Genomic DNA, 288,358 nt, shown 5'->3' with positions numbered 1-288,358 from the left:
CATGAAAATTTTAAACATTTTATGTAGAATTTAAAAATGTGTTGACTGTAGGGTGGTTCGTTTACAATAAGTAAGGATTTGGCATGTTTACATATACCGGATTTTCATATCCCATGGAAATCAAAATGATTGTTATTTTGTTTTAAATCGCCCTTCATCAATTTATTTCAATATCACTTAATAAAAATAAATGACACAACAAAACGAAAAAACTTAAAAGAAAATAGAAATACCTAATAGGAACGTAATTAGGAACTTAACGAAAATTCTTATGTAGATACATACCTACATAATAACAACATACAGTTTTAAGCTAAGGGTTTTATTTACAGATACATAATATTATGCTCCTGGAGTTGGTCCAATAAACCCCACTCCTTAAGTTTATCTTATATATCAACGAATATATCCATATTTTTCTTATGCAATTTTAACACTTTTAACACTTAATGAAACGAAAAAACCTTAAAACAAATTAATGCCGGTCGGTTGATTGAAGGACTGAAGAATGAACAGTTGAACACCTTGGCACTGGGAATTATAGCAATGCTGCCATATCAAAGGTATCTTAAAGATTACACCGCCAATTAAAAAAGTTACGTTTCCTTTTTCCTTACGCGTGTTATTATCACGATATTATTTAAATAAATAAAATTAGAACTTATGCTGATTGGGCTTATTTTTAAATATCCTATTAAATCATTTTCAATTAACAACTTTAAATCGACTGCAAATTTTGATGCATACCTTTACAACTGTTTAATATTGAATCTGGCAACATTGACGCTAACAACGAAGTTCTAGCGGTAAAGGCAAGGGCGTCGGACGCGTCCTCCTTTATACACAATTGTGTATTATAACTACACAATACATGTTTTAAAATTCTACAATTGTGCGGGGCTATTAGCAAGAATCTTTTTTAATCTACACAATTGTAAATAAAATCAACACAAGTCAGAATAAAAAATTAATTAAAAATTGTAGAAAAATATACTTGGTTATTAGATTTTTACCAAACTGCATCGGATTTAAAAAAAAAGTAGAATATTTATACACATTATCTTAATAATTAATATCCACTTATGGTGTATTAATTTAATATGCAATAATTGTATGAAATATACACATTAAAACATATACAAAATGCCTGAGAATTTTTATACAGGTCTGTGAGATATTATCTAACAATTGTGTATTAAAATTAAAATTTTTTTTTACACAACAAAATGTGAAAAAATCCATCAGGATTTTTCTGTGTGTGTTTCTATCTTGAATACCCCCTCTTGATCTCGCGAGACGAGGAACCTGATGAGGTCCGTAGGCCTTCTGCGGCCTGGGCCGGTTTCAAACCAACCCATTTTCTCAGACTCGAACTCCATCATTCTAAACTCCTCCTCAACTTCTTCCAGTTTAAAGTTTTAGTCAAATCCTCTCAGGATAACATTTAATTTTCTGTCTTCCTCAAGGAAGAAGGAATGGAAGGAATTCCATTCCCCTCTCCTTGAGGAATCTTGTAAGTTCTCTCTAATCATGGGATGTTTTGGGGAAAAGCCAATCCCAAGTATTATTAAAAAAGTAATCCCAATCTATCCTTTTGTACTTTTGTGATATTTATTTTATTTACGCAAAATAATTAAAATTTTGTAGCCCAGTTTGACGTGTCTCTTAGCACTCACTACCTTTGGGACTTTTAATATATTGGGATCAACGCTTTTCTCTTTTCCCGCTAAGGAGAGATTATTTAGGGGCATGTGTAATGGATTTTTAGGTTTTTAGATGGGATTTAGAGTTGGGTTTGAAACTGACGATGTTGCCTTTGACTCTCACATTTATAACGGGGCTGGCCGAGTGCCATTTCACCGATAGCGGATTGATAGGCGGTGGGACTTTGTATCGTCATTGGTTGAATGATCTTACCTACATTAAAAATGTTAATAACGACCCCCCGAGGAAAATTTTTTACCCTCGAAATCCGCCTGCGTGCGGAGACAGGTTAAATACAAATTATATGTTTTCTATGTGTAATATCTTTTTAAGTTGGATCATAACATAGAATTGTAATTTATAGGAAATAAAGAAAATTGGTTTGAAAATTGGTATTTCACCGAGCTTTACCTTAGAGCGTGGGTTCAAATCATACACTCATCATTTTTTTAATACTTTTTGTTAAATCGCTGTGCCATATTATTTTTTTTTATTATAAAATATGTTGATATTTTCCGAATTTAAATTTTATTTGTCAGTACTAAGCAGGTCATCTTGTGTTATTACTAGTTTATAAGGTAATTTTAACTAATTTTAAACTTTGATTTTATTTTAGTGTAGGGTTTTATTGTAATTATGTGTGTTTTTCTGTTTATTGTAGGTCTGATGATGCTTTTTTAAGCGAAACATGTAACCTTCGCGACATATTTAAAATATTTTGAGACCGAGGGTTTTTTATTTTTTCCCTGACAAAACTTCAGTTTTGAGAAATGTAAAGGCATAGAAGATTTCAATGAAATCACGATTCAAATTTGAGTAATTAAATTAAATTTAATTACACACAAATATTTCATAAAACTGACATCCATCCGGAATCTTACTCTCTCTATTTTTGTCTCTATTTTAAAGCCTGCTTTTACTGCGTCTTTTATCTCTACTGCTTTTTTGCTTTTTTTATCATTTTCCACCTTATCATCATTGAGGGCAGTGATACAACTGCTCGCTGTTCACCCGTCCGGTTATCATCTCGACTGTTTTAAAGCCTCCCATGGATTCTCTGGACCTCTTGGGTCCGGTTCTGCGGATATCGGCTAATAGAGCCACATTTAGATCAAATGCCTCCTACGGATACCTCAAATATTCAGTCAAATTCTAAGTCAAGGTAAGATATTCATGACTAGTGGCCCATTTTCGGGCATTTACTTTTTGAATCTTCGATATATATGTTAAAACTTGAAAAACTATTTTATATTTTTAAAAACAATATTTTTACTTTAAATTATATTTATTCAAAAATTAAACGGACAGAGTAACGTGCTTAAATTTATTATAATACTACTGTGCTTTTTATTGGAAAACATCCTATTTATATTTAAAATTGATTGCTTAATTGGCATATCTCACGGTAAATTCCATATTTCCAAATATGCTGAGTAAGTTCCGGCGGTCGTTGCTATTGCGACACCGTGGGATCGTGACCTGTTACATAAGGTCAATATAATCGCATAGGGACGAAAATGTTTGAAGGCCCATACAGTCGCGAGTAATTCTCTCTCGATTGTCGAGTATTTGGTCTCTGCAGCACATAGAGTTCTCGATGCGAAACCAATGGGTAGATCTTTACCAACCGGTCCTTGTGAGAGGACGGCGCCTATGGCAAACGCGCTTGCGTCTGTGGTCAATAGGAAGGGTTCCTCGAAGTTAGGGTAAATTAGAATAGGGTCGGATATGAGTGTTTGTTTAAGTTCTTCAAAAGCATTTTTACAATCGGAATCAAAAATAAAGGCAGTGTCTTTCTTTAAAAGCTTAGTGAGAGGCTTCGAGATTTTTGCGAAATTCGAGATAAATCGCCTGTAATAACCTGCCAGGCCTAAAAAGGACTTTATATCCTTAGCACTTTTTGGCTCGGGGAAATTTTGGATGCACTCTACTTTGATGGGATTTGGTTTGACACCATCTTTGGTGACAAGATGACCAAGATAAGCAACCTCTTTTCTTAGGAATTCGCACTTATCTGGCTGAATTTTTAGATTCGCTTTCCTAAGGCGTTTGAAAACTTCTTTAAGACGCTCTAAATGCTCATGGATAGTGGGCGAATAGACGATAATATCGTCCATGTATACCAGGCACCTTTCGTTTTGAATGCCCAAGAGGATATTGTCCATGACACGCTGGAAGGTGGACGGAGCATTCTTTAGTCCAAACGGCATACGTACAAACTCGTAATGACCGTTCTCAACTGAAAACGCGGTTTTCGGGGTGTCTTCAGGATTGATTTCAATTTGATGAAACCCGGACGCGAGATCTAGCGTCGAAAAATATTGGCATTTGCCAAGCTGGTCCAACAAATCAGAGATATTTGGTAAAGGATACTTATCATCAATACTGAGCTCATTTAGTTTTCGATAGTCTATGACTACGCGCCATTTTTGTTTTCCTGAGGCGTCTAGCTTTTTGGGTACAACCCACACAGGTGAAGACCAGGGGGATATTGACGGTTTGATGATCCCTTGGTCCAACATCTTGTTCACTTGAGTCTTTACTTCCTCCTTGTGAATTTAGGGATACCTATAGGCTTTGGTGAACACGGGCTTTGCGTTGTTGGTGTCAATATTGTGTTTAATCTTATTGGTAAAAGTTAGCTGATCTCCCTCTATATAGAATATCTCCGTATTCGAGGCAGATATTAGTGATTAACTCTTTTTCTTCACTATTGAGGTGATCTGTCCTTAATTCATTTCTTATTATGATATTTCTGTCAATAGGGTGATTCATGGGGTCATCAAGGTTAAGATTAAAAATGGTTTCATTTGATGGGACATAAGGTTCAATAGACAGGTCAGAAAAATCGACAGATTTTGAAATAACGTTAGCATTAATTATTGTTGTATAAAATTCGCCGTTTTCATTTACATGTACGAGTGCGTTAGGTAATCTAACTTTTTCCTTTTCTTGTGAATTGAGGATGGCATTGATATTCGAAAGATTGCATTTTAATTTAAATATTTTTTCGGTACGCCCTTCTATCGAGATTTTATTAAAGGAATTATCGTAAATTTTTTCTACTTGATTTTCTGTTTCTTTCACTTTGTGTAAGGGAATAGTTTTAAAGTTTGTAACTAAAGTTTTTGATTTAAGATCTATGACTGATTCATAATGTTCTAAGAAATCGAGGCCTAAAATTCCGTCGAATTCTATGTCAAGATTGTAAATATATACTTTATGAGGGTTTCCGATAGCAAACGGTACAAGAGTGGATTCTTTTATAAGAAGTTTTTCATTTGTTATTCCTTGAATGGATACGTTTTCTGGAAATCGGGTAGGAAGATTTTTTACCGTATTTTCTTTAAATATAGAAATTCCTGCTCCTGTGTCGATTAGGAGTTTAAAGGTATTTGTTAAGTCGTTAATATAGTAGAGATTTTTGGGATTAACGGTTAATAATGGGCTTATAGAAATGTTTGCTCTGGAAAATTGAGGTTCGAATTGAAATCCTCGAGATTCATGGTATTCATTTGGGATTGAATCTGGGCGACAGGATCTTGACTGTCCGGGGGTTGGTTCTCTTGAGGCAGTGACAGAAAATTTTGGTAGTCGTTAGTGTCAATCATTTGATCATTTTTGTCTAAATAAAATTGGTCATTTTCAGAGGAATATTCATCGTATTGATATGGATAATCGAAGTCGTCGATATTTACGCTATCAGTAAAGGAATTATTTTCGAAATTAACATGATGGGTCCGCTGTTGATTTTGCGGAAAATTAGGATTTCTTGTATATTCTAAGGGTCAGAAATTGTTGCTTTGGGGTGCATTAGGGTTTCTTTGAAAATTGGGAAAGGTTCTTGGTTGTTGAGTTTGTGGAGGAGAAAGTTGTCTTTGAAAGTTTGGAATGCTGTTTTGTGAAAAATTTGGCCTTTGGTTTTGTTGATCATTGGGTCTTTGGTTTTGCTGGGATCGACATTCAGAGGTCATATGACCTAAACGGCCACAATGCAGACACTTAGGAATTTGAGGTCGGGTCCTCATTGGCTGCACTGGTTTTGAAGGTATTTGTGTTCTCTGAGATTTCTGGGTTTCAAAGTAAGATAACTGAAGCTCTCTTCTTATACGAGTATGTGCTTCTACGAGGTTATGGGGATTTCCTGCTCTTATTATTTGTCCTAATCTAGGTTCAAGTCCCGTAAGGAGAGTATTTAATGCCATTGTTTCAACAAGGATATTTTGCGCGACTTTTTGATCATTAGTAAGATTAACAGCTTTTTGAATACTTGATAACATTTTCGCATTAAGTACTTGAACACGATTATAAAAGGTTAAAGCGGATTCGCCGGGTGTTTGACGCAATCTTTGTAAATCCTGAATAAGGGATGTGAGATCTCTAGAATCTCCAAAGTGCAAATTTAGTAATTGCTTAATTTCATTATAAGTAGCTGGATTTCGGGAGTTTATTAGCTGTGCTGCTCTTCCCTTGAGTTTATTTTTGACATGTATAGTTAAAAGAAGTTTCTGATCATTATTGGCCATTTTAAATGCACAATCACACGCACTTAAAAAGGAACACAAAGAAATTTGGTCACCTTCAAATTCTGGGACAATAGAAAATATTTCTGAAAGTTTATATGGTTCTACTTCCTCTTCACGTGTTGCTTGAGAGCGAGTTTCAGGCATTTTTATTTATTTATGTTATTAAAGCTCTTATAATAAAATTGAAATTTAATTAAAATTAATTATTGTAAAATTCTCTAGTAATTCTTATAATTTATTTATTTGTTTATTTATTTTTTTTTTAATTTGCCTATTGTAAAGGAAATTGATTTAGACTCAATTTTCTCTAAAGTTAATTAAAATTGAAAATTATTAATAATAAGGTTAAAATTAGCAAATTGTTAAATGACGTATGGTTTAAATCGTACAGTATTTCACCAAAATAATACCACAATAATAATAAAATAACGGGATGATTCGATTACTTACAGAATCAGCAACATTGATCGTCTTGTTCTCTAGATCGGGCTGTCACTCGGTGTTCCTTCCACAGCTCTCTGAGTGAGGACGTCTTTTCTTTCTGGTTCGTTTTCTTTAAAGGATTGGAATCCACCGTCACCAGTTAGGCCTTTTCCTTGTTCTAATGATGTTGAAGAATCCTATGCGACTGCGCCAGTTGTTAAAATTTGAAAAACTATTTTATATTTTTAAAAACAATATTTTTACTTTAAATTATATTTATTCAAAAATTAAACGGACAGAGTAACGTGCTTAAATTTATTATAATACTACTGTGCTTTTTATTGGAAAACATCCTATTTATATTTAAAATTGATTGCTTAATTGGCATATCTCACGGTAAATTCCATATTTCCAAATATGCTGAGTAAGTTTCGGCGGTCGTTGCTATTGCGACACCGTGGGATCGTGACCTGTTACATAAGGTCAATATAATCGCATATAACATATATAAAAGAAAACGCATATCTCAATAGGATCAAAATTGCTCAAATTATTTTTTAATCAATTCTACCTATACCTCCTCTTTTATTTACCGAACGACTACAATTTACTCTTTATTATTCATTATTATTTGTCCTCAACAGCTGTTTAGGTTTCCATCTTTCTCAGTACTTAAGTGGTTGTCGGATCTGAGGTCGGTAACTACTTTACATTTTATTAAGTTTAAAGATAACCATATCGAATATTAAAAAACAAAATAGGACATGTCCATTAGAATATGTTCGTTGAATTTCTTTGATTTCTTCGTCGATCTCTTTGTTTGAACTTTTATCATGCTTCAGAGATTAATTATCAGATTTAATTCGCAACGTTTACTGCAAATTTACGGATTTGGGTCATTGCCATTTGTAGTAAACAAAATGCACTCGTCCAACGGTTTCTAAATTAGCGCTTAAAGATCACTAAAAGTAAATATTATTGTCAGAATAAGTCAAAACTCTATTTAATAGCTGTAGTATTAGCACCTATTGTATCGAAAATAATCACTGCTAAGGTAAATTTACATTGTTCAATTTATGTGGAATTATGTTCAATTTATCCAGATTTTGTGTTTATGAGTGAAAAATTAAACATACACTACCGCTCGAAAGTATTTGCCCACCATGTATTCTTTTTAATATTTTAAATTAGATACAAAAATCTTATCTTTATACCTATATTTAGATTGTATCTCTTTTGTAAATTGCATATATGCTTAAACAGCATACCTATCAACTATGGTTCGTTGAAAAACACTGAGTATTTAAAAATAGGCTTGCAAATACAACAATGCAATGGCAAACAAACAATATAGTAAAAATATGCACTTTTTCTAAAAAACTAATCTGTTTACAGCTCATTTCTGATGAAATTTGAAACATTTAAAAGTGTTTAGTCTTCAAGAATTGATTTGGTGTAATATTGCTAAGTAATTTCGCTTACTTATTGACGATTGTCACCGTTTCTTTGCTGGTTTTTCAACATTCCTTAAAATGGCTAAAGCAAAAGAGTTATCGGTAGAAACAAAAGGTATTATCATTGGACTTCATAAGGCTGGAAAGATTAACCGTCAAATTTCGACGGATTTGGGAATTCCAAGGCGGACTGTCGATTATAATGTTAGGAAATTCACCAGAGAAGGGACTATTAGCAACAAACCTCGATCGGGAAGGCCAAAGGCAACAAGTTCAAAGGAGGATTTAAATATTATAATTACAAGCAAACGCAATAGACGCCTTACCGCCCCTGAAATCACAGCAAAAATCAACAATGAGCGTAAAAAAGCGGTCAGTGTTTCGACAGAAAAACGGCAACTTTATAATGCTGGTCTGAAAGGACGTGTAGCTGTATCAAAACCGCTACTAAAGGATGTTAATAAGAGAAAAGACTTGAGTGGACCCAATCACACAAAGAATGGACCATTGATGACCGGACGAAAGTTCTCTGGAGTGACGAGTCGAAATTCGAGGTTTTTGGAACGAAGAGGCGAGTTTTTGTTCTCCGTTATGCCAATGAAAGGACGCTGAGAACTGTACGGTGGCCTCAGTTAAACACGGTGGTGGTTCGGTGATGGTGTGGAGTTGTTTCGGAGGATCTGCAGTGGGCGATCTAATTAGAATAGAATATAGGAAAAGAGGGTTACAAAACAATTTTAGGTGACAATGTACTTCCTTCTGGTACTCGAATAATTGGGGAAAACTTCATCTTTTAACATGACAATGACCCCAAGCACACGTCGAAATGGTGCAAGCAATATTTAGGTCAATTACAAAGGCAACATCTTCTGAAAGTTATGGTATGGCCCCCACAATCATAGGACCTCAATCCTATCGAATTACTGTGGGATGAACTGGATAGACAAGTGCGAAAATGATACCCCACATCAAGAGAAGACTTGTGGAGGATCATCCAAGAAGAGTGGCACAAGATACCTCAGGAAACTTTGGACACATTAATTAGAAGACTACCGAAACTCTGTGAAGCTGTTTTTAAAAATCGAGGCGGACATGTAGGTAGATGAATCCAAAATTTGATTTTCTTAAATTTAATTAATTGAAAAATGTATTGTTTATATTCATTTTGTTATAAATAAACCGTTTCATAAGAATAACTGATGGGTTTATTATTTTTAGTTATAACTGAAATATAATACATGTGGGCGAATATTTTTGAGCGGTAGTGTATATACAAAAAAAAACAACAAAAATAATTTTGATTTGCATCAACTTTATTAGTTAAAAAATGTTTACGATAATTTTCTACCATCTTTTATCAGTTTAAGCCTTAGGAGTGGTGGGTCTTGTTCCACAATTAGCATGTGTGGCGCCAATCTCACAATAATTGTCTTCTGGATTCCAATAGGATCCTGGAGCGCAGTACATCTGGATGGGATTTCCTCCTACGCATGCGTAGAATCCGGCACAGTTTGACTTGTCTGCAAGATAGGTTCCTGGACCATCCGTAGGGTCCTCTTCAGGACAAGTACCTAAGAAATAAGAAAAGATTTTTACGACATTTTATGACAGTTTTATGTAAGATTTATGTTCATTAATCCTTTTTCGCAATGGTCTACAGATTTGGCCTATGTAAAATTTACCACAAATAAAGAAAAAAAGGCAAGACATTGAAGAAGATAAGTATGTTTTTTTAAATATTTTTAATTTAATTTAATTTAATTTTATTTTATTCACCTTGATATAACTAGTAGACTTGATGTAATGGTAGTAGATATAACTACCGGAACGTTGGTACAAAATGAGTAATTTTATTAAATAAATAGGTTTTTCATTCTTTTCAATGTAAATATTTAAAATAAAGTTAGGTAGGAACAGCAGAAATTGATAGCTTAAACCTCAGCTCCTGGGTATATAAAAAAATATATCATACCTACCTCAAGTAAATTATTGTATTTAAGATTTATTGAACTTAGAATAACTTAAATATAACGAAAGGTATCGTTAAAGATTTAAATTCACATTTCTTCTAAATACGTGAATAAGTCTACTTTCTTCTTTTTCACAATATTTGAACATATGAGTAGTATTTTCTAATTTGATTTTTGCTATAAAAGTGGCGTAATACCCCACAAAATAAGTAACTTAGTATACATAGTAACTAACTTGTTGTACATTTTATAAATTGTTTAAGTTTATTTTATATATTTACATATTATTTTAAACATACAGGGTGAGTCATTAAGAATGAGCAATCTCTGAACTGGAGATACTACACACCAAAATATGGCGATTAAGCTTAACATGTCTTAGGGTTAAAACATAGTAGACCTTCGAGCTAGAGTGCTGCTTCGTCAAGAGGCGATTCACGCGTTAACGCTTGCTTCAAGTGTACATAGAGATAGATTTCAAGAAGGTGATCCAATTTTGAATTTAAACATTTAATCAGTAAACAATATAGTCATCAGTCTCATCAGTAAACAGATAGCGAGGGTGAAATACTTTTTGGTGGTGCAGCTTTGCGTATTCTACTTGCTATGGGCTATAACAGAGAATATAGTGTCCACCCAATTAACAGTAGAAAAAACGTTGGCGGCTAGGGGCTGCCCGCAGGAAGGAGTATTGTCCCCTACCTTGTGGTGCCTTGTGGTCGACAGTCTGATAAATCTTTTAAGCAATGCTGGCCTATACACACAAGCCTACGCTGATGATCTGGTAATCCTTTGCCCAGGGAAAGACGCCATCTCAATGCAGGGCCCTATGATGAGAGCCCTGCGTATGGTGGACATATGGTGCCTCTCGGGGGGTCTCAGGATTAACCCCAAAAAAGCAGAGCTCCTATTATTCACGAGGAGACGTAACTTTGGCACGCCCCCTGTTACATCTCTAGGTGGCATGCAGCTGTATTACTCCAGGACAGTTCGATTTCTGGGAATCAAGTTGGATCCCAAACTCTCCTGGCACGATCATGCAGACACCAGAATAAAGAAGGTTACCTGCGCGCTATGGGCCTGCAGGCGGGCTTTCGGCAATACCTGGGGTCTGTCTCCTAAGATCCTCCACTGGATCTACTCGCGCATTGTGAGACCTCTTCTCACATACGGGGCTGTCGTTTGGTGGCCATGTACGGAGAAAGCGAAAATTCGTGCTCAACTGGACAGAGTCCAACGTCTTGCATGTCTCAGCATAACGGGTTCCATGCGGACGGCGCCAACTAGAGCGCTTGAGACTCTGCTGAGCCTTCCGCCTCTGGACCTCGTTGTGCAATTCGAGGCAATGAGAACTGCGTACAGGGTATACGTCCTCGGCGAACTACGTGCTGGCGAGTCCGGTCACGCAAAAATTTGGTCACGGGCCATAGAGGAATGTCCTCTCCTTCTGATGGGCAGTGACTGCATGGCTCTAGTGACTGTGGACTGCGAGGGATTCGTGACGCACATTGCAGGCAGAAAGGAGTGGCAGTTCCAATAGACCTGCATTGCTAAATAGGGGGACCATCTGGTACACAGGTGGCTCCAGAATGAATAACAGAGCTGGATCAGGGCTTATTGGTGGGATCCCACATACCAGTAGGGCATACTCGCTGGGGAAGCACGTCACTGTCTTCCAGGCCGCAATATTCGCTGTATTAAAATGCGGGCAGAAAATCCTAAGCTGCGGACACCGCAATACAGTCGTATCAATATGCTCGGATTGCAGAGCTGCCATTAAGGCTATCACGGCCGCAAAGGTAAGCTCCAAGCTTGTACTAGAGTGCATAAAAGTCCTGAAAAAACTGGTACAGATTGGATGCAGTGTCCAGCTCGTCTGGATACCTGGCCACGCAGGCCATGCAGGTAATGAGGAAGCGGACTCTCTTGCCAGACTGGGATCCGCGAATGTGCCGATGGACCCGGAACCCATAGTTGGTATCGCCAAATGCGTTGCGGTCGCGTCAATGAAGGGTCTGCTGGACAAGTGGACCCACCGAAGATGGACTGAGTCCCCTGGTATGAGACAGGCCAAAGCGCACATACAGTTTGACCATCGGATCTGTGTCTACGAAAAGAATGCGGGCGAAATTTTGAAGCGTTGTCACGTCTTACTGCAAAAATGAAATAGTATTGAATAAAAAGTAAATATAATGGTAAAATTAAGCTATTTAATCATAAAAAAGATAATAAATAATGTAATGCAGTTTAAACCATATTTTTTAGTTCTATTTGCTAATGTTTTGCATATTATAAAATCCAATATTGACTAACATTTATCCGAAATTCCTAATAAAACTTACAAAGCCGGCAACGTCGTGCTTTCGCGGAAGCATCTCGCTGTTTGGGGACAGATGATTGGTTGATGACATCGCGGCCATTAATTTATTATTTTTATGCAGCTCTCTGTCTTTCTCTATCTTATTGGATCGCATCCTACCAGGTTTTGTGTAATTTTCGGAATAATATCGATTTCTTGCGGATTCAGTGGCGGCGGCGTATGTTAATACTTTTGAGCTATTAAACTGTTTTTATTGCTGTATTTTTAGGTACCTACTTAATTTCTGACCTATGACTTCTGAGTAGTGTAGCATAGTTTAGTTTATTTGCTATTATTGTTGTTGCTGTTTTGTTGTTGTTTTGTGTTATTTGTTTCTTTGTTGTTAAAGTTCATAATTTTTAACAGTTTTTGTGTTATTTACGTTAAAATGAAAAACTTTATTCATAGCCAGGCAAGGGAAGTGATTGCAAATATTTATAGCTAAGTAAAATGATAATAATAGAATTATAAAGCCTAAGCACAGTTATGAAAAAAAAAAAACATTAAAATAAAATCATAATTTATGCGACACTAAATTTCAAAAATTATGTACCTAATGTTGTAATAAATAAAAATCATATTCAATGAAATAAAACCAAGCTCGATTGCTTTACAAACAAAAAAGATTTAAAGTTAATGTTGGTTATTTTAAATATAAAATGTCTATAAATATAAGTAATATGAATTGGAACGACGACTAAAAAAAATCGAATATCAGGATTATATACTTCTTGTAAATTTATCATTAATTATGTAAATTTATATCAGGATTATAAACTTCCCTAATCTTGTCTGTCATTTTTTTATTACATATTTACAAATAAAATATTTTAGAAGACCTTAATTTCCAAATTAATATCTTACCTACAAATACCTATTTTAAAATTAAAACCAAACCATATTTTTTAATATTTAATACATTCAAATCTGTGTAATCGGTTTATAAAATTTCGCACGTCACTGGCCATTTCATGAATGAAACGAGGCGGGTCTAGTCTACAACCACGTTCCCCGCACCGATACCGCTTAGCTACAGATTGGTTGGGCAGACTTTAGGTGAGCCCTCTGCCTGTCTCACCAAAAATCTACTACGCCTAAGAAGACGCGAAATTCGGCTAGTGACAGGTCTTTTAACCGGTCACTGGCACTTAAGAAGCCATCTCCATACTATCGATATTGCGGGGACAACCCGGAATGCCGATTGTGCTGTGAGGAAAATGAAACCGTTGACCATGTAGTCGGGGAGTGCCCAGCACTCACGCACGCCACGTTCAAATACTTGCGTAACACTTTCAGTGTACCGAGCGACTTTAAGTCCTTCAGACCAGAGAGCCTTATCGGTTTCTTTGGCCGTTGGGCTTCAGAACTAAAAAAAACGTATCAAACACATAATAAACTAGATGCTTTTTTAAATATCTTAGAATGGATATCACTATATTTAACTATGTTCTAGAGACAATTGTACATCATATTAAGTCGACATATACAAATTTTGCGCGTCAACCTATTGGCATAGAAGAGAAACTTGTAACGCTAAGATAAGTCAGACCTTTCACTAAAATAAAATGCAAATAAAAATAAGGATTTTATTCTGTTGAAAAAATATACTGTAAACCTGAAAGTAAAAAAGGTCACTGTAAATTTAATATTAATTCCCTTTGCCTGTTTGTCAGTATACTATTTAATATCGAATTCCGGAAATCGGATATTGTAGATTATTGGTTTGATTGTTATAGTATAGACCTTTTAACTGGCCTTATAAAAAAGCATAATGTTGCACTACTCCTGGAACTTTATTACGAAAAGTTAAGATACTACATTCTGGAATCTTCTTCACATAAGTCAAAAGACTATCGAAAAATTATAAGTGATCATCTTCACTTTCTTTAACAGATTCTTAATTTGTCTTATCCTTCAAGCATGTAAGTTAAGTTCTTTTGTTCGATATCTACAAGAGCATCTACCTGGTTCTAACGTTTAGAATATGTCTGACTGCTTGTTACAAGAGGGTTCAATATAGTTCTGCGTCTTTTGGCGGAAAAATCTTGCATATTTTCTGTAGTAGATGTTAGAGGTGTATCAAGATGTGAATCCACGTCTAATAAATATTCATTTTCATTTGCTAAGCTTAGCACATTAGAAATTTTTGTATTAATTTCTTCAGGCGAATCTTGACTTTCTGCAACATAATCTTCGGTTAGATTGCTTTCTGTCTGTCTCGGTGATAATTGGTCCTTAAGAAAATACAATTTTTTAAAATAGGGCCAAGATGATTCATCCCTGATATCTCCAGTATCTGCAGATCGAGGAGTAGGAATTCTCTTCAGTTCTTTTCTGAAATAGTCTCGCAAACTTTTCCACTTCGCGTGCACTTCTGTTAAAGAAAAAAATACTCCTATTTATCATTGTTAGACAAATATATGACTTCAACATTAATCATTTTTATCAATAAAAAGATTTTTTAGTGAATTTAAAATATTTTGTTTTATTTTTTATTATTATGAACTAATAATCATTCTTGTACTACTTCAGTAATTTTTTTTAGATATTTGGCAACAGTAAAATCTTTTAAAAGTCTCTCTTTTTAATTTTGTATTGGTGCCACAACAATCAGCAAAAAAAAAGATGAAGGGAGTTCTGAAGTTTCTTTGGAGTATTTTACAACCGAATCATCTAGCTGCACCAAAAAAAGAAGATTTTCGAAAAATTAGTGACGGATTTATAAAGTAATGGAATTCTCCTAATGTTATAGAGGCCATTAACGGTAAACATATTAGAATTAAGTATACTAAAAACAGTGGAAGTATGTATTTCAATTACAAATTTGTTTTTCTATTGTTTTGCAAGCTTTCTGTGGCGCAAATTATAGGATGACAATGACAATAAGAGACGTTGGCACATATAGGCGTCAAAGTCATGGAGGTTTCTTCCAAAATTCATCTATGTACCATCGTGCCGAAAAAAAACTGGGACATTAAAATTTAAGTAGGGAATTGTCTTGAATTAGTCTCTTATAAAAAATCGCATTCCTTGGGTATGGTATTCATATTTACGCATTATGATTTTTTGGAGTCTTAATAATTACATATTTAAATAATAATATTGATACAAAACATTTTTATTTTTCAATATTTATTTTTATTTGGAACACATTTTATAAATAAACCAAAACTAACTAATATATTTTTTGATAATATGGAATAAAAAATTATTAATACTTAGTAAGCGCACTGTCGTTATCAATTACAGCTTGCAAACGTCGTGGCATACCTAAAATTAAGTTTCTGGTATATTCTTTGGTTATTTGGTCCCATCTATCTTTAGGCGTAAATCACTCTGATTTCTAGGCCTAAAGTTATCTTTATACATATATTTTGTCATTATACCCCAAACGTTTTCAATTGGGTTGATATAAGGGCTTTTCGAGGGCCACGGTAAAACTTGAATTCGTCTTTCGTCTAGATAGTTTTAAACTATACGGGCTCTATGTATAGGTGCATTATCATGTTGGAAGATAAAATCTTGCCCATAGACTACACCAACCGATGGCATCATAACATTGTTCAGGATATTGCAATATCATAAGGCATTAAGCCTTCCCTGCACTATTTGACAACCGCTCCTCTAAAACTAATCCAGGCCCAAACTTTTATACTAAAACGTCCACTTTGATTAGTCTTATGTGTATATCTTTCGAAATATCTGGTATTAGAAGGCCTGTAAACGCGGATTTTGCCATTATTGCACGATTGAAAGGTTTTTTCATCCGAAAATATTACCGTTTCCCATATGTTGTTTTGGTGTGCATATTGATGGGCAAATTCTAATCTTCTCTGTTTGTTTCCTTCAGTCAAAAAATTTTTATTTGTTGCACAGCAACTTTTAATTTCCGAATCTCTGCAGAACCAGGAAAATCTGTGTCTTCTTTCGCCTTTATTGCTGTTTCAAACGGATTGTTTTTTAGAAAACCAACTAACTCTATCTTGAATGTCGTTTGAAATTTTTTGTCGACCAGAATCTGGATTTCTTACAATAGCTCTATATTCTGCAATTTTTGTCTTAGCTAAGGAAAGGGTATTTTTACTAATGCCCAATTCTTCTGCGATTCTTCTTATAGGAACTCCATCCATCAGACGAGTGTATAATATCGCTTTTTGTCGAGGAGATAATGCAGGCATTTTGAAAGAACGATTTTGTTGACGCGGCTGTCACAAAATTAAATTAACTTTGACAACATCAAAATATATTATTCTAATAGACCAAGAGATTTAGGAGATTTTGCTGTCCCAGTTTTTTTTCGGCACGATAGTACAGGCTAATAGTAAAAAATAAATAACAAATACCTAAAGAACAAAATTTGCCGAAAACAAATTTTACAATGCCATTCGTCTTTATTGCGGATGAAGGATATGCGCTGAACTACAACCTTCTAAAATCATATAGCAGGGAAAACTTAACTCCGGCACATTTATATTTCAATTAACGACTTTCAAGGACACGAAAGACCATAGAATGTACGTTTGGAATTATGTATTCAAAATGAAGAATATTGTCTAAAGCGATTGAGACAGATGAACAAACCGCTAATTTCATTGTAAGAGCAATTTGTGTTTTACACAATACTATAATAGACAAAAAAGGTGACGAAAAACAGTTCAACAGACGAAAATAACAGAACTTCCTGAGAATCTACGGTTTAGAAGGCAACGCCAAAATCGTAGAGGACGTGTACCACAAAGAGAATTTTTTGAAATTCGACATCACCGTCCTCACATAAATTTGCTGCTTCCCATTCTTTATTTTACAGACTTTTTAACATCCCACTTTCTCGTGAAGCTTTTAAAAAAGAATTCCTTACCATTAAACAATTAGCAGTCAGTAATACTTTCCCTCTTAAACCTATATATAAAATATATTTTCAGTATGTGAACAAGTATAAATTATCATTTAATTTTATCAGACAACAAACAAACTTTATCAAAACTTTTAGGTCGTTTACTTATTTTGGACCAATTTCGTCACAACTATCCCTCTTTTTTTCTCCCTTTGGCATAGCCCCAGCTTTTAAAACCAATAATACATTAAAAAGACATCTAATAACTAACTAAAGATAAACTACCCCCGCTATCTTCTCCGGGAGTTTATGAGATTAGGTGTAAAGAATGCCCTGCAGTGTACGCCGGCCAGTCTGGTATAAGGAAGATTTCTACTAGGATTAGTGACCACAAGGCCCAATATAAAAAATTTAAAAATACCGATATCACAGTCACAAGATCGGCCGCTTTTACTAATCACCTCCTCGACTCCAAACATAATTTTCCTGATATAAAAATACTTCATCAGTGCAACAAAAGTAAAAACTAGACTTGTTGGAGACAATGGAAATTAGTAAAGCTTTTAAAAGCCCAGATCTGTCCTGTGTTAATGAAAGGTTTGATTTTGATGGCCACCTAGTTTTTAATAACCTTAAATAGTTCTAGACTCTTAAATGATGGTTAGATTTCTAAAATGTATAAAGTGATTTGATTGTTTAGTTGAGTTCTTTGTACATAGATAGTGCCACTTTATTGTAAGCTTTGTTTACCTATATGTCAGGTGTTTTGTGTATGTTATGGTAAGTTTTTGTTGAATTTTCCTTTTTTCGGGTTACATCATTTTAATTATTGTTTAGGTCTGATGATGCTCTAGTCGAGCGAAACATGTAACATTTGTAATTTTATTAAATGTATTTGTGAGGCTGTAGATTTTGTGTTTTTACCTTTTATAAGAGTGTATGACCAGCATCTTTGGGATAATGGATGAATTTTTCGAGTTTAACAACAGTAAAGTCAACAAATAATTAAGTAACAATATTAAAAGAAAATTTTAAAGTAAGTGCTCAAAATGCCTGCCTTCCACTTCAATACACTTTGTAAGGCGTCTCTTTAAAGATCTTTAAATATTAAATAACATTTGTCGATTATTTTTGATAATATTAGCAGCTTCTTGAATTTTCTGTGGTCTTCGATGGAATTAATTGTATCTTTGTAAACCATGTCCTTCGAGTGTGATCATATTGAGAAGTCTAGAGGGCTTAAGTCTGAACTTCTAGGTGGCCAAACAAATTCACTGTCATGCCCAATTCACCGGTGAGAAAAATGTTCATTCAGGTATCGCCGTACTGGCAAAGAAAAATGTGGCGGCGCCCCGTCTTGCATAAACCACATGTTCCGCTTTATGGCTAGTGGTACATCTTCTAGTAGTGGGTTTAACTATTGGTCAAGGAATTTTAAATAGAGGAGCCCGTTCAGATTAGGAGAAAGTTCAAAAGGACCAGTAAAAATACCAGTTATCACACCACACCAAATATTTACCTTGAATTCATGCTGAAAACGTCGTTCTTTTAGAGCATGTGAATTTTCGGGGTCCTACAAATGACTGTTTTTCCAATTAAAAACAGCTCGTCTAGTAAACGTCGCCTCATCGGTGAAAAGAAGTTGAAAAGAAGGCCATTAAGAAATTCCTGGTTTTCGGATTGTTTGTTGATCTAGCATAAATTAAGCAAACTATAGGCGAACTGGTAAATCTTGAGGTAGCAAATATATAAGTATAGTGCTATGGACGGAGATTCCCTTTCTTTAAAGTTCTCCAGATAAACGATTGGTTTATTCTTGTAGCCCTATTTAACCGGCGAGGACTGAGATCTGGATTTTCCGAAATAGGAGCTAAAATCTCTTTTTTATCATCGACGTTGATATTTTTTGGAACACCATTTAAGGTTTCAGGACGAAAACACCCTGTTTCGCCTAGGCGGGTATTAATACGTCTGAACAGTTTGTGATTGTCTTCGATTTGGGTATAATTCTAAATATCTTCTGGCTGCACCAAGTCCACTATAATTTGACTGAGCAAAAACCCAAATCATATCACGCATTTCACTCTTGGAATGTTAATTATGACGTGGCATTTTCTTATTATAGAATTTTTACTACAAATAATACACTCTTACTTAGTGAGAGTAAAATTGTCCTACAATTTCTTTAAACGAAAAACTCATGAAAGTGCTGACACAAGCCTACTTGAAAAAAAGTCAATGTAATAACGGTGGCTTAGGATTATTTCTTTACGCTGAATGTTTAAAATGCAAATAAGTTAAAAACTGATAGAGTTACATGAAATAAACAAGAGTAACTTTTTTATTTAAAATTGAATTGCCTTTTAGATTTTCTAGTCGTTTTAGCCATAACTGAAGAGGAACCAACTTCATTTCCAAAAGATTATATAGGAGTTTTATCCATAGCTTGTGGTACTTTATTTTTATTAATCTCTAAAATGACAGGTAAAGCAAACAAAAAAGGAATAGAAGGAATTATCTATGAACGAAATCGACGCAATAGAGGTTATCGATAAAAGTATGGAGGAAGCTATGAACTGACAATCCCTTTTGTAAAAATACCAGAAAGTTTGTTTGTTTTAGAGAATATAACAAGGTATTCATGTGTTAAATTGAATCAATTTTATGTATCATAGAACCTGAGAAAAACCGTTGAACATAAATATCGAATTACCGGGGGCCTATCTGAATTTTTTTTTTACTTTTTAAAGAACCCTTAAAAATTATCAACACAGACTAACAAAGATTTTTTTATTTATAACAACACGTTTTTTCCTACGATTCTAATTTGCTTGCCTTAGTTCGATACTGGCAAATTTTAAGGTGAGCCATGAACCTTAAAAATTAGTAAAATAACATTTTAGAAATTTCCGTTATTCGCTATAAAAATTGTCCTTTTGTACACAAAAAGAATCTTAAGTCTTTTTATTTCGTAAAGAAATTATTATTATAAATAAAAAAGCTACATTTGCGAAGCAAACATGTGAGTAGTCCATATTATCATAAATTAAACCATATAGGCTCTAGAGCAATTTAAGAATCGCGACGTATCAAGCGAAATTTTGAAAAGTTTTTGATACAGAAAATCAATTTCCTGGGGTTTTATCCGAAAAAGCGCCATTTCTGTGCATCTTTGCAGCAATCAGATTTTAAAAAATTAGGAAAAACCATAACGACGCAAACTGGTGCCGTAGGAATAATTTTTAAGAAGCAGTTGCTCACGGATAAATACCTATAATGCCAAAAATCTTAAAAAAATACCCCATAGAACCATTCATTAACAATTATGTATGAAAGTCGGAAACCCCACGAAAAAAGTTGACACGTACTATATAATAAATATAACTATATAAATATAATAGTAGATTTATTTTTTTAATAAAGATAAAATAATAAATAACTTCAAAACTTAAAGACAGCTACGTACAGAATTGAAAAAGAAGCATAATTGGTTTGATTTTCTAATACAGGTATGTAAAATTAAGTTCTGTTGATCCCAAATTTATATATAATAATTCGCTTATCATATCGTTTTGACAAGGAAAAAATTGTTTAGCTTCAGAACTTACCATCGGGTTCAGCAAAGGTGTAGTGGCTGATAGCCAAAGCCAAAAACAATACTGTTAAATATTTGAACATATTACTAGCTTTTTAGGCACCAAACTATAAGTTATATGTGAATAAATATTTAGTGTGAGTATTTATATGTACCTATCAAGGAATTTATGAACCCACTTAAAATATAAGTGGCACGTTAATCAAAACTTTATTTGATTATTTTATATCAAATCTAGTAAACAATAATATCAGCAGGAAATAAAACATAACATTTTAACCAAAAAAATAATTAAGGGATTAAAATTAAAAGTTGATTTCCGTATATTGTAGAAATATTCATCACATGCGCCACTTTACGTGTTTTTGCTAAAACAAACTTGAAATAATATTATGAGAAGGCCTTCAAAATAACTAATTATTTATTTTCTTTATAAAAGAACTAATTGCAAGAGTGCCTGGAACCCAGCATAAGTTATTAAAATGAGGATGCAAGTGATTGCATGAGTCTGAATCAAAGGTTAACAACAGCAGTTTCTGTATTAGAACATACAAGAACTATTCAAATTGTCGATATTATCATTGACAATTTTGGAATAATATATCTAGCTCAATCGCCAGTTCAGTAATATTGTAATTAAATACAATCACGTCATATCCACATTCAAAGTTATGATCCTCTAGGTACACTATAACTTCGGCGCAGGCTATCAGCATTACTTCAATGGAGAGTTTGGCCGAAAAATAGGCGGATACGCAAATACAATACGTGATATTAAATATGTTGTAGCGTTTTATTTTTCTATTCCTTATGTTCACTAACGCTCCATTGACATTTCATTAATTTCAATAATTTCATTAATAATTTCAGTCAACTTCTTTTATTCATATTTCTTTAAATTCACACTGTCAATGACTCATTACTACTGTAACGCATCACTTTCCTGGTTTAATTATCCATGCTTTCTGTTGACGGTCCGTCACTTCTCTGATGATTGGCTGATATTGACAGCTCAGGCGACAGGTAGGGTCGTTATTGATTGAGTCGGTACTGCGTCCATTTTTCGACGACTTGTTCCCGTGTTGCAGGTAGGAGCGTACGTAAAAGGCCATTTTTTTTTTAATTTCCGAAGTTTGTGAAGCAGGAAGTGGCCAATATGGTTTATAATTTATGATCCTTAATCTTGTTCCTTTAGGGAACCGTTTATTTCATAATTCTGGTACAGGATGCCCAACATTTTGACGGATAGATAATGAAACCAAGCAAGGTAAGTGTGTCACATTTTTAACGCCATTCATTTTTTATCGACAGTGAATACAATGGCAACCGTTGTTTTAGGGTTTTACTTTTCCATTTTCCTCTTTTTCTTCTTCAATTGTTGATGGCTGCAGGCTTTTGATTTCCCTGGGAAGGCGGTGGAGCTAGAACTAAAGTTAGAGCTAGTATTAGAGATTCCCAGTTCGGATAGCTGAGCTACAAATGGCATACATCCACAACATCGGTTTTGAAGGCTAGCCGTTCATTTCTTAGAGGATTATACAGGCCAGGTTATTCCATTTATTTAAAAATTACTAACCATAGATTTGTCTCACTTATTTAAATTTTTATTAATATACCTTTTATTTCAATTTAATGTTACAAATATTTAATCAATGTCATAATTTAGTACGTCAATTTCTTATCTATAATATTAATTATTTTTTGTTCAGTATTTTTCAGTAGCCTTTTTGGTAGTTAAGTAGATATACCACGGTTAAGGCGGATATGCCTTAGGTAAAAAGGTTCATGAACTTTTCCCTGCGTAATACCAATATATACTAAAAACTTTAATAATTACAATGAAATTTTCGAGTGCTGAAATCTACCTAGTAGCGAAATCATAATTTAAATGTTACTTTTGTCAAATTTATTTTAATCATATCAATATTATTCATATTTTAATTCATAGCAAATTATTAACATTTATCAGATTAGAACATGTTGTATTGTTGAGATTTTTTTTGCCTCTTAAAATCTACCTTATCCAGGGTCATTTAATTGTTAATTGAAACCTATATACCAAGTCTTTTTCTTAGTTTTCTTTAATTAAAAAAAAAAACTAATTGGCGCTCTCCTATTTAATAGTTATAATCAAGTTTAGATTCTTTAATAGCCAGTCATAAGTGAACTTTCGAACATTCCCAAGCTTCCAATAATTCTGAGCTACCGTCTGCAAACTCGGCAAAATAGTAACACTGTAAAGTTAACGCCACAATGTCAGAAAGTCACTTTCATTATTTTCGGCGGACATGTAAATAAAACTCGTAATTCGTGAAAACAGACACTTTAATACTATATTGACAAATAAACACGAATTACACACAACTAAACTAAAAAACAAGTAAACTAAGGTCTATAACTAAATAAAGTAATACAAGTACAGTCGCGAATAAAAGAACTAGTGATCCGAAGCCGGTCTATCTATCACTCAATGTTTTTCCAAGCATTCATGCCCGGCTTCGTTCCAGTCTCTCGATATTTCTTAAAAGATATTAAGTCATATCCTCTATTTTATTTCTAAATAAACTTCCATAAAAATAATTAATGGACGACCGTACCGCCGATCGTTGACAGTAACTTAACACCAAGCCTATTACTAATCAAAACAAATCCTTATCTTAATGTTTTTAGAAAAATATGTATTGCCGACACGGCCACACTGATATGTCGCACGTCCTCGTGCGCTAGGCCATTGTTCCACCTGGAACAACTGAAACAACTATTAAATAACAAAACCGCTTGTCCATCCTGACAAGTCAAACAAATCACATAAACAAATACTATTTACATTCCAGCCATTCTTTTCTCAACATTCGTTTTTAAACACCTTGTTACCATCGTAACACATAAAACAAATCACCGCTGTGACTAGTGAAACATCATATGATCACAGTCTAACAATTTGAAGTTGAAATCTATATACTTTGATATGATGATGAATCATAATACACAAAGAAAATTACCGCAGTAATACTTCTTCTAAATTTTTTTTCGCAGTACATTATGTATTGAAGCCAAAAACTACCGCAGCAGTTTTTAAGTAACAGATAACTTCAGCTATCTTTACTATACATCACGCTTAACCAAGCTACCGCAGCAGCTGTTGTGTGTGTGTATCAAGTATCAGATAACCGCAGTTATCTTTGCTTCTATAAACTTGATTTTTTTTTACAAGACACTACTATACTTTTACTAATGCCCACTTTTTTCTTACTAATCCTACTCTTTTTAGCCTATTTATTCTTACTCATAACACACATTCTTCAACATCATCACTCTCAAAGTCAAACATCTCTTGTCCTTCGGCACAAGCCGCAATTGATCGTAAATAAATTTACTTAACCTTGCTTTACCATTTATTTTTTTTACTTCATATCTATCTTTTTTTAACACTCTTTTTTATCCTGTAAGGTCCCTTAAACTTACGATCTAATTTTGACAACATTCGCTCATTACATTTAGCGTAAACGAAATCACCTACGACAAAAGGTTTTATTTTGCCTCTATTTGTAATAAAACGTTCGGTATCTTATCTTGTGCACTTATTTATGTTTTTACTTGCTTCTTCTCTTATTTCGGTTACAGACGGACTCGTGTTGCCATCATCATCCAAAAATTGATAAACCAAACTGTTTAATTGTAATGAGTGAATTTTAGTACCAAATAATATTTCTGCCGGACTATATCCCGTGGTCTTATGCCTGGAACTATGTTAGGCTAACTGAACCTCTCCCAAACTATCTTGCCACGTTTTTGATTCTTCAGCCTCAATTAGGGTAAGAGTATTCTTAAAGACCTGCATTACTCATTCAACCTGACTATTTGCTTTCCTTGCACCATGGGCTATGAAGTGAAGATCAATACTACAAAATTTTTTAAATTGTGAACTAGTGAAGCATTTTCCCTGATCTGATAATATACGACTCGGAGCTCCGAATAAGTGAGTAAAATTCCGAAGAGAATCAACGGCCTGTTTACCCTTTAGTGAATAAATGTGATATAAAACAACACATTTCGTAAAACCATCTATAATTACCAAAGCATATTGTTTTCTATCACTTTTCCCACTTAATTTTCCAGAAATATTAATGTGAACTGTAGGCCAGGGTTTTGAAATTTTGGGAATAGAATGAAGCTGAACCTGTGACTTTCCACTTTTATTCTTAGATGCTTTACAAATAAGACAAAACTATCTACAAATTTTTTGACATATTTGGAAACCAATAAAAGTGGTACAGCTTATCCAATGTTTTTTCCCAACCTAGATGTTTCAAATCTACATGAATATGGTTGATTATGGAGCAAGCCATAAAACGTGGAACAATAGGAAGCCATTTTGATTTTCCATTTCTCTCTATTTTCTTCAACAAAATATTGTTTTGAAGATCAACAATAAATCGGTAGGCAGTTCATGAGATTTCATCTCTTTGTTGTTCCACTTGAAGCCAATCTTTTTGCAACTCTAAAATTTGAACTATTTTTACAATAGATGTGCAGCTGCTGAAAGTCTTGTAAAAATGCCCACTAACGATGCACTCTAGATGTTAAATCAATTTTATTTTTAGAAGCTTTTAAAGAATTACAGTCTGTTACAACGGTAAAATATTTCCCATACAGATAATGCCTAAAATGTTTAACAGCGTTTACGACAGCTAATGTTTTAAGTTCATATGAATGATATCTTGATTCCACCTCAGAAGTAAGTTTACTTAAATACGCAACCACACGTAATTTACCATCTTTCTTTTGTGATAAAATAGAGCCGTAGCCTTCTCGGTACACATATCTGGATCATAAATAGAAAGCACGATTAATAACTTCTGCCGGGCAGTTTCGTGATTGTCACACCATTTAATAAATTTTTGCGAGTTTTTTGAAGAGCATACAGAAGAGCTGCCAAGTTTTAGAAAAACTTGGTCTAAACTGTCGAAAGTACAAAGCTAAACCTAAAAACTGGCGAACTTGTGTAGGAGTTTTGGGAATTCGCAAATTACTTAGTGCAAAAATTTTAGCAGTGTTAGGACGAAGCTCACCACATCGAACTAGACACCCCAGGTACTAAACTTCTTTTAAGAAATTTGCACATTTTCAATTAAATGAAAATCCGACATGTGCCAAAACAGATAAAACCTTTTCTAAGCGGTATAGCCCCTCAGAAATTGAACAAGAAGGAATTAGTACGTCATCGATATATACCACTGCAAACGTGTTTCGAAGATTTCCAAGAGCTTTATCAATAGCCCTTTGGTAAACAGAAGAAGCATTTGCAAGTCCAAATGACATAGTCAAAAACTCGTATTGACCATCCGGAGTTACAAAAGCCATTTTCTCAATGCTATTTTGACTAGCAGGTATTTGGTAAAATCCTGAAGCCATATCAAGGGTTGTAAAACAAGCAGAACCAAGATAATTTGGTCACTTATTAATGGTAATGGATACCTATCTGGAATAAGGTACTTAAGGGGAATAAGGCCTAGCTAAGAAACAAATTGCATAAAGTGAAAGACTGTAATGTTAATATTTAGTTTAATACACCAAAGTACTTATAAGGTTATATTAATTTTAACAAACTTAAAAAAATAATCTCTAAAAAAACTAGAAAACAAAAAATAAATATTAAGAAAAATAACGCAAATCGGCCTTATTATCCGATGGAGGTTTAATAAAGCCTATACATAAAAATGGCACAACTCGTTAATTGGGCGAAGTTTAGCAGCCATCGGGACACTCAAAATCATCCATGTCATTGACTGTTAAGCCAATACATTCCTCATGGTACCATTTAAGACATTTGCTGCACTGCCTCATATCGGCCTGCCTGGGTTCCTCACATCCATGGCAATACCATTCGGTACTTAACTTTTCCCTGGAGCTTTCAATATCTTTATTCAATTTGGCACGACTTTTGTTCTCCTCGGTAAAAAGATCTCTAGTGACTGGAGTTCCTTTGTAGTAGAGCTTCTTTTCAATTTTTTTTTTAGGTTTTTCATTACTTTTTACTGGTGTGGGCAAAAGCTCATTAAAAGAAGTGACTTTTGTTGTTGTGACTCTTTAATTCAGCAAGAGGGATATGGTCATCAGCCGAATCCGAGTCAGAAGAGTAAACACTGGAATAGGAAAATTTGCCAGACTTGTTGGATGCCATTCCAGACGGACCAGGTTGAGGAGATTCAGATGGACGCCTATTTTCTTTGTTGGTATCATCCGGTGCTGGTACGTCTGAGGGAATTGAAGGAGCAAATGCTGTTTCTGGAATTGCCTCGGGATTTAATGGAAACAGACCAGTAGCCTTAAAACCGTTTATAATGTTACTATGTGTCATGCATTTAGACCAAACATTTGAAAGTATGATGTTAAAACGTGGTTTGGTCAGCTTTTTGTTAGGATTCTGATCCAAGAATAATAATACCTCATTATCCCAATGATGCTCAAATGAACGATATACAGATTTGTCGAGGGGTTGAAGCTCATGTGTTGTATTCGATGGCAAACAGTAGAGATCTGTAACAAGTGAGTCTCCAACATCAACAATTGACAAATCAAGATGACAAGCTGCACCATCAAAAACTAAGAGGCACCTTCCTGGACTTTTGTATCGGGCTCAGTGCTTGAGGAATTTTTTAAAAAGTTCGTTAGTCATGTGGCCTTTACTTGATTTTTCCACTAGAGTTCCTGGTGGCAAATTATCATGTAATTCTGGCTTTAGCCTCTTTCCTTTAAAAATAATCATAGGAGGTATTGGTATTCCAAGGGCATTGACACATCCTGCAATTGTCACACTCTTTGCATGTTCTGACGATTGAAAGTGAACACGTTTTACCCCTTTCTTAGCTAAAACGGTTGGCTGGTGGTGAATAGTCAAGCGGCATCCTTTTTCATCCATACTATAAAGTCTTTCAGGGTGATTAATTATATGAAGGTCATCATACATTTTCCCTATTTTTGAAAAATGATCATCAACTATAAATTTATTAAGTTTTTGAGCCCTAGTTGGATTCATAAACTGTGCTTTTCTTTTAGAAATTACAGGATTTCTCTTCATAAAAGCCTTTAGCCAGTCTTTACCAGCATGTTTTGAAGTTGCATTAAATTCATGAGCAATTTTATTATCTTCGCAGAATCTGAATACCAATCGATGAAGGATCGTGGAGTCACAGGTAGACCTATTTCACTAAATCTTATTAAAAATCTTAAGATTCCATTCTGAACATGATTTCTAATGGTTCTTCTGGGAATTTTAAACCTTGCCGCAGCATGTACTCAGAGTACCGCGTTGAACAGATCGAACTGCTGATATTAAATCCTCCTCGCACCAAGGTGCCCTTTTAGGAGGCATGATGTTAAAAATCACTGAAAATAAAACGAGAATAGTTTAGAAGTTTAATAATATGTTAATAAAAACATTAATTTATCATGAGGATGATAAGGCCTACATGGAGGGTAATAAGGCCTATAGCTTATTTTTATAGGCCTTATTACCCATCCATGACGAAATATTATGTAAATTTACTATTGAACTAAAATTATTAAAATTATTTAACTAAAACTATTGAAATCACAAAATATAAAGTCTAACCTAAATATCTGCAGTTATAAAATAAAAATACAATTATAAATACTAAAAATACTTACGTTTTTGTTCATTGTATCCTTATAATATTACACGCGGCGACCCGTCGACACAAGTTGTTGGAACTTACTGAAGCCCGAAAGCAAGGAACGCGGGTAGTCCGTTCGAATGTCATTTGTAAATGGACCAATAGGAGACGCGGACCCAACGCAATCGATTTGCGATTAATTTAAAGCGGTTTTTTTGAATATACGTCTTATTACCTGCATGTACCTTAGTATTACGATTTAGCTCACGAAAGTCGCAACACATTCTGTCAGAGCCATGTTTCTTTTTTACCAATGTAATCGGACTTGCAAAAGGAGAACTTGGTTGAATTATATTGGTCTCTAATAATTCTGAAACTTTAAAACGGACAATTTCACGCTTAACGAGAGCTAAACGCTAGCGTCTACGTTGGAAAAATTTTGTTGGATCTTTTGTTTAAATTTGATCCACTCTTTAAATTTGCATTTCCAACCAGAAAAGAATGAAATGACATCCATAGCAAGATTCGTGGCGATCTTATCTGATACTCAGACAGATTAAATACCACCGAAAGTACCGTAACTGGATCTTTTTGAGAGAAACTAACTCAAGAGAAATCCAATCTTTTAGGGAATCATGCATAATATTACTAACCCCAAGGTACAACGAAGCTGATATGGAATAATCTACTAGAACAAAAAAAAGATGATAAACCATATAACTGTGCGCAAGGGCGAGGGGATTTTCATTACTAAATTATCTCAATTGAATTATTCCTTTCTATTGTTTTGCAATTAAAATACACATTTATCAAATATATGAGTAATTCTATTTCCATCATCTCCACAGAGAAAAAATTATTTTTATAAAAATATGTTTTCTGATAATTTTACATAAAAATAGAACAAAAATTCCTATATATCATAAATACCTAAAAAAAAAATGATTTTTTGGACACAAATTACCTCACTTCTTTTTAAAGCAAATTTTTCCAAAAGCATGGAAGACATTGCCATACATGTTTTTAATTTTTCTCCTAAAATATTCTGGAATACTCAATACATCTCATTTTGCCTTCGGTCATCCTGAAGAGTAGTAAAATAAAATAACTTTTAAATTAGCGTGTGCTCATGTCTGGTTCGGCATTCAGTCTATCGCGGTATTTTGTTTTTGTAGCTGTATGTATATGCTGAAAATCTCGTTTCACATAAATACGTTGTTGGGAACGGTAGAAGAAAATTCAAAGCTTCTGTGGCAAGTTGTGGATATTCATCACGAACCGTGCACCAAAAATCACTTTGAACAATGATTCCATGCTTGTATCCGATGTCATTTCTAGAAATGATTCATAGATCTGATTTGTCATATTTTCAGACTTCTGCAATTTAGATGAAAAAGGGTTTTGAATCCATGAGTTTATTTTCAGTTTTGTATTCTGTTCTTCAGGAAAGTAAGATTCAAAAGTCCCTTGCAGGTCATTGAGATATTGCACTAATTAAACAAATATTTCATTTTGAAATATTTCTGTATCACTAAGACTATGGTGACTAAGGAACTCACTTAGCAATGAATTCAATTTCTTTCAATTTCTCTCTTACCAAAACAAGTAATCCAAAAATCTAATTTTCTTTTAAAGACAGTTATTTTGTTGTAAGCATTGAAAAATGTTGCCTGTTTTGCTTGTAGTGACAGGTTTAATTCGTTAAGTTTTCCAAACATGTCTGCTAAAAATGCCTTGTCAAAGTTTTACCCGAGACAACCATTTTACTTCAGTATGGAGCAATAGTGTTTTATGATTGCTACCATAATCTTCACATAATCTTGAGAACAATCGGGATTGTAGTGGACGTGACTTGACAAAATGAATTATTTTTACTGACTCATCAAGAACCAATTTTAGATTTGGTGGCATTTTCTTAACCGCGAGTGGTTGTCTATGCAGGATGCAGTGGCTGGAACTACAATTTGGCGCTTTCATTTTTATTCGTGATATTGCTCCTGTTGTTCTACCTGTCATTGCATTGGCTCCAACGGTACAAATATCAATGCAATCATTTTAATCGAGTTGGTTTTCTTCGAAAAATATGTTAATCGTGTTAAAAATTTCTTCTCCGGTTGTGTTAGTAGGCAGCGATGAGCACATAAGCTTCTTCGAGTGAATGTTTATATGGATATCGCACAATTACTAGCAAGATGCCCAGTCCAGCAACATCAGTCGATTCATCCATTTGCAAGACGAATTTGTTATTTTGAAGCCGTGAAACCAGTTCTTGATTTATGTTTGTTGCGATATCCCCAATTCGGCGCGTAACTGTATCGTTCGAAAGCGGCACTGTACAAAGATGCTTTACAGATTTTTCGTCGAGCATACATTTTGTTATGTCTACCACACATGGTTTTATTATCTTTTCAGCGATAGTGTGCGCTTCTCCTGCTTGGGCAATGCGGTAACTAACCAAATACGATGCCTCCGTGGCCTTTTTATTTACAGTCTGAGTCGCATACGTCATAGTTTTTTGGCTTCTTAATATTTGTTCTTTTTTACGTAGAAAAAATTCTTTACTTTTGTTTTTGAAGTCGGGATGTACAGTTTCTAAGCATCTTAGCAGGTACCATTGAACTATTAGGAAGGAGTTTGCTGCACAACATACAAAGAGGTGAGCCGTTGAAATCAACAAATCCGAGATTAATGTATGATTCGTCATACTTTCGTTTTTACACCTTCAGTGTGTCATTAGATGTTTTACTACTTGAACTTAAAACCATAAAACTAGAACTTGACGCTGTCATATCACGTTGATTTGAATTTGACGCCATCATCCAAGCGAACAACCACATTTTTTGCAACACCTTTAAGCCAGCGCTCCATTCTTCTTTAACATTAATTTGATTCGGTCAATTTTATGAGAAATCTCTTAAAAATCAGTATCTCTTGACGCACGAAATACAAGATTTTACAACCACTACGAACAGCAACAAGACAAGCGAACATAAAATACTGAGCGCGGTGTGAGTAAACTTTGCGATACGTTGCTTGATTAATAAATTCTCCACGCCAAACAATCCTCCTTTATTTTAAATAGTGCATACGATCTTAATCCGAACGGTGGCAAAATTGAGGAACAGTCAATATTCCGCATTTATAGGTATTAAAATAAGAAGCGAAATATATGTGATTAGTCCTCATATATTTCGAAGGCGACGAACGCCGGGACTTTTAGCCACCAACAACAAGAAAACTTTGTCAGAGAGAGATGTGCGAATGCCGTGTAATAGACGAAGAGGGCAAGTGGCGAGTCGAGAAAGGTTTTGAATTGTGAACGGGATGGAAGTAAACGCCAGTGTCTTGCTTAAAGGCGATTTTTACTTTTTTATTTATATTTCATATTCGTCTGTATAGAAGGTGTTTTGGAGTGTGCTGGTCGCGTGCCGTTTAATTCTAGTTTGTGTATTTGTTGCTTCTCTTTTCATTTAACGTTTTTTTGTTATTAAATTGTTGCTGCTGTTGTTGTTGTTCTTGTTGTTGTTTTTGTTATTGTTAGTGTTGTTAATACCTAAAATTAACAAGATGGCGTTGTGAAGACCTTTTGATGTGTCTGAAATGGAAAATTTGGATGCCAATATAAACCAAGATCAATCCGAATTTAAAAATAAAGACTTGCATGTTCAAGCCCAAAGACTTATATTAAATATTTTTAATTATTTAAAAAGTGAAATGAGCGAGGCCTCACAAAATGACATTGTAAAAAGGATTTGTGAGCTCACTAAACTGACTCGTACCACCGTCTACACTATAATAAAAGCAGGGATTGTGATCGATCATTCGGTAAAACGAAAAAAAAACAATAACAAACTGAAGCAAATTGATAATACTGACAGAGATGTTATACGCCGAACTGTTTATCAATTTTATTCTAAAAACACCGCTTCAACAATAGAAGCAATTCAAAATAAATTAAATATGGATTATCCTGATTATAAGTATAAATCTCTTGATACTTTACGTAGCATCTTAATAGATTGTGGCTTTAAATATAAAAAACGAGATAAAAGAATGGTTATTATGGAATCTCCTCGAATTGTAGCCTGGCGGCAGGAATATTTAAGTAAAATAAAGGAATATCGTCAATCAAAAAGAAAAATTGTTTACCTTGATGAAACGTGGTATGACACACATGACCTTGTTAAGAGTGGTTAGGTTGATAATACCAAAATGTGCACACTAAGTGGACCTTGTTCTCACGGCAAACGCGTCATTAGTTTACACGCCGGTGGTATTAACGGCTTTGTTCCCAATGCCTTATTATTATCGGCGAAAAATATTAAGAACTCTTCTGCTGACTACCATGAAGACATGACAGACAGTCTGTTTGAAAAATGGTCTACTGAGCAATTGTTGCCAAATTCTGTTGTTGTGATGGATAATGCATCATATCATTCCCGGTTGCATAATAAAATTCCCAATAATTCCACAAAAAAAGAAGAAATTGGGAAATTTATGGAAATTAAAAATTGCAGATTCCTAAAAAGGCGACTAAAAAGGCGTTATTGGAAACAATAAAAAAAGAAAATTTAAAAAAAGAATATGTCCTCGACAAAATTTGCGAGGCAAATTGTTATACAATTTTACGTCTTCCTCCGTATTACTGCGTTTTTAATCCTATTGAAATGATTTGGGCTACTCTGAAGGACAAAATACGAAAATATAATCATTCCCCAACTGACAGTGCTTTCGTCTTAGAAACCATAAGAGCAGTTGTTGAAGAAATAAACAAAACTGATATATGGAAGAATTGTGACCGAAGTATTGAAAAAAAAGAAGATGAATATGGCATTTTACCCGCTGTTGACCTTATTGTTATAACTCCAAATTTGGACTCAAGTTCAGAAAATTCTGATAGTGAATTTTAAGTCGTAGTATATTTTATTTTTTTAAAGAAATGCAAAGAAACCGCATTCTAAGTAAAATTAATGAAAAATTATGTAGCTCTATAATTGCATATCTCATCATCAATTTTTTTAAATTGGTATGTGATGTAAATTAATTATGTCATCGCCATCTATGTTTTTTAGGCTAAGAAGGTTTTGTGACATTTGACCAGTATTTCATCTCTTTTACATACATTTTGTAAAATTTTAATTTATTCGATACATAAATATAACTCTATTTTAATTGTGAATGTATTGTTCATCTTACCCTCGATATCGTGAACCAAATCAAATTTAACCCTGATGATGAACATTTCCCATTTTGGTTTTTTGAAAATTTAATTAGTTGAGAGTGATTGATGGTTTTATTTCTAATTTAACTTCTAACTCCATTGCAAGAAGGGACTGCACTCTTTAATACAATTTTTTTATGTAAGTTCCTATTTTTACCCATTTTATAAGTAATAATATTTAAAAAAATTCTACTACACATTATCATGATGAAAATTAAAAAAAAATACAAAGTAATATTAAAAAAACTGTAATTTCGAATTAGCGAGTCTGGGATAATTTTAAAGTAAAAATTTACTATTATACCTATTAACTTGTTATAAATTAATATACTTATATTTAATGTAAATTTATTTAAATAAAAAATTTGCCGTTGCACGCCTATATCTCATAAAGAAGATGCCGCTTATGCCCACAGTTTTTTTTTGCTGTTCAGACTGATATCGTATGAACTATACCAGTAACCATCGAATCATCTCGAGTTCCTCACAAACTTCAGAGAGCCAGACGATTTTCTCCGAAGTACGCGTCGACGCACAAGCACGAGAAACGGCGCGACGAACCGAGGTCATTCGATTGCTTATAGTCCGGGGGCGAATGGTGGCGTACGAGTAAAGCTGTAACATTTCGATGTAATAGGTCAGGCATTTACTTAATAATACATATATTAAATTTTCGTATATGTACCAGTAACACCTATAAGTAGGCGTTTCGTTTTGGTTGTTTGTTTTTATTTTAGGTAACTTTATTCTTATAGGATCCACTTTAATACATGCATTCATTTATTATGACTGCTGGCGGAGCCCTACCGGAGGTTTCGCGGAGCACCGATCTAGAGATTTGACGCCAAATCTTGCTATTGAGCTTTTTCAAGTGGACGGATCTCGCTTAAACCCAAGGACTACAAGCCAGGTGCTGTGGATGGAGATCTAGAGACAGTTGAAGAGGTTTTGTAAGGTATTGACAAAGACATATGTTGTATAAACTTAGTCGATGTTTCTGATATGAGTAACATTGTTGCATATTTAAACATAAGTTTGACAATGAAACTAATGTAAAGTTTAAAGCTCGTTTAGTAGTCAAGGGTTTTTCTGAAGGCTGGTGTAGATTATTTTGAGACTTATAAGTGTTTTAACTTAAATTTTTAAGGAGATTATGAATTGCTGTAAGGCGCACGTAAGTGTAAACCTTAATTTAAAAATGTATAATTCAACAAAATATGACGAATTTACCCACACAGGTGTGAGCATATCAAAATTGAAAAATTAAGTTTTGTTGTTAAATAGGACAAAATTCAGGCTTCTCGATTTTTTTTGCTGGAATCCGTAAACGTTGCTTGCTGTTTGGTACATGGTAATATTTTATATTGTATTATATTTACAGGGTGAATCAAACATAAATTAATACTTTGACGTCTTGTAGATACTTCTTTAATTATAGTGACTTTATTTACGGTTTCTAACAATAGATATTTTCTGGTATTGCTTAAAAGTCAAACGGCTCTTGTTAAAAAAAAATCAATAATTTTATGTCACTTAAAAACCAGGGATGGACATTAGGGGGGGGGGGGGTGTGAAGGGGGATCCACCCCCCCCCCAATAATTTGAGCTGTTGGCATGTTGGCAAAAATTACATTTAGAACATTTTTGGTTTTGCCAACTTCTAAAAAATCGAATTCATCGGATCTCGTTTATTTGTTTTAATAGCGCAACCAGAAAATGTAATTCAATTTAAAAAAAAACTATTAGGCAATAATAAGTGTTGTTTCAGTGTATTATTAATTTTATCTACTGTAGGTAACTTATTTCTAAAAAAAGTGTGTAATGTTCTTCTAATTGCGGCTTTATAAAAGTCGGCAACAAATACTTTTTTCCGTTTCGGATATAGTTTAATAGTTTAAGAATTTTTTGTTCATTTAAAGTAAAATTACTGTTTTACCGTTTTTTTAGGTTGAGTATAAATAATATCTACTACCGGGTCTGCAGGCTGTCTCTGTGTCAGAACTGGAAAAGATTTTAAAACTTATAACAAGGAATAAAAATCACAAATTATAAAAAAAATACAGAAAAGCTATCCTCTAAAGGCCCCGATATAAAATTCGGCAAACTATTGTCAATATTATCGACCATTTACCTTAAATTATAAGTAAGACCGGCTCTGTACGTATCAATTTCAACCCAGATGACATCAGATGATAGCAGCGTGCAGCGCCGTGAGGTCCGCGCTTTTGTCTATCGATTTTCTCTCGAACTATCGTTTTTGACCAATAATATGCACGGGGTTTCCCCGGTCGACTCCGTTTAGGATAGGCTGTTAGGCACGTGGTAAAGGTGGTGTATCGCGCGGTGATCTGTGGTCTGACCATTGTTTGAGTTTTGAGTTCACTTCGCGCTTTGCCCTTATTCTGAGTTATTCTGTTTGTTGCCAGTTGCCATATTGGTCTGATTCGTCTGATACTTAAATAATAAACAATACTGTTACAATTGCTAGTGGTAATATGAAGCCGTGCCAGTCCCGCCGATATAAAGTCAAATGTGATTTGTGCGGAGATGTGTTTAACAACGACTATAAAACCATACATGAAAATAAACATCACCCGGGCAAAATAGTGAGAGTTCGCATTGTTGGAGCTCCAGAAAATCCTTTTGAGGCGGCAAAGAGGAAAAATATATACAAAGATTCACGTTTAGAAGGTACGAAATTTTATGGTTGGTGGTTGATTTTATAGAAATATAAAGTTACTATTGTGTTGGTTGTTTTAGAAAATGACTCAAGAGACGTAGCCCTAGAAATTAATGAACCATCAACTTCTTCTAAATGTATTTCTCCTGTTTAGCCTGTTCTCATGGAAGTCGTTGAAAGTAAGTATATGTTAAGAAGTTTTAACCTTCCTATGATTTCAATTCTATATAGTTTAAAAAAATTATAATAATAATGATATAAGGTAGTAGATTTAAAAAGAAAAAATAATTCAATTATTTAAATAACCATAAGAAAACTAAAATTTATCTTACTGATTTTAAGTTAAGTTTATTTTATTAAATCATATTTTAATTTTTAATTAAGATTCGACAAATTCCGGTAATGATGAATGTAATAACCCTGCAAAGAAAATGAAAACTGTCGGCGCCTTGGTTGTGTCACTTTATGAGAGAATTTCGGAAGGATCTGATGAAGGTACGGTAGTGAATATTTCTCAAATGTTATTATTTTTGATTTGGTATAATTTCATTTTAGCCATATTCCAAAATAAAAACATCGAATCTAACTCAATTGGTAAAAACTCTATCTCAGATGTCAGGGAAGATGATGATGCATCTGACCATAATTTAGTATTAAATAATGGCGGCTACAACAATATATGGACGGAATGTTTGGGAAAGTTACAGTTCTTATTGGATATGTTTCCTCTGCTAAAAGAAGTCAAAAGGTGTTGAAAATACTGATGTTGTAGATCAATATTTAGTTGCATTAAATATCAAAGAAAAAGTGACGATGTTACAAGATGCGTGTAAGGATGTTATAGAATCATGTAATAATTCCATTTTAATAACCGAAGCAAATCGAAAAAACACAAAAATTGACGAAAAAAAATAGGATAATAATATAGTTCCGCATGATCCTGGTTTAAGAGAACGAAATATAACTGATTCGCTAAGATCTTACTTAATAGAATTAGGTCCTCATCAACCAGTCTTATCAAAATTCCCAAGTGATGGAAAGAATAGGTTTAATTCACAGTGGTACAAACAATTTCCATTTTTAGAATACAGCACCGTGAAAGATGCGGCTTATTGTCTTGTATGTTATCTTTTTGCAGCGGGGATAGAAAGGGAGAAATCGGATCTGGCCTGGATCAGTACGGGTGTCAAAAATTGGGGAAAGATGAAAAGTGCGGGTTCTATAAAAGAGGGTAAACTGCCTCAACATTTCAACTCCACTTCTCACAAAAGTGCTTTATATGATTATGGTAATTTTTTGGTAAAGTCTAAACATATTGATGTACTCATCGATAAAAATAAAAGAAACCTCTTAACAGAAGAAAACCGCTTACTTTCACATAATACGATTATAGTAAAAATCTTATTTGATGTAGCGAGAACCCTTGCAAGGCAAGGTGTTGCATTTCGAGTGAATCAGAAGATGATACCTTCTATCAGGTTGTATGCCTTATTGCTCGTCATAACAGTATTATGCAGAAATGGTTAGAAAACCAACATTTTCGTTCCTATCATACTACGTATACAAGTTACCGATCTCAAAATGAATTTATTCAACTGTTAGGTGATGAGGTGAGAGCAGAAATTGTCAAGGAGATCAACAAATCTAATTTTTTCACCATAATGGCAGATCATACCCCCGACTGTTCAAATAAAGACATTCTTTCGATAGCCGTAAGAACGGTTGGTATCAACGGAATTCCAAAGGAAAGACTTCTTTCGATAAGCGAGGCAGATGACAAGACTGGAATTGGCATAGCCAATGAAATTTTAAATATTTTACAGAATTTAAAAATAGACACTTCGAAATTAGCATTCCAGTCCTATGACTTTGCGTCAGCGACGTCGGGTAAATTTAATGGATGCCAGCAGAAAATGTCTGAACTAGTGGGTCATAAGATACCATACATACCCTGCCAAGCACATAGAGTAAACACTGCTGTTGAACACTCTTGCAAGGCAAGTCCACTAGTGTCAGATATGTTTAACATATTATAAGAAATCTATGTGTTTTTTACATCTAGTGCAAAAAGATGCCAGATATTAAAATCACAACTGGAGCAAGTGGATAACGCCCTTTTTTTGAAAAATCTTTCAAGAACTCGGTGGACAGCTAGAGCAGAAAACTTACAAGCAATAAATAGATCATACGAAATTATTTTAGAGACTCTGGAAGACATATCTACAAACGTCAAAGTTGATAACAAAAACCAAAGGCAAAGCACATGGTCTCTATAAACGTATGCTATCTTTTGATTTTATCTCGTGTTTAATATTTTTAAAAACAATATTTTACAAACTGAAAATAGTTACAGAATTGCTTGAATCGGAAAGGCTTAACGTTGTAGATGCTGTAGAAGAAATTAAAAGCACTGCCAATATTCTCCAAAGAATCCGGAATAATGATAAAGAATTACGTGACCTGATTGACGCAGCGAAACAATTCGCATGTAAAGCGAACATTTCACCCGAAGATGATTTCAAAAAACATCATAGGCGGCGAATTACACCAAAAAAAATCGATGAAAACAATCAAAACACAAAGTCTTTTGATATGTACGGATATTTTAAAAAAGAATTTATTTGTGTTTTGGGTGTTTTAATCACATTTTTACAAACAAATTTAAATGATGTCATAGAAAACCTTCGTGCAATAATAAAACTATTTTCTTTGCCATTGTCTAATGAACATCTTTCTAGGGAACACATAAATCTAGTTCTAGCAATGTATCCTTGCAACAAGCCAGACCCTTATGCACTGCAGGGCGAGCTCGAAATTTTTTTTGAGTTATGCAGACAAAAAAATGTAAGCTCTATGCATGACATTATGGAAGTGGCAGCACAACGGAAGGACTCATTAATATTAACCTTCCAGTTATGTCAATTTATTTATACTGCTGGATTTTCAGTTGCAAAAAATGAACTTTCCAATAGTTCATTAAAATTTGTAAAAAATGCTCTACGGACTCAAATGGGAAACGAACGGCTTAACTCTTTGATGGCCCTTAAATGCGAAAAAGATATTACAGACAATATCAATATATCTAAAATTATGTCAGCATGGTGCAAGCTCAAAAACCGTAGAATAAGAGTTACGCAAACTAATGTTTAAAGTATTATAATTTTAATTTCTATTTGCAATAGAAAACTAGGCAAGACGTTTATTTTAGTATAAAGGATTACATTATTCTATTTTTAAAATTGTTGTTATTAATCCTATATTTTAAAACGTAATGTCCAATAAATGACTTAAGACAATTTTTTTTGTTGGCAAAATTTTATTATATTCCCCCCCCCAATAATTTCGCTTCGGTCCGTCCCTATTAAAAACATTTTAAATTAATTAACCGCTTTTGTCTTAAGTCACTTTAGTTTCCTTTTTGTTTGCTAATAGTTTTTTTTATCTACCATTCTAATATATTTTAAATGTGTTGATAAATTCTTAGCCATGATAACTTCTTAGATAAAGTCAAGTGAACCGACTCTCGGACTTGCTTGATATCTCTAAAAGTTCAAAAATTATAATTTTAATTATACAGTTTTTAAGCTGGGTTATAGGTCTGGTTGCATCTAGTACTTAGATGTTTTATAGATTTCTGTGTTTTAAATTTCTTAGATGATGTGAAATTTAAAACACAGATCGCTTTAGTTCATTCGAATGAGATTTTTGATGCATTAAATCGACAAACTTGGCTCTGAACGTTCCTCCTCATCTTTACTTTCTCGTAATCAATCATGTAACTTTATTAAAAATTGAAATTCCCATCTTTTCCGGGAATATCACACAAATTGCAACTTTTAGAAACACTGATACATAAAAATGACAGTCTTAGCAGTATAAAGAAATTTAATTATCTTTTACGGTTTTTGCGTGGCCAACCGTTAATATTAATTCAAAAGATACTCATGACCGACCTTAATTATTCAACTACTTATAAAACACTGATAACACCTTACCAAAACACTCGTTTAGTTTCAGCTAGGCACTGGGGAGCTATTGAAAATGCTCCAAGACTTACCACAGAAAATCCTAGTGATTTAAGGCAGCTTTTGGACATATTTTTTGATACTCACGCTTGTCTTAAATGTAAACAAAAATATCACACTTCGTTGCATTTTGAAAGAAACAATGACTCTGGTTCTCTGGTAACAGCAATCATGCTATATCCACTCCCCAGCCTTGTGCTTCTCCGGTAGATAATAATGCAGTCACACGTATCAGTGATCTTTCAAATTCTTCGCATTTAGTCGCAAGGAGTATTAATAATAATACTTAATAAGGGGAGTAGAAGCAACCCATGTACCCTATGGTGCAAAAAGTATTTTTACAAAAATTCGCCCTTGTAACAAACTTACCCCAATTTTGGGGTTGGAAGCAGCAGTTCTTCCAAAAATTAGTGGTAACTTGCCTAAATGCCCTTTGCCTAAAGGAAAATGGGGTCACTTGCGCAATGCTGGTCTGGCTGACCCTATTTATAACATCCCCGGTATCGAAAATGCGAGGAAATCTTTGTTAATTCTACCTATCGCAAGCTCAGAACCCTGTTTGGTTAGCTGGATAGAGGCCATGCTCTCGAAACGTCATGTATCTGCCCAGCTCAACAACGAGATTGTCGAAACGTTGGCGGCTAGGGGCTGCCCGCAGGGAGGAGTATTGTCCCCTACCTTGTGGTGCCTTGTGGTCGACAGCCTGATAAATCTTTCAAACAATGCTGGCCTATACACACAGGCCTACGCTGATGATCTGGTAATCCTTTGCCCAGGGAAAGATGCCGTCTCAATGCAGGGCCCTATAATGAGAGCCCTGCGTATGGTGGACATATGGTGTCTCTCGAGGGGTCTCAAGGATTAACCCCAAAAAAGCAGAGCTCCTACTATTCACGAGGAGACGTAACTTTAACACGCCTCCTGTTATATCTCTAGGTGGCGTGCAGCTGCATTACTCCAGGACAGTTCGATTTCTGGGAATCAAGTTGGATCCCAAACTCTCCTGGCACGATCATGCAGACACCAGAATAAAGAAGGCCACCTGCGCGCTATGGGCCTGCAGGCGGGCTTTTGGCAATACCTGGGGTCTGTCTCCTAAGATCCTCCACTGGATCTACTCGCGCATTGTGAGACCTCTTCTCACATACGGGGCTATCGTTTGGTGACCATGTACGGAGAAAGCGAAAATTCGTGCTCAACTGGACAGAGTCCAACGTCTTGCATGTCTCAGCATAACGGGTTTCATGCGGACGGCGCCAACTAGAGCGCTTAAGACTCTGCTGAGCCTTCCGCCTCTGGACCTCGTTGTGCAATTCGAGGCAATGAGGACTGCGTACAGGCTATACGTCCTCGGGAAACTACGTGCTGGCGAGACCGGTCATGCAAAAATTTGGTCACGGGCCATACAGGAATGTCCTCCCCATCTGATGGGTAGTGACTGCATGGCTCCAGTGACTGTGGACTGCGAGGGATTCGTGACGCACATTGCAGGCAGAGAGGAGTGGCAGCATTCCAACAGACCTGCATTGCTAAATAGGGGAACCATCTGGTACACAGATGGCTCCAGAATGAATAACAGAGCTGGATCAGGGTTTATTGGTGGGATCCCACATACCAGTAGGGCATTCTCGCTGGGGGAGCACGCCACTGTCTTCCAGGCCGAAGTATTCGCTGTATTAAAATGCGGACAGAAAATCCTAAGCAGAGGACACCGCAATACAGTTGTATCAATATGCTCGGACAGCAGAGCTGCCATTAAGGCTATCACGGCCGCAAAGTAAGATCCAAGCTTGTACTAGAATGCATAAAAGTCCTGAAAAAACTGGTACAGGTTGGATGCAGGGTCCAGCTCGTCTGGATACCTGGCCACGCAGGCCGTGCAGGTAATGAGGAAGCGGACTCTCTCCCTAGACTGGGATCTGCGAATGTGCCGATGGGGCCGGAACCCATAGTTGGTATCGCCAAATGCGTTGCGGTCACGTTAATGAAGGGTCTGCTGGACAAGTGGACCCACCGAAGATGGACTGAGTCCCCTGGTATGAGACAGGCCAAAGCGCACATAGGTGGGCCCTCTGCCTGTCTCACCAAAAATCTACTACGCCTAAAAAGACGCGAAATTCGGCTAGTGACAGGTCTTTAAACCGGTCACTAGCACTTAAGAAGCCATCTCCATACTATCGGTATTGCGGACAACCCGGAATGCCGATGGTGCTGTGAGGAGGATGAAACCGTTGACCATGTAGTCGGGGAGTGCCCAGCACTCACGCTCGCCAGGTTCAAATACTTGGGTAACACTTTCAGTGTACCGAGCGACTTTAAGTCCTTCAGACTAGAGAGCCTTATCGGTTTCCCTAAGGCCGTTGGGCTCTGGTAACCCCCGGTGGGGCATGACAGGTCCATCAGGAGACCTATATGCACAACTGCCTTGGCAGCCCACTGTTTCGTCAATTCATTCAATTCAACCTATCGCAATGAAAATGGGAGATTCGTAGTTTCCTTGTCATTTTAAAGCCAGGACTCTGAGTTTACTAGCAGTAGAGACTAGCTGTTTGAAACTTTTTATCATTAGTGTGAAAATGGTGCTGTTGATGTAAGCTACGGCTTAATATCGCTCTGTAATTTTCTTTGAAATTAAGTGGTTTTTCTAGTACTACCTTAGAAATATTTTATGTTTACTTGCTTAACTGTAATCATGGTTCTGGTAAGCGCAGACATCCGTGAAATTAAAAGCCTTATAACTAATATGTTTAGTGAAAGAGTTTTGGAAGTAAAAGCAGATAGAGTAACTACTATTATTGAAAAGAAACTAGAACACCGATACGAGGGACAGGAAAAATGGATATCGTCCTTACAAAAAAAACTATTTAAGACTAATGAGGATAACAAGCATCTACTGTTCTCATTGGATGCCCAGGAGCAGCAAAGCATCGCAGCAAAAATGTGCGCATATTTAAAATCCCGTCAGCTGAAGGTGAAAATCCGAAAGTTTTAAATGGTAAAATATTAAAATTATCTTATTCTGATATGAAGGTTAACATATCAAACAATGCCATCAAAAAATGTCACCGAGTTACTCTAAGATTCCGATGGATAGACCACAGTGTTAGTGCGGTTTTCGAGCAACGAAGCTAACCTTTCGGTGCTACAATCGGTAAAACTTCTAAAAGGTAAACAAATCCAAATTAAGGAGGATTTGATCAAAAGTCGGCTTAATTAATTTAAAACTGCCGTAAATAAGTTTACTTATAAATATTCGAGGATATAGAACGACAAGATCCAGATCTCTAGAATAAGCCATCGTATTGAGTTAACTGAGTTAACGCAGTTAAATAAATAACCACAATATGGATATTTTTGTATTTGGCAAGTTATCATATATTGGTTAGTTATCGTTTGGGTATTTAACTTTTAATTTGCTACTATCATCATAAAATTATAATGGTACTATTTTTGTTTCTTCTTTATATTATGTTTTTCTTAATATTAACTGTTTATATACTTGCATCATGTGAACATGATGTAAGTTTTATAATCTTACAAAATGATAAAAAACAGACTTAGCTGAAAAAAAATCTCAGTGCTTTTCTAGTTATGCCTATACTTTTACTTATATTTCTTGGATTTAAGACATTTGTTATTTTTTTTTCTTTTTTTTTTGTAAAAGTCATGTTGTGTGAAAAAAACTCTATGTATTTTTGTGTTTTTTTTTTCTTTTTATTTCTTTATGTTTCATAATCAAGTAGTGAGCAAGGTAATGAGCGATTTATTAGGGTTAAATTTCTTGCTTTTCTAAAAAACTTTAGAGATTAAGGAACATACTTTTACTAACTCCTTTTCTCACTATCCCTATTTATTTTCCTTATTTTTTACCTATTCTTTGTACTATTGTAAATAAAAAAAATAAATGTTTTCATGTGCACATTGACTAATAACTTTAACTCTTTCGAAAATCATGTGGCGAACTTTCAGTGTGATGTAATTGGAGTCCTAACTACATGCCGATATCAATAACGAAATCATCAAGTTAGATAATTATAACATTGTGCGTCAAGATCGGTTGGGCCGAGAAGGTGGAGTTGCAGTATATTATAAAAGTAGTTTTGATTATCGTGTTTTACTTCAGGAATCCGTAGCATTTCTTGAGCATGTTTAGATTGAAGTTAAAGAAAAAAGCTAAGTTAAAAAGTACGTGGCAAAAAAATCCTTATTGACAACTTATATCGCCCAACCAAAGGCGATTTAAACTTATTTTACTGTCATTTAGACACCATTTTAGTCGATTTTTATGCAGTGTATGGTTCTGTCTTTTTTACTTGGCGATTTTAAAATTAATGTTTTAGGTTTAAATAAGAGTTGTCCGTTATTAGAACTTACAGCGGTTTATGGCTTAAAGCAAATTATAACTGATCCGACAAGCGTGTCAAATTTTACTATGTCTTTAATTGATCTTATTTTTTCGAATGTAGATTTGATTGCGGATTGTGGGGTAAGAGAGATAAGATATAATTAAGATATCAGACCACTTGCTTCTTAACTGTTGTATAAAAAAATTGAAACATCAAAACCCCCTACCATAAATTTTGCATATTGTAATTTACATAATGTGGACCGAGCTAAACATATATCTGACAGAGCCAATACCATGGCATATAATGTACAGCATGGTAGATATAGACAAAAAGATCGATTTTTTAAATCAATCTATACTTATAAATATTGATCTACATGCCTCTTTAATTAAAGTAAATCATAAAACCAAACCTTAGTCCCCATGGATAACGCCAAATATAAGATTAATGTAGAAACTTCTTAACAGAGCTGTTCGAAATTATCTCACATGGTATATTTTCAGTTCTCATTTAAAATAGATTTTAACGCAAAACATCAACCAAGCAAAAAACTGCGTCAAAACTGCCGCCTTTCTTAGAATCTCTTTCCGGTTGCCGCCGTGCCGCTTTAGTAAAAAATCGGCAATGTTATTATTCCCTGGCGCACCAATCAGCATTTAGCATTTATTTACGTCACCTGCTCCAGTAGTGAGGGTGCGACGTAACGGAGACAAATTCGGCACTCAATTAAAAATTTCTCAAGAGTCAAGGGTCATCTCGCGTCTCAGCTGCAAAGAGTAAATATCGATCTCTCTGTCTCTCTCTCGCTCTCTCACTCTCTCGACATAGATTATATCTCTACTCTCAATATAAATTTCATAGTTTTTAATTTGGTAAATCAATGAGTACAGATAAATGTTAATTCATTAGCTATATGTAAGCTAAAAGAGTTGTGTTTACCTGTGTGCAACTCGAATAGAGTTGTCAAGTGATAATAAAAGACATTTAAGCATTATTAGAAAAAGTAGTCAAATTGTTTGCTGGGTTATGCAAATAAATTTGTAGTACAGAAGAAGTTTGTGGTTTAATTGTTTCAACGCGCTAAACAAAACCAGTGCCTAAAAGACAGAAAACAGAAGGTTTTCTCCCTCCCAAAAAATGATGGGTAATAATTAAAATTCCCTCTTCAAGAGCATTAAACAAATTTAGACAAAGCAAATCCTGGGATGATTGGAATACGTACAAATAATTCAGAAATCTTACTACGAGTGCAATAAGAGCTAAATAGAGGCAAATTTAAATTTCAAATTGGCGAATTGTAATAATGAAAAACTTTGGTGTGAATTAAAAAATATAGATCTTTCTAAAAAATCGAATGCTCAGCTCCCTCTGCACACACACACAAGACGGCAAAATCTTAATTGCTTTTTTACCACCATAAATAATGGGAATAATAAACCTGATAAAGAATTTGTCAATTTTTTTTAAACAACACAGAATTTCTTCTAATGAATTTCAATTTAATTTTATTACTCAGGACGTGGTTGCTAAAATTCTACAAAATATAAAAAGCAAAGCATTTGGTGTAGATAATTTGAATATATCTATTGTCTTGCTCTGTTGTCCCACGATAATTAATTGGCTTACCCACATTATAAACGTATGCCTGGAAAAAAATATTTTCCTAAATTATGAAAGCAGGCTAACGTCATTCCTTTGCCTAAAATAAAAAACCCCACTGAATTTAATAATCTTCGTTCTGTAAGTATTCTTCCTGTACTTTCAAAAGTTATGGAACAACAAATTCTGAATTGAAAGAAGTCATCCATTTTCTCAAAGAGACCTAGATTCAATAATCTAAAGGGAACTACACAGAGAGACCAAGACTTTGTGTAGTTCCCTTTAGAAAAAATTCTGAATTACTTAAATTTTAATAATTTGATACCAGAATATCAGTCTAGTTTTCGTAAAGGTTACAGCTGTACTACTGCACTAACTCAAGTAACTAACGATATTTTGAATGCTCTGGATAATAACCTAGCCACCGTGATGGTTCTTCTAGATTTTTCCAAGGCTTTTGATTTAGTAAATCATAAAATTCTTTTAGCATGGCTACATTATTTAGGCTTTTCGAGTCGGCAGTTTCTTTAATATCTTCTTATCTGTCCGATCGGAAACAAAGGGTAACATTAAATGGCACAATTTCGAAAGCCCTGGATGTGATCATTGGCGTTCCCCAAGGTAGTATTCTTGGCCTTTTGCTCTATACACTTTATACATCACAGATTACAAAAATAATAAAATATTGTAAACACCATAACTACGCTGATGACAATCAAATTTATTTTTCGTTTAAACACACTGATGCTGCTCAAGCCAATGAAAAAATTAATACTGATCTTACCAACTTAGCTACATTTAAAAATTAACTCTGCTAAATCAACAGCTATTCTTTTCTGTATGACTATAACTAGAAGCAGACAAAGCTTGCTCTCAAGTCGCTTAAGAATTAAATCGCTAACCGAGTCGCTAAAGTGTCTAGTTCAGAGATCTATTAGAATCTTTCATGTGTCGCAGATGCCGCACTAACTAGTCTATTTATTGTCGCATGAGATACATGTTTAAATAGCAAAATTTTATATAATTTATCTGTGAAATCATTTTAAATATACGTAAAACCTCATGTTTTACACAATTTTTTATTTTTCTTTCGAAAATTTCAATTTTTTACAAAATATTAAATTTACTTACAAAATATTCTAAACACTTCAGGCACTCACAGACTTCTCACCTCTTTTTAGCCAGTCTATTCAACAAAGAGAAAACACCTTCGTTCTGGCGATTCCTACTTTAGGCTGTGCAAGTGATTGTGTATCTCTCTCTAACCCACAGATTTTGAGGATTACGGGGCCGTACCCAAATAAATTTTTGGGCTGTTTTTGTACTACTTTTGTCGTGTTTTTAAAGAGATCTTTAAGGATGGGTCTATCACCTTTAATATTTGGGAGAGGGATCATGTGAGGTTATTAATATTTGACGGGTTTTGCCGGTTTTGCTTTTTACACGTTTATGAACGTGGAGAATTTAGAATTTAACCTGTATTCGTCTAAATTTTTTGTAGTTTTTACTGTGAGGAAGTGTGTTTCTTGGTTTGTGTTTATGGATTTGTTTTGATATTATACCTAAAGACTTAAAAATGTTTCGACCCTGGGAAAATAGGCAGGAAAATTTGGCAAATGAAGAGGAAAGTGTTTGTGCGGGCTGGGCTTATGGAGACCGTGGGTGCAGAATAACATTTGCGATGAAAACAATAAGAGTGATCTGGACAGTGATTTAGACTTACATAGTTCTGATAGTTCATTTTCTAGGGTTGAGGAAGCAAAAAGAAGCAAGGGAAGTAGACGCTACAGGGGAAATCAAGCAGTTTTAAAACGTAATTATAAATAAGAACAGACGCCAAACAAATTTATCTAAGTGTCTATAACAATCTAAGGAATGATCCTCAGTTCACAAATGATTATAGTGCTTTGCAAAAAACAGCGTTTTTAACAGGGGTTCCCTATAGTACAATATGCTATTTTGTGAAAAAAAGGAATTAAAAACAGAAAAAAAAGGAAAGATGCAGGACAATCAAAGGGACTTGACACGGATATTGCCAAATTTCTAAGGGAAGGTATGTATTCTAAATACAAAAACAATGAGGTTCTGACCATAAAGATGGTTAAGGACACCTTATTGGCAAGGGAAAAATATTTCTCAGTCTCAACCTTGCGGAGATACCTGATAAAACTTGGATTTAAGGTTAAGATGGTTAACAAAAGAGCTGCTGTAATGGAATTGTCAGGTGGTGTATAGAATATTTGGAGAAAATTTTAATAAATTAAATTTTTAATAATGAAACAAGTTTAAAATTTTGATATTTACAGCTTACTGTCCTGTTCTCCTTAAGCGACACAATAAAGACTGCTTCTTCTTCCATTTTCTGGGAAAAAGTCCCTTTTTTGCCATAGTAAGAAAACCATATTTTTATTAAGAAAACAAGTTTAACATTTTGTTATTTACAGTTTTTTGTCCATGATTTGTCTTACATTGTCGTGTACACTTAATCGTGTAATCTTAATTGTCGTGTACACTTTTTAAGTCTATTTTAGTATTTATATGCTTTAGTGCGCGATGAAGTTGGAATCCATAGCGGCAACAGAGAAACTGTTTCATTCCTTAATGGAAGAAACTGCTAAAGAACAAAGGCAAAAAAACAGATTTTAGAAAATTGTATTAACTCTTTGGGCCAGATTCAAAAGAGTGGTTAAATTTATAAAAGTATTTAGTATCCTCCTCACTGTAGATTTAGGATCCAGTATACTTAAAATGTAATGTTTTCTATAAGATTTTTAGTATAAACATTTATTTTCATCTAATTTTTCCTAATGTAATTATGCACAAGAACTAAATATGAGGAAAACAAATTAATAAATATTACATTCGGGATTTAGAGTTTTTTTTTTATAAGTATGACTGACTTGTGTCTTTTACACGCATAAGATATCGACAGCTAGATGATTTTTAATGTAAAAGTTTATTTTAAAAAATATACGTCCACTTTTCTGACTACATAATTACTTTTTATCAAAAGATGTTCCAGCAGACATGATGGCCAGCAGACCTCACTTTGCTGTGTTACTGCATGTCGCATAAATAATTTTATTTTCGTGTTTTTTTCACTATGGCTGTTCATACCCCTTCCGAAAGAGTTCAACTAATTAAATGGTTTTATGGAGGCAATTCGGCAGTACAATGTAGAGATTTTTTTTCAGTGACATTTGAGAATAGACCGATTCCTTGTGCAAAAACAGTTTTAAATGTGGTTACAAATTTTGAGACATCTTTTTGTCTTCAAGATTGTAAAAAATGCCACACAAAATGTCAAGAACCACCTGTTGAAGTAGTCCAGGATATAGAACGGCGGGAAGAAATGGTTTGCAGTACCCTAGAACTTGATTCAACACGGTCCACTAGAAGTGTTGGAGAGGAACTGGGAATGAGCAATAAAACTGTTGCTCGTATCTGCAAAAAATATGGGTACAAATGTTTCAAGTATTCAATAACTCAGGAAATATTTCCTGAAGATCAGTGGCGAATAATGGAATTTTGTGAAACCATGATGGAAAAGGCAAATAAAAACGAATATTTAAAAAAAATATTTTGTTTTCTGATGAATATTCTTTTCCATTACATGGCAAACACAATCCTTCCATTGTTCGTTATTGGTCTCAGGAAAACGAGCACAGAAGTTTTCAGTTTCGTACCCAGTATCCTCGGAAATTGAATGTTTAAGCAGATATTTTGGGAGACAATGTTATAGGGCCATTTTTTATTGATGGCACTTTAAACGCCCAAAAGTACCTTGAGTTGCTGCAAAACCAATTTCTTCCTGTCATTCAAATCCTACCTAATGTAGACCTGGGATTGGTTTATTTTCAGCAAGATGGCTGTCCTGCTCATAACACGGCTAGGGTAAAATAATTTTTAACAAATACTTTTCCTAACCGCCTTATTAGTGGGACTGGCGATATTAAATGGCCTCCTAGATCTCCAGATTTGTCTCCAAATGACTTTTATCTATGGGGTTACCTTAAGCAGACCATTTACAAGCATGAATTTAGTAGGCCAACAAATTTAGAGGAGTTGCGAAATAAAATTGTCGAAGGTGCCAATTCCATTTTACTTGAAACTCTTTTGGAGGTGGGAAATAGCTTTTACGATAGGTTAAGTTTTTGTTTAGCGAAAGAAGGCGGTTTATTTGAGCCTTTTATTTAAAAAATGATATGTTGTTAAGTTTGTTTAATAGAGTTTTATTTCTGATTTTTTATTATATTTTTATCAGAGTTGATATTTTATTTTTTATTAGAATAACGCTTTAATTTTCATTATGCAAAACACAGCATATTAAACATTTTAAGATTACATTTCTAAGCGGGTTTTACACATTGTCATGTCTGTAAAACCCGCATTAGAATAAATATTTTAAAAATGCCTGGATTTTCGCGTAATATTTTGGGACATTTTATCGCCAAACGACACAGCTCCCACGAAAGTGAGATATTTCTAATCCCGTCAGAGACAACCAAAGAGACGCGCAACTGTGTGTTAATAAGACATCCTATTATTTTCCAGCTTTGTCTCTCTTCGTGAAAGGCGAACTTAGATGGCGCAGATAGCGTTTGCCGCCATAATTCAAACCTGGGCTATTAAGCGTTTAATGATTTATTTTAATTAAAATCAGCCGTTATGTCTCAGAAGTCAGAACATCATAATTATGTTCTGAGACAGAACGACTGATTTTAATTAAAACAAAATAAAAAAATATTGATGTTTTTAATTGTTCAGAACGATGGCAGACTTTTTAATTAAAACAATGCAATTTGATAACAATAAAATTGGGGAACTAAATAAACTAAATATAATTCTGAAACGTATTGTATTGTATTTTCAGTATATGGTATAACTATAATATGTGCATGCATTTCCTTAATTATTTTCATAATTTTTAATTTAAGACGGTAACAGTAACATGCATATACATAAATGCAATTAAAATTCAGGAAGATTTTAATTACCACGGTACTATAATAATATTTCAAAAAATATATCCTTTCGTGTAACACTTAAAATAAAAAAAGTTTAATGTTTTGCTGAAGATGCTAATATCGTTAGCGAAACAGGTATGCAGAATAAATAAATTTGGTATAGTGGTAAAACTGTTTTTCTACTAATTAGTAAAGAATAGATAAGTCTGTTCTATGCTATAATAATGAATATACTGTTAAATTTGTATGTGTATAAAATACATTTACACATGTTTTATTATTTATGATGGAGTATTTAATTAATAAAAATTAATTAAAATAATAAAACAGGAAGATTACAACTAAATTAAAAATAGCAGCTAATAGTCAGCACAGATAGTCAGAACAAATGTTATTCTTGTAATTATATAGTTTTATTATTAAAATTAAATTCATTTGACTTTATGTTAGTTTTTTAATTTTTTTTAATGGTTTTTTTTGCAAATCTCCTAATTTTTCCTTTTGAACCACCAGTTACAGCCTTAACAATTACCTTAATGAACATATTTCTGTTCCTAACACAAGTCAAAACACTAAAATCTGTATCCTACAAAAACTACAAATACTAACTACTGTTATCAAGTTCATCTAAATCCGGTGGGTAATAAAATACGTAAAATTTAAGCACTCGTTTAAAATCTGAACTAATGATGTAAAACAAAACAAAATTAATCAGCAACAACAACTATTCAGCCATATTGAAATTCACGTGTTTATGTTGAGCAGGGATTGCACTGTTGCCGTACTTAATTATAATTTTAGAAATACTAGAGAATTGGACACAAGCTATTTCGTATTTTTGCATTCATTTAGACGGAGATTAGAGAAGAATGTTTTCTCTTGAGTGCTCTGATAATTAAATACATTTAGTATTGCGAAATATTAGTATTATGACGCCACCTTAGCTCGCCTTTCATAAAGGAAGAGAGAGACAACGAAATACTGTATATACAAATTAAAGAGAGCAACAACAATAGGATAAAAATTTGTATCTAGTTGCACGTTTTTTTGGTTGTCTCTGATCCCGTCCTTGGGCCGGCCCCTCGTCTCGAAATTTTGTAACTTCGACTCGTATACGCGCGACGTTGCAAAATTTCGCCTCTATGCGGTTTCCTATAAGTAACGAACGAAAACACGATCTGTATAAAATTTAAAGATAAACCAAAACATTTTACCCTTTTCTATCAAAAAGTAAATCTTTAATGCCTTAATCCACAGAATAAATAGGCCTAAGTAATTTGTACCGCCTATTCTCTCATCACTTATTATAAACATCCCACTGATAGCGTTAAAAACTAAACTTATTAAATTAAAATTTTTGGTTAAACTGATTTTACGTACTTAAATCTTATCTTTAAATTAAATATTATCTTGCTATTAACTATCCTGAATTTCTAGCTTTATAAAACTAAACCAACTTACAACTTTTCACGCTTGAGTGGCTGGGACTGAGGTCAGACGTCTAACAAAATAGTACGTGGACGTCTAAAGTCAAATTTTACGAATCAAATGTATAAATTAAAAAAAAATATGTTTAAAACATTTATTTATTTAATGGAATGATTAAATATCGCTTAGAATATTACTTTATGACTCTTTCCACATAAAATTTTGCGATTTAAACATGCATGCCATGTGACAATACAAGCAACATTGGCAAACGGACTATTCGCGGAACATCAAAGATTCTAATAGATCTTTGAACTGGACTTTACCTTCCGCCACAATCCCGCGTTTATGGGATTAAAACCTCAGTATAATAATTAAATTAAATTAAATCAGTGTAATAAATCATAATTAACTAAGAAAATCTGACTAAAAAACTGTGCGCTCTTGTAATTTGAATTAAACGTACATTTAATTAAACGCTGGCCAGCTAACGTGTATACAAGAAAACGAACTACTATCGAGAGAACCAGGTACGGCCTACAACAATTTCCTTCAAAAGCTTTTAATAATTATTTTCAGACGCAAAAAATACAGTCCACTTTTTTAAACAGTGAGCTTTTGATATAGTTCTTTGAACATTTTTTGATTTCTTTCAAGCATAAAAGCAAAACGATACATTTACAGAAAACGAAAAATTTTAGTTTCTAAAAATTATATAAATTTGTTTAAGTAATAAAGATACTGATTGGGCAAGTGATGCGAATGATAGAAAATCAGTCACAGATTTCTGTTAAACTTTCTACTGCAACTTTGATCGTTATATAAAAAACATTAAAGACTATATATAAAAAACATTGATCTTCATCAAGGAGCAACATCTTTTCTGGGATTTTTTTTTCTAGTATCAAAAAAGTCTATATATTTCAACGAAATTCAATTAAATTTCAATATTTGAAATAGACAGTGCATCCCAAAAGTTATGTCTAAATTCATTTATAATTCAGGGGTGTGTTCGAAAAAAAAACGCTCGGACCCGTCGATTTTTATTTCAAGTTGCGCATTTTTGTACGTGAAGTTTGTGTATAGGGTAAACTGTCCAACAGTGAACCATTTTTATTTTTTACTAATTTTTTAAAGAGAATAGAGAAGGTAAAAATTTGCAAACTTCAGTGTATATTAGTTATTGTAATGATGTATTAAATACAGGCACCATTTAACAAAAAATAATATAGAGTTATTCTTTATAATTTTTTTTTAAAACCTGTTTTGTGGTTTACTGTATACCACCTTGTGGGTACAATATACCATCTACACTGTTCACAGTGAACCAAAAACAAAAAAAAACGAATGAAGTATGATTATGTATTTTTCAATAATTACAACCAGTTTTAAAGTTTTAAATTCTAAAAATAAGTTAACAAAAATAAGAACTTCTTTTAAAAAACTAAGAACAAAAAACAAAACAAAAAAAACTTAACTTTTACAAAAAAATAGGAATTTTAACGAACATCTAATAAACCTAAATTAACATTAAATTTAAAATAGGAATTTTGCCTTGAGGTACTTCCATTAATATGAGGCTTTGGTAAAATAGTTTTTATGTCCGCTAGATCTATATCTGCCATATCTGTAACAAGAGGCATGTAAAACATATTGCCTATAACTTTTCTACGCAAGAACGTTACAGAAAAACTATTTTTATTTTCTTTTAAAATTTTCCCCACATAATAAATAATATTTTTCTTTAATTGAAATTCTACAAGCACAAAGTCATCAGGAAGTGGGGCTCTCTCAAGAGCAAACTTAATACCTGGCAACGCTTCATCTTCTGATGTCTCATTATCACTGTTTAAAACCAACGATGTGTCTGAGCTTGACGATGAACTTTCCATTAGGACTCTCTTTGTCTTCTTCGAAACTATTCGTCTTTTACCTTGTTGCCCCATTTCCAAGAGGTCCTTTTCAGGAGTGTCAGTTGCAATTTTCCTTGTATTTTTTCTGGCGGCTGCACGGAGTGGTGGTTGAAATTCTTTGGGAGATATAAAAATATTTTCGTTGTTTTGTTGATACGAAGTGGATGGAATAGGAGACTCGATATTTAGGTTTTTCTCGATACCATCTGGTTGATTGGATATAGTAGCTTTTTCTTTTGACATGTCACGTTGTGAAGAGTTTGTGTTTTCTTCAATATCATCTCTGTCATCTGGGTTTCAATTTTCCACCTCTTGGTCCAAAATATATAGGTTTCGATCCCCAGGGTTAGGTCTATCGGTGACGGAGCTAGGAATAAAGTCAACTTCTGAAAAAATGTTACGATCAAACGGGAATATGCCTGTTTTCCGAAATGCATTTGTAATTGTAGATGGTGCCATAGCTTTCTGATAAGCTATTCCTATAAAAGATGCTAATTCATAAATAGTAACGGGAATCCCAGGATTTCTCAGCATCCAAGAATCAATAGAGGCATTATAATATTCTTTAAACGGCTTCATTATACCAACATCTAATGGTTGGGTTTTCTGCGTTGTATGGGGTGGAAGGGTTAAAATATTAACACCGTTTTCCTTTGCAATATCAATAGCTCTGATTGTCAGGTGCGATTCGAGGTTGTCCATAATCAATATGGATGGATTCTCTTTTGAAGATGAGCTATGCTTGACAAAATGAAGCATCACCTCGCTAAAGAGATCTGAATTCATCCAGCCACTGGACGTTGCCAAGCCCAAAGAGCCTGGTGGAGCTCCATTAAGCATATGCGGTTTAAAATGCACTCTGGGAAATATTAAAGCTGGCGGTAGACTTTGCCCACTTGCACTTACGATACAACATGTAGTAACTAATGTTCTCTTTTCTCCACTGGTTACTTTGGACAAGCATCTTATACCCTTGGGTGCCAAGACTCTTTGAGGTTTTTGCACGGTAGTAGTGGAAGTTTCGTCCAAATTAAAGAGTCGCGTCCCATCGGCAAACCGTGGATCTCTTTGCAAAATATTATAAAGATTATCAAAAAATTTTCCCACATTTGATCGGTTAAAAGAGGTTGCTCTGGCTAGACTACAACGCTCTGGGCATCTTAGCGTCAAGGTTGGATGTCTTTGGCGAAAAGAACGCAGCCATTCTATTCCAGCTAACTCCTGTTTTGACCATGAAGCAGGCATTTTTATATTATTTTTTTTGGCCATTTGGTAAGCAATCCTACGACAATCTTTATTTGTTACGCCGTAAAAAGCATAAGCACATTCATATATGTATTCCACTAACGACTTTTCTTACTCCACTGTAAATACTTTGTTAACCTCATAGTTTGGAATAAGTCGAACATCGTCTCCTAACTGTTGCTGCTTCATGAAGTATCTCCGAAGTGTTGGATAGGGAATAGATTTCCTTCTAGAGGCTTCTCGTAGGCTAATTCCCGTATTCTTGAGAGCAAGAGCGTCAGCCATTTGTGCCTCAGTGTGCTTTCCGATTTTACGTTCTCGTTTTTTGCAAGCCATGATGCTAAATGTCAATTTTTTTATAAATATCATTTTATAGATAATACGGTCCACAGTAAACCGATTTACTGTGTACACAGTGAACCGATTCACTGTGTACCGGTTCACTGTGTAAATTTGCTACTATCCAATAAAAAAATTAATAACAAAATAGCAATAATGAAAAACAAAATAATTATTATTTATAAGTTGGCTAAAAAGAATCAACAATAAATGACAGTATCAAACATTTCAAAATATTTGAGCAAACACCCTAAAAACATTGGGTAAATGAACAAACGAAATTTAGTTTGCTTACCTGAAAACACACAATTGCACGTGGCGCGTTTAAAATAATACTGATCGACGAGAATCGACTAGCATACGTTAGAGATGCTTTAAGCGGTTCCCACCACACACACTAACGACCGTTGCTAAATTTAGTTGCGCCAAATTTGAAAATGGTTCTCTGTGTACTGTGGTTCACTGTTGGACAGTTTACCCTACAGGGTTGCTCAAAAATAAATTACGACCATTAAATTAATTTTTTCAAATGAAAGCACCTTTTTTTTTAATTTCATTTTTGAATTTCGCGTGGAATTATACGTATGTCTCATGCATCATGTCCTATTCCTAAAATCAACAGTTATCGAAAAAAAGACGACCAATCATTATTATTGAAGCTCACCTTACGAGTCAACTTATCTATAATTTTTATACAGAGCAAAATTCCATTCATTCGTGTTTTTTTATTGTTGTCTGGTGCATTTTCATAGAAACTGTAAGACAGTTGTACGCCAAACAGATATTATCAAGTGTGAAGTGTACGAGCAAAGTTGCGGTTTTCACAATGGTAAAGTTAACGGAATGAGAAAAAATAGAAATTCTGTGCATGGTTGGGTTTGGTAATAGAACACGTACTCAACGAGAAGCTGCTCAATTATTCCATGAAATCCATCCTGATCGTCCTCCGATATGTCAAAAGGTGGTGAGTAGAAAAGAGGCTAAATTTAGAGAATTCGGTCATGTTAGAGATCTGCCGAAATCTGGTCATCCTGCTCGAGATGAAAATGAACAACTTGACGTTTTGCTTTCATTGGAAGAAAATCCATGCACTCCTCTGTCGCAGATTGGGGCAAATTTACACATGGCGAAATCTATAGTTCACCGAATCGTTTATTCTTATAATACAATTACATATACGAAATGTTTATAATATACGAAATAAGCATTTAAGTAACTTAATACTTGTGCATGCTTATGTTCGAATTACAATATCAGAAAAACCAAATTATACTCTTACAAAAAATGCTTGGATTCCAACTCTTTCCTTAACAATCAAAATAAACTTATTAACAGAATAATATACATATTATACACAAAAATAACGTAGTAAGAAATATAACAGAATACATGTTTTAAATCAATTCAATATCAATAATCGAAAACAAAATTGAACCTAAATGAAAGTAACGTAATTTCTGTAAAATCTGTTACATTTAAAAATATACACTATTTACATTAAAACCACGAAAAGAAAAGATCAAACATAATATGCTGTTAATTAATTTAACCAGTAAATTCAATTAATCATTGGTCTAAATTTATTAAAATTAATATATATGTAGTTTTTTATTTCTCTATTGAATATTCTATGGTTTTTTATATTTTTAATATCAGGAGGAAGTAAGTTATAAAATTTTGGCCCTAAATAATCTATAAAATGAAGGTTTATTTGCTTATGATTTTGTGGTAAATTCAAATTGTTGTACATATTACTTCTGGTACATTGGGAATGCGTGATTTGTCTCTTTGCTATATCAGTTTTATGTACAAAAGAGCATACGTTTTGTAAGTACAGATGACTTATATCACTAATATTTTCATTATAAAGTAACTCGGTAGAGCAGAGCTTATTTTTCCTATGAATGACCCTAAGAATGTAGTTTTGTACTACTTTTAAAGGTTGAAGAATAGTTTTATAAGTACCGCCCCATGCAATTATGCAATACGAGAGGAGAGACTCAGCTAATGATTTATAAACAAGCAAACATAATTTATTGCCCATTATTTCCCGAAGAACATAAAATTTATGTATTAAAGTTCTGACTTTATCACAGAGATAACCAATATGTTGATTCCATTTTAAGTGTTGGTCAATGATAATGCCAAGATATTTAGTTTTGTAAGTTTCAGTGATTACTTCGTTAGTTTTATGGTTGACAGTTATATAGTTAAATGGTGGTCTATTTTTATTACATATAGAAAAAGCTATATAATTTGTCTTCTCCATGTTTATCGTGAGTTTTTGGGTACATAACCAATCCCTGACCTGTCCAAAACCCACACACAAGGTCTTTTTCCCTTCTTCCCATGTGTTGTCCTTGAACATTAAGGTCATGTCATCGGCGTAACTTAGTATATGTCCTGGTATTTTTAATTTCAGCAATTCGTTTATATAGGCCACAAAGAGAATTGGTCCCAAAATTGTACCTTGGGGTACACCTATGTTAATTATTTCAGGATCACTAAGAGTATCATTTAGTTTAAGAAATTATTCTCTGTTCTCAAAGTAACTCCGAAGTACCTGTTTTGCCAAACCTCTAACCCCATAGTGTTCTAAAGTATTTATAAGGAAGTTGTGTGGCACAGTATCGAAGGTCTTAGCAAGATCTATAAAAACAGCAATACATTTTTTACCGTTGTTAAGGTTATTAGTAACTTCAGATATGAGTTTATAGACTGCATGTGCCGTGCTGATACGCTCTGAGAATCCAAATTGATTATCTGATAATACACCAAGCGAGTTTAGAAATTATTTTAAGCGATCCTTAATGCATTTCTCTAGAATTTTAGAAAAGTTGTTTAATAAACTAATTGGTCGATAATTCTCAATTTTGGATGTGGGGCCTTTTTTATGTATTGGCGTGACAATCGATTGTTTAAAGTACTTCGGTATAGTGCCGCTTGTAAATATAAGGTTTATAATATGACTTAAAGGTTCAGCTATGTATTTGTTAGTTAGTTTTATGGCACGTGTTGGAATGAGATCTATTCCTGGGGCAGCGTTTATCTTTAGTGTCGCAATGTGTTTAATTATTTCATTGTTATGTACAGGTGTTAAAAATAATGAGGTTTTTGCTGGTTCTAGGATATCGTTTATACGGATATTTTTCTCCGGAGGCGAAATCTTATCTTTCATTTTATTTCCAACATTAATAAAATATTTATTGCAATAATTGGCCATTTCTTTATTTGTTGAAAATTTCTTGTTACTTTCGTCCATTATGCTGGCTTCAATCTTCCTATCTGTTTTTGTGTTTGTGGCGTCCCTGATAATTTGATAAACTTTTTTTATATTTTTACTATTTTCTGTAATTTGGCTTTTATAATACTCATACTTAGTTTTTTTAATTAAATCATTCACATAGTTTCTAAATTGTTTGTACTCCTCATTAAGCTGTGTACTATAATTTTTAATCAATTTCTTCCTTAGTTTGTCCCTTTTACGGATTGCAATAATTAGTTCCTGTGATATCCATTCTTTTATCTTTCTTACCTTATGTTTAGAGTGTCTTTCTATCCTACATGAATTAAAAAGGTTTATAAATTTGTTTGTAAAGTTTTGGGTTGCCATATCAATATCTGCTATTTCTATGGTGTCCGTCCATTTCACGTTTTTGATTAAATTAAGAAACTTGTCATAGTCTATAATGTGGAATGTATTTTTCTTTTTTCTTTGACTTTGAATAGTTTGGGATTCAATTTGCAACATGATAGGGAAGTGGTCTGTTGTGTGTGTGTTCAAGACAAATGACTTAATTAAAGAACCACCCCTACTTTTAATAAAAAAGTGATCAATGCAAGTTTCTGTCTCGTTAGTTACCCTAGTCGGAATCCCAATAAATTGTTGAAACCCAAAAGAATTTAGTACTGACATATACTCTTTCGTTTGTATTATACAAATTTAAATTAATGTCTCCGGTAAAAATTTCAAAATCTTCTGTTACATTGTTTGCAAAAAATATTTCCAACTCATCAATAAAGTAATTCACAGGAATCGGAGGCGGCTTATAGACCGCTGAGAGACCAAAAGGTATATTATTTACAGAAAAAAACAAATCTGCCAATGGTGGCCCCAGAAATTAGTAATTTTTGCGTTGTGAATCCAACGTTAACATTAGACTTTATATATACTACAACTCCATCGTTTTTATTATAATTTCCTTCATTGTAAAATAGGTTGTACCCAGGAATATGGTAAAAATCGGTGTTTTTAATTTGAAAGGTTTCTGTAAAAACCAAAACATCACAATAAGAAAGGTCAAAATTTTCTATAAGCAAAAGAACCTCATTAAAATTGTGTTTTAAACTCCTTACATTAAGTTGTAAAATATTTAATAATTTTCGATTTATATTAATTTCCCCAGACAATTGACTAAAATTTAGTAACTGACCTAAACTTTCACTTTGGTCTGTTAATTCATCCAAAAGTTCTGCTTCGCCTTGGAAAAGCTCTGGAACATAGGTGGGTCCTTGTCTATGGTATGGTTAATAGGACCACAGTGGTTATTCAAGAATAGTAGTATTCAAGAAGAATAGTTAAAAAGCACAAATATCACCCCTACAAAGTTATTCCTGTGCAAGACTTATTTGATGACGATTTCGATAGGCAAAATGAGTTTTGTGAACGCTTACAAAACGTGCAATCTAAATAATAATTTAGTAACAAATATAATTTTTTCCGATGAAGCCAAATTCTGTTTGAATGGTAGTGTGAACAGACAAAATTATAGATATTGGGCAACAGAAAATCCGCATCGGATGATGGAAGTAAATACCCAGTACCCTCAAAAACTAAATGTGTGGTGTGGAATAGTGCGCGGAAGAGTAATAGATCCCTTTTTCTTTGAACAGACTTTGACGGGAAGAAGTGTATCTCGATTTTCTCCAATTTGAATTAGTTCCAGCATTACTAGCTTTATTTCCAAATCCATTGGACCCAGACTATCCTGACGAAGAACTAATTTTCCAGCAAAATGGCGCTCCTCCGCACTATGCTGCCACTGTGCGAACACTTTTGGATGAAACCTTTTTTCAATCGGTGGATAGGAAGGAGAGGACCCATCGAATGGCCTGCTAGGTCGCCTAACCTAACACCAATGGACTTTTTTTTGCAGGGATACCTCAAGTGGAAGATATTTGTTTATAGGCCAAATAATCTAGACGACTTGAAAGAGAGAATTTGCAGAGAAGTGCGCGCCATAACTCCGGAAATGATTGGAAATGTGCAACGAGACTTTATTGATTGCCATGGATATTGTCAAGCCGTGAATGAAATTTTATTTATTTGTTACATGAATCGACTTTTTTTCGATAACTGTTGACTTTAGGTATAGGACATGATGCATGAAACATACGTAGAATTCCATGCGAAATTCAAGGACGAAATAAATAAAGGTGCTTTCATTTGAAAAAATTAAGTTGATGGTCATCATTTATTTTTGAGCAACCCTGTATATACAAACTTCACGTACAAAAATGCGCAACTTAAAATAAAAATCGACGGGTCCGAGCGTTTTTTTTTCGAACATGCCCCTGAATTTTAAATGAATTTAGACATAACTTTCGGGATGCACTGTATATAGACTTTGGTGAAGGGACCGCGCATTTTTAAATATACGTTCCTTTCAACAGGTATAAATTAATTGCCAATAGGATAGGACGCCACGTCTTGGGCAAGTTCTTAGTAACCTATGGATATGCTTTTGTTTTACCCACATAATCTATTTCATTACGCAAAATTCTATAGAATTTGAGGAGTATTATTTTTATATTTTCTGACTCAATGTCTTTCCATTCCATTGATAATAATATTGATATAATTGTTCGAGATAAAACACCTTTAAGGTATAAAAATTAATATATTTATAATTATATTACCACAGCTTGCCTAAAATTTAAATATCTTTAAAATTATTATTCTAGCAAAATAAAATTACAAAAGACAAACTATATAAAATTACAGCAGAAAAACTAGTGAAAAGTCATATCTTTTTTTAGCAAAGTAAAAACAGAATACAACTTCTGATATTGTACATGATTTTGTTTTAAACATTCCTAAATATAATATAAAAAGTAAGTAACTAAAACAATAACTAAAACTAACAACAATAAAACATTTGTAACATTTATTCCGGTATGCTTTTAATACACTTAAGAAATATTGTTTATGTGATTTCCATTAACTTCGTATTCCATAACAAAACTGTCTCTTCTTTCAATGTCTTTCGTTTCATTATTTGGCAGCTCTGGGATTGGATTCGTGTACTCGTGTTGTCCAGGAACCAGCAAAGAAGACGATTTGTTATCCAGGTTCTCCGAGCGAGTGTTAAACCGCATTCTGGAAGAATATTGAGTAAAGCTTTTTATAAAATTGTGGTAAAAGTAAAAATCCTACGATGATGATATGATATGACCGAAAATGCTGGTGCGACCAGGCAAATTATAGTTTTTCCTAATAGATATGGGAGCGGTACTTCCTCATAAATCGATTTTTGGTTTATATTCCTTAGTTATCTGTCGTTTTATTATTTTTTCGGTTAATTGGAAGTAAATTTCTCTTGTGATATTTCATAGCGAATTTATACATTTAAATAAAAAGTGTCGTTAATTGAATTTGGCTCGATTTGCCACTCCTACTACTAGGTCTACCCATTGTACAAAGTATGATACTGTGCATATCAATCTCGCCTAAGTGACGTCACAAAGAGAGTTTCGTCGATTTTTAGGAATTTATTGATTTTGCTGCGTTTTGTGGTATTTCAGTTGATGTGATAACTGTATAATTTAAAAAACTTTTAATAAATCAGACCAATAAGACTTTTTTTGTGCATTTTTAGTAAAAGTGACATTGGGCATATTTATAAAAGACATGGTTCCTTATTATTATTCATACTATTAGGCTCGGCATTATTTTTGTTTTTAGTGGTTTTTAGGATTGAGAGTTATACCTACACAACTTAAAAATACATTGCGCTGTTGCTGGTTATCTGAGAGATAATTATACAAAAGGTACTAACAAATCTATTAATTTTGGTCTTGTTTGAGGCCGTATACCATATATTTTTCTTCTTATATTAGCCCTAAAAAAAAAAAAGTTAATCAAACTCAGATCTCAAAAAGACTTAGACGTTGTTCAAATGAATGACTTGTTGAAAAATTTGCGTTATCATTACACATATTCCATCGGTGTGCTCTGGCACCTACAGAAAAGTTACTTTGATTTGATTGGTAGTGTAAGCAGGCTTTCTAAGTTAGCATAACAGACCTGAATTAATTATTGTGCATGCTTAAGCTTTCATGATAATACATAATTAAAATATACACTAAATGCCTTATTTAAAATAATAAATGTATCTACGGTTAACTGAAAGTTTCTGCTAAACTGACTATTTCAATCAATCCGCATTTTTGTGTAAAAGAGTTATCCAAACATCGATTTAGTATACTTTAATAAAGTTTAACTTTACTTTAAAATTAGAGGATTGAAAATCCAATGATTACATATTCCAACAAAAGGGAACTTACCTCATACTCATTATTAAGGAACTATTTCTCTTTTTTCTGGCATACCACATCAGCCCCGCACCCATTAACGCAATCCCAAGGGACACCAGCAGTACAGCAACCACCGCCTTCGAACTGTCTCTTTCAACCTCAAGGGAATCAGTGCCATGATTGACCGAATGAAACTTTACAGCCTTCTTGCCTTTACCCTATAATCGAAAAAATCAATGTATACCACTACATAGATGAAAAATATGTTAGATATACTTGTGGTTTTTTATCGCATTTTTCGTTATCCTCAACAATAGTGCCATCCTCGCACAGGCAGCTGTAGCGGGTACTACTGGCTACACATAAGAAACTGCAGGTGTTGTTTTCACAAACGTTCGGTAATGTTGGTTGAAGAGTCTCTTGTACCACAGTGAACAGTTCATAGTTGTGGGCAGAAATACGGAAGCTTGAGCAGGACTTAGAGCCATACTATACATTTAAGATAAGCGTTTTATTTCTTAATATGTTTTAACAATAGATAAATATAAATGTTATTTATTTATATTACAAAAATGCCAACTCAGGCTAACAGCTTAAAGTAGGATATTAAATGACGTATTCTAAGGACATTAGAGGTTGTAAAATTCTTATCACTAAAAACAATTTCATTCACACACCTTGTTTTGAAAATTTAAAACTATGATGATATAATTGTTGTACAAGTTGATCTTCATTTTTGCATTTAGCCTTATTTTAAGAAGTTTCAAACATTTAGAGCATTCAAAACTCTAGTAAGATCAACGAATAAATGGATAACGGAAGTTCACATGCAGCTAGTCTTATACAGGGTGTCCCGTAATTAATTGGACATAGGTTAATGTAGGATACCTGACAAGAAAATAAATTAGCAAAATGTTATTGGTTTTGTTCTACAAGGTGTTAAAACTAATTTTTTACCAAACATTTAATGAAATATTTTGAAATCCACTAGACAGATTAACCTAAAATTTGGCGTACTCTTATTATTTGGGATGAGGAACACGAATATGATATCTATTTTCCCAATACCACTAGATCGCGCCACATACAACAACATTGAATGATTAAAAAGGTCATTACTTTTTTGACCTCCCTATACGTACATTTGCGAGTGAAAATAATAAAACAGCATTTAATTCTAGTCAAAAACAGGTATACTTCTTTGATCTCCAAAAAGTAGACCTGGCGTTACACCGACAATAGTGTAATGCAACACAATAATTAATCGATCCTATTGATTTTTACGCTGGTTGTTTAAATAACGAAGGCAAAGCTCTATTAATTCAATTTGTCTTAAAAACTAAATTATCTTAATCCGTGAAATTAAGGTTAGAATCTAGCTACCTAACTGTTAAACGTATAATTGCTGATGACGCTTTGTTTAATTACTCATAAATCAGTGGCTTCTCTTGCTTCACAATTACATAACTCTAAACAAGAAGGACGTTTAATTGAGCAATTTAGAAAAATTATTTTTACAACACTTGCTATATAAAATATATATAGTACAATATACCAGTGGCACACCTTTCCATGACAATGAAAATCTCTACTTGTTGGCAGTGCATTAACTACTATCTAATATATGTGTAGTTAATATCTAATATGATTTAACTAGGTTTTTTAGATGTATCGTCAAGTCATCCTGTAAGCAAAAAATTTGAATTGCTGTTTAGCTTATCTTCAATCACAAATTAAGTGGAAATTTTAAAAAAGTTCGTGCAATATTTTATACCCTTGAATTCTCATTAAAAAATAAAAATGAATCACACACTTACCAACAAGCATTTAGAAATATCACCTCCACTGGTGGCAAAATACAAGGTATTCTCAAAAAATTTTAAACTTGCCGGATGGGTAAGATTAGGAAACAGCACTTGCCACTGCGTTCCTTCATATGTAAGACTCACTATGTTACCTGCATGCTGGTCTGCATAATATAGTTGTTTCTTATTAAGATCATAAGTTAGACCCGATACATAACCTTAAAATTATATAAATATGTACAAAATATAACTAGTGACACCAATAACAAACCATTAGTGCTTTTAACAATCTCAGTAACACCAGAACCATCCAGATAGGCTTTGTACAATACATAGCTCGGTGAATTAAATACCCACCAGCTAGTCAACGAATAAAACAGCACTCTGTTTTCTGAATCGACGACTAATTCGGACACGTGTCGATGAATGTCAATATCGATCAGTTTGGCGCAGGACATCGAATCAAAACTGCACACGCTGATTGATTTTTCATCAGAGACCGAGTTGTAAAAGTAGATATTACCTAAAAAATATAAAGTATAATGACTATACTATAAAGAGCATACACTATCACTTACCAGTCGACCAATCATATGCAATCTTTCTCGGATATCCGATATGTTCGATGTAATGTCTCTTCATGCTAATTATGTTTAGTTTTTGTATAGTAGGTGAGTTTTCAATGGTAAAAACTACCGAGTGTTCCCTAAGAGACACATCAAGGTCAGTTATTTTTGGCATCTCCTCTGAGTACACAACTCTAAGTGAATTGGTTTTCTGATTGATTTCTCTGATCTGATTGTCAACGGTGTAAAGAAGTATTAGCGGCTCTCCGAGGGATTTGCACGATTTTTTATCAGACCTGTTTTATGAAAAATAGAATTAATCTTATTACAGTGGTGTCGCGATAATCCGAATCCCCAAAGTACATAGGAGGGTTGGAATTAGCGGGGTGTTCAGATTATGCGAGACAATATTTTTAAAATCAAAACTAAGGTAATTATATTCTTGTATTTAATTTATTTATTATTATAGTATTTTATGCATGTACGCTTAGAACATTGAAGGCCTTTTAATGTTCTAAGCATGTACGAATGGAGTTTTAAACATACAGTGTGTGTCAGCCAAATGGAATAAATTAGCTAATAAATAGATGGGAGCGTGTTGGAAAAAACGCTCGAACACGTCCGATTGGTTTTTATAGTTGCGCATTTTTTTTCATAAAAACTTTTTATACAGGGTGTATCAGATAACGGTGGTCAATACCAACTTGCTTAGTTTATACATAACACCCTGTATGTTAATTAGTTTATAGATTCCTCAGATCATTTTAGACATATGTTGTATACAATTATATAAATACCTATCTTTGACTGTTTCGAAAATATTAAGTAAAATTCAAAAAATAACATTTAGAACAGAAATTTATTTATTTTTCAAGATTCTCTACAACTCACTTAATACTTCTTGCCCATTTAGGTCTTGGTAATGATAAAGCAAGCAAAAACTATTTCAGCATTCCTTTTTATTGATATGAGAATAAAAAAAACTAAAAATTGTTGTTTACTTTGATTTAAAATGCCAGACTTAATATTGACTCATGTTGTATGACAAAAGTATTCGTCAGTGCTATAGTCGTTTGAATTTCATTAACTACAAGCCAGAAAAATGGTTCATTTAACAGAAATGCACAAAATAACAATTCTACAGATGATTGGCTACGGTTATAATACACGGACGCAAATGGAAGTAGCTCGCTTATTTCACGAAAAATTTCCAAATTTGCCGCCTTTAACCCAAGGGACAATTAGTAAAATAGAAAAGCAATTCCGCAAGCTGGGCCATGTTAGGCAGGTAAAAAAAGCGCTGCCAATGCAATAAGTGAGGATACCAAATTGGCTGTTATGCTTGAGTTTGAGGACACCCACATACATGTACTCGGAAGGCAGCCCCAGTACTCGATATTAGCTATTCGTCAGTTATTAGAATATTAAAAGAAAACAAAATGCATCCCTATAAAATTATACCCACCCAGGAGCTCACGGAAGACGATTTTGACAGGAGAATGTATTTTTGTGAACAAATGATGGCAATGTTAGACAGCAATGTGATCCAACTAAAACATGTTATGTTTTCTGATGAATGCACCTTTACGGTCATGCCAATCGTCAAAATTGCCGTTATTGGTCCAGGGAAAATCCTCGCCGGACGAGAGAAGACAATATTCAATACCCTGAAAAGGTTAACGTGTGGACAGGAATTACTGAAGATCAGATCATAGGTCCCTTTTTTATTGAGGGTAATTTAAATGGCGATAATTATTTAGAATTGCTTCAAAATAACGTAGTGCCAACGTTGGCCAACTTGTATCATGATCCAGGAAACCCACAAGTTCCAGCGAATATGATTGTGCATATAGGTCTCCTGATGGACCCGTCATGCGCCACCGGGGGTTACCAGAGCCCAACGGCCTTAGAGAAACCGATAAGGCTCTCTGGTCTGAAGGACTTAAAGTCGCTCGGTACACTGAAAGTGTTACCCAAGTATTTGAACCTGGCGCGCGTGAGTGCTGGGCACTCCCCGACTACATGGTCAACGGTTTCATCCTCCTCTCAGCACCATCGGCATTCCGGGTTGTCCGCAATACCGATAGTATGGAGATGGCTTCTTAAGTGCCAGTGACCGGTGAAAAGACCTGTCCACCTATGTGCGCTTTGGCTTGTCTCATACCAGGGGACTCAGTCCAGCTTCGGTGGGTCCACTTGTCCAGCAGACCCTTCATTGACGCGACCGCAACGCATTTGGCGATACCAACTATGGGTTCCGGCTCCATCGGCACATTCGCGGATCCCAGTCTGAGCAATGAGTCCGCTTCCTCATTACCTGCATGGCCTACGTGGCCAGGTATCGAGACGAGCTGGATCGTGCATCCAACCTGTACCAGTTCAGGACTTTTATGCACTCTAGTACAAGCTTGGAGCTTACCTCTGCGGCCGTGATAGCCTTAATGGCAGCTCTGCTGTCCGAGCATATCGATACAACTGTATTGCGGTGTCCGCTGCTTAGGATTTTCTGTCCGCATTTTAATACAGCGAATACTTCGGCCTGGAAGACAGTGGCGTGCTCCCCCAGCGAGTATGCCCTACTGGTATGTGGGATCCCACCAATAAGCCCTGATCCAGCTCTGTTATTTATTCTGGAGCCATCTGTGTACCAGATGCTCCCCCTATTTAGCAATGCAGGTCTGTTGGAATACTGCGACTCCTCTCTGCCTGCAATGTGCGTCACGAATCCCTCGCAGTTTACAGTCACTGGAGCCATGCAGTCACTGCCCATCAGAAGGAGAGGACATTCCTGTATGGCCCGTGACCAAAGCGAATATGATATAAGTTCAGCAAGATGGAGCACCACCCCACTACCAAATAAATGTCCGGCAGTACCTCAACCAAATATTTCCAGATCGGTGGATAGGGAGGCAAGGAAATGGCCAGCTCGGTATCCCGATCTGACGCTGTCAGAAATAAAGTGCTTTGCACATACTTTATTCAGGTAACACACTTTTAACTTTAGGCCAACAGGTCATTAAACAGTATATAACACAAGATTCGGTTAGAATCAGAATTTTACTTTGTAAAATTTTTATTTGTATATTTTATACAACAATAACAGAATTGTACGGTTAGTGCAGTGCTTTATTTAATTCTTCTAATTACACTTATTTACCGAAAAATTGGTGTTTTATTGAAGAATCAAATCACAACCCAGAATACCGTGTGTGAAAAAGCCCATTCACAAAACATTCCTTCGAGCCGGATTGGCAGATTGGTGGATAGACAGATTGGTGGACACCAGATAGGTATACATACCTATATTAGGCAGAAGTCACAGGTACATCATACCAAGCAGTCGACAAGGTAAATTTTTTATATATCGCAACATACATCGCCAAGTTTCATGCAAAATTGTGAACGCAAGGAAACAAGCAGCATCCGAATCCAGAAAATTTGTCCTTTAAGCGAAAAAAGGAGATTTTTTTGATTTTGGTTTCAAGCATTTCGATCTTCTCGAGGGTACCAATTGGCAGTCATTGAGACACGCTTTCGATGACGCAGTGAATCTCCGGGTTTTTAGCCGCTCCAGAGGCAGACTAATTTAACAACATTAGGTACTTCACTTCGCTACAGGACTACTTGACAATTCTTCGGCCCACTTTCCGAGTTTAAGTCGTTAATCATTTTTTTTTATTTACATTACCTTATTTAACTTTAGGATATATAGGTCAAGAGCTGGAAAAGGTTCATCGACGTCATATATCATAAAAGTTCGAGTAGCACATTATTTTGAGTAGTACTTGTTGTCAGATAGTGTTATAATCTTTAGTTTATTTACACTTTAATTATTATTTTTTACACAGAAGCGTAATTAATTGGTTCTTATTTTCGCATTCAAACAATTTTATTGACTTATTTATTTATTTATTTTTTAATTAACATTGAGTTAATTTATTTTCAACAAAATGCCTGAAACACAATCATCCTCATCAGAGGACTTAAACGTTAAAATTAGAGTTCTCTCTTTAGCACGAAATAGAATTTTTGATGCTCTTTATTTTTCTCAAGATTTACAAATTTTGTAAATACATTTTCTGATCCAAATCAAATTGGCCAATTACAGGTCAGGTTAGAACGGCTACAATCATTATGGCCTGAATTTATATCAGTTCAGGGTGATCTGGAATTATCTGATTCTAAAGATCACTCACAATTTAGGATTGACTTTGAGGATGAATTCTTTGAATCTTCAGGTTTGGCTAAAACTATCATTGATAAACATCTCAGAGATATTCGTCAAGCACATCAGGTATCCCAGATCGCAAAGTCGATTCCGCAAAATTTCCAAAACGCATCATTGCAATACCATTCCAACCTACCCAAAATTAAACTACCAGAATTTTATGGCTCCTATGAGCTTTGGCTACAATTTTCAGATACTTATAAATCTTTGATGCACAATAGTGCATCACTAAGCAATATTGAAAAATTCTGGTACCATAAATCATGTTTGAAAGGCGATGCTGCCAAACTTCTTCTCTCATTGGAGGTTATTGAGTCTAATTATTATGTTGCTTGGGATATTTTATGCAAGAGGTATGAAAACAAACGGGTCATAATTCAAGCCTATATGAAATCACTTTTTGAAATTCAGCCAATTAATAAAAAATCTCATATTTTACTCAGAGGTATTCTTGATAATGCAAATCAACATCTTAGAGCTCTTAAGTCATTAGGCTTATCTGTTGATCAATGGGACTGTTTTATCATATTTCATATAAAATCTAAATTAGACCCTTCTACTAGACGTGAGTGGGAAGATATTTCTTTAAAAATTAATACAGACACGCCTACTACGGATGATTTATTTTCATTTTTAAATAAGCGTTGTCAAATACTAGAAAATATTGCATCTTCCTCAACCTCACATAAATCCAAATTCAAACCTCAAAACCGCAGTTCAAATCATTCAATAGCTTCCTCAACTTGTTTAAACTGTAAAAAAGATCACTTTATTTTTTCATGTGGTGACTTTTTAAAACTCAGCATCCAAGATAGGTTAGGCAGGATTCGTGCACTTAAAGCTTGCACAAATTGTCTGAAACCAGGTCACTCTGGTAAGGAGTGCCGCAGTACTGCAACATGTAAAAAATGTTCTTTGAAACATAATTCTTTGTTGCATTTTCCAAAACTATTTATAGGACATAAACAAAATCCTAATAATATTCAAGTCGTTTCAGAGTCCAATATGACTCGAGAGTCCGCTATTGAATCACAAAACCATGATTCCCAAGTTTTATCTGTCATTAATACATCTTTATCATCCAAAACTCAATCTCAATGCATCTTACTTCCTACAGCTTGTATTTTAATTCAAGATAAATACGGCAATGATCACTTTTGTCTAGCTTTGCTTGACAGTGGCTCTCAATTAAATTTTATTACAAGGAGCTTATTTCATAAACTTAAGCTACCAAGCTCAAATATAAGTCATTCAGTGGAAGGCTTTGGCAATAATGTGACAAATATACATAAAAGTGTAAAAATAAATTTCAAATCATAAATCAATTCATTTTCATTAGAAAATGTTGAATGTCTAGTCACAGACAAAATCACAAAGAATTTACCCGATGTGTCATTTAGTATGTCAAACATTCAAATTCCTAAAAACATTGTTCTTGCCGATGAAAATTTTAATCAAAATGGACCTATTGACTTATTGATAGGTGCTTCAATTTTTTGGAATTTATTGAGTGTTGGGCAAATCAAATTACAGAATTCCAGTGCGATTGTGCAAAAAACAATATTAGGGTGGATTGTTTCAGGGCCCATATTACTTAATTTTCTGGAAAATTTTTCCTCCGTGTGCAATTTATTTACATCTAATACATCTGATTTGCAAAATCAATTAGAAGCTTTTTGGAAAATTGAAGAGTGTCAGCCAAGACATTTTTTGTCTAAGGAAGAGCAAGAATGTGAAACCTATTTTGTTGAAACTACCTATAGAAATAATCTGGGAAAATTTGAAGTTAGTTTACCTTTTAAACAAAATCTCGCAAATTTGGGGGATTCATATGACATTGCCCTAAAAAGATTTTAAAACATTGAGAAAAAACTTAGTAATAATCCTGATCTCAAATTACAATATCATGCATTCATAAACGAATATCTTGAACTTAATCACATGACCAAGGTTTCTCATCAATCAACTCATATAAACACAGGGTTTTATCTTCCACACCATGCTGTTCTCAAGGAATCGAGCACTGGATCAGCGAAATCAACTAGTGGTTTAGCTCTTAACGACACCTTGAAAGTGGGTGCTAAGATTCAGGATGATTTAATTGATATTATAATTCGTTTTCGAACCTGCAGGTATGGGTTCACAGCGGACATAGAAAAAAATGTACCGATCAATTTTAGTTCAGGAAAATCATCGATGCTTTCAAAAAATAATTTGGCGTTTTGATCCTTCTCAGAAGTTAGCTGAGTATCAGCTAAATACAGTTACTTATGGCACAGCTAGTGCAGCTCATTTAGCTATTCGTTGTCTAAGACAGCTAGCTATCGAGAATCAAGCTCAATTTCCCGTAGCATCTGACAAAATTTTAAAATCATTTTACGTCGATGATTGGCTCTGTGGTTCAAACACAATTCAAGAAGGAAAAGTTCTCATCAAGGAAGTTGACGAAATTTTAAAATCTGCAGGTTTCAATCTTAGAAAATGGTTTGCCTGTGATAATACCCTTCTTAATAACTTTTCAAATTCCCCATTAGAAGCAAAGATTCTTACAGAAAATGACACAACAAAAACTTTAGGAATTACGTGGAATTCCAAAGCTGATGTTTTTCAGTATACGATCTGTCTTCCTAATATTAATCCATTAACTAAAAGATCCATTTTGGCAAGTACCTCACAAATTTTCGATCCTATGGGTCTTGTTGGTCCTTGCATTATAAGGGCTAAAATTATTATTCAGTCTTTATGGCAATTAGGCCTTAATTGGGATGAAAGTATTCCAATGGACTTACATCAAACCTGGATCAGCTTTTGTGAGCAAATTTGTTTAATAAATCAGATGAAAATTCCTAGGCAAATCTTTTGTCTAAATTATAATTCAGTGGAATTTCACGGTTTTAGTGATGCTTCGCAAAAGGCTTACGAAGCTTGTTGCTACCTTAAGTCATGCAATAATTCTGAGGATGTAGTAGTGCGACTTATTTGTGCTAAATCTAGAATTGCGCCATTACAAACTTTGTCCTTGCCACGCTTAGAATTATGTGGTGCTTTACTACTCATAAGGCTATTATTCATCAATTTTACCAAATAAGCAGATTAAATGCTGGAAGAAAATGCGTAGTATTTTATTTGCAAATTCCCACATATAGGGAAGCTAATTCAGTTTGATTTAAAATTTAATATGCACTCTTATTTTTTTGGCCACAACTGTACGTTCGTAAATACACTTACCTTAAACTATAATTTTCATAGCACAAGCAAGAAACTCCGCCTTCAATATTACGACACAGTTGACTGCATACGGGAGGATCTAGTTCGCATTCGTTAATATCCTTGCAAGAGTACCCATCACCCATAAGCCTTAAGGTAAAACCAATATAAATCGAAATTTCAATAGATAGTTTTTGTACGTACCGGTATCCCTCTTTACACCTACACATGGGTCCAGATGGTGTCCTAATACACTCCTGTTGGCAGGGGTTGTTCATCTGTTCGCACGATTTTGAACAGAAACTGCCTTCATCGGACTCATCGTAACAATCGTTTTTTTCATCGCATAGCAGTTTTAGGGATATACATGCGCCATTTTTACATCTAAGTTTATATAAAAGTGTTTAAATTCAAGGTTTTAAATAATTATTGATATTAACCTGAATCCATCATCACAAGGCACGTGACTAAACCTGGAAAATAACGTCGCTTTTGCAGTTTTATTGCGACACATCTCCTCTGACTCATCGCTATGATCACCACAATCGTCAGTGCCATCGCATACCCATGTGGACGATATGCATTTCTTATTTGAACACTCAAACAATTCTGCACCTGTAATAAATAAACAATGACTTTTATTTATAATAGAAATTTACTTAATGAATATATGTTTTAATACTAACTAAGAACTATATTATGCAGGGGTACAAAACAGTTTTGGTATTTTTAACACATGCAATATACCGCAGGTGGCATTTAATATGTTATGAAACACTCGACTTACTTCAAAAAAACGATATTTTATTTCTCATTTTGACGCCCTATATATTGCATACTAAGCGCTCAATTAAAAAAGGGCATAACGAAAGTCGTATTATTTTGGTCCACCCTATATGTGGCCGGACTTTTCCGGACACCCTATATATATATTTTTCTGTAATGATTATTATTTTTTATTATTTTCTCTGTAATAAAAGTAATAATCAACTAATAGTGTAGTAATTTTGGTCAAATTTATATATTTCTTATTTTAGTTCAGCTACGTAGCTTAAGTCTAGCTTAACTTAAACTGCATTAAAATAGAGGGAGCTATTATAAATAAATACAAGTTTTGTATTAAATCATATATTGGTTGGAACCGTTGTCCTGTCTTCAACGAATATGGTATTCGAAGGTGTTTTAAGTGCTGCTGGTATGGTCATTTACTGAAAGAGTGTAAAGAAAATAAAGTGTGTGCAAAGTGTAGTGGACCCCATGATGTTAAAGAATGTAATGTAAGTAGCGTTAAGTGTATCAATTGTGTAGTATCTAATGAAAAGTATGGTCTTAGGCTAAACGTCAACCACGTTTCATGGGATGTAACTAGTTGTGATTCCTATACGCGAATTGAAGAGTTACAAAGGAATAAATATATATGGTAGCAATTAGACCTAAAAATTGGACCAACATTGTTTATCTTAATTGCCAAGGTTATCTAAACAACAAATATAACATTATTTTACTAGTAAATGACTGGAGGCCTAAGATCTTGCTTTTAAGTGAGACTCACGTAACGCCGGTTAGTGAACCATGTGAGTTGGGTACAATTGGAGCAATGCACTAGTAACGACAGTAGAATAGGTGGAGTCTTGGCCCTTATTAGAAACGATATTAGATATAAGGTGGGGTCTGTATTGTCTATTGATGATTATGTCTGCTTGTTATCTTTTGAGCTATCTATGGGTGGAGGTAAATATTTGTACTCTGTTTTGTACCATTCGCCTCAGAAACAAGATGCCAAATTTAGAATTTTTTGGGGAATATTTAGAGCAAGTTAGTGGATTTAATGGCACCAACATTATTCTTGGGGATTTTAATTTTGATTTATTAAAAAACAGTTTTTATAGTAACAAATTATTAAATATTATTTATACCAATGGGTTTAGTCAAATAATTAAGACTCCAACTAAAATAGTCCAAAGAAGTCAGAATCTGATTGATTATTTAATATCAAATTACAAATCTCTTTCGCATAAAGTCCATCAAACTCCTAAAATTAGTGACCACTCTATTATATTAATTTCTATAGACCAATCAAAGGAACAGCCAATGGATATAGTAAGTTATACTAGGTCTTTTAAAACCTATAAATGCAATAAACTTCAGGAAGAACTGCCTACATGCAATTGGAATAGAAATAGTTCAGATGTTGACTTACTAGCTAATACTTTTGTCACAGATATTAGAACAATTCTTGACAGTATGTGCCCAAGGATTAAAATTATGCAAAAACAGAAATATGCCGATAAAAAATGGATAACTCAAGATATAAGAGAGCAAATGCAGGAAAGGGATCGATTTTATAAAAGAGCTACCACAGAAAATAACGACAACATTTGGAATGAATATAAGTCTATAAGAAATAACATAGTAAGCAAGATAAGAGTAGAAAAGGACAGATTTTTTGCGAAGACCATAGATCTAAATAAAAATAATCAAAAAGAACTCTGGAAAAATCTGAAGACGCTTTTGCCAGGACAAAACTAAAACATGCCTAATGAAATAAAGTTTGAAAATTAAATCATTACACAGAAGGATGATATTGCACATAAATTTAATAATTATTTTGTGAATAGTATTGATCTTATTCTTGCAGATATTCCACCAGCAGCAAATAGTCAAACATATTTCATTGAACCACCTACAGTCCAGAATACCTTGACACAATTTAATAAAGTTTCTATGACTTAAATGAAGGAAATACTTAAAAATCTAAAAAATGTTGGTGGTGGAGAGAGCGGCATCTCTAAGCAGGTTCTTTGCGATGTTGCTTATGTTGTAAGTGATCGTCTTTTGGATATTATCAATACATCCTTAAGTACTGGGGTTTTTCCGCAGGCCTGGAAACTTTCTACTGTTGTTCCTGTTCCAAAAGTGCAAAACACTAAATTGTGTAATGAATTTCGGCCAATTAACACCGTACCTATTTATGAGAAGCTCCTTGAAATATGTGTTAAGGAACAGCTACTCGAACATTGTAATAAAAATAAAATAGGTGTACCTAACCAATCGGGGTTCCGTGAGAATCATTCATGTGAGTCTGTCATTACTAACATAGTTGATAATTTTCTTAGGGCCCTTGACTCTGATAATCTAGTACTTTCTGTGTTTTTAGATTTTATAAGAGCGTTTGAAACCGTGAGTAGAGAAATGTTAATTAGGAAATTAGAACGGTTAGGCCTTAAATATAATGTATTGAAGTGGTTTCAATCTTATCTAAGTGGTAGAGTTCAGCGAGTCATGTACAAAAATAGTTCATCTGAAAGTGTTAATGTAAAGCATGGTCTACCGCAGGGAACGGTCTTGGGTCCCTTGATATTTTTATTATGTGTCAACGATATGGTGGAGGTAGTACGGGGGTGTAATGTGGTGTTGTTTGCGGACGATACAATGTTATATGTGGTGGGTAAAGACATTCATCAATGCAACAGGTCATGAACGTTGAACTCAATAACTTATTCATCTGGCTTTGTAGAAATAAACTAAGTTTAAATGCAAGTAAATCCAAGTTTTGTATATTTGGCAAGAGATCTAGATTAAGTTCTATAGACATGGGCAATATACAGATTTCTGTGAATGGGGAAAGTATTTTGTATGCCAAAGAAATTAAATATTTGGGAACAATTTTCGATGGCAATCTGAATTTCCATGCTCATGCAAATTATCTAATGAGAAAATTTTCAAAAAAAGTTGGATTTATCACAAGAATTGGAAAAAATTTGTCAATGTACATCAAATTAAAACTTTATAAGGCCATTGCTCTTCCTCATCTACAGTTCTGTTCAACATTATTGTTTAACTTGCCACAGTATAGAATTGACCAACTGGAAAGAATTCAAAATAGAGCTATAAGACTGATTCTAAACTGTAATCGCCTATTGTCTCTATGTTGGGTGTCCTAGATATGTTGTCTGTACATCAAAGAATTTTGTATAACGTCTATTTGTTTATTTTTAAATTAAAACATCAGATGCGCCCCGATTATATTTTAATAAATTAAGAGTTTTTGGAGATATACATAACTATAATACGAGAAATCGTATAGACTTCATACTGGTCGACAGATGTAACACAACCCAAATGCATAATTCAGTTCTATACAAAGGTTTAATTCTATTTAACAACTTACCTGCTAACATCAAAAATTGTATTACTTTGAATCAATTCAGAGGGCTCTTAAGAGAATTTATCATGAATAAGTAATATTGTTTTTGTTATGTTATTTTAATTATGTAGTTTATCAAGTTTTACTATAGTATGCATTGTTTCCGCTCCAATCATCATCTTGATTGTGGGTTTATCTGTTGACTGGGTATCTTTGGGCCAACCGGGATACTGGTTACAGGTTCTTGGAACTACCGAAGCATTTTTAAGTGTTACACGGGGGGACCAATGTGTCTGGTCAGCAAGGTCAACCAAGCTCCAAATGTGTGTCATCGGCGGCTTGCAACCGAACCAACTCGATCAAGCTGAGTCGACATTATTTTTATTATTATAAGGCAAGGCAACATCAATTAACTGTGTTTTTAATAAGTGGGGCAAGGAAATAATGTTTAGATTAAGTCTAGTTTTAATTTATGGTCTACCTCTGACAGTATATTTCTGGAACCGTGATGCTGTTTCTGGATTACCGAGACCATTCATAGACAAACGGTAGTGTCCTGATACAGTTATGACCAACTTATACTTTTACTTTATTTTTCATTTATGTTTTTATTGAATGTAGCTTTTTGTTAAATAAAAATATTACTTATTTATTTATTTATTTATAATAGCTCCCTCTATTTTAATGCAGTTTAAGTTAAGCTAGACTTAAGCTACGTAGCTGAACTAAAATAAGAAATATATAAATTTGACCAAAATTACTACACTATTAGTTGATTATTACTTTTATTACAGAGAAAATAATAAAAAATAATAATCATTACAGAAAAATATATATATAGGGTGTCCGGAAAAGTCCGGCCACATATAGGGTGGACCAAAATAATACGACTTTCGTTATGCCCTTTTTTAATTGAGCGCTTAGTATGCAATATATAGGGCGTCAAAATGAGAAATAAAATATCGTTTTTTTGAAGTAAGTCGAGTGTTTCATAACATATTAAATGCCACCTGCGGTATATTGCATGTGTTAAAAATACCAAAACTGTTTTGTACCCCTGCATAATATAGTTCTTGTAAAAAATTCTAATTATTCAATCTTTTCTTGTAAAAAAAGTATTCTTAGTAAATGTCGGCCTGAGAATCTAATTTTAAAATTAATTTTAAAATCTAGATACTTCTTTCTAAACAAATTGGCTGACCTCGGGCACCAGTCACTTTTTACGTACTGCCAAAGTGACAAATTTAAACGCTTCTGACGCTCTTAACAAGCTTCTCAATTACTCCTAAAACAAATCTACATTTTTTAATTACATATTTGTATTTGGGGTGTTTTCTTACAACTTATAAAACCATAATGGCTCATAGACCAAGAAATGTACCCTTTTCCGAAATGGCGGATATAATTTCGATGTTTGGTAAGTTTTAAATATTATTGTAAACAGGAAATACCTGTCAATTCTCAACTAGGAAAATGTGAGTCCAATGCTAGTTTAGCCGCTAGACGCTATGCCCAGACATTCCCAAAGCGATTTCATCCCAAAAGAAAATATTTTTTAAATTTGATTAACCGTCTAAGGGAGACTGGAAGTTTCAGCCAAAGACGGAAGGGTAACTGCGGCCGACCTCTAGCATCATGCGGTTCAACTAGAACAAGAGGAAATTTTAAGAATTGTCGAAGAATCACCAAACATTAGTACTAGGGTTTTGGTTGAACGGGTGAGTATTTATATACTCAATAATATTTTATGGAGTCAATAACTTCAACTCGGCGGTGCTGCGGCTGATTTTGCTATAATGTTAGGAACTATTTACATCAAGTATTTCCTAATCGCTGGATTGGTCGGGGTCCAGATACTTCTGTTCCGTGGCTACCCCGTTCGCCCGACCTTACACCTTTGGATTTTTCAGTCTGGGGATGTATGAAAAACTTTATGAATATGTTTCCGATTTTAAACGAGAATCATTTATAGGAAAGAATCATTGCAGGTTGAAACCAAATATTTTTCAAAGCCTTAGATTTTCTTTAATAAAGAGGGCTCGTATGTGTATACAAATAAATGGAGGTCATGTAAAACAAATAATTTAATGTCATTATTTTATGATTTTTATTATAATAAAAGTAATTTAGCGTAAGTTAAGAAATAATAATTTACGTTTATTTTGTTAACTTGTTAAAATGTATCTATATTTTAAAATTAAAATATCTAATAAATGGATTCTTAGACCAATATTTACTAATACTTTTTTTAGAAGAAAATATTAGATAATTTTTTACTAGAACTTTATTGTACAGGTACAAAAAAGTTTTGGTATTTTTAACACATGCATTAGACCGCAGGTGGCGCCCTCTGCAATGTATATATCCTATGATATAAAACACTCGAGTTACTTCAAAAAAACGTAAAAAAAAATACTTCTCGTATGCTGAGATTAACGAAAAACTATACCGAACTGTCTCACGTGAACTCTAATCGATCCGTCAAGTTTCATAATATTAAAAAAAGCGTTGCGATCTGTATCGAATTCCCATTGAAAAAATTGGACAAAAAAGTTTTTTCGGCTTTGAAGGCAACAATCCCAAGCCTCCAATAACTCTGAGGTACCGTCTGCAAACTCTTGGCAAAATAGTAACACTGTAAAATTAACGCTACAAAATACAAAGTTGAAGATAGGTTAGGATGTCAACGTTTTTAGGTTGGGTTTTGATGCACACGGAATTACGGTTCCATTGTAGCTTTAATTGGTTGAATGTAATCATCTCACTATACTAGGAGACGGAAATAATAGTCAGTGACGTATTTTCAGCTTTAGGGCGCGCCGAGTGAAGCAAGGGAAGAGGGAAATAAATTCAGTGGCGGCAACAATTTCTCTTTAGTTATTATTAATAATGCCTATTATAATGGGATAGTAATAAAGAGGTAAATATGTCCTTCCTATCTCCAGCTTATTTCATACAAAGAGTTTCTAGTTTTAAAAGATAAAATGATTTGAATTTCACATATGGGCTTAGTACCGTTACTATATTTATAAATTCCTATTATTCTGTTTTTGAAGGTGGTAGACATTAGTAGAGTAGTAATAAATAGATACAGTTTACACTTGATAACGGTTGGGGATACTGCCAACCGAAGCGTCGTGTTAAATGTTAAAATAAAGGCATTGCAAGTTCGAGAACCTATTTATTACATTCCTATTATTCTAATTACGGGTAGAATTTTTAGTAAATAATCAGCGTCGCAAACCCTAAAACTCTTTCAGGTAGGTCAGGTACCTATAGTCTGCAGTACTAGCTATAAGGGTTGTATCCCTAAAATATCCCCAATGAAGGTATACCCACTTTAATTTTCAGGTAGGTTATAGGTTATTATTTTAAAACACTTACTTAAACATTAATTTGGATTATTATTATAACCTATTATTAAATTACGTATTCAAAAGAAACACAAAGGTAAAGTCAAACTAAAGATAATAGACATAGTTTTCTAGGCGATTTCTGTCTCTGTACCCAACCCAACCCAACTCTCTCTCTCTCTCTTATCTCTCTTCAAAGCCGACGGTGCCTCTTCGGGATTCCTCGCGCGATTTGGTTATACGGGTTTTCGGACGTATGGGGTTCTCCCAAAAAAAACAATGTTCATGTAAAATTTTTATTAAAAAAGAACAGACAAACTTTGTAATAAGATTTTGTATTTGGGACTTAAACTAACTAACGTAAAAAAATATAAATAACTATGAAATAAAACTTATATAGTAGCGAGTATACTATGATAGATAAGTCATTCGCTATCTGATGCGGTCCAAGAATCGTCACTATCACTACTTTCGAAACCAGGAGTGATAATAAGAGGTTCAACCATAACTTCAGCTTGCGAATCCAAGTCCCACATTTTTTGTTCTTCTTTAATGACGTGCCCAATACACTTCTTCCAATCATCTGCTGTCACGCCATTAATAGCTTCACTTAACAACAGCTTAACGTCATTTAATTAAAAGGTTGTATTTTTTCTCGCAACTTCACCTTTTATTTGCGCCCATATAAGTTCTATCGGATTTAGCTCACAGTGGTATGAAGGTAATCGCAATAAAGTAACTCCACATTTATGCGCCATTTCATCGATAACATATTTAATATACCGGTCTTTATGTACCCGGACAATATCAAGCAATTGTACTTTTAGCAAATTTTCATCAAACTGGATGTCTTTTGATTTTATCCAGTCTATTATGTCGGCTTTTTGCCAAGCAGACGTAGGTAATTTTTCTACTCGGCGACTGTGATACGGCGCATTGTCTATAACGATTACCGAACCGGTTTCCACAAGCCGTAATACTGATGAAAACCACTTTTCAAATACGTCACTGTTTATGTCTTCATGGTAGTCGCCACTTTTTTTAGATTCGAAAACGTTAAGCCCGCCATCCAAAAATCCAGAGTTACTACCTATGTGGGTAATAATCAGACGACGGCCCTTACCGGAAGGACATTTCAAGCCTGTCGATAACCCGTCAAGCAATGCTTGCCGTGAGCTTGTGACATTTAAGTCCTGCCATACTTTTGAGCGAGTGTGTCCCTCATTTAACCAAGTCTCGTCAGTATAATATATCTTATTCCCTTTAAGGCTATGGTCACGTATTTGTTTTAAAAAATTTCTTCGCCCCAACACAATGTCATCTTTCTCAATTAAAAAGCTTTTGCGATTTCGCTTCAAATACCGGAAGTTTAAACCGCGTAATGTTTGCTTTAAAACTCCAAGGGATATTTTGGTTAAAAAATCATCATCATCTACTTCAGCCTTAATTTTCTTTAGTGTTGGCATTTCATTTCTAAAAAAAAACTGTGCACTTTGCGGCGAAGTATATATCTTATATCATCCTCTAGAACAATTTTCTTTCTACCTCTTGTTTCCTTTTTTTACTTCTTGTTATTAACTTTAAGCGATGGAAAACTGTCCTAGGACATAATTTTGTTAAACTTCCGCACAAATTTGCTGCGTCTTCGGCACATAAATCAGGATTTTGAGCGCGAATACTTTCATATACAGTTTTTACCATTGCACGTTCGCCCATAGTTAAATGTTCTTTCACTTTTTTGGAGGAGGTTCACGACTAGTCGAAGCTTCTCCCTGTTCCATTATACTAAAAATTAATATTTGAAATACACTTTTTTCACAAATTTCACAAACAAAACAACAAAAACACCGTATTAAACACCGAAGAAAAATACCGTAAATTAATAATATAATACGTAATAAAATAAATTTATAATATATATTAATATATATTATTTATTATAATAACGTATAATAACGCAAGCAACTGCAACAACACTAAAATAAACAATAAACTCGCAAACACGCCCATGGGATGTATCAAATCAACGTATAACAAGGAAAGCATGTTTCTGCGTCTTTATAGGCGTTGCCATTCTGTTAAAAGTAATGACTGTTTATCTCGCTGCCCCATTTACCGCGAAACAAGAGAGAAAAGGACGAGCAATATACTTGGCACCACTGCGCGCTTTATGCGAGCAAGGCGGGCCTATGACAACAGCCACTGAGTTCACACAATTGGAGTAGGCGCGTGTCACCGGCTTTTAATGGATTTTGTATTTAGGGAATTAAATATTATTTTAAGCCACTCTAGTTGTGTTGCTTGTTGGTTTTTTTCTGACGTCACTGACTATTATAAACGACTTTGACTATATAAAGTTCCGTGATCGCGGACTCGTGTAGATTTGTGTTTAGTCAATTCGAAGTATGACATGGCTTAAAATGACATAACGGTGTTAAAGTGACAACGGGAAAAATTAATAAGGATTATGTTTTTAAATCTAGTCATCTTAATTCAAGATTTTAAGTATGACTTTTAGGTGGCGCCACAAGTATTTATTTCGTAACAAGTGCGAGAATTAACTTTCCCGCACTTGTTGCGAAATAAAGCCATTTTTTTACCAAAAACTATATCGAAATGTACCTATTTCGTAATAATCGTAGAAAAAATGCTTTCTACATACGAGTCGCATTCAGTCAAAACTCAAAAAAACTCTTACCGCAATTATTGCAATTCCTCTCGTCTTCGCCTTCCGGACATTCGGCTGTACCGTTACATTTAGCTTCATGACTAAAACAGATGGACGAGTTGTTAGAGGAGCAAGGAATCTGGCCAACGGGACAATCTCCATCAACGGACGAAGAGCAGTCGACCTCGTCCGACTCATCGCCGCAATCATCGGAGTGGTCGCATAGAAGTGATTTATGAATGCATTTGCCATTCTTACAAGTAAACATGTGGGATTTACATGTTATAGCTGCTAATTATATAAAATATAATAGAAGTACGTCAAGATATCTGCATATTACTTACAGCACTCTGAATGTTCGTCAGATAGATCTTTGCAGTCGTACTCATGATCACACTCCCATCCTTTTGGAATACATTGACCCGAATCACATCTAAAATATATGTAAAAAAATGAAAAGTGTATGAAGAAAAAAAAGGTGATTTGGTAAAGCAAGAAAAAAAGTAAATTAAATGCAATCAAATAAATAATCACCTAAATTGATTATCTTGACAAACGTTGGTTAAACAGTTGATTTCATCCGAGTTATCTAGGCAATCGTTAAAGCCATCACAAACTGATTTCAAATCGATACAATTAATATTGTCTGCACATGTGAACTCATGTGGAGGGCAAATAGACTGTGTGCTTAATTTGTTATGACATTCTAACTCATCCGAACGGTCTCTGCAGTCGAAATGATGATCGCAAACTTGTTTTTCCTACAAGGAGAGGAAGTTTTATAAGAAGTCTTTAACATTTATGTAGTAAAATTAATTAAAAGCTTTAAAGTGTTATTATTATTATTAAAGTGATGTTGAATTTAAGTGATATAAAAAAATATATTAATATCTGGCTGGCGCTTTCGGCCGTAGGCCATTATCAAGGCTATGACTGTACAAAAAAACGTTTAAAATTATTAAAACTAGTAAAATTGGAATTCTAGCTTATTTATTTACAGTATACAAGGTTCGATAAGTGCAAAAATTACAATACTATAATACAAAAAAACAATAAATTACTTACTTGCCAAAGGACGACTCTACTAAAACGAACTGACAGGAAAACCGAAGAACATCGTTACACAAATGGCTTTCTTATTTATAAAAAAAACTTATACACTTAACAGGTCATATTTCCTTCCAAATTGCCAAAATGTTAACTGACTACATATATAACAAACATCAAAATTTCCTTTAGATCTTATAATACACTTGGCAAAATTAAGGCAATACCAAATAAAGAATTCCCCATACTGGTCTTGTGGAGATTACCGCTTTTGTTAAAACTAGACCCAGTCACCAGGCGTAAGTGGGAGTCCGAGTATGCTAAGCACAACATTGAGACAAAACAATTGCTGATTTTCTGGCTGAAAAGTGTCGAATATTAGAAACTGAACTTCAATTCTACTCCTCAACTTTCATGTAATGCTAATCAACATAATACTAGTAGGGCAAATAAACAACACATTAAAACTTATCAACAAACTTTTAACAATGTCGCTCTACCCCCTCAGAAAATGTCAAGTAAAACACAATACGTTATTTTAAGTGTTCTTTAATATGTTTAGTTGGTATCAAATGTTTAGTATTACCCAAAATCGCAAATTAAATACCAAGTTTCTTATTAGGCATTTCGCACATTAAAATTCCTCCTAATCTAATTTTAGCTGATCCATCTTATAATGTGCCTGGATCTATTGATATTTTGATAGGCGCAGATTACTTTTGGGATCTCTTAATGCTGGGTCAAATAAAGCTAGGCAAACATATGCCTACTCTCCAAAAAACCCAATTTGGTTAGATTATTTCTGGCATATTTCTTACTCTATATGTAGATAATGAAAGTAACTCAGTCATGTGTAATTTAAGCACCTTACAAGATCTTGATAATCAAGTATCAAGATTTTGGGAAATCGAGGAAGTTCAAAATATCAAAAATCTTTCCCCCGATGAAACATTTTGTAAACAGTTATTTCAAGAAACCACTCAGCAAACTTTAGATGGACGTTTTATCGTTCAGGTTCCACTTAAGAGGCCTGCTTTCTCTCTAGGCGATTCCAGAGAAGCAGCAATAAAACTACTTTTAAATCTTGAAAAACGACTAAACAAAAATCCTGATCTTAAAAGAAAATACTTTGACTTTTTAAATGAATATATTTCTCTTGGTCATATAACTCAAATCGATGTTTCTAGCTTGTCACATCAAACATGTTATTACCTACCGCATCATTGTGTCATCAAAGATTTTAGTACGACAACCAATCTCAGAGTGGTTTTTAATGCTTCATCGTCAACCACTTCTGGGTTATCACTCAATGATATTTTAAGAGTTGGGCCAACTGTCCAACAAGACCTCTTTTTAATTGTTTTACGTGCCCGTAAGCACAATATAATGATAACCGCTGACATAGCCAAAATGTATAGGCAAGTCCTAGTCAGCGAGAACCAATGTTCAATGCAATTAATTTTGTGGAGATCTGACACTAATTCTGACATTCAAACATTTCAATTAAATACACTTACTTACGGAACAGCACCTGCAGCTTTTTTATCCACTCGATGTCTTAAAGGAAGATCGATAAGATGCAAACAATCTGATCCTAACATAAGTCAAATCATTCAAAATGATTTTTATATCGATGCTTTATGCTCGGGTTGCGCTTTTAAGGAAGAAGCTTTTTTTATAATAAATCGTATTTCTATTATTCGTGCATCTTTTGGTTTTCCTTTAGAAAAATTCATGTCTAATAATGCTGACATTACTTCCAGTCTAGATTCAACCCAAACTAAAGACACAATCTTTCGATTTGCCGAGCCAAATGAAACTAAAACTCTTGGCTTGCTCTGGAATTCGGAGTCTGATTTTTTGCAATATTTTATCAAAACTTTTGATTAATCTAATCCAACCAAGCGTAAAATTTTATCGTGTGTGTCTCAAATCTTTGATCCCTTGGGCTTGCTAATCATCATTGCAAAGACCATTATTCAAAAATTTTGGCAATGCAAGATTAATTGGGATGAATCTATTCCCTTAGATCTCCCTTAGATACAACCTGGTTGAAGTTTCAAAATAATTTACAAGAAATTAACAATATCCGAATTCCTCGCCATGTGTTACCTGAGAAATTTACAAAGGTACAGCTTCATGGCTTCTCTGATGTCAGTCAAATGGCATATGGATCTTGTATTTATATAGTTTCTACAGATATAAACAATAAAATCCACAGTCACCTTTTCTGCGCTAAGACCAGAGTAGCTCCTTTGAAGGTTGTCACTATACCACGACTTGAGCTTTGCGCTGCACTGCTACTATCGGAGCTTATGCACAAGGCCAAGGACGCCTTAGCTTTAAATATAGATCAATGCTTCTATTAGTCTGATTCGACAAGAGCATTATCCTGGATCAGATCCAATCCACAACACTGGAAAATATTCGTGGCTAACCGTGTCAATAAATTCAATCCCTAACTGACAGCAACTTGTGGAATTATGTAAATACACACGAAAATCCCGCGGATCTTTTGTCCCGTGGCCTTGATCCTAAAAACCTAATTAGTAATACCTTGGGGTGGCATGGGCCGCACTGGCTTGTTTCTTCTGAAGAATAGTGGCCTACAAAACCTTTGATAATTTAATATTATTGATGATTCAGAAAAAACTTATAGAGAAGCCTATCTCCTTTATGGCCACAGCTTCTTCCTTTGATCTTTTAGAAAGATTCTCGACATTAACCAAGCTTCAAAGATTAACTGCTTACTGTTACCGATTTTTCGAAAACTGTCGAGAACCTTCTAAAGGCAAACATAAAATCAGCCACTTAGAAACAGTGGAGCTCAAACTTGCTCTCAGTAAGCTTGTATGTATGGTTCAAAAATGTGAATTTCCAAGGAAATAAATAATCTTAAAAATAAAAAAAAATAGCCCTAAAATTAAATTATTAAAACTTAATCCCTACCTTGACCAAGATGGTTTAATCCGAGTTGGAGGTAGATTGAAACATTCCGACTTTAATTATGAAAAAAGGCACCCTGCTATTTTGCCTGGGAAGCATGTACTCTCTAAACTAATAGTAACATATGAACATATTAGACTATTACACGCAGGTCCTCAACTATTATTAGCCTCTATTAGGGATCGATTTTGGCCTACTTCAGGCAGAAAGCTAAGCAAGTAGTAAAACAATGTACACGTTGCTTTCGTTTTAACGCTACTTCAGCTTCACACATAATGGGAAACTTACCAGACTTTAGGGTGACACAAAATAGGCCATTTTATAACGTTGTGGTTGATTACTGTGGCCCATTTTTAATAAAAGATCATTCTACTCGAAACTATAAAACCAGCAAGACTTAGGTGTGCTTGTTTGTGTGTCTTAGTGTGAAGGCTATTCACTTGGAACTGGTATCCAGTTTAAGTACTGAAGCTTTTATCGCGACGCTTCGCAGGTTCTTTTCGAGAAGAGGTATAAGCGCGAATATTTACTCAAATCATGGATCAAACGTCGTCGGCGCGAAAAATGAAATATCTAATTTTTTATTCAAAAATCAAAGTGCTTTGAAATCTGAGTTTTCTCAAGAAAATATTCAATTTCATTTTATTCCTCCGCATTCTCCCCACTTCGGTGGAATATGGGAGGCAGGAGTTAAATCCTCAAAGTATCATATCAAGAGAGTGCTTAATCAGACACCTCTTACTTTTACAGAATTCTCAACCGTCCTCACTCAGATTGAGGCGTGTCTTAATTCGCGACCCCTATACCCTTATTCCGAGGATCCTAATGATCCTCAGCCAATCACTCCTGGCCATTTTCTCATAGGCCAACGCTTAACTGCTTTACCTAGTCACGATTATTTGGACATAAAGGACAATGGCACCAAACTACAACGACTTCAGAAGATAGTTCAAGGCTTCTGGAAAAGATGGTCTAAGGAATTCATCTCCGAACTACAACAGCGGTCAAAGTGGAAGACGAACTACAAAGACCTTTTGAAACCTGGGGTTGTCGTTCTTATCAAAGAAGATGGAGTACCTCCATTGAAGTGGAAACTTGATTTGGTGCAAACTGTCCATCCATCTGTTCGAACAACTCCGTCGGAACGTTCCGATGGAGTTGTTCGAACCGCCACCATCAAGACTGCATCAACGGTTATCAAGAGACCAGCGTAAAGCTTTGTGTTTTACCAAGATGCAAGTAATTGTATTGAAGCCTTTAGGCTGTCAAGATGGGCGGTATGTTCGATATTTTATATCCATCCATAAAACCCAAGAAATTTATAACCGCAACTGCGCCGAAGCGGCAATCTCGCTGATGCCTGATCGCACAACCTGGCTTCTACGTCACCACGCCGGCAGATAGACTTAAATCAACTTTCGACTCGAGCGTATAGACCGCTTCCTTTTTAATCTGTATTCACACATAAAAGTATCTATTTTGTTGTAAAACTTAAATTAAAATATATACATTAATTGGGAAAAACATGTGTGTAAAAAAAAGTGTATTATTACACACTATCAACCAAAGTTGTTCGTGATCCAGCAATAGAAAAAATAGAAGTGGCGTTGTAATTATGGATTGAAGACCGCAAACAAAAAAGGGTGCCTCTGAGTAGTCCAATAATCCGGGAGAAGGCAAAACATCTTTACGCCCATTTTAAAGAACCTGGTGGTAGTAGTGGTGGTGAATGGATAGATGGAGGATTTTAAGCATCGGAAGGTTGGTTCAATAAATCTAAGGTAAGATAATCATTGCATAGCATTAAAATCGTTGGAGAAGCTGCATCTGTAGACACTGCTACAGCAGAAGGATATCCAGAAGAATTTGCAAAGCTAGTAGCTGATGGAGGATACAAACCTAAACAAGTATTTAATGCAGACGAGACTGCACTATTTTAGAAGAAAATGCCAAACAAAACATTTATTTTTAAAAGCGAAAAGTCTGCTCCTGGCAGCAAAGAATAGAGTTATACTGCTGCTATGTTCTAATGCATCTGGTGATTGTCTCATTAAACCACTGATGCTGTACAGATCGTTAAATATTCGTGCTTTAAAAAATCAAAACATGGACGATTTGTCAGTATTTTGGCGTGCTAATAAAGAAGCATAGGTTAAAAGCGCTATTTTTTGTGACTAGTTTCGGAATTGGTTTGTTTCTGAAGTTGAAACTTATTTAAAAAAAAAAGAATTTAGACTTTAAAGAAGTTCTAGTTTTGGACAATGTACCAGGTCATCCTCGCGAACTTGAAACTATGCATCCATATATAAAAGTGACATTTTTACCTCCCAATACGACGGCTTTGCTTTAACTTTGATCAAGGAATAATCCAGGCCTTTAAGCTCCATTACATTAGACGAACCTTCAAAATTATATTGGATAATATGGAATGTGATCCTGATATGAATGTTATGGAATGCTGGAAGAAATTGGACATAGCAAAAGGCATTGTAAACATAAAAGCCATCATTGGAAGACCTGAAGCCATACAAATTAAAATCATGCTGGAAAAAATTGTGGCCTGCTCTGACTGCAGAAAATGACGACGAATCTGTGCAAATTCAAACATAGCTGAAATTGCGAATGAACCAGGACGAGATGGGTTCGAACAGATAGAATCAAGTGACATTCAGACGTTGCTTAAATCGCAAGATGAAGATTTGACTGAAACGGATTTGGAGGAAATGTTAAATTCACATCCTATTGAAGAAGAGGCTTCAACAAGCACTGGAAACGTGACATTATATTCAAAAAATCTTAGCGAAGGTTTAAGAATGGCAAATGAACTTTGTGATTTTTTTATGAAAGTTGATCCATCTATGGAACGAAGTCTTATTTTTAAGAGGCAAATTGCTAATGCTACTGCTGAATATCAGTATGAATTAAAAGAGCTTTTAAAAAATGCCAAGCAAGAAAAAATTACAAAAGCCATTACCAAAGCTTGAAGGTAATAATTAATCAATATAGTCAAAAACTTCAATTACATTCATTTTTTATATATGTATGTACTGGTTTGTTATTTTGTCACCTAGGAACATATACCCTATAATTCCATATAAATTATCCTTTCATATTTACGGTTTCTTTATTCGCGGCATATTTACGGAACGTATACCCCACGAATAAAGCACTTTTACTGCACTGTATAATAGCTTTTTATAATTATATTTTAATGGCTCTGCCCTAAGAGCTTTAAGATTCTGTAACTGATACGGTCAATAACTTTTCATATTAGTGCCTCTTTATAATTTAAGTTCTTTAACTAATTCTATCTACAAAAAAATGTAAAATGTTATCATAATTATTAATTAAATTATTTATTATTAACTAATCGGGATTTACGTCCGATACACTTAACACTTACTACCATTTTTTTTGATAATGAGTGTAAACATTGTTAGCTATACATTCGCATCTTATTCACATCATCAATGGACGAAGTACGTGTTCTGGTAGAGTCGTCCTTTGATGAGTAAGTAACTTTTATTTTGTTTACTTCTGTAATTTTTACACTTGTGGAACCTTATGTATTATATAAAAAAAATAAGCTAGAATTGCAATTTTAATAATTTTAATGATTTTAAACTGTTGACGTTTTTTGTAGTCATAGCCCCCGATGTTGGCCTACGACCTAGCGCTAGTCAGATATTAATATATTTCTTAGCTCAATACGTGTTAATTCTATTTGACTTTTCCGATAGTCAATTACAGAGTACAACTGCCAAAATTCAATAAAAAAATTAAAAACGATCTAACAATAAATCACAAACTTTGTTAACTTACAGAAATGCACTGTCCATCGCTACAACCAAAGAACCCATTGGGACATTTTATTTCCTTTTTACAGTGTTCCTCATCTTCTCCCATAGGACAGTCTTTTTTGCCATCGCATTTTAACGTATTTAAAATGCACGTATTGGATTGGGAGCAAGAGAATTCGTATACGTCGCATAGGTGCCTATAAGTGGAAACTTGTTACAACTGAACAATAAAACAAATTTGACGATACTGCGTGATTTTAACGTTATTTTGAGCTTACGGTTATTATTATCATAAAAACCTGGTTCATAAATTCGGTACGGTAAGCAGTAAGAAGTAACACGTATGACGCAAGGAAAATAAACTACGTATAGTTTTCTCAAACTTACTTGAAGCGGCAAAAAATATAATTCTCCGTAGTGGTCACGGGCATACCGAAATAATTTATACTCAACTTAAAATTAATAAATATAATATTAATTAAGTTATGATTGAGAACCTTATGATTAAATATTTTTTAGGTATTCAAATAATATATCCCACAGTAATGCATTAATTAAGAAGAAATTAAATAATGGCGCGCTGGGGTGCCTCTCGGGGGGTCTCAGGATTAACCCCAAAAAAGCAGAGCTCCTACTATTCACGAGGAGACGTAACTTTGGCACGCCCCCTGTTATATCTCTAGGTGGCGTGCAGCTGCATTACTCCAGGACAGTTCGATTTCTGGGAATCAAGTTAGATTACAAACTCTCCTGGTACGATCATGCAGACACCAGAATGAAGGTCACCTGCGCGCCTGCAGGCGGGCTTTCGGCAATACCTGGGGTCTGTCTCTTAGGATCCTCCACTGGATCTACTCGCGCATTGTGAGACCTCTTCTCACATACGGGGCTATCGTTTGATGGCCATGTACGGAGAAAGCGAAAATTCGTGCTCAACTGGACAGAGTCCAACGTCTTGCACGTCTCAGCATAACGGGTTCCATGCGGACGGCGCCAACTAGAGCGCTTGAGACTCTGCTGAGCCTTCCGCCTCTGGACCTCGTTGTGCAATCCTCGGCGAACTACGTGCTGGCGAGACCGGTCACGCAAAAATTTGGTCACGGGTCATACAGGAATGTTCTCTACTTCTGATGGGCAGTGACTGCATGGCTCCAGTGACTGTGGACTGCGAGGGATTCGTGACGCACATTGCAGGTAGGGAGGAGTGGCAGCCTTCCAACAGATCTGCATTGCTAAATAGGGGGACCATCTGGTACACAGATGGCTCCAGAATGAATAACAGAGCTGGATCAGGGCTTTGTGGTGGGATCCCACATACCAGTAGAGCATACTCGCTAGGGGAGCACGCCACTGTCTTCCAGGCCGAAGCATTCGCTGTATTAAAATGCGTACAGAAAATCCTAAGCTGCGGACACCGCAATACAGTCGTATCAATATGCTCGGACAGCAGAGCTGCCATTAAGGCTATCACGGCGGCAAAGGTAAGCTCCAAGCTTGTACTAGAGTGCATAAAAGTCCTAAAAAAACTGGTGCAGGTTGGCTGCAGGGTCCAGCTCGTCTGGATACCTGGCCACGCAGGCCATGCAGGTAATGAGGAAGCGGACTCTCTTGCCAGACTGGGATCCGCGAATGTGCCGATGGGGCCGGAACCCATAGTCGGTATCGCCAAATGCGTTGCGGTCGCGTTAATGAAGGGTCTGCTGGACAAGTGGACCCACCAAAGATGGACTGAGTCCCCTGGTATGAGACACGCCAAAGCGCACATAGGTGGACCCTCTGCCTTTCTTACCAAAAATCTACTACGTCTAAAAAGACGCGAAATTCGGCTAGTGACAGGTCTTTTAACTGGTCACTGGCACTTAAGAAGCCATCTCCATACTATCGGTATTGCGGACAACCCGAAATGCCGATGGTGCTGTGAGGAGGATGAAACCGTTGACCATGTAGTCGGGGAGTGCCCAGCACTCACGCGCGCCAGGTTCAAATACTTGGGTAACACTTTCAGTGTACCGAGTAACTTTAAGTCCTTCAGACCAGAGAGCCTTATCGGTTTCTCTAAGGTCATTGGGCTATGGTAACCCCCGGTGGGGCATGACGGGTCCATCAGGAGACCTATATGCACAACTGCCTTGGCAGCCCACTGTTTTGACAATTCAATGGCGCGCTAGGAAAAATACTTAAATCGTCGATTGTGTATTTTTGTAATTAGTCGGTAAGCAAAATATAATTTGAAATTTGTGCAGGTATTTTATTATCATGTCAAAACGTTTAATTAAAACAACCTCCGCAGTTTTTTAATAATATAGTTAAAAGAAAGTTGAAGTTCAAAATGAGAATAAAATTTAACATGTTTACGTATGTATGTGGTACATATATTTACATATTTAATAAAGATTATATATATATATATCATTTTTAATAAAGAATATAATCATTTTTTACAATATTTTACAAGTCAAGCCTCTTTTATTTTATATGAAATTTGTTGACTTGACATAATATAACACATTTTAACATAACAATCATAAGCACGTTCTAACTGTCGCCACTTGAAGCACCAGGCTACCATTTACATGACCATAAGTTAAAAACACTTTTTTTAATAGGAAAAAGTAAATAAAATATTATTATAATAATTTGATAAAGTGGAAAAACCTCACCTTAGTATTCGGAAAAATAAGAGTCTGCTGAACTGGATCCGTCAGGTTCAATTATCATTGGAGGTATCGGTGGCAAAACTAAATATTCATTTTTCTTTTTTACTACAGGTTCAACACAATTTCTCCATAGATCTTTATCAAGTTCACTAATAACTTTGCGAATATTATCGATCACTACCGCCCTTAACGTTGGAGAACTATTGCACTTTCTTAAGCGTTTTTTAATAGTTTCCACACCATTTCAATTGGACTGAATATGCAGTAATATGGTGGCAATCTTAATACTGAATGCCCATGTTCCATGCCATCTGCCAATATTGTCAACTACGTATTACGTATGCGTTTTTTAAATTATGTCTCTTAATAATGGTTAATAAATCTTTTTTATGGGTATCTTTTCTGGGATTTCCATATTTTTAATTTTTATAAAATTTAGTATATCCTGTTTTTTAGTCGCTGTATTACGAATTTTGTTCAGGATTTTGGAGTGTTATGATGCGTTATCCATTACAATAATTGATTATTTAATAATTTTCTGGAATATTAGCCAGAAGTTATTCAGAAAACCACTTTTCAAACATCCTGCACAATCAATCTGCAGTCATGTCTTTGTGGTAATCGGCTGAGAAATACATTTGGCTGATACACGAAGTGCATTTTGTACAAAACCATCTTTACTACCCGCGTGCAAAATAATGACTCTTTTTCCCCTGGAACATGGACGCATTTTATCATCGCATTTTAGTTACGCATCTACCCAACTCACCATAAAACTATATCGATTCTATCGATTCTATCTCACTTTATTCTTAGTACTCTGGCATGCGACCCGATATATCAGCTTTCGGTCGCTGCCTTTAAAAGAACTTATGGTCTATTTTTTGCTGCTTCAAGTAAGTTTGGGAAAACTATATTAATATCCAAGTGGAGTTATTGATATTTTGCCGTATGACGCAAGCTGTAAGAAGTAAGACGCTTAAAATGGTTCAATTTTATTTTTTGCGTCATACTTCTTACGGAATCGGAACTGATCGGCAATGTTCGACAATATAACCAATCAAAAGGGTAGGCTAGTTGATCTGTGTTGATTTGCCCATTTGCAAGAAGATGAAATAAAGAAGAGAAGTCAACAAGAGGTTTAATTTTGTGCGGTTTTTTTGTCTGTTTATATTTGTGAGTTTACAGTTTTGCCTCTACCTTTATAATTATTGAAATTGAAGTTGCAAAAAAATGAGTTACGAGTATGAACATTTATTGATAGACCTCATCCAGCATTATTCTTTCCTATACAATAAATCGCCGAAAGATTACAAAGATAATAATAAGAACAATTCAAGGGACTCAATCGCTAAAGCTATGGCTATGACTGGTAAATTTGTAATATGGGAAAATCACTATAAATGCAATTTTTTTTACAAAACATATAGTAAATTGTATAATTTAAGTATTCCAACAATATGCAATGCCTAGATAATATAGACACAACCATTTTGACTTGTAGCCTAGACTAGAACTGTTTTATTTTTGGTTATTGTCCAGACATGTATATAGTATACATGTATATAGACATAAATACCCAATACTGCATGTATTATATCACAGATTAAACTAGCAATGCGTACCTAGGAAAAAGGGAACACTTAATAACTATTTTACTCTTTAAGATAAACAAATAAAATTTGGCATATCTTTTTTGACATATTTCGTTTTTTGACATTTCCGTAATCTCCTGTTTAACCGAAAGTGATACTAAATTTCTTATTTTAAATGAGATAATTGGTATATTATTTCGTATTTCGATAGAAACTAATATTCTGAGAACAATAATATCGCATTTGCTATTTGTGGTTTTATACTCATAGAAAATATCAATTTTTAAATAGGCTACCATGAATGCGTTAAAAGTTTTAATTTTTAATCGAGTAATCACGAAAAAATAATATTCATTGTATTTTATTACTTGAATCTTTTACACGCCTATTTAAAATTTCCAAACTAGTAATTATGGCATTTGTTTTTTTAAATAGCACGTATTTGGGAACAACTACTTTTGAAATGCGTTTTTTTTCAATTATTTAATATGATTATTTTTTTAATCGGCTGATAAATAAGCCTATAAGAAGAAAAAACTCAGTTACGTAGATAAACGCATTTAATTATTAAAAATAGCCTAAAAGGCTTTGATTTCTTGAATAGGCTGCGTTTTGATGCGTTCTTTGATCCTGCAGTATCTAAGCTATGAAATTTTTACAATATTTAGAACTTCTTCCTCTAGCGGTTCTAAGAAAAATGTATTTTCAGCAGGACAGTGCATCCTTCCTCTTAATTGTAGAGAATTAACTAAACACTTACAACATCAGTCTAATGAAAGAGTTATTTCTGCTCCTGATTGGATCCCTTGGCTCCCAAGGTCACCGGACTTGACAATTTTAGATTTTATTGTCTGGAGACGTAAAAGACCGTGTATATTTTACTCCGGTACTTGACCTGCAGGAATTACAATGAAGAACTTCGGAAACTTTTCAAAGCGTAAATCCATGAATATTAAAAAGGGTTGTAGCAATTCACAGAACCAAACAGTGAAATAGAGAAGAAGGTGGTCATTTGCAATAATGCATGTAAAAAAATAATAATATTTATAATAATTTATATTATTATAAATATTATTTATATTAGAATAATTGAAAAACCTAATATTTTTCCTCACTTTATTATGCATTTAGATTTAAATTATTCAAAAAGGTAGAGTGTTTGTGCCTTTGTAAGCTATTGTCTAATTTACAATTTTTATAGAAGGTCCTGAATATGTTGTCCATAGATAGACTCCAAGAGATGAGTCGGTGATTTCAAGACGGTAATAAAAATACCAAAGGGGTTGCTTAGTGCGGGAAAAGTGGGTACTGGGCATGATACATGTCCAAACAAAAAGATCGTATATTGCGTATATTAATGGTAGGTCGAAGAAAACCCTAGAGCGGAAGATTATATGGCATGTAAATCCAGGCACTGAAATCTAAACAGACTGCTGGAGAGGATACGCCATCCTTAATACATTGGGCAAGGTTTCACCGTACGTTTACAAAACAGTCAATCACTCAAAAAATTTTGTGGATCACCCAAACGGGGGCTGGAACAAATTTTATAGAGGAACATTGGGCGCATCTGAAGAAGTTTCTTCGTGAACTCGACGTTATGAGTTTCCTCTTTTTAGCAAAAATATAATGGCCAATTTTTATGGTTTCAGAGATATAGAAAAACGTCTTCAGATGCTATTTTTAACGTAACAGTTCAAATAGCCAGACGCTATGTCCTATAAACTACCCTTTTTTAGTTTTTAAATGCTGCTTTGCTAATTATTTTGTGAATCCTGATTTTATAGTTTATAAGTAATTTGATTCACTTAATTTTATTTTTTTAGTAGGATATTTTAATTTTTTTTATTTTTTATAGTTTTGAAATTATTAAATTAGAGGGTAAGGTGTAGTTCATTACTTTGGAGTTTTGTTCATCATTTTGTAATAAATTCGTATTAGTTCTTTTAGACATGTATTTAAAACAACAGTTAATAATAATTAATAATTAGAAATTAATTCCATAGCTTAATCATTAGATGATAGTTTTGGATATAGGTTCTTATGGTTGCGTTTTTTATTCATATACAGATTGTGTTTTCGTTCGTTACTTATAGGAAACCGCAGAGAGGTTAAATTTTGCAACGTCGCGCGTGCACGCGTGCCTGCGACAGAGCACCGCCTCGGCCGGCCCGAGGACGGGATTAGTAAACATCTGACTTTCGTGGGAGCTGCGTTGTTTGGCGACAAAATGTCTCAAAATATTACGCGAAAATCCAGGCATTTCTAAATTATATACTTAAAATATTTATTCTAATGCGGGTTTTACAGGTATGACAATGTGTAAAACCCGCATAGAATTGTAATCTTAAAATGTTTAATATGCTGTGTTTTGCATAATGAAAACAACATATCATTTTTTAAATAAAAGGCTAAAATGAACCGCCTTCTTTCACTAAACAAAAACTTAACCTATCGTAAAAGCTATTTCGCACCTCCAAAAGAGTTTCAGGTAAAATGGAATTGGCACCTTCGACAATTTTAGTTCGCAACTCCTCTAAATTTGTTGGCCTACTAAATTCATGCTTGTAAATGGTCTGCTTAAGGTAACCCCACAGATAACAGTCATATGGAGACAAATCTAGAGATCTAGGAGGCTATTTAATATCGCCAGTCCCACTAATAAGGCGGTTAGGAAAAGTATTTGTTAAAAATTCTTTTACCCTAGCCATGTTATGAGCAGGACAGCCATCTTGCTGAAAATAAACCGATCCCAGGTCTACATCAGGTAGGATTTGAATGGCCGGAAGAACTTGGTTTTGCAGCAACTCAAGGTACTTTTGGGCGTTTAAAGTACCATCAATAAAAAATGGCCCTATAACATTGTCGCCCAAAATACCTGCCCAAACATTCAATTTCTAAGGATACTGAGTACGAAACTGAAAACTTCTGTGCTCGTTTTCCTGAGACCAATAACGAACAATGGAAGGATTGTGTTTGCCATGTAATGGAAAAGAAGATTTATCAGAAAATAAAATATTTAAAAAAAAAATTTCGTTTTCATTTGCCTTTTTCATCATGGTTTCACAAAATTCCCTTCTTCGCCACTGGTCTTCAGGAAATATTTCCTGAGTTTTCGAATACTTGAAACATTTGTATCCATATTTTTTCTAAATACGAGCAACAGTTTTATTGCTCATTCCCAGTTCATCTCCAACACTTCTAGTGGACCGTGTCGAATCAAGTTCTATGGTACTGCAAACCATTTCTTCCTGCCGTTCTACATCCTGGACCACTTCAACAGGTGGTTCTTGACGTTTTGTGTGGCATTTTTTACAATCTTGAAGACAAAAAGATGTCTCAAAATTTGTAACCACATTTCAAACCGTTTTTGCACAAGGAATCGGTCTATTATCAAATGTCACTGAAAACAAATCTTTACATTGTACTGCCGAATTGCCTTCATAAAACCATTTAATTAGTTGAACTCTTTCGGAAGGGGTATAAACAACCATAGTGAAAAAAACACGAAAATAACGCTTAAAAATTATTAATGCAACGTACAGTAACACAGCAAAGTGAGGTCTGCTGACTCCCGGTTCAAAAAATAAAAACGAAAAATTCCGCCGCCTGCAAGCCGCAACCAAGCGGTGTTGCCATTATTTTGGGTAATACGTAGCTCACGATAACACGATCTGTATATGTTTTATTATTAAAAATATTTATTGTTTTGACTATAGGATTATTTACATGTAACCTCATTGTTATTATTTACCTATTAATAGTTAAATATTTTAAATAATGTTTTTTTTTTAAATTTATACTTATATTAAATTACATAAAACATCGAATAATTGAAATAAATAATACCTATTTTTTTAACACCTGATAAATGTGTTTTGTTCGCAAAATAATGTAAAATCTAACTCTATTATGCTTTTATTTTCTAAAATTGAGTCCACAGCCAACCCACCCAATTAAAAAGTGCCAGACAAAACCAAAAAATACTACTGGGGACATACTGAAGCCTGAATTTTTGTCAATAAGATTGTTGTTTTATTTTTCGTGTGTGTAAATTACAAAATATGTAATTATAGGGATACAAAGCGATAAAAAATTCTCAAAACTTCATCAATATATATATTTTTTAATTATAGCAAAATCAAGAGCTAAAAAATATTGTGCAAGTCGGTAATAATTACTAAACACGGGGGTTACAACTATTCAACAGTAGCGGAAGGTTTTGTAGAAAATACAAGTAGTAAAAATGTAAATGTGAGAAGACAAATGTTGACTAACGATGGCGATGCCAGCTTAATTCAAAGTGATGGAAATAATCATGAATCAGCTTCTACAGTTCAATTAACTCGAAATCTTTATCATCTTGAGCTAAAAGTGTCTTGCTTTGTATAAAATAAACCTAAAGATTCCTACAATATACCTACAGAATTCAACTCAAAGGCGGTTATGTCCAGTAATAACAGAATTATATCCGAAAATTCACATTCCGTTTTTTCCAGTACGCATGATAAACCCAAACTCGGTTACTTTATAAGGCAATACTTTAAACCATTTTTCTGAAAATTAAGCAATTCCTGACTAAAGTAAATTGCTTTTAATCAATTTATTTGACACGAGGAATGTATGCTAGAATTTGTTACATACTTCACACAGTTTTTAGATGTAACTACGTAAACATTGAAAAGTCGAGATTTCTCAAAGAAAATGTATGAGAGACTAGAATTGATATTGCATAAAGAATATTTAAGGTAACACAACTCTTAAGTTAGTATCTGAATAGGTAGATGCCTATTAAGCTTATTTGGTTCTGATATTCTAGTATCAATAGCCATAATTAACAGACGTATTTAACCAGTTATAGCTTATACACATTAAAAAAACGTTTTTTTTTCGTCATATAAGGTGGCTAGTCAATGTTGATAATGCAGTGTTATATAAAATATACGGTTAGTAGGTATGATCCTCCGATATTTTTGGTTACCTCGCAAAATAACTACATACAAGAATTAAAATTGTTTATTCCTAACCTGTGAATGCAAGTTTTTCTGTCAGTATCCAGTTCCATGCGAGTTGGGCATGCGCACACAACTGTTTTAAAAGTGGAAAGGCAAATATGACTGCAATTGCCATTTTTGTGTTGACACGGGCTGGTCACGTGATTTCTTGGAGTCACCGAAGCCAAGTGGATTTTGTGTGCGTCATCCGGAAGACCTGCAAACACCATAGTTTGTCGATTGATTGATACACACAAATTCTAAGGGGATCTGCAACTTACCCAAAGCAATTTTCTGAGTGTTGTCACCGAAACTTTTGCTTGCCCAAAAGAGTTTATTAGAAAAGCTGGTAGTCCAAAATAAGTCAGAGCTTAAAGTTGTTATATCTGATACTGATGAGCGCACGCCTTTAAATATGTGCCTTTCATCACCTAATGAGTGAGATTTTTAATATTATTAAAAATATTTTATTTTTGTTGTTTTTGTTTTTTACATAACTTAGTTAAGACTACAGATAACTTTATTGCTACAGGAATGTTAATTTAAATAAAAAAATTGTATCGTAATATGGAGCGACTTTGAGTTTGAAGGGCGAATTTTTATCTGCCCCCTCTCGAAAAGAAAATGTTAAGAATGAAAATGTCGTTAAGCGCCATTTATTTTAAAACTTTTTTACGTTTGGCATTGCGTTCGGCAGTTACGCCCCTACGGAAGTCGTCACTAACACGGAGATTTTATTTCAAAGAAAACCGCTTAAGAATTACTGGGAAATAAAACATTGCCGTATTCTAGATTTTGTTAAGTGCTTAAAACTTTAAATGCCCTAAGTTAAGTGTAATTTCCATAAAATTTTTTTAATGTATGTTCGTAATTAGCATATATTTGGATGATGTAACCTTAACCACACTTTTATAAAAAAATGTTTCGTGCACAAAAATCTTAGAATATACGGAGGGACGACGTTGATGTGATCAAAATTGCCCCCTACTTAACTTTAGAGTTTTTTCTATAATTATTTTGATTTATTCTTTTTTGGTTTGTTTCATATAATACGAAAATATAAAAAGTTACTTGGCACTCGGAACTACAAAAAGTAGACAGACGAGCAACTTGAGGAAACAGGCCAAAAAATCGCCGATGGGCAATGATTCTACGGCCACCCAATACAAAATTCTATTTGAACCACAACATTTCATGGTAAACATACACTTAATGCAATACGCAATACGTAATGACAGTCAATATTTTTCACTGCAGAAGAAAAAGTCATTATAAATGAGGCTATTAAATGTGACGATTCGGTATTCCCACTTAATCTTTTAGATTTAAGAATACTCGCGAAGGCCTGTTTGGACAAATGCGGACGAGTTGTAACAAAATTTAAGAATAATATTCCAGGCAAGGATTGGGCCCGTACGCTTTTAAAAGAACATAACAGAATTTGCTCAACGAATAGTTAGTAACATAAATAAAAGCCGCGCTGCTGCCTCCAGAGAAAGGTTAAAGGCTTATTTATCGAATTTGCAGCAGACATTGGAGGCGATAAAGCCAGAAAATACTTTTAATTATGATGAACCCAACATCGGCGATGAGTCTGGAAATATCCAAGGGGTACCACATACAGGTTTATTCAGTTCTTCTAAAAGCAAGACTTCCATCATGGTTTTTGGATCTGCGGGGGGGCTTCCCCCTCTATTGCCACTATACCGGGTGTCTTAGGAAAGGGGTTCGCCCCTATAACTTTTTTAATTTTTAAGTTAAAAAATGAATTTGGGTACGTGGGTGTAGTACCCAAATTGGGATTGGCTGACGTATTCAGATGTTTTCTGTCACTTTCTGTAATTATAAATTATCATTGTTGCATTATAAATTATAACTAATCGCGTGTATTGTATTGTTATTTATTATTCGGTTATTGTAGTTTATTGTTCTTATACCGAATGGTGTGTCGCCGAGCGGAACATAGGAAAACCCATGTAAATTTTAAGGGGGTTAATTATTGGCTTCCCTGTGCAATTTATTGAAAAAATGTAAGATAACTTTTGAAAGAGACCAATCTGGCAAACCCTCGTGCAAAGTTTCAAACAATTTTAATAAGCGAATCTTGAATTATTTAATTAAATGTAATTGGAAAATTAGCAAATTTTCGGTTCAGGTAAAACCAAACGGGCACCAGTAAAATGAATATTGTCACTGACGTGAGGAAAATTGTCAATAAATCAGTGACAGTCAATATTTAAAAATAAGTATGAATTATTCAATCGACGAAAAAATAGCCATAATTAAGTGGCATTATGCGGGAAATAGTTCTAGAGCAGTATCTGAAATGTTTTCAGTTTATTTCCGCACCAAGTCCATTCCGTTCATTTCAACTATTAAACGTATTGTCAATAAGTTCGAGTCCAAAGGTACCGTAATAAATAATTGTAAATGTTCAACTAAGGATATCGAAAATAGAGCCGAAGAAAGAGAGAACAGAGATCTTAATATTCTACTGAGTGTGGAGGAAAACAAGATGCTTAGTACGAGGGTTCTTGGGCAAGAAGTAAATAAACGTCATACAACAGTATTGAGCACTTTAAAAAAACACAAATATTATTCGTATAAATTCGAAAAACATCAAGAGCTGCAGGAAGGAGATGAAGAGCGAAGAATGGCATTTTGTTTTGAAATCATGTAAAGAGCAAATAATGATAAGAATTTTTAAGAAATAGCGGGTTATCCAATTCGAGGTTGGCTAAGTACAACCCTGCCGTTTGACACCTGTCAGAAATAAACGTCATGTGAATCGTTTTTTTTTTTAATTGGGGGGTTTGTCATTTATAAATATGGATCGTTTAACAGTCGAACAACGTACTAAAATTATTAAATTATTCTATAAAAATGGTGATTCTCCTGTGTCAATGTTTAGAGCTTTACAAGCTGATCGTACGTACCTAATCGTCCTCCTACAGACAGTGGCGAAGCGTACGAGTAGACAAGGTAGACACTGTCTACACAAAATTATCTAGTTATTTGTCATTAATTTATTACATAATTATTTAATGTAATTGTTGAATTACAATTAAAAAAAAATTAACACAGAACGTAGTCGCTCCTTACTATTATTATATAGTATCAAAACGGCTATAATATCTATCTATCTATAATATCTAAGGCGCGCCCCGCCTGACGCACCAATTAAAATAAAAATGCAGGGCTGACACCCAATTATTGTATACGAGCCCTAGAAAGACACATTGATATTTGTCTTCCGAAATTTAGAGCAATTAATTGAACCATTATACGCATCAAGCAGGTGACAGAGGTCCAGCCGCATCAGCATTCAGCCTATTACGTATGCAAAATTTACTCGCGGGAAAGACATTCGAGGTTTTGTCTATCGAAGTCGACCAGCTATTTTATTATGCTGTTGAGGGTTATTGTTTATGGACACGCTTGATTTGGTCGGCCGCGATACATCTTACAGGTTTTTTTAGTGGTTATTTATGAACGACTGTTCGATATTGGCAATTGTATTTTAGTTGTGTTTTTATTTGTCTTTAATTAATTTTAAAATAATGGATATTATGGATTTATAAGTTATAGTTATACCTATGTTGTGTTTTTTTGTAAGTAGTATTTATTTTTATTTATCTATCTTTCTATGCTAGTAGTAATTATTTTTTTTCTTTTTTATATCACTACATAATTTTTCTCTTTGAGTTAATATTTCATTCTCTATTTCATTAAAATGAATAATATTGAATACACATTTTTTTTCATACAACGATTTTTATTGTTTGTCTACCCGAAAAAAAAGTTCACGCTTCGCCACTGCCTACAGAGCAAACAATTTCGAACACAGTAAGAAAATTTGAAAAGACTGGATCGGTTACTGATATTGTAAGGCATGTGCATCACCGTAACGTTCGTTCAGCTGAAAATATTGCTGCTGTGGCTCAAAGTGTGGAGGAAGACCCAAGTTTGTCAATTCCTCGGCGTGCTCAAAATTTGGGTTTGTCTAACGGCTCACTGTGGCGAGTTTTGCATTTGGATTTATGGCTCCATCCGTACAAAGTCCAACTATAGACAACGCAAAACATTCGCAAATTGGGTGCTTGAACAACAAGCTGCTGATGCTCATTTTTCGAGCAGAATTTTCTTCAGTGATGAGGGTTATTTTACGCTGTGTGGCTACGTAAATAAACAGAATTGCCGCATATTGGGTTCTGAAAATTCTCAGGTGATCGTAGAAAGGCCTTTGCATCCCGAAAAAGTCACTGTATGATGTGCATTATGGTCTGGTGGTGTCATTGGTCCGTATTTTTTTGAAAACATCGTGGGAAAACCTTAACAGTAAACTCTGAGCGGTATGGAAGCATGTTGACCAATTATTTTTGGAGGGAAATTGAAGAAGAAGATCTGGAAGACATGTGGTTCCAACAAGACGGAGCCACAAGTCACACAACACATAGTCCAAGAGCTAGTGAACCCTCCGACTAACGGTCTTCCTGTAAGGCTAGAAATTTGTGGAGTGATGAGTCATAGTACACCAAGGCCAACAACAATGACCTGGCAGGCATCAGCCCTGCACGCCATTAGCCCTTTTATTTTTTTAAATGTAAAATAAATAAGATAAAAAAAACTTACTTCTGTAAGCTTCAAAATTTAATACAATTTAGTTTGTTTATTGATAATTATGGAAAAAAATTGACAGGCGATTTTAGTAAGCAAAAGTATCTACCAGGTGAATTGAAAGGTGCATAGTTTGGGGGGTGAAATAAACTTTCTCCTGTAAAGTTGAAATTTAAGTATGTGTTTGCATAAGTTTTTTCAAATAAATGTGTACAATGACAGACGGTTCTGAACAGCATAAGACCTTGACAGGCGAGGGGAAAGATGCTGAGAGCGTGCGAGTAAGAGGCGTAACGTGAATGCACATAGTGTGAGTAAGACCGTTTATCTAATGGTAAGCAATTCGGTACATTTTTATTTTAATGGTAAAAAGGTACATTTCAAGTCAAATTACCTTGAATCGAATAAATTTTGTAAAATATATCCTTCCCTGTTCAATTTTTTTTATCAAAACAATAAAATTTTATAATTTATATTTAAATTTAATCATTCAAGTTAAATTTAATCAAAACCTATTTCTATTTCCCAATTTATGCAAAATAAGGTCACTGTAATGCAAAATTGCGGCTCGCGACATCTGTCGACTGTTTGCTAATTTACTGCATGAGCGCCGCGATCACGATCAGTACGCCGTCTAGTAACGTTTATGTGCACTGTTTATATGGGGGCAACATTTTGTTCCCTCCAGTTCCCCCGTAAGAGTACCTGCTATTTCTCGTGTGTTAATTATCTTATAACTTTGTTTAAAACAATTTTATTCATATTCTTTAATATAATATTACTTTGCAAACAAAATTTCAAAAGTTTCAGAAGTAAACGCACTCAATTGTAAAAGCTTCCGAAGTAAACGTCCACAATGTTTTTACCGTTAATCGATCAAATGATTTTGGTCGCGGCAACGCTGATTTGTCATCAGTTGTGGCAACGATTTCTATGTGCGCAGACGTATTATATTGTAGTGCTACGAATTAATTTCCCCTCGCCTGTCAAGGTCTTATGCTGTTTAGAACCGCCTGTCATTGTACACACTTATTTGAAAAGACTTACTCAAACACATACATAAATTTCAACTTTACAGGAGAAAGTTTATTTCACCCCCTAAACTATGCACCTTTCAATTCACCTTGTAGATACTTTTGCTTACTAAAATCGCCTGTCAATTTTTTTCCATATTCCAATAAACAAACTAAATTGTATTAAATTTCGAAGCTTACAGAAGTAAGTTTTTTTATCTTATTTATTTTACCTTTAAAAAAATAAAAGGGCTAATGGCGTGCAGGGCTGATGCCTGCCAGCTCATTGTTGTTGGCCTTGGTGTACTATGACTCATCACTCCACAAATTTCTAGCCTTACAGAAAGACCGTTAGTTGGAGGGTTCACTAGCTCTCCTACTAACAGGCCAACCGAGCTCTTTTGCAAGAGAAGTTTCCGGGACGTTTAATTTCAAGATTAGGTGATATCAATTCATAATTTATGCACTTTCAGGCTAGGTCAATCGATTATAGCTCAGAAAAGTTCATAATTTAGGTGATAGCCCCCCAAGATCCTGTGATCACACACCTTTGGATTTTTTTTCGTGGGGCTATGCAAAAGACCGTGTACCAATAACCCTCAAACTCTTCAACAACTTAAAGCCAATATTCGTGAAGTTCTAGCCGAGATCACCTGAAATGTGCCGAAGAGTGATTGAAAATTTTCTTAAAAGGATTGAAGTTTGTCAGAGGTCCCGCGGTAGACATTTAAATGATATTGTGTTTCACATTATAATGGAATGATTCAATCTTTAAAACAAAATAAAAATTTTGTCTCCATCTGAATATCTTGTGTGTTTTATTTAACTTTACTTTCACAAGCATAAAATGGATAACCCTATACAGTGCGAACGTAAAGGTTGGAATAAATTCATTTAAAATTCAGGGGTATGTTCAAAAAAAAAACGCTCGGACATGTCGATTTTTATTTTTAACTGCGGGTTTTCTTACTATAATTTTATGTATACAGGGTGGCCCAAAAATAAGTTACGGTCATCAACGTAATTTTTTTAAATGTAAATACCTATTTTTTATTTTAGATTTAGGTTCTACATCAAATTCTAAGTACATTTCATGTACCATGTCCTATACCTAAACTCGACCGTTGACGATTGAACACAATAAAAGGCTATTTTTGGAAGAGTTATTTATATCAAGCAACCTATCAGTTATTGTTTGGTTATTTACATTTGTGGTTGGTGTTTTTGATTGTTAACTTGTCACAATTTGTTGACATCAAATAATTTTGAGTGAATTTAGTTTGATTTAGATGCCTAAGCAAAGTTTTGCTTGTGTTAAGTTTATCAAAAGATAAAATTAAAATTTCAATAAATGGTCTTAGTGAGCGAGAGCGAATAGAGATTTTGATGATGATTGGTTATGGAAACAGGATGCGCACTCAGATGGAAGTCTGTGAAATTTATCATGCCAAGTATCCTGATAGGCCACGTATATCTCAAAGTACTGTCAGTAAAAGTATTTGGATTTATTTCAAAATCAAATTGAACCCGCCTTGGAAGAAGTTGTTCAGGAAGATCAAATGATCTGGTACCAAATGGATGGTTGTCCGGCCCATAATGCCCGGTATGGTTAGAGAGTGCTTGGAAAATGCTTTTAACGGCAATATTATTGGTCCATGGTACCGGATACTTTGGCCAGCCAGGTCACCTGAACTTTCACCGAATGACTTCTTTTTGTGGAGTTATTTAAAAAGTGTAAAATTTGAGAATCTAAACCAGTTACAAAACGCTATTTCGTTAGAATTTAATAAAATTTCCCAATATCAACTTAGTAACGTAATAAATGAATTTTATGATCGGTTAGGATATTGTTTAGCTGTTAACGGGGGGTTGTTTAAACATTTGATTAATTGATGTTTTTATGTAATTCTTTATTATTTTTAAAAAGTTATTGTATTTTATTTTATTTTTTCACACTTAGTAAAATATGAAGAGTCCTGTTCTCTGTTTTTTCGGATCTATTTTCGATCTTCTGAGTTAAACATTTACGATTATTTATTGCAATGTCTTTGGACTCGAATTTACTAACAATAGGTTTAATCGTTGAAATGGACCAGATAGGATTGATGGGAAAATTAATTGAAAATATCTCAGATACTGCTATTGGTTTAATTAAAGTATTCAAAAAAGTAGTCCATTTTTCTCAAAGAGACCTCTTGATAATAAAAATTCAGAGATTAGAGGGACATAAAGTCAATGGTCTCAAAAGATGTTTATTTTTTAAAAAATGATTACACGTGTTTCGCCCTAAGGCATCGTCAGATCTAAAAGAAAACAGAAAGCAACCCTAGTATAAAAACAACAATGCATAGACACAAATTACAATATAGAGATTTGACTTACCGGTAAAGCTATTGGATTAACACCACAAACATTCAAGTTAAAACAAAAATAAATACATACAAAATAAAAATAATGCTGACGTTCACATTAATTCTGGTGTCAAAACTAAATAAAATAAAAGTAAACAAAACAAGCAGAGTGAGGTTAAGTTGAACGGGAGAACGGAAATAAAGCAAATAATAAAATAAAAAGTGAAATATGACTTGGTCGAGAAATGAAATTTTTACCTTCGAACCGCATTTAATTTTTAACAATATTTATCACGACCTGGATAGCACGTAAGTTAAGCGCTTGCCTACGAACCCGATGGTCGCTGGTTTTATTTTTATTCGTTATTGTTCTAATAATCATGCAACGCTATATCAGATCGGAGAAAATTGATATGTTATTAATATTTAGAGAGTGCCGATAGAATTCGACTAATGCTGCTCGAATGTATGCTGAAAGATTTCCCGATCGACGTCATCCCACGAGACAATATTTTCCGAGACTCGTCGAAAAAATACGCCGCGAGCCTGAAGTTAAAAATGAAAATGCCAGATTTGTTAATAATGAGAGAGATATTTAGGGTTTTTAATGCAAGAAATCGAGCACTTTATCGACGATAATAGAGTTGAGATGTATTTCCTACAAAATGGCGCTCCTCCCCATAATGCTCGAGCAGTTACAGAATTATTAAGCAATAACTACGGAGAGTACTGGATTGGAAATTTAGGACCAAATCGACGGTTTTTTTTTTTTTTAATTTTACTTAGATATTTTATTTACTACTTCTGTTTTAGATCACCTGACCTTACCCCACTAGATTTTTTTTTATGGAGAACCATCAAGAATGAAGTATACGATACACCATCGTATACGCGAAATGAACTCGCAAATAAAGTGCGAGCGGAATAAATCGAATAACTCCTGAACAATTGGACAACGTCGTTCAAGAAACTATTCGACGAATACAATTTTGCCAGCAACAAATGGTGGACATTTTGAGCATTTTGTGCCTTAATAAATTATTTGACATGTCAATAAATTACTTGTTTTTTCAGTGGGTAAGTCACGCATCACTACAGTCGATTTGACAGTGACGCGACGGCGGTGCTCCGATCAATCCAATATCAAGGGATAAATACACTTTTTAACTATGGTCATGAGCCACCCTAGTTCCATTTCAAAAAATTAAGTTAAAGCCATAAATATCATTTTGCAGACTTTAGACGCTGTCTAAAGTCTATCTAGGAAAGCTGTGAAAAACAACTAGAGAGTGAAATATATTTTTCTGGGACTACTTGATGTAAAATAACGATTTTAAATTATTGATGGCACTCTAGATTGAAATTTAATAAATTAAATAATTTAAAGGTTAGAGATCAAAATATGACATATGGGGTGTTTTTTTTAGATTGTAATTTCCGAATAAGATTGTAAGAATCCGTCGATTTTGATATTGGGTTTAGGGTTTTTCTATGTACAAATTAAATATACAGGGTGACTCAAAAAAATTATATAATGTCATCAAGATGTTTTTTAAATGGAAGTCACCATTTTTTAATGCAGAATCAGAAAAAACGCATTTTTTTATAAAGGATATGGTACAAATGAATAGTGGTTACATGAGCAGTTGTGAACAAAAAATGATGTTAAAATGTAAAATTAAAGAAATACCTATCTAAATTAAATGTTGGTATTTTGGTGCAACTATTTGAAGTATTTTTATACTTGCAAGTGGTGTTTATTCTTTTTGAGAGGCGAAAGCAGCGTCATCCTGCGTTTTATTAGTAAATACACTCTATTAAAGTCCAGTGCAACGATATATTAGAATGGTCACCCGTCAAAACACCAGCATGCCACCTGCTAAACAATGTTATCCATCTTCTATTTACATTGTTTGAGAAGTAAAGTGCTGGTGTTTTGACGGGCGACCATCCTAATATATCGTTGCACTGGACTGTACCTACTGTTATTGTATGAAATATCAGAAAATTAACCATTGTCTCGGTAGAGGCGGGTTCATTAAATGGCCACCCAGATCGTCAGTTTTAACTCCTCTTGATTACTTTTCATTAAGATACTTGAAGACTTAAAAGAACAAATACGCCAGGAAATTAGAAATATTTCTCCAGATGTCATTGACAACATTTAAAACTCATTTTTAAATCGCCTTGGTTATTGTCAGGTTGTTAACGGTGCTCAATTCGAAAATTTAATTAAGAGAGATATTTCTTTCATTTTACAATTTATCATCAATTTTCGTTTAAAATTGCTTATGTAACCACTATTCATTTGTAGGAAAGCCTTTGTAAAAAAAATGCGTTTTTTCTGATTCTGCATTAAAAAGTTGTGGTTTCCATTTAAAAACATATTCATGATGTCATATCTTTTTTTAGTCACCCTGTATATTTAATTTCCACGTAGAAAAACCCTAAACAAAATCTTAAAATCGACGGACTCGGGCATTTTTTTCAGAAACGGTCCATTTCATTTTTATCCGCTACTTACTACGGATTTACGGATGCACTGTATAAGAGCGAACACATATATAATACCTGAAAGGAAGAAAGAGTAGGCATTAAAGGCTATCCATGTTGTGACAAGCCATTTTGTGCAACTAGATGCAGATTAAATAGGGCTTACCATGGATGAAAAGACACAAATACATTTCAGGATTGGGTTGAAACTTTTTAAAGCTATTTGGCGCATGCGCGAAGATTAGGAGGCTATAAAGTGCTAATTGCTGACAATTTAGCGTCGCACTTAAGAGGATTCATAATTTATTCATGCGAGAAGAATAACATTTCTTTCGTTTGCATTTATTAAGTATTTAAACATTAAATAATATTATGTTCTAATTATGTTTACGTTATGAGACGATAGTCCTTTATTCTGTTCACTGCTAGCTTGTATCAGCTGTTATACAGGTGACAGGTTGTTGATAACGTCAAAATCGCGGAAAAACCAGCATAAAAAAACAAAAAAATACAGCAGGCATTTTTACTACTGTTTTGTAATTAAAATTATAATAGACAAACAAAATAATCTAATAATTTTATTTAATATCGTGTGCTCAAATATAAGTCTTGTACCATAGTTGACCCATATGTATGTATGTATGCCAATCGTTGGACGTGGTTTTTAGTTTAAGTTTTAAAGCCATTGAAAGTAGCTTATCGGTCTATACCAACGGACTACAAACTTGAAATTACAGCTTCTAGGATTCAAAAGGATATTTTTTAATCACTGATAAAGCGTGCTCAACAAATAATGAACCGACCCCACCACAAACCAATATTAAGCCAGGAGATCGATCAGATTGTGCAATAAAACGAAATCTGATTAGAGGTTTCTACGCATATGATATAGGGTAAGGTGAGGCAAGTTGACGAAGGGGACAAGATGACGAATTTGATTTTGATGTAAATCATAAGCAAAAATCTGCAGTATATCAAACCCTGTGATATCTGGTCGGGACCTAGTAATACCTTAAAAAAATAGGTGGCGCTTAATTCACTACATTCGAATTTATGCTTCAAATTGTGTTTACTAGTTAGTCGTTATAATATTGCCGTACAGTAAGTAAGTTTATGTGCAAAAAGTGTGGTCAAAACTTTGCCTAATTGATGTTCATTTTGTTGCTAGGACCCAATAGATTAACAATGTAAGTAGCATAAAGTAATTTTATTGTTTTGTTTGTTTCATTTATAACAATTTTGTTATAAATTCTTTTGGGGGCAAGTTGACGAACTCGTCATCTTGACTCAAACAGTTTTTCTTTAAATATATTTTTTTACAGATGGTGCGTAACTATAAAAGAAAAAGTGAATGCCGTTCGTGGTCAGAAGATAGTTTAATTGCTGCGATTTATGCCGTCGAAAATGAAAATATGGCAGTTAATAGAGCAAGCGTTGTTTACGAAGTGTCTGAACCAACAGTGCGGCGGTATGTTAAGAAGAATAGGGAAAACAAAATGTTACCAGAAAGGGGCGGCAGATTTAAACGTACTTTTACAGAAGCACAAGAAATTGAACTAACTGACTATATCAAGGATTTTAACATTAGAGCATTTGGTATTACCTCTTTGCAATGATGAAAACTTGCTTACGAGTTTGCTGAAAGAAACAATATTTCACACCATCAGTTCAACAAAACTCTAAAGCTGGCTGGTAAAGACTGGTTAATTTTTTTCATGAATCAATCAGCAAAATCAGCTTAGGGATCCCCGAGTTTACGTCCATCGGACATCTAATAGGATTTAATCGAGTTGCAGTGATGAGATTTTTTTGATTTGACTCGGGAACTTAAAATAAAATAAAATTTTACGCCTGATCGAATATATAATGCAGACGAATCAGGTTTGTCCGCCGTTCTAACTAAGCAGCCAAAAATTTTATCTCCAACTGGATGCAAGAGAGTGGCAAAAGTGGCTAGTGGTGAGCGTGGCCGAAACACGACTTTTGCCATGAATGCACAAGGATCGTACGTTCCACACTTTTTTATTTTTGCCAGAGTGAGAATGCGTTCTGAACTGTTATATGGATGTCCTCCTAATTCCGGAGGTAAATCTCAACAGAGCGGATGGATGAATACAGATGCTTTTGTTCAATACCTTCATCATTTTATTTAACACACCTCTCCTTCTAACAAAGTGCCCGTTTTATTAATTATTGATAATCATTCATCTCATACATCTTTAGAAGCAATCAGTTTGTGCAAAGAGTTTGAGTTTGAGTTTGTTGAGTGATTATGGTTGGTTTGCCTCCTCATACAACTCACTGATTGCACCGATTTTTTGGTCCTCTTAAAACATTCTATAGCCAGGCCTGCGACAATTTTTTGGTGGATAATCCCGGTAAAACTATTACAGACAAAGACGTAGGACAGCTGTTTGGAAAAGCCTATTTAAAAGTAGCAAATTTAGGAACTGCAGTTAAAAGCTTCGCTAAATGTGAAATCGAACCCTTTGATCCAGACGTTTTTAGTGACGCCGACTTCGCACCAGCTTCAGTTAGTGAGCACAGACATGTCACCGCAGAAGGAGTGTCTTGTAATGATGAACCACTCATCAACATAAAAAACAAACTAAAGAATAAAGCTGAAATATTAACTAGTTTATCCGGTTTGCAAAAAATTCCTAGCGTTTTTGGACTTCAAAATGATGATAATAAAGAGAATAGAAGGGAGCACGTGGTGCAGGAAAATTTGGCTGTCGCAGGTCCATCGGGTCTTCAAAATTTGAAACCCAATCAGCAAATTAATTTTGTTGAGATTAGGCCTTTGCCTAAAATAAATCGACCGGTCCTGAAAACGAAGAGAAATAAGCAAAAGGCGTCGATATTGACTTCTACTCCCAGTAAAGAAGACCTTGAAGAAAGAGAACGAGAAAAAAATGATAAAGTTTAGGCTAAGAAAAGAAAGTGTAGAGAAAAAGCAAAAAGAAATGTTTTCAAAAAGACTGGAAAAAAACCTATTAAAGAGCCCAAAAAAAATCTGATATTTTTTGTCCCAGCTGCGAGGAACCATACACTGAGCCTCCAGTTGAAGATTGGATAAAGTGCAATGTATGCGAAAATTGGTGGCATGTGGCCTGCACGAGCTGCGAGAACAGAAGTGTCTTCATATGTGACCTTTGCATGTAATCATCATCTTGCCTCAATATGTTCGTCATCTTACCCCACCATTGGGGCAATGTGACGAAATTGTAACAAGTTTGAAAATTTTTAATTTTTTTAGTAATGAATTGTTTTTTAATTTATGATTATTTTATGAAAAATCAAGTTAATGTTCTATAATTCTGTTATACTTTTGAAAACCTTAAAATTATATTTAGTTTATTTTTTATTTTATTTTTTACCTTAAGCTGGTCAACTTGCCCCACCTTACCCTACACCCATTTAACCCTAGGAAAGTCCTGACACATCAATTCCAGATACATCAGAGAACGAAAACCCTAACAGTCAAGCCTATCATTGAAGATTCTCTTTCAGTATAACTATGGGTAAATCGTTTTGGCGGCCAAAACAGTCAAAAAATTCAACGAAAAAAAATCGATATAAAACCGGGAAAAAGTGTTGCTACTATTTATAGCAGAAGCCGAGGAGGCTTTTAACATGCGGAAGTCAGAAAATATTTCTACCAGTTATAGATGGTATAGAATAAATGCAGCCTGACCCAAATCTATTAGTACCAGGGTTTTGCTTTGGTTAGTTTTCTTGAAGGGAAAAGGGGTTCCATACAATGCAATTTCAAGTAGAGACAAAAAACAACTTTAAAGCTTGTCCCAAAAGATATATCAACAGTGCCGCTGTCAGACATTTTGCTGCCTCTACCAGCAAATTTAAAAATAAATTGGACTTTTAAATATGCCATCAAGCCCAGCAAACATTACTAGCCAAATAATATTATAGTTCCTGTTTAAACAAAATTGGTTTTAGTTCTATTATTAAGTATTTGTTTTCATTTTTGTAATAATAGTGTATTTTATTTTTACTAATAAAAATGTTAAAAAGTAAAATGTAGTAGTGAAGTCATGTGTATCAAAGTAGCCTTCAGAACAAAATGTGCCTATATCAAAAAAGCTACAACGCCGATTTTTAAACGGGGCGAGTATGATCACTTGATACCTAAGTGAATTTTAAACGTATTTCCAGAGCGGCAATCAAAGAAGCCTCATATCGCTTAAAGTTGATCACCATATTAATATTTGTTTAATATTAAATTTTTTGATTTTTTTATTTTTTAAGAAAAGGTTCATACTTGAACATTGAAAGGCTAGAATTAGTAAACAACAACTTTGTTTGAGTTTGTGAGAACATGTGCACAGGGGCAAGGGAGGTGTATTGTTTAAGAACGTATTCTTTACTTGTCAAGTTTATACGTATTTTCAAAAGAGGAAATTTTTAGCTATATATCAACATGTATCATAATGTTAATTTAGCTTATTGATGTTAGATTTTCGATTAGAAATAAAAAGTAGAAATAGATATATGCTATTCCAAGCGCAAAAATAACATGTTCAAAGCAAAAAAAAATTGTAACATTCTTATTCCTAAATCCGCTTCTAAAAAAATTTTAAATGGCAACACCGCAGGTAAAAGATGATGTCATCTTGTGAAATATCATCTTGACTAACGGCTTTGTGTTTACATTCGGCATTTGTAAATTTCTGTGTTTTTTTTTTAGTTTTTGGTTGAAAAAAGGTTGATTTCATTGTTTTTGTGAATTGTTACGATAGTAAAAACTTGTGCCATTTGTTTCGCACTATAGGAAAAAGGCGATTTGAGCCGATCTTTTCACAAGTAAATACCGATATTGTTATAACATCATACCAACAGTCTATAATAAATATAAAATATTTAATTTCTATATATTTATTTATTAGATAAGTACCTTTAGTACCTGAAGTACGTTAAAAAAACGCATAAAGAGTTCATAAACGGTAATATTTTTATAATTTAAAGCATAATCTATTAATAATAAATATTTATCATGTAAATATTTTTTGACGACGTCACTGGTAAAGTCAAAATAGGCAACGTTGCATTCTAATAGATAGTTTTGTTTATAAATTGCTCCAAAGAATATTTCAAAGTTAAAAGGTTTAATTTGTTTATAAATTACCCTTTAGAGCACAAAAATCAAGATCACACTGGTCTGCTGTGGAATTTAATGGTAAATAAGCCTTAGACTCTTTTTTTTGCACTAATAACCACATAATTGTAAACGTACTAATCCGACTAATACGTTAAATATTAGACTTTGTACCGGCAGTTGTTGGTGCGGTAAAGATCCTGTACGAACAACACTCGGATCAACATGATGCGCTGTTGCCGTTGTTTGTGTTACTGGGCTCCTACCTTCTATTAAAACTGAGAATAAAGAGGCTTCTATAATAAAATTATTTCAAAGCTTACGTACAGAGATTAAGGAAAGTGATGTAAACGATATACATCACATAACAGTTAAAAATGGAGTAAGGTCAATAGTCACTATCAAATCTTTGGACCTAAAATAACAGTTTCTTCGGTCTAGAACTTTAAAGGGAAAAGTAACAGCACAGAATTCTGGTATGGGAGACTCAACAGTACCTATTTATATAGAGGAGGAACTCACAAAGGAGAGCTATATTCTTTTCAAGAAGGCTAAGCAACAATTGCAGGACATGTACAAATATATCTGGCACAGGAATGGAAGGATTTTGGCACGGAAGGCTGATGGGGAACGGTATATAGTTATTAGGAGCAACATGGACTTAGATGAAATTGTTTCATAGTTATTTATGTTTTTTTTCCTACTATTTTAAGTACTGATACTGTTTGTGTGTGATATTATACTAATTATAGATATCTTTTATGGCTGATAAGTTAATAATAGGACAAATTAATATTCGCTCATTGTATAATAATCTGGATATTGTGTTTATATCAGAAACGTGGCTCACTGGTTATATAGCAGATGAGATTTTTCAAATCTCAAATTATAATTTAATACGCCGAGATCGTACTATTGGGCGGGGAAGTGGAATATTGTTCTATGTAAAGGGATTTATTCATTTTCAAATAATTAATTATGGTAATAGCGTACACTCGGAACAAATTTGGCTAAAATATAAAATTGGTAATACTATACATTATTTGGGAGGTTATTATAGGCCTCCTACTGGTAATCTGAATAGCTTTCTAGATGAATTTGAGGTAAATGTGTCAACTTTATTAACAGAATGTGACAACTTACGATCCAAAGATGTTAAACGCTTCTCATCCATTTTAGAGTCTCTTAGCATAGAGCAAATGGTGAACGAACCAACTCACCTGGGTCTGGCAGGGGAGACTCTTTTGGACTTGTTTATTTGTTCACATGTTAATCTAATATGTACTCTAAATGTTGACCAAAACTCTGATTTTTCAGTTAATTTTTTTATTAAATGCGAGCTAAACCTTAAAGTATCGAAACCAGAACCTTTCATTTACACATATAGAGATTTTAAAACCTTTAATAGGCCCGCTTTTCTTGAACATCTTAATACTATTCCTTTTAATCTAATATATTATTTACCAGATGTAAGATTACCTAAATGCCAAGGTGGAAGCTTTTAGTAACTTTTTAATTGATACCTTTGATATTTACGCTCCTAAAAGATCAGCACGGATTACCAAGAAAAAACTTCCTTGGATAACACCTAATTTAAAATATCTAATGTCACTTAGAAATCGAGCATTGACTAAATACAAAAAAAGCAATTCTCCTGAAGACTGGGAATCTTATAGACAGCTAAGAAATCAAGTTACTGCAACAACCAGGAGGGAACAGAAAGCTTATCTGGAGCATCAAATAAGAATAAATGGATCTAAAGAAAACTGGAAACATGAGGGATCTGGACGTTTATGGGAAATGTAGTAGGGTAATTCCTAGCGGTCGCTGGTCAGCAGATGAAATCAATACCTACTTTGTTAACATTCCGCACATTGATCCAGATGAAGATATTCTAAATTTTTACTTAAATAATACATTGTCAAATCGGGATATTTTTCGTTTTAGATTGGCTAATATTGAGGAAGTTAAAGATGCTTTATTTTTAGTTAAATCCAAGGCCATTGGAAATGATGACATTGGCATTGAGATGCTACTCTTTTGCTGCCCGCTAATATTACCTGTAATTACACACTTAGTGAACTTCTCCATAGAAACATCATGCTTTCCCGATCATTGGAAGTGTTCCATTGTAATACCTGTACCTAAGGTAAATAATTTAACTGAACTAAAAGACTTAGGGCCAGTAAGCATTCTCCCTACTCTGTCTAAAACTTTAGAATGTATTCTTAATAATCAAATGCGAGAATATGTTCAACTGTACAATTTATTACCTGCCACCCAGTCTGGATTTCGACCAGGATATAGTTGTTCTACAGCGCTTTTAAAAGTAACAGATGATATATTTCAAGCTATCGAGAATAACGAATTAACTATTTTAGTCCTTTTAGACTATTCAAAAGCGTTTGACAGAATAAATCATAATCTTCTGTTGGCGATTTTAAAATATCTGGGATTCGACACTACCGCTTGCAATCTAGTTACCAGTTGTTTAAAGGGTAGAAGTCAGAGGGTTAAAGTTAATGGCGAAGTATCTGAATCCGTGCCATTATGTTTTGGGGTTCCACAAGGTTCAATTTTGGGGCCTCTTCTTTTTCCCTTATATACTTCCCAAATGGCAAAATACATTGAATCTTGTAATGTACATTTTTATGCAGATGATACGCAGGTCTACAAATCTTTTAATATGGGTCGTGTTCTCGAGTGCATAAATGAAATAAATAAAGATTTGGAGTCACTTCTCTTAATTTCTCATAAGCACTGCGTCACTCTTAAGTATTGCTCCAAGTCTCAGGTGTTGCTCTTTGGCAGAACTCAATCACGACAGTTGCATAAGGATAGCATTCAAATAAATTTAAATAATAATAATAAACTTGCACTTGTTGACCACGCTAAAAATCTAGGGCTGGTTCTGGACAGTGATTTGAGGTTTACTGAGCATGTCAGCATGTGTATTAAGCTATTAAAAGAGCATTCTTAAATCTAAAGCTTATATTTAAACAAAGGCATCTATTGACAGAGTCATTAAAGAAAATGCTTTGTGACTCTTTAGTGCTTTCGCACTTGAATTATGCCGATGTAGTTTATGGCCCATGTTTGCTGGAAAGGGATAAATATCGCATTCAGTTAATACAAAACCACTGTGTAAGACTAATTGGGGGTATACGGGGTAGAGAGCGGGGAGTGTCGGCTAAGTTGAGAGATGTGCATTGGCTTAGAATGGATGAGAGGCGCGTCTTCCATTCAGTTGTGTTATTTTATAAAATAATAGCAAGAAACTATCCCGACTACTTAGACAGGAAAATAAAGTTTCGCTCAGAAATCCATAATCTAGATCTTCGCGATACGAGCTGTGTAACTATACCACTTCACTCAACTTCTATTTTTGAAAGGTTTTTTAGTTACAATATAGCGAGACTTTATAATAGAGTTCCTCTGCACATAAAATCTCTCACACTAGTTTCTTTAAAAAAATTTATTAGATGTAATATTGATTAGTTAATTCATCTAGAAGACTTTATATTACAATAGTAATTTCTTTATGAAAATGGTTGCTATAATTTGGTACATGAAATGTTGATTTTCCTATGTTTATTTATTAACTTATACATATTGCTATTTTTTATTGATATTCTTCTGATAGGTGAATGCTTTTTGGGGTTATATGCTAATTATTATGACAGATCTGTGTTATTATTTGTTATCTAGGTTTAGACCAATATCAAATGGTTCAGTAGAGTAGCTTCTAAGCTAGACTGCGCCATATTATATCTTGTAGTAATAGCTCTTTACTGTATTTGTTATATATATTTTCAAATAAAAACCATTATTATTATTATTATTATTATTAAAGATTACTTGTGTGGGTGGAATCAACAATGCGATCGAGCGGCGTTGCTATGTTGTTGCCTTTTTCTGTATATACGTCATCTACATTCATTTAACTTTGAATGTTAACTGCTTTACAGAATATCTTATCACATTTTATGAAAAAAAAAATGCTTCATATTTCATTAAGGAGGAATAATATTGTTTTGCGCCTTTCAAAATAAGTAAAAAATTTTTATGATATTATAAAGTGTTTTTTTTTGCATTTTACATAAGCATTTGGCATCATTACATTAGAGATGTTGCAAGCAAATAAACTGTCGATAGTTCTATAGCATTGCTAATTCTAGCTTTTTAATGTTCTAAGTACTTCACCTATATAGGTCTGGCCTTAGCAATTTTTTAATTTAAAATGCATAACAAACAAACCAGATATTAACGAAATTAACTTTAAAATGATCAAAGCCGCCCCATTTCACGGTAGCTACTTTATTATGAATATACATTTATTTAATAATATTGTAATACATCATATAACAGGATAGTAACTTTCAAGAAAATTATTTTCTCGACAAAAAACTTACCATCTACGCTGCTATGCTCTATAATGCCTGTACTAGAATCAACAAAGTACACTCTGTGATATTCACTATCGTAGTGCAGGTAAACCGGACCTAATAAACCTTTTTCTATCACATGCGTGCGTCCTGTACCATCCATCGCCATGCGATCAATATGTGATTCGTCCTTGATTTTGTCGAAAAATGACACGAACATAACCCTATAAAAAACATTTTAGAATTGGAATTTGCTAAAAGCCATAATTACCCTTCATGAGGTACGACAGCTACAGACTGAGGTACTTCGCTATCTGAGTCGTGAATCAAAACTTTCTGAGTCATTGTGGTTAAGCTAAATACTTCAAGAGTGCCTTTTGCTTGGTCGCAGAAGTATATGTTGTTGCCGGTTGGATCTGTTGGCATACATTGATTAATTTTTTTTTTCACAAAACATTCACTTTATTACCATAATCCATAGACACGACCGATTTAGCTCCCACCACAGGCAAAATATTGTGTTCGCTATTATGCAGATTCAATTGAACAATATTTCCAGTTAACAAATCACTTATAAAAATGCTGTTGTTTCGACTATTATAAGTTAGTGCTCCAGCTTCACTCACCACCGACGTCAACATTGTAATCATATGTTTTCCCAAATTCTTATGTTCGACGCTTAGGAGAATATTTTTTGCTGCCACCACCAACATTTGTTTCTTCTCAATAGCTATATTTAAATTAAGAAAAAAGATACTAATGTTAAAACTCAAAATGGCGTCACTTACAATGGCAAGTATGCTTATCTGCACTGAGCATACGACCCTCGGAGCAAGCGCACGTGTAAGTCAATCCTTTCAACAAGCAGATGTCAGTGCAAAATGCCAAAGCACATGGGTTATCCATGCGATTATGCAAAGCAGAATGGTAAATGCTAATTCCGTAGATAAAATCTTTTTTCTCTTTAATTAGGGTGCGGTGGTGCTTCCCAGTAAACTTGTCGCATGAGTCTATAGAGTGAGTATTCCAGTCCGACCAGTAGAGTCTATTTTCAAACACGGAAATTGCAAACGGGTGTTTAACGATTTTTTCTAAGATGACCTATGAAGCCACTAATTTAATTCTGGTTCTGGAAATGTTATAAAACTTACCCTTCTATCAGTACCATCCAATCGAATACTTTCTAGGGTGTTTTTCTTAGCATCAGTCCAATACAATCGCTCATTGGGATAATCGAGGGCCAACCCGTTGGGCCAATAAATATCATCACGTAAGAATGGCCTAGGATTCGTCCCGTCCATTTGGGCAGTGGCGATTTCCGCGGGAGATTCCCAATCTGACCAGTACATTACACTACAATATGGTACTATTGAATGCAAAAATTTAAGTGCGGTATTATATTACCCTTCGTCGACGTTCAAAACGAGCGCCCTAGGTTTTCGAATATCTTTGTTAATAATAACCATACAGTGTGAACCATCGTTCTTGCATACGCCAATATGTTGTTTTTGAGTATCGGTAAAGTAAATATTTCCAGTTAACCAGTCAACTTTTAGATCTTCTGGTAGTCCTAGGCCTGAAGTAACTATCACCTGCAATGGATATTTATTAATAATACATATTACTGAGGGAGTACAGCTAAATGTAAAATCCAAAATCTAAAAAACTACTTGTAGCTTTTAGATTCCTATCCAATTCCAATTCCAATTTTAGGAGGGAAGTTGCTTTTTAAGAGGGAAAACTGCTCGAATGCTCTGGAAGCACCACCAGAAGTGACTGCCACAACTGAGGTAAGGTTAAATTACTTAAAGAAAGATATAAAAGCCCAATCTATTATTGTGCAGGGTATCTGTGATAAACATTTGGACTTAATAAAAGACTGTACAAGTGCTAAGAAACAGTTAGAAAAATTAAAAGGTATTTTTGTTAGGGCAAGTAGTTTTACCAAGTTATCACTTTGGAGAAAACTTTTAAATCTAAGGCATGGTCAAAATGGAAAGTTAGAAGATCATATTCTTAAATTTGAAACAATTATTAGGGAGTTAGAAGGGGTTAGGGATCACACATAAATGAGAGTATTCAAGTTTGTCATTTACTTTTAACATTACCTCATAAATATAATACTGTGGTTACAGCTATAGAGACAATAACATACATTAGGATAGATTTTGTGAAATCACGGTTGTTAGATAAAGAATTGAAGCATGTTTCAAAGAATGATGTTGACCAGGAGTCAGTTTTTAAGGTAGGTATATCTAGGAGTGCAAAAGGATGTGTTTACGTGTGGAAGTACTCTTCATATTCAATTTTATTGCCCGAAAAAAAAATCTGCTAATGCTAGGGCAACACCAAGAGGAGGTTTAAAACATAACTATCGAGGTCAAAATCCAAATTTTAGAGATGAAAGTGGAAACTACCGCAAACAAGAATCTCAACATGAGAGGGGATATGAAGCAAGTGCAAGGGATGATCATGGTGTTGTGCTGTACGCAGCAAATTTATGTGATGAAGAAAATTCCAATATAGTAAATTTTGTAATAGATTCTGGAGCAAGTAACCATTTCGTATAGGAAAGTATGCAAAAATTTATGTATAACATTAAAATGTTACCTCGTTTTATAGAAATACATATAGCAAATGGTAGCATCTTAAGGACAAATAGATTTGGTACATTAATTGGGGTGTGTCAAGGAGAACTAGTTCATATAGAGGCTCTCATTGCTCAGAGGACACAAAATAATTGTTGAGAGAAATAGAATCATCATAATTAGAAAGAACTTAGAATAAGTTTGTGAGAGAATAAATGGATTGTTTATTTTAGTATTAGATAAAATAAATACACCAAGTGAGAATTGTCATATTGTTGCTGAGAGTTTATGGTGTCGTCGATTAGGCCATGCAAACAATAATTATTTGGCACAATTGGGTCTAAAAATAATAGACAGCATATGTTCATTAGCATACAAGATCACCTTGTTACAATAATGAGAAAAACACTAGAATGATTGGAGAGTTGGTCTATAGTGACATATGCGGTCCATTCCCTCCAACAAACATTGATGGAGAAAAGTACTTTCAGGTAATCCTTGAAAACTTCTCACACTTCTTGACAGTTAAAATTTTACAAACAAAGAATGAAGTTAAAGAAAATTTAAAAGTATTATTAATTTGAAGCGTATAAAGAGACTTTTTTATAAGAAAGTTAAAAGGTTCGGACTGGCTAATGGAGGAGAATTCTCATCAAACAGTTTCAAGTCATACTATAGACAAGAATGTATTCAGGTGGAATACACTATTCCATACAGTCGTCAGTCAAATAGTAAATCAGAAAGGATGCATAGAACTCTACTAAATATGGTCAAAACCAAAATTGTTGAATCTGGAGTACCAAATTCTCTTTGGGGAGAAGCGCTCAAGCGTTTAGCATATGAATTAAATCGCACTCCAACCTCCGCCTTAACACGAGGTCAAACACTATCAGAGATTTATAATGGGAGAAATGACTTAAAAGTTAAGGATTTTTGGCTGGAGGTGCTGGTACACAGTTATGCCAAAGAGGAACAAACTAGACCCAAAGGCAGGAAAAGCTGTCATGATTGGTTATTGTGGAGGAGAATACAGGCTGTGGTTGCCAGTAGAAAAAATTATATTTAAATCAAGGGACGTCCGGTTTGATGAAACTGTAATGGAATACAAGATAGGACTACAAGAGAATAAAAGTGTGAACATAAACAATGAAAATGATAATAGAGGAATAGAAGATAATGATGTACTAGAGAATGACATAGAGATAAAGGATCAGGATCATGAGGAAACCGAAAGAAATTAATGAAAATGAAAACCTAGGAAAAGACCAAAACCATGACGAAATGCAAAGTAATGAAGAAAATTTAACTGACGAGGAAGCTTTACCACCGGAAATGAGTACCAGATCGGAAAGGAATGTAACAAGACCCAAGAATCTCAGGGACGATGAGATTTATATCGCATTTTGGATGCTTTTTCAATCAGGAAATGAACCAAGAACATATATGGAAGCTGCAGAGTCTGAAGATTGGCAGGAAGCCATTTATGATGAGCTAGAATCCCACGAAAAGCTTCAAACTTGGACACCGGCAGAGCTACCGAATGGGAAAGTGCCCATTGACACACGTTGGATATTTAAAGTCAAAGATGATAGTCAAAAGATAGCAAGACTAGTGGCAAATGGATTTTAAGTTTCTAATAAATCTGAAATGTTCAGTTACTCACCAGTAGGTCGACTATCCACTATTAGGATCTTGTTATCAATGTCTGTTCAACAGAATTGAACCTTAAGTCAAATTGATGTGCTAACAGCATTTCTTAATGTATCTGTCAATTGCAACAAGACTAGATACCACATACAGGGTGTCAGTTTTGAATAGATATTTAGACAAATCAACAGTACAACTTTGGAAAGCAGGAAAACGCATTTTGAGATATCTGAGTGCTACAAGAGACTATGGATTGAGATTTAGAAAAGGTGGCAGCAGTTTAGAGGGAATGTATGATACAGACTGTGGTGGATATAGGCAGAGCAAAAAAAGTATTAGTGGATTGTGGGTTTTCATGCAGGAAATGTGATTGCATGGCACTCCAGAAAGCAGAACTGCGTAGCTCTGTCTTCAATGGAAGCCGAATATGTATCAGCAGGAGCAGCAGCCTAAGAACTAGTGTATCTGAAAGGTATTTTATGCTTGTTTCGTGAGTGTAGTCCAGTGATTCTAAAGATTAATAATCTGAGTACAATTTCAGTGATTAAAACTTTTGAGAACTCTAAGAGAAGTAAACACATAGACATTAAATACCATTTCATCAAAGATCTGTGCAATGAAAAAGAAATTATAATAAGATACGTGTCTTCTAACCAAAACTATTCAGACATTTTCACAAAATGTTTAGAAAAAGAACAGTTTGTGTATTTCAAAAATGTTTTTGTATTTGTATTTTGTATTTGTTTCCTAGAAGAAACTTCTTCTAGAAAATATATTTATTTCACAATATATCAGTTATTACAATAGAATTATATTATTTAATTATTTCAAAAATTAAACTATAGCTATATCTAATACAAGTCTTAGTACTCAACACCTAGATGTAAAAACATCTGTATGTGCGTAGTAAAGTTTTCTAATAATTTATTACATTTATTTGTAATATTATTCTACACCGTAAAAACCAAAACAAAACAATTCTACTATAACAATTTGCATATACAATCAAAAGATTAATAATGTTAACATCACAGATCTCTTAAATCTACCCAAATAGACATAAAATCACAATAACTAGTTCAAAATCCTTACAAATTGATGGTGATTTTCAAAGATTACATTCTTTGTTAGTAATTTAAATCTTTTCATTCTAGAACATATTTTTACCTCTCTTGGTAATAAGTTATAAAGTTTTGGGCCAAAGTAGTTTATATACCTCAGATTAAGGATATTTAAACTTGTCGGAATTTTTATGTGTTCGTGATATCTAGCTCTTGTTTCATAGGAATGATCTATCAAAATCTTTAAGTTAGGTTGAGTGTGTATATAGGAACATGTTGTAAGTATATATAACGATCTAATATCTAGAATATCTTTATTAAAAAGCAAATTAGAAGGATATAAACCGTTTTTCTTAAGAATTATTTTTAAAATGTACTTCTGTATTATATTTAACTTATATAAGCTGTTATTATAAAGTCCTCCCCACACCAGTATTCCGTATTTTAAAATTGAATCTACAAATGCTTTATAAATGATAGTGAGTGTTTTTTAATTCAAAAATTCTCTTAGCAAGTAAAATTTATGAACAAGTTTTCGGATTTTGTTGGAGACATAATCAATATGTGTTTTCCACTTTAAATTTTTGTCGATTATAATACCGAGATATTTTGTAGATGAGGTCTCCTTAATGCAATCATCATTAAATAAAATCGAGGTATACCCAGGTCTATTTACACTAGTCAAAGAAAAAGCTATGTAATTAGTTTTTGTTAAATTCAAAGTTAGTTTAGAAGTTTCTAGCCAGTTTTTTATTTCTACCAATATGTTCATGGATTTGTCCCTTATGCTTTCCCAAGAATCTCCCGAAACAACAATTGCCGTGTCATCAGCATAAGATACTGTTAACCCATCAATCTGTAATTTTAAAAGGGAGTTTAAATATGTTATAAATAATATCGGGCCTAAGACCGTTCTAAGCCTTGAGGAATGCCAATTTTTATTTTTCGTTTTTCACTCAACACATTATTTAGCCTTACCATCTGATACCGCTCCGACAGATAACTAGAGAAGAGCTGAAGGGCTCTTCCCCTTATTCCATATCTTTCAAGTACATTGAGAAGATCCCTATGAGGGACGGTATCAAATGCTTTGGCAAGATCCAAAAATACCGCTAAACACCTTTTATTTGAGTTTAAATTATTTACAACCTCAGTTATTAACCTATGCATCGCATCTTCTGTACTACATGCCTCAACAAATCCAAATTGGTTTGTGGATAAAACATTGTTTAGTTTAAAAAAGTTTGTTATTCTATGTTTTATGCATTTTTCACAAAATTTTGAAAAGTTACTAATGAGGCTGACAGGTCGATAATTATTTATTAAGGTTTTGGTACCTTTTTTGTGAATGGGAGTTACAATTGTAATTTTAAATTGTGAAGGTATTTCACCTGTTTCTAAAATTAAATTTAGTATATGTAAAAGTGGGTTTATAATTTCTATATGGGTCTTTTTTATAAGATCGGCCCTTATACCATCATGTCCAGGGGAGCTATTCGTTTTTAGTTCTGAGATGTATTTTATTAGTTCATTTTTTGTTATTGGGATTAGGTAAACGGAGTTTGTTATTGGAGGCTCCAATTGTTGAACATATTGTGGTGGTGGAATTGCTTTTTCCATGTCAACCCCTATATTAATGTAGTACTCATTACAATAATTAGATGCCTCAAGTGGACAACTGAAATTTGCATTATTTTTATTCTTTATATTTAGAAAAGTGTCTTTGTTATTACAATTTTCATAAGTGGCATCTTTCATTATTTCGTAAAGTTTTTTCATGTTATTTTTGTTAATTTCTATTTGATTTTTGTAATATTGATTTTTTTGTTTATGTATAAGTTTGTTTAAATTATTTCTGTAGTCTTTATATGTTTTTTCTAGAATGGGACAATAATTTTTTGATAATTTTTTCTTCATTTTATCCCTTGTTCTGATTGAGGTAATAATACCATTAGTAATCCATGCTTTAATTTTTTTGTATTTTGGATTTTTTAGAATGTAAGTTTTTGTTGCATCTGCTAACAACTGTTGGTATTTTTCTAAAAAAATGTTTGTAGCAATTTCAGAGTTATTTTCATTTAATAAAATTAACCAATCAAAATTCTGTAGAAGCTGTTTAAATTTAGAGATATCAATTTTACTTCTTTTTTTCTGTGTTGATGTTAAATTTTCCTTTGGTTCTTTTTGGCTTATATGAAGCATTATTGGGCTATGATCTGTGATGTCCTCTTCTATAATATAAGATTCAAAACATAATATATTGGACTTTAATTTTTGATTTATAAACAAATGATCAAGGCAACTTTTTGAAATATTTCTTGTTACTGAATTAATGTATGACTGAAAACCAAGAGCATTCATCATAGCATGATAACTTGCTACTTGGTTATCATCTTTTTCTAATAAATTTATATTAATGTCTCCCACAAAAATCTCTATGTTCGAAAATTTTATTGTTTCCAGAAAACAGTGTAAATCACTTATAAAATTAGACTTAGGAATAGGGGGTGGTTTATATGTTGCTGTTAGGCCAATAGAATAACCATTTATTTCAAAATTTATTCGGCTTACTGTTGCCATAGAATTCGGCAATAGAGTAAAAGAAAACTCCACATTGAAATTCAAAAAAGTAGTCCATTTTTCTCAAAGAGACCTCTTGGTAATAAAAATTCAGAGAATAGAGGGACACAAAGTCAATGGTCTCAAAAGATGTTTATTTTAAAAAATGATTACACGTGTTTCGCCCTAAGGCATCGTCAGATCTAAAAGAAAACAGAAAGCAACCCTAGTACAAAAACAACAATGCATAGACACAAATTACAATATAGAGATTTGACTTACCGGTAAAGCTATAGGATTAACGCCACAAACATTCAAGTTAAAACAAAAATAAATACATACAAAATAAAAATAATGTTGACGTTCACATTAATTTCGGTGTCAAAACTAATTAAATAAAAGTAAACAAAACAAGCAGAGTGAGGTTAAGTTGAACGGGAGAACGGAAAAAAAGCAAAAAATAAAATAAAAAATAAAAAGTGAAATATGACTAGAAATGAACCAGCGACCATCAGGTTCGTAGGCTAGTGCTTAACTTACGTGCTATCCAGGTCGTGATAAATATTGTTGAAAATTAAATGCGGTTCGAAGGTAAAAACATCATTCACACAAGACAGTACAGCTTTTCAGTTCAGTCACACAGACAGTACTCCTTTTTGCCCTTGTGATTTCCATCTTCTCTAATAGGTCAAGCTTCTTTCCCTTGGGGCACTCATGAAGGATTTTTACATTTTCCGGGATGGAGGGAAAGTGTTTTGAGGACAATAAATGACTTGCAAAAGCCGATTTAGTCTCGGTGATTTCGGTATCTTTGTGTTTATTATATTCTCTTAAGTGTTCCTGCACTCTCGTTTTTATTTTCCTTCCAGACTGACCAATGTAAACGGCATTACATTCCCCGCAGTTAAGTGAGTAAACTATCGATTGGGTTAAGGGTTCCCTTTTATCTTTAATGTTTACGAGCTTTTTAAATAATGTGTTGGAAGTTTTGAATGATATCTGTAAATTATAGTTTTTAAAAAATTTAGCAAATCGGGAGGAGATACCACGAGGATAGTAAATAGTAAATAGATAGATAGTAAATACTATCCTCGTGGCTTGATAAAGTCTTAAGAGATATTACAGCATTTAATAACATTTACTCCACCAAAAATTCTATAGATTTTGCTGACACCCTTAAAAATACACCAATATCTAAAAAAAAGATATTAATATCAATTAATATCACTTATGTCTTTTCTCATTTCCTCTATTGTTTTAATCATAAAAGGCATTCTGGCAATAAATAGCCTACAATCATCACATATTAGTAGTAAAACTTTTTTTTTGGAGGGGCATGCATTTTACTTCCGATGGTGTAATATTTACGCATTTTTTATGGATTCGATTTAAACACGAATCACATTTATAATATTCTTCTGAACATTTCTGTTTGCATTTTATGCAATTTTCCTCCATAAGGTTATCCTCGGCTTCTGCCATACCGGAGTATTTATTTATTTCACTGTGACATTCCTCACAATAAAAACAAACACACAGAAAAAAAAAAACTCACTTGCCGGCGTCGATAGTATGGAATTTCGGAATTTTACCTATTGTCTCTGCTATTGTTTAGACATTTATGTCGTTTTAAATCAGTTATATTAGATTTAGTGATTTAATTTTTTCAAAGTTCTATAGAATAGTACGCAACACTCAACTGTACCAAAAATTACAATTCTCCGTGCACAAAAACACTAAATATTTTGGTCTTCATCAGGAGCAAAAACAAATACGCGTTTACGAACTCGGTTTCGAGTAGAGTGATTTAGTAAGATAAGTTACATATTTTTTTAAAATTTTGAATGTACTGCTAATTTCAAGTTAAGGTAGATTTTATGTTAAGCAATTAAAATGGTAGAGCATTTAAATTGAGAGGGCGTGTTAAGTATTTATAATTAAGATGATCTCTCATGTGAAGCCACTATTAGTATGTGGCATGACCCCACTCCGAGAGTCTTTTGTGGTTAGGTAGTTTTTAATGTTAGTTGTGTTGTCGTTGTCTTTGTGTTGTAAGCATGCCGGAAAACTTTTTTTTATGTTAACCATTAAAAGTAATTTCGTAGTCGAAATAAGGTGCTTCATTTGGCTCATAACAACCATCTTTAAAATATTACTGGCATAAGTGTATTCTATCTAGGCAAGAGTGTATTCCCAAATTTCGTTACAATTTGTTTGTATTACCAAATAGGAAGTATACTTACATCTCTATTGGAGCCATCTTCTAGTGCTCTGACTATACTTTCATGTTCACTATGTACATCAGTCCAGTAAATATGGTTCGAATCTATGCTAACCCCTACAACTTGCTTTAAATTACTTGCTACCGGAAATAGCAGGTTACTGGTTAGAAGGTATGATCTGAAAAAAATTAATGATTTGGTTTTATAAATCTTTAATTTTGCAACACCCTAAAAAGGTAATTATCAGGTCAAATATATGATAACTAGAATCTACCCCAATATATCAGGGAAAACCAAATAGAACATACACTTATTTAGCAGGAAATTACTCACCGGACGTTGCAATCTGAGCAACACAGTTGGTATATACATAAAACACAAAAAAGATTAGATGCACGAGTCTATGAGATAATTATTCCAGTGTAAATTTAATAATTACAAAAGATAAATTAACATTAGCAGTCTATCATTCAATTGTAGAAGGATCAGTAAGGTTATTTGAAATAATATAAAATGTTTGTTGGTGTTTCGAGTGTATGATCAGTATATATTAAAATTGAGGTTATAACAAGAAACCCCTAAATTGCCATTTATACTTACCTTAGATTTCTTATACAAGAGGAAATATAGAAATGGTTAACTATAAAAATCTAGAGATCTACAAGAGGACATATAATACAGGGTCAAAACCAAGCCCTCTTCGTTGAAATGTGACCACTGCTAAGAAGAGCTGAAAAAGGCTTTCTTGATACATTGGTCTCTTCGGTTCAAAAATTAGCAGCTGGTTTGACGAAGTCAAACAGGAAGCTAAACCTCCGATTTGGTTAAATTGTACTCATCCTCAAGGTTAAGAACGGAAGTACTGGAGCGTTGATTCAACAAATGGACGCGGTGAAGTTCGAAAAAGGAAGAGGACGAATGCCTTCCTTCCAAATCAGAGTTAAACAAATGAAGTGTGTCCAGGCAAATCTTGATTATGCTAAGGCTGCTTCAGGCGAAATTCGTAGAAGATTTGCTGGTGGTACCATCAACATAAGGCTTATACAAGAGCACAATGATATTCAAAAGCCGTATGCGACGTGTCAATATACAAAACAGCCGGGTAACTTATGACGCGAGCGCAGACAAGCCAAGGGCTGCGCTTATTATAAACACCAATATTAACTATATGCCTCTTACAGAATTTATAGATGGTGACACTGACATAGGTGCTAGTCGAAATGGACTTAAACGGAAGTACAATATTAGACAAGAGGTTCTTCATCTAACCTTCAAAACTAACAAATCTCTTGATATGATCAGTGGTAGAATCAAGGATAGGAATAGAACCTCGAAATTTCACAAGTTCTTCAGAGCAATTAGTCCATCCTCTCTTATGTTCAGAACAATGGAGAAATTATTGGACTCAGGATGGAGGTACTCTTCATGAAACCGTTGCACAGAGTCTTCAGAAGTTCAGCATTCGCCTGTCAGAAGGACAAATCAACTGTTACGGCATTGCACAAAATAGTTCGTAATATTCAAAAGGCCTTAAAATCCAAGACAATAGGTCTGTGTGGATCTATGAACACTGTTTTTGACACACCTTTGATAACGCAGACTTCCTCGCAATAGAAACAGTCCCTTTAATAGAATTAACTAATCCAAGCTAAGATCAACTGCACGCTAAACCAAAGATCGTTAAAGCCTCACTTAAATCCACGGATCTCAGTGTCATTGCGATTAAGGTATGCCCACATCCTTAACCGGAGAGGGTAGAAGACTATCGGTTATGCAGATGATATTTCCGTAATAATCAGAGAGAACCACGCAGGGACAAGTGCAGAAATGTGGGCATTGTTCCATTTGCCAGGAAAAAGCTGAATGTCCCCAATCTTTAATTCTTTAATTTAGCGGCATCGAGACATTCCCAGAGAGAGGTTGGCTATCGTCTTACATACAAAACTCACCTGGGAACCGCAGCAGAACCAAACATCATCAGCATGAGGAACCTTAGGACGGCAAGACAACTACTTGGTGAAGGAGAAACTGTCCCTATGGAACTGTCACAGGATATGCGGCAAAACCTAGGGAATGAACCAAAACAGATGCAGTGATTATACACACAGGTCATCAGACCTACGACATCTTACGACTCTGTGGTGTAGTTGAGCAAAGCAACTGGCCAAAACAAAACTTAACAGCCTTTAAAGACAGGCCTGCTTGCTCATTATGGGGGCGATCAGAAAGACAGCCGCCATGGAAGTACTTCTTGGACCGACCTCTCTGCGCATATACCTGCAGGGGGAAGCCATAAGAACTACTTACAGGCTGCACTATGTCATAAATGGCATCTCGGCAAACAAAATCTGGATGGAATCAACTAAACTGGTTGAGAACGTGTGCAATTACAACACACTTGGTATGCCATCACATCTAATGCCGATTTTCGAGTAGGAGCTGGAATGGAATATACTGCACTAACCCAAGGACAGAAATATCTATCTGGCTTGGAAAATACTGCCTTGGAAGAAAAATTGGTGAGTGTTCCACCTCACGAGCTCATACTGCTTAAGTAAAGGACAAAGTTATGCTAACATGGATTCTGGGATATGCTGGGCTTACAGAAAATAAGCCGGCTGACAAGCTAGACATTATCTACAATACGGCAAAACGCACAATCACAATCCTGACGCATAACAAAGCAAAACGCTACTGGGAGGGATGACTAGGACACAACTAGGCGAAGGCTTTCATACCGGACGCAACAAGGCAAGTAACAGATACCATAAGAGAACTTAGCAGGATGTACCTAAAAGCCCTAATAGGAATGTATACCGGCCACTGCAGAGTGTATGAATAGAATTGGTTTGTCAGAAATTGCCGAATGCAGACTATGCATGTAGGAAGACGAGACTGCAGAACACATCCTATGCAGATGTCTGGCAGTAGAGAGGACCAGCCAGATCCTCTTCGGCATGCCTTACCTAAGACGGAAGACATTAAGAATGCTTCTTTCAATTAAATTGTCAAACTCTTAAAGAAGGCGGACTTGAATGGAGTATTGAAGTACTTAAAGTATAATCATCAAGAAGTGAGTACAAGAGACCGAGGGTCGCAGTGGAGAGATACAAGTCCAAGATGTCCCACTCACAACAAACCTAACAACTACTTAGTAGATCCTGGCATCTGAAGCTTAAAATGTCATATTGAATATAGGATTCTTGTATGGTGGAGAAAAACCGAGCAGAAAACAGCCATATGGAGACTGTGCAGGGTACAGAGACTCGTATGTCTATGCATCATAGGGGCCATGAAATCAACCTGACGCTGAGCATGGTGGCACTTTTAAACCTAGCACTGCTCAAAAAGGAGGCAGCTACGAGGGCAATGTCCATCTACAGGAAAGAAAACCCTAAGGCTGGCAACATAACTGGTCATCTGTGAATCCTGGGACATACTTCCTCTCTCAAGCGGGCGACCAAATGGACCCGGTAAACCCTTTCGAAATGAAATACAATGTATTCTTCACCACAAAAGAATAATGTTGCGCAAACCCAAAGTGATAACAGTAAGGATCGCAAATGTGCTACGCGGATGCAACAACAACGCTTCAATGAGTTCAACAATATGGCCTAGAGCGCACAATAGACACATACAACAATATTACTAGATACAACAATTTTGCAAGCGGAACTAGACGCGATATTGGAGACTGTGGAAATCCTATCTGAAAGAGGACACAGGAAAATACGGGGAAAAATATTTTCGGATATCAAATTGAGATACCGCCCCTGAGGCTACACTACAGGTCTACATTACTACTGGAATGCCATAGTAGGCTTAATGATTCGGCGACTCGGTATTGGATCACTCTGATCTGGTACCAGGACCTAACGGGCACACCGAAAATGGGATGGCGGACATCTACGTAAAAAAAAGGAGTTGAGAAGAATTTTATTGGATTCATCTCATCTTTTCGGTTCAACAAAAGTTTTCTTAAAAGAGAGATCGCGAAATAGACATCGTCTAGGATGATGCGTCATCAGAATAACACCGATGGGTTTACTTCAAAAGTGCCCGAGCTTGGACGCTGATAGGGAAAACTGGAAAAGCCTACGGATGGTGGTAGGCGCGCTGCAACGGCCACTTATACATAATGGACTTATCCGACTTATCTGACAACTGCAGTTTCTTCGATGTATAAAAGGAGTCGATGGAACAATTGATTGCAAATTGTGGAGCACTGGAGATACACAATATTGCACACATATATACGCTGAGTACAAAAGATCTACATATGCTCCCACTGAATGAGCAGATCCTGTTCGCGAACGTATTGAATCGATAGGGACAGGAAAAGCACAAAAGATCAATGGTCGCAGTGCAAAAGGTCACCCTGGGCCAGACCCCATTGCACTACATTATTACATTACTTCAGAATAAGATAATACTTAATTGAATTACTTTACTTATATATGCTCTTACCTTATTTGAGTTTTAGAGCTAAAAATCATGGTAGCTTCACTACCTACTGCCTTACAAGTTTTTTTATCCTCCTGTAATACGTATTTGTGGTCGCAATAGCATTCATATGAGCCAGGAAGATTTCGGCACTTTTGGTCACAAATCCCTAAAAATATTTAACACTATTATGATATTTGTATGATTGAATGTGAAGATCATACCATATTCTTCACACTCGTTGATATCCTGACAAGTTTTCTCATCCACATTGTGATAATTTTGTGGGCAGATACATTTTGGGCCGGTGGGAAGTTGGAGGCATTCATGGGAACAATTTTTGAATGCGCAATTTAGAGTTGAATGTGAACATAAAGCACCTAATAAAATAATACGTAATAAAATAGTATACAGGGTGTTAATTTGAAAAGGTACTACCCTCTACATTTATGCACCTGTATAAAATTTAAAAATTTTCAAAAACACGTAAAATTTATTTTTAAGGGGAAAATTTTTTAGGTTAGTTTTTAAATAGCAGCAGCTACTGAACTAAAGTCTTTTAGACTTAAAATTGTAAATTATTCTTGATCCCTTAGCTATAATTCGCAGAATTTTATTAAGAGAAGAATAAAGATCAATGACATGATCTTCAGTTTTCACCGCAATGTGAAGAGCTATAATTTAACGTTTTGTCTTTTTCTCACAAGAACGAGGTTTTTATTCACCTAACGCTTCCAAAATATCGTGGCTATCAGGTAGCGTTTGTGTGGGCCAGAAATTAGAAGACTGATAGAGGAATTCTGGACCAGAAAACCAGATATTTTGTTTCAATAATTGATCAGCAGGATTATCAGCACTGGGTACATATCGTCATGATGATGATGTCTTGTACTTGTGTTACGCGATAAGCAATGAAGGATTTGATCGAGCTCCACCAAACTATTTTCATCCGGTTATAGAGTGGTTAAATAATAGATTTTCTGGCAGATGGATTGGTGGCCGGAGAGTAATTGAATGGCCACCACAATCACCCGATTTATCACCTTCACATTTTTTTTATGTGAGGTATTTAAAATCAATTGTTTTTATAACACAACCTAGTAATTTGGAAGATTTTAAACGAAGAAACACAGCTGCGTGTAAAGAAATCCAGGCAGAAGTTTTTCAAAATGTTAGAAAGAAGTTGGAGACCAGACTGGAGGTTATGTCCGCCGTCGCCAGAAGACTGCTGCAATTTGATTGAAAACTAACTTAAAAATGTCCCCCTTAAAAATTAATTTTACGTGTTTTTGGAAATTTTTAAATATAATACAGAGGCAGAAATATAGAGGGTGGTACCTTTTCAAATTGATACCCTGTATATTGTTGCCTGTTTATAAATGTATAAGCAAACAACAATTATTTTATGAAAGTAATGATAATAATCAATAAATTAATATAAATAAGGCAGAGAAGAGGTACGCAGACGTGCGAAAAAGTTAAAATATGAACAAATAAATGTTATTTAAAGTACAAGATGATGGTGATTGGCTCAGCAATTTCCGAACAATATTTTTTCAAATATTTCAAATGATATTTTTTTAAATACATTAAATTGCAAGTTCTTAATTTTTGCAGGGTTTTCAATGCAAAGTCGAGAGACAAAAAAAAGGATTTTTGAAAACTTGTTATTTAAAGCTGTGGCACTGTAAATAAATAATAAATGTATGCGTCTAGCGTTATGCAGATGCAATTTTTTTTTAAGTTTCAGCTAAATTTAATGGTTGTTCAGTTTTCATAACTTTAAGTCATTTGATTTTTTATTTTTAGGATTATATTATTATTTAGGGAAGAAGAGATACGATTTCTGAAGAAAATTTGGTATAAAAAGCGGATAAAGTGGTTTTGAATGTTTTTCATCAAATAATAATAATAATCCTTAGACAGTTAGTGAGTAAATCAAAATAAAGAACGTGAAAGTAATCAAACAGGAATAATGAAACAGAAACAAGTATGCTGCATAAATAAAATTTAATATTAGAAAATAAATAACTTTCTGACACATAAAATTTTCTTATACACATTTAAGCAATTTCGAATTGATTATTTATGTGCATGTAAAATAGAATACTGCTATCTAGTATCCATATTTTTAAAATCAATGATAAATCACCGTTTTACATTTCGTAAAACTTTTTAAGCTCATCTCTCGCGGTTTAGATTTTCCACTTGGTTTTGCATTTTAGCGATTTTTTTAAAACGAGCTTTAAAATTTTCTTGTATTTGCTTTCTTAGTAAAGCAGCTACCTTATCTACTATCTTATGTAAATACTTTTCATTTAGAGTATTTAAGATAAGAGATTTAATTTCTCTCAGGTTTGATCAATCGATGTCTATAATGGCGAACCGACATTCGATATTTAGTTATATATATATCGAATGAATATGATGCAAATATAAGTAAAAATTTTCACCTAAAAAAGTTATAATTGTTCACAACAATTTGATAGGACAATATACTAACAAGACACTACATTCAGAAGTACTTATTTCTAAAAAGAAACCAAATGTAGAAAGCAAAATTCTAGAATCTTTTTTCTCCGTAATGTTTAGAGCACTATTACCTGAATCGCATTACCATCTTCTCTAAATTATTCATAGGGCTAGTTGTATAAAGCGTCTATCTTGACGCTCTGCGTTACGCGCCGCGCCGTGTTGACCAGTTATCCGTCTGCGCATTTCTCTACCTTATTGTATTTATATCCGACACACATGCGTTAGTGTTAGCGCGGTTTCACACACCCCGATATTATCGGTGTCGGTATCGGAGAGTGCTTTCTTACACACCGATAAAATAGTAAAACTTTGCGCCGTCTTTCATAAAAGGCCAGGGATCAGTGCGGTGTGTGTAGTGTATCAGAACAGTTTATTATTTAATATGAACAAAAAAGCTGTGCCTTTATTATATTTGCTGTATTTGCGAAAAAAGAAGTGTCAAAAAAACAGGCGAAGACGATATTGGGTCCATCCCATATTATCTCAAAAATATGTAGAAGGAGACTTGTGACATTGTTGTTATCATAGGAACAACGAAATTGAAGAATGACTCATCTTAATTGGAAGGTTCATTTAGTTTTTTCCTAATTTCCAATTCAATGGGGTCCGCAAGCCTCTTGTGGCCTTGGCGAGTTTTACTTGCATGGGAACTTGTTGAACTGGCTTTAGATATTGCTGGTGTAGGAGGGACCTCATTTGAATTTTCAGTTTCTTCTCCTTGGTTTACTTCCACATCCGAAATACTAGAGATCGTTTTATCTTTATTCACAATTTGTAACAAAAACTGCAGCTGATCATGGTAAACATATTTTCGTTGTGTACCCTGTCCACTCTTTTTCTTAAGGGATCTAACAAACGCATCTCTTATATTTTGCCACTTTGTTGTAATAGCGTCACCTAAAATTGATGGTATACATAGATATTTTTTTCAGATATTTGGCAAGTGGAAACACGTTTACGGATATGCATTATGCCTACAGATTAGGAGTTTCAACCATAAGCAAGATTATAAGAGATGTTTGTCATAGTATTTGGAATATTTTAAAAGATTAATATCTTCCAACGGCAACAGAAGAAAATTGGAAGGACATTACTGATAGATTTACAATAAATGCTCAGTTTTCGCACTGCATAGGAGCTGCGGACGGGAAACACGTCCGCGTTATGAAGTTTCCAGGCAGTGGATCGATGAATTTGAATTATAAACATTTTTTTTCGATAGTCCTAATGGCTATTGCGCAATGGCAATAGTTCTAATGGCTGTAGTTGATGCAAATTATGAGTTCATTTATGTTGATATTGGAGCCCATGGAAAAGACTGCGATTCTTCAGTTTTTAAAGAAACTCCATTTTATAAATTACTTAAAAAAGGTGAATTGGATATACCAACACCTGTCATTCATCACACGCGTGAAAAGCTGCAATTTGTATTAGTCGCAGATGAAGCATTTGGTCTTTCGCAAAATTTACTTAGACCATATGTGGGACATAATCTGGATTAACAGAAACGTATTTTTAATTATCGCCTATGTCGTGCAAGATGATACGTAGAATGTGCATTTGGGATACTTGCTAACAAATGGAGACTTTTTCATAGAGCACTGAACAAATCAAAGAATCTTTCTAACACCATTGTAAAAGGATGTGTGATTTTACATAATATTGTGCGTAGGAGAGACGGTTTATCTTCTGATGACACATTCATAAGTCCTAACGTTGGTTTCCAGAATTTAACAAAGAGACAGATGGTAGACTTTGTCTAGCTAAGGAAAGGTACAGCACGTGTTGTTCGGCTCGGTTGCGCAGTAAATTTGTTTACGCCGCTGCCAAAGCAACGGTTCGATCGCCCCGATTTGCATATAAACAGTGCCGTTGCGTTAATTCTTATATATTTGTGTTCTGTGCCTTTAAATTAAATTAAAAAAGGCGCGCTACTGTTGATAATCGCGCGTTATTAGGGGACAAAACTTGGCGCAGCTTTGAAACAGATGGTGTACCTTTCCTTAGCTAGACAAACTCTACAACAGGGAGGAAGAAGTGTTAATGAGATTCGTAACATGTTCGCTACCTATTTTGGAAGCCCCGGGGGATCTTTGTCTTGGCAACTAACAAAAATTTAATGTATCTTAAATCTTGACTTCTTTACAATACACTAGTACTATACTGCAATATTAATTGTTTTACATACCTATTTTTTTCTGCTCTTTATCGTCCATAGCATTAAAATCCGGTTCTAAGAATTCAAACACTTCCTTCCAAGCATTTCTTTTAGGAATTTTGTCTTTATAGCCATCAGCAAATTTGTCCCACAAACAACTTCTGCCTTCCACAAGCTCAATGAATGTGAGAGTATCAAAATTAAATGTTCCAGCACTCATTTTTGCCACTTAATACGCTAGAGATTGCAGACTATTGGAAGCCAAAATTAATGTAAGCAATTTGCACGTGGAGATCGAGCACAATCGTAGTGGAATTTACCGATACGATTTAGCGGACCATCCGACTATTCAAAATATCGGCGGGAATAATATCGACGGTCGTGTGCAAGCTACCATAACTAACCAATGTAATTTAAAAGTGTCCGACTCCGATATCCGATAATTATCGGTATATGTAGAAACGCTCTTATTGTCGTACAATTAATACAGTTACCAATTTCGCGATAGGACAAATTAACATCTCTAGAGGCAATAATTCTACCCCTGTTAAAATCGCTAATATGGTAATAATTTTGACGTCTTCGAACTCAAGGCATTCTGTTATGCTTAACACTACTAGTAAACGGATGAAAAGTAATAAAAATTATTAGTACTAATCAGCTTTCAGAAAATGCTTTCTTCACAAAAACTAAGTGATAAAATTTTAAGAACAGTAAACAAAAACAAAGATTAAACGTTGTCGTTGTTACTATAGAATGCCTTAAATTTAGTCATTATGTTGCCAAAAATAAAGTTGATAGCAATTATTCCTTCTGGGTGTAACACTTCTTATGTCTTGATATATGTCTCGTGTCTTGATATACGATTCTTACCTTCATCAGATTTATCCAAACATTCATTTTGACCATCACAAACTTGATGAATACCTATGCAGGCTTTTCCATCCAGACACAGATATTTTTGATTATCCAGGGTGCAATTTTTTAAATCAAAGTGGTGCTCTAAAATAAAAAAAAGTGAAACAATTAAAAAAGTAACAATCGTTATTTCACAATGACGGCCAAAATGCCGTAATCAATTAAAAGAATAGTTTATAAATATCGATAATTTAGAAAAAAAAAGGATTATCTAATAGTAATTTTAGATTACTATAAATTAAATATTATAATTGCTTAACCTCTGAGGCATCTTTGCTATTAGGTCTTCAGATTTATACACTTAATAATTAAATTATATTAATTGCAATTTGAATAATATTTAGGTAAGTGTGCATATTTGTATGTTGTATTATCATATGCACAGAATTAGGTGAACTGTGTCTTCAAGTTGCTAGAGTTGTAAACCGGGGATTGTGTATTGTATAGTGACTTGAATATATCAACTCAAAAGTTTACCACGTCTTATTATTTCTCTGCTTCAATGCGAAAAGTGTTAAGATATCCTTTGTTAAGGATTTTATATGGCGATTTTGCCAGTGCATATTGAAAAGAAAGGAATGATTATTAAATATGCGTGTGACCAAAAAAAAATGGATACAAATAAGTGGTGCAAGTTGTAGTATTTGTTGATTCCACAGACTTTCACCTCTCTATAAAAAGAAGTCGGCTAAAGTCATCTGGTTGGGCGACTTGAAGCCAGAGTACTGTCATTAGCAAAGCGGTAAAATGGCTGAGAAGTCTTGTCGAGAAGGTCGTTGATAATTAATAGCAAGATGGTAGGAAACGAGATGCATCCCGAAGGGACATCAACCTTGATTTGAAATAATAATCAACGACAACCTGGATGGATCGGTTCTCGAGGAAGCTTATAAGTTAAGCAACGCGAGTTGGTAGTAAACCATAAGAATACAGTTTGTTTAAGAGGTTTTCATGCCAAACCCTATTAAATGCCTTTGAAATATCCAGAGCTATTGCACTAGATTCACCATATTTCTCGATAGCTTCGGTCCAAATATGCGTGACAAAGGTCAATAGTAGTCAATAGTTTTTGAGATTCATACTGACGGTCGCTAATAATGTTGATGAACTCCAGGTATTTCAAAATTTGCGGGTTGACAATATTTTTTTATTACCTCGGCGATTGCCAGGACAACAGCAATCGGACGTCCAGGGGGATGACCAGAATATTCAAGAACTTTTTTAAGGTATCAATAACGGAAGACTATCTCTTTCATTGAAGAAGCTTTTCTTTGCAAAATTGATGGTGTTTTTCCTTGTGCGTCTATAATTGAGTTTGATGCGAACATCTGACGGGATTATTAATCGTTTAGAAAGCGTAACGAAAAATAGTAGTAGCACTACGGCTAGTAATAGTAATAATATACCTTTAAAACGGAAATTGTTGTAAATATTGAAGAAGATATGCAATTAAATTTTATATTTTTTAAAAATAATTCTAGTATACAGGTTATACTAGGATGAATTTCCTGAATAAAACAGAAAGCATAAAAAATAAGATAAATTTGAAATACTTCCCATACAAATATAAAAAGTACCATTATGTACTGTAAGAGAATATTCGGCAGATCATGGAGACTATCACCACAAATTATGCACTGGGTATACACAACAATGGTGAGATCCATCATTAAATTCGCAGCACCAATATGATGGCATGCGGCAGAAAGAGGACTATTATTCAGACTATACTCAACAAAACACAAAGAACAGCGTATCTGGGTTTAGCAGGAGCGATATCAACGACAATAGCTGCTGCACTAAAAAACCTGATGGGGCTTAGCTTACTATATCTAGCAGTACGGGTTGAAGTAATATAGGGAGCAAAAAGACTACTTTCGAATGGCGCAACGATCATAATGCAAGTTGAATACAATGCCCTATTCGACAAGGTTTCGGACCTTGGGTACATGGCACTAAGAAGGGACAAAATCAAAGTCATACAGCTAGACAACCCTGTTGTAATTAAGGAAAAAAAAGGGACCACAGGGAAGAGAAGTTACCCGGCTTATGTAAGGCGGCTACTCAGTATGGTACATTGCGGCCATACGATCGAAGATAACGGTAGCAGTGGGCTTATAAGAGGATGGACAACCAGGCAAGGAACTCATGCTGAACCTAGGCCTGAAAGCAATAGTCTCAGAGGCAAACATAATAGGAATCCAAACCTGTGTTTAACTGCTGAGAGAAGGAGTGCCAAAGCGCCGAACCTTTGCAATCATTACGGGAGACCAGGCAGCAACAAACGCTTTAAAAGCTGCAGTAAAGGGTCCAGCAACAGACTCATAGACCCAGAACCAACATGCTGTGTCAGCAATAAAACCTGGAACAAGGATATAAGACATTGGTTGGAACTTGAGCATAAAAAATACTGGGAATAACTGCCAAAGCTGGAACTCTCCAAAGAACTTGCGCAAAAGTTGCTGGAGCCTCAGGAAGAGGGAGAACATACTGGGCCACTCCAAGCAACAACTGCGAAAGATAGCAGGGCTCCTCAGAGGTCATGCACCATGCAGGAAACATTTACATAGACTTGGGAAAGTAGATACACCGCTATGTAGAAGTTGGGAGGAAGAGGATGAAACCACTCTTCACATTCCATGCTTCTCTTAAAAGCGACAGAACTGAACATGTCAGAGTAAATCTATGGGGCACAATAGGAGTGGAACAGAGCAGACCACAGTGCAGGAAACCAACTAGTACATGAATGCACAAACCGCGACCCGCGGGCCGCGTGCGGTCCGCCGCTGATAAGTGCGGTTTAATAGTGTTTTGAGGAGGCAATAGTTCTAGTGTAGATTATAACTCGACTAGCCGGTGTCATATATTTTGATCCACAATCAACGTAGATTTCCTATTGCAGTGTTAACCCGTCAAGTGCCGTGTATAATTAAATTGTGAAATCGTAAGTAAAACTCTGTTATTAATAAGTGTTTCTCTACCTATTTAATCGATTTTAATTAAATTTAGCTATAATGTTGGCCAAATATTAAAATAAAATAAATAAATTACTTTTTTTTTCAGAATTTCTCTAACTGAATTAACTACGTCATTATTTTAGATACAAAAGCTGTAGGAAAATATTCAAATTTCTGAGGAATAATACTAGTCAACCAAAATGTCTTGGCCTCTGAGATGCGCAAGTAAAGAAGTGAAAGAGTCAGGGTGCGAGGAAGATGCAAAACATAAAAATTAATAAATCGAGGCTTATGTACCACGTTTACATCCAGCATATTTAACACGCTTGAAATTTTATTTAATTTTTGTTTTAATTAAATTATATTATGAATGGTAAATGAACGCATGAATTAATATATTTACTAATATACAGTGTGTCCCAAGTGTGTTCCAACCTTGACGGAAATTACTTAGGATAAACATTTTGAATAAATTTATAAAATAAATGAATAATTATAACAAAGATATTTATATTACTTTATTTAATAATCCTAAATTAAATCCAGTGTAATATTTACCAATATTTATTTATTATGTATTTCCTACATTTTGTACACATTATGTATGGATACATATATTTAATTATATACATATAATTAATACATTATAAATAAATTTATATAGACATAATACATAAAAAATGTTCTTATTATTTATTTATTTTATTTATTTATTTATTCATGCCAAAAAGTATAAAGCTTTTACACAAGTCAGTCAAAAATATAACTCCAAATAAAAGTATTAAACTGTAAAATTCGTTTTACCTAAGAACAAAAATAAAACACATATAAGCCTAAAAAGTAATGCTTAAAAACACTTAACACTAAAAGTCAAGAGACCCAGCCTATGCAATAGCACTGAAATTTGAGCTCAGGATTTCCTCAAATGAATAAAAAGCATTGGTGACTAAAAAATGTTTTACCTTTGTCTTATAAGCATTAAGAGGCAAATCCTTAACGGAGACCGGCAGGACATTAAAGAACTTAATTCCATAATAAGACACGCCATTACGGGTACGCTCGAGTCTCCTAAATGGTGCCACCAAGGAGCCGCTATTTCTGGTGTCATGACTGTGAGTGCTAGCATGAGTCGCAAACCTGGGTAGGTTTTCCCTAATGAATACAAGGCACAGAAGTATGAAGGCGCTTGGTAAGGTGAGAACTCTCAGAAGCCTGAAGTGGACCCTACAACAATCCCTGTATCCAATCTGCGCAATCACTCGCTGACATCGACGTTGCAATGCAAAAATCCTGGGCATATGCGCTGAATGACCCCAGTTTAGTAAGTTATACGTCATTAGAGAGTGAAAATATCCAAAGTAAGCTGTCCTGAGAGTACCTGCGGAGACAGACCCAGACAAATTGCGAATCAGGAAAGTACACCTTGATAATTTGGTTGACAATTCATCTATGTGACCTTGCCACGTCAAACCACTATCCAATCTAACACCCAGAAAATCCACAGACACACCTAAAGATTGTTGCTGGGAATCAACGTCCCGAAGGGAAAAAATTATATTTTGAGTTTTGGACTCATTTAAGCACAATCTATTGGAAACGGCCCAGTCTCTCAACTGAGAACAAGATTCTTGAGCCTTGAGCGAAATGTTTGCGCAACTCCTATTAGTACACAGGGATGTAGTATCATCAGCATACAAATAGAAAGTGCAATCAGGGTGACAAGTTGGTAGGTCATTAACAAATATAAGAAACAGGATAGGCCCGAGAACGGATCCCTGAGGCACTCCATGCTCAATCGACAAACTCTGAGACCTACATCTCTCAAAACAAACAAACTGACTTCGGTCACTCAAGTAGGACTGTAGCAGTGACAGACTTCTCGAACAAAATTTGTAGTGGTTGAGCTTTTGAAGAAGAATATTATGCTCCACACAATCAAAAGCCCTAGATAAATCATAAAATGAGGCTTGGGAGTACAGAGCACTTTCAAATCCGTCAAGCACCACGTCACACAGGTTCTGGACCGCACCAGTGGTGGATTGTTTCTTTCTAAACCCATGTTGGTTCACATAAAATAAAGAGTTTTGTTCAAAATACTCCTCTATTTGAGTCTTGAGTAAAGACTTAAAAATCTTTCCAATGATAGGCACCAGAGAAATGGGACGGTAGTTTTCAACATCCACTTTTGAACCCTTTTTGTGAATAGGAATGACCTTGGCAATTTTAAGATAGAATGGAAATGTGCCCTCAAAGATAGCCAGGTTGATTAGTTTGGTCAGGGGAACAATAATTAAATTCTTAATAGTCTTTATGAGTCTGATATTCAAATCATATGGATCATTGCTTGCACTATTCTTCATGCCATCAATCACCTGACGGACCTGGATAAAAGGAACTTCGGCAAAGGAAAAGCCGGGTCCGCAAGGGCCAGTCAAATAAGCTAAAGGATTTTTGGGAGGCAGAGGAAGAGTCTCTTTTAGTTTGGCAGGAACATTCAAATGAAGAAAGATTCATTAAAATGGCTGGCATTAATATCACTCAGCTCCGATTCCTTTACGCTAGGGTTCAGAGCTTTAATTACCCTCCATATTGCCCGGACAGGGTCACTTGACTGGCTAATGAAGTTGTCATTGACCTTTCTCCTCCTTGTCTGAATTTCAAGCCGGTATTTGATACGGTAGGTGCGGATAGTATCACTTGATATCAAATTGGGGTATTGTTGACTAGCCCGTCTTAAGAAACAGAGCCATTCTCTCATCTCCCTGAGAGACTCATCAAACCACTTAGAAGCAGCTGAGCGCCTGGCGGTATTCGCTGATTTTGACTTCAGTGGAAAACACATTAAATAAGCCTCGCTCAGAGATTTAACAAAAGAATTAAAATAGATATCAACATCACTAGTATTGCCTATGAAGTCCCAATCAAAGTTCTCCACCGCATTATAAAAATTTAACAACCCCCAATCTGTTACAGGGCGGTAACATATACGAACAGCGTCACCTCGAACGGGGATGCTCTGTTTAAATTGAAACACAATTCCCAAGTGATCAGACAATGATGGATCACAAATATTAGCATTACAATTGGAACTGGAGACAGTTGTAAAATTATTATCCAGACAATTCGAACCCCTCGTAGCACCTCTAGCAACTGGATAAAGCCCAAAGCAAGAAAACAAATCAACAACCCTCCTCGACTGTGTCTGGTTTAGATTAAACTTAACATTAAAGTCACCAGTGATGACATATTTTTTGTTAATTGTTAAGCTAGCAAGAAAACCCTCCAGACAACTGAGAAAGTTGTCGAGATCGCCCAGTGGAGATCTATAGATAGTAAATATGAGAAACTCACCATGTTGTATCCCCGCAATCTCAAAATCCACCTCACATGCTACTCCTTGGGGCAGAATACTGACAGACTCACAATTTAATCCATCACGCACATATATGCATACCCCGCCATGGTTTCTGTTTATCCTACAAAATTTGGAAACAAGACTAAATCCGTGTATATGGGTTACACCAATTTCCGCCTCAGACAGCCAGTGCTCATTGAAACAAAGGATATTAATATTGAGGTTCGATTCGAGGTATGCCTCAAGCTCTGGGACTTTAGAACGTAGAGATTGAATATTAAGATGAAGTATAACATTAAAATTAAAATTATAAAGTTCACTAGCATGCATTACTTTCTTTTGTTGTAATGTTGGCGCTTTCGGTTTAAAAACTTCCTGACAACAGCACCCGAGGGCCAGACTTTGCACTCCAGAACATCCGTCATATTAAGAGAGGAAACTCCAATTTTAAAAGATTTAATATGGTCCTGGGAAGTGGCCAGATCTTCACATACACAGCCTTTAAACCCATGAGAGTCCAGATGAGCCAAGACATCATTAACTGTATTGTCCTTGGATAGCCCGGAGAGGAAGATCCAGGAACGGTTGTCTGTGCCGTGATTACTCTTCTTACTTGGATTTGGTTTTAGGCTCGGTTTCAATGTAGGAAGCATAGCAGAGGCGACAGTCAAAGGCAGGGCATTCTTCCGAGATGTATTGGAATTACTCCTCCCCAGAAAGAATCTGAGCACTGGAATTCCTGGTGACATTTACCACGCCAGCCTTTCCCTGGTTTGGAGATGTAGGTCGCAGAGAGGGCCATGGAGCTGCCAACCTTAGTGTTGACTGGGAAGGTAAGTTGGAAAGCATGGACACCATTTCAACATTAGTGTCCTTCAGTACTGCAATATGTTTGGTGATTTCCTGAGTTTGAAGAGTGAGTTGTTGCATTATAAAATCTTGAAGAACCTGAACTACGCTGTCAACAATAGCCCCACCGTTGGCACCGGCAAATGAAACATCATCAGCTACATCCCTGGGTAGATCTCTCGGTAAATCTTTACCATTAATAGAGGCTTCAGACACAACCATCGCAGGCGCTGGCTGAGAGTGCACCACGGTCTTGCCAGTAAGGCCCTCCAGTAAGCAAACCCTTTGTTTCAGAGAGGCAAGCTCTTCATCCAATCCACTACAGACAGTCAAATTTTCAATCTGTTGCCGCTCGGTTGATTTAGTCAAATTATCCAGATTCAGTATCTGTTGCTTTAAAGGTGCAATCTCCAGATCACTGCTTTCTTGAGGAGAGGTAAATCTAACCACTTCCTTTTTGGTCTCCGCGAATGAGTCCCGCAGTTCCTCCATTTCCATTTTTAAGTTAGGCAGATTTCTAATAACCGAAACACAATCTGGGCAAAAGAAAAACATGCCTCTGGAACGACTAGGAACACATCGAACTTCCTGCGCCAACAAGCCAGTACAGTCCCTGCAAACAATTTTCTTGCATGTATCACAGGGATAGCCAAAGAGATCCGCTTTTTCATCCTTCGGTTTAGATTCGCAATGCTGTTTGCACTTGTAACATTTCAGCATATCGGAACTCATAGCTGAAATTTTAATCGATCTTTTCACTCAGCTATACAAAAATCGATAGTTGTTTACAGCTCTAGCTATATCGATAAGTTTGCCCAGAGCTATAACTATCGACAACTTTTCTAAATGACGATAATTTGGACCAGCGCTACCACATCAGCTCAATCAGCTGTTTCCAATGAAAACAATGACCAACGTGCGTTATCTGGAGAATGAAAAGTCGTGATTAAAAGTTAAGGACACAAGAGCCAGAGCGGACTTCAATGGATGTCGTAGAAGGTACACAACACTACCGGATTCACCAGGACTGAGCGCAAAAAGCAGCTTACAGATTCAAAAACTTTACACTTGTACGAACACTTATACAAACTTCACCAAGACATTTGAGTTGACACAGTTTTATTTTTAATTAAATTATGTTATGTAAATGGTAAAAAATGCAATATACCTATCTAATATTTCAATAATAAATTTATACATAAAAAAAATTACAAATTAAGGTACGTTTTATCATCATCAACTCTTAGATTCTTATTTTCCACAGCTTGTTCTTCAACATTATCACTTAGTTCGTCTATTCCAGATAAGTCACTTTCTTGTTTATCCGACTCATTAGAGTAATCACTGTTTGTTTCAATATCGCTATCGTTAAGGTTAATTATAACCTTTTCTATGGCTATATCAATAAGGTTCCTTTAAAATAAATTCTTTTTCAAATCATTTTGCTCGTTCACATCTTGATTTCCATTCGTCAATAGAGAATTCTCTAAAGAAATCATCACTATGTTTAATTACCTCATTGAAATTAAAATTAACATTTTTTTGGCAACGAATTGTTTTAATTCAGCCCAAACCAATTTAATGGGATTAAGGTCTGGATGGTATGGAGGTAATCTTAGCACATCATGACCTTTTGCATTGAAAAGCTCGTCTATTTCATATCGTTTATATTTGGGTTTGTGCAGTTTTATTAAATGATATAGTTGCGGCTTTAACATGTTATCGTCATATGATATACCCCTTAAACGTAACCATTGTTGCATTTCTGCTTTTTTTGTTATTGTTGTTGGTGCTTTATCTATTTGCTTATTGTGGTATGGAGCATTGTCAATTACCACAACAGACTTTGCTTTATGTTTGGAGAGAAACCCATTTTTTGTAGTTATCATAATTCATATCGTGATGATAATCGCCACTTGTGCTGTTGGATTTCCATCTAATATACGCATTGGGGACAAAACCATCTTCGCCACCTGCATGAACTATAATGGGACGTGGTCCCTTGCCTGTTGGTTTTTTAACGCCTTCCAAAGAGTTATCACTCCAACCTTTTAAGTGAGTATGCGTTGAGTGAATGTATGTCTCGTCCATATATACTATATTTCTACCTTCTTCTCTGTACTGACGCATTTTTTTAAGAAACTCTATTCTTAGCAGCCTGATGGGTTGCTGCTCCATTAGCACTCTTTGAATGCTCCTAAATTTTTTCCATCGAAAACCGATTTTATGCATTTCTTTACGCAGAGCCTCTTTACATCCTTGATACCCAGTATCTGCGACATATTTTGCATGCGCTGTTTTTGATCTAGGAACTGTCTTCTCTGTGAACTGGTGGTTAACGATTGTTCTTCGCAAAAATCCCAAATCTGCGTCGTCGAAGCGAATTTTAATTTGGGTATTTTTATTAGTTTTTTTAGGTGTTGAAAACGATGTTGATTGGCCTGATGTAACCAATGTTGCCTCTTTTTTAATTCGTCGAATACTTCTAATTGATTCCCCCGTTGCTACTGCAACGCGTTCTTGAACCTATAAAAAAAGTTAATTTATAAATCTGCCAAACAATTACACATATGGAAAAAATACTTTGCTGTTGCGTTAACACGTGGTAAAAATACGAGCTTATACAAAAATTTGTAAAATTATAAATAAAGGCGCACCAGGCCAGGTAAATATGTATTAATTGGATTTTCTTAAGTTTTCTGAAGATGATCTAGTGGTAAATATCAAATTATTTAAAAATATGTTAATTTTATAACAAAGCAATAAAAAGGATTAACTAATTGCGTGTTCTTAAGGGGTGTTAAGCTGATTACCTTAAATACAAGTACCTAACCTATATTACCAAACTACCTTCTCCTAGGTAGGTACTTTTTAGGTAAAAACCTAGATATACATATATTTACATATTTGTTTAAAAAGTAAATATTTTAAATTATGTACGAAAATATAATAACAATAAAAATCTTTATCATGATTTCATAACACGTAGGTACATACCTATGTACATATGTACATTATAAATTTATATATACATTATATAAAGTGACAATTTCCTTAAATCAAAAGTCGCATAACAATAAACCTTACGAAGCAAAACTAAATTTTCGATGCTCTAATCTTAAAAAATATTTTTTGGGTGGTTCTAAAAAAATCATAGCTTTTGACTCATGTGAATTGTTGACCTCTTCTGTAAAAGGTGTTGTGAAAATATTTTTCCAAACTACGTGCATCGAAAACTTAGTTTTCCATACCTCCTATACAATACATGATGTATTTCGGATAAGCGAAACGAAAATGGATGTTTTTTAGCCAGTTTTATAACAATAAAAAAAGCGGGTGAAAAAATAAAATGTTACCATAGCAACGCATAAAACACTTTAAAAATTATTATTTTTATCATTTAAAAGTGACCGTCTTAGTCAAAATCAAATTCCGAATTTAAAAATTTATCAAAACAATACAATTATCAAAACAACCTTTACAAATTTAGTCCAAACTTTGATGCCCTTATAAAAAATACCGTACATTTCGCGGGATGAAAGGTCATAATTTGTAACTTGTCTTATTTATTTACTCTTACATCAGTCGCGTAAAAAACAATAATAATAAGTTAAGTTAATGTAATAATAATAAGTTAATGGCATTAAATACATACATACCTTTTCGAGAGGAATTGAAACTTCTCCAGCTACAGCTTCTGCTTGCATAAAATTTAACAAATTGCTAATTATTTCCCGACTTTGACCGGTAAGAACTTTATTTTTTAAACTAGTTTAAAAGGGCATTTTGAACTATAAAAGTTTTAATATCACCTCACAAAATATTAATAAAGATTTAATGCCGAGTGAGTATAGGTATTGCGGAGTAAACAATGTGAACATATGCACTACGAAAGCGCCACTTTAAATGAGCTCCCGTCGGTTTTGTCACCGCGCATCCAAATCTCAGAGGCCAAGACACTTTGGTCGACTAGTATGTAATTAATTATTTTTGGTAAATTAAAAAAGGATGGGTAGTTTAAGTAGGTACTGTAATTGCTTTTAGGTGCTGTGTTAATCTCCCAAAATTAGAACGCAACATGGAGATGCCAGGACCTAGTAAAAAACGTAAGGTTAAAGATGAAAATCGGCAGTTTCAAGAAATTTGGACTAAGAAATACTTTTTTATATGGTTAAATAACAAAGTCGCTTGTTTAATTTGCAAGAATTCTGTTGCGACTGCCAAGGAATATAATGTAAAAAGGCACTATATGAAACGCAGCATCCTTCTTTTACCAAGTTTACAGGCGAATTAAAAAAGCAAAAAATGTTGTATTCAAAACGGGACCTTATTGGTCAGCAAGCTATGTTTACAAAACACATTCTAGATTCAGAAACTGCTACAGAAGTTAGTTATACAATTTTTCGAATGATAGCAAAGCGAAGTCGCCCTTCAATGATGGTGATTTTGTAAAAGAATGCTTAGAAATGGCCGCTAAGAAAAAGTGTCCAGAAGCCGCAAAAAAGTTTGAGAAAATTCAACTGAATCGTATGACTATCCAAAGACGAATTATGTCTTTGCCAGATAATACTGCGAAACAGTTAATTGAAAAAACTAAGAATATTGAATTTCTTTCATTAGCACTCGACGAATCCACTGATATTAGTTCCACAGCTCAACTTCTCATATTTATACGAGAAGTTACTCAAGATTTTGAAGTCTTAGAAGAGTTATTAGGAATGTGTTCATTGAAAGGTACTTTTGGATGAGTGTTCAAAAGCTGATTTGGTCTTATCAAAATTATCGAGAATTGCGACTGACGGTGCTCCTTCGATGATTGGTGTCAATTCCGGGCTAGTTACTTTGCTGCAAAAGCATCTGCAAGAAAAAAACATAAACGCTGAAGATCTCATGCAGTTTCTGCATTATACACCAAGAAGCCCTCTGTTCATTCTGATCAGACCATTCTGTCATGAAAGTGGTAGTTTCGACTGTAAAATTCATAAAATCACGAGAACTCAATCACAGACAATTCAAACAATTCCTTGATGACATCGAAAGCAAATACGGGGTTTACTATATTATACAGAAGTAAGGTGGGTAAGTCCTGGATTGACATTGGAACGATTTCTAAATTTAATAGAACAAATTGAAATATTTCTGGCGGAAAAGCAAAGGGGTGTTCCGGAACTTAAAAATCCTGATTGGTTGTGCGATTTGGCTTTTTTAGTTGACATTGCAAATCATTTGAATGTCTTGAATACACGGCTTTAAGGCAAAAATCAACTGATATCCCAGCTTTACGCTCATGTATCATCCTTTTAATGCAAGCTGACACTTTTCAGATCACAATTGAATTCTGGAAATTACAATCATTTTGTGAATTATAAGAAAATGGCTGAAAAATTCAACAAGACTGCGGTTAATTTCAGTTATGTAGAACAGCTAGATATTTTGATTCCATCTTTTCAAAACAGGTTTTCGGAGTTTAAAAAAGTGAAACCTCTGTTGGACATATTCAGCAATCCTTTCACATTTTTAGTTGAAAATGCGCCAGAATCAATGCAGTTAGAAATTATCGGCATTCAAAACGACCAAGGTTTATGCAACAATTTTAACGAAGGAGACTTGCTGAACTTTTAACGCTGCATTGATAAAAATATGTACAAAGAGTTACGCATAAACGCGCTGAAATGTGCCAGCTTATTTGGTTCTACCTATATATGTGAAAAAACTTTTGCAATACTAAATAATAATAAAGCAAAAAAAAAACGAAACCGCCTTGCAAATTAAAGTTTGGAAGCAGGTTTTTTAGGCAAATTTACGTGTTGCTACAAGTAAATTTGAGCCAAATGTAAAAAAGATTGTAAGCACTATGCAGTGCCATGCTTCAAATTAAGAAATTCTTTTTGAATTTTAATAAATTATGATCAATTCTTTGTCGATCTGTACTTCCTCTCGGCCGGCCCGCCATCAGTTCATGATTTGCTCGAGTGGCCCCTAGTCTTAATAAGTCTGTGCAACCATGATTTAAGCCAATACGAAAGTCATACCTTTTAAATATCCATAATTTTTCCATGCTACTCATTAATGCACACGCGTTTGTTTCAATAATTTAAGATTATCAGTTGTTAGCAGTTCAGTAAATAAAATGTGGGTACCTTAAGTTTTGTTTTAAGGTAGTATATTTTGTCCCGTAGCCACTGCTGACAAACACAAACGACAACTGGCCTTGGTTGTTTTTGGCCGCTATTTTTACGTCCCAGCCGGTGACAAAAATTTATATCGGACATGTTTATATGCACTTCGAGTTTTGTTGATAATAAATTTATGACGTTTTCGTACAAATCCGTTTTGCCAGATGATTCTGCTAGGCCGTGTATCAGCACTTTGTTTTGGTTTATTTGTATCGGTGAATCCGCCTTTAATTGCACTACCTTCCTTTTGCAGGCCCTTTAAAGACTCCATAACAGATTTTTCAAAGGCGGTAACCTGTGCCAACACTTACGCGCTACACTACACTTACAATACGCAATTTAGGATTTTTTTATGTTTTTTCCTGTAGATCCTTTTTAAATGTCTCCAATTCGGCCGTAAACTGGGCGGCCATTTGCTCCATGCATTCGCTGAGTTTGTGATACTCAACTTGTTGCTTCTTAGAAGAGTTTTCTGCTTTATTTGCACCATCTTGCAACATCTTAAGAACTTCACAAGGTTATCGTGCAGACATAATTACGTAATTAAATAACAGGTAGATTAGCGAAAAAAACTAATATTTTACGGACCAATGTTACCAGTGAACTTATGCGTAACGCACGCGTAATATCTCTCCATCATAATTCTGGATAGAAACAAACTGCTCAACAATCAAACTGGATATTTTATAAATTACCGAAATTTGCCTAAAAAAATTAAATTCATTAAGTTGCGTTTTATGCTATGAGTAAATCCTGTTGATAGCAAATATATTTTACAATTTTTTCTTTTTTTTATATATTCTTATCTCTTTTAAAGAATTCGGTTTCAAAATCCTAAGAATTTAGTCACATAAAAGTGCTTGTAGAGACTTAATTATTCTCATTGTTACCAATAAATCTCTTTACTTTCTTAAAAATAATGGTTCTACGATGGTTAGAAACAGTGCAACTCGAGCAATTAGTACGTTGGCTACAGGAGGGCCTAACTCAAGAAGAAGTTGCTAACCGGCTAAATGTGTCCCAAAGTGTCGTGAGTTGTGCATGGAATCGATATGTAGAGACTGGGTCTCCAGCTTACAGGCATGGTGGAGGCCTAGAACGTGCTACAACTCATGCTCAAGACCGCTATATAACAGTAACCGCAAGAAGAAACCGAACATTTACGGCTTCGAAAATTAACAGTTACTTAAGGCATGCTACTGGGAGGGTAATTTCTCATCAGACTATTAGAAGAAGATTACGTACGTCCAATTTAAGAGCCAGACAACGTGCCACACATCCACGGTTGACGGGGCAACATCGTGCATGCAGAAAACGGTAAGCAATAGAACACAGTAATTGGAATTTTCAAAACTGGAGGTCTTGTATGTTTACGGATGAGTTCAGATTTCGGCTACATATGTGTGATGGTCGAATTTTGGTGTGGAGGGAAAGGGGACAGCGATACCATGAAAATTTGATGGCGCCCACTACCCTTTTTGGTGGCGGTTCAGTTTGCGTTTGGGGAGGCATATGTTTCGATGGCCGCACCGATTTAGTGGTGTTAAGAAATGAAACAGTGAACGATATACGATATAAAGACATTATTATAGAGAACATAATTGTAGCATTTTTTGGTGCAATAGGCGAAGAATTCCTTTTAATCGATGATAATGCGCGCCCGCACCGTGCGAGAATTGTCAATGATCGCATTGAATTTCCTGGCATTACCAGAATGAACTGGCCACCACATTCACCCGACATGAATTGCATTGAACATGTATGGGCCGAAATGTCTCGAAGATTAAACCGGCTCGAACAGCCACCTCTAACCTTAGAACAACTAGCCAATCAATTACCGGAAATATGGCAAAACATTCCTCAACACTACATTAACCACTTAATGAGAACTATGCCAAACAGGGTGACAGCACTCAGACGAGCCAGGGGTGGACCTACGAGGTATTAATTTTCATGACAGGACTTTGGGGCACGCTTTACAGGGTGTAATTTTATTTTAATGTTTCCTGTTGTGTGTTAAAAATTTAAATTTTTTAGGAGATATCTGTTTATTTAATTTTTTTTGCGGCTATTGTGAGTAAACTTAATAGAGATTAATTTATTACATTTTATTTTGTTTTATTGTAAATCATTGGCAACCTAAAATTGCAGATTTTTATAATATCCACTTCGATTGTTGAGCAGTGTATTTGTGAAGACATTGACCAGACAATTAACCCCTCCTTGTAGCATTATTTACTGCAGGATGTAGTAAATGGCGAAAACTAGAAAAGAGGTCAACAACCCTTTGAGACTGACTGTAGTCAAAATTAAACCTAAGTTTAGTTACCAGTGATGACATATTTTTCACTAATGGTCGCAAGCTTTCAAGAAAAACCTTCAAGTAAACCCAAAAAATTGTTAAAATTGTCAGATGGAGCTATGTAGATTGTATATACAGTGACCGCCTAAAGTTCCGCATAAATTCGATAAAAATGAGAGACATGATTTTTTGAGAAAATGCTCGGATCCGTCGATTTTTATTTTAAGTTGCGCATTATTTTACATAAATTTTTGTATACAGGGTGGAACAAAAAAAATATATGACGTCATCGGTCGTTTTTTTTAAATATTTTTTATTGTATTTATGAAATATAGGCGAAATTCCAAGCAAGTTTCGTATAACACACCTTATCTCAAAACTCAACTGTTTCAGAGATATTTACATTTAACCAACAAGAAAGCAAGTAAGTACGTCTATTTACAAATTAAGATAAAATGGAGGATAAAATGTTATAAACTGTGAAAACTTTTAATAATGTATCAAGTGTTCAAACTGATCCCCATTTGACCCCCTGATAACACTACAAAAATCGATATTGTAGTGTTGTGAGAAACATTTACAATTAGCAATGTTGACACATTCAGGCTTGCTGGTTTTAATGTTTTTTTATAATAACCCTTTCTTTAATAAAAATGACGGTGTTGTAATGTATATAAAAAATAATTTGCATGCAATATCTCAAATAATAGAACTAACTGAAACTAATCTCTTGCATTGTACTATGAAAATAAACGATATTTCTTTGGGTATTACCGGTGTATACAGACCACCTTCTACAAATTTAAACGATCTGGAAACACAAGGATTTATAGGAAAGCAAAATATGTGCAACATATTTATTGGGGATATTAACATTAATATTTTGGAGGAAACTGATATGAATGTAACTAAGTATTTAAGTGTTATGTCGCAAAATGGATATATGTCGTGCATAAATCAAGCATACAATTCCCACAATTCTAAAACAGCACTCGATCATATATTTTTAAAAATAGATCAGTTTAATTTAAGACAAAACTCTATCTTACCATTAATGTTTAAATCTAATGCTTAAATCTAACTGACCATTATCCTATCTATTAAAAATGTAACAAAAAATATTGCCAAGTCCAATAGCATGCAACGGAAAGCAAATATAAATTACACAAATTTAGAAAATGATCTGGCTAAAGAAATATGGGAAGAAGTGTTTACAAACAACAATATAGAAGAGTCATATACCTGTTTTAAAAATAAAATTTTATATTCCCTAAGGAAACACACGTATATTATAACACTAAATAGCAAAACAAGAAAACGTAAGCCTTGGGTAACCCAGGGTATTATTAATTCTATAAAACAGAGAGATAGCATGAAAAAATCTTTAAACATAAACCATAATTTTGCCGATGAAACAAAATATAAAAAATTTAGGAATAATTTAACTAAGGTAATGAAATTGGCAAAAAATAATTATTATAAGCTAAAAATAGATGAATCCAAAAATGACTACAAAAAAACATGGAAATTTACTAATGAGATTACCAACCATCAAAAGAAAGCGCCTCAAAATAATTTTAAAATAAAAGTAAATAATGACATAATAGCAGATGAAGTAACAATTAGTAATACCTTTAATGAGTTTTTTTACAAATGTAGGTTCAAAAATTCAAAAAAATATCAATAAAAATTCATCGAGTTTTAAAGAAAAAATTAAAATTAATACTAACTCCAAGTTTCTTTTTCCAGTTAATACAAATGAACTTATAATGCACATTAAAACATTAAAAAATAACTCAGCACCAGGGGAAGATAAAATTTCAATAAATTTAATTAAAATAATACATGTTCATATTTTAAAACCTTTAGTTTACTTAATAAATTTGTCATTTTCAACGTTTAACTTACCCTCTGATTGGAAAGTCTCTCTGGTATCTCCTATAATTATATAAATCAGATAATCGTGATGAAACTACTAATTATAGACCCATTTCTCTCATAAATAACTTTGCTAAGATATTTGGAAAATGTTTAAAGTCTAGAATAATGAATTTCCTGGAAAAGAATAATCTTTTATATCAAAAGCAATCTGGTTTTCGAGATAAAAAAAAATACGGAGAAAGCCGTATTTGATTTAGTTAATAATATTAACATTAATCTACAAAACAGAAAAAATTTTTTATGGATCTTTCGAAAGTCTTCGATACCGTTTCACATGAAATTCTTTTTAACCGTTTAGAAAAAATTGGTATTCGAAACCGGCCTCTTAACTTATTAAAAAAATATTTATCAGATAGAAAACAATTTGTTAAGATTAATAACACAATGGGCTCTCCTAAATACATTAAAACCGGAGTCCCACAAGGGACAGTGCTGGGACCAGTACTCTTCCTTGTGTATATTAATAGTATAGGAAGCTTATTAGACGACTGCGAAGTTATTTCGTACGCAGATGATACTGCATTATTGTTTTCTGATAATTCTTGGAAGAGTGTCTTTAAAAAAGCCGAAATTGGCCTTAGTAAAATGTATGAGTGGCTCAACAATAGTCTTTTAAGTTTAAACTTTAATAAAACTTATTATATGAGTTTTTCCGCAACGTCAGTAGATCAACCACCGCCCACAGAGATTGTTATTCATTATAATGACTGCTTATTGCATAATGATGCATGTAATTGTATCAAAATAAAAAAAGTTAAAAAAATCAAATATCTGGGGGTTATACTGGATCAGTATCTTAAATGGGAGGAACATATTGCATTCGTTAATAAAAAAATTAGGAATATTTTCTATAAATTGTATCAGGTACGTGAAATCCTAAATGTAAAAATGTTAAAAACTTTATATAACGCACTAATAGAATCCAATTTAAGGTACTGTATCATTATATGGGGTTGCGCGTATAACAATCTATAAAGAAGTTGTTTTTGAAGGTGGTAGACAATGGTGCAGTGAAAACATCTTGTCGAACTTGCATTGTCTTATTTATTTAATGTAACACGACGTTTCGGTTGGTAAGTATCTCCAACCATTATCAAGTGTAAATTGATAACGTCTCATTAAATTAAAGAAGTTGTTAATCACTCAGAATGCTGCACTAAAAATAATATTTAAAAGACCATATAGATTTTCAACTGGTGAACTATATAATAATCTAAATTTACTAAGTGTCAGAAATATTTATATCCATTCCACCTTAAACTATGTCCATACTACATTATCACCATTTAATAGTGATTCTATTAACTATCTCACAACAGCAACAAAAGAGATAAATATGTTTATTCCATTTAAACGTACAAATGTGACCCAAAGATTTGTAACCTATTATGGACCAGTTCTTTTTAATACACCGCCTGCTGAACTGAAAAAATATTATAATTATCCAAAAATGTTCAAAGCCGAAACCAAACCATTTTTATTGAAAAATCAAACATTTTTTGAAACGTCGTTCTGAGTGTGTGGATATTGGGTTATTTTGGTGCATATTAATCGTAATTTTTACTACCTTTTTGTTCTCTCGCCTGTTTTCCACCTGCATAGCGGCCGGGCTAATGCCGTTCTTAACCTCTTAATATCTGTGCCATTTTGGAAGAGGAAATCTGCACACAAGGTACGTCATTAGATGGCCTTAGGCCGATTCCTCTTCTTGGATTTTTACATTAGGTATATAGGTATTTAACGTTATTTTTCTTCTCTCATGAAATAAGGTTGTTATCTATTTTTATTTGTACCTATTTTTCCTATGTAACAATAACACTTTTGTATCTAACTTTATGTAATATATTTGGATTTACTTCTTGGCAGAAAGCAAGACGGTTTACAAACTCATGTAAAACACTTTCAATTATTTCGGGTGATATACGTCTAATTTCATATCTAATTCTATTTTTAAATCTTCTACGTTCTTTGACTTCTTAATATAAACTTTACTTTTCAGGTACCCCCATAGAAAATAGTCGCAGGGATTTAGGTCTGGTGACCTGGCCGGCCACTCTATTGGCCCTCTTCGTTCTATTCATCTTCCTGGGAACACTGTATCCAAGTAATTACGGACATCTCGAAAGAAATGTGGCGGTGCGCCGTCTTGCTGAAACCACAAATTATCTGTCGGGACAGCAGAGTCTTGTTCGTCTGGGTATAGGGCAGCCAAAGCAGGGATAAGATCTTCTTGAAGAAAATTCAAATAGCGTTGTGCTGTTAAGCTTTCTTTAAAATATTATGGCTCTATTACTTTATTTTCCACGATACCAACCCAAACATTAATAGAGTTACGGTACTGTGTATGAGACTCAGTTGCCCCATTTGACACTAACCAGTACCATTTACGACACCGTTTTAACAAAAAGTTTCTTCATCCGAAAACAAAACTCGTAACACAAACTGACGGTTATTATTGCAAATGTTCATCATTTGCTCGCAAAATTGGTTTCTTCGATCAGGATCATCCTCATTTAATTCGTGTATTAGTCTAATCTTATAAGGGTGGTATTCATTTGCTTTTAAAACGCGTCTTACTGACGTTCCGGCTATATTATTATCAACTGAAATTTGTGAAATTGCATTGTTTGGATTTTCTTCGACGGAGAGCAGACCGTTTAATTTTATTTCTTCAGAAATTTTTGGACGACCTGATCTTGGCAAATCTCTAACATGACCTGAATTTATGAATTTGTGCTCGATTCTACTAACTATTGACTGAGAAATAGGATGATTTGGGTATTTGGCATTAAACAGTTCACTCACTTCTTTTTGCGTGCGCACTCGATCCCCATACTCTAGCATCATCAAAATTTTAATTCGTTGGGTTTCCGTTAAATTAGCCATAATTTATTCTGATAAAAACTATTAATTTTTAAACTGACAGTGACATTCGAAAATGGAGATTCTTTACAAGTGCAACCATTGAAATAGAAACAATTGGCAGTGTTTATAACATTATTTTTATCCTCGATTTTACCTTAATTTGTAAATAGACGTACTTATTTGTTTTCTTGTTATTTAAATGTAAATATTTCGAAAAGAGTTGCGTTTTGAAATAAGGTGTGTTATACAAAACTTGCTTGGAATTTCGCCTATATTTCATAAATGCAATAAAAAATTTAGCATTCCATTTCAAAAAATGACCGATGACTTCATATCTTTTTTTTGTTCCACCCTGTATACAAAAATGTATGTGAAATAATGCGCAACTTAAAATAAAAATCGACGGATCCTAGCGTTTTCTCAAAAAATCATGTCTCTAATTTTTATCGAATTTATGCGGAGCTTTAGGCGGTCACTGTATAAAGATCTCATCATATTATTTGGTCCCCGCAATCTGAAAATCCAACTCAGTTAGTTTTTCACGTATATCCAGATATATGGAAACAAGCAAATATTATACAACAATCAACGTTCTTTCATTCCTCTTCAATCACGATGCCCGAGATTAGTCTTTCCAGAGGATGCTTTATTTTAAGAGGGGAGGAGCTATATATCACATTCCTAACAAATCCACTTAGTAACTTGTTGTACTGCAATATCAACATTTTATAGTTTAACACGATTTAGCTTTTTTATAATAATTGTTTTAATAATCAGTTACAAATTAATTCTATAGTAAGTTATTTTTTTTTAAGTTTATCTATCTATCTATCTATTTATACAAACTTATCCTTAATTTATAAATCTAAAATCGATGATCGGTGCAGCTCATGCGGTGGGACACCCTATTGAACATTGTTTATGCAACTTACCGCAATCAATTTCATCGCTGTTATCAGAACAATCGTCGTTCCCATCACATCTCCATTCACTCGGGATGCAACGTTGATTTTTACATCTAAGAAATTAAAATAAATATCCTATAGTTTTAAAATACGATACCATACAAACTTACTTAAAACCATCACACACATGGTCGCTCTGCGTAGTACACCCTACGGATTCATCAGAACCGTCCAGGCAATCGATTTCCTCATTGCAAACCCATTCTTCTGGAATGCATAACTTATCTGTGCACTGCCATTCGCCTTTCTCGCATGTGGTATTAACTGCTATATGTTCCACCTTAAAATAGAATAAAATAAAAATTACAAATAATTTTGTATATAATTTAACACAACTTACTTTGAAATAATCGCAGTCAGTTTCATCGGAAAAATCTTCGCAATCGTTTTCTTTATCGCATCGGAAGCTGGCGGAGATGCACCGTTGATTTTTACATTTGAAAAATGCAGGCGGCTTGCACGCTAATACATCTAAAAGATAACGTATGCAGTATTTTAACGTTACTTTATTTTTTTGCAGTGTAGAAAACCAAAAAGAGTCTAGATTTTAAAATGCAAATTGTATTTCACTATAAGCATAAATCACTCAGGCGTAGCTGCATCATAAAGTTAGAGATGGATTTATAAATAATAATAATAATAATAATAATAATAATAATAATAATAATAATAATAATAATAATAATAATAATAATAATAAAACTAAAGGCTAAAGCTAAGCGGTTATCCAGTAATATATATACATACGTAAAATGCATCAAAAGAAAACAACAACACGCCCTATTTAACAACAACCAAAAAGTGTTCTACAGGAAATTAGGATCTCAGACTAACAACAACAGTCAAGCCATGCCAAGTAGAGAGAACTTTATGAACTATTGGTCATCATTGTGGTCAAGCCCAAAAGAATATAAGAATGCTCCATGGATTGTATCAGAAATGGACAAGGCACCACCGATGCTCTTTGAGGAACTAACAGCCGAAGAAATTTCGGAGGTAATTAAAATTACCAACAATTGGAAAGCACCAGGAGTTGATATTATTCAGAATTTCTGGTACAAAAAATTTACCAGCATACATAATTGTCTGGCACTTCAGTTCACATACATTTTTTACCATCCGGAAGACTCACCAAGGTTCCTTACACTGGGTATGACAAATATGCTGCCTAAGAGCCAACAAACTGAAGATCCTACTCAATATAGACCAATTACGTGCCTACCAACATTATATAAAATACTAACATTATGTTTAACTAACCGCATTTACAGGCATTTCGAACTTAACAACATTTTAGCCGAAGAGCAGAAGGTATGTAAGCGAGAGCACCGCGGGTGTAAGGAACAACTTATTGTGGATTCTGTAATTCTCAAGCAGGCTCAGAAAAACCAAACTAACCGATTTATTAATGTTTTAGAGATCTACAAAATTCACTCCCCCATAATTACATTTCTTTTCACCATAATGAAAACCTGGCGGACAAGCCCACACCTCAACTTAAATGGTAAGTATCTAACAGCGGACGAAATATCTATTCGTAGAGAAATTTACGACTCTCTATATCCATTGTGGTTTTGCCTCGCAATGAACCCACTATTTAGCATGTTAAATGACATCAAATATGGTTTTAAAATCACAGCCAACAGAAACACCAATTGTGTTGTCTCGCATCTCTTACCGCTACATGGATCATCATCCGCTATATGGATGATATAAAGCTTTACGCAGCAAAGCAACAACAAATGCGACAGCTGCTGGACATAACGCAAAAATTCTTCAGTGACATCCATATAGAATTTGGTCTTAATAAGTATAAAACCTTAAACATCGAGAATGGTGTCATTGTGGATGGAGAAGTTAAGCTCCCAAACGGTGACATAATTTAGGCTATGGGGAATGGCGAGACTTACAAATATTTGGGATTCCAACAAGCCAGACTGCTCGAAGATAAACAAATTAAAACCAGGATTAACCACCAGTATACACAACGGGTAAGGTTCTTACTTAAATCCAAATAAAATGCAGGTAATCTGATTCAAGCAATTAACACCTATGCAATGCAAATATTATCTTATTCATTCTCAAATGAACTAAAACGGATTTGGAAGAAATTCAAAAGCTCACACGCACCTTTATGACCAAACATAGCAGTCACCACCCAAAGTCATCAATTCTCCGAATGACGTTGGCGAGAAGAGAGGGAGGACGAGGTCAAGTCAACGTTATCAATCTACATTCGCGACAAGTAAGTGATTTACGCGAGTTTTTCTACACTAAAGCCCGAACCTCAAGCCTCCGTAATACCGTTGCGAAGTCAGGCAAGAACTATACGCCTCTTAACCTCGCCTCGCCTGAACTAACGTCTGAAGTAAAGTCGGACACTACAAAGATATAGGAATGGGCTCAAAAAGAGTTACATGGTCGACATTATTCGACACGACCTTAACCAACTTCATCTCGACAAGGAAGCATCTAACAGGTGGCTCTCTCGAGGCGAACTCTTTCCTGAGATAGAAGAGTTTATGATAGCAATTCAAGATCAAGCCATCTATACTAACAACTATAAGAAATTTATCATTAGGGATCCAAACACCGAGTCAGACAACTGCAGGAAATGTCACCAAGTATCGGAAACAATCCAGCAGATAACATCTGGGTGCAGCTTGTTGGCAAATAATGATTATCTTTATCGGCATAACCAGGTCTACAATATTATCCATCAAAAGTTGGTCAACAAGTATGGACTTATTAATACTTACACTGCATACTATAAGTATCAACCAGAAGGTACTTAAGAACGACAACTTTAAACTCTACTACGACAGGCCCATTATCACCGATAGACAGGTGACGAATAACAGGCCTAATATAGTGGTGGTGGATAAAGGAGTCAACTCGGTACTTCTAATAGACATCGTGATACCAAATAACAACAACCTATTGAGTAAGTGTCAAGAGAAGGTAAGTAATTATGCAGATCTAGCTTTTGAGATCCGACAAATGTGACATGCAAACAGGGTCGAAATCGTCCCAGCAATATTATCATCTACAGTGCTTATACCGAAATCACTAGTAGGTAGCCTCTTGAAACTAGAACTGCACAGGAACACCTACATTAACCTCCAGAAAGCGGTCATTCTCAACACTTGCCGCGCCGTGAGACAATTTTTACAGGTATAAGAGTTATTGACAGAGCTCAACCCTTTTAATACTTGCATCCGGGGGTGGGTGAATTTTATCCAGCCAATTGGCTGAGAGGGTGTGTATACTAGAAATCATAATAATAATAAATTGGTTTATTTGACAGTAATAACAGATAACACAAAAATAATTTTTAATTAGCTACAAAGGTAATACTGATAAACTGATAAAACTGATAATAAATATACTCCCGATGGCTATAAAGTATATCTATAAAATACAAAGCAATAGTTTAGATTTGGTTTATGAATTCATTAGCAAGTTTTTTTATAACGGTATTTGAATGATGCTGGTTTTAAACTTTTTAAATCAGAGGCCGAGGGTATATTATTGTATAGCATGTAAATATTATACGAGAATGATCTGCTAAATAGACTTGTTTTATGTCTTGTCTTGCAAGGGTGCAGATAGCAAACCCTTAAATCTTAGATTTAAGGTATGAATGTCGGATTTAAATTTAAATTTTTTGGTAAAGATGTGAAGGGCTTTTGTTGAAAATTAAAGCATGAAACAAAACAACTGAGTGAAGTTTACGACGGTTTTACATGTCAAGCTAATTTGAAGGTTTTAATTTGTGAATAACTGGGTCGAATTTTCTTATACCATATATAAACCTCAAACAGGCTCTCTGAACTCGCTGCACTCTATTTTTGTCCTGCTTGGTCAAACAGGGACCATAAACGGCATCACAATAATTAAAGTGTCTCAATACAAGTGCGTCTATTAAAGTTAATTTTAGTTTCTAATCTAATGCATGCCTATGCGGATACAGTAATTTTAGATTCGCATATGCCTTTTGTAAACATGAAGAAACAAAGTCTTCGTTAATGTGTAACTGTGCTTGTGCTACATTATTTTGTATGTTGGTGTAGAGTAACTGTTATGTACGTATTGTATGTTATGTACTGTATCATCAGCAAAGCTGAAATCTGTACCGTGTTGAATTGCATGTATTATGTAACAAGTATAAATACAAAAAAGCAACGGTGCAAGCCCAGAACCTTTATCCGAGCAGCCTTTATCTGTTTGCACATATTGAACTCTTTCGGATAAATAACTTTTGATTAGATTAATAGCATCTTCAGAAAGTCTAATATAGTGTAATATTGCAAAAAGTAGTTCATGATTTATCTTATCAGAAGCTTTCGTGTAACCTAATAGTATAAGAACACAAAAATTTCCAGCATCCAGACTTGACATGATCGAATTAGTGACATCTAATAATGCTGTACAACAGCTGCAGCCTTTTCTAAATCCTGATTGACATATTGGGAGAATATCGTATGCATTTAAGTGTTCTATTAGTCTGGCAGCTAAAATTTTTTCAAATATTTTTAAACATGGTGATAAGATTGATATAGGCCGTAATTCATTATAATCATTCTTCATTTTTTGTTTTTGGTGGCGGGAAAACCTTAGTAATTTTCCAGAACTCTGGAAACGTATACGTCAGTATGCTCAGTTATATACAGGGTGTTTGGAAGGTGAGTAGCCAAAGGGAAATGGTGAATAGGTGAGGTTACTGGCTATTTAAAACGCATAGTATTGGTCAAAATGGCGCACAATTAATTTTATTTTAAAGACTAATGTTGTCTTATTCAGATTTAGGTAATAACTGAGAAAAATATTTAAAGAGAAACTAATAGTGGAGTAACAAACTTCCTTAAATCAATAGAAAAAAAATGTTACGTTAACTTTACAATGGAAAAAATAATAATAAAAAAAAGTTGTAGGGTTTTAAAATGTGTTAAAAAACTTCTCTAGTTAATAGTCTTTCTAACGATGTGCCACATGTAACAAAAATAATTAGGTAAGTTACGAAAAACAATTAAGTTTGTCTTCAAGGACGCGTGAACCAATTTCTTGAAAGCAACCTAATTGAGCAGGTATAAGCTTATGCCTCTTTCTAACATAGCTAAACCTGTTACGCTATAATCTCCTTTATCATTCAGCGACACTCCCTTTGTGCCCCGCTACCTTAAACTGTTACCTGTCACTAACCATAATACGAGTATTATTTATTAGAGACTTGTCTTTCTCCGCTACTTCATGTATTTTTAACTCCGCTCTACGCATATTGTTTTTGTTGTTCATTTTCGTTAACTTTGTTTTATTGTTACTGTTGCCTACTATGGCTGGTGCCTTTACAAATGAAGAGTATGCCGATATCCTAATGGCATATGGTAGAGCTGATGGAAATGGACGAGAAGCAAAAAGAATTTACCAAGAGCGTTTTCCCAATAGACGCCAACCTAATCGTCATACTTTTGAAACGACCTTTAGACGCTTAAGAGAAACTGGTAGTCTAAATCGCCGTGAACCTGGAGTTCGCAGGCAACGTAATGTTGCTGATGACGAACGAATTCTGGAAGCGACGAAGATCCCTCAACGAGCATCCGGACTGTAGCTGCCAATCTAAACCTAAGTGTATGGAAGGTCTGGTCTATTCTTCATGCCAACGGAAAGCATCCCTTTCATTACACTCCCGTGCAAGATCTTGAAGAAAACGACTACCAAAGACGCATTCAGTTTTGCCGTCTCCTGCTACATATGGACGTGAATAACCGCGATTTCTTGAAAAACATACTGAGGGCAGATGAATCCAAGTTTTCAAGGGAGGGAATTACCAACTTTCATAATTTGCATTATTGGGCCCCAAAACGGTTTATTTACCGAATAATTTGAATGGGGATAATTATCTGGATTTTTTATTAAATGATCTGCCCGAACTCTTGAACGGGGTTCCAAATTTTCTCAATGAAGAACAAATGACATTCCAACACGATGGGTGCCCAGCGCACTGGAGATTGGCGATCCGGGAGCACCTAGACAATGCATTTCCCAATACTTGGATTAGCAGAGATGGCCCTATCCCATGGCCTGCAAGATCACCGGATTTGACGCCGCTTGATTTTTACGTCTGGGGCCGTGCAAAAGAACTTGTGTATTTCGAACCTATAAATACAAGGGAACAATTGATAGGAAAAATTAATGACGCTTTTGTAATAATGAGACGGGAACTAACATTACAGTATACCACAAGAGAAATAAGAAAGCGATGTTACGCGTGTATTAGAAACAATGGCCATCAATTTGAGCAAGACTTATAAATAAACGATTTTAAGTAAAAAATATGTTCTTTTTAATCAACCCGTAAAGGAAAGGGTTATGGAAACAAAAGGGCACAATAGGTTTAGCTGTTTTAGAATGGTTGAAAGAGATTGTTTTCTATTGATTTGAGGAAGTTTGTTACTCCACTATTAGTTTCTCTTTAAATATTTTTTTCAGTTATTACCTAAATCTGAATGAGACTACATTAGTCTTTAAAATAAAATTAATTGTGCGCCATTTTGGTCAAAAATTAAAAAAAAAATTGAGGGTTAAAATTAAAAAAACGGGGAAAATCTAATAAAAAAAGGAAAAAATATATTACTCCTTAAATTTGAGGAAAAACAAAAAAATACTATGCGTTTTAAATAGCCACTAACCTCACCTATTCACCATTTCCGTTTGGCTACTCACCTTCCAAACACATTAACTAAGAACTTTAAAATGTGTGGACAGCAAAGTTTCAACAATTCACTATTTAGGCCATCCAAACCTAGGGCATTTGATTTGGTAGAAGATAAAACTGAAAGGACTTCTTTTTCATCGTTTTCATATGAAAACGTCAGTGATCGCGATCGTTTACCTTTTTGTAATGTTTATAATGGTAGCAATGATAAATGATGTATAATGTATTGTAAATTAAAAGGTCACCATTAGAATCATGAAAACGTTGCGGGCGCTGCTTTTGTAGGGCCTACATATATTCCCACTTGGAGGCTCTGTTTCAGCAGGGAATCTGGAATTCCTTTTCACCCATATAGAAGATCTAGTTAGAGCTCTCGACAGAGTCTAGCTAAAATTAAAGAACCTTAGTAGTTCTGAGAAAAGAAGGTGGAGGGAGGCTAGGGCAGCCGAGAAACTTGAAGGTCCCCCGGCTCTCAAGGCAGCTGCCTTCCGTCAAACGCAACAAAGGGTTCAGGACACCTAGGTCCACGCATACCTATAGTGTACTGGCGAAACCAAAAGACTGCTAGGTCCCGACCTCAGGTTAGCTATACGCAATCAGTATAGGCAGTGTAAAACTGCAGTGGGATGACATCCTAAGATGACCATGAACCAAGAAAGTCTTAAGTAGCTCCGTCATATGCTCCCAAATCTTTTTCCTCAGGGAGAACTTAATGCTGACAGCAGTGCACCCCTCCACCCTTCTCCGGGAGATCTTATGGATTAGGCATGCACATTAGGATCTTAGGCATAATTGAAAGAAGTCATCCATTTTCTCAAAGAGACCTAGATTCAATAATCTAAAGGAAATTTTAGGCATGTGACGGAGGCATAAGACGGATAAAGACACCCTGAGGCTTCTGCAGCTTCAAAATCCCGGCCTCTCATGCTCCCATTGGAGGGTAGTAGAGCGGAAGAAAGAGGCTAAGAACCTAAAGTTGCGCGCTAGTATTCCCAGTAACTTTAGCGTTGGTATTTCACAGAAGACGGTAGATTCAGTTAAAAATCTAGTTCCAATACAAAATGAACTGTTAAAAATAGTTCAATCTTGAAGAATGCGAAGAAAAAATACAGAAGAAACCGAATCCAGGCCAAGTTCTTTAAAAGGTGGTAAGGAAAATTTATGCTTATTAAAGACAGCACAAAGAATGGCATTTTTGTTTCTTATTGGCTTGGAATAAAATCAAAAACCATTGCTGAGTATATTATGGATTATTTAAAATCATACAATTAAGACCAACATTGCAACATTGCATTTGGTTTTATGACATTGCATTGTAACAAAATCATTCACAAGTAGTGAAAAATACTGCAGCTCATTATTTTTACGGACTTTTCACGGACCTATTTTCAGTTTTCACATATGAAAAGAGTTCGGTCATTAAAGTTGTTCAGAAAGACCAAAAATATAATATTGCCCTCAATCAAAAACAATTATATTAATATTTACCATTAAGTAGAATTTAACTCATAATTCGGCACCTATATCACTTGGACTTAGTTATTTACCTTAAAATACTTGACATCGTCACTCACATTAGGACCTGCTTATTGCTGGAAAAATGAAAGCAAAAATAGGTATTGGTCAGAGCGATGTTTATTTCTTTGAAGCTACCTTGCTATTCTATGACGCTCGAGATAACCCAATTTTAAAATTTTCCGACGCATGTATTGCAGCATTACTGATTTTAGCAGGTAACTTTGGAGATGGTTCTGATAAAAATTTTATTTGGCGTATTTTCTTCAAAAATTTAACTTTTTGCATAGTGATAATAATAATAACTAAACTGGAAAAGCTTACTTCATATAGAATACTAATCTTCTTCTAAATTAAATTCAGTCTACCATAACAAAATGCCTAATTTTGTAAAATTAGGAGCTACTTACCACAATTATGTTCATCTGAAAAATCGCCGCAGTCATTTTTGCCATCGCAATGGGCATGGGCAGGTACACAAATGTTATTTTCACATCTGAAATCATCTCCTGAGCAAAGAAGAGCAGCAGAAGATGAAGAGCAGTAAACCACCGTACCGGCCAGCAGTAATACGGCGTGCAACATCTTAAAAAATAGATTATTGAGAAATATATGAACTTGACTATCACTAGTGTAGGGAATTTTTATCTTATTTTTATGCACTTAGAAAACGAAGAGTTTTCTTTATTTTAATTGCGTACAAAGTTGCGCGCTTTATTTTTGCTTTCTGGATACACTGTTTGTAATATGGGGTTTGAAAAGGGTAAAAAATTATCTCTTAAAGATTCTTAATTATTAACTACAATTGCGCATAGCCAGAACACCTTGCAGAAAACTGTAAAAACGCACTTAAATGTATCCTGGATAATATAGCAGAACACTGTTTGAGAACAGCTAGGTATGTGAAATAATTTGTTACCAAGATGAATTGTGTTTATTATTTGTTGGACATTGCTTTGGGCATTACTTATTACGTTTATCATATTAAGTTATCCTTATTGATATTAAAAAAATAGTTCAAATTCTGTAAGGCGTATTTGGTAAACTGAACAATGTATTCAGTACAATTTTTGCTGCCATTTAGTGAGCATTTGTTTTAATTATGCGTGCAACATAGTCAATATATTTTTTTTTCCAATCAAATCAAATATATTACAGAAAAAGTGATGCATGTACAAATTACATAAATAATAGTTGTACACCTGGATATACAGATCGTGTTATCGTGAGCTACGTATTACCCAAAATAATGGCAACACCGCTTGGTTGCGGCTTGCAGGCGGCGGAATTTTTCGTTTTTATTTTTTGAACTGGGAGTCAGCAGATCTCACTTTGCTGTATTACTGCACGTTGCATTAATAATTTTTGAGCGTTATTTTCGTGTTTTTTTTCAGTATGGCTGTTTATACCCCTTCCGAAAGAGTTCAACTAATTAAATGGTTTTATAGAGGCAATTCGGCAGTACAATGTAGAGATTTGTTTTCAGTGACATTTGAGAATAGACCGATTCCTTGTGCAAAAACAGTTTTAAATGTGGTTACAAATTTTGAGACATCTTTTTGTCTTCAAGATTGTAAAAAATGCCACACAAAATGTCAAGAACCACCTGTTGAAGTAGTCCAGGATATAGAACGGCGGGAAGAAATGGTTTGCAGTACCCTAGAACTTGATTCAACACGGTCCACTAGAAGTGTTGGAGAGGAACTGGGAATGAGCAATAAAACTGTTGCTCGTATCTGCAAAAAATATGGGTACAAATGTTTCAAGTATTCAAAAACTCAGGAAAGATTTCCTGAAGACCAGTGGCGAAGAATGGAATTTTGTGAAACCATGATGGAAAAGGCAAATAAAAACGAATATTTTTTAAAAAATATTTTGTTTTCTGATGAATCTTCTTTTCCATTACATGGCAAACGCAATCCTTCCATTGTTCGTTATTGGTCTCAGGAAAACGAGCACAGAAGTTTTCAGTTTCGTACCCAGTATCCTCAAAAATTGAATGTTTGGGCAGGTATTTTGGGCGAAAATGTTATAAGGTCATTTTTTATTGATGGCACTTTAAACGCCCAAAAGTACCTTGAGTTGCTGCAAAACCAAGTTCTTCCTGCCATTCAAATCCTACCTGATGCAAACCTGGAATCGGTTTATTTTCAGCAAGATGGCTGTCCTGCTCATAACGCGGCTAGGGTAAAAGAATTTTTAACAAATACTTTTCCTAACCGTTATTAGTGGGACTGGCTATATTAAATGGCCTCCTAGATCTCCAGATTTGTCTCCAAATGACTTTTATCTCTAGGGTTACCTTAAGCAGACCATTTACAAGCATGAATTTAGTAGGCCAACAAATTTAGAAGAGTTGCAAAATAAAATTGTCGAAGGTGTCGAATTCCATTTTACCTGAAACTCTTTTGTAGGTGCGAAATAGCTTTTACGATAGGTTAAATTTTTGTTTAGCGAAAGAAGGCGGTTTATTTGAGCCTTTTATTTAAAAAATTATATGTTGTTAAGTTTGTTTATTAGAGTTTAATTTCTGATTTTTTATTATATTTTTATTAGAGTTGATATTTAATTTTTTATTAGAATAACGCTTTAATTTTCATTATGCAAAACACAGCATATTAAACATTTTAAGATTACAATTCTATGCGGGTTTTACACATTGTCATGTCTGTAAAACCCGCATTAGAATAAATATTTTAAAAATGCCTGGATTTTCGCGTAATATTTTGGGACATTTTGTGGCCAAACGACGCAAGACGGGATTAGTAAACACGAAAGTTAGATGTTTACAAATCCCGTCCTCGGGCCGGCCGGGGCGGTGCTCTGTCGCAGGCACTCGTACACGCGCGACGTTGCAAAATTTCGCCTCTATGTGGTTTCCTATAAGTAACGAACGAAAACACGATCTGTATATCTGTATGTGTACAAGAGAACCTTACAGCAATCGCATATCCATCCTTTATTATATTAATTTCCTAATTCTATTTTACCAACTACATAAAACTTATCTATTATAATTGATGACTTATACACCTAATTTGTTTAGTATAAACCTGAAATGCATTTTTATGACCTGTCCAAGATTAGCAAACATATCAAAGTTTTGACTCAAATATAGTGAAATTTTTTTTATTAAATAGTTTTGGGTTGTGGAAGCGTCTAATGTCTGTAGAGAGAATATTGTAAAATTTAGGACCAATATATGGTACAAATCTTTGGTTTCTTGTTTTAGTCAGAAAATGGATTTTTACAGACTCCGCAGACGTGTTTCTTATATGATAATTTATAGTATATTGTTGTCTTAAGACAGGATTGTACACTAATAAAAGAATGAACATATACACTATCAGACAAAAGTAGAGCAACACTTCCAAAAATATTGGAAAATACCGATTTTAAAATTATAAATGCATGATAATGGTTACGGTTAGTATACGAACACTACAAAGAAGGTTAGTAGACGAAAAGTTATTTAGTAGACGTCCAGCTAAAAAGTCGTTAGTTTCAATAAGAAATAGAGCAGCAAGGATGGCATTTGCACGCCGCCATTTAAACTGGACCGTCAATGACTGGAAAAAAGTTCTATTCAGTGATGAAACGCGCTAAAAAATATTCAATTTTAATGGAATGAGGCGTGTGAGGCGACCAATCAATACAAGGTTTAATCCTAAATACGTAACACCTACAATTAAGCATGGTAAAGGTAGTGTATTTTTATGGGGTTATTTTTCATGGAATGGGGTTGGCCCTATGCACTTTATTAATGATACGATGGACCGATTTGTTTATAGGGATATCATGCAGAATGTTATGCTTCGTTATGCAGAATGGGAAATGCCATTGCGTTTTATTTTTCAACAGGACAACGATCCAAAACATTCTTCACAAGTTGTTCAACAGTGGTTTCGGGAAAATAATGTTCGTGTTTTACAGTGACCAGTACAATCCCCAGATCTTAACCCCATTGAGAATCTCTGAGAAGAAGTAGAACGTCGTATTCGTACCCAAATGTTTCCAAATAAACAATCCTTAATAAACAAAATTAGTGAAATTTGGACAAGTCTTCCCGAAAATGTCATTCAGAAGTTGATTGCTTCAATGCCGCGCCGTTGTCAGCAAGTAATTAATAATAATGGATATTCTATCAATTACTAATGTGTTACTTTCAATTGTTTTTGTTGTTAAATGTGTTAAATATTTTTTGTTGAACTAAAGTAAAATAAAATACTGTTAAATACAATTTGTTGCTCTACTTTTGTCGCCCCCATTCTTATCAATTTTTATAATCATTAATATTTACCGTTCTTAAAATGATTAAAAGTACACCAAAATGTACTGAAATATTACTTTCAGTTTAAGGATAGTATGACATTAAGCTTAGCGAAAAATTATAACCCAATAATTTTTTTTATTCAAACATAAATAAAATTGAACTTTATTACTCTACTTTTGTCCGATAGTGTAATTGTTGTACTGTCATAAATTGAGCTTCCTGGAACAAGAGTTTAGTTGAGTATTTAGCATTTTTTTTTAAATATGACTATTAACACATATTTTCGGGTAACATTAAGAATATTTAAAGTCGTTGAATAAGTTCCGCCTCATATTGACAAACCGTATCTAGTTATTGATTCCGCTAATGCAAAGTATAGCAATTTCAAAATTTTTATTGGCACACAATTTCTTACTTGATAAAATTTATAAATTAATTTTTGCAGTTTTGTGTTTGTGCTTTCTATGTGTTTATCCCATTTCATATTTTGATCCATTATAATTCCTAAATATTTAATAAGTTTTTTTCAAAAATTGGGTGCATTGACATGGATATTCATTTAAGAAACAAAAATATGCATTTTAATTTCATCGGCTTTACATTGATGATTGTCAAGAGTACTAAAACACATAAATTTTATTTTATCCATATTTATTGTTAATTTATTCTCTCCCAACCCTTGATGTACATTTGCGAATTCACGTATAAAATGCTCGACTGTGTCGCTCCATTTATCGCCTTGTACAAGAAGAGCAGTGTCATCTGCATACGAGATTAGTCTATTTGTTTTTAAATACAAAGATATCGTTAATGTATAAAGAACATAATAGCGGTCCGAGATCAGTACCTTGCGGTATACTATATTGCACTATTTTATAAGTAAAGTACTTCTTAGCTCATTTCCAATTCTTATACATTGCCGTCGATCTTCAAGATAATTTCTTAAGCATTATTCAATAAATTATTAATTTTAATTATTATTTAAACGACGACCAAAATGTAACCAATAACAAATGCTAATAAATAGTAAAATTCATTCTCATTTATTATTTTTATTACAGTGTGGTTGTCCTCCCTCTTCCCTTCTTATCTTTTAAGTGTGTTTATATAAAAATTTGAAATTTGGCACACATTTTTAGCAACGTAAATGCTACTTTTTAGTTCCTAGCTTATTTTGCAAAACTGCAAAATAGCGGCGGTATCATGCGATACTTCGTTTGAAAGCTGCTACTAAATGCTTTATGGTCCTAGAATGTTAAGTCATTACTTGTACCGATAGCAAAATAGCAACCTCTTAAAATTTTATTTTTCGCATTTTTATCTTTATTTAAAATAATTAGACATAATTTAATACCTAAATGTAACTATTTCACTACAAAAAATTTTGAGAATGTGAACCATTAGCTTCAAGACAGTAAAATAATCTTTTGGAGAACTCGTCACGAACATTTTGGAAAGTGGCAACATCAATATTGCGACATGCATCAATTTGACGTAGATCGAAGATAGATTCTGGATGAGTGACGTAGACTTTCTGTTTCAAGTAGACCCACAAAAAAAGTCCAGAAGTGTAGGATCGGGCGACCTGGCTGGTCACTCGACAGGCCTTCGACTACCAATCCACCGATTAGAATTAGTTAAATATTAATATCATCTTGTTGGAAAACTGTTTCCAACTGAAATTCATGAGGATTGTCTTTAAATATATATTTAAAGATATATTTAATTATATTATATTTAAGTTGCTAATAATGTGTGTCAAATTGGAAATTTTTATATAAACGCATTCAAAAGATAAAAGGGGGCGGGGGACAATTAAGAGCCGTACTACGAAAATATATATTTAATTTTATAAGAACTATAATATAAATTTTTTTACATTTATTTTTAGTCCGACAATAAATTGACCTAAAACAGTAACACGCATTCCCTCAATTTGCAAACACGTGAAGTTAATTTTTTACTTAAAACACTGCTAGTTTCACTAAAATTAGCTGTTAAAGGGACATCATAGGGTGGTAAACTACCCTAATGTTGGCGCCTACCCAATCGTTGGCACTAAAAAATATTTTTATAATTTATAAGGTTCTTGAAAAATATTTGAGCCTATGAATTAATATTTTTTAATGCGGAACCTTACTTATTTCATATACACTTATAATATAGTTCTTGCTGAATTCAGCATTACTGAGGTTAGCAAATCATGCGTGTGTGTTGCAGAGTAGTGAAAAAAAAGTAATAAATTACGATTTTTCATAAGGAACCATTAGAAATCATTTGTTTTTTTCTAATATTATCTGGTTAAATATGGAGATGTATGTTTGTGCTATAAGGTTTAAGTAAACGGTTTTAAAACATATTTAACTTCCTTTAAATTTAGTTTTAACCATATAAGTGTATAAAAAGACAGTGTTTACTATAGGATAATTAAAATACATGTTTTCCATTTATTGGCACCCTATGCCAACTATAGTGATTTTAATTATTTTGTGGTCTAAATTATTAATCTATAGTCGGATTACCGAACAGATGGAGTAAATGATGTGCGCAAAATATAGGCCCGCCCATCGATGCAACCTTGGCAGATTTAGACGAGGAGAATTATGCCTACTTATTTTCAATTATTTTACCGTACAGCTTTTTTTTAAATATAATACCGTCGCCTGTAAAATGGCTCCAAACCGATTTTGAGGTTGTGCGAGGTAATGATATAATAATCCCTTTTAAGTATTTTGTTATGCAAAGTTATGTTAATATATGGGGCTAACATGGGGTTTACCGAAAAGGGATAGGTAATCCTTTTAAGTAATCGTGCCAGGTCAAACATCTAGGGTGTAATTGTCCAGGTTCATCAGAACCGAGCGCTACCTGTGCGCCGGAAGTTTTGCCTATAATAGTAAAGACCAATAAAAATTGTCATACGTGAGCAACAATCGAGCGGTCAGGGGGCGCTGTTTTCTGATGAACCCGGCCATTATAAAATATAATTTTATGATCATAATCTGGTTTTGAGAATTACTTAAGTAGCTTTTATCTTTTATTATATATGTATATATTTATATATGTTCATAATCACTTCCTTTTAGCAATGGTTAAATGTTTTCGTACTCTTTTCTTGGGGGGTGATAATGGGGATGTACGTGGCGCATCAGCCATTATTTGTTAACAAACAAATTAACAAAAAAATAAACACAATCTCAACTTTTCAATATTGCGAAGATTCAAATATTCGAATAGCAGAAAATTCAACCAAAACGATCTAAAGCCGCTCGACTAATAAAATTAAATAAAACCCCAAGGCATGAACCCTATCGAGGCTCTAGGCCACACCTCCAGCGCAGAACGATCACATGACCACTCCATCTCTTCGGTAACCCAAGTATAGATACAATCTATACTTTTTCATTAAAATATAGAAATATTTTTTTATGATTTTTATGACTTTTTTACTTTATTTATAACCAATATTTTAAAATATTACATTAAATACCCTATCAAAAATGTTTGTTAAGTAAAAAAATGAAAAAAAAATTCCTCTATCGGAGCTACGAAATTATAAACTTTCGTATTATTGGCACTCTCCTTTGATTGTTCTTTTTTTGCAGAAAATTATATTTAATTTATGTTCCTAACAAATACTATGCTAAATTATGATTTTTATTGACAAATGCAATCCTACAGTATCTGAATAAGATGTAAGAAGGTGGCTATTTATGTCTAATTTAAGGAAAAAGTATTCGAGAATATTTTATAGGCCCAAGAATTTTTATTGGGGGGTGAGAATAATTTTTTTTATTGTCCCACTAACATGGGACAAGTTTTTTCTCCAATAGAAACTAAAAACGTGTATGAGGTTGACCAAAAGAATGTTAAACTGTAATGTCTACTTTTTCGGCGTGCAACTTACCTTTCTAAAAGTTCTTAGACTTTCCTTAATTCCTATCAAAGTTTAATATTAAAGAATATAAGTAATGTTCTTAAGTCAATGTTTATATGCTTTATGAAAATAATTTTAATTTTTGTTTTTCACCTAAGTCAATACTTTATTTTAATAATCAAATTTTGTGTCAAATCAATTTTTTCAAGTCAATTTCTTTGTCTTTCTTTTAAAATTTTTTTTTTTGTTACACATCATTTAAAATTTTATGATAAATATATTTGGTACGAAAAAAATTGTTTGTGTTTTAAATTCAAAATATGTACCTACAACTTGTCTTTTCTTAAAAAAAAACCTTGGTATAATAAAGAACAAATTAAAAACAATTACCACCAATGATTTAGGATATGTAGGAAAAAAATTAAATAATATATATTCATGACGATTTGACTAAGTATAATGTTATAGAGTTATTTAAAAGTGCTAAACAATACAAACAAGAAAACAATTACAAGTATCTATAGGTAAATAATAGAAAAATATTACTGCGTAAGGATGACAGCAGTAAAATTAACTTACTTGAAAGTCCTAGAAAGTTAAAAAAGACTAAAAATGCCTCGGAATACTTTTAGTATAATTTACTTTAATATTCAAAGCTTAAAAATTTAGTTTAATGAGTTTCAGGCTAATAAGGAAGCCTTTGAATAATGATATTTTCGTTTTGACTGAGACATGGTTATATCCCAATGAAGTACAATTTTTTAATGTTCTAGGCTATCGGGTTCATTGTTTAACAGAATCGAAAGGAGAAAGGAAAGGAGGAGGGTGCGATCATATTATACATCGCCAAAATCATGAATGTATAACATCAAACCATTTAAGTCAAATTAAACAAAAAGAATTAGCATACAAAAAACAAGAATTTTCCACGCAATCTTAATTTTAAAATGGAATTTATAAAACACTTTTATACTCGCTTTATCTTAGAACATTGAAAGGCTAAAATAGATATACAGGATGTCCCAGCGAAAACGAAACAGAGCTATTTTCGGTATGAAAAAAATTTTTTTTTTTTAAAAATCTAGGACACGTCGATTTTATTTTTGAGGGGGACAACTTTTACTTACCAAGGCACCCTCATAACAGCAACCCCCTTCAAGGGGGTGGAATCACCCCTAAAATCCTAAATGGAAAGAGGGGTCGTATGATACCTTATTTCAAAGGTCTTTTAATTCGAATATAACTGCCAAATTTGAAATGGCTAAAATTATTTCTCTGGATAAAACAGCTTGTCAAAATTGCGGAAACAGCGAAAATGAAAAAGGTATTATGGACTCTTTTTTGGATAATATTTTTAAAAGAACAAGGAAATCCTATTTTCGAAGGGGTCACTTATTAATTAAGAGGCCACCTAATACCTGGAATCCTTTACGAGGGGTTGAAAGCACACCTTAAATCTTAAACAGAAAGAGGGATCGTGTTATACCTTATGTTGAAAGCGTTAGATGGTTACACTATTTTTACTTCAAATTTAAATGGTGACTTCTGAGTGACTGATGGATTTCTTCTGGATATGAAAGCCAAATAAAATTCTGGAAAAAATGCTTTAAATAAACCATTATGCCTGAAACCCTTTCTTACATTTTTTTTTATTGGATCATTAAAACATGATTAAAAATTTATTAGTATTGTTATTAGACCTTATCAGCATATCATAAATAAAAACGAAATACCAAATAAAATGCAAACACAAGTATCTCAAGAATTTATTTAGCTTGCTAAATATCATTGGTACTTTTTTCATAAAGCAGCATTTATTTAAATAGTTTTAAATTATTACCCAGTCTTTTACGTGTTGAAACACTGTTAGCAATAGTTTATTCTACTGCAGAGAGGGTTGAGATGATAGAGTTTTTCTTTCGGCATAACAATTGTGCCAATAGAACGGTACAAGAATTTAATGACCTTCATCCAGAAAAACGAGTCAACAGAAAATACGTTCTAGAAATAGTTGCTAAATTTAGGGAATCTGGCAGTGTCTTAAATAAAAAGCGTAGGTCAACTTCATGCCGAGCCAGGAATAAGTGTCAGAAAATTGGCGACGAATACAGGAGTAAGTAAAAGTAGTGTTCATAGGATACTTAAGCATAATAAATTCCATGCTTACAAAATTCATCTGGTGCAAGAACTGAATGAGGTCGATTTTGACAGACGAGTGCAATTTTGTGAATCGCTTAGTGATATGATAACTGTTAATCCGCGTCTTATTTACAACATTTGCTTTTCAGATGAATGTTTTTTTTTTCTTAATGGCAACGTAAATCGTCATAACTGCCGCTACTGGTCAAATGCAACTCCGGGCCAGTTTCGTGAAGTTCATACCCAGTTCCCTGAGAAGTTAAATGTTTGGGCGGGAATCTTGGGCGGCTCCATTGTTGGTCCGTTTTTTCTGCCCGGAAATTTGAATGGAAAAATGTACCGAGATCTCTTGGAAAATGCCGTATATCCAAGAATAGTAGAAATAATGGAAGGCGGAAATCATTCTGATGATGATCAAGTCGTTTTCCAACAAGACGGAGCGCCTCCACATTATGCTGCTGGTGTGAGGCAATATCTTGATGAGATATTTCCTGATCGTTGGATTGGAAGGAGAGGATCTTTTATGGAATGGCCAGCTAGGTCACCCGATTTAACCCCATTAGATTTTTTTTTTATGGGGGCATTTAAAAACAAAAGTTTACGCTACCCAACCAGACACCCTAGAAGACTTACGCCAGAGAATTATAAATGAGTGTCAGATGATAACACCTGAAGTTCTACAAAACGTCAGGCATCGTTTTGAGCAAAACCTGTATTCCTGCATGGAAGTAGGCGGGGCACAATTTGAACATTTAATAAATTGACGTAATTTAAATAAACTTGTTTTATTTAAAAGACAAAAGGAAAAGGGTAGGTATTTCGTATCTCTCCACTTTTACTGGCAGTAAAGATTGTATTTCTTGCTATTTTTATATCCACAAGATATCCATCAGTCACTCAGAAGTCACCATTTAAATTCAGAGTAAAAAGGCCTTTAAAAAAGGAATGACACGACCCCTTTTTCTATTTAAGATTTAAGGGGTGCTTTCAATCCCTCGTAAAGGGTTTCAGGTATTAGGGTGGCCTCTTAATTAATAAGTGACCCCTTTGAAATTAGGACTTCCTTATTCTTTTAAAAATATTATCCAAAACAGAGTTCAAAATACCTTTTTCATTTTCGCTGTTTCTACAATTTTGACAAGCTGTCATATCCGGATAAAAAATTTTAGCCACTTCAAATTTGGCAGTTATATTCAGAATTAAAAGACCTTTGAAATAAGGTATCACACGACCCCTCTTTCTATTTAAGATTTTAGGGGTGATCCCACCCCCTCGAAGAGGGTTACTGGTTACTTGGTAAGGAAAAGTTGTCCCCCTCGAAAATAAAATCGACGTGTTCGAGATTTTTGTAAAAAAATTTTTTTTTCATACCAAAAATACCTCTGTTTTGTTTTCGCTGGGACACCCTGTATATTAAGCGTAAAAATAACATCTTCGAAGCGAAAAAAAAATTAACATTCTTATTCCTAAAACCGCTTCTAAAAAAATTGAAATGGCAACACCGCAGGCAAAAGCTGATGTCATAAAGAGTTTAGTTGGTAATAGTGTTTATAATTTAAAGCATAATCTATTAATAATAAATATTTTTTGACGACGTCACTGGTAAAGATTACTTGTATCGGTGGCATCAACAATGCGATTGAGCGGCGTTGCGATGTTGTTGCCTTTTTCTTTAATATAGGGACGTTATCTACATTCATTTAATTTTTAATGTTGACTTCTTTATAGAGTATCTTATCATATTTTATTAAAGAGGAATAGTATTATTTTGCGCTTGTCAAAATAAGGGACAAATTTGTATGAACATGAAGTGTATTTTTTTGCCAATTTTACATAAGCCTTTGGAATCATTGCATCAGAGATGTTGCAAGCAAATAAACGGCCCATAGTTGCCACGGCAATGCTAATTCTAGCCTTTGAATGTTCTAAACGTTTTATGTTATTAGTCTTAAAGAAGCTAAGAGACGCTCACTACTACTAGTAGAGTAGTTTCAACCTGAATCATCAAATCGAAAGGATATAAGCACCTACTTGACAAATCTCTGTAAGATTCGGTAAAAGTCGGCAGGTATTTCTTTTAAGTGAATATTCTATTGCTCAATGTCGGTATTACTAATATACAAATGTTGAAATAATTACTCTATTTTAACACGCACTAACTATTTTTTATTATATTTTTTTTAAGTTAAAAATAATAACGATTTTGCATTTGATATATAAAATGTAAAGCTGTAAGGGCTGGTATGTCTTCAACCCAACCCAATCAATATCTACCCTATTAAAGTTAATTTTAATTTGCAACAAAGATTATTTAGATTGTTATAAAATATTAATATAGGAAATCGACCACAAACTTGATACAACATAGTCCCTCTTACCAGATCTTTATGTAGGGGAGACCGGGGACAATTTAAACAGGGGACGGTTGAAACAGTCGCCATTTTTTTAGACGCGAAGGTAAAAACTCGTGTGCGCAGCCTCACACCGTTTCACTAGTTCCACATTTCTGCTCGACAGTGTGAAACTAGCAGTTGAGCAAAGTGGGTGTGTTTGCGCTCGGCTCTCTTATTTTAAGTCAACAAAGTAATTTTTACGTTTCATCTAAAAAGTGTGGAAACAAGAAATTTAAGTGTAAGTACACCACTTTTTTGTTTTTAATCAATTTTTTTATGTTTTTGCTTAGGTTTAGCAGCCTAAACTTGTTAGTTTTAATTAAAGAGTTTAAAGAAAAATAATATTTGGCCAAAAAAACCTGAAGGGGACAATTAAAACAAGATGTAAATAATTTTACGGTGACGGTTGAACATAATTTATAGAAGGCTTTTGGTACTATTTTTGCGTAAACTGATTAACTGATTGTAACAAATTCTCTGAGGGCTATTATTTTGTTATAGAATGCCAAGTGAAAGGGCCACGAAAAAAATAGAGGGACCAAATCCAACTTGGTTTACGAAAATGCATATAGGGAGGTTATTGAAAATGGAGCATCCGTAAGGTCTGCGGCAGATTTGTTTGAACTGAATCATGTTACATTAGGCAGATTTATTAAGAAAAAGAAAGAATCTATTGAACAAGGGTCCACTGAAACTATAACAATGGGATATAGGTACGTACGACGAGTATTTAACGTTGAGCAGGAAAAATCCATTGTTAAATACATAATAGAGGCATCTCAAATATTTTACGGTCTATCGCCAAAAGAAATACGTAAACTGGCCTACCAAATAGCCATAAAATATTCATTAAATATGCCGAATACATGGACTAAAAACTTATTGGCAAGAGAAGATTGGTTTTCCGGGTTTATGAAACGTAATCCTGAACTATCAATCCGTTGTCCCCAGGCTTGTCCTTTCAAGAACGACCAGTTTTAACCTAACAAATGTACAAACTTTTCTTTGACAATCTAGCCACGGTAATAGACAGATATAAATTCCAAGCGAAGGACATTTATAATATAGACGAAACCGGTGTTATCACGGTACAAAAACCTGCTAAAATCGTAGCAGAAAAGGAACGCAAACAGATAGGTGCACTTACATCAGGAGAATGTGGCACTTTGGTGACAGTGGCAATAGCAGTAAATGCAATTGGAAATAGCATCCCACCAATCTTTATCTTTCCAAGATTAGGATATCAGGATCATTTCGTTCGTGACGGTCCAACTGGGTGTATTGGAGCAGAAAATGCTAGTGGATAGATGCAAGAAGATGAATTCTTGCTCTACTTAAGACACTTTCAAAAACATACCAACAGTTCAATTGAAAATAAAGTTTTGCTTTTAATAGATAACCATCAATCTCATGTAAGCATACCATGCTTGGAATTTTGCAAAAAAAAACGGCATTGTTGTCCTCTCATTTCCCCCACATTGTTCACATAAACTACAACCTTTGGATCGATCGATTTATGGTCCATTTAAAAAAGCTGTAAATTCAACTTGCGATTCTTGGATGAGAAACAACCCAGGCAAAACGATGACAATTTATGACATCCCCAGCATCGTTAAACAGAGTCTCTCTATGGTTTTAACACAATCTAATATTGTTGCTGAATTCCAGTGCACTAGTATAAGGAGGTTTAATCGAGATATTTTTACGGCTTTAGATTTTGCCCCATCATATGTAACTGACAGACCTGCTCCCGAAAATTTGCAGTTAAATATCCCCCAAGAAGGCCAGGCAGTACGTTCAAGAGAGAATAAAGATTTAAGCAGCAATGATTCTTTTCCAAAATTAGTAAATTCTAACTCTCCAAGAGCGTCAACGAGCGGAACTGTTTCGTTAGAGCCACCAAGCACCCCGCCTTCAGTTGCCAGTCAGCCTCTAACCTCTCTTTGGATGTGTTTTCACCTGAGCTAATAACGCTGTTACCAAAAGCTCTTTCTCGGAAAACTACAGGGAAACACAAAACACCATTTATACGGACACACCAGAAAAAGATGCTATTCAACAAGAATATGAAGCAAAAAAAAAAAAGAAAGTGAAAAAAAAATTGGTGATCCAAAAATTACATCAAAAACACCAGTGGCCAAAAAAACGCGTCAACAGAATAGTCAGGACGATAGCAGCAGTGACAATGAAGATTGTTTTTGTCTAGTATGTTTGGAATCGTATAGAAATAGCAGTTCAGGGGAAAAATGGGTGCAATGCATTGATTGCCACCAATGGTCACATGTAGAATGCACTCGTCAAGAAGATTTGTATATCTGTCATAACTGCATGTTAAAATAAATATTCTTCTTTGCTAATTTATCTTTATTTTAGCATTAGGATAAATATTATGTTGTTTAAAACTTTTGAATAAAAAATTTGGTTTTATTTAAGTGTAAAATTTATATGTATCAATGTTTTTTTCTTCGTATTTCTAAATTGAATGTTATTTCAGTATTAAATTAAATATTTTGTTAATTCTTAATGGTGTTTAAACCGTCCCCGTCTCCGGGACAATTAAAACAATATACAAGGCTATATTTTTCCTTTAATATCTTACAGGCATTATACAAGGTGTTTCACTTTTTTGTAGCAGGACTTTAACAGTATTTAGAAAAATTAATTTTAAGGTACGTTTCTCATATAAATTTTGATCGTCAAACTTTTTGTTTCTGAGATACAGGGCGTCAAAGTTTCGCAAGAAAAAAAGTTTTTATTTTTTAATATCCGAACTATCAAAGATATTGAAATCAAAATTGGTATAAACAATTCTAGGATGAAGGGTCATAATCGTAAATAATGTCATGTTTCTACGTTGGCCAGTGGCGAAGATATGGCTAATTAATAATTATTAGTGATTAAACGATCATTTCTAAATAGTGCATTTAATTGTAAACAAAGATGCCCTCTTGATATTTTTTCGTATCTGACTCCGTTTTCTCCTCAAATTGGGTTGTAAAAATCACTTAAGATTTGAAGATAAATTTATTTCAACCGTCTAATAAATCGAAATATAGAACAGTACCACAAATACTTATAACTTATTTATAACAAACAACAGATTACAAGAACACAACAAACAATTAACAAATTTAAAGAAGGTGTTCGAAATGTGAACCATTTTCTGCAATACATAATTCACATCGACGAATAACCGAACGTGAAATGTTATTTAAAAATGGTACTATTTCATTACAAGCAATCCTTATTCTATTTATAAGGTCATTCCTTGTTGGAACAGGTGTCGCATACACTCTTTCTTTTAAAAATCCCCATACTGAAAAGTCTAAGGGGTTTAAGTCTGGGGATCGTGGAGGCCACGCTACTGGCCCTCCACGACCCATCCACCTTTCTGGATAATGGATCCAACCAGTTTCGCACAATTCTCCCATAATGCGCAAGACAACCGTCAAGCTGGAACCAACTCCGTCTCCTTAAATTTAAAGGAATATCTTCCCACATATTCGCATGCTCCCGTTCTAAAAATTCCAAGAAGGCTGCAGCATTTACCCGTGGTGGCAAAAAATATGGTCCAAAAAGTCGATTGTCATAAATACCAATCCAGACATTAACACTAAATTCATGCTGGAAGCTTCTTGGTCGAATTCCATGTGGATTTTCATGCGCCCAAATGTGCTGATTATGGAAATTGACCACTCCACGCCGAGTGAAGCAAGACTCATCGCTCCACAACACGTTATTTAAAAAACCTGGAGTATTATTAGCTGCATTAAGAATCCAACGACAAAATGCAGTTCTTTGTTCTTCATCTCCTGGTTGTAATCCCTGAACAGGCTGCAAATGATAAGGACGTCTATGATCCCGTCTTAACACTCGGTAAACACGGGAAGCTGAAATTCGTAAACCAGCGGAAACTCTTCTAATACTTTGTTGTAGGATTTCTGTTGAACTCATGCAAAATTTGTTGCCTATTTCTCTCTATTCGAAAATTTACATTATTTTCATTTCCTCGTACATTGCCTAAACCATTCTCAATTATTTGTCGATGAACTCTTACAAATACAGAAGGATGTGGATGCCTTCTAATCGGATATCTGCGCATATATTCCCGGGCTACTTCTGCGGAGTTTCCATTTGCAACCCCATAAATAAAGTGGATATCCGCTAACTCTTGATTTGAAAACATAAATGGCATTTTGACACAAAAACGATAAGAAGAAATAAACAAATAACACTTTTTGAGAACGCAATTGCAATTTGACACGATAATACTAATATGACATTTACATTTTATGACACTGTTTTTATTTCATGGCACACTATTGAAATTATTAAAATAATTTAATATAAATAACATTTCACGTTCGGTTATTCGTCGATGTGAATTATGTATTGCAGAAAATGGTTCACATTTCGAACACCTTCTTTAAATTTGTTAATTATTTGTTGTGTTCTTGTAATCTGTTGTTTGTTATAAATAAGTTATAAGTATTTGTGGTATTGTTCTATGTTGCGATTTATTAGACGGTTGAAATAAATTTATCTTCAAATCTTAAGTGATTTTTACAACCCAATTTGAGGAGAAAACGGAGTCAGATACGAAAAAATATCAAGAGGGCATTTTTGTTTACAATTAAATGCACTATTTAGAAATGATCGTTTAATCGACTTAATCCAGTGGCGTGCTACTTTTTTAGTCACATTAACATTATTAATGAGTCATATCTCCGCCACTGGCCAACGTAGAAACATGACATTATTTACGATTATGACCCTTCATCCTAGAATTGTTTATACCAATTTTGATTTCAATATCTTTAATAGTTCGGATATTAAAAAATAAAAACTTTTTTTTTTGGGAAACTTTGACGCCCTGTATCTCAGAAATAAAAAGTTTGACGATCAATATTTATATAAGAAACCTACCTTAAAATTAATTTTCTAAATACTGTTACAGTCCTGCTACAAAAAAGTGAAACACCCTGTATAATAAGTAAAATAACCTGATTTAAAATATACAAGGAATTAATGAATGTCCTTGTAAAAAATTTTTTAGCTGTAAATATGATTTTCTCTAAGAGAAAAAAATAAATCTTTTGAAATTGTTTCAATTGTCCCCGGTCTCCCCTATTAAAAATAAATCTCCCCTACTAAAATAATATCTATATAATGAAACCGAAGAGAAGAACTTTATAATGATTATCTGGAGTAGATTATGTCAACAATTTGTCAGTTAATTATAAAAGTAAAGTTCCAAAAATAAACAATCATGTGTACAAATAAAACAATATTCATCTAAAATAATTTTCTTTGTTCCTATATTAAATAAATAAAATATAGCGATAAGAAGACAACACTCTTTTAAACTTGTTTACTCAATTTCCTTGTTTAACTTAGAAATCCTGAAATATAAAAATAAATTATCATATAATTAACTGTCAAATGATTGACATAACCTATTCAGGAAAATGAAACTAATACCTACAACGTTGCTGGATTTTTAAGCTATTTTTTTAGGTTTCATTCCTTAGATTTATTTTAGTTTATAAGGGTTTTTAGATCAGAGGGTTTATTTTATTTAAAGTTTCATTTCTATGTCGATTTTTTTATACAAGTAGTTTATACGTGTCACCATCTCATATTATTTTAGTTGTTTAGTTTACGAATACGAACATTGAACAATAGGAATTCACTTACAAGAAATTCCAAGTAAAAACCGGAATTTATCATATAACTTTTTTAATAACTGCCGACTTTTACCTAAGCTTTATAACCTTTTGTCAAGTATGGCAACACTACCAATATGCCGCCAAATATCGAATATCTTCGTAGAAAATTGACATATTGGAGAGTCTTTGCGTTGCAATGTTTTAAAATTGACGCCACTTAGTAAGAAGTTTTTTTAAATTTTTATTACAAAATATCATTCATCAAATTTTTTTTTAAATTTTAACATGTGTTCTATAGATACCGTACCTTTTCTACTAAAAAAAATTAAAAATTGTTTGGTCTTAATTTATGCTTGGACATATTAAACGATGAAACAACTTTTTTTCATATTTAAGCTGCACTCATTATTTCTATTTTATATAGATATTCTCATGCTTTATAACCTTCTTTACAAAGAAGATTATAATACAATGGAGTATTTAAAAAACCTATTATTAAAAAAATTTGACAGCTTTAATCTTTTACTCAATCTCTAAAAGTAGTGGCCATTTTCTAGTAATTTATGCGTACCTTAAAGTAGCTGCAAACGACAAATAAATACAGCGAAAGTAATTGAATTGATTAAAAATATATTGAAAATTGCTAAATCATTTATTTCGAATTAAAAAAAAATCATTTTTATAATTTATCAGTTGTTAGCAACCGTCTTATAGAGCAAAAATTAAGGTTTGATCAATAGTCTGTTTAATAGATGCTATTTCTTAAGATTAAGAACAATTTGGTACTTACCATTAATACAATTTAAAAACTGAAACCAAAGTATAAAACTATATACGAGCACTATCTACTTTACCGGAAAGAATGAGCCTAAATGCCGAAAGATAAGTTCACAAATTCTTCGCCATAAAAAAATTGCGGAAAAAACTCTTTATTATTTAGCTGAACGGTCCACGCATTATATTATTATCTTTAGCATACATGAATGTAAACTGCGTGTCACAATTATAGGAATATTTTATAAAGCTTATGTTTAATTTATTTAAAAATAAAAATATTTATAATATGACTTAACAAAATGCATCATTAGAAGCTAAGAAAGAGCAATTTGCTTTGACTTTTATACACCAATTTTTTTCCAAAAGATTATTCAATTCTTATTCAATATGATAGCTATAAATATACGTTTAAATGCTCTATTTATACACTATAAAAAATGTATATACCTTATGGGTATACATACATATACCAATATTATCTATACAAAGAGGTATATAATTCCCCTGTATAATCTTATTAGGCCTACTTCTAAAATTATGTATTGGGTATTATAATAAACGCCGTGCCAACACAACTAATTCGTTAATAAACTATACATATACATGTATTGTGCGCCTTGTTCGGGATATTGATGCTTCTCCGAATTAAGATTCTCAGGATGTGTCGGCACTCGGCAGTCGGGCGAGGAGTAAAAACAGTTTTACGAAAGACAGCGTAGTGTTAAGTATGCGGTTGCATCCTGGCCGGTGTTACGACTAGTTTATTAATCTTTTCGTAAATTTAATAAAAATACAGTCCACTTTAAAACTCTTTTATTTCGAGACGCAACCTGAAGGTTTAACATATTATGGTCCTATCGATTCCGGATGCAACCCCTTAACGCTTCCATACATCAACTTACGCAAGTCTAGCAACACAGCTAGACAACTTACGCGAGTCTAGCAACACGGCTAGCAAACCTCGCGAACTTAGCAACACAGCTACAAAACTCAGCAACACAGCTGGACAACTAAAACAGTGTGGTCGTACAAGTCATCAGTGGCATCGCAGCAAATAAGCAAAAGCAACTTGGTAAGTCGTCACATTTCCTTTCTTTACATTGTCTTTTTTACCCTGTTGCTATCTGGTATTTTACTGTAGTAAAGAGAGTTCAAAATGCATGGGGATAATGAAAATGAGGCTAGCGATGAAACTTTGGCTAAATCTAAACTAAAAAGAGGACAAATAAAATCCCAATTAACGCGATTTACTACTTTCTTGGATAGATTTGACACATCCTCGGATAATTTCGAAGAGCTTGAAGAGCGATTAAACCAAATTAGCTTCTGTCTTGAAACATTCAATAATATTCAAGATGAAATAGAATACACAACTGGAATGGTTCAAGAATCAGAACGCGAGGAATTTGAAACTAGGTTTTTTAAAACTGTGGGAAGGGCTAAAAAAATACTCTCAGACTCCCTTAAAAGACAAAACACATCTGTAAACAATGTTACAAATAATGCAAATATAAGCAGCACGGGTATAAATCCAAATATTGATTTACAAACGTCTGTTAGGTTACCACCGATAAATCTAACAGATTTTTACGGATCTTACGCACAGTGGATGACTTTTTATGACATTTTTAATTCTCTTGTTCACTCCAACACATCTCTGAATGATATTCAAAAGTTTTGGTATTTAAAATCATGCCTCAAGGGTGACGCTGCCCAGCTAATTCAATCATTAGAAATGTCGGAATTAAATTACAGTATAGCTTGGGATTTGCTTAAAAATCGTTACGAAAACAAGAGATTGATTGTTCACACGCATTTAAAAAATATTTTTGAAAGTTCTACACTAAGAACTGAATCCCGTGCTCAACTAAGAATCCTTTTAGATAATTTTAATAAAGATTTAAGAGCTTTAACTGCTTTAAAACAACCAACTGATACATGGGACACACTTCTCATTTATATTTTAACCTCAAAACTAGATTTAGCTACTAAACGCGATTGGGAAGATCTATTAAATAAAGAAAACATTGACTTTCCTACTATTTCAAAACTTACTGAATTTCTAACTAAAAAATGTATTTTCTTAGAAACAGTAGAAATTAAAAGCAAATTTGAAAAAACACCCCAAAATAAACATTTAAACCACCTTTTAACTGATACAATTACATGTGCCTTTTGCAAGAAAAATCACCTTAACTTTCGGTGTGATAAAATATTTTCTATGCAAACAAGGGAACTTTTTTCCGAAATTAAAAAACATAAATTGTGTTTTAATTGTCTAAGACCTTTTCATGCCAATAATGAATGCCTTTCGTCGGGTTGCAAATATTGTGGCAAAAAACATAATTCGTTATTACATTCACTTTATGACACCTCTTCTGGCAACCCAGTAAAGGATCAAAACATTAATTTAAATAAACGAACTGAGGCTTTATTATCAGTTCAGGGCCAAGGCCAAAATGACACAGGTATTGCGGCTACTCAAACCGAAAATAATCAAAATACACCAGTAATCGAACCTCTTATTCAAACTTCTTCTAATCCGTATTTAAACATGCATAATTTCTCTTTTGAAAATAAACAAATTATACTAGCAACGGCGATAATTAAAATAATCAATGCTTTCGGCAACGCGGTCGAAGTTAGAGCGATTCTTGATAGTGGATCGCAAAGTAATTTTATGACTTACGGATTGGCACAGCGATTACAATTAACAACAGAAAAAATTAATATTCCTGTTGCCGGTTTAAATAATGCTTGCAATAAAATCTCGAATAGAGTATACGCTACATTTAGTTCACTTCGAGAAACGTATAAGAAATCTGATACTTTTTTTATTGTAAATAAAATCACTGAAAGCTTACCGCAAGTTTCATTTGATATATCAAGCCTAAACATTCCGCAGAATTTTGAACTTGCCGATAAGGACTTTAATTTATCGCGTCCTGTTGATATTTTACTCGGAGTTGATATATTCTTTGATATCATGTGTAAAGGCCAGCATAAATTGGGTCAAAATAAACCGATCTTACACAACACTAAATTGGGTTGGATATTAACGGGCACTTTGATATTTGATACAAATAATAACGGGAGTCTTTTAATTCAAAATTCACAGCGTTATGAAGTTTGTAATTTTTTAGTGACTAATAACGATTTAAATAAACAAATTGAGCGGTTTTGGATTATAGAAAACTTAGAATTAAATCATAGAGATTTATTACCGGAAGAATTGGCATGTGAAAAACATTTTATTGAAAATTACAAACGCGTAGATCAGGGTCGTATTCAAGTCAGTTTGCCGGTAAAAAATAATTTTGTTGATCTTGGCGATTCGAAACATAATGCTATAAAGCGATTTTATGCTCTTGAAAGACGCTTACAAAAAGATAATAATTTTAAAGGTGAGTATTGTAATTTTATGTCGGAATATGACCGATTAGGGCATATGTCACTTATTGATAATGAAAACATAGATACCTCCGAATTAACATATTATTTACCGCATCATGGCGTGATTAAAGCTGACAGCACAACAACAAAGTTACGGGTTGTTTTTGATGCGTCGGCAAAAGGCTCTACAGGGGTTTCTTTAAATGATGTATTAATGACAGGTCCTGTTTTACAAAAAGATTTACTTTCTATTACTCTGAATTTCCGGTTTCATAATGTGGTGCTTGTAGGTGACATTGAAAAAATGTACCGTCAAGTGCAAATATGCGAAAATGATAGACAATTACAGCGTATTGTATGGCGTCCTAGTCCACATGATGAACTTAAACACTACACGTTAAACACGGTAACATATGGGACTGCATCAGCTCCTTTTTTAGCTATCCGATCACTAAATCAAGCAGCAATTGAGAATTCTAAAAAATATCCAAATGCCTCTAAGGCTATTTTAACATCATTTTACGTAGACGATTTATTGACTGGGACGGACTCTATTGAACACACTATTCTGTTAAAAAATCAAATTTTGGAAATATTAAACGAAGCTTGTTTTCCATTAAAGAAAATTTACTCTAATAAGATTGAAGTTTTAAACGACTGCGATCAAGGTCAACTAGAAAATTATGACTTATCCGAAGATAAAAACCGTAAAACACTCGGATTATTCTGGAAACCAAAGAGTGACACTTTAAGCTTTTCATCTAATTTCCTTAGTTGTGAAGCGAAAACCAAACGCGAAATTTTATCGGTAATAGCAAATATATTCGACCCAATGGGTCTAGCCGGTCCTGTTACTGTGAGCGCTAAAATCATAATGCAAAGGCTTTGGCAGTGCAAGGTCGGATGGGATGAAACTATTCCATCAGACATTTACATACTTTGGAAGTTATTTTTTGAACAATTACCTTACTTAAATGTAATTAAAATACCTAGACAAGTTACGATTTCAGATTATTCATTAATTGAAATGCATGGCTTTTGTGATGCCAGTGAAGCGGCATACGGCGCATGTGTTTATATCGTAGTTACAGATATTACCGGAAAGCGTCATTCGAATTTGCTATGTGCGAAATCGCGCATTGCTCCACTAAAAACGGTATCTTTGCCACGATTAGAACTCTGTGGAGCTTTGCTTTTATCAAGTCTAATATATAAAATACAGCATTCTCTTGACATTGATATTCCAGATAAATATTATTGGTGTGATTCCACTATTACATTAGCATGGATTGCAGGTGAACCAAACTACTGGAATACCTTTGTCGCGAATAGAGTTGCTCAAATTCATGAATTTAGCGATAAACAAAATTGGAGACATGTCGGTTCCAATGAAAACTCCGCCGATGTTCTATCACGTGGTTTAAATCCACAAAAATTAAATGAATGCATTTTATGGTGGAACGGACCCGATTTTCTAACAAAACCTAAGTCTTTATGGCCAAGTGTAGTACAAAATATAAATTTTGATAAGGTTCCTGATAAAAAAAAGGCTATGCAATTTTCATTTCTTAATCAAACTTTATTTTCTGATCAAACAATTTTTGAAAAATATTCAAACTTTCAGAAATTGTTACGAGTAATGGCTTCTGTCCTTAAATTTATCTTTAGAATTAATCCAAAAAATAAGAACAAGGAAAATGCCGATTTAACACAATCTGATTTTATTGAGAATTCATTGAACCTTTTAATACGGATGGTGCAGTATGCTGAATATGCATCAGATATTAATACTTTAAACAATGAACAATCATTAAAATCAAGTAAACTAATTTCTCTTAATCCTTTTTTGGATAATTCAGGCTTACTGCGAGTAGGTGGAAGAATTAGACATTCTACTCTTCCACCCGATGCTAAACATCCAATATTGTTACCTCCAAATCATAACTTTACCAAACTATTAATAGAATATGAACACAAACGTAATTTACATGCATCTACCCAAGCACTCTTGGCTATCATTAGAAATAAATATTGGATAGTTCATGGAAAGGGTGCAATTAAACGTGTGATCAAACAATGTCTTGTATGTTTTAAGGCAAAACCACCTTATAAAGTTCCCATTATGGGCGATCTTCCCCAAGCTAGACTTGTACCTTCACGACCATTTTTAACGGTTGGCTGTGACTTCGCCGGTCCTATAATGATTAAAGATGGAAAATTAAGATCTCGTAAGGTTGTTAAGGCATATATTTGCATTTTTATTTGTTTTGTCACTAGGGCAATTCATATAGAATTAGTTGGGGATATGACAACACATTCTTTTTTAAATGCTTTAAAACGATTTGTGTCACGACGCGGTTTATGCAAGGATATATATTCAGACAACGGGAAAAACTTTGTCGGGGCTAATGTGGAAATACAAAAGATGTTTCAATTTGTCCAGGAGACATTAAAAAATCGTGATGTTTCCACATTTTTTGTAGAAAATGACATAAAATGGCATTTTATACCCCCTCGTTCGCCTACATTTGGTGGTCTTTGGGAGGCCGCAGTCAAATCAGCTAAATTTCATTTAGTTCGAATGTTAAAGGAAGCTTATTTGACTTTTGAGTCTTTATCTACAGTATTGTGCCAGATAGAGGCAATCCTTAACTCCAGACCAATAACTCCCTTTTCCCATGATCCCAATGATCTTACCGTTTTAACTCCCAGTCACTTCCTTATTGGCGACTTGCTAACCTCCATTCCACAACGAGATGTGGCAGATATTCCTGTAAACCGACTGGTCTTGTACGAGCGTCTTCAAAAAATAGTCCAGCACTTCTGGAAGAGATGGTCAACAGAATACTTGACTTCTCTTCAACCACGAACCAAATGGAGAAGCAGTGCAAGTTCCATAGTTCAAATGGGGTCGCTGGTGCTTCTGCGTGACGAAAATTCTCCTCCACAACAATGGGTGTTGGGCAGAGTTTGTGAACTTCATCCAGGCAAGGACAATGTTGTGCGCGTGGTGAGCGTGAAAACAAAAACCGGGGTGTTTAAGCGAGCTGTGTCCAAAATTAGCGTGCTTCCGATTGAGACTGAATAGGACAAACAATGGTGGTGAATTATGAACTTTGCGTTTTTCTGTTTATTAGACATAGAGTTGAATTTAATTGTTAATTTACGTTATTTGCATATAATCAATTAATATTAAGTCCATATATTATATTATTTATTTATACTTATTATGTTGGTTTACTTCTACTGTAACTTTATGTATTGAAAGTATCCTTTCAAGGTGGGCGGGATGTATAATCTTATTAGGCCTACTTCTAAAATTATGTATTGGGTATTATAATAAACGCCGTGCCAACACAACTAATTCGTTAATAAACTATACATATACATGTATTGTGCGCCTTGTTCGGGATATTGATGCTTCTCCGAATTAAGATTCTCAGGATGTGTCGGCACTCGGCAGTCGGGCGAGGAGTAAAAACAGTTTTACGAAAGACAGCGTAGTGTTAAGTATGCGGTTGCATCCTGGCCGGTGTTACGACTAGTTTATTAATCTTTTCGTAAATTTAATAAAAATACAGTCCACTTTAAAACTCTTTTATTTCGAGACGCAACCTGAAGGTTTAACACCCCAATTAGCAATTTTTCGATGCGACAACGTTGCAAATTGCAACGCAACGTTGCATTGTTACGTTGTCTTAACCGTAGAGACAACTCCGTTTTACACCAATTTGAAAGAGATTTTTTTGGTTATCTCAACGTTATGCAGTGACTATCCGTTAACTTTTTAAACGCCTTTGCAACGTTTTAAGAATTACTGATTTATGGAGGGATGGACGCCAAATTAACAGAAAAATTAATTACTTTTTTAACAATAAACTAATAGATAACTCCAGTAGGCAGCTACTCCAAAAATACAATATTTTTAATCCATCTTTTGAACAGCTCTTATTGATATTTGTTTTGTATGTTGTGAATTATACGGGTAAAATACCCGTTTTAGAAGATTTACAAGCACTTAATTTATAAACAGAACATAGTTTACTGTGAAAAGATGTTATTTTAGCCCTAAACAACACGCGCGCCTGGAATTTATAGCTGATTTCGAAAAACAAAATAATTATTTTTTTTTATTGGTTACATAAGTAACCCGCTGTCGTTGTTCCTGGTTGGCCTGAAGCCAACCAAGAGGAAGAACGGATGGACCTAACCTATTTACCTTATCCTATAATAATTAACCTATTAATTTTAATATTTCAATTATTGTTTCCAGTTTGTTGCGCGTGTGCAGCACGTTTTTTTACAAACTTTAATAAGCAAAAACTTTAAAGTTTACAACAAAATTCATAAGCTCTTGGAAAAATATAAATCAGAATGTAATGTTTACATTACATCCCGAGTTCTTATTGCTGCTGCTGCTATATAAATCCTAAAAATTAAAACGTTAGTCTCTTGTGTAAAAAAGGATATAGCAACCATGAAGGAAACAATTCACAAAAAGTAAACCCAGTATTTTAAACTTTAAATATGTAAAATTTAATACAAACCTTTTCACTGCTATCTTCCGCCACTTCCATTGATTCTACATAATCCATATCAAATTCAGGTAAGGTAGTTGTAGGCATTTTTGCTTCCATTGCAAGTTTTTCTTTTGCGTCTGTACTACTAAGTTGCAGAATATTTAAAGTATTTATATTTTAAAGCAAAACGAACTCTTCATTTTTTAAAGTAAAACAAAAATAATAAATCCCAATAACTCCAAGCAAAAAATGAATTATAAAAATAAAAATATAGATTAAGAAGGTTATGTTGGATTGAATATTTTTTCTTCCTCTTATTCTCTCTACCGTTATTTTTCATATTCTTCCTAAAACTCTTAACATGTCAAAAAGCTTTCTCTACAGCGAAAAATGCTTAACACAGACGATCAGGCAATGTAATACCCATTCGCTAACGATGAGGTAACGTTGTTCTTACTGGGTATTTGATTCGAAAAATTGTGCACGTCTGCACATCGTTTTTTTAAGTGTAAATTAGTACTGCTACCATCTATAGTAAAAAAATACCTTGTGAAAATAGCAGAGTTTGACAACAGTTGCAGTGACTGCAAATTGTTACTTCGGTCCTGGCCTCGAAGCTTTAACTATACGGTCTGGCGGAGTAAGTAGTTGAATAAGTAGGTCGTAATCGGATTCGTTGCTTTCCATGGTAGTGGTTTTGAAAGAGTCACATCTTGCTTTCAATTTCCTGTAGACTAAATTCCTGTAGACCAATTTCCTGTAAAGTAACTAGGGGTGGCTACTAACGTTCTACAGATTAGGGTTGTCCAAATACTAGTGTAGAGTAGCGTTAAGGTCATAGTAATATATGAGTGTTTGTGTATATTCTCGTACATATTATGTCTATATCGCTCGTAAGAGTCTGGAAAATTGAAGAAAAATTAGGACTTATATTGTATTTCAAAAAGGTAGAGAGTAATAAAATGTAAGTGTCCGTTATAAATTTAAAAGAAAAGTAAGTTTATCTTAATGAATAAAGCGAGAAAAAAGGTAGGGTTCGAACGCTATAAGAAGGGTACAGGGAGGTGCGATTTTCAAATTTACCACATATCAGCATAATACCCTAACCCTTAAGGGTCTAATATATTTCCCAAGATACAGAATCTTTGAAACGTTTTAAAAGCTTAAAACATGCAGTTATTATAAAAGCATTTGTTGTTGTGTATCTTGCAGTTTAAACTTAATGTTTCCAAAAAATAACTGTAATCTTTTATTGCAGAATATCCGTTTCTTTTTTGTTTCAATTTGGACTAGATTTAATTTATTCCAGTTTTTGAGCAGTCTCAATAATTAAAGAAAAAGAGAATGGATTACATTACGTTACTATCACTCGAAGGTTTTAAGATATATCGAATATTGGGTCTTCATCAGATGATAAAAAGGTAGGTACAAACATTTTAGATTTCAATTACAATCGTCAAATCATCCACTTTATGTACTAATAGATCAATCTAATGATTGCGATAGTTTCGACGGCGCTATAACATTATTCATTATTGCTGCGAATATAAAAAAGAAAATCCGAAAAAATAAATATAATAGTTTTATTTTAGTTATTATTTTTTCAATAGGGGATGTTAGGTATATTATAAACTTAAATGCAGCTTATGGTTTATATTAATATTTTACCACAAAAAAAAACGTTAATGCGGTGTCAAAAAAACATCAAATGGTGTATTTTTTGCTGTTTTAATATTACAGTTTTAATAGCTTCTATTCAATTCGTTGATTAATTCTTTTATTTGTTATTTTTTTTCATTTTATTACAGTTGCCTTTTCAAATAAAAATACATTAAAAATCGAGGAACAAACCCCTTTGTCCTATCCGAATACATAGACTCTTATGGGATCTGATTTTCTCTTTAGATTGTAACACTCGTATGAATTGTGGAAAAATGTGGCATTAAGCTTTTTTACTACTTTTTGAATCGTCTTTAAATAGAAAAAAGAAATTTTAAATTCGGAGAATATTTTGAAAAAATTTTCATTTTGCCCCGGATTTACAAAATCGAAAAATGCAGAAAATATTTATGTTTCATCGTTTTTCTCCATTTTCTCCGATTCTATGATAGCTAGAGTCGATTCGTTTTAACGTTCGGATACCTCGTAATAGTCCTCATAACTTTTGCTAAAGATAAAAAGTTGTCAGTCTTATAGTTTATTAAAAAAAAAAAAATGTGTCAAAATTTTCGATTTTTGACCAAAAAAAAATTATATTTTGCTTGGGTTTTTTACTAAAAATTGCCAGTGTAGGGCTTACTTTAAAATTTGTCAATAATCATTTTAAGAAAAAAAATGGTACCGTGACAAAAAAAAAACAATTTCTTTTAATTTTTTCACATTTTTACTAATATCTCGGCTTCTATAGCTTCGATTCAATTCGTTAATTGTTTATTTTATTCTTGTTCCTCCTCCTGTTAATTATTTTCATATCTTATTACAATTTTCTTTTAGAATATAACTGAAAAACATAAAAATCGACGAAAAAACCCGGTTATCTTATCCCTATACATATATTCTTATGGGACCTTTGCCCTTTATATTGGGGCACTCGTATAAGTCGTGAAAAATGTTTTCATCAAGCTTTTTTACTACTTTTTGAATGATTTTTAACTAGAATAAAGAAATTTTGAATTCGGAGCATATTTTGAAAAAAATGGTCATTTTGACCCCGGATTTTGTGCGAAAATCAAAAAATGCTTAGAAATAGGTTTTCTGTTCATTTTAGAATCAAATCGGTAATAACCTTTTTTAAAGGTACTCTGAAGTAGTACAGGAAAAGGAATAAAAAAATGCAATTTTTCCATAGGGCTCTTGATAATTTGATATTTATGTTTAATCGTTTTTTGCAATTTATTCCGATTCTGTGACATCTAAAATCAATTTGTTTTGACATACAAATACCTCGGAATATTCCCGATAACTTTTATTTAAAACAAAAAGTAGTCAGAGTTATAGTTTACTTAGAAAAAAAATGAAAACCACTTTTTCGTAATTTTTTGTGGGAAAATCCTTTCGATTTTCGATCAAAAAAAGAATTATTTTTCTCGTATATATAACTTATCTTGGGTTTTTTTACTGGAAATTGCCAGTTTAGGGCTTACATTAAAATTTATCAATAATCATTTTAAGAAAAAAAAGGTACCATGGAAAAACACCGATTTTCTTTTATGTTTTCCACATTTTTACTAATAACCGACTTCTATATCTTCGATTCAATTCGTTGATGGTTACTCTTAGTCTATTTAATTTTTTTCATATTTTATTACAATTGCGAATTTGCGAAAATTTTAACCGACTCTCTAAAAACGCTAAGAGATGAAAACAAAAGTGCTGTGTCGACGTTAGTGGACATTCCGACGTTTAATCCGGGAAATGACGATGACGGTGCGGTAAGGTGGTGTAACGAATTGGAAAAATTGGGTGAAACTTTTAAGTGGTCCGATCATGAGTTACTTGCCAAAGGTTCGAGTGAGTTGGTTGGAGAAGCAAGGGACTGGTTGTCGACTTGGAAGCCATTACAGCGAACCTGGGAGGACTTTAGGACTGAGTTATGCAGTCTTTATCCGGCCAAGAGAAATCTAAGCGAAAAGTTGTGAAGAGCCTGTTTGTACACCAGCAATGACGCTACCTTGTACTGTGAGTATGCCAGAAAAGAAAATAATGAAAAATTTATTTGGGGTGATGATTAAAAAAATAGCAAAAACTCTATCTGAAGGCATGGAAAAATTAAATCGAGTTCTAGCTTTATTATCGTCAGCTGGGTTTTCTCTTAATATAAAAAAAATGTAATTTTTTTGAAACAAAAATCGAATATTTAGGGCAGGAAATATCTGAAAAGGGGGTAAGACCGGGAAAAATAAAGTAGAAGCTCTGTTAAATACTTCAGATCCTCAAAACCTAACACAAGTTCGTCAATTTACAGGCCTTGTGAACTATTTCCGCAAATTTATACTGGAGCTGTCATCGCGTACTGCGTGCATAACTAAACTTACAAAAAATAATGAAAAGTTTGTGTGGGGAACCGATCAACAAATTGCGAAAGCTTATATTTGTGCCTTTTTAAGTCAGCGACCTTTACTAGTTTTTTTTTTTGATAATAATTTACCGACAGAATTTCACACAGATGCTAGTGCGGTCGGTTCTGGGGCCATACTTTTTCAACGGCATAAAGATAATCAGTTAAGGGTGGTGGCTTATTTTTCTCGGAGAACTTCTAATGAGGAGTCTAAATACCACTCATATGAATTGGAGACCTTGGCAGCTTTTTATGCTATTAAACATTTTCGGGTATATCTTCTTGGCATACTATTTAAATTAGTTACAGATTGTAACTCTCTAAAATTATCACAAAATAAAAAAGAACTTAACCCGAGGGTTGCCAGATCTATTTACAATCATATACCTTTGATATCGAATACCGAAAGGGCAAATTTTACAGCAATTTACAGCATGCCGATTATTTAAGTAGGAACCCTGTGGTTAGAGATCCGGAACAAAACGTAGTAAATACAATTTCGACAGATAACTGGCTAAGAAAAGCTCAGAAACACGATTCCGAAACGTTAAATATTCAAGAGCAACTTAAGGAAGGCAAACTTACAAAAGATTATTTTTGTCAAAATAATATTCTTTTCCGGAAAATTAATCCTGGACAAAATCCGCCTATTTATCGTGCTTTTGTACTAAAAGGTAGCAGGTTAGGTTTGCTGAAATTATTTCACGACGAACAATGTCATGTGGGCCCTGATAAAACATTTGCAAAAATAAACCATTATTTCTGGTTTCCTAAAATGGCTAAATTTGTAAAAAAGTATTGCTCTCATTGCTTAAAATGCATTGTAAACAAAGATCATAGTGGTCCCAAACAAGGGTTACTGCAACCAATCACAAAAAACCGATCCCTTTTCAAGTAGTTCATGCCGATTGTGAAGGCCCTTTTCCCATGTCTGTCGATGGATATAACCATCTGTTGCTTTTAATTGATTCGTTTACAAAATTTTTGTTTTTAATTCCTCTTAAATCGCTTTCGGGTCCTGAGACATGCAAATCTATTAAATTGTATCTAAGCTTGTTTGGAATTACTAAAACTTTTATTTACGATAGAGGCACTAACTTCACCGACCAATCTGGTAAACAGATGTTAAAAAAATTAGGTATTCGACAACACCTGATTGCAAAAAGCGCTCCTCGTGGTAATTGCCAAGTTGAGAGATATGTGAAAACTGTTTTAAATTTATTAAGAACAGAGGTCAGCGACAATAAGTCAGAATGGCCGAACTCTATTTTAAAATTACAACTTTTTCTATTTTAAAATCATGTAACGGCCTTATGCCTTAATCTTCATTGTACCATACTTGCTGCTTGTACTTATTGTCAAATAAAAACTGTTTTTTAAAACGTGCTTCACGCGATAAGAAACATAACTGGCGCAGTCGGGTAGGATAGGAGCAGTTTGTGTGATCCAGTTTTCACGTCATCGGGACGCCGTGGTCACTGCAATCGTGAGTTTCAACTCTTCAGCTCCAAACGAACGTCAAAGCTGTAAATCAACCCTGAAGTGGTCTACCACGGGAAGAAGAACAGTCGAGACACCATTTGGCAATCAAGGCACAGAGAAGAGGTGGCTGACACGGAGATTCACCTTGAGTAGGAAAAGGTTGACATCTCTCCGTCGAGGGGTAAGTGCCCAATCCTCTCAGATCCTTTCCCTTTCTCCGGTTGAGCAAGTGAAAAGTAGTTTTAAGTTTATATTTTATTTATTTAATTGTCTAAAATACAAATTGTATGACAATTTATGATTTTTGAATTTGAAAAATCTATTTTTGATTTATTTAATTGTCTTGAATACAAAGTGTATGACAATTTATAATTTTTAATTTGAAAGATTTAATATTAAAATAATAATATTCTCAGATTTTATATATCTAGTCTTTTATTAGTTTTAGAATAAGATACTTTTATGTCGTTAAAAGTATAAAAGATACTTTTATTCCGTTAAAAGTATAAAAAATACTTTTATTCAGTTAAAAATTTAAATTAATAACTAGCAAATCAGTTTTAACAGGCGCGAAACTTAAAAATTGATGAGTGAACCACACATTATAGACGTATTAGCAGCTAGGTTGGCTGAAACTTTAAATTTAGAAACTATTCAAGAAGAATCAACACCAATAACGAATAATTCTAGCACAATGCCGAACATCACTGTAAATTACAACCTTTTAAAAATGTATGTAGACACCATTCTACCATACAATGGTGATATTAATACTTTAAACAGCTTTATCAGTGCAGCTGATTTTCTTTTTGAAACTTACAATGATGATAGTGATCCTATTTTAAAGCATTATTTATTAAGGACCATAAGAATGAAGCTCCTAGAACGTGCTCAAATTTTAGTAGGTAGTCGCATGGAATTAACAGATTGGTTATCCATTAAGAATGCACTAATAACTTGCTTTAGCGATAAAAGAAATTTAGAATGCTTAGAACAAGATCTTTTTGTGGCTTCGCCCATACGAAATGAACATCCACTCGAATTTGCTAAAAGACTTCAAGTTATAAGGAGTAACTTAGCTCAAAAAATTAATAACTTTGAATCCCGCGAAATGGATGCAGCTACAAAATTAATACATTTACGTCAATATGATACCATTTGCTTAAGAACATTCATTAGAGGTTTAGCAAACCCTTTGCAAAGTATTATAAGACTGAAAAACCCTGACTGTATTGAAACAGCCATGACCATGATCACCGAAGAAGAAAACTTTCAATATACACAGAATTTATATAAACCTTATTGACAACAATTCTCATAAATACAAAAACAACCACAACATAAATATAATCAAAATCAAAATAATCATTCAAATCAATTAACAAATTCGCATAAACAACAAAACCATTCTTATAATCAACAACAATATTATAGACAAAATAACCCTCAAAATAGACAAAATTTCCAACAAAATTCTTCTTCAACAATTCCTAGAGGCCCTGTACCTATTCAACCAAGATACATACCTCAAAGACCCCTTCCAACAAACGAACAAGTATTTGGAAAACCCAAGAACGTGTTTAAACCAACAGGCCAAGTTCCAAAAAATAAACCTGAGCCCATGTCAACTCGTACAAGTTATACGATACCCAGAGACCCTTCTAATAGAAACTTTAGGTCTCAAGAAATCTTCCAAATAGATAACTCGAATCATGAAGACTTCCAAAATCATGAATATGATGATCCTCAATACGATCCATCAGATTATCAATCAGATTATCCTGATGAAAATGCTACTTGTCTAGGTCATTATAACCTACCCAACCCAATTGAAAATTGCGATTTAGAAGAAAATCAAATATCTTGTGAAAATGAAAATTTTCATACAACCCCGATTTTCGATCCTCAAAAATGACCTATGAAATAAACACTCAAACAACCAATAATAGTTCACCTTATATAGAAATAAAAAATCCCCCTATGAAATTACTAATTGATACTGGATGTTATCCTTCCATTTTAAGACCCTGAATTGCTGAAAAATATTTCCCAGACAGAATTTATCAATTTTCCTCAAAATTAAAAACAGGTGTAGGAGAAAAAGAAACTCTTTTTAAGGCAGATTTATCAGCATTTAACGAATTCAAAACAAATGAACCAATTTCATTTATTTTATATGATTTTCACGAATTTTATGATGGAATTTTAGGATTAAAAGAATTAACTCGATTTCATCTCAATATCGACCTGACTAATAAACAACTCATTAATCTAACTCGAAACCTTATATTACCCTTTAAATATCGTGAACCTGAGTCAAGTTTCAAGATAACGGTAAATGCACACGAAATCCTTAGTACAAAAATTCCTGTTACCACACAAGAATTTGTCGATGTTGAAGCTGTCGCTGTCATTCCTGAAGGTACTCTTGATAATTTATACGTGCCCGAAACGATATGCACCGCAGAAAACGGTTTTGCCCGCGTAGACATTTACAATAATACCGATGAAAACATATCCGTTGACTTAGACAAACCTTTTAATTGTTATCTTTTTCCCGAAATTATAAAAGAAAATTACGACTTTTTACATATAAACGAGTTTATCAATCAAAAAGAAAAATCCCATTTTTCTAATAATTTTTATAGAAAGAATTTCGACATAAAATCTCAGATAAGACACGCTCATCTAAATGACGAAGAAAGAAGAGAATTATTTAAATTAATTCGAGAATTCGTTCATATTTTTCATAAAGAAAATAAAAAATTAACTTTTACAAATAAGATTAAACATGAAATAAGGACAACCGATGAAATTCCCGTACACTCCAAATCTTATCGCTACCCGTTCATCCATAAAGAAGAAGTCCAAAGACAGATAAACAAGATGCTCAATGATGGAATAATCAGACCAAGTCAAAGTCCCTGGAGCAGTCCAATATGGATAGTTAGCAAAAAGCTAGATGCTAGTGGAAAACAGAAATGGAGAATAGTCAATGACTATAGAGGAATAAATTCCAAAACCATCGACGATAGATATCCGATTCCTAATAAACAGATATATTAGACAACTTAGGAAGATGTTCATATTTTTCAACGATAGATCTTTCTTCAGGATTTCATCAAATTGAAATGGCACCTAACTCGATAGAAAAGACAGCATTCACTGTAGAGAATGGACACTACGAGTATGTGAGAATGCCATTCGGATTGAAGAACGCACCCGCAACTTTCCAAAGGATAATGGATTATATACTACGAGGCCTTAAATTCTGCCTAGTATATATGGACGATATAATAATATTTTCTGCAAATCTGGAAGAACACGTAAAAAACTTGAGAACAGTTTTTGAAAGGCTAAGAAATGCCATGTTAAAAATACAGCTTGATAAATCGGAATTTCTTAGAACTGAAGTAGAGTTCTTAGGACATGTTATTACCAAAGAAGGAGTAAAGCCAAATCCAAAAAAGATCGAAGCCATACAAAAATTCCCGATTCCTAAAACAGCTAAAGAAATAAAATCATTTCTCGGACTATTAGGATATTATCGAAGATTTATTAACGGATTTGCAAAGCTGATGAAACCTTTTACACAATGCTTAAAAAAAGGCGTAACAATTAAACTAACACCTGACCATATAGAAGCATTTGAAACTTGTAAAAATCTTCTGTGTAATAATCCCATTCTGCAATATCCAAATTTTGAGAAACCATTTATCTTAACAACCGATGCATCTAACATAGCTATTGAAGCAGTTTTAAGTCAAGGTAAAGTAGGACAAGATTTACCCATCGCCTATGCTTCAAGAACTTTAAACCCAGCAGAAACAAATTATTCAACTATTGAAAAGGAATTTTTAGCCATTGTTTGGGCTACAAAACACTTTAGACCTTACTTGTTTAGAAGAAAATTTACAATAATCACTGATCATAAACCCCTGCAGTATTTATTCAGTTTAAAAGAACAAAATTCCAGATTAGTAAGATGGAGATTAAAACTTGAAGAATACGATTACGAAATACAATATAAAAAAGGATCCATAAATACCAACGCAGATGCCCTATCTAGAATAGAAATCCATATGATGGAGAATGATTCAACAATTGGCAGCCCTGGAGATATTTCTAACGACATAGATCAATACCTTTCTAACGAAAATGTTACATTAGAAGAGTTAGCCCAACTAACTGAAGTATTTGATTCATCTTTAACACAACCTAATCCTCCAGAAAAAGAAAGTAAAATCAAAATTTTACAAAATATCCAAATAAGACCCCCTGGTCCATTAACAAGTGGAGAAACCACACACTCTGCAACAGAAGACCCAATTCTAAATATACCTTTTACAGAAAATTGTTTTAACACCTATACAAATCAAATCTTAATAACTCACGGCTTTAAAAAAAAATATCATGCTTTTAAAACTACTCATTTTGGAAATAAAAATCGATATCATTTAACCTTAACTGAAAACTATGAAAATGAAATAATTTACTTCTTTAAAGAATACATAAACCCCAAAGTTGTATATTGTTTATTTATTAAACAAACTGAAATCAATAATCTAGAAAATAAAATAGCTACTATTTTATCGAATACATTCAGACACGATTCTTATAAATTAGTGATATCTAACACCTTTTTAAATTATATAGTCGATACTCAACATCAAAGAAGCTTAATAGAAAACCACCATGAAAAATCATGTCATAAAGGTATTAATGAATGCTTAATGTCTCTAAAGAAAATGTATTATTGGCTTAACATGAAAAATGATCTAACTGAATATATTAATAATTGTGACATTTGTTAACAGGCAAAATACGATCGCCATCCCTTAAAATTAAAGTTTTCATTAACCCCAACTCCAAAAGATCCTTTAGAATCAATCCACATAGATACTTTTCAGATATCTAATATTAAATTCTTAACAGTAATTGACGTATTTTCACGATATGCACAGGCATACCCACTAGAGCCTACCAATAATGCAATAACTGTTTTAGATAATCTATCGATATTTATTAGTCATTATGGAATACCCCAACTAATCACTTGTGACAATGGTACTGAGTTTAAAACATCCCTTATGATAGATTTTTGTTAACTCCATAATATCAAAATCCACTATACCACACCAGGCAACTCTAATAGTAATAGCCCTGTAGAACGTTTACATTCGACCCTTATTGATTCCATTCGAGTCTTAAAGTTAAAACACCCAAATGCGACAACAAAACAACTCATGCTTTATGCCATTATGGGATACAATTGTTCTGTACACAGCGTAACAAAACAAAAACCCTTTGACATAATAAACGGACGTTTAAATGCTTTAGATCCCTTTGATTTGACAGACGAAATTATTATCAATAAATATGTTATCAATAAATATGTTAACGAAAAGAAAGATTAAAAATAATTTATGAACAAATTTATAATCAGTCAGTCAATACAAAAACCAGATTAAATGAAAAGCAAAATAAAAATCGTGAAATACCACCCGAACTAAACCCTGAAAAGAAAATATATATAACGGACAAAACAGCCTTAAGAACCAAGGACAAACCCCGTAAAAGAATTGAATACGTAAAACAAGATATAGGTAACAAAATAATAACACAAAAAGAGAAAGTCATTCATAAAGCTTTAATTCAAAGGCCTAAAACCTTTCCTAAAAAAGACTTTCTTCTCCCCAGGAAAAATGAACCTCCTGACGAGCCTCGCCATCATCCTACAGATGACAGCAGCGATAGCGAATGACCGTAACCTTTTAATAAATCCTATCGAAACTCCACTACTCCTATTTCACTTAGGAAATGCCAGAGTTATAGAAAATAAACATACCTTTATACATTATATAGAATTAAAACCTCTACAATTAGAATTAGAAAACATAGAAAACGCTTTTAGAATTTTAGAAGCTGCATGCAAACATAATTAACTCTCTGCTTATGCACCATATTTACACTATTGACCTCTGCTTACTCATGCTAAATATTTCATTAACGAAGTTAGAATTAAGCTTAACAATATTAAACCTCACAATAGAGCTAAACGTGGCTTAATTAACATATTAGGAAAAGCATCGAAATGGCTTTTTGGTACCTTAGATGCAGATGATGAAGAAAGATATGAACAAGCAATAAATGAGCTTAAACTTTCTCAAAACTCTTATAAAAAGGAGCTTAACTTGCAAATATCATTAACAAAAGACTTAATTAATAATTACAATAGCACTATCACTATTCTAAGCAAAAATCAAAACTCTTTGAACGAACATATTGCTTTATTCGAAAAACATATGAATAAAACTATTAATGATCTCTCAATTTTATTAAAACTTCAAAATACCATAAATCAATTAATAATAAATTGTCAAAGTTTCATAACATTTTTAAACAACCTAGAAGACGCAATAATGTTTGCAAAGCTCAATACACTTCATAGTGCAGTAATTTCAGCTAGCGAATTAGAACAGATAATTTCTAATTTAATAACTCTTTATGGTGAAGAAAAAGTTATAAAATTTATAGATTTAAATTATTACTATCAAATTGCCGGATTACAAGTAAATTTCTCAAAAGACAAGATTATATTTGCCATACATTTTCCTTTATTTATAAAAGAAAACTTTAATATTTACCACTTGTTCACCATCCCTATAAACAATTCAATTATTGTTCCGGAATTACCTTACCTTATACTTGGGCCATACTCGCACCAATATCAAGAAGAAGCCTGTCCTGTCGTCCAAGATCAATACGTTTGCCAGAACAATTTAGGACCACCAAAAGCTGATTGCTCAACAGCTCTGATCCAGAAAGCTGAGAACTCACCTTGCAAGCTCCTCAAAGTCAATGTGTCTACCCCTATTATACAAACTATTACCAATGAGTTTGTATTGATAATCCCAACTTCCTCAAAAGTAAAAATCCAAATGCTCTGTGATTCAAGAAGAATTTTCTTCGCAACTAGACCTAGTTTGGTCCAGATACCATACAAATGTGGAATCGAAATCCTCGGATCCCAATTTTGGAATGAAGAAACAATCCTGGATTATGTACCCTTCCAGTTAATAGAAATATCCTTTACCAACATTGAATTCCAATTACCCATGGAAACGATCCAGCTCGACTCTATCGATCCGATCTTAATAAAAGCACTTCAAGACCAGGCAAGAGTTATCAAAACCCTTCCAGAAGAAGATGACCAAATCCATCCAGCCACATGGAGTTTTGCCACAACCCTTGGAGTCATACTGATCCTGTGCTGCATAGCCTTTGCAGTATACGAATTTTTCTTCAAGAAAGGAACAGTTCCAGAAGATCCAGAACAGAAAGAAGACGCCACCAAGAATATTGGAACAAACATGACATCCCTGTTGTTTCAATCTTAGGAGGGAGGGATACTTTTATGTTAACGTTGCTTTGTATTATATTTCACTGTATTTGCTAGTTTAAGTCTATATAATATCATGTAACGGCCTTATGCCTTAATCTTCGTTGTACCATACTTGCTGCTTGTACTTATTGTCAAATAAAAACTGTTTTTTAAAACTTGCTTCACGCGATAAGAAACATAACTGCTTTGCAAACATAGTTTGTTGAAAGCGATATTTGTTTAAAATTTTGCGATTTTATGCTTCGACTTATAACGCTTTGCAAACATAGTTTGTTGAAAGTCATAGTTGTTTAAAATTCTGCGATGTTATGCTTCGACTTTTAGTTAACGCTTTGCAAACATAGTTTGTTGAAAGCCATAGTTGTTTAAAATTCTGCGATGTTATGCTTTGACTTATAGTTAACGCTTTGCAAACATAGTTTGTTGAAAGCCATGTTTGCTAAAAATTCTGCAATTTTATTCTTCGATTTATAGTTAACGCTTTGCAAACATAGTTAATTTGTTGAAAGCCATATTTGCTAAAAACCTACGATGTTACACTTCGACTATAATAACACTTTGGAAACGAATAATAGGTTGTTGAAAGCCACGAGTTTTACAGAGTATTTTTCTACGATATTGTTTAATGCTGTACAAGCAGCTGGGTTTGTTGAAAGTTACATTTAAAGATTTTTGTTGAGCCAAAAACAATTTTTTTTTTATCAAATTGATATTGGTCAAATGTTTACACACACATTGACATTTAAAATGGCGATTTGGTAAAATTCTGCTGTTGGTTTTTTGTTGTTACAGATTGCTGCCGAAGTTGTTGTCTCTTTGGCATATGTCAATTCGAGAGCGAATTGAAGTGTCAGGTTGGTCGTGTAAGAAGTACCGACGTAATGACGACGCGACGCTAGGTCATCATCATAGATCGTCGCCTTAATATTTATGCTTTGGGATACTTATGTCGGCGGGGCAATAATTATTATAAGGTATTTGTTAATTAATAGCTATAGTTTATTACTAGTGACCTAAGAGTTATTTTTCTTTAGAATTTAAATTATGGTTACGTTAGTGTTTTTACACTTTTTAGTATGATCATGATGTTTACTTTTTGGGACGGAACTGATTTAGAAGGGACTCGCTCTTTGCCTTTCTTTAGGAAAGCATGTATTTTTGTTGTTCGTAACGTCGCAGTTTTATTATTTTTAATATAATTTTTAATTTAATTATCGAGTTTTCTTACATATATAAACTCTGATGAGAACTGATTTTCTCGCTTACTATTGTGGCAAATTCTTTAATTAAGATTTTTAGTACTTATTATATGGTCTTTAACCATTTAACTAATGAAATTAAAAATACAAATCCTGTTAAAAAAATCATTTTTTATGGCTTAAAATAAATTTTGGAATAATTTTATGGTCGAAAACAGTTTTTATTTTTAAGTTTTTTTTTAATTATTTTTCACCAGAAAAATTAGTGCTAGTATTATCCCGAGTTTTTTCGGGTAACATATAATGTTAACTAAAAAATTGGGAAAAATCAGTTACAAAAATAATAAAATACAATTTTTCTAAAAGTCTGTCTTAGTATGATATAGTTTGAAGCATGGCACCACACATAAGCAAACTTCACAATCTGCACACCAAATCACATCTGCATCTTGATTGTTTTCGTATTTTTTTGCCATTTGCGTCTTTTTTACGGCTGCATACTTGACACACTCGTGTTGGATTTTGCTTTTTATCTGTAGCAGGTATATACTCAGGAAAATGACGTTCTGTGATTCTTAGGGGATTGGAAAGTGCTGATGGACGTCCCTTACAATGAGTTTCAACTGAACAGTAATTTTCCAACATTTTAGATATAAGGTCCATTCTAAATTGGAGATGCATTTTGAGTCCACCTTTTTTTTATACAACACGAAACTATTCCATAAAGCATGTTCGAGGAGGTACCACGTTTTCGAGTAGGGGAGACCGGGGACAATTGAAACAGGGGACGGTTGAAACAGTCGCCATTTTTTTTAGACGCGAAGGTAAAAACTCGTGTAAGCAGCCTCACAACGTTTGACTAATTCCACATTTTTGCTCGACAGTGTGAAACTAGCAGTTGAGCAAAGTGGGTGTGTTTGCGCTCGGCTCTCTTATTTTATGTCAACAAAGTAATTTTTACGTTTCATCTAAAAAGTGTGGAAACAAGAAATTTAAGTGTAAGTACACCACTTTTTTGTTTTTAATTTTTTTTTTAATGTTTTTGCTTAGGTTTAGCAGCCTAAACTTATTAGTTTTAATTAAAGAGTTTAAAGGAAAATAATATTTTGCCAAAAAAAACCTGAAGAGGACAATTGAAACAAAATGTAAATAATTTTACGGGGACGGTTGAAACATAATTTATAGAAGGCTTTTGGTATTATTTTTGAGTAAACTGATTAACTGATTGTAACAAATTCTCTGAGGGCTATTATTTTGTTATAGAATGCCACGTGAAAGGGTCAGGAAAACAAATAGAGGTACCAAATCCAACTTGGTTTACCAAAATGCCTATAGGGAGGTTATTGAAAATGGAGCATCCGTAAGGTCTGCGGCAGATTTGTTTGAACTGATTAGTTACATTAGGCAGATTTATTAAGAAAAAGAAAGAATCTATTGAATAAGGGTCCACTGAAACTATAACCACAGCTTAAATAATTACACAGCTGGAGCACTCCCTCATTTTTACGTATTTGGGCAGGTTGGCGCGCAAGACAGTTCTCGGTTTAAAACCTCTCAAAACCCGACACCCGTCAGTGCAGTGCAGCAGGCGAACTTGGTTAGCGTGTATGCGGCAAAGCGATATTTATGTGTTCTTACGTTCAGTTGCCAGTGACGGAGTATAATTTAGTTTTTTTTTTTGGGATTACATTATTTGTATTAATAACTATTATATACTTTTGTGTTTTGTGTAATGGACATTATGGAATCAAACCGAAAGCCCGGAGGCCTAACTTGTGCGGCTAAAAACTGTCCAAATAAAAGTTATAACTGCAATAAAAGTTTTTTTAGATTTCCTACTGATCCTACCAGGTATGTAGTTTTTGTTTCTGAATTATATAGTAGGTATAGATGCGACATTTTTTTAAAATAGGTATGTTATGGGTTATGGACAATGTAATTAATCTTATATGAGAAATTTTAACAAAAAATAATGACTTACATGCATTAAACCATGCATTTTAGGAATTTTTTTATTGATATTAGGTACCAACCTATCCCATCTCAACCCAATCCAAAACCCTTATACCAATTTTACAAAAATACGCTATCAAGCTTTTAAGTTACTTTTAAGGTTGGGTTTACTGGGGTTGTGGTTTAAGTTGGTTATGATTTACATAATTAATAGGTATAGGTAGGTAATTTCGCGTTAAAATTAATCACTGTCTATAACCAGTATACGGAGTATTATTAAGAATGTATTTATACTCTATTTCAGAAATGTATAGAGTAATAAACTGGGGAATTCCGCTCTGTTTGGCTAAATTAATAAGGTTTTATTGCTCTATATACATTTCTGAAATAGAGTATAATATAGGAAAGTGGCACTGTTTTCCGCTCACGATCCTCTTATAATATTATTTAACAATATTAATAATATTGAGTAGGTATATATTATAGGCATACAAATTATTAGATGTATATGATTTCATGGTTTTTTTTTCTCTTTAAGGTCTATATTATGGGTTATGGCCAGCGGAAAAGGCGATCTGATGTCCAAGTTAGATAGCCTGAATAAAAGCTACCGACTTTGCAGTGAACATTTTGAAACTAAAATGTTTACGAACAAAGTTGAAAGCAGTTTAATTCCTGAGGCTGTTCCAACTATTTTCTCAGCAATGGAAGGTTCTTTAAGATTTTCAGCATCGGATCATAGCTATAGCCGCCTACCTCTCCAAAACTTAATGTTGAACATCGGCGTTAAAAGACCATTAGAATCAGTAGAAGCAAATACGTGCCCCCCTCCAACTAAAAAAATACGAATTCTCCAGGATATTACGATTCGTCCAGCAAGTATGTGATTATGGGATTAACATTAAAATATACATCAATCACTTTAAATATTTTTTAGATGATTTTCCAAAGAAAAAATGTTGCTTTCCCCATCCCCAAACCCTTTTTAAAATGATTCGTGGCATATCCATACGTCCTGGCCTACAAAATGATCGTTTATTTACAATGTTGCAGCAAAAAATCAATGGGTTTCGTGAGCAGGACAAATATTGTATGTTATGCTTAGATGAAATGAGTATTAAGGGTAATTTATTCTATGACAGATCATCAGATTCCGCTATAGGCTTAGCCGCAAATGAACAGGGTGTTCAAGAATTTAAACCTGCTTTGCATGCTACTGTTTTGAAGATAAGAGGTTTATGCACTAAGTGGAAGCAGCCAATCGCTTACTATTTTAGTCACTCTTCTTATCCATCTCAATCACAAAAAATAATTGTTACTGAAGCGATTAGAAAGTTATCCGATATTGGACTAAAAATACCTGTTTTTACTACTGATATGGGGCCAAATAATTTGCAATTAGCAAGCAAATTAGGCATTAAACGCAATAATTGTGACTTTTTTATTGCTGAAAATCAAATATCGTATTTTTTTGACATACCTCATATATTTAAGGCTATTCGAAATATGTTACTAAAATACAATTTTTTTATTGATGGAAATATTATATCATGGAAATATATTAAAATGTTTTATGAAGTTGATAAAAAATATTCTGTTTGTGCAGCACCCAAATTAAGTAACTCCCATATAAACCCTACAAATTTTGAGAAAATGAAGGTGAAGTATGCCACACAAGTATTTAGCGCCACAGTGAGTGCAGGAATAAATTTATATATTAGATTTGGTTACCTTCCCGCAGAAGCAGCTGCTACTTCTGCTTTTATTGAACGAATGGATCAATTATTTGATTTGTTTAACTCATCAAATATAACATCTTCCAAACATTTTAATATGGCTTTTAAGGGTACGCCAATGCAGGTTGACTTTTTAAATGATTGTTTATATTTTTTAAATAAACTAAAAGTGGTAGATAAAGACAATGTTGTTATAAGTAATAGAATTAAATCAATTAAATATTTAAAAATAACAATAAAAAGTCTGTTCTCTTTATGGAATCGCCTAAGCTCTACAGGACATTTCAAATTTTTGCTTACGAGGAGACTTAACCAAGATTGCTTGGAGAATACTTTTTCCAAAATTAGACAGCAGAACGGCAATTGTATTAATCCAACGACAATTCAATTCATGCGAAGTTTTAAGAAATTAATTGCTTTAAACCTTTTTCATTCCGGAAACGAAAATTGTGAAGCAGATATTGAACCGATTCTTTTAAGGCTTAGTAAAATACCTTTGGAAATACAGTCTGGCAATGTGCTACAAGTCATAAAATATACTCTACAATTTAAAATAGACACTGACTACCAAAGGGATGATATATTGCAAACTAATTTTGTAAGATATGTATGTGGGTATTTATAAAGAAAAGCTCTTGAAATTCATTGCTGCGACATTTGTAACGTCTATTCAAATGCACACAAAAAACTGGATGATTCTAGTTTATTTATTTTCTTTAAGGCCTATAAAAACGACCCCTTATTCGGAAGTCTTAAAAATCGGCATGATGATTTTGTGGATTTAATGAGCGTCATTGAAAGAATCTTTCAAAGTAATTTTGAAAATTTTATAATCAGGCCAAAAATTTGTGAAAGATATTTGAGCATTTGCAAAAAAATTTGGTACCGACACCCCTGTCCATATTTTCCACTACAATTTGTGATTCATTTATATTTGAGAGTGCGTTTATATTATACCTTTAAACGTATAAATAAAAATTTTAGGCAAATAAATAAGAACAAATTAATAATATGGCGCCATGATTAATACAATAATTTAAACGATGATTTTTAATTTGTAATAATAATGTAAATATATGTATAATAATAGATAATAGATATGTATGTATTATATATAAATTACACTAATGTATTTTTAGAATTAAGGTTACTATTGTATTTTGTTAATTAAATCCTACTTATATACAACACTTGAATATTAATTTTAACCATACCTATACCCATACCTACTTCAATAAAAATTTGAAACTAAAAGAAAACATTATACATATTTATCTATCTATAATGCTTTCATAAATTAAATAATAAATATATATTTACAATTTTGTGTTTTAAAAATTCATTCTACTATACGTGATATACGTCCCTGATCCAAACTAAATCGAAAAAAAAATTCCAACTAAATCATGAATTTGCACAATTTCTAATTTTTCATTATAATAATTAATATTATCAATTATTATTAGATTGTTTTATTAATAGTTAGATTATTTCTAATTATTTCATCATGATATACCATCATCAAACTAAAATGTATATTTTATACTTTACGCATTCGTCCTACTACGTTCCTGACCCAACTAAAAAAATACGTAAATATTCCTAGTCCGACCCCGAGTTTTAAACCGAGCGAGGTCAAATTTCTTTTGTTAAGAATCTGGCCAAGTGCGCCTGCTGGTCTTCCTTATGCTGTGCTATAACAATGGAATATAGGTGCGTAAGACGAGTATTTAACGTTGAGCAGGAAAAATCTAATGTTAAATACATAATAAAGGCATCTCAAATATTTTACGGTCTATCGCCAAAAGAAATACGTAAACTGGCCTACCAAATAGCCGTAAAATATTCATTGAATATGCCGAATACATGGACTAAAAACTCATTGGCAGGAGAAGATTGGTTTTCCGGTTTTATGAAACGTAATCCTGAACTATCAATCCGTTGTCCCCAGGCTATAAGCCTTTCAAGAGCGACCAATTTTAACCCAACAAATATACAACTTTTCTTTGATAATCTTGCCACGGTAATAGCCAGATATAAATTCCAAGCGAAGGACATTTATAATATAAACGAAACCGGTGTTACGACGGTACAAAAACCTGCTAAAATCGTAGCAGAAAAGGGACGCAAACAGGTAGGGGCACTTACATCAGGAGAACGTGGCACTTTGGTTACAGTGGTAATAGCGGTAAAAGCAATTGGAAATAGCATCCCACCAGTCTTTATTCTTCCAAGATTAAGATATCAGGATCATTTCGTTCGTGACGGTCCACCTGGATGCATTGGAGCAGGAAATGCTAGTGGCTAGATGCAAGAAGATGAATTCTTGCTTTCAAAAACATACCAACAGTTGAAAATAAAGTTTTGCTTTTAATAGATAACCATTAATCTCATATAAGCATACCATGCTTGGACTTTTGCAAAGAAAACGGCATTGTTGTCCTCTCATTTCCCCCACACTGTTCACATAAACTACAATCTTTTGATCGATCGATTTATGGTCTATTTAAAAAAGCTGTAAATTCAACTTGCGATTCTTGGATGAGAAACAACCCAGGCAAAACGATGACAATTTATGACATCCCCAGCATCGTTAAACAGAGTCTCTCTATGGTTTAACACAATCTAATATTGTTGCTGGATTCCAGTGCACTGGTATATGGCCGTTTAATCGAGATATTTTTACGGCTTTAGATTTTGCTCCATCATATGTAACTGACAGACCTGCTCCCGAAAATTTGCAGTTAAATATCCCCCAAGAAGTCCAGGCAGAAGGTTTAAGAGAGAATAAAGATTTAAGCAGCACTGATTCTTTTCCAAAATTAGTAAATTCAACTCTCCAAGAGCGTCAACGAGCGGAACTGTTTCGTTAGAGCCACCAAGCACCCCGCCTCCAGTTGCATCTAAGTGTCCAGTCAGCCTCTAACCTCTCTTTGGATGTGTTTTTACCTGAGCTAATAAGGCCTACAGGGAAACACAAAAGTAGAGAATCCACCATTTATACGAACACACCAGAAAAAGATGCTATTCAACAAGAATATCAAGCAAAAAAAAAGAAGAAAGTGAAAAAAAATTGGTGATCCAAAAAATACATCAAAAACACCAGTGTCCAAAAAAATTCGTCAACAGAATAGTCAGGACGATAGCAGCAGTGACAATAAAGACTGTTTTTATCTAGTATGTTTGGAATCGTATAGAAATAGCCGTTCAGGGGAAAAATGGGTGCAATACATTGATTGCCACCAATGGTCACATGTAGAATGCACTCGTCAAGAAGATTTGTATATCTGTCATAACTGCATGTCAGAATAAATATTCTACTTTGCTAATTTATCTTTATTTCAGCATTAGGATAATTATTATTTTGTTTAAAACTTTTGAATAAAAAATTTGGTTTTATTTAAGTGTAAAAATTATTCGTATCAATGTTTTTTCTTCATATTTCTAAATTAAATGTTATTTCAGTATTAAAATAAATATTTTGTTTATTCTTAATGGTGTTTCAACTGTCCCTGGTATGTGTTTAAACTGTCCCCGTCTCCGGGACAATTGAAACAATATACAAGACTATATGTTTCCTTTAATATCTTACAGGCATTATATAATAAGTAAAATAACCTGATTTAAAATATACAAGGAATTAATAAATGTCCTTGTAAAAAATTAGTAAAAGCTGTAAATATGATTTTCTCTAAGAGAAAAATTTAAATATTTGGAAATTGTTACAATTGTCCTTGGTGTCCCCTAATTGGATAGTCCGCTAAATGCTGGTCAACTTTGTCAACTCCACCCATTGTCCCATTATAGTCATCTATTGCTACAGGTTTTTAAACTTCTTTTCCCTTACTTTTTCTTGGTGGCCATTGCGCAATTGTGAATTGTAGATAAAACAGCTACTTCCCTTTTGTCCTTCCATTTGATGACTAGCACTTTCCCCCTTTGAAATTCTACAGCTTCATTTTTTTTCTTCAGTTTTTTTTCATGTCTTGTGGTAGATTCTTCCTATTAAACCTAAGTGTTCCATAAGTATCTGTTTTTGACGCTATCAAGATGTCGGCTAATTCAGGTGAAGTATAAAAATTATCTGTAGCAAGGCAATGTCCCATCATGAGTAAAGGCTTCATCAGTCAGCTTCTTCAAGAGTCATTACAATTTTAGTAGAACTAGGTAAATTATCGTATGAGTCGTCAAATTTTGTGCCCTTCCCTGTGTATATAATAGGGTCCCAAATGTAACCACTAGAAGATTCGCACAACATGTAATTTTTTATTCCAAATCTGGCTCGTTTATTTGGGATATACTGGATCCATCCAAATCTGCCTTTATACAATAATAAGCTCTCGTCTATAGTAACGTCCTTTTATATAGTGTCTTATTTTTTACATTTAGGTAGGTAAAAATATCCCAAATTTAATTCAATTTAGGACACGGATGTGTATTAGCATCATAGTTTTCGTTATTATAGAAAAATGCAAAAAATTTTTTATTTGACAAAAACGTTTATATGGCATTACCTTAGCAAATATGGAAGTGGTTATTATAGACTTCTTGGACCAGTAGAGCGATAAATCCGTTTTTTTTATGAGAGACTGCATCACATTTATTGTGAAAAACACTCTTATTTCATCACAAGTTGTTGGTTTCCATTTATCTCTGGTTCTTAGACGCCGAAAAATTCTCCGAGTCTGACTGGCATACCGGTTTGTTTCCAAAAAAAATCTGCTAACAAGCTCAATATCAAAAAACAAGTTGAAAAATTCCAGTGAATTTTCATTGTCAATAATGTTGAAGTTCAAAGACGATTGGTCAGTAAATTAAAATCTTGGAGGGCATGCTGCAAGACTATTTATACTTTGAACAGTCCACTGGCGAGCATTTATTAGAGACTGCGTATCACTTACATCTGACTCTTCATCAGAAGACGAACTACTAACTTTTTCTTTCTCACTTGACCCCGACTCGTCCAAACTATAATTTTCAACGTCAGAATCGCTCGACGAAATTTTAACACCCGTTCTATGCAAAAACCAATACTAAACTAAAATCTAACAAACGAGTAAACAACGACGATTAAATCAGGACCATGTGACACCCAAGACCAATAGAAACACATAATAAAACTCTTGGAAATGATGGTATCAAATGCACGAAATAATTCGGTTTAGCGCCTAAACATTTATTTTGTAGTCCAAACAAAATCGGATAAGAAATCAATGAAACATCGAAAAATAAAATAACTCGGGATAGTTAAATTTTGAGGCGTAGCACTAAGACGACTTTACTCGGGATATGAAGTTAAGAGGTTAAGAAGAAAAGAATAATTTTGAATTTGTTCGAAATTTTTATGGCTATTACATTAACCAAAATGCATAACACATTGGCTTAAAGATGTTTCGCATTTTATCGTAGGAATGTTGCCAACCTTGCTTAACCTTTATAGTTCCATTCCGCTGCTAAGTATGGACTTTTAAGCTACTGCATTTCTTTAACTAAACAGTAAAAACGTTTTTATCCACTCATATTCTAAATGACAAACTACGCGAATAATAAATATACACATCTTATCAATAACATAAACATATATTTAAAATTCATACAATGCAGGTAGCATCAGTAACACAAGTTCCTTCAGAACTAGAATAGCTTTGTCCTGTGCTACAATTGGTCGCTACCACATAATAGTTCCATAAAGCCAGCACACACTCATAGTACTGGTTGCAGCTATTTGACGGCCACTTCTGTCCATTGACGTTGCAACTAGCTGGTGCTGTCACTAAAAAATATTTGAAAAACGCACACTATCTGACAACGCTATTAATGACAGCAGCTGTGCAATTACATGTCAACTTTAAGATGATAGGTTTATTATATTTTTATTTAATAGAGCAAAAAGTTATTGAGATGCATAATATCAAATCCGATCTTATATTTATTTGTAACAGAGACCTCTTAAAGCTGAAAGTATTTGTAATGGATGGTTATAGAAAAGAAAAAAAATTAATTATGGTTTATATTAATAATTTCATAATCATATTTTATTGGCATTTTATGTTAATTAATGGTTTTATAATAATAATAATAATAACAATAATAAAATAATAATAAGAGCAATACATAAATATGAAATAAAATACAATTTTGTTATAGCTTCCAAATGATATTAATGTTAACTAGGTACACAATTTACTTACAAAACAAGTATAAAAAAATCCAACACCACCAGGCCTTCTTCTTACCTGTAGTTGCCTCGGTTATAGTAGTCGTTTCGGCCTCAGTAGTTGCAGTCGCTTGTGTACCAGTTGTGGAATCTTCTGTAGTATTTGCGATGGTAGTTGTAGAATTCGTAGCGGCATCTGCTTCACTAGTGTTAGAAGTAGCTGTAGTAATAGATTCTGTAGTAGCTGAGCTACTTGTAACAGTCGCAGTATCATTTGATGCAGCAGTGGTTGAAGTAACCGTTGTTTCTACATATAAAGTAATGGTGATAGAACGTGATATATTTTATGACGGAAAACATTATTGCCTTAATTATTATTCAATTATAATCAATTAAGAAATATGAGTTCGCTTGCAATTCGTAATAAAAAAAGCATATTTTAATTTAGCGATGCTTAGTTATGCTAAATAACAGCATCCCTAAAATTACTTAATTTGAATAATAAAAAAAGAAACTGAAACTTCTGATAATCTTGAGAACGTAGAGTCAACAAATAATTTTTCTATTATTTTACAATGCCAAAAATTAGGCTGAATAAAAGTAAGTATTTTATTCAGGTTATTTAACGGTTTTATGAAAATTTTAAAAAATCCTCATGACAGAACAGTCTTACATTTTCAGAAGTATCAGAGAAACAGGTTTTGAGGATTATAGATAATATTAAATCAACGGCTACGGGTTTACCCACATAGCATGCGATATCCACTGTATATACCTATAAAGTCCAGAAGGTGCAAAAAATATTCTGTATGTTTTATGTAAATACATTACACATTGAGATGAACTTTATTTTTATATGTTCAAGTATAAATATTACATGTATATATCTTGTGAACATTACCGTCACCTGCTAATTTTTATACCTTCGATATATCCATCGTACATACATCATCATCACATCGATATACATATAGCCCTAGTCAGGTAGCAAAATGACGTCAAATTACGTTAAGCGACGTTATTTTAGGAACGTCACTTTTATGTCTTTGTGTCGTCCTGATTGGTGAACAAAATTAAAATTTTAAACTAAAATAAAAATGAAAAAGAACAGACAATGTCGAGAATTGAACCCGGGATCACCTGCACCATATTTGCTGTACAACAAATATTGGATTAGATTAGGTATATTATTTCATATTTTAAGGGTTTAAATATCGACAAGAATTAATTTTTTTAATGGCTATTTTACTTGCTTCTGCCATGTATTTATGGACATGGTGGCCGGCCATATTGTTCAATAAAACTTTTTTTTATAGGTATTTGCTAGCAAACACAGTAGAAAATAAAGGTCTTATTTCACCAGAAATTCCTTTTATTATGACGACCGGTTTCGCGATTACAATATCATCGCATCATCAGGTCGAGGACTAAAAGTAAAAGACACAATTTACATAGATACTACGCTTATCAAAATTGGTAAAATGCTGAATAAAATCGAATTTTAAAGCGTACTTACATTGTTAAAAACGAGATTTGTCAAAACAAAACAAAAGCACATATAGAACGGTACAGTTAAAATTAAGCGAGTAAATCTTATCGTAAGATAACAAATAATACACTTAGGTTCAAAACAATAACATCTAAAAAGCACCGTTACAACACAATAGACAAAACGACCTAAAAACTATGATAACCGCCATTCAAACTAATCTGACCAACAGAGTCATCTATATCTAGTTTTCATAATTAAGAAAGAACGTTACAAAGAAATCTATATAACCGAAAAATCTATATATTTTATATCATATAACCGAATGGGTACTAGATAGCGGTACCCACAGTAACTTTAAAATATTTTTTTTTTTTTTTTTTAACTGTTTAACTGATGTTGCTACCAGTTTATATTAAGAAAACAACGGGGTTTTTATTAAAATAAATTAACCGCAAAGGGAGGGCAGAGTTATTCAAATAAAATATTAATTAAATTAGTTTCAGGAATGTTAATCTGAATATTAAGAGATTTATCATATTCTTTTTTGAGAGATCTTTTTATCTCGAGTAATTCAAGATTATTTAGATTTATGTTGTCCTGAACTCTATGTAAGATCTTGTAATTATTTAGTAGATTCGATGGGTGACCGGTCTCCATAATATGCTTAGCAACATTTTCGACACCATTCTCCAAACTATCAATAAAACTGATTTACTTTTTATAAGTGTATGTTAAAAACTACATTGTTTATAAAAAAATGTGATATTTACTTTTATTTTTAATGTTAACCTTTTCTCAAGAGGTAATGTCCGCCCGAAATATTTTTCTACAAAAAAGTTTTATTTTATACAGCGTTTACAGCATGTCACCTTAATCTAATATTTATAGATTTAAAAAATAATTATAGGAAACATGGCATATTTTATGGGCGCGCACTTATTAAGATTTAGAGTTGTCAGTATTTTTGTACCAAATGTTTCCTGTTCCTTATTCCTTTAAGGTTTCCTTGACCAAAGAATATCTGTTTTATTATGTTATACTTACAAATGAATAAATAAATATATATTTGCAATTTAATTAAAAACGTTTTTTCTTAATATTTAAGTCCTAAAAGATCTAAAATAAACATCGTTCTATGAAAATATTTGACGTCTTCCAGAAGCCTTTTTCAAAGGTATTAAATGAGTTGGAGACGCTTTTAAAGAGTGAATCGCGTGATAACGAGTCTCTCCAAGTGTCATTCGAGTTAGTGAGCAATAGATATGACAGTTTACAAGCGCTCGATTGTGAAATATACCAATTAATGTTAGAGAGTGCCTCTGAGGAGGACCTTGAGCGTGAACTGGAAACTTGTGATACCTACTCGAAGAGGTTTATCTTGTTAAGAGTGAAGTATAACAAGGTCATGGAGGATTATGGTTCTGATAGAGGCGAGAGCCACGTGAGCCACCCAGGAACGAGTAGTGCTGCCAGAGCCGCAAATAGTGGAGAAAATTCAGGTAATATGCGTAAATTTAAATTGCCTAGAATAGAATTTAATCCATATGATGGGGACATAAAGGGCTGGTTAGGTTTTTGGGCTCAATTTTAAAAAATTCACGAAGACAGTTCGATTGAAAGTTGTTACAAAATCGAATATTTACGTCAAGCCACTGTATTTGGAAGTCGGGCGCGACAACTGGTGGAGAGTTATCCCGCTATGTCTGAGAACTACGCCAAGATCATTGAGAGTATGCTATATAGATTTGGCCAAGAAGATCTACAAATCGAAGTCTACGTTAGGGAATTATTAAAGCTCATCTTATCTAATGCTACACCGCAAGGGGTCGACGTTAGTTTGTTATACGAGGCTCGAAACCCAGCCGCGTGCTCTAGAAACTTTGGGCATTACTTCGGATAGGTGTGCTGCTATTTTATTCCCACTGATTGAGTCTTGTCTGCCCAATGAGTTGTTTAGGGTGTGGCAACGTTCTACGTTTAACAGCTCTACTTCAAGTCTCGAAGAGAAATTGAAAAATATTATGAGTTTTCTTAAACAGGAGGTAGAACACGAACAACGCATTAGCCTGGCAGCTGAGGGTTTTGGGATCGAGGGCATGAAACTAAAGGACTCTTCGCAGGATACTGGTGTCAAATTTATAGCAAAAAGTAGGTCGTTGGTAAAAAAGACGTTTCCTGGCGCTACAGCGGCTACAGCTGCTGGCCTTATGAGTTGTGAAGCTGCACGTTGTGTTTTTTGTGATGGTCCACATGAAAGTGACAGCTGTTTCAAGGCGCAGAAAATGTCTGTATCTCAAAAGAGGGACATTTTAGCAAAAAAGAGAGCCTGTTACCGATGCTTGAAAATAGGCCATCATACAACCCGATGTAAAGGACGCATGCGGTGTGTTGTTTGCAGTCGGTCGCACGTGACGTTAATGTGTCCAGATTTAGCAGTGAATAAAGTCGATTCAAAGCCACAAGAGAGTAGCCATCCAAAGAATACCCAGTCTCCGACTAGAGAACAAACTTTAACTAATCAGACGTCAACCCACGTGTTTTTGCAAACTTTGCTCGTAACCTTGAAGGGTTTGAATGGAAAAAAAAGTGTTAGAGCACTGATTGATACGGGATCGCAGCGAACCTACATTTTGAGTCAAGCTGCAATGGAGTTAGGTTTGCATGTGAAACGTCGGGAAAAAATCATGCATTGTTTGTTTGGAGGCCTTGAAACCGTAAAGGATCATTATTGTTATGATATCACTATCACTAATGGTGAGTTTAATTATACTTTTGAAGCTGTGGACCAGCCAAAAATATGCGCCGATGTGTCTCCAGTTTTTCGAGGCCCGTGGACCAGTGAGCTACGAACCTTAAATATTGAGATTTCCGATGATGGTGATGAGGGTCCTATTGAACTCTTGTTGGGAGCGGATGTATCCGGATTTTTATTGACTGGGGGCCGGCAACAGTTGGCGTGCGGGTTATTTGCAATAGAAACTACTGTCGGTTGGACGTTAATGGGGAAGATTCCAATTCAAAAAACAAATCATCGTGATAGTGCCTTAACAATGTTGAATGTTTTGACTATGGACGCCAAGATTGGTGACTTATGGGATCTTGAGGCAATAGGAATTAAACCGCCAACCGACAAACATAGCCAAGAGGAAATGGCGGTGGCAGCGAAGGAGTTTTTCTTAGAAAATGTTACTGTTGATGACAACCATCGCTATGTAGTACGACTCCCCTGGCGTGAGGATCACCCGCCGTTACCCACAAACTATATTGTGGCTCAAAAAAGGCTGTGTTCTACCGTAAGGAAACTCAAAAATGAGGGTAACGAGTTTTAAAAAAAACGAGTTTTAATTAAAAACGAGTGGCAGACGGAAGGGTTTATTGAGAAGGCAGCGGTTTCGGGTGATGTGCAGCGAGAACGTGGTCATTTCCTGCCTCATAGGCCTGTGATAAAACTTGAAAGTACCACAAAAATCAGACCTGTGTTTGACGCCTCCGCTCGGGAGAAGAATGGTGCATCTCCGAACGACTGTCTGGAAAAGGGGCCTAATTTAATAGAGCTTATTCCTTCGATTTTGTTAAGATTCAGAGAAAATAAGGTTGGTGTGATCTCCGACATCAGGAAGGCGTTTTTGCAGATAGGTGTAGATAAAAGGGATCAGGAATATCTAAAATTTTTGTGGCTGGATCCCCAAGGTCAAGAGGTCGTTTTCAAGCAGAAACGTGTCGTTTTTGGTCTAAATAGTTGCCCTTTTCTTCTTGCTGCTACTCTGGAATATCATTTGTCGCAGTGTGTTCGAGAATATTGTGAATCTGAGTCTGCTTATTCTGGAGATACTTTAAAGCGGCTTAGTCAAAGTTTTTATGTAGACAACTGCGTAACAAGTTTACCAGATGAGAAGTCTGCTACTGAGTTTATACAAGAGTCCGTAGTGATCATGGCGAAGGGTCAGTTTGACCTTAGAGGGTGGGAGCGTTCACACCCTGGTGAAACCTTTGAAGAAAATGAGAAGCCTTGTCCAGTTCCTGGCATAAATTGGACGCCAAAGGAAGATTTTATTGCAATCAATGCACATTTTCTACAGGACTGCATGGGCATCGAATATGAACAGGTCACTAAACGCATGATTCTTTCAGTTGCTCAACAGGTATTTGACCCAATTGGTTTTCTGTGCCCAACAATATTGGTTCTCAAAATAATGCTGCAAAAATTATGGAAAGAAAACCTTACTTGGGATCAGCCAGTCGATGAGGTTGTAGCAAAATCTTTTAAATCCTGGGTTAAAGTCTTACCTTATGTGATAAACATCAAGATACCACGCTGGATCCTGATTGGGGATAATGCTACTGAAGAAGTGACTGTTCTTACGTTCTGCGATGCATGTCAGAATGCCTACGCGTGTGCAGTTTTTGTTCGTGCTAAATTGCACCGAAATGTGTCAGTTTTCTTGCTCGTTGCCAAGTCCAGAGTGGCCACTTTGAAAAAATCCGGATCAAAGATGACTATTCCTCGTTTAGAATTATTAGCCGCTACGATTGGAGCTAGGCTTTATACGAATGTAGCTGCCAACTTAAGTCAGAAGTACAGGTGTTTTTTCTGGAGTGACACCGTTATATCCTGGATACAAAGAAAGGAGGAGTGGGGAGTGTTCGTATGGAATCGAGTAGCAGAGATCCGAGGCCTAACTTCTGTAAAAGATTGGCGCCATTTACCAGGGATTCAAAATCCTGCTGACTTGCCATCTAGAGGGAGTTCTCCCAAGCAACTTTTGGACTCCAAATGGTGGGAGGGACCATTATGGTTATATGAATCAGAAGAGGACTGGCCGGCATGAAATGTAACATGTGACGAAGAGGAGGTGTACGCGGAGCGTAAAAAGAAATTGGTAACTACGCTCATCAATGTAGGTGGTACTAGTTTTTGGAACCTTGACTATTTTTCTAAGTCCGCGAAGACAATAAGAATGATGGCCTACCTTTTTCGTTTCATTCACAACACTAGACACCCCATTGATAAACGTGTAGGTGAATTGTCTTTGGAAGAGCTTGAGGTAGCCGAAAAATTTATTTTTAAGGTGGTACAAAAGGAGACATTTACTGGAGTTAACGCCCCAAGAATAGCTAGTCTAAGCCCGTTTTGTGATGAAGAAGGTCTAATTCGCTTAAAATCCCGTGTATCTAACAGAAAAGACACACAAGACTATAGGTTTCCCATAATACTTCCAGCAAAACATTCATTCGTACATTTTTTGATTATGGACACACACCTCAAGTCTTGTCATGTCGATACGCAGGGGCTGTTAGGTCTGCTTAGAGAAAAATATTGGATACTAGGGGGAAGAAGGACAATGAGGTCAGTTATCTCCCAATCTGCAAGAGATTCGACTCCAAACCTGTAGACGTGAAATCCCCTCCCGAGTAAGAGACGCTATGGCTTTTGAAGTAATAGGCGTGGACCTAGCGGGACCACTATTCTTGAAAAATGGTCAAAAGGCGTGGATTTGTTTGTTTACATGCGCCGTTTATAGAGCTATTCATTTAGAACTTTGTACTTCCTTATCAACGCCGTGTTTTCTCCAGGCCTTTCGTCGTTTTGTTGCGCGACGTGGAAGACCAAAAACTGTTTACTCCGACAACGGTACAAATTTCGTTGGAGCGGAAAATGCTTTTGCCTCGTTGGATTGGGATATTATAGTGCGGGATTCTTCTATTCAAAGAATTCGGTGGCGTTTTAACCCCCCCACAGCTTCATGGTGGGGAGGGTTTTGGGAGAGACTCATTGGTGTATTAAAAAAATTGCTTAGGAAGACTTTGGGACGCGCGTCATTGGACTATGAAAAATTGACAAGTGTGTTATGCGAGTGTGAGTCGGTGGTAAACGCGAGGCCCCTGACGTACCTTTCGGAGGACCCGAAAGACCTTGTCGCCTTGTGTCCGGCAATGTTTTTACGGGATCAACTCGAAACCCAACGTGTCGCTGTGTAAAAGATTGCGCAAAATCCAATCTTTTCGTGAAAGTCTACGTAGTCGTTTCCGAGTCGAGTATCTTGGACAGTTAAAACTTCTTCATGATAAACAGGAAGAACGTAGTGTAAATGTTGGAGATTTAGTCATTGTTGGTAATGACAACACTAAAAGATTGGAGTGGCCAGTTGCTCGAGTTGTAGAGCTGCTACTTGGTAGAGACGGCAAGGTCCGTTTGGTTTGAGTCGAGACTAATCGAGGGCAACTGTTGAGGCCTGTCCAACGACTATATCCTTTGGGAGTGCTGCCGGATGTCAGAGCTGCCAGAAATCCAGTGTAATGAAGGCGATTCTGAGGGTTAGCCCGATGGTGACTTACCAGTTCCTGTACCTACCTGTTCCAGTATCGGGGACACTGAATGTCCACAAGATGAAGCCAGTGCGGAAGTGTCTTTTCGAGTGGAAAAGGGCAATAATGTAAAAGTTACTCGTGCGGGTCGGGTTTTACGAAAACCATCGCGTTTCGATGATTTTTAATTTGTCTCGGTTCGAGTGTAGTTTTAAGTTTTGTTTGTTAGCTATAGTATTTATAATTAAGTATTTGGTCCACCAGGGAAATGTAAGATTGATAATATCTCTATTTTTTGTTATGAGAAATCTTTTGTTAGGTATGTTAAAAATTTCTCAGGTGGGAGAATGTCGGCGACACTGACTTATTTATTTCACATTAACATGAATGGTTTTCTCAGACGGCGACACTGTTCACTGTTGATTCTATTTTTAGACGGCGAGGGCCGACTGTCAGTCATGTCAGTCACGTCAGTCACTTCACGCGCTATGTAAGAAAGACCGCTCGGGAAAACGGGCTCCGATTGATAAGTTTTAATTTGATAATTTTCGGATTTACGCCGGTGTTCTTTCATAAATGTTTTACCGATAATTAGTAGATTTGTCGCGCCTTTTTTATTTAGTAGATTTTTTGACGGCTTCTATCAAGTAAAGTGGTTATGAAGCTAATTATTTAGTTTTATTTCCCTTTAACGAACGTCGAGGCCTTAAAACGGGTAGTTTTATACGTGCACAACAACAGAAATTATGTATATATGGTATATCCGGAGCATGTTTCATGGATATAGGTATCTATATACCTTAGGAATATTTATTACATTGCCTGGAATCTTAAAAATGTATTTGTATATTTTATAAAGATACATGTAACAGATACATAGAATATAATTGATGTTTATGAGACATTCCTAGAATATAACCCTTGGATATAGTTTAAATATCCAGTATATTCAGGATATACACTATACATACTAATAGTATATTCCATGTATTATCTAGTGTGTGACAAATGTATATTTATTTCATCTTCATAAAATAAACAGAGCATTAAAAATAGACAGATTATTTATTTTATAAAGAAAAGCAATAGTGTTTCTTTGCTTAGAAAAAGTTATCTTATGGCACTTATTGATATTAAGGGACATTCTATTTAAGTGGTACCAATCAAAGAACAAATTAAAGTCTTTTTGCAGGAGCACAGCATCGGAAAGGGATGTGATAGGCCTAAATAGCTTCACATCATCAGCAAAAATTAGCACCCGACAATTTTCAAGTTTCCAAACTAAATCAATCAAAAAGAGGCAAAACAAAACAGGGCCTGAGTGAAAGCCTTGTGGCACCCCAGATGGCACCAAAATTTCAGAGGAACACGGACCTCCAAGATTAACAATCTGGGTTCTACCTCTGATGAATCCCGAGATCCACTGAAGAAAAGGCCCCACAATACCTAAAGCCCTTAGCTTCTACAAGAGTACCCCATGGTTAACCCTATCAAAAGCCTTGGAAAAATCTGTATATATTGAATCAACCTGAAGTCCCTTCTCCAAGCAGCGGTAGAGGTAGTTGACATACAGCACCAAATTAGCATCAGTAGATCTGCCTTTTATAAATCCAAATTGCTCAGGATTAAATAAAGATTTAAAACTCCAGGCAATCCTATGACTGACCAGGCAGTCAAGCAGCTTTGGCAACTCAGATTGGTTACACACAGCCCGATAATTGGAAATTTCATTTCTACTACCAGATTTAAAAATGGGTCTTAGAAAACTTCTCTTCCAGAGAGTGGGATAAGAACCAGTACCTAAAAATTTGTCAAAAATTAACAGTATTGGTTTCATAAGAACACAAACACATTTCTTTAGGAAGAATGCCGGAATCCCATCTGGTCCAGCGCAGACCTTATTCTTAGAGGAAGTAATGAATATTTACGCAAGTAATAAATTCTAGTTTATGCATCCCATATTTTCTTTATATATTAAACGAAAAAAGTTAAAATAAAGCCTCTCCCAAAAACTTTCGACACACAAGTATTAAGTGATCTTCAACCAATAAGCATCCTTCTAACTCTACCAAATATTTTAAAGAAAGTTATGGAAATTCAACAATAATTACATATAAAAAAAATTGTATTTTATCAATTACATAATCACATAATGACAGGGCTATATGTGTGTAAAAGATGATATTTCAGCTGTAGATTCAAAAAAACTTACTTTGCTAGTAATGCTTAATTACAGTAAAGCCTTTGATGCTCATAACCTTTTAATAAAAGTACTTTCTCTTGTCCACGTGGAAGATGAAGCATTGGTCGAGAATTATCTGAAGGATAGATACCAGACTGACTACAACGGAAAAAGCTTAAGTTAAGAAGGGTGCCCCAAGGTTCAATACGTGGGTCTCTTTTGTTTTCATTGTACTTATCAAACCTCACAATGATGTTCTTATCTATACAACACTATTGTGTTGATGATATACAATTATATATTTTTCATTTGTAGTCTCTAAAAGATCTCAAGCAGTGGCCGATGTTTTTGTTAGATGGCTTCTGTATGTAATGTGCGCTCTACCACAGGCATCGCCTAAGTATTAATACCGTGATGTTATTTTTTGCATTAAGTTCGATTTTTAAAACCCGTTGAAGCCTTCGGATACTTCTAATTTTCTTCCGGTGATAAGTCGTTTATTTCGACTCCATCCATGAATTTAAGTGCCACCAGGCAACCTCTCTTGATATGGAGAACCGCATACTTGTATAACCCAAACTTCATATTGACAATTTTGCTAAGGTTGACCATAATTTCCATTTGATTATCAAGTTGCTCACTGTTGCCTCCATAACATTTGAAGTCATCCATGTAAAATGCATGCGATAGTTCTAGCATGCATGGTCGATCGATCCTATAACCATAAGGTCTTAACTTCAGAAAGGCACTAAGTGAATTCAGGGCTATACAAAACCATTGTGAACTCATACTATCTCCCTGAAAAATTACCCTTTTAATTTCTAGGTTTTCCGTTAAATGCTCCTGCTAGTAATTGCGAACTTAAATGCTCCTACTAGTAATTGCGTTCGTTGTCAACGAATCATGAGGTACCGAGTCGAACGCTTTTTTTATAATTAACCAAGGTTATTGAGAGATTTCTCTCTGTTTGGTTCTAGCTAGATTTGTAATAACTAAATCAATGATAAGCAGTTTGTACCCTGTGCTCCTTTCTTACATCCAAGCTGTTCCGGTGCTAAAATTTTAGTTTCATTTTGGTGTTTCTCGACTTTCTGGGCGATTATTAATGCAAGGATTTTATACAAGGTTGGCAGGCAAGTTATTGATCGATAGTTCTTAGGGTATTTCAGGTCTTGAGAATGAGAAACTTATGCTTTCCGTTCCGGTTTTTTGAGGATTTGCACAATCCTGCCTAAGTAATGTGTGGTTTTGGCATTGCTGGTTTTCTCTCGGCAAAGTCAATCTCATCCTGTATCCAGTAAGCGCTTTCGTCATGGTTTACAGGTCGTCTCTATATATTCTTTCAGAATGAAGGCATGTTCTTAGGATTCGGCAATGGTGTTTCTTTGCTTTCAGTGTTGAAGCTATTCAGGGATCTGAAGAACTTGCCCGGATCTTCAATAAAAGTTTTATTGTCCCGAAAACGGTGGTTGCGATGATGGTACCGACGTATTCTAACACCTAGCGCGGGCAATAATTAACAGAGCTAACACGGTTAAATAATATTATTATTATTATTATTAAGTTAGTTATTTTATAGCAACTTCTATAGCAAAAATCAATTTAGAAATTACTATCTCACATGCTCAAAAAATTGAAAAGAAGTAGAAAATAGACTTATTTACGTATTTAAAAGAAATATGAGCTCAAATCTGTAGTGATACCGTTCGATATACTTAATTTAATTTAGGTTCAATAAGTTTTAAATTCAATAATTTACTTGAGGTATAATAGATTTTTTATATACTGGAGGTTTAATCTATTATTCTCTGAGCTCGTTTCTTCTTTTCAATATCCTACCTAACTTTGTTATGAATATTAAAATTAAAAAACGATAAAAACAGCAAGAAGACCTACTTTTTAAAAAATATCTAATTTGAACCAACGTGTCGGTAGTTATATCTACTACCGTTATCAAGGTAATTAAATTTAAATTAAATTAAATTAAAAATTTAGATAAAATATACTTATCTTGCAAATCTTCAGCCATGTAATATCATCAAAACTTCTTCCTAATTCGAAAATACTTTAAATACTTTTTTTATATGATTTGATGGTTTATACGTAAGTACGGTTAGTTTGACAAACTATTTTGAAAGATAACAAAAAATTCAAAGGTTACTTCTTTAAAATTAAAGGTGTGTGATCTTAATGTAAATTAATGATAGAAAATATATAAATATCAAATGTTTTATATTATTAATTAATTTTGAGGATATCCTGATCTATCTCTCTCTTTAGCAAAGGAATCCATGTATTATCAAAATCAATCGAACAAGTAGCTAAGCATTTATCTTCATTTAACATTATAAATGCACTTTCCTTTAGTTTACGTAATTTTGAAATTGGTTCCTTTCCTTTGCTAAAATTGAGGAAGCATTCCAGTCTATTCTATGGTTATTGTAGAATGCATGTTGTGTAATTTTGGATTTTTGAAAATCATTGTTTTTTATGTAAGATTTATGTTCATTAATTCTTCTTGGTAATGGTCTAGGGAAGAGTGTTCCACAATCAGACACAAAAAAGTATTGACCTTGTTTATTAAACCAACCAAAATATGATTATCACTAAAATAAATTAAGACTAAACATAAGTTTTTATGGTAGAACAAACATCATAAACCAAAAACTAATTTAAAAAAAGTTTGTTTAACAAAGGAAGGACAGTTGTCTGTTAGTGGAACACACATGTTTCACATCCAGACACTGCATGTTCCACAAGAAGACAAAAGGTAGTAATGTTTTAACGAACTTCTAAAGCTGAAAAATTTACTTCAAACTTCAAATAAGATTGTTGCCGCTTTGTTGTTCCCACATGTGCTGGTTTTGGTAACACCATCTTAATGTTTTCCAAACATACCAATAAGACGTATTCTATTTCGGGGTAAATGAAGCTGTTATTATACTTAACGGACTTTCTCAAAAATTTGATCTCGCATTCCTTATCCTTTTTACAGCAGAACACTTCAGCTATGTAATACATTTTTTTCTTTTTGTCCATAAATTCTATCAAAATAAAATCGCCATTTTCTGGCTGTTTATTAAGCTTCTCTAGAAGTGGTGGTGGATCGATTTCTCCTACAAAATTAATATCATCATCGGAACTTTCGATTACAAGCATTACATCAGTCTTCATTTTCTTCGTCTGTTGACTCTTCATCGATTACTTTTCTTTTCACGACCTTATTCTTCTTAACACTTTTTTTCTTTCTCGCTCCATTTGTTCTAGCTTCTAGGGCAATCTATTCTGGAGTGTCCGTGGCGATAATACTTTTAGCTTTTTTTCTCTTCTTTCTCTGATTTTTTTGTTCTTCAGCTTTTGGGTATCCTTTAAATTATTGTGGACTTACGAAAGTTTCTTTGTGATTTTGTGTAGGTGTTGTGTTTAAGCTAACTGATACTAAAACTAAGGAGTCTGACATTATATTTTCTTCAATGCATTTTGATGTTGATGGTTGATTTGGATCCATAAGTCGTTGAGCTTCTTCATTGTATTGATCCACATTCCTATCAGTTACGCTGTTAATTGCAAAGTCGTCATCTGTAAATATGAATTTATCGAAGGGATAAATCCCCGTTTTTCGAAATCCGGATTTGATATTAGCGGGAGTCATCGATTTTTCAAATGCATAAGCAACACAGCCAGCGATATCAAAAATAGAAACAGGTATCCCAGGGTGCTCTAAAAGCCATTTTTGTAAGGCAGTATTGTAGAATGATTTAAACGAAAAAAACACCGAGACATCTAATGGTTGCAGCTTGTTGGAAGCATGTGGCAGTAAGGTCAAAATGATCATTCCATTTTCCTTGGCTAGATTTATTCCTTCTATCGTTGGATGATTCTCGTGATTGTCAAAAATTAGGAGAGAAGAGTTTTCTTTTGTGCTGGACGTATGTTTAATGAAGTGCCTTACAACGCTTGGAAACAATTCACCAGTCATCCATCCAGAATCGGAAACCAATCCCAAAGTACCATGTGGTGCTCCATAAGTCATTCGAAGATTAAACTTTTTTCGTGGAAAAATCATGACTGGTGGTATTGTATTCCCGGATGCTAATATAATACAACAAGTGGTGACCAGTAAACCTCGTTCTGCGCTCGTGCAGGAAAAGACCTGCTTGATCCCTCTCTGAGCAACAATCTTTTTCGGTTTTTGGACGGTTATGGTGGCAGTTTCATCTAAATTATAAATTCTTGTACCGCAGTAAAAATTTCCATGGTTCTGAAACACTTTTTCCAAATTTTTGAAAAAAAGTCCAACATTGTGTTTGTTGAGTGATGTCGCTCTGGAGAGGCTACATCCTTCCGGCTGGCGAAGACTTAATTCTGCATGTCTGGACATAAATCCAAGGAACCATTTGCGTCCAGCTTCCTTGTTTGTTTGCCAATTTTCCGAAATTTTACAATTATTAATAGTTGCCATTTCATAAGCCAGTTTTCTGATATTAATGACCGTTTGTCCATAACACATTTTTGAGCAAGTCAATACGTAATGGGCTAGGGCTTTTTCTTGATTTTCAGAAAAATATTTTCTACAAGCATAATTTGGAGCCATTTTAATCTCTTTGGTGGTATTCTGTTTTTGCCTTTTTATATATTCATAAACCGTTTGAAATTGGAAATTGTATCTTTTAGCTGCTTGTCTTAAAGATATCTCTAACAGCAGCTCTCATGGATTGTTCACCAAATTGCCCTTTATCGTCGTGCTCGATCCATTTTTCCTGAAATATAAATTAAATTTTTTCAAAAACAATTACTTTTTCAACAACACTCCAAACAAGCGTTGTGTTCCACAATCAGACAGTGTCTGATTCTGGAACAAACATGCTGTCTGAAGGTGGAACACAACCTACAATACAAAATTAAATTTAACTGTGACCTTCATACATAACCTACAAAAGTAAACTTGCTTATAAAATGTCGACAAAATAGCCCAAAATCTGATGTAAAGGTTGTTTTTGTAATACTAGTTTCAGAAGAAAAATTAGAGCATATAATATCATAACAACGATAGAAAAAACTTACCTTGAAAAATGATTTTTTATTGAAAAATGCACAAAATCAAGAGAACAGCGTTCAAACTTTGTTTACCACATCGGCGTGGATAACCGCACTATCCGAACGAAAAACGTCAAACTTGCGGCGGGAATTTCAAAATTACATGCTTTGTCTGAATGTGGAACATGTCTGATTGTGGAACATTCTCCCCTACAGGTTTCACCTATGTCAAATTTACCACAAGTACAAGGAATTTTATAGATTACATTTTTATTAAATTCATTTTCATTAAAAGGTTTAGTTTTTGTTAATAAGTATCGTAATGTGTTTTGTGATTTAAAAATAGTTCTTATATTAAATTTTTTAGCAATTCTTTTTATCTTATCAGAAAAACCTGGAATAAATAGTAAAATAAGATTTGTCGTAAAAATTGGTTGATTCAATTTTATACGTGAATTATCAAACTCTTAAAAGCAATTTTCCAAAAATTCTTTGGGATAATTATTTTGTATTAACATATTCTTAATAAAAAATCTTTTTCAGTTGTTAAATATTGATTATTACAAATAATGTTTGCATGATCATATAAACTTTGTAGCACTCCTCTTTTTACCATTATTGGATGATTAGAATTAAAATTAAAATATCTATTAGTATGAGTTGGTTTACGGTAAATTCTAGTTTCAAAATTGTGTAAATCTTTTTTAATTAAAATATTAAGAAAAGGAAGCTAACCTACTAACTAAAATTTTATTAGATCTACTTCGTTATGGTGATATATTGAAAAAATATCATCAATATATCGCCACTATATTTTAAGTTTTTATCAAATGTATTAATAATTTCTGACTCAAAATTTTCCATAACTATATTACTTAAAATTGGTGAAAGAGGAGAGAGAACCTATAGCCATACCAAAGTTTTGCTGATAACATTCATTATTGTATTGGAAATAAGTAGTTTTTACACAATAGGTTAAAAGTTCTAAAATTGTACTAACGTTTAGTGTTGTATGTTCTGCTAAATTATTATCATTCTCTAATTTATTTTTAACAATATTTAGTTTTGTCAACAGGAACATTAGTTAAAAGACTTACAACATCGAAACTTACCAATAGATCATGAGGGTTAAAAGAAATTGTAGAAAGTTTTTCTAAAAAGTGTTGAGAATTTTTAATGTAAGAATCAGAATTATTAGTGTATAGAGTTATGATATTTAAAAGATATTTTGCAAGAGGATGAGTAGGTGAATTTATGCTACTAACTATAGGTCTTAAAGGAACATTTATTTTATGCATTTTTGGTAAACTATAAAAATGTGGGGATTTACTATTATGTGGAGTTAATTTAAATCTATCAATATCATAAAATTGGTTTTTATGCTTTTTGAGTAAATTATAAATTTGTCTTTCAATTTTTTCTGTAGGATCTTTAGATAATTTAGAATAATTACCATCATTAATTATTAAATTTAATTTATTTTCATAAATGTTAATATTTAAAAGAACAGTAGCATTAGATTTATCGGCTGGAAGTATTTTAATAGCATTATCGGATTTAAGAGTCTCTAAAGCTTTTAAAGAGTTTAATTTTTGTTTAATTTTTATTGGTTTTTCATTTTCTATCTTTGTCCTAATTTAAAATTCATCTTGTTGATCCCTTGGTAAGTCTTTCATTGCGTTTTCTATAGCTGAAATGATATTTAATTTAGGCAGAATTTTTGGAATATTTGAGTAGGGGAGAGTGGTACACATTGACACATAGTACACAATGAAACACTGCTATTAACTCGTTTAAATTTGCCGCCACAATTTCACTAGCGCTGTCGCGAACGACCCATACAGTATTGCGTCAGCCACCACTAGTTAGTTTTCGTATGCCGACCAACAAAGATTTTACCGAGCGTTTTCTGTTTTCTTGTGGATAAATATTGAAAAGAGGATCGAATATAGACAGGTATATTACCTTCAAATAAATAGATTTAGTTTTTATTGATGTGTCATTTTACTTCTTGTGATGTATAAGTTTTAAACTATAAATATTGGGGCCAAAATTTGTCAGGCTTCGCATTTACATTGAATTAAAATTTAAAGCATGCGGTAGTACACAATGATACGTGTTTCATTGCGTACCATTATGATCATTCTATACTGTCGTTTTTTTTTATTGCAGGTATACCATGGTAAGAAAGAAGAAAGAACGAACAAGAGCCAAATTTACAAGCGAACAAATGACGGCAGCCGTCCAAGAGGTGAAAAGAAATGGAACTTCACTTCGCGTTTCTGCAGAGATGTTTGACATAAACTTTAGCACATTAAGGCGATATGTGATGAAAGAGAAAAATGACCCTAAAGCCAAAATGGAGCCAAATTATGCTGTTCGATTAGTATTTACCTCGGAGCAGGAAAAGATTATGTGTGATTACATTAAGACCTGCAGCAAAATGGCATACGGATTAAATACCGTAAAAGTTAGAAAATTGGCGCACGAAATGGCTGCTAAAAACAATATTACTATGCCAGAATCTTGGAAAACTAATAAGTGCGCAAGCAAAGATTGGTTACGGGCTTTTATAAGGAGAAATCTATCCTTAATGCGGTCATATCACACTTGTCTACCAAAAGTAGTCAGGCATTTATGAGTCAGCATACTAACGACGAGTTCGGGGAAGGAAACAAGGAATATTTTCGCACCAAGATGATTGAATATTATATTACATTTTTTCATCTTTAAGTTTCGGGCAGAATAAATTAGAATTCCCAAGCGTAAACACGCAAAGGGTATTGCAACGTATTTTCGTATTGTCAAATTATTATTTATTGATAATAATTGTTGGTAACGTGTTCTTTATATACTATACATACAGTTTGTGAATTTGAAACAGGCTTTCATTACAAAAGCCCACATTAAGCATTAGAAGGCCCGAAGCTTGCTCTCTATCGAGGCTTACTTCTTTTACGAAACCTAATGTTGAACGATTTTTTTCACATTTAGAGCAAATATATAAAAAACACCCATCAGTTGTTTAAGATATCCGAATATATAATTTAGATGAAACGGCTACAACAACCGTCCAGCGGCCTCATAAAATAGTAGCATAAAAAGGGGTTAGGCAGCTAAACCAGTGCACAAGTGCCGAAAAAGGATTACTAGCTACTACTTGTGCAATAATTCGAGCAGATGGAACATTTCTACCGCCAGCAATTATTTTCCTACGTAAAAAATTTAATAACCTCATGTTAAATAAAGCACCGCCAGGAACGTTGGGACTAACCAATCCAAGTGGCTGGATGACCACAGACCTTTTCACCCAAGTAATAGATTATTTTATTAAGTATACTTCTACTATGAAAGAAAATCCATGTCTATTAATATATGACAATCACGAAACACATATGTCTTTGGAGATAGCAGAAAAAGCAAAATTGAATGGCATAATCATTTTAACCCTACCTCCACACACAAGCAACAAGATGCAGCCTTTAGATAAGTCAGTATTTTTTTCTTTCAAAAATTTTTACAACAGTGCAATTGATTCATAGCTTCTTAACCACCCTGGAGTTCCTATGACATTATACCAAATTGCAGAATGTGTCGGTATAGCTCACTCAAAATCTATGACTCCTGAAAATATTATAAACGGTTTCAAATCTACAGGAATCTACCCGTTTAACAAAAATATTTTTATGGAAGCTGATTTTCTTTCATCCTCGGTTACTGACAGACAAAGAGATGATTTAGAAAACGGCAATACACAAAAAGGAATGGTGGTAATAAAAGCTACCATTATTAATGATATATCGTCAACAAGCATTGCAGCTACCTCCAGCGCTGATTTATCTAGTGCAACGAAAATTAGGGAATGTGGACTAGATGAGGAAAACTCAACTTTTGAAATAGCGTCGACATCAAAGAGTTCCTTTACTACGCCGTTTGAGTTTCGAGGATTCCCAAAGGCTGCGCCCAGGAAAAATTCAAATCGAACACGGAAATCGAAGAAAAGTGTTATTTTAACCAGCACGCCGGAAATGAAAGAGCTTTCTTACAAAACAGAAAAAAAAAATCCCAAATATAAAGACAGTGACAAAAGTAAAGCGAAATATATCGAAAGTTTTAGACAAGAAAGAGTATAAAAAGGACGTACAAAGTAAAAAGAAAAAGACAAGTGAGTGTGAATCAGAAACGGAATCTGATAGTTCAGAGTTACAGTTAGCGGACTCTTCGGATGATGAATTAACCTTTGCTGATCTCCAATATCATATGATGGAGAAATAGAAAGATGACACGATTATTGCAATTACCGAAACAACTTGCAATTTTAGAAGACTCATTTGTATTAGTGAAATTTGAAAATAACATCCGCTATGCCGCTAAAATTTTGGAAGTCTTAAATTCTAATGAGTTTAAAATTTCATATTTAAGAAGAAGTGCTAAGGTGTCTAATTCATTTTACTTTCCGGATGTTCCTGATATTCATACGGGACTGAAATCGGATTTCGTTTTGTTATTACCGAAACATATAAATACAAAGAACAAAAGGCTTTCTTCTTATTATAAATTTGGATTAGAGTTTAACAATATGATTGTACGCTGATATAAACGTAAAAACATAAAGATTTTTTGTATTAATAACTCCAATGTGTTTCATTGTAAACTACCTTATGTTTCAAACTGTACCGCTAGCGGTACACATTGATACAAATGCAGGAATTAATATTTTTAATAATTTCTATGTAATTAATTGTGTTTTTTTTATTCAGTAACTGTTAAATTTTATAGGAATATATAAACGCATAACAACATCTTAAATGCAGATTTTTGAAACGTTAAAATCGCACACTAGGATGGATTTACTAAAAATTATGTCACCACTCTCCCCTAATTAAGACCTTTAGAAAGAACAGGTTTTTCTGTATCAGATAAAACTCTATCTGACAAATTAATAACAGTTTTATTTATAAAATTATTATTATTTGTGTTTAAAAGTTCTTGATTTATATTTTCATTATAAAGTATGTGCATTTATTTTTATTTTTAAAAATTATTTAAATAACTATTATTTATACAGAAACATATATGATTGAAATCATTTTGATTCATTAAATTAAATAAGTTATTTTTTAATTTTTGTATTTCATTATTTAAATTAGTTTTATATCTATGAAATTAAATTCTTTTTCTTAATAATGCTTTACTTGCTCTTTCTAAGATTTTATGTGTTTTATTATTTTTCTATGATGTGTGTAATCTTAAGCATCTTGGTATTAAAAATTAGGTAATTATAATTATACATATAGGTATTATATTAAGTAACTTATAATGAATTCGTCACGACAATACAGATTTAACTTAAATTTTTATTATTATTATTATATTGATAATATTAATATTGTTATGATTATTATTATTATTATTATTATTTTAAGATTGGTTTTTTTTATTTTCTATACCTCCTTTAATATATTATATTCTAATTACCTGCGTTATTCACAGTAGTAGTAGCAGTATCTGAAGTCGTTGTAGTAGAGGCTGAAACGCATCTGAAAATTCAAATATTATTAATAAATATAATAATTTTCTAGATAAAAGGTATTACATAACACTCTCACTTTCGCTACAAGTGCTATCTCCGGAACAAGTAACGTAATCTCCGGAGTACAAAATGACGCCCCAGATAGATATACAGCTCCTATAGGTCGTGTCATTAAAACAGTGAATTCCATTGCTACCACAAGAGTCTTCATGCAAAAAAAAAGTTTTAAATATTAGATAAGAAAATGCTATTAAAATTTACCTGATGCTCTACTCAAGCCATTTGCAGCAGCATCTGTAATAAAATAAAGAGATACATATAAGCAATACTTAGCTCTTTTTCAAATAAATCTTCCTATAGATGTTTGAACCTGTATACCCGTATATCGAAAGTGAATTATACTTACTTGTTAGTGCTCCAGTATAGACTGTCAAAAGCAAAAGTGGAATCTAAAAAAATATTTTTAGTGAGTATAAAACCTATTAGTAACCGTTATTAATAAACAATATTAATTATAATTATTAAATAAAATATTTCTCTATTCTTATTTTGGGTATACGCGTAGCCAAGGATAACGAGGACAGTATAACTTTGTTGCTTTTTAAGTGAAACAAATTTAAATAATTTTTTGACATAATCTATAGTTTTCTGTTTCTGCTGTCTAGTCAAACAAGAAATTACCCTGTTTAATTTTAAATGGTATCTATCTATCTCAATTTGGCTCCTTGAGTAATAAATGCACTAATGATGCTATGTTCTCCCTTTTTAACAGTGTTTACTCCAGTATAAACAATCATCATTCAACAGCAACTATTTTTTGTGATTTCTCCAAGGCTTTTAATTGTGTAAACCATATTATCTTGATCAACAAATTACAGCACTATGAGTTCAGAGGAACGCCTCTCGAATGGTTTAAGTCCTATCTTAGCTACAGAAGTCAGCTTGTAAAGGTTGATACGACCATGTCTTCTGTGGAAAAAAATCTGTGAAATTTTTAGGACTTATTGTTGACAGCTCTTTGAAGTGGGAATAACATATCGATGTTTTATCTAAAAAATTAAGTTCAGCTTGTTTTGCCATAAGATCAGTTTCCAGGGAATTAAATCTTTCGTCATCAAGAACAGTGTATTATGCCCTTTTTGAGTCCCATCTTCGTTACGCCCTTCCATTCTGGGGAACATGCTGTGTGACTCAGTTTGAGCGCATTTTTAAACTACAAAAGAGAGTGGTTCGCTATTTACTAGGACTTGATAGTCGAGCTCACTGCCAAGAAATGTTTAAAAGATTTAAAATATTAACTCTTTCATCTTTATTCATTCTTGAATCTATTTGCTTGGTTCGCAAGCATATATCAGAAATTCCTAATAGACCATCTCGCAATTATCCACTTCGAAACGCAGAGCATGATCTTTATGTGCCAATCCGAAGATCAGAATTAATAAAAAGCTCTATTCTTTATGGAGCTAAAAAAAGGCACAATCATCTGCCTTTGGAAATTAAATCATTAACATCCTTTCCTCGATTTCGCAATGCTTTGAAATAATATTTACTGGCGAGAGCTTTATACGCAGTAGATGATTTTTATTTAATATTAATTTTTGAGTATCGTGAACGCACTGGCTAATTATTAAATTTTTTACGATGTAGAATAGCAATATTTTGTATTGTAAACTTCTATAAATTTTTTATGACTTTTTAAACATTGTATTAATGTTTTTGAGTGTTTTTGTTACTTTTTTTACTTTTATAATTTTACTTTCTTGTTACTATTTTCATTTACTTTCCTATTTTCTTATTTTCTACATTTAGTATAAAAAATTTGACCAGGTACATTTATGTCTTTTGTACCCAGTTTTGTATATATTTATTTAGTAAGGGAGAGTTGGGGAATGGTGCGCAGTTAAGCAAAAGTTGTATTTGTGGCGAGCCTATAACATATAAATTAGTTTTACAAATGGTATGAGATGTATTAATTATTAATGTATATATATGTAAAATGTTATTTAAAAAAAATCTACTACACAAGTATAAAATTAAACAAAAATAAAAAAACCATTTGCGCATAATTACCCGTCCCGACGGGCAATGATGCGCAAGGGTTAGGTATTCATGTGCAGGAAATATCTTTTTTTAAATCTTGTTTATTTTTAAATATTAACATTTAAAGTAGTTAATTTTTTAGTAGTAATATTTAAACAGCAGTATAAAGCCTTAATTTAAACAGTAGTCGCAGATGTAATTTTGTGGAATATCATCAGACGCACAGGCTGCGTGGTTCCAAGAAGCACACATAACACAGCGGTACCATAGTTCTCGATTTTTACCAACTTCTCCACAAATACAACATATCTCGTTGGGTTTTGAGGGAGTTTTTGGAGAAGGCGGCATGAAGTTAAATTCATCAATATCGTCTAACTCATCATCGTGGCATTTCTCAGACAATTCATTTTCCAATGAATCATCGGATGTCTCAGGTGTGGCCTCTCTCTTTCTTTTTTGTTTTCCTTTAAGTGTTTTTGTATCTTGTGTTTCTTCTTCATAACATTTTGTTATAGTTTTCTTTTGGAGTGATTTACCTTTTTCCTTTTTCTTCAAGTTTTCTTCTCTTACTCTCTTCTTTTCGTCAGCGATTTCTAGTTCTTCCCTAACCGGAGTGCTTGTAAGGTTTTAGCATTTTTCTTAACTCCTTTAATAACTTTTTTTGATAATTTTTCTTTTTTTTTGTTCTAGCCTCTGGCAAAGAATCCTTTTCTTCTAGTTCAGAACTATTTGGCAATGAAACATTAGCTTCTGGTCTGGATAAGGGTGGGTGATTTTCGTCGCTGTTAACAACAGTGTAATTTGTGTTTTGCCTAGAAGGGGTAAAATCATCCTCACTAAATCTGTCTGGATTTAGTGGATAAATTCCTGAAGTGCGGAACCCTGAGACAGCTTTCTCCATAGTGGCGACTTTTATGAATGCTCTGTTTAATAATTCAGACACGTCATATTCTGTTATTTTTTGATGTCCAGAAGTAGATAAATGAAGATCGTATTCTCTATAGAGAGCATTTTTAAGTGGACTAAAAAAAGTTAGATCCAATGAAGACGATCTGAGGTGTGGGGAGGAAGAGAAACCATATTAATATTATTTCCTTCACAAAAATTATAAGCCGAAATCGAAATATGGCTTGAATGGTTGTCTAAAACCAATAGGACAGGATCAGATGCAGTAGGCTTCGCATGTTTTGCAAAATGAGACAACCACTTAACAAATGGCTCAGAGTTAATCCAACCGTTCTGTGAACATTTGTACAAGGCACCTAAGGATCCATTTTTTTGCAGAGTTGTTGGCATTCTTACTCGGGGATATATGAGCATGGAGGGGATGTAATTCCCTGCAGCGCTCATACAAAAGCTCCAGTTATTGTCCTTCCCCTTTTAGCAGATATAGCAGAGCCCACTTTTTTTACTCCTCTGGCACCATAAGCTTTCGGACATTTAGCTTGAACCGTTGTAATGCCTGTTTCGTCCATGTTAAATATTCTGCTTGGTTGAAATTTAACTTTTGCATAAGAATCTTAAGATTAGAATAAAATAGTTCTACAGATTCTTTATTAAAAGATGAAATCCGATTTAAATTCGTGCCCTCAGGCTGTCGCAGTTTTATCTCGGGAAATCTTTTTAGAAATCCATAAAGCCATGCTTTGCCAGCTAGTCCCTTTTCTCGATTAAAGTTGTGAATAATATTATTTTGTTCTGCATACCTAAATGCAAGCCTTCTTAGACCATCAGGTGTCAACCCAAAAAACAATTTTGAAAGCAGCAGAACATAATCTTTTAATTCACACTCTATTTCTTTAGAGAATACAGTTTTACGGCCCAATCAAGGGATTTTTGCAGGGTTTCCGTCATATAAGAAAGGATATCAGTCTTTCGTGTGTCATTTCTAGGCATCTGAAAACATTAAATAGTACTATTACTTCTTAGCATTTAAATTCGTGAAGGGGAATCGTGCACTTCTGCGCACAATCACCCCTTTGTTATTGTCTTTTATAAAAACATGATGTGGCCAAAAACATATAAACAATGTATGATTAAAGATGCCTAAATATTCACAATACTCAGATTTTACAAATATAAGTAATGTAAAACGATTGGACAAAAATTATGGACTTACCGTTTTATTTTCTGACCCCGAAAACTTATAAAAAACAAAGAAAAATTCAATCGGTTAACCTCTCGGCGATCGTAAACACACTAATGGCGCCAACGGTCGCGCACACATTTTAGGCACTCCGTTGCAGAGAGCAGCACTGGTTTAGCGTTTCGGATAGCCCGCGAAATACAAAATATCATGGTGCGCATCATTACCCAACTCTCCCTTACTTGTATTTTGGTCTCTAGATTTGTGTGTTTTGCTTTTTATGTATAGCGTTTTTTACAAAATTTTTTCAATTTTTTGACATTAAAGAATATTTGATTGATTGATTGATTGATTGATCTATATTTTAACATATTTCGAACAAAAATTATATCCAAAAACAATGACACCCCATATTATAGAAGCAAGCAACAAATACGGAGTAAAACTAAACTCTAAAAAGAATAAAGGAATGATTATAGTCTGGCAAGTGGATCTGAAACAGCGGCAGGAATGTGGGCCAAAATTTTCGACGTTGCCACGTTTAACCTCAAAACGTAATTGTGCGGGACTTACTTTCTAATAATATGCAATATAAGATTTTTTACAATCACAAGATATAGAGGGTAAATTCTTAAGAATTATAATCTAAATAGTTATTTCATTTTGGCATTAATACGCAATTGTTTTACCATTAAATATGGTACAATTAAATGTTTGTCCAAAAAATGGATCATGTTTAGTAAATCTGGCAACATTACGTTCCACCTCGCCGCACGTGTTTTTGTTATGAATTATTTCGACAGTTCATTGGACAGCGTATTTGTCACCTATTTACAATGCTTGCTGCCGTTTCAAAACATTGATTACTATTGAAGGGTGGACAGTGGCGTAGGTTTTATCGTTGATTTTTGGATTCCGTTTATTTTATATGTTATTTATTATTTTGTTTTATTTGTGAAAAAACTGATATTAGTGTTGTGTATACCTATAAGTAGGTAGTGTAATTTTCGTAGGTTTGGAGTTTCACTGTTTTATTACTTACATTAAATACCTAATATTTAATTTTTTAGTTTGTTTTATTATTGTCTACATATATACGAATAATAACATTTATTATAATGAATAAGTTCACTGAGGGTAAGGTCCTTCATAGTCAAACGAAGGAAGTGATAGCAAACGTTTACAGGTAAGTTATAATAATTTATTTCAAAAAAGTGAAATACATTGTGCCTCTTAAAAAAAACAGTAGTTTATATTATATTTTATTGCTTTTTGTATACCAACTATGCATTCAAAATGTTGTTATTAGGATTTGCAATGAAGAAGCTGCAAATAATTCGATGAAATTGCCTCTTAAGCGTAAGCTTGATCGCGTTTCCCTTTATACCGGAGTCTCCGTATCATCTGTGAGAAAAATTCACAAGGAAGATGAAGTAAGGCGACAAAATAACCCTGATGAAATGTTAGCCAGTCCAGGGAAAAAACGGCCACGGAAAACTGTCGTCGAAAAAGATGACAGTTTTCATTTTCAAATAGTTAGGCATTGTATCACCAGATTTTACCTGGAATATAAAGTAGTTCCGACAACTAGAAAGTTGTTAAGAAAATTGAAAGAAGAGGCAAATTTTTCTTATTCCAGGGAAACGCTTCGGCTTTTATTAAAGTCAAATGGCTTTTTTTGGCGTAAGTGTCAAAATAAGAGGAAAATCTTAATAGAGAGGCCCAATATTCTTTCCTGGAGATACAAATATCTTTGCGAAATACGAAAATATCGTGAAGAAGGCCGAAACATTATTTACTTGGACGAAACTTGGGTGGATAACGATTTGACAAAAAATGTTGGCAGAGCGATACGGTTACTGGTGTTTTAAAAAATATTAGTTCAACGGGTAAGCATACAATACAAAACAGTGTGTATAAGTTACAGTCATATATTTTTTCACGGGCAAGGACCCGTTAAATTTGAGAAATATATATATTTTAAATGATATTTTAGGTCGGCTAATAATTGTTCATGCAGGTTCCGACAAGGGTTTTGTGGACAATGCCTATTTAATATTTAAAGCCGGATTGGCCACAGGTGATTACCATGGCCAAATGAAAAGGGAAAATTTTACTAGATGGCTCACAGAAAAACTTCTCCCAAATATACCTGCCAATTCGGTAATAGTGTTAGACAATGCTCCTTATCATTCGGTGCAGGAGGATAAAACCCCAACAAAATCCTCTTTAAAAAGAGATATAATCGCCTGGTTAACTAAGAAAGGTAGCTATAACAACTTAATTAAGCCTTTTGAACTGATAAATTTTAAATTTTAAATATATAAATGTACTTACATAATACATACACGGTGTTCCGTACATACACGGTGAGCTAATGAAAACTTTCCACCCCTGTTTCTTCAAATATTTTCTTTTAAAAAAAATTTTTGATGATCGTTTTTTGACTTCAGGCGAACAAATTTATTTGGTATATTTAATCCCTTAACTCTAACCCCCATGCGGGGGTGACTATCAACCCCAAAATCTTAAATAGGAAGGGGTGTCGAGTGATACCCTTACCATTTAAGATTTTGGGGTTGATAGTCACCCCTGCGTGGGGTTAAAATTAAGGGGTTAAAAATTTGTCCAAATAAATTTGTCCCTTGCAGTCTAATATCTATTGGCAAATTTTTTTTTTTTTTTAAGAATATGGCTGAAAAAAATGTCGTGGAATAAGGTATATCCTGTATATTATTATTTATTACATATACTATATGTTATAGGTATAAGTCACGATGCAAGTGCCAGAAAATTTGATCTTTTCGATTTGGTTTTACGCCACAAACCACCTGATGACCAAAAAAATTATATAGTAGATCGGATTATAAGATCCCATGGGCATACTCCATTAAGAACACCGCCTTATTTATGCGAGTTAAACCCAATGGAATTAGCTTGGGCAAGACTCAAATTTTTAATAAGAAGTCGGAATACTACTGGCAATTTTAACATTACAACCTTAAAGGAGGTTACTGAGGATGCTATATCCTCGATTTCCGAAAATGATTGGCAGAAATTTTGCCAGCACGTCAGAACTGTGGAGGATAAATTCTGGGAAACTGACCAAATCATGGAAGAAATCGAGCCCCTTGTCATCACAATAGGAAATGAGGACAGTGTCACTAATGGCAGTAGTAGTGAAGACGATAGTGAATACGAGGCTGAAGGTAAAGAAAACGAGCTCGCTTATTTCACCAGTGAAAATAAAAACATGTTTAAGTGAAGTGTGTGAGACTTAAAAAAACATTAACATAAATAACGGTAAACGAAAAATTAGGTAAGTTATTTACCTTATATTTTTCTCAAATTACCTTACTTTTTCGGAAATACCAAAAAGAGTGAAAATTTCGCATAAAAAAACATAAAAATTCCCGTTCCTAGTTTAACCGAACTTTTATCATTGCCAAAACGCTTATGCTGTTCGTTTTTTATAATCTATACCAGGTGGCTCATTTTAGTCGACGTTTGACTTTTGTTTTGTTTTTTTTAATGACCTTCAAAATACACGTACTATTGCAGTGACGTGGCCCCCTGTGACCTTAGCAACTTTTGTTTAAACTTTGTTTTTAAATTCGGCTTAGCAACAGAGATATTTGCGTGCGACCCTGTATACAGGGTGTTCCACAATCAACGTCACAGGCTATAACTTTTTTATTTTTAAGCATATTTTTTTTTAAATATATTTTTAATAGCTATAGGATCACTACCCAAAATTACTGAAAAAAACTACCCCCGACAAATTCATTTTTGGGGGATGTATTTGTTGGGGGTAGTTTTTTTAAGTAATTTTGGGTAGTGGTCATATAGCTATTAAATTTTTTTTTTAATTTTTATAGTTAAAAATAAAAAAGTTATAGCCTGTGCCGTTGATTGTGGGACACCCTGTATACCAAAAAAAAAGAACTTATTTCTAAAACCATAAAAATACAAATATACAAATGAATAATTAATTAGGACAATTTATTTTGATAAATTTTAAAATTATTTTCCTTAAATCGAATTTAAATAGTTTCACATAATACCACACGCCACTGTCCATTTTATGAATGAAATCGGTCATGTTGTCTCCACTACTGCATTCCCCTTACCTCAGGCCGAAGTGTTTCAGATCCGTCAGCCACACTGTAGCAGCAAGAACATTCACATAAAAACTCAATTTACGGTAAACAATACACATTGGAAAGAGTAGAGACAGTATGCAACTAGGCTAGTACCTATGCTGGTACCTAGTACCTGGGCTGCAATATCAGCGATTTATGGAATCATAGTTATGAAATAAGAAATCGAATTTAAAAAGCCATAAGCGCTTTTAACTGGTTTAAGAAATCCATTTGTAACCAATCTCTTAATATCAATATATAACATACCAGTGGCGGCTGGTGCCAGGGGGTAAAGGCGCACGAACTCCTTTATTTTTTTAATAAAATAAAAAGAAACAAGTTGAGCTAATAAAGTCCCCTCATTAACACAATTAACCTCCCGTCCAAGCCTAAGCCAAAGTTTACAGATTCAAATATTTAATTTAATTTAAATGAAAATAAATTTGAGTATTTCCGCACGAGTAAAATAATGACTGGACGTTGGTGGTGGCTAAACTTTAGTTCCGCAGGGTCTTGAATCTAATGTTTGGAAAAAAAAATATAAGAGCGTTAAGATGGTAAAATAATGTCATCATCAAATGGACTTATATGTAATTTAAACTTAGGTGATGTTAGTTTCCTTTTAGGAGCCCTTCATCCACTTCATCCACAGAAGTACTTCACATAACTCAACAAGTCGAAATATTTCATAATTAAGATCAGTCAAAAAATGCAGATTGTATATAAGTATGTACAATCACGTACAGGAAATTCAAAATCATAAAATTTGTTTATGATGTCAACAAGCTAATAAAGAAGATATTGAACAAGTGCATAATCAAAAACTTATTTAATTGCCTGAATCGAATGGACTAATTTTAAAAGAATACTGTGACGTTTTGATTCTTCAAATATAAAAAGAATTAAGTGTTTTTTAAGAAGTACGATGGCACAGGCTAGACATAAAACTCTTGCTATGCTTTCAATAGAAAAAAAAATTGTCCAAAACATTTTTTTTAATGACTTTCGGTCAAGAATTCGGAAGGGGAATCTTCAGTTTTTTATACTATTTTTTGTCCTTCATTTCATATTACCATCTACTTACTTGTACCCCTCAAATTAAAAATCCACCGCCACTGAAATATACGCATAAGAATTTTCAGATGCTAGTATTCTTCTCTATAGAGTAGAAAGCTAAGGTATGACCGTTGATTGAGAAATATTCAATCAACGGTATTACCGAGGCTGCCACCAACCGTTTAATGACATTCGAAATGTGGTCTTACCGACGCATGCTACAGGTCTCATACACGTACCATAAAACTACCATCACGATTCTGGAGAGGCTCGAAAAAGACAAGAAAATTATTACTACCGTAAAGAACAAAAAACTGGCCTACTTGAGTCGCATAAAACGTAATGATAAGTACCCTTTACAATAATTAATCCTACAAGGCAACATTGAGGGCAAGCGAGGCCCTGGACGTAGGCGTATATCCTGTCTGGCCAATCTTAGAAAATGGACTGGCCTAACATCAACTGACTTAGGGCGTTTTCACACTAGACGACACGACAACGACAACGATGATGACCTATCGTGTCGTCATGTTTTCGTTTTGACAGAAGTTACACATGCAACGACACGTCATTTGCAGTTGTCGTGTTACCGTTCAACAATAAGGGGATAGTTAACTTATATTTGCTATATTTGTTATATTGAAGACGCAAAAAAAGAAATAATCAAAGGCAATTATGGGTCCAATAATATATACATCCAATAATAAAAGTGAGATATCTAGAGGGTGCCTATTATACTCTTTTTGAAAAGTTGATTGCTGACCCAAACAAGTTTTTAGTAATTACAAAAAAGCTTAAATAGCAATAAATTAACAAATATTTTTAAAAAATTCCAAAAGATATTATTGAGAAAGATCATATGCCGCAGTTTTATCAAATAGTTGTTGATACTTGTTTGTTACATAATTTGTCAAATATGTTTGAGAAGATTGTTCTGGTGGTTGGTGTTTCATATGTATCGTTGGAGGAGGCGATTGATAATTCGAAGTTTGGAGCGAATTGTCAGAGTCTAATGAGACCGTTACAGGCGAAGGTATTGGAACAGTAACACACTGCCATTTTGACGGATTAGCATGCTGCTGTTGAAAAGGTGGTTGAATAGGAATACGGCGGCGTCCTTTAATTGTTTTAATGGTCGTTAAAACTTCGATCTGAAAATCCATTAATTCGGCTTCACTCATATCTCGTAGATATGGAACGAAGGATAATAGTAGCACTTCTTGGTCGGATCGAGAATGGGAACAGCAGGATTTATTTGACTGTTTTCCTTGTTTTATTTCTTTTGACAAAATTTATCCTTCTATATCGTCTAATTGCCTTTTTGACTGGTCGAATTTGACTTGATAGTTGAGAGGATGATTGTCGAGAGGTTGATTACCGAGAGGTTGATGGAGACAGCTGTGTCTGCGATATTGCTTGTAGACGCGAAGATGTAGTTGTTACAGATAGCTGCGACTCTGTCAACTCCTGTGATCTTCTGTTTGAACCTGATTAAAATTGCTGTCTGTGTCATTTTCCTGTGCTATCTTAAGTAAAAACTGAAGATAGTCACTATATATATAATTCTTTTTTGCTCTTTGACCACTTTTTGTTCGTAAAGATCTAAAAAACCTGTCCCTTATATTTGTCCATTTAGCCGAAATAATATCTCCTGCAAAAAAAAGACAAATTAACTAATTGAATATGTTTTTTTTTCAGATATTTAGCTACTGGGTACACACTGACTGAATTACATTATAATTATAGAATTGGGGTACCTACTTTGAGCAAAAATATAAACTTTGTGTGAAGCCATATATTCCGATCTACTTATCTCAAAGAAATGTCGCAAGAAGTCTGGAAAGAAATTGCCGATGAATTCCAAAGGAGAGCTAATTTCCCCAGGTGTCTTGAAGCTATCGACGGAAAACATATTCGTACTGAAAACTTTCCTCATGCAGGATCGATGAATTTCAATGATAAGGAGTAATATTCCGCAGTTCTTTTGGCAATTGCCGATGCGAATTATAGTTTTCTATTCGTGGATATTAGAGCATATGGGAAGGATTGTCATTCCTCGAATATTCAAAATACTGAGTTTTGGAGAAGATTAATAAATAACGAATTAGATTTAGACCAGATGCAAGACCTTTGTTGCAACAAATAAACTTAAAAGTTCCTTACGTTTTTGTTGCCGATAGTGTAGTTTTAATGAATGAGCATATTCTCAAATCAAAATTTAAGTATCAAACAACGCGTGTTTAACTATAGACTGCATAGAGCTCGTAGATATGTGGAATGGGCATTTGGAATTTTAAGCAACAAATTTAGGATATTTCACAGATCAACAAATGTTTCTAAATGTTTTACAAAAAATATTATGAAAGCTTGTATTACTTTACATAATATAATACGAAAAAAAGATGGATTTCGCACAGAAGATTTAATTATATCATCTAATTCCAAAAAGGAAAACTTACTACCCGCTAAAACCCAATCAACTAACAGAACAAGACAAGCTGAACGCACGTGCTTTGCAAATAATTTTGTTAGCGAAGAAGGTCAATTACCCTGGCAGTTATCGAAAATTTAAGTTTTGTTAAAATAAAGCAATAATAATATTTACCTGTTTTTTTCTTTTCAGATTGAGATAATTGGTCATATCCAGCCTCCAAAAATTGAAATATTTCCTACCAACTTTGGTCCCGAAGTATTTTATTTTTTTTTTTTTAACGACACGACATCGGTAGTGTGAAATCATGCAAATGAAATTATATGAGATTATGTGTCCACCGACATCGTTGTCGTGTCAACGTCATGTCGTTTAGTGTGAAAACGCCCTTATTCGGAGCTGTAGTAAATGGGATAAGATGAGCCAACGTGGTCAATAAGCACCTTTAGAAGAAGACTTAAAACAATGCTCGAATAGCATTTTCTTCGTTTTTCTTTCACAAAGCTATAAAAGCTACCTAGAATATTTATTATAATAAGAGGTTGGTTAAACCAGGTAATGTTAATAGTATAGGTACATATGTATATATACAGGCTAATTCGCGACTGTGAGTGATTTTTAATGGTAACAGTTTACAAAACGGTTTTCTGCTATTTTACTACTATAAGAAACTTTTTCTATATAGGCCTTTCCTAGTCTCTTTGAAGAATACAAAACTGTCGGTGCTGCTTTAAAAAATGTGTTCTTTTATGATTTTCTTTACCCTAGAAACTTCCGAGACCCAGGAGAGAATGGGGGTACTGGGTGGGGTAAATTAACCAGCATCTGTACTACATATCTAAACACAAAAAGCAGCTAGAGGGTGTTTTTGAACAAGATAAAGGTCAAAAAAACCTAAAAAAACAAAATCTGCACATTTTTTCAAAACATACAATACAAAAGCTTCACAACAAATGAAACTTGTCTTCCGCTTATTCACTAATCTAGGGCGATGTTGCAATATTGACATACAAATAGGCAAAATACTAAAAGTTATTTTTATAGGCTTTAGCCTCCTATGTGCGCAACGTTCCAACCCAAACCAACCCATCACATCCCATCCCATCCCATTCCATCCCTTCCCATCCCACCCTCTACGTACTTTGAAATTTTTTTGCAATCGTTGGACCAAACTCTCAAAGAAATTGCTAACATTAATTACACTTATTTATGGTTTGTAGGGGACATCAATATTGATCTACTTAAAGATTCAATTATTAAACATGAATATTTAAATATCTTAATTGAATATGGACATCAATCATGTTCTATAGATCATGCGTTTATTAAGGTTACAAAAGACAATCTATCGGATATTTTTCCAGTGGTAATTCAGTCAAATATTACGAACCATTATCTACTGTTGTTAACTATAGTGAGGAAACATATATCAGAGCATATTACGGAAAAAGACCAAAAAATAAAAAATGTTAAGATTAGAAAATTGAAGGAATAAATAAAAACCGAAACCAAGATATATACATGCAAGGGAACCCTGAAAACTGTTTTGAAACATTTATCTCTAAAATCTCTAGTCATATTTTGGCATGTACAAAAGTTAAAAGAGTAAAGCATAAAAGACGAAAAGATTAGATGACAGCAAGGCTAATGGAATCAATTCTGAAACGAGACTTACTTTACCAAGATTTGCTTACAGACAAAACATACCAAAATTACGACAAAAATATAACACGTATTGAAACAAATTAAATAGTTTAATAAGGAATACAAAAAAGAATTACTTCAATAAGATAATACTTAATAAGGGAAATTCTAAAGAAATATGGCAAGTAACAAATGAAATTACAAATAAAAAGAGCGAACTAAAAATACTTATTTACGGATGAGATTATTGATAAATCAAATAACCAGCTTCATAACGAGTCTAACATCGCAAAGCCTTAAATGAGTCTTTTGTTACCATTGTAAACACCTTAGCAAAAAACATACATACAAATAATTTAGAAAATTTTCCGGAAACAAAAATACCTCAATCAATATTCACAAGTGAAATTGAGTCTTAAAAAACAATAAATCGCCTGGAAAGGATAATATTAAAAGCGAATTGATTAAGGAAATTTCATCTTCCATTGTCAAGCCTTTAAGATTTATATTTAATAAAATTTTAGAAACAAGAGATCCTTCAAGACTTAAAATTTCTGTGTTTAAGGCAGGAGAGAAAAATAAAATGACAAACATATCAGCCTGATCTATGAGCCTGATTTCGAATTTTGCAAAAATATTTAAGACAATAGTTAAAAATCGAATTTTATTGTTTCTCAAAAAACATGGTATTCTATCAAACAAGCAATATGGGCTTGTAAAAGGTTTAAGTATGGAAGATACTATATCGACGTTGACCACAACGTTATATAAGAATCTCGACAAAAAGTCTAAAACAAAAGCTGTATTTATAGATTTAGCCAAAGCGTTCGACACAGTCAGTCAACTTTTATTGAAAAAGTTACATAATATTGGAATACGGGGTACAGCACAAACCCTTTTTAAAAATTATTTAGCAGGGAGAGAGTAATACGTAAAAAAATTAAACTTTTAGTGGTATGAAAGAAATCACTTGTATGATACCTCAAGGGACTGTATTGGGGCCCGTTTTGTTTTCTTTATATGTCAATAACCTGTTAAAATTGGCCTTAGAGGATTGATCCCTCTAAAATTGCTTTTGCTGATACTGTTGTTCTCTATGAAGCAAATTCTTGGGACGCTTTAAAATCAAAGGTACAGAGAGATCTTAAAAATAATTTGGCCCGTTCACCAGTAATTTATTGACAGTGAACTATGATAAAACTAAATATATGCCCTTTTCATCCTATACTCAACATTTACCAGACTATAGTATAATAACAATTTTATACAATGACAAAAATATTAATATATTTTCCACAGACCATTTCAAATATCTAGGAATAACTTTAGATAACCACTTAAGGTAGAACTGTCATATTGAACACTTGGTACAAAAGATAAGAGGCTTAACATTTAAATTTAAAAAACTCAAAGAAGTACTAAGCATTTTGGCATTGAAATTTATTTATTTTGGTCTTGTCCAGTCTCTTATTAATTATGGAAATATCGGTTGCGGTGGTTGTTCCAAAACGTTGCTGCATAAATTGGAAATTCAATATTATAAAGGATATATTGAATAAATATTAAAAGATTCAATAATATAAAGGGAACTACACAAAGTCTCGGTCTCAAAAGTATTTATTAATTCTAACAGTAAGTTACACGACAATCGCTCATATTAAGAGCATCATCAGACTTAAAAATTAAAAACAAAGAAACGAAATACAATAACAACCTTAAAGTTAGATAAATTTGGTACCTTAAAAATCGACTACAAACAGTACATGCTTTACGGCATGGCATTGTCCAGGAAAAGAAGGAACGTAACAAAAACTTTAGATGTTTAACGTACTTTGGTGGTATCTTACGTCAGCTGGCTAAGTTCTTTAAGCCCTTTGCCATATTTGTTCCTTCAACTTCAAATTCGTTAAAAAAGAAATTTGGTAAGACCAGTAGATGAACAAGACCCTCTATCTAAATCTGGGGTTTATAGCTTACAATGTGCCGATTGTCCCGCTATTTATGTAGGTCAGTCAGGCAGGAGAATTTCCACTAGAATACAAGAACATTTGAGTCTGGTATATAAGTTTATAGACACCGATACTATTGAGACCAAATCGGCCTTTGCTACATATTTATTGTCCTCGGGCCACAATATCAGCCGTATATCAGTCGTGCATGAATGCCAAAAAAGCAGAAAACTGGACCTTCTGGAAAAATTAGAAATCACCAAAGCCAAGAAAAGCTCAATCCTAGACTGTGTTAACGTTTTTAGTTTTGAACCCGGAGTCATTTTTAACAATATTGCCTGACATATTCCACTTCTACTAGGAATATCTCCAAGTACGTGGTAGCGCAGTAGTTTACATTGCTTAACTGACATGTTTTTCGATACTAGCAGTACGTTCGAATCTCGCTTATTCATTGAATCACTGTAAGTATATCTCTATATACGAAGCATACTGTAATACTGACCGAGTGAAATCTAATTACTAGAAAATTCAATTGCTCACGTCTGTAATTTTATAATTTTTGTGGCAAATGCCACATTGTCGAAACTGGCGATTTTTTATTTGCTAATAAAAATCCGATTAAATATAATTTGCACTTTACTTTCATAGGTTGTTACGGATAATTTACATTAAGTGTAATTCAAACAAATAATAATATTAAAATAAATATAATATTTTAGCTGGAAAATAATTTTTACTCATTTCCAAGATTTATTATTTGCCTAAAATACATTTAATAATACCTATTATTATGAATAATTTCCTAAAAATAACGTATCTTTACGAGATAGTAGATAACCATTCATTTATAACACCTTTTTGCGTGGTGTTAATTATATTGTCAAAAAAATCGCTATAAGTATGTACTTTACTAATTTGCTCTATAAAAACTTTTATGCGAATACGTTTTATAGAAAATTAAATAAATGAACCTTCATGCGATTATTTGATAGTCATATAGTTTTTTACGTTAATTCATGTTTGATTAAATAATATATCAATATAATAAATAGTTTTAATTTAAATTCCTCTTCTCCGCATCAGAATGAAAAAATAAATGAAATAATGTGATTTGTAACTGAAATAAAATAAATAAACGATTATTAATCGTTTATTCAGTTCAAAAGGCACTAACTAGACTTGACGAGATTTTTGAGATATCACTAATACTACATGCGACGTACCTTACTAGGTTAGGTTACATAAAAAGCACTAGAGATGAGCGATATTTCACTATCGGTGATTTTGTCACCGTGATTTGTAAATCACCAATAACGGCGGTGACTGAAATATTCATATCACGGCGACCCGTGATTTCTAGATACCTGTACCACAGCATAAAGAAAATTTTCTTTATTAGTTTCTTTATGCTGTGCCTGTACCGTTACCGTTCCAATAGTGTATATTGTCATGGAACGACTTTAAGCTAAATGCGTATGACGACATGACGTATGAGTGATGACTGATATTTTTACACCTTTTAACCACAGCCCGGCCAGTTAGCCTTCCACCAAGTTAGCCTTCCACCAGGCGACTCCCTAAATGTAACATGTGTTTACACTGACATACAGATCGTGTTTTCGTTCGTTACTTATGGGAAACCGGGAACCGCATAGAGGCGAAATTTTGCAACGTCGCGCGTGTACGAGTGCCTGCGACAGAGCACCGCCCCGGCCGGCCCGAGGACGGAATTAGTAAACATCTGACTTTCGTGGGGAACTGCGTCGTTTGGCGACAAAATGTCCCAAAATATTACGCGAAAATCCAGGCATTTTTAAAATATTTATTCTAATGCGGGTTTTACAGACATGACAATGTGTAAAACCCGCATAGAATTGTAATCTTAACATGTTTAATATGCTGTGTTTTGCATAATGAAAATTAAAGCGTCATTCTAATAAAAAATAAAAAATCAACTCTGATAAAAATATATTAAATAATCAGAAATAAAACTCTAATAAACAAACTTAACAACATATCATTTTTTAAATAAAAGGCTCAAATAAACCGCCTTTTTTCGCTAAACAAAAACTTAAGCTATCGTAAAAGCTATTTCGCACCTCCAAAAGAGTTTCAGGTAAAATGGAATTGGCACCTTCGACAATTTTATTTCGCAACTCTTCTAAATTTGTTGGCCTACTAAATTCATGCTTGTAAATGGTCTGCTTAAGGTAACCCCACAGATAAAAGTCATTTGGAGACAAATCTGGAGATCTAGGAGGCCATTTAATATCGCCAGTCCCACTAATAAGGCGGTTAGGAAAAGTATTTGTTAAAAATTCTTTTACCCTAGCCGCGTTATAAGCAGGAGAGCCATCTTGCTGAAAATAAACCGATCCCAGGTCTACATCAGGTAGGATTTGAATGGCAGGAAGAACTTGGTTTTGCAGCAACTCAAGGTACTTTTGGGCGTTTAAAGTGCCATCAATAAAAAATGGCCCTATAACATTGTCGCCCAAAATACCTGCCCAAACATTCAATTTCTGAGGATACTGGGTACGAAACTGAAAACTTCTGTGCTCGTTTTCCTGAGACCAATAACGAACAATGGAAGGTTTGTGTTTGCTATGTAATGGAAAAGAAGATTCATCAGAAAACAAAATATTGTTTAAGAAATATTCGTTTTCATTTGCCTTTTTCATCATGGATTCACAAAATTCCATTCTTCGCCACTGGTCTTTAGGAAATATTTTCTGAGTTTTTGAATACTTGAAACATTTGTACCCATATTTTTTCCAGATACGAGCAACAGTTTTATTGCTCATTCCCAGTTCTATATCCTGAACCACACAACAGGTGGTTCTTGACGTTTTGTGTGGCATTTTTTACAATCTTGAAGACAAAAAGATGTCTCAAAATTTGTAACCAGATTTAAAACCGTTTTTGCACAAGCAATCGGTCTATTCTCAAATGTCACTGAAAACAAATCTTTACATTGTACTGCCGAATTGCGTCCATAAAACCATTTAATTAGTTGAACTCTTTCGGAAGGGGTATAAACAGCCATAGTGAAAATGGCTCAAAAATTATTAATGCAACCTGCAGTAACACAGCAAAGTGAGGTCTGCTGACTCTCGGTTCAAAAAATAAAAATGAAAAATTCCGCCGCCTGCAAGCCGCAACCAAGCGGTGTTGCCATTATTTTGGGTAATACGTACCTGAAACCATGATGGAAAAGGCAAATGAAAACGAATATTTTTTAAAAAATATTTTGTTTTCTGATAAATCTTCTTTTCCATTACATGGCTAGGGTTTGAGCAGGTATTTTGGGCGACAATGTTATAGGGCCACTTTTTATTAATGGCACTTTAAACGCCCAAAAGTATTTTGAGTTGCTGCAAAACCAAGTTCTTCCTACCATTTAAATCCTACCTGATGTAGACCTGGGATCGGTTTATTTTCAGCAAGATGTCTGTCCTGCTCATAACGCGGCTAGGGTAAAAGAATTTTTAGCAAATACTTTTCCTAACCGCCTTATTAGTGGGACTGGCGATATTAAATGGCCTCCTAGATCTCCAGATTTGTATTCAAATGACTTTTATCTGTGGGGTTACCTTAAGCAGCCCATTTATAAGCATGAATTTAGTAGGCCAACAAATTTAGAGGAGTTGCGAAATAAAATTGTCGAAACTCTTTTGGAGGTGAGAAAAGCTTTTACGATAGGGTAAGCTTTTGTTTAGCGAAAGAAGGCGGTTTATTTGAGCCTTTTATTTAAAAAATGATATGTTGTTAAGTTTGTTTATTAGAGTTTTATTTTTGATTTTTTATTATATTTTTATCAGAGTTGATATTTTATTTTTATTAGAATAACGCTTTAATTTTCATTAGGCAAAACACAGCATATTAAACATTTTAAGATTACAATTCTATGCGGGTTTTACACATTGTCATGTCTGTAAAACCCGCATTAGAATAAATATTTTAAAAATGCCTGAGAGTAAAAATTAGAATAAATATTTTAAAAATACCTAAAAAATGAATGAGATTTTGTCGCCAAACGACGCTGCTTCCACGAAAGTCAGATGTTTACTAATCCCGTCCTGGTCCTCGGGCCGGCCGGGGCGGTGCTCTGTCGCAGGCACTCGTACACGCGCGACGTTGCAAAATTTCGCCTCTATGCGGTTTCCTATAAGTAACGAACGATAACACGATCTGTATAATAACCAAGGTTGCCAAAGTTAATATTAAAGGCGTGTATACATATATATATGACTATATAATACAGAAATTCTTCCTTTTCGATTTGTGGATAACTGATACATTGCTTCTGGAATGGTAATATGCAGAGTGAAATAATTACTTCATGTAAAAATGTAACATATTCAATGATAAAAAGTTATCGAATTGGAATTATAAAAAGAGAGAATGATAAATTAAATTTCAGTATGCACAGGAATTTCAAGATCTTATTTTGTTTCGATTGTTGAATTTCAATTTTAATAAAATGGATGACAGCATAGATCCTATCCTAATTAGGTACGAGGTATTTAGATAAAAAAGTTTGCATGGTAGACTTTATACCTGGTTCTATTTCTAAAATGAGACTAACATCTGTATTGAGCCAAAATTATAAAAACAAGTTCACACTTTACGTGTTCCATATGAAGATTTCACTGCTTTTTTACTCTGAATTAACTTTTTCTACTAAGAATGAATCAACCGAAATTATGTATAGTATTATGCGTTAAGGTGAAAACATAGACAGTGTGCATATTAAGATCCATTACAATTAAAACATTGATAATTTTCTTTATAGTTTTTTTTAAATTTTCATTTTTTAATATTTATTAAAACTGCTTAGATTATTGTGACTGTTATCGTTAATTGGCTTCTTATTATATTAATTTTTTTGCAATGTCCTGTTTTTTTTTTAGTTAAATCCTTATTTACTTGAAACTGTTTTAACACCTATCTACTAGGCTGTTATTCATTCGTTCCATGCTTTCTAATTTCTGCATTAGATCAGTCGAGATATAGCTTTCGCAATCTCTTTTCTTGTCACTCCAGTAACACACTTTTATATTAGGAACACTCTTTTTATTGATTGAACGTCAAAACTTCATTAAGACTCGCGTTAACTGTCATTTAATTGTTTCCACGATAAATAACAAAACTGATTAAAATGTCACAAAATGTGGTCTCTTTTAAATAGCCATAGAATCATTTGGAATAACTTAAAATTTTCTACATTATTTATGCCGATGAAGACAACCATTTTAAGAAAATACTAATAGTCAAAGCATGCAAGTATACAAATTCTATAATTTAAGCTACCAGGATTTATAATGAAATGACCTACAATATGGCCTAAATGGGGCCCTCAATAACTAGTCTTCAACCACAAAATAATAGAAAAATAGTACAAAAAATATGAGAATTATTAACATATTTATATTTTATTAACAAAACTTTAAAGATGCACAGACATCCAATTATTAATATTATAACTACGATCTTTAACCCCATTATATGCTCTATTATTAAGGAAATTATTAATGAATAATTTATTTTTAACCTCTTTTCAAGTATCTAAGGAATACTTCGATATCATCGAAAATCTTTCATTTGCAGAATGAAAATGATTGTAATAATACATTAGATCTAATATTATGTAATAAAGAACGTGTTTCAAATTTGTTGCATTGTGATAGCCCCTTGGTTATGCAGGACCTTAAGCATCCAGCCATTGAATTTAACTTTCAGGTTAACAATATAAAAATTTTAAAACATAAATCACTTTCTTACTTTAATTTCAACCAGGCAGATTATGTGGAGATAAATAATGTATTAAAAAACGAACCTTGGCCAAATATTTTTAATAATTCCTTAAATCATAATTTAAACACTTTTTATAATATTTTAAATGAAATTGTTGAAGAGAAGGTACACATCGTGCGGAAAAATTCGGTTTACTTTACACCGGCCACAATAAAGGTTGTAAAAGAAAAAAATAAATTCCACAAAAAATGGAAAATTTACAATAATATTTCTGACTACAATACTTTTAGGCTTTTACGGAGTAGATCTAAAAAACTTATAGAACAAGATTTAAGGAATTATGTACAATCCTTAGAAAGTGATATTCCGCATGATAGTAAAAAATTCTTGAAAATGGTTTCTATAAATAAAAAAGGCTCAGGTATCTCAGCTAAAATGAAATATATAGATAGGGAGTCCTCGAACAATCAAGATATCTCTAACATGTTTGCGGAGTTTTTTGAGAGTGTTTTTGTTAGACCCAGCTCTTTGGTATACGATAATAGCGATGATTTAAATACTAATAACAATTTTTTACATTCTATTTATCTTTCTGAATCTGAAACTCTCGAAGCATTAAAAACACTTGATCCCAAAAAGGGGGGAAGGCCCAGATAATTTTCCATCCTTCTTTGTTAAGAGTTGTGCAATGGGTCTCGCCCCTCCCCTGACCTTAATTTTTTATCAATCACTGTCGTGCGGTGTTTTTCCGGATAAATGGAAACCAGGGACGGACATTAGGGGGGGGATAATTTGAGCTGTTGGCATGTTGGCAAAAATTACATTTAGAACATTTTTGGTTTTGCCAACTTCTAAAAAATCGAATTCATCGGATGTCGTTTATTTGTTTTAATAGCGCAACCAGAAAATGTAATTCAATTAAAAAAAAACTATTAGGTAATAATAAGTGTTGTTTCAGTGTATTATTAATTTTATCTACTGTAGGTAACTTATTTCTAAAAAAAGTGTAATGTTCTTCTAATTGCGGCTTTATCAAAGTCGGCAACAAATACTTTTTTCCGTTTTAAATATACGAGGGTCAAGTAAAAAGTAAGGTTCCCACATTTTTTTTAGGTGTAAGACATTTTTTATTGAAATTGCGAATTACACTATCTGAAAGCTTGGTCTCTTAGCTACTTTTCTACATAGTCGCCAAATTTTTCTACACATTTTTGCTGTCGAGAAATCCACTTTTGAAAACCTGCCTCTAAAACCTCCGCCGCCAACCCGTTGAGGTACGTGGTGACTGCATTCTGGACCTCTTCGTCCGTAGCGAAGCGTTGTCCACCCAGGTGTTGCTTCAATTTCGGAACAAGTGGAAAACGCTCGGTGCAAGATCAGGGCTATAGGCAGCTTGCTCCACGATTTCCCAGCCAATATGTTCGATTAAGGCTTTGGTGTTGCGAGAGACGTGTGGGCGCGCATTGTCGTGATGGAGCCTAACGCCCTTCGTGAGTCTTTCTCTCCGGCGATTTTGGACGGCTCTTCTGAGTTTCTTTAGTGTCTTGCAGTATTTTTCCGAATTTATGGCGGTCCCAGTAGGCATGAAATCCACGAGAAGGACGCCTTTACGGTCCCAAAAAACCGTAGCCATCACTTTTCCTGCGGAGAGCGTCTGCTTGAATTTCTTCGGTCTGGGCGAATCGGAATGGCGCCATTGTTTGGACTGTTGTTTGGTTTCCGGCGTGACGTAATGGCACCACGTTTCATCTCCCGTTACAATAGAGTCCAAAAATTCTTCGGTATTCTCGGCACATTGCTGAAGAAACTCCCGAGCACACTTGACGCGGTTCTCTTTGTGGGTTTCTGAGAGCATATGCGGTACCCACCGCGCACACACCTTGCGATAACCGAGTTTTTCAGTCAAAATGTTGTCGATTGTTTTCTCTGATACCTCAGGCAATTTTTCAGCCAGTTCCCGAAGCGTTACTCGCCGATCCTCCCGGAGAAGACGCTCGATTTTTGCCACGACGTCGTCGGACACCGATGGCCTTCCACTTCTTGGCTCGTCGTGAATGTCTGTTCGTCCTCCGGAAAACTCCCTGCAGCATTTACGGACGTGTTGCACACTGATGCAAGCTTCCCCATAAATTTCTGTTAACTGCCGATGAATTTCAATAGGCGGTAACTTCTTGGCTCAGAAAAGCTATCCTCTAAAGGCCCCGATATAAAATTCGGCAAACTATTGTCAATATTATCGACCATTTACTTAAAATTTTAAGTAAGACCGGCTCTGTGCGAGACCTACGTATCAATTTCAACCCAGATGACATCAGATGATAGCAGCGTGCAGCGCGGTCCGCGCTTTTGTCTATCGATTTTCTCTCGAACAATCGTTTTTGACCAATAATATGCAGGGGGTTTCCCCGGTCGACTTCGTTTAGGATAGGCTGTTAGGCACGTGGTAAACGTGGTGTATCGCGCGGTGATCTGTGGTCTGATCATTGTTTGAGTTTTGAGTTCACTTCGCGCTTTGCCCTTATTCTGAGTTATTCTGTTTGTTGCCAGTTGCCATATTGGTCTGATTCGTCTGATACTTAAATAATAAACAATACTGTTACAATTGCTAGTGGTAATATGAAGCCGTGCCAGTCCCGCCGATATAAAGTCAAATGTGATTTGTGCGGAGATGTGTTTAACAACGATATAAAACCATACATGAAAATAAACATCACCCGGGCAAAATAGTGAGAGTTCGCATTGTTGGAGCTCCAGAAAATCCTTTTGAGGCGGCAAAGAGGAAAAATATATACAAAGATTCAGGTTTAGAAGGTACGAAATTTCATGGTTGGTGGTTGATTTTATAGAAATATAAAATTACTATTGTGTTGGTTGTTTTAGAAAATGACTCAAGAGACGTAGCCCTAGAAATTAATGAACCATCAACTTCTTCTAAATGTATTTCTCCTGTTCAGCCTGTTCTCATGGAAGTCGTTGAAAGTAAGTATATGTTAAGAAGTTTTAAGCCTCCTATGATTTTAATTCTATATAGTTTAAAAAAATTATAACAATAATGATATAAGGTAGTAGATTTAAAAAGAAAAAATAATTCAATTATTTAAATAACCATAAGAAAACTAAAATTTATCTTACTGATTTTAAGTTAAGTGTATTTTATTAAATCATATTTTAATTTTTAATTAAGATTCGACAAATTCCGGTAATGATAAATGTAATAACCCTGCAAAGAAAATGAAAACTGTCGGCGCCTTGATTGTGTCACTTTCTGAGAGAATTTCGGAAGGATCTGATGAAGGTACGGTAGTGAATATTTCTCAAATGTTATTATTTTTAATTTGGTATAATTTAATTTTAGCCATATCCCAAAATAAAAACATCAAATCTGACTCAATTGGTAAAAACTCTATCTCAGATGTCAGGGAAGATGATGATGCATCTGACCATAATTTAGTATTAAATAATGGCGGCTACAACAATGTATGGACGGAATGTTTGGGAAAGTTACAGTTCTTATTGGATTTGTTTCCCCTGCTAAAAAAAGTCTCAAAAGGTGTTGAAAATACTGATGTTGTAGATCAATATTTAGTTGCATTAAATATCAAAGAAAAAGTGACGATGTTACAAGATGCGTGTAAGGATGTTATAGAATCATGTAATAATTCCATTTTAATAACCGAAGCAAATCAAAAAAACACAAAAATTGACGAAAAAAATGAGGAAAATAATATAGTTCCGCATGATCCTGGTTTAAGAGAACGGAATATAACTGATTCGCAAAGATCTTACTTAATAGAATTAGGTCCTCATCAACCAGTCTTATCAAAATTCCCAAGTGATGGAAAGAATAGGTTTAATTCACAGTGGTACAAACAATTTTCATTTTTAGAATACAGCACCGTGAAAGATGCGGCTTATTGTTTTGTATGTTATCTTTTTGCAGCGGTGATAGGAAGGGAGAAATCGGATCTGGCCTGGATCAGTACGGGTGTGAAAAATTGGGGAAAGATGAAAAGTGCAGGTTTTATAAAAGAGGGTAAACTGCCTCAACATTTCAACTCCACTTCTCACAAAAGTGCTTTATGATGGTCATTTTTTGGTAAAGTCTAAACATATTGATGTACTCATCGATACATCAATACTTTCACATAATACGATTATAGTAAAAATCTTATTTGATGTAGCGAGAAACCTTGCAAGGCAAGGTGTTGCATTTCGAGGAAATTAATCAGATGATACCTTCTATCAGGTTGTATGCCTTATTGCTCGTCATAACAGTATTATGCAGAAATGGTTAGAAAACCAACATTTTCGTTCCTATCATACTACGTATACAAGTTACCGATCTCAAAATGAATTTATTCAACTGTTAGGTGATGAGGTGAGAGCAGAAATTGTCAAGAAGATCAACAAATCTAATTTTTTCACCATAATGGCAGATCATACCCCCGACTGGTCAAATAAAGACATTCTTTCTATAGCCGTAAGAACGGTTGGTATCAACGGAATTCCAAAGGAAAGACTTCTTTCGATAAGCGAGGCAGATGGCAAGACTGGAATTGGCATAGCCAATGAAATTTTAAATATTTTACAGAATTTAAAAATAGACACTCGAAATTAGCATTCCAGTCCTATGACTTTGCGTCAGCGATGTCGGGTAAATTTAATGGATGCCAGCAGAAAATGTCTGAACTAGTGGGTCATAAGATACCATACATACCCTGCCAAGCACATAGAGTAAACACTGCTGTTGAACACTCTTGCAAGGCAAGTCCACTAGTGTCAGATATGTTTAACATATTGGAAGAAATCTATGTGTTTTTTACATCTAGTGCAAAAAGATGCCAGATATTAAAATCACAACTGGAGCAAGTGGATAACGCCCTTTTTTTGAAAAATCTTTCAAGAACTCGGTGGACAGCTAGAGCAGAAAGCTTACAAGCAATAAATAGATCATACGAAATCATTTTAGAGACTCTGGAAGGCATATCTACAAACGTCAAAGTTGATAATAAAACCAAAGGCAAAGCACATGGTCTCTATAAACGTATGCTATCTTTTGATTTTATCTCGTGTTTAATATTTTTAAAAACAATATTTTACAAACTGAAAATAGTTACAGAACTGCTTGAATCGGAAAGGCTTAACGTTATAGATGCTGTAGAATAAATTAAAAGCACTGCCAATATTCTCCAAAGAATCCGGAACAATGATAAAGAATTACGTGACCTGATTGACGCAGCGAAACAATTCACATGTAAAGCGAACATTTCACCCGAAGATGATTTCAAAAACCATCATAGGCGGCGAATTATACCAAAAAAAATCGATTAAAACAATCAAAACACAACGTCTTTTGATATGTACGGATATTTTAAAAAAGAATTTATTTGTGTTTTGGATGTTTTAATCACATTTTTACAAACAAATTTAAATGATGTCATAGAAAACCTTCGTCCAATAATAAAACTATTTTCTTTGCTATTGTCTAATGAAAATCTTTCTAGGGAATACATAAATCTAGTTCTAGCAATGTATCCTTGCAACAAGCCAGACCCTTATGCACTGCAGGGCGAGCTCGAAATTTTTTTTTGAGTTATGCAGACAAAAAAATGTAAGCTCTATGCATGACATTATGGAAGTGGCAGTACAACGGAAGGACTCATTAATATTAACCTTCCAGTTATGTCAATTTATTTATACTGCTGGATTTTCAGTTGTAAAAAATGAACGTTCTAATAGTTCATTAAAATTTGTAAAAAATGCTCTACGGACTCAAATGGGAAACGAACGGCTTAACTCTTTGATGGCCCTTAAATGCGAAAAAGATATTACAGACAATATCAATATATCTAAAATTATGTCAGCATGGTGCAAGCTCAAAAACCGTAGAATGAGAGTTACGCAAACAAAAGTATTATAATTTTAATTTCTATTTATATAAATATAAATAGAAATTAAAATTATTATAATCCTTTATGGATTACATTTTTCTATTTTTGTTATTAATCCTATATTTTAAAACGTAATGTCCAATAAATGACTTAAGACAATTTTTTTTTTTTGTTGGCAAAATTTTATTATATCCCCTCCCCCCCCAATAATTTCGCTTCGGTCCGTCCCTAATGGAAACCTTCATATGTCATTCCAATATTTAAAAACAATGAAAAAAACGTAATTAACAATTACCGACCAATAAGTAAGCTTTGTATTTTTGCCAAGGTTTTTGAAAAAATAATTTATAAAAATATTTTTAATGTTGTCAAACGTTTGCTAATTTCTGAGCAACATGGATTTCTACCAAATAAATCCATTGAATCTTGAATATACGGAATACATTAAAGAAAACATGGATAGCGGAGTTCAGGTGGATGCTATCTACACCGATTTTAGTAAAGCTTTTGACAAAATTGATCATACCATAATGAAATATAAATTAAAAAAGTCAGTGTGGATGGCATTTTTCTGGACTGGTGCGAATCCTTTTTAAGAGGTCGTACTTTTTCTGTATTGGTAAATAAGGTTGAATCCATGAATATAAAAGTTACCTCTGGGGTACCGCAAGGATCCCATCTAGGACCTCTGTTCTTTCTTATTTATCTTGATAATGTAAAACTTTGTTTTTCAAACTCTATGGTTCTTGGATTCGCCGATGACTTAAAAATTTACAAACAAATTAAAACTCCGCACGATTGTGAATTGCTGCAAAAAAACTTAGATCAATTTCATAAATACTGTCTTAAAAATAACTTGTTTATAAATTCAAATAAATGTAATGTTATCAGTTTCACTAGAAATAAAAATCCAATTCAATACAATTACAGAATTGGTAACAGTGCCTTAAATAGAGAAAACGAGGTTAGAGATCTGGGCTTGACACTTGACAATAAACTTACATTTGAAAAATATATAGATTTAAAAATTTCAAAGAGTTTTAAAATGTTGGGCTTCATAAATAGACAATCTAACTTATTTTCAAATCCAAATACATACTTAACACTCTATTATGCTTATGTACACAGCAAGCTTAATTTTGCTTCAATAATCTGGAGTCCTTATTATCAAATTTAAAATAAAGACGCAATCGAAAGGGTACAAAAAAGGTTTTTGAAGTCATTTTTATTTAAATATGGTAACCAGCTTCAGCTTACTAGTATAGCATCTGTAAGAAATCATTATAATATTTTAACTCTTTAGGATCGAAGGATTTTATCTGATATTATGTTTCTTTATAAAATATTAACAGGTAAAGTAGAGTCTCCTCATTTGTTAAGCAAAATCTCATTTAATATAGCGCCGAGAGCATTTAGGGTAAACCATTTGTTCAAGGTCCCATTTAGACACACTTTGCATGCTCAAAATTCTCCTATAATAAGGATGATGCATGAGGCCATTGCAGTGCTGCCAGATCTACCGATTTTTCGGTAGATCTACCGATATCAACACAAGTCTACCGATATACCGATTTAAGCCTTATTTCTACCGAAAAGTCGTAGTCGTATATTTTAAAACTTCATGTGTAAAAAAACTTAAAAAAAAAATTTTAGCTAAAGTTTAGAACCTTGATACTCATAAATTAAGCACATGATTTATTGAAATAAACTCACTAGATAATAACGTAGGTTAGAATTTACTAATCTACTCGATATATCATCCAACGTTGATTTTAGGTGACGTTTAGAATTTAGAGTTGATATTTTTAGGACGAATAATAAACGCTCGTTGCGGGGAAACCCAGAATGAAGATTTTTGGGATTTCCCGTAACGGGCGTTTGCTTGTAAAAACCTTTGCGCTGCGGCTCATTTATTCTCATTGTTTGGTTGGTGATTCGTGTGTGTATTTTTCTCAATTTTCAATTAAACGTTAAAATGAATAGTGACGCTGGATCAAGTGATAATAATACGGACGGCGAGAGAAGAAACCCTGGATCTTCTACAAAAGAAAGAAAAAAAGCAAAATATATGCAAAATTATAAGGAAAATTGGTAAGATTTACCCCACTTTAAGAAATGATTGAGTAAAAGTAAAAAAGGCAGAAATTATGCATATTGCAAACCCTGTAACAAGGATATTAATATTAGTCGTGGAAAAGATTCTTTAATTAAACATAGCCAAAGCAAGGGGCATGAACAAAACGCGAAAGCTATTCTAAATCAAAGAACCTTAACTTCGTTTGCATGTGCCGTTCCAGGGGAAAAAAGCTAAAGGAAAACATAAAAGAAGGTAAACATAGCTTTATTAAAAATTAGTATAATTTGCTAAAAAAATTGATTTTAACTTTTAGGAGAAATAAGATTATGTGCGTTTATCGCTGAACATAATTTGCCGTTTGCAACAATGGACCATTTAGTGAAAATTGTGACAAAAATCTGCCCCGACTCGAAAGTGGCTCAAGGTTTGGCTTGCGGCAGGACCAAAACAACAGGTATTGTGAAAAATGTTTTGGGGCAGCATGTGTTCGAGATTCTCTGTGAGCATCTTCAAAAAAATAAATTTTCATTGATAGTCGACGAATCGACCGACCGAAGCTCCGAAAAGACTCTTTGTATGGTTGCCAGAAGTTATCGAAATAATACCATCAAGAATGATTTTCTGGCGTTGGTAAAGGTTTCTTCAGCGGACTCTAGTTCACTATATAATCATATTATTGAGTTTATGCAGAGCAATAATATTATTTATAAAAAAAAACATGATAGGGTTCGCGTCGGATGGGTCAACATAAATCAGTTATGGCATTGTTAAAAAAAGATGTTCCATCATTATACACTATGAGATGCATTTGTCACTCATTTCATTTGTGCGCCTCTTACGCCTGCCAAAAATTACCACGATTTGTTGAAGACTTAACACGTGATATTTATAATTATTTTAACTGCAGTCCTAAAAGAGTATCTGAATTTTCAGAGTTTCAAGAATTTTGTGACACAAAAGTTCACAAAATCTTACATCCCGCACAAACCCGCTGGCTTTCCGTGCATTCTGCGATATCCCGAATCCTTAAGCAATATAATGCCCTAAAACTTTTTTTTACAGATGCAGTAAGTCAAAAAGATCTACTGGCTGCTGAAAATATTTTAACAAAACTCAGAGATCCTAGCACTAAATTATTTTTACAATTTTGGATTTTATATTAACTTTTTTTAATAACCTTAATAAGCAAATGCAATCTGAGTCACCAAAAGTCCATGTTATTTATAAAAATATTAGTAACATTTTAAGAACTATATTTGATTGTTTTTTAAAGCGAGATTAATACACTTATTCAAAATATTAACTTTAAAAATTCCGAGAATTTTTTGGCGATTGAAAATATATATTTGGGAGGAAATGTGGAACAGACGATTTTAGCGGAAAGTATTTTAAATGAACAATTATTATTTTTTCGCCTAAGATGTCTAGATTTTTATATAGAAGGTTGTTCCCAAATACTCGAAAGATTTCCTTTAAAAGACAATATATTAGAAAAACTTAGGGTGATATACCCAGAAGTAGTCAAATCAGGATATGTTTCTTCGATTGTCAATATAGCTGCGGCATTTCCTAATTTAATTGAACTTACAAAATTTAGATCAGTGGCGCCTTCTGCGGAATACAGCAGAAATTCAAACATTTTCAAAGGAAGTGATAATATTTTGGCAACAGGTTGAGGACATTAAAATGGGTGATGAATGGTGGTGATAAAATGGATGAAATGGTGTCATCAGCAAATGTTGAAAGAAAATTTTCTCAATTCAATTTAATTAAAACTGACCAAAGGATGTCTTTAAATGTGAATACTTCCGCCTCTCTTCTTTATACCAAAGAGTTTATAGGAGAAAAAAATTGTTTCGACCTTACTATAGAAAAAAAATTAATTGACAGTATGAAGAGCAGCACTATATATAAAGAGTAATACCTACATAGGTATATACCTAGATTACCTAGTCGAATTTGTTATGCTGCTAGCGCTAAAGGCTACCAGATATTTAAGTATTAAGTTCATTATTGAGTATTAATTATTAAGTATAAATTAAGTTATGGCCGATTGCAGGCTAAAGCAATATTTTAGGTACCTACATAGGTAGGTATATACAATGTATATACCTACAATATAATGTATATTATATTATGTAAGACTTTTATATATTATATAATATTTTGTATAATTTTTTTGGTAAAAATACATTTTCTTTAAAAAATGAGTTGGGTCTCATTTATTGTAGAAAACACAGATAATAAAATATGTATGACTTAAAAAAAATTGGTTGCGTCAAATTACGACAATATTAATTTCTACCGATTTTTTCTCCAATCTACCGAAAAAAGTCGGTTACATCTACCGAAAGTTACAGCGACGATCTGGCAGCACTGGGCCAATGTTTTATATTCTGATTTAGATTTGGATTGTTTCAACCTGTCTGAAATAAAACTGAAGCAAATAATTAAAAGCGCCCTTCTGTCACGGATTTAGATATTTAAGTTTAAGAAAACATTTCTTTTTTATATGTTTATATAAGTTCCAAAGTAGGTAAAATTTTCTTGATGAATTTTTTTGGTTTTTTAGTTAGTATTTCTTAGTTTTTAGTTAACTTAGTATACATTTTGATGTGGATACTGTTGTAGGTTTACCTGTTTGTATCCTTAAAAGATTATAAATATAAAATAAATAAAAAAAAATATATTTCTTAAATATATGGAGGAAAACTGTCCTCAACACAATAGCGTTTAAAGATTTAAAATAGAGGACAATGATTCTCTTTATAATGAGACGCACTTTTAATAGCCAACACTTTAATTAAACTGCTGTAATAAAGATATTGGGGTGATGGTATCAATTTATTATCTAATTTTAACACTTAAAAAAACAATATTTGGATATTTGCAAAAATTTATTATTTTATATTACGTTTTACTTTTATTTTATAAGAAAAATAATATGTATTGTGGGTCATGGCCCATACTTAAAGTGAAAGAAGAAGTAATTTCTGATAAAAAATTATATAACATGGAGCTTGATTCCTAGTAATTAAAAAAAATAAATAAGTAGTTTTTGCCAAATTGGATGAATCTTTATAATTATCCTACTTACGTATAAAAAAATCCTTAATATTGGGTACATTATAATGTTTTGTTTTTCGTATCAGGATAACCAAAAATTTTTTTTGTAAATGTCACAAAAATAACAACTTTGTAGAATGTTTTCTAGAGAGCATTTCATATGTTTAGATTGGAATCAATTTATAATAACGGATTTTTAAAAATTGTTACTCACCAGAAAGAGTCGTTCCATAATGAAGACTTTATTCACTGGTGACTAACTTGAGAGTACTATTTATTAGTTTATTTATGGGCTTATATTAGGTATAATCGTATATGTGCTAATTATGCACAATAAAGGTTACAAGCCGAATTCGCGCTATCACTGCTTTGACTTTTCTGAGATTTTTTCTCTAATTCTTAGGTAAACTGTGTAATCAGCACATAATCATTTTATGATTATTGCTTTAAGCTTAAATAAGGATTTGATTGCGTATTTATATAAATTAAAAAAAAAAACTTTTTATTTGCCGGGGGAATATTATTTTATTGTGTAAGCGTGTCAATTAAAGTGCATGTATGTCTGTTGGATAGAAAATAGGTAGGTAAGAGGATTAAATATAATTCAATGTTTATAAAGCGAATATTAAAAAAGTTTTTTTTATTAATATTTTTATTACTGGAGTGTATTAAGAGCTTTTATATGCTTGTTAAAATAAGTAAGAGATCAAAAGGGTTTAGCTTAGGCACATAATCTAAAAGGCTAAGAACCTTAAATCCTTAGAATAAATCTAACCTTCTCTTGTGTTGTTTTTAAAAAATAAACTCATAATAGTTGTAAATATTACTCAAAAATGCGTCTTTTCTATATGTACAGGTTGGGGAATCGATCATTACGCATATGGAGATGCTTAAAGGCAAAATATGGCAACGCGCACGTATGCATTTCGTGCGCTCTGCTACTCATCTACTACGTCTTTGTTTTTAGTAAGACATTAGTAAGCGTCTGACTTTAAAAGGGTAATTGCATTACTTGCAATAAAAATTAGCAAAATATTACGTGAAAGTTCAGGCATTTTTAAAATATTTTTTGATGCGGCCTTTACATATACCGGTGTACCACCCACATAGAATCGTAATCTGAAAATTTTTATTATACTGTGTATTGCATAATGGAAATTAAGCGTTATCCAAATAAAAATGAAATATATATTCTCTGGCAAAAAGCAGAAAATAACACTTTAATTAATTTAAGCATAATCAAGTCATTTTTGCTACTGAACTCTTTCGATAGAATATTCTTTCAATTCAGTATGGGATTTATAACAATCTTAAAGACAAAAGGATGTTTCAAAATTTGAATTCACAAGTAAAATTGCGTTTTTGCAAGGAATCGGTCTATTTTTAAATGTCCGCATTGAAAACCTTTAAACACAATCTTCCATTGTAAATATTTTTTTCTTGGAAATTTTATCAGTAAATTTAACTTTGATTTATAGTCTATACCATCGACCCAGGTCTAACAAATATAATAGAGAACGACCGTATAAACAGAAACGGATTTTCAAATAAGACGGGCCTATCCCTACACTCTTAAAAATAGGTGAATAAAAATTCAACAATTGTATAGATTTTACATACAATTTGATTCTGGAAATGGTACAGAATCAATTTGTGTAGAATTCCTCTATGCTATTGTGTTTAAACAACTGTGGTTCTATAATCAACGAATTGTGTATCAATTTGATTTATTTTATTGTATATATAGTACACTATTTGTGTACTTAAATTCGACAATATTTTATATTTATTTAATATAATTGTTCAGTAAATAAGCAAACTCTTAGTGTTTTTTTTAACATGGTATGTACAGAAAAAAAACACAATTTGTGCATTTTAAATACACACGTTAGTGTAGGTTGTTTTTACAATATATTTTATTTTCTTTCATTTCAACTATAAAATTTTATTACAAATTGTGTATATTAATACTATATATTGTTTTATAAATTTTAATATAGTGTAGGTTACTTATTTTAGGTTTGTATATCAAATTAACATAAGAACTGGAGTTTTTTATTACAATTTTTTGTATTTACATTCATAAAAATTTAAAAATAATCAATATATTTGTATAAAAAAATAAACAAATTGTTTAAAAATTTAAAATACATTTTAGAGAATTTCGTCATAAATCTGTGTAATAATAAATTCTAGGGCGCCTGGGAAAAACAGGATAGGTCATAATTTGATTAAAATAAAATAAGTCTTGTAAAAAATGGCAAATAAGTGAGGCCCAACGTTTGGTAAGAAAAGAAGTCATATTAGAAAAATACAGATTGAATATGTATTTTTCTAATTTGACTTATTTTCCATATTGACTGTTTTTCCCAAGTACTCTAACATTTATGTTTTATAAAAATTTTAGTTGTATAGGTAGGGTAAAGAAATTCAATTGTTTTAAAGAAACATTTTTTTATTTAAATACCTTTTAAAAAAGTACATATAACCTGCACAACAAAATAAAAAAATGTTAGTAGTAGTATTACAAATACACATTAGAAACGCAAATTGGAACTTAAAATGGAAATTCTTAGTTGTAAAAACAGGATTTTAACCTAAAGGCTAATAAACACATACATTTATATACAGGGTCATTTTTTATATTTGCGTGCCCATAAACAGGGGTAATGTAAGTGATAGAGAAAAACTTTTTATACAAAAGTTGCATACTTTTTTCCGTATTATCTTCTAGATTTGTAAAAAAAAAACAAAAGCGCATTGCAAAGTTATATCACTAATATTAACCCCTGTATATGGGCTCGCAAATATAAAAAATGACCCTGTACATATAATATGTATGTAGTTACTTAACATCTACAGTATATCAGGCGGGTAATTGTTAACAAAATAACAATCATTTACTGCTATCAATTTTTTTTTATAACACATGGTGTTGAAAATTGCACTTTTCATAATTTAAGGAGGCTTCAGAGCTAATTCTGTTAAAAATAGAAAAAAACTTAGAAATCATTTAAAAAGTTTAAATTGAAAACACGAAATGGAAAATTGAAATATGTTTTTTGTTCATAACAGAATTAGCTTTAGATCCCTTTTAAAGTCATAAAAAGTGCCATTTTTAACATCTTATATTAAAAAATAGTTAACAAGTATGACATTATGATACATGAAAATTTTTAACATTTTATGTAGAATTTAAAAATGTGTTGACTATAGGGTGGTTCGTTTACAATAAGTAAGGTTCTGGCATGTTTACATATACCGGATTTTCATATCCCATGGAAATCAAAATGATTATTATTTTGTTTTAAATCGCCCTTCATCAATTTATTTCAAAATCACTTAATAAAAATAAATGACACAACAAAACGAAAAAACTTAAAAGAAAATAGAAATACCTAATAGGAACGTAATTAGGAACTTAACGAAAATTCTTATGTAGATACATACCTACATATTAACAACATACAGTTTTAAGCTAAGGGTTTTATTTACAGATACATAATAATATGCTCCTGGAGTTGGTCCAATAAACTCCACCCTTTAAGTTTATCTTATATATCAACGAATATATCCATATTTTTCTTATGCAATTTTAACACTTTTAACACTTAATGAAACGAAAAAACCTTAAAACAAATTAATGCCGGTCGGTTGATTGAAGGACTGAAGAATGAACAGTTGAACACCTTGGCACTGAGAATTATAGCAATGCTGCAAAATCAAAGGTATCTTAAAGATTACACCGCCAATTAAAAAAGTTACGTTTCCTTTTTCCTTACGCGTGTTATTATCACGATATTATTTAAATAAATAAAATTAGAACTTATGCTGATTGGGCTTATTTTTAAATATCCTATTAAATCATTTTCAATTAACAACTTTAAATCGACTGCAAATTTTGATGCATACCTTTACAACTGTTTAATATTGAATCTGGCAACATTGACGCTAACAACGAAGTTCTAGCGGTAAAGGCAAGGGCGTCGGGCGCGTCCTCCTTTATACACAATTGTGTATAACCACAGAATAAACGATCTCAGAGAACTACACAATACATGTTTTAAAATTCTACAATTGTGAAGGGCTATTAGCAAGAATCTTTTTTAATCTACATAATTGTAAATAAAATCAACACAAGTCAGAATAAAAAATTAATTAAAAATTGTAGTAAAAATATACTTGATTATTAGATTTTTACCAAACTGCATCGGATTTAAAAAAAAAAGTAGAATATTTATACACATGATCTTAATAATTAATATCCACTTATGGTGTATTAATTTAATATGCAATAATTGTATGAAATATACACATTAAAACATATACAAAATGCCTGAGAATTTTTATACAGGTCTGTGAGATATTATCTAACAATTGTGTATTAAAATTAAACATTTTTTTACACAACAAAATGTGAAAAAATCCATCAGGATTTTTCTGTGTGTATTATTGTTAAATATGCACAATTATATAAATAACACGGTTTCAGACCACGGGGGTCTACACTTGAGTGACTCCCTCAGTCACCAGACTTCAGACCCATAGATTATTTTTATGGGAGCACACAAAAAGGTTAGTTTACATTATGCCACTTGACACATCGGAACTTCTGCAAGAATGAATCATTGATGTCGCCAAGTGACAAAATTTCGAAATAATATTCAAAAGTTTGCTATGTTTTTGCATCATCAATGGATCACCCTGTCTTTTAGATGGTAAAGCAAGAATCCGCTCGGAGCGATCCGTGGTATTATATAGGGTCCGTTATGATGTTAAATAAAAAATATTTCGGTCCCAATTTCTTCATTTAATGTATCTAACTTTTCGCAGTCGTGGCATTTAACAGCTTTAATATATGAAAGCTCCTAATGCTAGAAGAAATGTTAATAGCTAAAATCCAGTTCAGAGATCTATTAGAATCTTTAATGTGTCGCAGATCCGGTACTAAATAGTTTGTGCGCCTATCTCGTATTTATTGTCGCATGATATACATGTTTAAATGGCAAAATTTTATATAATTTATCTTTGAATTCATTTTAAAATCCTCATGTTTTATACTATTTTCTTCTTTTCTTACAAAAATTTCAATTTTTAGAAAGAAAATATTATCAATAAATTGACCGCGGACTAAAATTCAAGCATTTTACAAAATATTTTAAACACTCCCAGCACTCACAGACATCTCACCTATTTTTAGCCAGTCTATTAAACAAAGATAAAACATCTGCATTCTGGCGATTCCTACTTTAGGCTGAGCAAGTCATTGTGTATCTCTCTCTATTCCGATTTTTAGGATTACGGGGTCGTTTTTGGGTGGTTTTTGTATTACTTTCGTCCTGTTTTTAAAGAGATCTTTAAGGATGAGTCTATCATCTTAAATAGTCGGGAGAGAGGTCATGTGAGGTTATTATCATTTGATGGGTTTTGCCGGTTTTGCTTTTTACACATTTATTGGAGAATTTAGAATTTGGCCTGTATTCGTCTAAATTTTTTGCAGTTTTTACTGTGAAGAAGTGTGTTTTTTTTTATTTGTGTTTGTGAATTTGTTTTGGTATTACACCTAAAGACCTTAAAATGTTTCGACCCTGAGAAAATAGGCAGGAAAATTTGGATCAGACAATAACATTTGTGATGAAAACAATAAGAGTGATCTGGACAGTGATTTAGACTCAGATAGTTCTAATAGTTCATTATTTAGTGTTGAGGAAGCAGAGGAAGAAGCAAGGGAAGTAGAAGCTACAAAAGCAAAATTGGGGAAAATCAAGCAGTTTTAAAACGTAATTATTTAAATACAGACACCAAACAAATTTGTTTAAATGTCTATACCAATCTAAGGAATGATCCTCAGTTCACAAATGATTGTAATGCTTTGCAAAAAACAGCGTTTTTAACAGGGGTTCCCTATAGTACAATATGCTATTTTATAAAAAAAGTGATTAAAGACAGAAAAAAAGGAAAGATGCAGGACAATCAAAGTGACTTGACACGTATATTGCCAAATTGCTAAGTGAAGTTGTGTATTCTAAATACAAAAAAAAATGAGGTTCCGACCAAAGAGATGGTTAAGGCAGCTTATCGGCAAGGGACAAACAGGTGGCAGGTGGCATGTGGAATATTTGAGGAAAATAAAAAACTTTCGGGAGAAAGAAAGATCTATATATTATTCAGACGAAACATGGTATGATACACATGACTCGGCAAAAAAGGGTTGGACTGATAGTTCTAACAAATGTGTCCTAAAAGATGTACCACTAAACAGGGTATCCGGAAGATCAGAAGAAGGAAAAGAGTTCAAAAGAAGGTTGGGTGAAAGATGGACTGAAATTGTGTGGCAAAAAAATAGAAAGCAGATATATTTGAAACCTGCTTTGAGAAAACAATAATTCAAAATTTAAATTAAATTAAAACATGATCTCTATTTTCACAAATCTTATACAAAAAACAATTGTTGGAGGTTATAAATACCAAACCATGGGAAAATTTGAATGGAGGGGACCGTTTCATTATAAATTTGGATAATGATGAATCTGATGCAGAAATTGAAGATCTGTGGCTCAACTAGTTATTGTTCCATGTGATAAGAAAACCCTATTTTTATTAATTAAGCAAGTTTAAAATTTTGTTTTTTACAGCTTACTGCCCCTGTTGTTCTTCAGCGACACAATAAAGACTGCTTCTTTCTCCATTCTCTGGCAAAAAACCCTTTTTGCAACCCTTAATTACTGTGTCATATGTATCATGCCATGTTTAAATAATATATGGATCTTTCTTCCTCCCGAATTTTTTTAATTTTCTCCAAATATTCTATACGCTACCTGACAATTCGAGTACTTTTCATTACAGCAGCTCATTTGTTAACCATCTTAAACTTAAATCCAAGTTTTATGAGGTATCTCCGCAAGGTTGAGACTAAGAAATGTTTTTTCCTTGCCGATAAGGTGTCCTTAACCATCTCTATAGTCGGAACCTCATTATTTTTGTAATTAGAATTAGATAAGATTTAGAATTAATTAATAGAACTTCCCTTAGCAATTTGGCAATATCCGTGTCAAGTCCCTTCGATTGTCCTGCATCTTTCCTTTGTTTTGTCTTTAATCCCTTTTTTTATAAAATAGCATATTGTACTGTAGTAGGGAACCCCAGTTAAAACCACTGTTTTCTCCAAAGTAAGGTACCTGCAGGTAATAAGGCCTGCCAACAACTTGTATCGACGGGTCGCCGCGTGTGATATTATAAGGATACAACGAACAAAAACTTAAGTATTTTTAATATTTATAATTGTATTTTTAATTTATAACTGCAGATATTTTGGTTAGACTTTATATTTTGTGATTTCAATGTTTATTAGATTAAATTTAGCCGACATAATTTGAATAAATTTACATAATATTTCGTCATGGATGGGTAATAAGGCCTATAAAAATAAGCTATAGGCCTTATTACCCTCCATGTAGGCCTTATTATTCTCATGACAAATTAATGTTTTTATTAACATATTATTAAACTTCTAAACTATTCTCGTTTTATTTTCAGTGATTTTTAACATCATGCCTCCTAAAAGGGCACCTTGGTGCGAGAAGGATTTAATATCAGCAGTTCGATCTGTTCAACGCGGTACTCTGAGTACATATGGGGCTGCGGCAAGGTTTAATATTCCAAGAAGAACCATTAGAAATCATGTTCAGAATGGAATCCTAATAAAAAGACTAGGTCGTAAATCTATTTTAAAAGAAGAACAAGAAGCTGATCTCGTTGAAAGAATGATAAGATTTAGTGAAATAGGTCTACCTGTGACTCCACGGATCCTTCGTCGATTGGTATTCAGATTCTGCGAAGATAATAAAATTGCTCATTAATTTAATACAACTTCAAAACTTGCTGGTAAAGACTGGCTAAAGGCTTTTATGAAGAGAAATCCTGTAATTTCTAAAAGAAAAGCACAGTTTATGAATGCAGCTAGGGCTCAAAAACTTAATAAATTTATAGTTGATGATCATTTTTCAAAAATAGGGAAAATTTATGATGATCTTGATATAATTAATCACCCTGAAAGACTTTATAATATGGATGAAAAAGGATGCCGCTTGACTATTCACCATCAGCCAACCGTTTTAGCTAAAAAAGGGGTAAAACGTATTCACTTTCAATCGTCAGAACATGCAGAGAGTGTGACAATTGCAGGATGTGTCAATGCCCTTGGAATACCAATACCTCCTATGATTATTTTTAAAGGAAAGAGACTAAAGCCAGAATTACATGATAATTTGCCACCAGGAACTCTAGTGGAAAAATCAAGTAAAGGCTACATGACTAACGAACTTTTTAAAGAATTTCTCAAGCACTTAGCCCGATACAAAAGTCCAGGAAGGTGCCTCTTAGTTTTTGATGGTGCAGCTTGTCATCTTGATTTGTCAATTGTTAATGTTGGAGACTCACTTGATATAGATCTCTACTGTTTGCCATCGAATACATATGAACTTCAACCCCTCGACAAATCTGTATATCGTTCATTTGAGCATCATTAGGATAAAGAGGTATTATTATTCTTGGATCAGAATCCTAACAAAAAGCTGACCAAATCACGTTTTAACATCAGACTTTCAAATGTTTGGTCTAAATGCATGGCACATAGTAACATTATAAACAGTTTTAAGACTACTGGTCTGTTTCCATTAAATCCCGAGGCAATTCCAGAAACAGCATTTGCTCCTTCAATTCTCTCAGACGTACCGGCACCGGATGATACCAACAAAGAAAATAGGCGTCCACCTGAATCTCCTCAACCTGGTCCGTCTGGAATGGCATCCAACAAGTCTGGCAAATTTTCCTATTCCAATGTTTACTCTTCTGACTCTTGCTGAATTACAGAGACGAACAACAAAAGTCACTTCTTTTAATGAGCTTTTGCCCACACCAGTAAAAACTAATAAAAAAAAATGAAAAAAAGCTCTAAACTACAAAGGAACTCCAGTCACTAGAGATCTTTTTACCGAGGAGAACAAAAGTCGTGCCAAATTGAATAAAGATATTGAAAGCTCCAGGGAAAAGTTAAGAACCGAATGGTATTGCCATGGATGTGAGGAAGACAGGCAGGCCGATATGAGGCAGTGCAGCAAATGTCTTAAAAGGTACCATGAGGAATGTATTGGCTTAACAGTCAATGACATGGATGATTTTGAGTGTCCCGATGGCTGCTAAACTTCGCCCAATTAACGAGTTGTGCCATTTTTATGTATAGGCTTTATTAAACGTCCATCGGATAATAAGGCCGATTTGCGTTATTTTTCTTAATATTTATTTTTTGTTTTCTAGTTTTTTTAGAGATTATTTTTCTAAGTTTGTTAAAATTAATATAACCTTATAAGCACTTTGGTGTATTAAACTAAATATTAACATTACAGTCTTTCACTTTATTCAATTTTTTTCTTAGCTAGGCCTTATTCCCCTCAAGTACCTTACTACAATCATTTGTGAACTGAGGATCATTCCTTATATTGTTATAGACATTTAAACAAATTTGTTTTGCGTCTGTACTTAAACAATTACGTTTTAAAACTGCTTGATTTTCCCCTGTAGCTTCTACTTCTCTTGCTTCTTCAATACTAGAAAATAAACTATTAGAACTATCTAAATCACGAGTCTAAATCACCGTTCAGATCACTCTTATTGTTTTCATCACAAATGTTATTGTCTTTCTTGTGCACCCACGGTCTCCATAAGCCCGCACAAACACTTTCCTCTTCATTTGCCAAATTTTTATTTCTATTTTCCCGGGGTCGAAACATTTTAAAGTCTTTAGGTATAATACCAAAATAAATCCACAAATACAATTAAAAAAACACACTTCCTCACAGTAAAAACTGCAAAAAATTTAGACGAAATCAGGCCAAATTCTAAATTCTCCACTTTCATAAACGTGTTAAAAGCAAAACCGGCAAAACCCATCAAATGATAATAACCTCTTATGACACCCCTCCCAACTATTAAAGGTGATAGACCCATTATTAAAGATCTCTTTAAAAACTCGTCGAAAGTAATACAAAAACAGCCCAAAAATGTATTTTGGTACAGCCCCGTAATCCTCAAAATCAGTGGGATAGAGAGAGATACACAATCACTTGCACAGCCTAAAGTAGAAATCGCCAGAACACAAGTTATGCTTTTATTCTTTATGCTTTATTCTTTATTCAAGAAATTTACAAATCAATACTTACATATTAGTAAACATTATTATTATTATAAATTCTTACAGGTTTAAATTGCACCTAGGTAAGCATACCTGTGTGTGCAATAAATAAATATTGTATAACGAATTGGATCAAAATTGGCATCTATATAATATGTAAATATCAAAACAATTTAATTATTTTACACGAAAATAGCGAACTACATACTTATTGATGTATTAGAGAAACTTCAAAAAAAGACTTAAGTTATTACAAATGAATTGTTTGACATTTTTATTAAAAAGTTTTTTGTTTTTTAAATTCCTGATATCTAGTGGAATTAGGTTGTAAAATTTGGGTGCTAAATAGGTGGCAAATCTGAGATTGAGATTTCTTTTTGATGAAGGTATTTTTAAGTGTTTGTTAATGTTTTGCCTAGTGTTGTGTTTGTGTTGTATAAAATTTGTTTTAATCCAATCTTTTAAATAAGTAAATTTACAAAGAGACAATATGTACAGTGCACGAATACCGCAGGTTTCAGTAGAGTAAAGGTGAGAGGTTGGAAACAGTCTTGCTTTTTTAAAAATAACTTTAAGAATATAGTTTTGACTAGTCCTTAGCTGTTCTAGATTGCTAGAATACATACCGCCCCACACCAATATCCCATAGGCAAGTAATGGTTCAACAAATGCTTTGTATGTCATAATAGTTGTTTTTTTGTTTAATATTTCACGCAAAATATAAAATTTTGGAATTAAACTTCTTATTTTATTCCGCAAATATAGCACATGTTAATCCCACTTTAGGTGTAAATCAATTACTATACCCAGGTATTTTATTGACTTAGTTTCTTTAATTCGTGATGTGTTGTTTATTTCTATTGAACTATAATCCGGACGGTTCGCTTCGGTTAGTGAAAAAGCCATATAGCAAGTTTTGTCTATGTTAAATGATAGTTTAAATGTGTCAAAATAATTTTTTACAACTTCAAAACCGGCCTTAAGTTTTTCTTTAGCATCAAACCACGAGTTTCCTCAAAAATAATGGCGGTGTCATCTGCATATGCAAAAATTTTTGCGTTTAGTATGTTTAGTTCACACAAGGAATTAATATATATATTAAAAAGTGTTGGACCCAGGACGGTTCCCTGCGGTACTCCACATGTTATAGTTTCCGCCTCACTAATAACGCTTCCAATCTTTACATTCTGCGTTCGACCAGAAGGGTAGCTGGCAAAGACATCCAACACAGAGCCACGCACCCCATATGACTCCAATGTTTGAAGGAGTATGGTATGCGACACCGTGTCGAATGCCTTAGCCAGATCCAGAAATAATACCAAACATTTATCTCCAACATCAAGTGTTTGTGCTATATGGCTAGTTTAATTAAATAATGCATCGTTCGTGCTTACTCCTGGGATAAAACCAAATTGATTTTGTGATAAGAGGTTGTTGGCAGTAAGAAAATTAACCAATCTCTCGTTAAGACACTTTTCAAATATTTTGGCTATATTTGATATGACACTTATAGGTCGGTAGTTTGTTATGTCTTCTTTGTTGCCATTCTTAAAAATTGGTGTAACATGTGAGACTTTTAAAATACTAGGGACTACACCTTTTTTAAAAATTAGGTTAATAGCATGTGCCAGTGGGCCCGCTAGGAATGTATGAAATAACTTAATGATAGAGGTAGAAATATCATCTGGCCCCGCTGAACAACGATTCTTTAAATTATTAATATATTTTATAAGCTCATTACTGTTGGTAGGTTTAAGAAACATAGAAAATTGTAAATTTGGTACTGAATTACATGGTTGTGTGGGCCGTGGGGTTAGGAATTTTTTCAGACATTTTCTTTCCAATATTAGTAAAGAACTTGTTACTTTGTTTCGCTATTTCTTCCGGAGCTGTAATAATTGAGTTATTTATATTCAATTTATTAATTGTTTCTTTTGGTTTGTACCCTTCTGTAGCATCTTTTATTATTTTATAAAGCTTTCTTAGGTCTTGTGAATTATTATTTATTTTATTTTTATAATATTCATTTTTATCCGTTTTTATTATTTTATTTAAAGTATTTCGATAGTTTTAATATTGTGCTTGTCTTTCATTGGAAAAATTATTTTTAAGTTCTTTTTTCATTTTGTCTCGTTTTTTAATTGATGTTATAAGTGCCAAAGTTATCCAGGGTTTTAGTTTTTTATATTTTTTGCTTGGAACTGTAATTAATTCAGATTGCTTGATAATCGATATTAATGAGTTAATTATAAAATTAAAAACTGGTATGGGATTATCAAAGAAAAATACATAGTTCCAGTTTATGTTACTTGCAAGTAGTTTTAACTTATTTAAATCAATTTTTTTAAAGTTGGTAAGATTACAGGCCGAATTAACATTACTTGTGTTTGCATTTGGCATTTGTTTATCTTGACTAAATAAATTAAGCATAGTGGGCAAATGGTCAGTTATATCATGTTCAATAATATAGGCATTATATTTTAAATAATTCTTAAATTTGGAGTTATATTTAATAAACATATGATCCAGACACGATCCACTATCCTCCCTTGTAATATTCATAATCAAAGGTCTAAAGCCAAAAGAACTCATTATAGATAGGTATTTATTATTTGTAGGGTTATCTTTATTAAGTATATTTATATTAATATCTCCCGTAAATATATCAACATCATGAGCAGCTAAGGACCCTAAGTAAACCTCTAATTCATCCAAAAAATACCGTACGTTTGAAGAGGGTGATCTATATGTTGCATGAATTTTATATTCTATATTATTCATATTAATGGTAAAAGTTGTCAAGGTAATATTGGATTGATTTAGTACCATATTACTGAAACTTGTTGTTAAATGAGATTTTATGTATATTAATAGACCATCAAAAGAGTTGTAGCTGGCTTCATTATAATAACATGTATATCCGGGAATAATATAGCAATTAGTTGATGTTATTTTGTGAGACTCACTTAAGATTATAACATCACAGTATTCTATATTATAAGTATCCAGAAATAGCAATAAATTATCGAAATTAGTCCTAACACCTCTAATATTTAAATGTATAATGTTTAAAAGTTTCTTACTTAAATCTATGCAGCTATTGAGATCATCCGGTATTATTTTGTGACTAACGTCCCTCAGTACATCTTCCATCGAATCTAGTACGTCCACGGCTTGACTATCCATAGTTTATTTTACTTCTGGCTCTCTCTACTTGATATTTGTAACAATTGCATAGTTTGTCGTTGGTTTCATGATGGACATTGAAGTTTGTGTTATATTTGTTATTATTTGAAACACAATTCATACAGGTTTTGGTAGATCTTGGGCAGTTTGATTCTTCGTGTTCCGCTGAGCAGATTGAGCACACTTTCCTACTGCGACAGTTGTCCTTTTTGTGGTTGTACTGCTGGCAGTTAAAGCACTTCAGGATCGCAATATCTTCATATACCGGCAACCTTTCCCAGTCTACATACAACCTTCCAGTGTTCATAAAACCAGTGAATAGTTTTGGCGAGAACTCTGCAAATAAGTTTTCGTATTTTTTGTACCAAATGATTTTACATATGTCACCTTAAAATAGTCCTTATCCTTTAAATGGTTTTGTTTTCTAATTATTTTTTCTGTCTCTGATGTCGTTATATCCTTTTTAAATCCAGGAATTTTTATCTGTCGTTTTAGTTATTTCGTAGCCTGGACCCAGAATTTGTTTGGCAGCAGATGTTAGAGTATCGGTGTCGGTATGAGACGGACATTTTAAAATGACTTTTCCGTCAGCTAGATTCTTTCTGCTCAAAACTTTTATTCCCAAATCAACAGGATTAATTTTTTCCATATCTTTATTTGACTTACTGGAATTTTGGTCTTGAATAGGTTTAATAATT

General features: G+C 33.8%; 2 protein-coding genes, 2 long non-coding RNA genes and 1 pseudogene across 6 annotated transcripts; 2 read left to right on the top strand and 3 right to left on the bottom strand.

Annotated features, from left to right (window-relative positions):
- Positions 1-9,399: 9,399 nt before the first annotated feature.
- Positions 9,400-21,022, bottom strand: LOC126739459 (uncharacterized). Its single transcript, XR_007661631.1, has 2 exons — positions 20,879-21,022; positions 9,400-9,678 (listed from the first exon to the last, which is right to left on the bottom strand). It is a non-coding gene; the product is annotated as an uncharacterized LOC126739459 (long non-coding RNA).
- Positions 21,023-62,148: 41,126 nt separating this feature from the next.
- Positions 62,149-189,848, bottom strand: LOC126739453 (vitellogenin receptor). Of its 2 annotated transcripts, none has more exons than XM_050445134.1 (30): positions 189,705-189,848; positions 170,974-171,148; positions 162,674-162,804; positions 162,444-162,613; positions 162,301-162,386; positions 140,879-141,007; positions 135,537-135,692; positions 135,337-135,481; positions 130,891-131,047; positions 122,197-122,384; positions 121,944-122,145; positions 121,581-121,893; positions 121,262-121,522; positions 121,064-121,208; positions 120,820-121,016; positions 101,099-101,248; positions 100,851-101,034; positions 91,594-91,768; positions 84,313-84,539; positions 84,123-84,211; positions 83,809-84,069; positions 74,051-74,225; positions 73,815-73,994; positions 73,632-73,760; positions 66,188-66,471; positions 65,881-66,132; positions 65,622-65,827; positions 64,081-64,293; positions 63,835-64,022; positions 62,149-62,647 (listed from the first exon to the last, which is right to left on the bottom strand). In XM_050445134.1, the coding sequence occupies exons 1-30, from the start codon at positions 189,705-189,707 to the stop codon at positions 62,461-62,463; spliced, it is 5,358 nt and encodes a 1,785-aa protein (XP_050301091.1). In that variant the 5' UTR covers positions 189,708-189,848; the 3' UTR covers positions 62,149-62,460. The 2 variants fall into 2 exon arrangements, with proteins under 2 accessions (XP_050301091.1, XP_050301092.1); XM_050445135.1 differs by having other exon boundaries at positions 83,809-84,066.
- Positions 189,849-220,997: 31,149 nt separating this feature from the next.
- On the bottom strand, positions 220,998-253,080 carry LOC126739456 (mucin-21-like). Of its 2 annotated transcripts, XM_050445138.1 has the most exons (7): positions 252,846-253,014; positions 242,550-242,592; positions 242,405-242,437; positions 242,207-242,348; positions 242,089-242,150; positions 221,628-221,900; positions 220,998-221,209 (listed from the first exon to the last, which is right to left on the bottom strand). In XM_050445138.1, exons 1-7 carry the CDS (start codon positions 252,978-252,980, stop codon positions 221,028-221,030), a joined length of 870 nt encoding a protein of 289 aa, XP_050301095.1. In that variant the 5' UTR covers positions 252,981-253,014; the 3' UTR covers positions 220,998-221,027. The 2 variants fall into 2 exon arrangements, with proteins under 2 accessions (XP_050301095.1, XP_050301096.1); XM_050445139.1 differs by lacking the exon at positions 221,628-221,900 and having other exon boundaries at positions 252,846-253,080.
- Positions 253,081-265,949: 12,869 nt separating this feature from the next.
- LOC126739464 (uncharacterized) lies at positions 265,950-266,739 on the top strand. Its single transcript, XR_007661635.1, has 4 exons — positions 265,950-266,062; positions 266,132-266,230; positions 266,436-266,546; positions 266,607-266,739. It is a non-coding gene; the product is annotated as an uncharacterized LOC126739464 (long non-coding RNA).
- Positions 266,740-271,585: 4,846 nt separating this feature from the next.
- Positions 271,586-272,501, top strand: LOC126739125 (uncharacterized; annotated as a pseudogene).
- Positions 272,502-288,358: the final 15,857 nt, after the last annotated feature.

Source organism: Anthonomus grandis, chromosome 8 (genome assembly GCF_022605725.1).
Source record: "Anthonomus grandis grandis chromosome 8, icAntGran1.3, whole genome shotgun sequence".
NCBI classification, from domain to species: Eukaryota; Metazoa; Arthropoda; class Insecta; order Coleoptera; family Curculionidae; genus Anthonomus; species Anthonomus grandis.
This window is presented reverse-complemented; position numbering and strand designations above follow the sequence as displayed.

Coding starts and splice junctions, on each gene's coding strand:
- LOC126739453 (XM_050445134.1), bottom strand. Junction 135,482..135,536: donor CAACGAGTGTGAAGAATATG/GTATGATCTTCA, acceptor AAATATTTTTAG/GGATTTGTGACCAAAAGTGC. Junction 73,995..74,050: donor CCTTGTGATGATGGATTCAG/GTTAATATCAAT, acceptor ATATAAACTTAG/ATGTAAAAATGGCGCATGTA.
- LOC126739456 (XM_050445138.1), bottom strand. CDS start 252,980: ATGACACAGACAGCAATTTTAATCAGGTTCAAACAGAAGATCACAGGA. Junction 242,151..242,206: donor AGCGAAAGTGAGAGTGTTAT/GTAATACCTTTT, acceptor TTGAATTTTCAG/ATGCGTTTCAGCCTCTACTA. Junction 221,901..242,088: donor TACTACTGTGAATAACGCAG/GTAATTAGAATA, acceptor CTTTATATGTAG/AAACAACGGTTACTTCAACC.